Source organism: Thermobia domestica, chromosome 8, assembly GCF_964235325.1.
Source record: "Thermobia domestica chromosome 8, izTheDome1.hap1.1, whole genome shotgun sequence".
NCBI classification, from domain to species: domain Eukaryota; kingdom Metazoa; phylum Arthropoda; class Insecta; order Zygentoma; family Lepismatidae; genus Thermobia; species Thermobia domestica.
This window is the reverse complement of record NC_137461.1, coordinates 270,499,952-270,788,309: the sequence shown is the minus strand read 5'-3', so window position 1 is coordinate 270,788,309 and position 288,358 is coordinate 270,499,952. Positions and strand designations below refer to the sequence as shown.

The window sequence follows — 288,358 nt, the reverse complement described above, 5'->3', positions numbered from 1 at the left end:
TGTGTGTGTGTGTATTCGCAGTTGTGCTCATGTATCGGTCTCTTGACCTATACTCCCTTGGAATCGCTCTTTTGCTTGCTTTCCCTTGGAAGAAATCCTGGGGGCGTCCCAGTGTACGTACAATTAATACACCGACAACATTAAATGTAATCTAGTATCCAATAAATGTCTTCTGTTACAGTATCAATGCAGAGAAATATGAAAAAAATTGAAAATACCGGTATTTTTTAAAATTATTACCAAAAATTTCAATTCAGTTTACGTTTTAAGAGATTACATAAAAAAAAAATACATTTTCAATAATGGGAGAGAGACAGGTCAGATTAAAGTGTTCAGCAGGGCGGGGCTGGCCCGGGAGCCGGATGTTGCACATGGCTGTTTTAGATTGAAAATCAGTCCGGAAAAGAGAAATAAAGTCCAAGTGAATTGCTGACCTAATCTCAGATAATATAGCTGGGAATATATATAGGGTGTCCCAGGAGGAAGGGGCAATACTTCGGAAAATGGTAGTATAGGTGATTCTAAGCAACAAAGTTCATATGAACATGGGTCCTAATCTCAACTGTTTGAGAGCTATAGGTTGTGCACCATTTTTTACTTTATATGATATTATATTGCATATTGCTCACCCTATAGTTATTCTAGAGAGATAAGACATAGCGGATTTGAAAGATGATGATATGACCTTTCCAATGGTATGCAATATGTAGCAGTGGTGTCTTTGGAAGAGGAGTTATTGAGGGATATTTGGTAATCAGTGTTGCCATCCAATTTCTTTAAAGAACTTTAACTTTCCGAAATTTTCCTCAATTGCTTCCCTTCCAAAGATACCACTGCCACATGTATACCGTTCGAAAAGTAATTCCATCACCTTTCAAATTCGCTATGTCTCACCTCTGCAGAATAAATACAGGGTGCGCAATACGCAACATAAAATCGAAAATGATTCACAATCTGTAGTTCTCAAACCGTTGAGATTGTTCTTTTAGAATTATATTAATGTGAACATTTTATAAATCTTAGGCCTAAGTGTAGAACTAGATTATTACACACACACACACACACAAAAAAAAATACAGCAAAATTTCCTGTAGTTATGTCCTTCCATCAGTTTCAGTGTAGGCCTCTACTGGAACGAAAGCCGGCTCATAGAACAAAATATTCCTGATGGGAGTGATATTAGGAGCATGCCTTACTAAAAATAATACAAAATTTATCATTTTTCTTTTGCTTGTTTATTCATAAGTGAAAGGAGATAATAAAATGCAACTTACCACAATCATAGATAATGTTATTCTACAACAGAAAATATGAACCTGAAGAATGTTCGGAGTTGCCATCCATAGAAATTACAGTGTTGCCAGAATAACAATTCCCCCAAAATCTAAGTTAAGGCAGCTACTAGAAAAATTACGTATCATGTTGTTTTGGTTTGCTGTGAACTACTTTTTAAATAGCATTATTATTTAATTTTAATAACTGTATGCTAAAACTATTTTGTTCATTACAAACCAAATACAACTATTATTTAAAAAGTAGTTCACAGCAAACCTAAACAACGTGATAGGTAATTAAATGCAGTTGAGTTCATTTTTCTAGTAGCTGCCTTAACTTAGATTTTGGGGGAATTGTTATTCTGGCAACACTATAATTTCTATGGATGGCAACACCGAATCTTCTTCAGGTTCATATTTTCTGTTGTAGAATAGCATTATCTATGATTATGGTAAGTTGCATTTTATTATCTCCTTTCACTTAAGAATAAACAAGCAAAAGAAAAATGGTAAATTTTGTATTATTTTTAGTAAGGCAGGTTCTTAATGACATTTTTTCCCCCCTGCGTAAACGCATTGGAACCTACATCATTTTGTAAAAGGAGAATTTTCACGATATTTTACTTTTTTCAGTATATTACATTAGTTATAAATGTAAATATAGGCTACTATTGAAACACTGTACTGGGTGTTCGAATTACTGGGGGGGGGGGTGAGGGGAATACCTGCCTCTGTAAAGAAACAAAGGTATCGCAGAAAAGGAGGTTTCATGTGAGCCCCAAGATAGTATACCTATACTGCAAATTTGGTAATTTTCTTCTCCAATACATGTTATTCTCATGCAGAGCTCCCGTACTTCGCATACTGACTGTACAAAATAATAATAATAATAATAATAATAATATAATAATAATAATAATAATAATAATAATAATAATAATAATAATAATAATAAGTAATAATAATAATAATAATAATAATAATAATAATAATAATAATAATAATAATAATAAAAACATTCCAATATTATTATTGTTTAATACTCAAAATCTATTGTGGACAAGAAAAAGAAATTAATTTCAACATGCAACTGTTCAAGTCGAACTTTACGAGACAGGAATTTTCTGTCTGCTGTATTGCATCACAGATTTACTACTTTGAAATTATGAAAAATTTTTCTGTGTGAAGTACGAATGAAAAGAAGATAATTCCTTTTCGTTATGAAGAGACTAATAAAATTATGAAAAAAAAAAACTGTACGTGTCCGTAAATGAGAGATTCTCCCCCGTAGTAATTGATAGGCAATATTCTTGCAGAAGAAATCATACTTCGATTTTTTACCATTCGATTTGGTTCAACCGGAACTTCTGTGTCTATTCGTTCCACGAGAACTCTCGAAGAACTTACCTAATTCAAATGAAACTCAGTATATACCTCCCTTCAACCTTCCTAAATAACCTTAATTTTTAGGATTGCAATCTATGTAGGATAAAGGACAAAAGACGGATCAAAGCCATCCCATGTTGCAAACATACAAGAAAAAATTCAAGATACGTTAAAATTATTCGATTTTGATAAAAACACAATGTAATTTTCATTAGTGAATTTCGATCTCATGCAGTGGCGTAACTAGTTTTACTGGGGCCTGCATGGATCAATCATCGATTTACTCATACCCGCTCCCTGCCCCACACATTTCAGCTGCTGCTTTATATATAATGGAGAGACAGGGAGCTATAGTAAAGACAGAGAGCTATATCTCTCCCTCTCTAGGAAACAAATCATACAAGGTAGACAAAAGCAAATTTTTCACTGGATGCCACAAATGACAAATAGAGACCTACAAAGCATTCTAATAAAACGTATTGTGACTAAATTAGGTAGCACTGCGAATATCTCGGAAACGAATTATCCAAAATAGATGTTTGCCAGAAGTATTGGAAAAACCTTAATCCAGCAATGAATCAACAATTGTTGATAATGTTAGGTATGCGATTCAAATGTAAATAACCCTGATCACTATACTCATGTTGTCCCAGTTCTCATTTTTGATATCTAACCATTTGAGATTAAGAAATAATTTTTATACCTTATTCTGATAGATCATATATTTAATCCAGTAGCTGTAAGAATTTCTAAACAAACTAAAACTTCCTTGTTCCTAGGTATAACTGAGTAAAATTTACTGTTATGTCTGGGTATAGCGAACGATTTTGCGAATTTGAAATATTTTAATAAACGGTTCTAGTGGACCGGCTGAATAGCATCAGTATATATATATATATATATACAGGGATTAGGCAAAAAATCTAAAAACAATTCATACAGGACACGTAAGTTTGGCCCTCCACTGTACAACACGTGTTGCGGTTGCCGATCGTTTTTTGTTTTCAATGTGTCATGTGGACCTTCCTCTTCCGTCAGCAGTAACCAGTTCACCTGTGAGTGTCGTGATGTGAGAGTGGTGCGGTAAAATGGGCGACCTGACAGACTTCCAAAGAGGCATGATCGTTGGTGCCCGTCTGGTTGGAGCTACAGTGGTGAACATTGTGGGGGTATCGAAAGGCACTGTATCCAATCTCACGACGGCATACACAATTCACGGGTAAACGACGTCTGCAAAGCACGACAGTGGTCGAAACACAATCCTGTCAGATAGGGCCCGGAGGGCATAAAACGGATTGTAGCAGCTAAAAACAAGACCACTGCAATGAAAATTACGTCTGAACTCAATTCCGGCATACAGAACCCGGTTTCATCGAAAACAGTGCGACGGGAACTTCATAAAATGAAAATTCATGGCAAGGCCGCTATCGCCAAACCCCTGGTCACAGCAGTAAATACAAAGAGGCGTATCCAGTGGTGCAAGGACCACAAAGCGTGGACTCATGAACAGTGTAAATACGTAATGTGGTCCGATGAATCGACCTTCACCTTGTTTCCAACAATCGGTCGTGTTTACGTATGGAGAACACTGTCTCAGGTCTATGATCCAGACTGTCTGTTTCCAACTGTAAAGCATGGGGGTGGTTCTGTTACAGTATGGGCAGTGATATCGTGGTTTTCTGCAGGTCCCATCATAGCTCTGCATGGAATGATGAATGCTAAGGCGTATGAGGACATTTTGGGGGACCAGGTTCTACCCATGGCCCAAATATTGTTCCCTGATAGTGGTGGCATCTACCAAGATGATTTGGCACCCTGTCACGCTGCAAAAACGGTGAAATCATGGTTTGAGGAGCATGACCATGAGCTATCACATCTCCCGTGGGTCCCATAATCTCCAGATCTGAACATCATTGGGCCATTGTGGTTCGAGTTAGAAAGGTGTGTTCGGTCTCATTACCCTCCACCAGCATCCCTTAAGGAACTGAAGCATGTTTTGAAGGAACAATGGTACAAAATTCCACACACTACGATTCAGGAGCTGTATATGTCCATTCCACGTGGGATCTAAGCTGTTCTGGACCCAAAAGGAGGCCCCACACCAGGCCCGTATCCAGGGGGGTCTAGGGGGCCGGGCCCCCCATAATTTTTACTGGCCCCCTCTGAAAATGTTTACGGTAGGTTTGTAAATGAACTATAATATGGGATGAGCTAATATTTTTGGATCGGGCCCCCCCTAACTTCCACCGGGCCCCCCTACATTATCGGGCTGGCTACGGGCCTGCCCCACACCATACTAGGTATGCTTTTCACACTTTTGCAAACGTTTTAGATTTTTTTGTCGAACCCCTGTATATTCTAACAGTATACACTTATTTTTTATTAAGGAACCTAAAGATTTTACTTATCTTTTTCCTAAGTTAATACTACATACTTAGTATGAATTATGTTCATAGGAAATTAAATTTAAAATGGTTTACTATACTTAATTCAATTTAATAAAAAGTTTAATAATACAATACATACTTTGCCCGGTTCTTTTTTTATGTATATGGCTTGTTATAGATGATTTTACCCTGGAAAATATTTTTGTCACACTGTGTTGAGTAAGAGAGCATGAGAAAAATTCTTTTATATGGTTTGTAAACAATGTAAATTATATTTAATTATCAATGGTTACTTTAGTACACAGGTTTATTTATTATTTTAATCAGGGTGGTTGAGACGGAAAGAGCGAAAGTTTTTTTCTGCTACTTTTATACTTTTAAAGGTAGATTTATATCACTGCTTATAATTCTTAATTTAATATAAGTAGGGAGTGCAATATAGTTTTATAAATGTCAACTAGGTTTCAAGCAGGCCCAATTTTCGTTTTAATCCCGATTGGGGAGGGGGGCGAAGACTATTGTCCCTGTATCGCCCAGTGAGGATCCAGAAAGGAGGCGCGGGGCTTGCGCACTCCTCCATGAGGAGTAAAATATATAAATTAGTCCCTAATGAAGCGCGTGTTCAAAGGCTGTGGGGAAAAAAAAAGTTTGAAAATTTCTCTCAAAAGGAAGATTCTGAGTGCGTTCTCCATTCATTGCAGATAATGTATGCTTTTCCAGTTCATGGTAATCCTGGATTCTCTCGTGTTGAACATGGCTTTCCTCAATGCCACCTCCAGAAGGGCGGAGATAAATACGTATTATGAAGCACAGCAATCCACATTTTTACTTAGCGAACCAAATATCGAAAAATGTTTCAAGTTTATTTCACCCCTCCCCCTCAGAAATTCCTGGTTTCGCCCCATGTATCAGCTTTGCCAATTAACTGCTAATAGTCATAGCGTACCTTCTGAAATGTTTTCAAACGTTCTTTGCAAAAGGAACAATTTTTCCGTATTTTTTTTTTTTCGCCCTGGCGCCCTTTTATGTGTACCCTGGAGTAACTGCTGCACTCGCTTCATTGTAATTACGCCACTGATCACACGCCAGTTTGAAGTTTAAAATTTGCCAAGAATGAAAGAGTAAATTTATACCTTATATAAAAAAATGTGTTCCACGATAATTTTCGTTTAAAAAATATTTGACACTGTATGGCGAATATTTTCTTTGAGCTCTTCTGGGAGGAACTGAAATCAGCGAAGAATAAAAATAATAAATAAATAAATAAATAAATAAAAATTAGAGCCCTCCTATGATTTTTTTTAAATCCACAATTTCTTTAGTAAGTGTTAATTGATTTTGATAAAATTGTATAGTATACGTTTTCTTTTAGGATATTTCACAGTCCCCAGTGCTTGGGGTTAAGATCAATTAAGAATAATCAATGAATTTAGTCCTAGTGTAGGATGAATACCCCCTCTAAAGGGATGAAAGGTGAATCAAAGCAACCCTATTTTGTAAGCATATAAAACAATTTTGTAGGATAAGCTACGTAGGTTCAAACTAACTTACGTTTTTTTTAAAAAAAAAAAGACTCATATGGTGCATATTTGTATCATGAGGAACGTCCTAGAGGGTATGGTGGCGGGAAAGAGAGGAGGGGGCGAAGGAGACTACAATTAATGGATAATATAAAAACAGAAAGATCATACGTAAAGACGAAGAGGTTAGCGGAGGACCGTGGAGCATGGAAGCTTCTCAGCTGCTGCAAGTGACCTGCCAATAATGGCAGAATACCTATGATGATGATGACGATGGTGCATATTTTCTGGGAGTTCCAATCATCTCTATAACCTGCAATTAAAATTAATCGAGAACTAGAGAGTAAAATTCTCTCTCCCTTCCCTTTTGTTAAAGAAAAGAAGTAGTAAAATTATTCTATTTTGATTGGCATCGGCTACTTTGATTACTATTGCCACCGGCACCACTGAAGCACCGCGCCCCCTTTAAAGACCATTTGTAAGGGCTTATATCTCCCTTTTAAAAATTCTTGGTGATTCCATTACATGATGAGATACAGAGTCATTAGGAAACATTATGTAAATATTTATCATAGAAAGAAAAAGAAAAGTAAACTAACCAATATTTTCCCTTAACATTCAACATTATGGCATCTTCCGTATTAAATACATGGCTTTATGTGTTGAATTTTGATGTCAGACGTATATTAAGAAAAAAAAACTGTGTTGTCTAGTTTGCCTTTTTTCTTTCTTTCATTTTAACGTCCCACAATTATGCCCTTTAGGCTAACGGAAACGATGATAAAAGCTAGTGAATATGACGCAAGAATTGAAAAAACATTTCAGTTTTACGTCCTACGATTATGTCGGCTAAGCTAAAGGAGACGGTGATGATGAAAAATGAATGAAATGGTGGAATGAAGAAAGTGGGAGGAAACGTGAGAAGCCCGGGAAGACTCACGTAGACAGTATTTGAAAATGAAATGAAATTTTTTAGTTTTACGTCCCACGGTTATGCCGGTTAGGTTAAAGGAGACGGTGATGATGAGAGATGAATGAAATGGTGGAATGAAGAAAGTGGGAGGAAACGGGAGAACCCCGAGGAAACCCACGCACACGGTGTTTGTCCACCACAAAGTTCACTTGGCGGGAGCAGGGTTTGAACCCGAGACCCCTAGCACCAGAGGTGAACGCTCTACCGCTGAGCCACCGCGGTCCCATAGACAGTATTTGTCCACCACAAAGTTCACTTGGTGCCAGCTGAATCGAACCGGGGACCCCACACACCAGAAATGAATCCTCTACCACTGAGCCACCGCGGCCCCCGATGAAAGAGGTAATGGAATTAGAATGTTGGAGGAAACGGTAATACTCCAAGAAAACCCACGAACACGATGTTGTTCACCACATACTTAAGCGGGGATCGAACGAGGAACCCCACTTACCGGAAATAATTGCTCTATCACTGGAGCACCTTGCCATTTGCGTTTCTTTTTAAATACAGTCTTCACTTTACTAACAAATTTTGAAACAGCACAACCTGAATTACATGGATTTTCAGAGACAATAGCAATTTAAATGACTGAAGTTACGTTTTCAGAAAAAAAGATCACGTCGTGTCTTAAGGTATTGTTGATGCACGTATGACAATTTTGTTTCGCTTCTCTATTCAATTTTCATTTTGCCTTTTATCTCTTTTTAATCTAAATTTTAAAAAAATATTTTAAAAAAACTTTAGAAAAGGTCATGGTCGGCAGCTCCATCACTATTCTTTTCGGCTTTCAGTGCAAGAGATATCTACTCAAAACTAGTTGACTCCCAAGCCTTCAGGTTCTATATAAATTATCTGCACCCTAACGACATTTATAATAAAAATTATGCTTGACTTGAATCATGATGTCTGATCAAATTGGACACTGTGCTCCCACCAGGGAACAAATATGGACCACATGTATCAATAATACTACATTTCCTACCCATTTGTTTACAACTCTAAAAAAAAGTAACTATCATAGGCAGTGGCGTATTTAGGGGGTAAGAGACTCCGGGCTTAAGCCTCCCCCCGAAATCTTACTTACTATAGTAAAGTATATGAAATATCTTGTAGAATTTCACATTTTCAAGCAAAGCCCCCCTCCGAAAGTTAGCAAAGTCCCCCGAAACAAAATTGTAAATACGCCACTGATCATAGGGTATTGTTAGTGAACGGAAACTATTATTATTATTATTATTATTATTATTATTATTATTATTATTATTATTATTATTATTATTATTATTATTATTATTATTATTATTATTATCTATATTTCCAGTTACAGTTGGTTGTTAAAACAGGGTGTTCGGGAACAATAACAAAAAACTTTCGGGAAATGGATCCTCACATGAAAACATGAAGCGAGAGAGTTGCATAGATGCATCGTTTCTGAGCTATAGTCCACCGAAAATTTGTTTGTACGACAAAATTCATCAGTTGAAATTCATGAGGTAGACGTTGAAGCATTATGTTCTAAGGACATAAAGAGTTGCACGTGACGGAAAAGAGTAGAAACTTAGCGAAGTGATACACTCCCGAAACAGAAGAAAATGGATGCTATTTATTCGAATGTTCTGGAGATGAATGCACGAATGAAGCTAAAGAGAAGTTTGAAAACATTAGTGATAAAGTTTACGTTCTTTCACTGTGTGAATTATTTTGTTGGATAATATCTGAAGACATGCTTGTACAATCTGCTGCAAAAAACCTGCAACACGAGCATATAAGTTTATTGTGAAATGACGAAGTCCTTTGCTCCAAAATAAGTGTGCACGGGAGGAGGCCGAGGTTTATCCTGGCGTGATTCGCTCCATTTAGACGTTATGTTCATTCCTTGTGCTGTTAGACGTAGTTTCACAATAAACTTACATCCTCATGTTGCAGGTTTTTTGCCGCGGATTGTACATGTTGTCGAATGTTTGGCAAAAGACCAATCATAAATTTTGTTTCTCTTGGTCTTTTTACGGATCTTGGTCTTGTTGACAATATTGTAAATATTGAAATATTGACAATATTGATAACATTTGAAAACAGAGCATAATCCGAATTGGTTTCTGATGAAGAACATGTCAACTGTGTGTCCAATTGCACATTAAGATTTCCCCCCTTTCTTTTCTTCGTAGAACATTCAAGTAATTTATCACGGTATATTTTACGTTTTTTTTTTGTGTGTGTGTTTTTTTTCTTTCAAGTATAAGCGTGAAACAAAATATCGCACCACGCAGTATTCCGAACGCGAAGGACCGTGTGTTGATGGTCCCTGATATTTCTGACTTCCCGCCGAAGTATTTCGTGTCTCCTGTTGCCAAGGCTTAGCTTTTGTTTACCTTGAATCACTTTGAAAATCAGAGGATAACAGCGAATTGTATTGGGAGAATGTCTGGGAATTATACCCTGCAGGAAATCTTCTACACACCCATTGTTCATGGATGAAATATGCACTTTTGGGTGGCGTATATATGACTTCCTTTAAGGTGATAAGGATTGTCACTCCACTGTTTATATATATATATATATATATATATATATATATATATATATATATATATATATATATATATATAAAATGTGTGTGTGTCAGTTAATGCTATAATAATATTATGGGCGGTTTTTCGGTTTCCAGTTTTTAGAAAACTGAAACAGGTTTTGAAAATTTTCAAAAAACCGGTAGTTTCGCCGAAACCGGTTTTCACCGAAACTGGTTATCGGTTTTCTCCAAAACCGGTTCGGTTTTCATCGAAACCGTTTTTTTCTTCTATTTTCTGGAAAACAAGGATTTGTGACTTAGGAGTCGCTCACATATTACGTAACGCTCCAAGGGGGGAGGGGTTCGGCCTTGCGTTACGAAGTGTGACAAGGGGGGGAGGAGGGAGTTTATGTCTTCGTTACATAACGCATGTTTTATGCTATAATTTTTATCTACAGGTTTACATGCAATCTTTTAAACAAATTATTTTATTCAGTTCTTTTCTTTTTTATGAATAAGTAAATATTTATATTGTTTTGGGAAATGGCAAACATATAGCCTATATAAATTGAATCATGTAGAAGAAATTCCAAGATGCTACCAGACACAAGCATGACTGGTAACGAACCCTGCGTGTACATTAAAACTCCGTTTTGACGTTATCACAGCATTGCATTTACGGCACACGCTTTTCTAACCACCACTTGTAAATGCCCTCACACTCCCACTCGTATCACTATTTCTGAGAGTATTATTTAAATACTTTGATTTGAATCATTGCTCACTCTATTCTTCAAAGTGGTTTCGCATGTAAAACAGAAGAAACTCTTTTTCGTGAAGTATTATTTTTCGCGACGGAACGATCCACGATTTGCAGAGCAAAGTAAGGTATTAAAAATCTAATTCGTCGGATATTCATCTCGCACTGATTTTTTTTTTTTAATTTCATTTTTGGATTTGAATTTTTTTTGAAGAAATCGGGTTTATTTGCATTCTGACATTGATTTAGGACAAGAAAAATTTGTGAAGGGGTAAACTAAGTCCAAGTCCAAAGAAAATGCTTAAAAGCTTGTTCATAAACGATATGTCCCTCCTCTTTCACGTGTTTAGCCACTTCGAATCTGTGGTCGACGAGAAAGAGAACTCTTTACATCGTCGACCCTGGCAAACTTCAAATACACAAAGTACTCTGGATTCTGGAAAAAGAGGGCGATGTCAGTTCTTTAGATCTCTTTCACCTGCATCTTCCGGCAGTATTATCTCCTTGCCCATCATTGGTGACCTAAAAGGATGGGCGAAAACGACAATATTCAGTTTCGAAGAATTAAGACTGGTTAATTAAACAACCATCTGCGGTTAAAATATTATTAGGGTACTCCCATTTTCTAATACTTCGATTTGTTGGGGGGAAAACACTACAAATATATTCAGAATACAAGCATTTTGTAATAAAAAGTACTACCATTAAAAATTGTTTATAGTAATAACCCCCAAAATAAGCAAAATTGGTGGAAAAACCAAAACCAAAAAGTGTTTCGTAAAAAAGGGGCCAGGGGTTCCTGCGTTACGAAATGTGACAGGGGGGAGGGAGGGGGTAAAATTGGTCAAAAATAGCGTTACGTAAAATGTGAATGGCCCCTTGCGCACTTTATGCTCTCAGGTACAGATATATTGATTTTACAACATTGTAACATGTGTCGAGAACACATATGAAATAAGCTCAAAAACATGTTAAATTCTCATAAAAAGGAAGTGCAAATCGAAACCGATATGCTTAAAAAACAATATGTTTAAAAACAAAGCTGCTTTTGTTGTAAACGGATCCGGTCTTCGGAGAATAACGAAACTCTACTCTGGGGGGCGAAGAACCAAACCGGTTTTTGGAGAAAACCGAAACAGGTTTCGGTGAAAGACCCAACCGGTTTTGGAGAAAACCGAAACCGGTATCTGGTTTTATCAAAACCGGTTTTGCTTATTCCTAAATAATATACTAATTAAAAAAAAAAACCTGAAACTCTACTTATATGGGAGGGCCTTCCCCTTCCTTCGTTGTAAATGTTGAAACATTGCTACTGCTTAAAACCACTCCATTTCTCACTACAAGAGCATTTGACTTTAGACATCTTGAAACTCAGTGATGTCAAGTCCTATAACAAAAGCCTTCTAATGTTTGTGAAATATTCCTCATAACTAACTCTATGGCCTATGGAACTCGGAGATTCAATGCCGCGTTCACAAAACCTCTCCATTAACTTCTGTCGTTAGCCAGCTGGACCCATTTTCTATTTTGTATTCTCATTTCTGCGAGATCCATCTTAATATTGTTCTCTCATCTACCCCTAGGTTTTCCTAATGGACATTTTCCGATTGGATTTCTACTTAAAATTTTGAAAGCGTTCCTACTTTCTTCCATTCTGGCTACATGACCTACGCACTCAAGCTCCTAGACTTAATGACCTAACAATGTTAGGTAAACAGTATAAATTATGTAGTTCCTTGTTATGAAGTTTCCGCCAATTGTAAGATATTGGTATATCCTTTCAAATTTACAAAAGACTACAGCTTGTGTTCCGTTGCCTATGCCTTATAAATGGAATTGTAGAATCGAATCAAGGACCAATTTTTGTCCAAACTTCTTTGTCTTCTGTAGTTTCTCCAGACTCAAAATAAAGTAACAAAATTTTAGACACTAACAGTTTGACACACACTCATAGTCAACGTCTTGCGAATAAAATCAGAAAAATAAACACACTACTGAACAAGACTGCACTTATTTAATATAAAAACACATTTACACGTGACGTTTCGATCTTCTAGCCAAGATCCTCATCAGACGTACACTGAGTTCTTTCATTGGGTTGTAAATTTAAAGTGAAAGACGGAACGAGCAGGGTCGATGACATAGTCTATTCTATAGAAGAAGCGTTGAACGAAGTTAAAGAAGAAGAGGACAGAGATAGGTTAAGAAGGAAGGCAATGGTTTTGGTAAAGAAAGAAATCCATAGGAGATCTTCGAATTTGACAAAAGAAGAAAGAAGAGGATATTCTTAGGATTAGGGGAAAGAAAAGGGGAAAGAAAAGATTCGATTTTTATGTAGATACGTTGATGATTGTTTTGGGATATGGAAAGGATCAAAAGAAGAGTTGATAGAGTTCGTTGGTAGTATTGAAGATAAGGAGAAGGGAATAGAATTAGAACTAGAAACAGAGCAGGGAGGTGTATTATGTTATCTTGACATTTTACTGAGTAAGGAAGGGAAGAGCATTAAGACTCAATGGTATCAGAAAGAATGTAGTGCTGGTATTTATTGTAATAAGAAAAGTAATGTAGATAGAAGCACAAAAGCTAATTTCATAAGAAATATGTTAGAAAGAATTTCCAAAATTTGTAACAAAAATGTAGAAGAGAATGTGGAAATCTTTAAAAGACAGCTGTGTGAGAATGGTTATAGTAAAAGGGATATCGTTAAAGCATCTGTGGTCTCGGGGAAAGGTAAAAGTGGGGAGGACAATGAGGGGGTATGGAAAGGCATTATAGGGTTAGGAGAAGATACCGAGATTTTAAAAAAGATGTTAAGAAAGCAAGGGGTCAAGGTGTATAGAAAAGGTAGCAGAACGGTATTGGACATGGTCCTAAGCAAAGGGAAGAAAAAAGAAGAGAGAGATCAGAAAGGTGTCATTTATTGTATAAATTGTAAGGATTGTGATATGAAATATATTGGTGAGACAGGGAAATTATTGAAAGAAAGAATTAAACAACATAAAAGTGATGTGAAATATGGCAGAGAAACAAACGCAATCTTTAAACATGTAAAAGAAAAGGGATATGATGTGAACTGGGAAGAAGTTATTGTGCTGAAACGGGAAAAAAGATTGTGGCCGAGAAAGTGGAAAGAGGCCTGGTGGATAGAAAAGGAAGAGAATGTAAACTTAATGAATTGGACCAAAGGTATCAGCATTACTAAAGAATGGAGAAATATTATTGATAAATACAGAAAAATGTATATGAATTAATGTATTCAATGGTTGCTTGCTCCTTGTTGTTTCTTTCTGGTAGAATGTTATGTTGTCCCATTGGTCAGTTCAGATAGATTTCCACGCTTCTGATTGGCTGTTTGAACTGGCCAATGAGAGAGCAGATAGGGAGATGAATTGTGTATATATACTTGAGTAATTTTTGTATCACTCAGTGTACGTCTGATGAGGATCTTGGCTAGAAGATCGAAACGTCACGTGTAAATGTGTTTTTATATTAAATAAGTGCAGTCTTGTTCAGCAGTGTGTTTATTTTTACTAACAGTTTACACTTTATCTTTGTAATTTTATTTTTCAGAATTTTCTTTAGGCAATAAATAGAAAATAAATATATAGAGTTCTAAGTTGTTGTGGGTTTCTTCTTCTTGTCTTGACGACAGGGAGTCTTGAAGATTTCCCAAACTTTCCGGATTTTCTCAACCCTTTAAACACTATATTTGACGATGACGTAGGTGTGCTTTCTGTTTTGTTGAGCGTGTATGTTTATATGGATTTGACTCTGTACAGTAAATAGCTTCCTGTTTGTTATATGTCTGTGCTGAATATGTTTATGACTGTAGTGCGATCGTCTTATTATAATTGTGAGGAGCGATGTGCATAATTTTATTGTGTATCATTGAATGTACGTCAAATAAGTACGCGTTCACATATTCGCGTTCCTTCAAGAAACAACGTGAGAAAGCATTATACACACGTTTTGGTGATAAATCTGTTTTCAAAAAGTAATGTTATCGACGTCGAAAGAAATATTGGTTTTAGTAATTCGAAATGGCTGTACTTTATGATAATGTGTGCTGAAATAGTTCTGGTTTACTCTTTCCATTGATTTATATTGATATTGGAACACCAAAGTTACAATATAAGAATAAATTCATTTTATTTACTTTTCCTATTTACCTTGTTAAGATTAATACTGGAATTCAAAAGAGTTAAATGTTCAAATTAAAGATAAATATTTAACTTCGTGTGCTAATACAACATTGTTGTTGCCAGAACCAGAAAAGCGAAACAGTTGTTTCAGTATTTAATGATATGAGCTGAATAAATGAAAACATTACTATTAAATTATATTTTTTTTTCGTGTAGTTCGTTACGGAATTTCTGAAAAAATGTCATAAAAGTTCTCTTATGTTCATTATTATACAATATTATTTAGTATTTATCCGATGGCTTAAGAAATGACTTTTTTTTTAATGCTTTCTCTTCTGACACGTGAATTAAGTTGACAAACTGCTTTTTTTCAATTTGCGAAAGATTGCAAAAAAAGAAGGCGAACCTATCAAATTTTATTTATGACACGTTAGCATTGATTGACAAGTTTGACTTGGACATGACAGGTAGAAAGAAAATAGATTTAATAGCTTCAGATTTGTTACCTTGTTTCTTAGGTAAAGTAGGGACAAAGTCATGTGACACACAATAGACGAATTCATAGTATAACGACCACTAAATGTGTATTACTATGAAAATCACCAGTTTGTAATTAGCTTAATGTTTGGTTCACATATTTTATATGTCGTTATAGCTCTCAGTCCGTATATTTACATAATCTAGATTACTGTTTTATCAAAATCTATCTAAACACTTCATTTAGGTATTACATTTTTTTATTGTAGTACGTAATAAATTAAACATGTACACACTTTTAAATATTGTACATGTATATATCACAAGATGGATTCTCTATATATTATATGTGTTTTGTTGCTATGACGACTTACAAAACATGTCATATCACTGTCACAACAGAAAAGAAATTACATCTATTTCTCTTTATATTTTCTTCTTCTTCTTTTTGAACAGCTTGTGCATATTTTAAAAGCACATTTTGCCCGTAAATATAAGTTATTATATAAAAATTACACAATACCGCTACAATAGATCTACTAAAACTAGAGAAGAATAAGTGTAAAATCGAGAGAATGCAAATAAGAGATAAGGATAAAGTAAAATCTGAGTCAATTTCGGGTCAAGATTTGATAGGAAAGCTTAGGAAACGTATTACATACAGTAGGAAACTCGTCTGCCCTCTGATAATGATTCGGAAGAGGAAAAAACAGTAGTTTCAGAAGAAAATAGAAACAAGATGCCTTATGCAGAGTCGTTCTGAGGCGAGATTAGTGCGATACTAGAGTTAGACTAACATGCGTTTCCTGCAGTAGTCAGGTTTTTGGTATTACTATAATCATTCGTCAAAACGACTCTCCATAAGGCCTAAGATGACTAATAAACGTAAGGAATCAGAAAAAAAGGCGGAAAAAGAAATAAAAGTAGAACCGTCTAATACACAAATAGCAAGAATAAAAAATAGTTGTGTATTTCGGTGCAACGACTTTGCACAATTTTTTTCTAAGGATAAGATCGTTGGTAATCTCTATAATCTATGACTTATTAACAAGGAGCAGAAAGTGCTGAAATTGCGCAAATTTTCACCGCGACATTGCCAACAACAGGATTCAGGAAAGTGTGTGAAATTTTGCACCGAAATAAAGTGTATAAACGCCATTCTTTTGTGAGATACACTAGTATTGTATTCTAATATTACAAAGCAAAATTTACAGATCATTTCACGTTTATAGCTTGATTCCTTGGAATTTAAATTCTACAGCTTTTGAAAATGTCATACGTGCCTTCTCATGATTTATCTGTGGATTTCTAAATTCTTCGTATTTCCTCATGACAAACTCGCTCCTTTTGATTTCTGCTGGTCTTTGGGTCTTTGGATCTTTGAAATTCCTTTCATTATCGACATTATTTTCATGGCAGTTTGCGTTTGGATTTCTGACAAAACAGAAATCACCGCATGGACATTAGGAGTAGGAAAGTAAAATTAACTATTTTAGTGCCTATGACAAGCTTATAGTGCATTTGTTGTCCGACATGGATGGATGGCGCGGATGGTATAGATGCCCACATGATAGGTAGATACCTAAAATAAAAATAAAAGAAGTTTGGTTTCATGGACACAATTATTGACAAGTTATATAAAACACAAGAACAGTTATAATACTAGAGGCATGAAATACAAGGTGGCCCAAAAGTAGGTATACAGCCCTGCATTGATCAAGTATAATTTTCTAACTTATAGGTTTACAAGGTATGATTTTGGTACTGAAGTAGCAAGAAGTATCGAGTAGAGAAATCGTAAGAAGGTTGGACATTGACCACAAAACAGTGGACAATGTTCTAAAACGTCAAACTGAACCTGGAATGTCAAGTTTACGGCATCAGTGTGGACGTAAAAAAGGGCAACCACGAGATTGTGCAGGGCAATCAAAAGGATTGCGAAGTAAGGGAGAAAATTAAGTGCAAGGCAGGTTGCTGCGAAGATAAAGGGGGGGGGGTTAGGTGAGAGTATTTCACACCAAACAGTGTTAAGACGTCTCTCGGACATGAATATTAAAAAGAAACCGCCCGTAAGGAAGCCTCGTTTGACACAGAAACACACCAAGGACAGAAAAAGATTCGTGAATATGTTTGGAAAGTGGACAGTTGATAATTGGAAAATGGTAATTTTCTCAGATGAGAAGAAATTCAACGTTTTCGATAATGCTGGTGACGTAAAATTGTGAATGGAGCCGGGAGAAGAGTTCAAGCAAGAATGCATCACGGAGACAAAAAAGTTCAGTGAAAGTGTAATGCTGTGGGGAGCAATGTGTTCCAAAGGTGTGGGAAGAATTAAAGTTTGCACAGGTCCGATCGATGATTTAGGATACTGTGAGATATCAAAGAAGGAGCTTTTGAATACAGTTATGGACCATTTCTGTGGTTTAAACCTTGGACCATTCATTTTTCAAGATGATAATGCATCGTGCCACCGATCTAGAGTTGTCCAATAGTGTCAGTCAGAATTAGGTATTCACAGGTTATGGTGGCAGGCCAATTCACTTGATATGAACCACATCGAAAATTTGTAGGCTATTATGACTTCCAAATTGAGCAAATATTGTTGTACTAACAGAACATAATTAATTGAAAAAAATATTCCGTGTTTGGTACCATGAAATCGAGCCTGGTACATGTGAGAACATTATTTTCGCAATTTCAGTGTACCCGTGTACCCAGTTTTCTTGGTGAACCTATCCGTTTCACACTTAAATAATCCCGTATCACCTAGTATGCTAGGTTTTGACTTTTATTTATCCATAATTTTATATAATTTATGAAGGAGCGGATTAAGGGCGGATCCAGTTGAGCCCAGGCTCCAGGGCCCCAAGGCACAGGGCCCCCCCAAATCACTCTCTTTAATACTAAAACATAGCAATCAACTTATTATACTATAGGCTTCAGATCCATGCTAATTTTTTCCGCTCGTTACGCTCACGGTATTGCTAGAGCTAAGTCTTCTTCCACTAGCGTCTTCACGATACGTCTTGTGAGGGAGTGAGCTATTTTGGGCCTCTATTACAAACCAAATTATTAGCTTGTGACAATTCTTTGAAATCTCTGTCATTACTTAGAGCAAATCTAGGTTTTCCAAATCTCCTATACTCTATAAGTGTTTTTACAGGGAATGATGACCATTTGGCTTGTGTTTGGCATTTATGTGTTACACTGCAGTATATGAGCATTTAACCGTTAATTAAACTAATTATTGTAAACTTGGAGCACAATATTACAGCATAGTCCTCGGTGTTTCGATAAGCCTATGAGGCTATGAGGTTATGAAAGGCAGCAAAAAAAAAAAAAAAAAAAAAAAAAAAAAAAAAGCTGAAATTATTCGTAACATAAGGTCCCCTTGAAATAGTCGGCTCCAGGCCCCCAAAAACCTTAATCCGCCCCTGAATTTTTGTATGTCTTTTCGTAATCTGTTATGATTGCATTCTATGCCAATTATATGTTTACTTGATAGATTTGACTATTGCTCATGTAAGGCTACCTATGTTACTATCAGAGTGGAGAAACAAATATTTCCCTGTAAGTACAGATCCAAGGGACATAAAGATCTAGATTCATTTTTTTTTTTTTGGAACTCAATATCTAGAGGGCAGTCTAGGTTTCTCTGAGCAGGGGCGTACCCACAGAGGGACCACCGGGTCCGGAGCCTCTCCAGAACTTCCTAACTCAACATACATTTGTACACTTCTTGAATGAAACTATACTTGTTTGACGGGGAAGTGATTAATGTAACATGAACGTTTGATTTTATCTTTCATCAGTAATCTTTCTCTTATAAAAACAATCTAGGTCTATCATTTTCTTTTGATAATATAGGTGGAAGTATTTTACAATTACTTATCATCTTTTCGGGTGCAATAGCCGTTCAATACTACACAGACGCAGTGACTTGTAGTATTGGACTCCTTCAACAAAAATTTCTGGGTGCGCGCCTGTCTGTGACCAGAAGTGTACCATTTCTTCAAAGTGAAGAACACTTTCTACTTCCACTCTATATTTTATTCAACCTAATTATTTCTACTTGTGAATTCCCCAGTAAATGGAAAATAACAAAGGTCTGTCCCATTCCTAAGTCTAATAATGATAAAGATATTCAAAATTATAGGCCTGTATCAATATTGAGTACTTTTGCTAAAGTGTTCGAATCTATTCTTTATAAACGGATTGAAAATCACATAAAACTATCTATTTCAGAATTCCAGCATGGTTTCGTCCAGGGTAGTTCGACAGTCACAAAACTCAGTATTCTTAACAATTTTATAGCAAGCACCCTAGATCAAGGTGGTCAAGTAGATATTATCTACACCGATTTTGCGAAAGCGTTTGATAGAGTAAATCACAAGGTACTAATAGAGAAACTTCGTCAATTTAACTTCTCCGTAGAGTTAATTGAGCCGTTCGAGTCGTATTTGAGAGACCGAATGCATTTCGTTGTATATAAGGGATACAAGTCAGTCGAATACTTGCAACTATCTGGTGTTCCACAAGGGTCAAATTTGGGTCCCCTACTATTTGTAATATTTATAAATGATCTTTCTAGATGTATAACGTATTCCCACAAATTGTTGTATGCAGATGATCTCAAGCTTTTTAGATGTATAAGTTCCATAAATGACTGTAATCAACTTCAACAAGATATAAATTCAGTAGTGAAATGGTGTCAAAGTAATTTATTGAATGTAAATATTAGTAAATGTAAGATCATGAGTATTACAAAACGTTAAAAAAAACAGTGCATTTTAAATATTCAATTGATGAGATTCAACTACCCGTTGTAAGTACTGTCAATGATTTAGGAATAATGTATGATACGAAATTTACATTTGAACCTCATATTGATAACATAATAAATGAAGCGAACAGAAATCTTGGGTTTATTCTAAGAATTAGTAGGGAGTTTCGTAAACCTGCCACGTTTAAAAAAATCTATCAAACTTACCTTCGATCCAAACTCGAATATGCGACACTTGTATGGAACCCAAATGCAAAAATTAACTCACTAAAAATAGAAAAAATCCAGTCCAAATTTCTTAGATATCTTGTATATAAGGAAACAAACATTTTCCCAAGAACTGAAAACTCTAATTCATTACTGGTAAATAGGAATTTTGAAACTCTAACCCTCAAACAAAAAAGAACGTTATCTGACATATACAAGATACTTAATAATAAGCTAGACTACAACGAATTGCTTTCGAGCTTTCAAATAAACGTACCAGGTAAAAAAAAAAAAAAAAAAAAAAAAAAAAAAAAAACACGTCCAGAAAACTATAACTTCTTTTATTGTGCAAAAGCAAGGACGAATATCCTAAATAAGTCGCCAACATGGAGGATTAGTGCAACCTACAACAGACTTAAAAATTACAAATAATATAGATATTTATGCTGATTGCCTCACAAGGTTTAAAAGGGAAAAAATGAAACGAAATCTTTAAGTTTTACGTCCCACGGTTATGCCGGTTAGGCTAAAGGAGACAGTGATGATGAGAGATGAGTGAAATGGTGGAATGAAGAAAGTGGGAAGAAACGGGAGAACCCCGAGAAAACCCACGAGCACGGTGTTTGAAGGTTTAAAAGGGAAATTGTAAATATATTATTTCATGAAAGATGAACACTGTAATTGGGTATAATACCTGTTGTGTTCTATTTCAATAAATAAATAAATAATCATCTATATATATAAAAGAGAACGCACAAAATCCTTTGTCCGCTCATCACGCTAATACGGCTGAACCGATTTCTTTCATTTTTGGGGGGTTGTTAGGATTTGGACCCTAGATGGTTTTTATCATATCACTTTAATTTTCAATTACCAGTGTCTTGAGATAATTGACCAATCAGGTGTCAATACGTACAAAAAATCCTTTGTCCGCTCATCACGCTAATACGGCTGAACCGATTTCTTTCATTTTTGGGGGGTTGTTAGGATGTGGACCCTAGATGGTTTTTATCATATCACTTTAATTTTCAATTACCAGTGTCTTGAGATAATTGACCATTCAGGTGTCCATACGTACAAATCCTTTGTTATTAGTTCATCATAGGTATAAAAATAAACGTATTTATATGCAACCCGCATGACCCTGTGACTCGGCGGGTTAACATAACTGACAGGCGCTATAAATCACTTGAAAGCGAAAAAGTAAAAATTATCTAAGTAACAAAGTTTATTGCGTTCTGGGATGACCGCAGCGAAGCGGGGCGGGTTGGGGTGACCGCAGCGAAGCGGGGCGGGTTAACATAAATGACAGGCGATATAATGTTAACATTAGTGCAATCTTCTATGGTTTTTATCATATCACTTGAAAGCGAAAAAGTAAAAATTATCTAAGTAACAAAGTTTATTGCGTTCCGGGGTGACCGCAGCGAAGCGGGGTGAACGCTGCTAGTTATATATATATTTGTTAACTTCTTCAGCCTACAGAAAGTAATACCAGAGCACTGAACCTGAAAAAAAAAAAATAAAACAATCGCTACCCCTTCCAACTTTGCCTGTTCTTGATAAGATGGTAGCTATGAACTTGGAAGTGGATAGGTACTCTCGAAGCACCGTAAAACAACATATTCTAGGGTAAAAGTTGATTTTACCCTAGAATATGTATTATAGGGCAGGATGATGTTTATATGCACTAGCGTCTCTGCTATGGAAAATTTGGGGGGGAGACATCAAAGAAAGTGATTTAAATGGTACTACCTAGCCCAACCTGTTTATTATCTTCGATTCCATTTGTTATTTTTCTGCTTACCTTCACGGACCCCCTGAGATATAACATGAACTCTGTTATAATAGTTTCAAAGTCTGAATATTATATTTCAAATAAATTCTGCCGTTAGTAAAAAAAAAAAAAAAAAAAAAAAAAAAAAAAAAAAAAAAAAGTAAGAATAAAATATTGAATATTTTGTACTTCAAAATAATGGGGGGAACGCGTCCCCTCGTCCCCCTGCGAGAGACGCCCCGTGTTTATATGGCACAATCTACTACCATGTTATGAAGTAATGAAACGTTTAAATCACTCTGTACAAGAAAATACATGAAGATATGAAATCGTTTCATTTCTTTTTCCAAGTATAAATCATAAAACGTACGGTACTATCTTAAATACATTTCAGGAAATATGACTTTTACAAAGTGAGGCATTTTGATACAATTTATGACCCTGTTTGTCATGTTTTTGTTTATTTTACTTTTAATAAGTCGTTTTAAGTATTGAGATAATTAAGACGTGAACATTACACATGAAGCAAAAGACTTATTGAAACTTTCACTTCCTCATTGGAGCATTTCCTTATCTTTTGCAATAGCTTTCTTTACTTGCCCGCTATAAACATGTCTTTGCTGTAAAGAAATCGATGTGAGGCTTCTAATGCTCAGGTTAAATTTAAAAAAAAAATAAATCATGGTGTAAAGATATTTTGGTTTTCACGAATAATCGTTTCTTTCTACGTGGTTTCCAGTTAAAGTAAATGATCGTGCAGTATTCACCAACAACATTTTTACTTCCCAAATTTGCTTGTTTGTCTTTCTGAGTATATTCTCTGTGATGGATGGTAGATTTAAGGATATTGATATTTTCTTTTTCTTTCTTTCTTTGTTTTCCTTTCTTCTTCTTCTTTCCTGGGGCGCGGTGGTTCGTGGTAGAGCGTTCACCTCCGGTGCTTGGGGTCCCTGGTTCGATCCCAGCTCGCGCCGTATGGACTTTGTGGTGGACAAACACCGTGCTCGTGGGTTTTCTCTTGGTTCTCCCGTTACCTCCCACTTTCTTGAATCCACCATTTCATTCATATCTCATTATCACCGTCACTTTTAGGCTAACCGGCATAACCATGAGACGTAAAACTGAAAGATTTCATTTCTTCTTCTTTTCTTTGCTCATTTTAATTTAGATACAGAATCATTTTTTTTTCTGTTTACTTTGAGGTGAACTGGAATTTCAATGACGCGGTTTTACTGATCTCTTCTTCAATGATTTAAATGGCTCTTATTTCATGAAAATTAAATTTTGTTATAATAATTTTAATATTGAATAATTTATTTTAAGTAATTTTAACATTGTACGATAGTAAGTCAAAAATTATTCGCAATTCTGACACGACTCTTCTTACTTTGCTAATACTCACCTCTGCCCTCGTTTATTTTCTTATTATGCTGTTGTGGTCATGCTATGAAACTTTGATCCTAATTTCTCCATTTGTCTTCCTTTTCTTGCAGATAGAACATGGCCGTTCCATTAGAAGTTTGTACCAAAGAGGAACAACGAACAGTGATCCTGTTTTTGTGGTCGGAAGGTGTATCAGAGGCCGCAATCCATCAAAGATTTTCGGCACAATATGGAAACAGTGTCTTACCGTAATGGAATGTCTACTAATAGATTGAAAAAATTTAAAAATGGCCGCACAAGTGTTACGCACGAGGAAGGAGCTAGAAGACCATCTACGGCCACACATAATGACTAGAGATGGCCAGAACCGGTTCCTGGCGGAACCGGTTTTCGGCTCTGAATAAATCCGGTTCCGGAACCGGTTTTTCAGATCCAGGTCTGGAACCGGTTCCTCGGATCCAAGTCTGGAACCGGTTCCAAAGATCCGGTTCTGGAACCGGGTTTTCGGATCCAGAATTGGAACCGGTTTCTAAGATCCTGTTCTGGAACCGGCTTTTCAGATCCAGGTCTGGAACCGGTTCCTAAGATCCGGTTCTGGAACCGGGTTTTCGGATTCATGCCTAAAACCGGTTCGGGAACCGATTTTGAAAGCCGTGCGGAACCGGTTCCGCCGGAACCGAGAATTTGTGGCCATCCCTAGTAATGAGAACATTGACCGTGCACGTGACATGGTTCTGTTAGACAGACGAGTGACTATTGATGAAGTTACACATCGTCTGGAAATTAGTCATGGACCAAGGAGTGAAGGACGCGGTGTATGCGTGGCTCGCTGCTCAGCCGGAAACCTTCTTTTGTGAGGGCATCAGGAAGCTTGTGCAACTATGGACCATAAGTGCGTTGAAAAGCAAAGCAAGGGGACCATATTGAAAAACAATGTTAAGTGAGTTTCCTATTTGTATTGCAAAAGAGTTATAGCTATATTGCAGATAATTTTTGATTTACCCTCGTATATATTGCAAATTCATTTCGAAAAAGTAAAAGACATGTAAAGAAACTTAAAGAAGAAATCACATTTTTAGTATATTTGAAATAAAACAAACAAAATGCTCACATAAATCAATGGCTTAAAAAACTAAGATGGAGTAATTACCCAAAAAGAGATAAGAAAAGAAATAGAACAAAACTCGAAGTCACTACTCATTATAATTCTCCAGTTATATAAGCTTTCGAATCATATGCTCTACGAAATTGGCGAGGGTTTGGTGCCCTCAGAAATGTGTAAGCTGCAAACAGTTACGAAAATAAATTCAATTGCCTTCATACATTTAATGAGGCTCAGAATTATTAAAATAATAAATCACGTGAAAAATGCAACATAATATAAATCTATTTGAGTATCTCTTTTCCTCTTTTTTAAAACAAAAACTTTCTTCCTTCCCTATTTCTTTTTTCTCATCTTCTTTCTTTTATTTCTTTCTTCCTTTACCTTTTTTGTTTATGACAAAAAATTTTTTTCTTTTCTTTCTTGGAATTCTCTCTCTCTCTCTCTTTGTCAAGAAGAAGAAACTTTTTCTTTAAAAAAAAACAAAAAAAACTTCTCTTTTTGTTAAAAAATCGAAAAAGTGTCAGTCAGAAACAATTAAATGTACTATTCTTTTTTTAAAAAAATAAAAGTATAAAAACATTGTATTTTAATACAGATGGACACAAGTCTTGGACTAGCCAAGGCCGGAATCCAGGCCGGGTCCCCACCCTCAACTTCGTTTTATTTATATAAATTTTTAATCCTTATGCACGTATCTACAACATAACAAAAAGAACCACAAAATTCGGACCTACATCACATGCACGTCACTGAGTGTTCCCACAGACATAACAAAGATAACTGTACAGTACAGTAGATCTTACTATGTCCAGAATGCCCCCAATACCTTATGGCAGCGTTTCCCAATCTTTTTCAACTTGCGGCACACTACGGGTGTAACTTGAATTCTCGCGGCACACTCATAGATATTATTATTATTAGCAGCAGTAGTAAATAGAAAATACCGTGGTATTTTTTTTTCTGTTATTACTGACCTCCGTCTCACAGAGAAAAAAAGCTCGATCACTGGCTTTCCCCCATCGTAAATCATTATACTTATTTTTCATTCTAATTCAAAAATAGAAAACAATTCCAATGAAATATAGGACTCAGGCTTTTAAAAATATACTTTCTTTTTGAAGACTGTATCCAACCTTTCATTAAGGAAGATCATTAAAGAACAAACGAACAAACAAATCTCTTGTACTTTTAAAACAAATGGAGGTAATTTGCATGAGTGTTTGCTTTGTCGAAAGAGTAGAATGAGATTTTAAATTTCAAGTTATCAAATAACCAGGGGCGGATCCAGGACCGACTTCTGGGGGGGGGCGGTGGGTTGTCATACTGCTACTTTTAAGGGCTCCAAACTTTAGGATGGGTTTTATTTATATATATAAAACAAGAAAGTTTCCTCTTCTGGGGGGGATAATTGCCTCGATCGCCGCCCCCCTGGATCCACCCCTACAAATAACCTGTAACAATAAAGAAGCAATAATGGTTATAACAATAATAATAAATTCTTTTTTGAACATTAAAATTGCACAGACAAGTAACACAGTGTGACACTTATAATTTATTAACATGGTTAATATACGTCATAATTTTTAAATATTAATAAAATTCTGTTTTCGAAATACAATCTGGGTAGTAGTAATGTATATATATAAAATAATATATTAAAATTACAGTATTTTTTTTTCCATTTTAGAGGTTCATAGTAATGTGAAATACAAATACACATTTTTCCTGTCTTGTAATTTGGTTGCTATATAATTAATAATTTTGTTTTCATTTCCTCGCGGCACACCAGCGGCCCATTCGTGGCACACCGGTTGGGAAAAGCTGCCTTACGGGCTCCTTCCCAAAGATTACTGTGGTACTGAGACTTACAACCTTTGTACATGCCGAATTGTTTTCTGTTTCCGAGTAAGATTTAAATAGATCAATACTTTCGCTGCTGAAGCTAAATTACTTAAGCTTGCTGAGCAATCTATTATGATTTATGCTGTCGAACGTCTTCACCAAATCTATGTAGATATATTACATCTACTTGTCCCCCAAGTCTAGTATAACAAGATAGATGAAAGTAGATATTAGACTAAGATTAGTGATCGTTGCCCTCTCTGTAAGAAAGTCGTGTTGTGATTCTGATATAGATTGCCATAAGCGTGTTATTATCCGCTGGTATATAGGATCACCAACGAAGTTGCCTGCGAAGCGAGAATGCACCAAGGCCACCTCCACCTTGCAGAGGAAACTTCGCAAAATTGAAATGCAAGAAAATCCGCCAACACAAAGGTGTATGGCTAATCGTCTTGACGTGTCTTTGGGGACTGTTACACCATCAACTCAAGCTGGAAAAAGTGATGAAAGCTCGCGGCCATCTGCTCACGGATGCCCACCAAAAAAAACGAAAGTGTAACGCGCGGAAGCTGTACGAACGGCATCTGGCAAAACAAAGGTGGATGTACGTCGTAACGCTCGATGAAGCATGGATTTCCCTTTCCGACTGCGGCAAACCGAGAGCCATCATGTACCGAGAGAAAGGCGCCAAGAACTTCAGAAGGTGGGTCCGTGTCTGTAAAGAATCCTTCCCAAAAGGGTTCATGGTCGTTACTGGCTACTGTTACCGACGTAAACTGAAGATTCGTAGGATGGCGAAGAACTGCAAAATAAATTTGCAGTGTTTTCAGGAGCAGATCATGCGGCCGATCTACGAGCTTGAGACTCCAACAATTTACGGAAACGACGATAATCTGGTGCGCATTCACATGGAGAAGGCCTCATCATATACCTCACGATCGTCCCTCGCATTCTACAGGGAGATAGAGGAAGCAAGTGGTATACAGGTGATACCTTTCAATGAGATACCTATTAAATCTCCAGATGCAAGTTCTATGGACTATTGTGGATTTGGATTGCTGAAGCGGGCTTTGGGAAAACGGCGTGTGACAACTGTGGAAGGACTTTGGAAAGCTGTGCAAAGGGAATGGGACAAGATTCCGCTCCCAGTTCTTCAGAGAAGCCTATTACAGTGGAGATTACGCTGTCGGGCTATTGTTAGGAAGCAAGGAAAACACATCGAGCACTTACGGACCTGGTGCCATGGATTCTTCTAAATTTTTAGGTAAGTCGAAATTGGCCAAATGTAGACTGAACAACCTCTATAATTGACGGGTTAAATATGATTCTCAATGGTGTTAGAAAATGATCTATACAACCCTTTACAATATAGCTTGGATTCCAGCGGGACCTACCGCTCTTCCGGATTTTATCTTTTTTATTATATTAGCAATTTCATGCATTTCTATTGATGATACACGCAGTATATTTAGACCGTTATCTACCCACACTGACTGTTCTGTTATATTGTCTTTACTTTTACTGTATACAAACTGAAAGTAGTCAGCAAATTCCTTAGCGATTTCGTCATCGTTGTTTATTTCTTTTCTATTACTAGATAAGAATTCAGCATTTAAATGCCGTGTCTTACTTTTTACAAAATTCCATAATTCGGATGGATTTTGTTCTAAGGATCACTCGGATATTAATACAAAATTCTTATACGCATTCCGCACCTCATTTTAAATATTCTCTCCGTAATCTATTGAACTCTTGGTGATGGAGCCTCCCTGTTTTTTTTTTTTTTTTTTTTTTTTTTTTTTTTTTTTTTTAATTTTCCTATGATGATATGTTTTTGATTTGATTTTCTTAATTATATCCAGAGTAAACCACGTTGTATAGTTTTGAGGGGGTTTTGTTCTCTTCAGAACACAGAGATCAAATATGCTATATATAGTGTCGTAAAAGCATTTAACCGTTTCATCTACATCACTGTATCCTGTACGGTAGTCCCAGCTTACCCGACCAAGTTCAATATAAAGTTTTTTGAAGTCTGTGTTTTCTAAAATAACATCCCGTTACATTACGCTTAGATTTTGCTTGTTTCAGGCGACCCAATTGTATTTCAACGTTCAAAGTTGGGTGATATTCATTTTCTTTTACAAAGGGATAAGGTTCTTTGCTGACTTTTACGTGGTCTAAATTACTTAAAATTAGATCAAGAGTTTTACCGAATTTATTGTATATACATTATTAAATGACTGTAAATTGTTAAATGGCAAGAAATTCTTAATGCATTGTAGTTTGGCAGGAATTTTGAGATAACTATTGTAGTCATTGAAATTTTCTTCCGATAAATTGAAGTAACCAAGTATGAAAAGAATACAACCTGCCGGATTGAATCGGAAGTGTCACTGTTCATTTCAGCGACTCCGAAAACTATAGATTCGACACTAATATCGGTAATTTTTGATCATTTTTAAAATATCTCACCCTCCCCTAAGTTGCACCGTTAAAATGATATAATGAAAACCACTCCAGTTCCGAATCTCTTCTGTGCTGAAAATTTGATCGAGATCGGTCGGGTGGTGTAAGAGTGTCAAAGTCACAAAGATAGTCATTTTTATTTTCATTTTTTAAAAATATATCTCTTCCCCTTTCCCTCCCCTACGTTGCACCTAAAGTGAAACATCCCAAGTCCGAATCTTATCTATGTTGAAAGTTTGATCGAAGATCGGTCCGGTGGTTCAAGATGTATATATATTTCCCCTCCTATCCTCCTCCAACCCTAAGTTCTACCGTCAAATAGAAAAATTAAAAAAAAAAAAATAAAAAAAAAACTTTCCAGGTTCGAACTTCACCTATGTTGAAAATTTGATTCAGATCGGTTGGTTGGTTCAAGATTTATTAACTCACGAACACAATAAATTTTATAAAGATATACAAATATATATATATATATATATATATATATATATATATATATATATATATACCCCTCCTCTAAGTTCTACTCTCAAAGTGAAATGACAGAAACCATCCCGTGTTCGAACCTCATCTATATTGAAAATTTGATCGAGATCGCTCAGACGGTTCAAGAGCTATTGTTTTATTATTCTTTTTATATCTTCCCCTCCCTCCTCCTCCTCCCCTATTTCTACCGTCAAAGTGAATAGAGAAAAACATTCCCAGGTGCGAATCTCAACTACGTTGAAAATTTGATCGAGATCGGTCGTGTGCTTCAAGAGATTAGGAGTCACAAACATAGGCACTTTCAATTTTATAATATAGATCTTGTCACTCAGTCAGGCATGGACGTTCCATAAGACTTATACATAACACAGTTTTAAACTCTAAGAAAGCGTGTATCAACTCACGTAGAGTGCAATGATTACTATTAATACAGATTTATATAATAGTTATATTATGTAATTGTGAATTTTCGAGACTAACTTCATTTTAGATACTATTTAATTGGCTAATTTAACATCCCTTTCAGCTCCGGCGTTATGAGATGTAGATTTACAACTTAAAATGAAATCAGAACCTCATGAAGTCCTACCGGGAATCGAACCCCGGGACTCTCGCGCCAAAGGTGCATTTGCCGACGAAAAAACGCGATGGATCTCTAATGCCCATTTTAAATGGTTTAACACAAGGCAGTTTTTTTGCCCGTTTTAGAAAGAAGTATTTCCTGTGTGACTTCTTGTCGCTAGTGTTGCACACGAGACAAGAAATAAGACTTTCTCGCATTGTTTTGTAAATTTATGTACGTACAAAATTAAATCGATGCTTCAATTTTCTCCCTTAATTTCATCGGAAGTCATCACAATCCTGGTACGCCACGAACGAAGTTTTATGGCAATTGTTAAACTTTATTTATTATACGAGTATGTTATGTAACGGCTTGCGTCTCGTTAACGTTTATAAATGCTTTTCACTGTATTCGAACGATCACTTTATCAATTTATAGTTTTTCTACTATGTATCACGTAACACTGAAAGAAGTGGGATCTGAGATCTAACACGTGAGAGTCCCACAAGTTGTCGCTAAAATCTGATTGCCACATAGCACATCTGATAGAGCATCATGAGAAATGAACATGAGCAAAATTTAAGCTGCTATGGACCAGAAGGATAGGAGCTACGGGGCTTCAAAATTTGAATATCCACAGAATTATATCCTGGAATTATGTACGTTGAAAGTATATATATCTTGAAAACCGTTAAAGCAATCAAAACAAAAGTTGCACAATATAACGAGAACAAAATGTCCTATCGAAAACCATAAACAGTGTTGTCATAGGTGAAACAGTGTTGCCAACTGAGCATAAAAATATTTTATTATAAATAGCATCATATACAAGTGTGCACAGATTTAAAATGCATTATTATCACTAAACATAACAGTGAAGTGTACTGGTACAGTGTTGCACGCTATTGGAGCTACATGTGCTGAAAATGTAACAATGGAGAAGTCTGATGTGTGGGAACAAAGGGTAATGAAAGAATGCATTAAAGAAATGTGAGGATTTTGCAATATACTTCTGAAGTCCCGATGAATAACAGACAACTCGCGAAAACTAAATGATACACGCGAGGAAAGAAACACGTGTTTTCTAATTTCGTAAACTGGTTCTCCAAGTTATCTTATCAGTATTTGGAAGAGTACTTTCTTGGTTTGGTCTTTCGCGTTCTATTACTTCCTCTCCTACATACCATATAATTATGTTTGTACACCGTAATATTACCATATTCACATTGGAAATATAATTATTTCGTTACTATCTCATTTTGTTTTTAGTCGGACCGGATAGCGGTGTGGTCTAGAAGGCTAGAGAACCGACATATTAGGTATCGCGGGTTCCAATCCCGCCTCGGACATGTTTTTGTTACATTTCACTGTTATCTTTCTCTTTCATAGTGATTCGAATCCCACTTTGCACTTCTATATAGCTTCGAAGCTGACACAGGACGTAAAAATGGCATCACTCAATTTCGTTTTTCAAATACATCAATATTTTGAGACACTGCTGACATTTTGCTATGTTATACTATCTGTGTTATGCATTTGAACTAAATTTATAGTATGAGACCCAGATTTCTTTATTACCATCTGTTGCTACATATCAGATCTCTCCATTGTACATTTCAGCATACGTAGCTCCAATAGTGTGTAACACTGTACCACTACACTTCGCTATTATGTTTAGTGATAATAGTGCATTTTAAATCTGTGCACACTTGTATATGGTTCTATTTATAATAAAATATTTTATGCTGAGTTGGCAACACTGCTTCACCTATGGCAACAGTGTTTATGGTTTTCGATAGGGCATTTTGTTCTCATTATATTGCGCAAATTTTGTTTTGATTGCTTTAACGGTTTTCAAGATAGGGCCCATATACTTTAAACGTACATAATTCCATGATATAATTCTTTGGATATTCAAATTTTGAAGCACCCTAGCTCCTATCCTTCTGGTCCATAGCACCCAGTGGCGGAGCCAAGGGAGGGCTGGAGGGCCAGGCCCCCTTGCTCAAATTCTTGGCCCCCCACACAGACTGATGTGAAATAACTTACATACTTATTGGCCAATGAATGGATACTTCGTGACCCTCGTATAATGCTGACGTGAAAAGGGTATTCTCTCTCAAGAATGTGCAATGAACAGAGGAAAGAAATAGTCTGCAAGTGTCAAGAATTGAGGGAATAACTAAATGTGTATTCAACTATCGAATGAGCTGCTTAGAATTCTTTGGTTATTTAAGTCAGCGGTGATGTCATCTTTGCAGGGCTTCTAAATCAGATAAATATCAGGAGTGAGAGTAATAACTTGAATGTGAGTAACTTATTGATTTTATATAATGGTGTAATGTTCTTTCTTTAAATTTGTTACTTGAAAATAAAACTCATATAGGATATTCGTTTGTTACAAAATAGTGACAGTAACCATATATATACTGTGTGTGAGAGAGAGTGCATGAAGCTGGAAAATCCAAGGTATTGGCCTAAAAGGGGATAATCTTTGGTACTCTGTACGTGTTATTTTAAATTTCCATTCTTCTGCATCATGCATTTCTTGACGTGCTTAAAAGAAGTGCCTACTCGTGCTTTTAAATTTCCACTTTAATTATCATTATTTTCAAACAGAAATTACAGTGATAAAATTCCTTGTTAGCTTCTGCATTTTATATATATATACTAGCAGCGTTCACCCCGCTTCGCTGCGGTCACCCCGGAACGCAATAAACTTTGTTACTTAGATAATTTTTACTTTTTCGCTTTCAAGTGATATGATAAAAACCATAGAAGATTGCAGTAAATGTTAACATTATATCGCCTGTCATTTATGTTAACCCGCCCCGCTTCGCTGCGGTCACCCCCGAACGCAATAAACTTTGTTACTTAGATAATTTTTACTTTTTCGCTTTCAAGTGATTTATAGCGCCTGTCAGTTATGTTAACCCGCCGAGTCACAGGGTCATGCGGGTTGCATATAAATACGTTTATTTTTATACCTATGATGAACTAATAACAAAGGATTTGTACGTATGGACACCTGAATGGTCAATTATCTCAAGACACTGGTAATTGAAAATTAAAGTGATATGATAAAAACCATCTAGGGTCCAAATCCTAACAACCCCCCAAAAATGAAAGAAATCGGTTCAGCCGTATTAGCGTGATGAGCGGACAAAGGATTTTGTGCGTTCTCTTTTATATATATATATATATATATATATATATATATATATATATATATATATATATATATATATATATATATATATATATATATATATATATATATACTAACTGCGCCTGTATACCATTACGACCTAAAAGAAAAGACTTTTAGAAGTTTGCGAACATTACCGTAGCAAGGGGAGGGGAATTTAGAACATCTATAAAACTAAAATTTTTGCCACCGAATATTACACCAGTGGAAAAATATTGTGCAATAGCAAAACCCGTGTTCTTGCAAAGAGATATTTTAAACTTTTGCTTGCTATATTATTTTCGCAAATTAACCTAAGAGTCCGAAAAATCTCTTCGGTGTTTTACACATTTGGTGTGAAGAATTTGCTTCATTCTTCGAACAATTCACTGCTAGTATTGAGAGAATAATATGGAAGATTACTTAAGTATCTGTTGCATTTAAATCCATAGTCTTACATCTAAGTTTCATTTTTTCCCTCGTCTGATAAAATTATCAGTAATTTTCAGATTAAAATTCCGTAAGAACTTACAGTAGCACAAGAAGTGGCAGTTGTAAACACAGGAAGGTATACGTCTTCTTAATTTTGGTGCTGGATTTTGTTCTGCCAAACTTTTGGAGAATCTGAGCAAGTCTTGAAAGAGATTCACTTTTTGTTTATCGTTCTGAATTTAGTGTAAATATATTTTTTTTCTTGCTAAATGCTAAATTTCTAGTTCTTTTAGGGTAGTGTTTCTGACTCAGGTAATGAAGCCAAAAAAAAATCTCTTCAATCCTAAATGGGAGAGTATGTCGTACTTGACGCAATATTTGGGACCTGTTAAACACAGTTAGAGCTTCGAAATATGCTGTTGGAGAAAAATAGAGAAAATAAAATGGACAGAGAGAGTAACAAACGAAAATGTTTTAAAACGGATAGGAGAGAAGAGGGTGCTTCTAGTCACCATCCTTTGTAAGAAGGCCAATTGGATTGGACACATCTTGCGAAAACATTTTCTTCTTCATACTGCCATAGAAGGAAAGATGGAAGGGAAGCGAGGAATAGGAAGAAGAAGAAAACAAGTGATCGATGATTTGAAAAACAGAAGAAAATATTGGGAATTAAAAGAGGAAGCTGAAGGTCGAGAAACGTAGAGGAAACATTTCCAGGCCCAAATCTAAAATTGAAAAAAAAAATCATTAGTCTCAGGACCTTGTCGAGTTGAGTTGATTTTGAATTTAACGTTCCTTTCAGCAGCGAGGCTATATGAGACGGGCCTACTGATTTACGTGGAATCCGAACCACATGAGCTCCCACCGGGAATCGAATCTGGGTCTTCCACGCCAAAGTCCAGGACCTTTCGAAAGGTAGAATACTTAATTAATAATAATAATAATAATAATAATAATAATAATAATAATAATAATAATAATAATAATAATAATAATAATAATAATAATAATAATAATATATTTGAGGATTCAATACTGCATCTGAAATCACAAACTGGTCAGACCAACGCAAGGAAGAAGGCGTAAAGTAGCAGGGGCGCCAGGTAAAGAAGGTTGGGAACCTCTGCTCTAGGGGAAGACCATATCCATCACGTGATGCTACACCTACTTATTCAAGAATATGGGGGCAAATTTTAGAATTTAGGGGGAGAGATTTTCCCGTCTAATAACAATAAAATAGCCTACCAACACAGGAAATGATGATATTACACAACTTAGTCATTTAGTAATGAAGAGGTTTATAATGAATATCTTAAAAGCAGATCTACAAGGTTTGAATTTTAATGTAGAAAAATAAAATCTCTTTCAACCTTGAACAATCTTTGTGTGATTTTCTAATTTAGCTCGATATACAGTATAAGTCCTCTTCTTGCTTTTCAACTGAAAAACAAACTGTTGTTAACAGTAATGAGGGAAAGTGTAATGACCGTATATAAACTGAGGAAGCATCTCAACCGTGTCCCACTTTGAAGTCGTGAGAACAAGCAATCATACCTCATTATGTCTATCATAAATAATTCTTGGTTACTTGACCTTCGGTGAATGCATTTCATTAACAACTTACAACAATGAGAAAATGCAGAAAAAATAATTGCTGAGTCATTCCCTCAAGAAATGCTTAGTAATGTGCTTTTAGATCAAATAATTTCATAAATACGGATTTAGAATACATAAAACATGCCAACGTGTATGGTCGAAGAACTTGCTAGAAATACTTTCTCCAGTAAAGGCATGTAAGAAATGCTTTCTTACGGTAAACGTAGCATTTTCAAAAATAACGTTCTGTCTGTTACATGCAACTTGGAAAGCTATCGTAATTTTCATCTTGAAAATCTTTAAGAGCCATAGGTGATACGTTTGTTGACAACTCCAAACTATTTTCGACAGTGGTTCTACAAGCTTTCCAGAAGTACAATAGGTATTCCTTATATTGACTCGGCAACTCGAAGAAATATGCGTAGTTCCAAAGAGCCTAATTTAAAAAGAATTAAGGTGTCAGGCAATGTCGTAAGCAGAAGTTCGTCAAGGGGCGTTCAAGCTCCCAAGTTCATATAATTTCAGGTATTTTTTTACATATCTTAACAGTGGCGTATTTAGGATTTTGTTTCGAGGGTACTATGCACAACACGGGGAACCAAAGAGACAATTGCCCATTTGAATTTGAGAATTAAATATATTTTAATTGATTGTCTACTAATATACTAGGAAAAAACGTGAAACTCATATGTCGGTGGAGGATCTTACCGCCCCCCCCCCTTCCTAGGCAAATCAGAAATGACGCTTCTTCAAACACGACATGTTGAATATTTGTAATCTCATTTCAACTTAACTGATTTTATTTTAGAAAAAAAAAATGGAAATATTCAGTTTTATCTGTGCTTTTTTTTACCTGAAAGAAAATGTTGAGACAAGTTGAAGCTGAAATATAATGGTTGCAATTTTAATTGGTAGGGAACACCAACCGTGCAAGTTGATGTGGAACACTAGTTTCGCTTATCAGCTCCTCTTGGTTTTGGTGTTACTGACGACAGCAGAGTTGAATCACAACTAACAACGGTCGAAAGTATGATAGGAGAAACGAAAGAAAGTAACAACTAAGAAAAAAGAAACAGAAGAGTAGAATGGACGAAAGAAAGAAAAAAAAGAACGCAGTTTTTGCATGGAATGAAACTTGACAAAAACAGTATTATTTCTGAACAAACAGCATAAGAAAATGGAAAGTCAATGAAATTATTAGAAATAGTAAGAAGGATTACTGTTGTACGTGGAATGTGAAAAACTAACAAATTTATTTCGCGGGCGGGGGAGGGGGAGGCTTGAGTCCGATAGCTCCCTTAAATACGTCACTGAATCTTAATATGGTAAATGTTTATTTTTGATAATATCGTGATCAAAGGGAAGGGAAACTCCGAACCCCTTCTTTTGCGTACACCACTGGTGTTAGCCCTATACAATTCAATTTTCCGTTCCAAAGGTTGGTTACTTTTTGAATAGTCCAACCATTCTGATGTTCTTTTATTAATGTGAAACAAATTCTGTAAGTAGCACCGAAGGGAAAACAGAAACATAGTGTGTGACCTGTGACGATGATCACACGTGGATTGAGGAAACACGGAGAATTAGAGATACAACGCTCGCCTCTAGTTCGACAGGTCCCTGGTTAAGTTCCTTGACATGAGAGCTCCTAATGAATAACATCATGTTCATAGGTTTCCTGGGTTCTTTCGTTACTTTCATTCCATAATTCTTTCATAATGATACACTTCCAAAATCATTTGTCCCCTTTAGCCTAAGGGCGTAGTAGTGGCGTACGTAGGATCCAAGCACTCGATTTCATATCCTTTCTAGACAGGTTATATATATATATATCCAAGGTGAGCTATAGCCCCCCCCCCCTTGACGCCTAGGTATACACTGGGTAAAATGGGCTTCAGTCCTGCTTTACACTGGATAAAGATGCAAACTATGGTTTAGCCCCTCCCTTGATCATATCCTGGATCCGCCACTGTATATACCCGATACCGGGTATTCTAAAAATGGCGCCCACGGACCACAGGGTATTATTCTAGAAGTCAAAATAAAGCAAAAAAAAAAAAAAATATATAATTCTATACTTTTCGAGTCCTCGTCTGGAGACATAAATTGCACTATATGCCAACGTCGCAAAGAAAGAACCATAGATTAGATCTACCAATCTATCAAATAGTTACATCGATTCTTTCCAGATGGCAGCTAAAGTCTATATTGATTGACACTAGCATCACTTACTAGTGTAGCAATCAATTCAACTGCTTGTTGTATTGGTAGGGTAATGCTAATGGCTCTGTCAGATGTATGGGTTGGCAGTGGTGTCGTGGCGCCCGCAGCGCCGGACCGCTGGTGGTGGTGTGTTAGGTCGGTCTCCATACTACGTCAGGCGCAGTGGAGCAGCAGTGTCCAGTGGCTGCAGCAGACGGAGGTAGTGTAAAATAGGAGACCTCTCAGATTTTCAAAGAGGGCAAATTGTTGGTGCGCGGTAATGTGGACTGAGTGTGACGGCAGTGTCTACTGTGTTGGGTGTGTCGCGTGGGACAGTGTCGAAGGTGATGACGGCCTACACAACACACGGGAAAACCACATCGGGGAAGCTGAACAGTGGGCGGAAGAAAATCATGAGTGAGAGGTCACGCCGGGTATTAAAGCGCATTGTCACGCAGAACCGTCGTGCCACTGCGGAGCAAGTGACGGAGGAACTCAATCAGCACCTCCCCCACCCTGTTTCGACAATCACAGTCCGCCGCGAATTACATGACATGAACTTACGGGGTCGTGTTGCACGGGCCAAACCGCTCATCAGGGACCATAACGCTTTCGCACGCCGCAAATGGTGCCGCGACCATGCAACTTGGACCGTTGAGGACTGGAAACGTGTGATATGGTCGGATGAGTCATCCTTCACCCTGTTCCCAACCATGGACCGTGTTTATGTGTGCAGAACGCCCAACGAAGCTTATGATCTGCAGTGTCTCCGCCCAACTGTGAAACATGGCGGCGGCTCGGTGATGCTGTGGGCTGCCCTATCATGGTTTTCATTGGGTCCTGTGGTCACACTTAGCGGACGAATCACTGCCAACGATTATGGCGCAATTTTAGGAGACCACTTGCATCCTATGGTCCGGATGTTGTTCTTTGTTTGCACATCTTCCTCACCGAAAGTAACACAATTGTCTTTTTTCCGTTTTATCCACTTTTGTAAAACGTTTTGTGGCATTTTCCAATTGCAAAGTAAGTTCTTATTTCGACACGTCTAACTTAAGGAATCTTCTGAACTGCTCTAATATGATCAAACATCAGAGATTGCTGTGAGCTACTAACACGCTACAAGTCTTTACTATTGTTTTCCACCCTCTCCTGTCAACAATTTTTCCTCAAATATTTTTCATCTGAATGAAACCAAAACAACAAAGCAAAATCTTTATTTTTACCCGTCCTTTCTTTCATATTTTCTCCTAGGTTAAGGAAATTACTTGCTGAACATTTATCGAAATCCGTTGATCGCCACATTTATGCCAATTGGGACTAGAAGTGAGTGGTATTAAACCGAGGTTTCCTGTTGTAGTTAATCCTATTGGGAACTGCAGTGAATGATTCAAAATAGGAGATGACAGTTCACTTGTTTTGTTATTTTTGTCGAAGTGAATGATTTCATGGGCTCAAATTTGTCCATTCCCTCTTAACCCTTCAACTAAGGTAACTAATTCTTTTCAGTATTGCCTGCCTTAGTCTGCAAAGGCTTTGGGTCAAAGAAGATAACGTGAAAATATGTTCATTGCCAGAGGCGAACCTAGAGGGTAAAAACTGGGGGGACCAATCAGACCCCAGACTATGATAGGTATATGATGAGTTCACTATAAACTTTCACAAATATGTACATAATAGCTTAAATTATTTTTGTCACCCAAAAAAACTGGGGGCTTAGTCGCCCCGGCCTAGATCCGCCACTGTTCATTGCTATGTCAAACAATAGAACAATAACTTTAAGGTCACCTTCTCTTTCAACACCAGGGATTTCTGGAAAACTTGATTTCCATATCCTTCAAAATACAAACATTTATAAAGAATAAAGACGAGATTAGCGAACACAGTTTGTCTAGGAACTGTTTAGTGACATGTTTTGTTCTGAAATAGAGTACCGTCAAATGGGGTGAATAGAAACATGGGGGTGAATAGAAACAAAACTCCCAGATTAGTTTTGGATTTATCTGGACGATAAATTAATCAAGAAAACTGAAATTTCTTAACATAGTCTTATACGGCTAAAGTGTCCAGGGCAGAGACAAAATGTTTTACTGAGTTGGGAACACTGAGGTAGACGGCAGTAGCATTAATGTGTTACTGAAATCTTACACGGTATTTTAGCGCTTCTCAAACTTTCTTGGTAAGCATGACATTTTCATATTTGTTGCATTGAACATATGCCTATTTTGTAGTTTGTTGTTTCATTTACTGACGTTCATAGTAAAAGTTTTCCTTTTGTAAATTATTTTTAATCAAAATTTAAATTTACTGTGTTATTGTTATGATTTTTAATTAGTGGGGTGAATAGAAACACTTCTTGGGAAATTCTTGAAATTCCTCAAGGAGTGGAAAATTCTTGATTAGCAGAAAATAGGACCTGATAGGAATGTATCAACCATCTCTAAGAACAAATTTCCAAGTCTTCTGAAAAAAAAAGTGTGAAACTGAAGGAGGAAAATATCAGGGCTGGATTTGAAAAGTGTGGAATTTTTCCCCTTTGTCGAGACCAAATACTGAGGATGTTTCCAAAAAAAGACAATGAACGAGAAGAAACAGAACAGCAAAAGTCATAGACTGTAAACCGTTCCCTTATGGATCTTCTCAGGAGTATGAGAGAAGATGAAAAAATTAAATAAGGGAAGAAGAGAGTACGAATAGATGTTTCTGGTAAGAGTTTTGGTTTGTTTTCTGAAAATGATACATTTTCATCAAATCACAACGAAACTCAACCTACCTTTGTATTGTCGGAAGAGGAGAAAGACAACACTCCAGAAGACAACATTCCAGACGATCACGAACTAGATGATGGTTTTCTAAAGCTGGTGATTTTGCTGTGGTAAAATGAGAAGCTAAAACTCGATGAGACTATTCAGCACCCAAGTGCGAAAATGGGAACATGATGCATATGTGGGAGTGTTTTATAAGAGAGCACATAAACAATGAAATTTTAAGAACGAAACTGTTGGGTTTTATTAGGAGTTCGTCAGCACGCTTTAAGTATATGATAACTTTCGGGCCCCTTCGTGGCTAAGCGGTTAGCGTACGCGCCTTTGGCGTGGGAGACCCGGGTTCGATTCCCGGCGGGAGCTCATGTAGTTCTGATTCTACGTTAATCAGTAGGTCCACGTCTCATATAGCCTCGCTGCTGAACGGGACGTAAACCTCAAAATCAACTCAACTCATGATAAGTTTCCCTGGTGATTTCAGTGGTTTAAATCTTATTCAAATATCATCAAAACTATATGGTCGTTTATACCTATATTGTGCATTGTATTGTTTTATAAGTTTGTAACTTGTGTAATACTGGTCTTATTGAACTAATATCTTGCATGTATCAAATAAATAGTTCGTTTCAACAAATACGCTGTTTCTTTTTTACCTTTCCAATAGTATAAAAGAAACAACAATGAAAATAAAGTAATTGTTTCTATTCACCCCATGGGTAGGGGTGAATAGAAACATTAAGAAAAATCAAGGTGAAGAAAAGTGGAATTGATAAATTAATATGACGTTTACTGAAATTCATTAGCATATTAAGACCTTTCTTTTGGAATAATCTGATACGCGAAATCTTTAACATTACCAGACTTATATTCTCATATAGCCAAAAATGTGTTTCTATTCACCCCATTTGACGGTATATGAAAGGCAGTTGCTGCTTCTTCCGAGAAAAGTTACAAACATCAAAGTAGCTACCAAAATACATTGTTAGAACCATTTGGAGGGAGCCCGGCTCTCTTCCCTACGTACTGATCTGTGATAAAATTAGCCTTCTCTCGTCCCCTGGGTGGGGTTGGGGGAAAAATGGGATCGCCATTTTTTTTTAATTACAAATTTTGATTATACTGGAAGGAGTAAATACATTTTATTCCAAACATCTTTTCTATTCGCAATAGATGGCACTGAATCAGTAAAAAGTAGTTTAATATCTCGACAATTGGTAGACGTCACGTTTCTTCCAGGATAAATCTGCGATAAACTGTACCAATTTTTTGTCTCTTGATACAGATACAAACTACGTAGTGGATCCGCCCGCTTTAAACGTTCTATCGACTCGTGTTAGGTGGCGTGGAAGATGGCTCTACATTCGGCTTGAATTCAAAGAGCTCCTTCGTGACTAAGCGGTTAGTATACGCGTCTTTGGTGTGGCATACCTGGATTCGGTCCCCGGTAGCGGCTCATGTAGTTTGGGTCTCACTCACACGTCGAGCTATAGGACTACATCTCGTCATATAACCTCGCTGCTGAAAGAGACGCTAAACTCAAATCAAATCAAAATATATTATATTAAAGTGCATTAAAGTACTAACATTGTCATTCTACAGACTGCCTGAAGTGATATCTGGTTTTGAATGTGTCTGCATTAAACGCATCATTTAAGTGTTGAATCCGTAATGCCATTAAGAAATGGGGAATTGGTATTACGCAGCTCACAAAGTAAATCTATATTTTATGACAAAAGCACAGTAATAATTTAACACGTGTCAATTTCTTAATTTATATTGCAGCCAAATGATGCGTGGATCAAGTCTATTTTTCATTTTTTTTTTTTTTTTAAATTTTAATTGTAGAAAGAACATTACTTTTGTTTCGCTACTTCAGTGAAAAACGAGAGAATGTTACAGATGAACATTTCTGGACCAATGCTATGAAATAGCTAGCAGATGGATCATTTATAAACTCTTTACTCCAGAGCAAAGTTGCCAACCTAAGAACAAAATTATTGGTTTTCGTCTTTAAAATTATCGTATATTCGTTATGCACGTGATAATTGTAGAAACAAATATAATACTATTAATAATAGCAATCGGATATAATAAACTTATCTAGTGATATTCAATTTCGAACTCACTATTTTATTTAAAAAAAAATCCTTGCTACTAATTACTCTGAATAACATTTCCACCCTCTCGTAAACGTAATTGAATTTAAAGAATTGATGCAAAGTTGCCATTTGAAAATTCTGAAATTGTAATTAATTTATTTTAGCGGGAGTAACTGTTAAAAATCTTAGTGTGTATGTTTCATTTATTAATTATTATTTGATGCAATCTACAATTTATTTATATATTCAAAAACTTAAAAAATGTATGCATTATAATCATCATCATCATCATAGGTATTCTGCCTTTATTGGCAGGTCACTTGCCGCAGCTGACAAGGGAACCTTAAGAAAATAATAGTTGCAGTTAAAGATGTGACCTATGCCAATTGAAAGAGCTGTAACAGAGATGATCATTCCCAAAAAATTAGCTGCCCACAGCAATAGGTTCAAGAAATATAAGGGGTGGAAGTTCGGAAAACAGCACGTTGGACAAGGGGAAAAATTGCAAATTCCGAAAAAAAAAAAAAAAAAGGGCATGGCAAAATACAATGCTGACAAGTGATGTATAGAAAGAGACTTGCCACAATAGGGAACAAATGAAGGCCACCAGTGGGGTCACCAATGTTGCCAACTGCAATGAAAAGTACATACTTCGCAAAGAGCACTATATGAAGTGAGCGCAATATTCAGTGTTAACCTGTCATGTAGAACATAAGATATGACGTGTATAATCAGTGGTAGAATCTAACAAAAGAAAACTACTCCTATTATCAGTTGTTGACTCAACCCAACCATTTCATGTTCCCCGACTTGACACTGCCTCAATCACTCTAGCATTGATGCATTCCGACTAATGCCTGTTGCCGGACTTTTCTTTTTGTGAAGCGAGTTGCCTAACTATATTAGACGTGTCTAGATTTTCATGGCCAGTGTTGCCAACTTTGGAACTCGTTTTTCTTTTCGAACGTCGGTTTCCTGCATAGTTGGTGCTTTCTTGTTTTGTTCATTCTAATATGCACAGCTCGTGATCAAATGTGGCGCATTATGGCCAACTTCGTGTTTTCCGTATTTTTCGTACTTTCCTTTCTTCTATTTTCTTTTGTTAGATTGTACCACTGATTCTATATGTCATATGTTATGTTCTATATAATAGGTTAACACTGAATATTGCACTCACTTCATATAGTGCTCTTTGCAAAACATGTACTTTTCATTGCAGTTGGCAACACTGGTAGCCCCACTGGTGGCCTTAATTTGTTCATTATTGTGGCAAGTCTCTTTTTATACATCACTTATCAGCATTGTGGTTTGCAGTGCCCCCCCTTTTTTTTTTTTTTGCGGAATTTGTACTTTTCCTCCCTTGTCCAACCTTGCTGTTTCCCGAGCTTCCACCCCTCATATTTCTTGAACCTATTGCTATGGGCAGCTAATTTTTTGGGAATGATCATCTCTTTTACAGCTCTTTCAATTGGCATAGGTCACATCTTTAACTGCAACTATCATTTTCGGAAGGTTCCCTTGTGAGAAGCTTCCATGCTCCACGGTCCTCCGCTAACCTTTTCGTGTTTGCGTATGATCTTTGTTTTAATATCATCCATTAATTGTAGTCTCCTTCCCCCCTCCCTCTTTTTCCCGCCACCATACCCTCTAGGACGTCCCTCATGATACAATCTCTTCTTAGGCAATGCCCCAACCAGTTTCTCTTCCTCTTCCTAATAATATCTAAAAGTGTTCTTTTCTCCCACCATTTCTAACGTACTCTCATTCGTTTTCCACTCGACCCAACTAATTCTTTCCATTCTTCTCCACACCTACATTTCGAAGGCTTCCAGTCTATTTTCATCACCTTTACGTAATGTCCACGTTTACGTCCCATACAGTACAACACTCCACACGAAGCATTTTATGAGTCTTTTTCTCAACTCTTTATTCAAGGTCCCACAAAACAGTTTTCTTCCTCTTAAAGGCTTCTTTCGCCATTCCTATCCTTGCTTTTATTTCACATTCGCACTTCATGTTTATTACTAAGAATACTACCCAGATATCGAAAACTATTCACTTGTTCTATTTTCTCCCCTCCTACTTTTATATTTGACACAGACCCCTTCGTTCCAATCATCACGGCTTTTGTCTTTCTAACATTTATTTTGATATCATTATAAAATTGTCATATATTCATCTGTTATTACAAGGGCATTAACATATACAGCATTAAGGCTTAACCCTATAATACCCAGAGTGTGATATCGTAGAATCAAAAAAATATGCTTTCAAGTACTTCTGGGAGGACAAAATGACAAGAAGTTCAGCAATAATCCAGTAGGTGGTGTTGAGCGTACTGTTACAGATGTGTCACAGTGGGCATTAGCAGCAAAACACCATTGTATTCAATATAAAGAAGTAAAATCCCAATGTTACATATATGTAACGCGGGGTATTATAGGGTTAAATAGTCGTATATCACAATAAAATATCGTGTTGTTGGCAAGTCTGATCCAGAACTTGAAACAGGACACAAAAAAAAAAAAAAAAAATACTGGTAAAGTTTAGTGTTTTCACTCATAGTCATCTAATTCCCGAAACCTGAGCTGAGATCATTCGCATTTCGAAAGCCCATTGAGGCATTTTGTTTCCATTATGTTCTAAATTATCAAAGCACACATGCCAATCCTATGATCAGCTCTCCAGTAATATAATTTCTCTTCCATAGTGGATTGCTATGCATTATTGAGAACCAAACAAGCAACAAACGAGAAAACTCGGGTATTCGAAGAGAGATTCATCGCAACTATTTGATATCAAAAGAGAATCCTTCTATCCAGGGGTGGATCCAGGACCGACCTCTGGGGGGAGGCGGTGGGTTGTCATACTGCCACTTTTAAGGGCTCCAAACTTTGGGATGGGTTTTATTTATATATATAAAATAAGAAAACTTCCTCTTCGGGAGGGTGATCGTCCCCCTGGATCCGTCCCTGCTTCTATCCAGGCTCCTGTGCTCCAAATAATTTGCCGCCCCCGCACAAAATTTGCCGCTCCCGAAAACGACCAATATTACAGTTGAATTCACAATCTTTGCGATCGCTGAGTTTAATGGTATCAGTTTTCATTATGTTCAAGCTCATCCTTACCCGTTGGGGTGAGAGTGGAAGAGAATTACTTTTTAAAAATAATCAGATAAGCTAGCTAATGAATAACTACTGTAATTAGAGCGAATTAAACACGTTAACATATTTTCTCTCGTTTGCGTGGGACTCTGCGGATTGCCAGTTTTAAATGCTAGGCTACTTTATTGTGAATATTAAAAAAAAAAAAAAAAAAAACGAAATTTTGCTGCCCCCTAAATTCTGCCGCCCTGTACTAGAGCACAGAATAGCACTTACCTAAATACGGGCCTGCTTCTATCATGAAGGAAAAAAAAACTGTATTACGCTCTTTTCTTCAAGAAAGTAACTCGTTTTTGGTAATATATTAGCGATCGCGATTAGCGATGCAATTTTTCATTTCCATTACAATTCCATCCTTTTTTTTTTGTAGCAAACTGCGATGCGATATCGCTAAAAAAAAAAAAAGATATATAATAAATGCTTATTTTTTCATATCTTGATCAAGCGGGGTTTAAATCCCGAACCCCCTTGCGTACGCTACTGTATCCGTGGGGCATTAACTTAAAAAAGTAGTACTGGATTAATCCAATTTTGGCTTATTACGTACATAGGCCTATTGCTAAAGCGTAATGAATTTAATAATAATAATAATAATAATAATAATAATAATAATAATAATAATAATAATAATAATAATAATAATAATAATAATAATAATAATAATAATATAATGGTTTCACAGTTCTCAGTAATCTACCAGAACATGTTGACATCACTTGTTCGATGTCCATTTATAAGCCTATGAGGCTAGGGTTGCCAACTGGCCGGTTTTCACAGGCCTGGCCTGAAATATTGCTGTTATTTTGATTAAAGTCGGTGACCAGTACAAACTTCTTACCAGCCCCTTTATGACCTTTTTTTTTTTTCAAATATGTAGTTCGAAGCAATTTCATCTAGTTTGAAATATAGATTTAAAAAGTAACTTCTATTCTGTAAATCCAAAATTGTCGCCTTTCACCATCTATCAACGATTAATATATTCTGTTCATCTGTTTAGATAATTTTAAAGATATGACCAGTGGTCGAAGTGAGACGGTATGCGGTGGTATGCCATACCACCTCTGGTTTTTCAGTAATGAGGACGTACCATCTCTGGTTTTTCAGTGATCAAGACAATATTTAAATAGCCGGTATGTTGAAAAAATGAAATGAAATCTTTGAGTTTTATGTCCCACGATTATGCCGGTTAGGCTAAAGGAGACGGTGATGATGAGTAATGAATGAAATGGTGGAATTAAGAAAGTGGGAGGAAACGGGAGAACCTCGAGAAAACCCACGCACACGGTGTTTGTCCACCACCAAGTTCACTTGGCGAGGGCTGTTATCGAACCCGGGACCCCAAGCACCAGAGGTGAACGCTCTACCACTGAGCCACCGCGGCCCCAGTCGGTATGGTGAGTCAAAATCATAATAAAACATACCGCCTCTGCTATTTTCCCGCTTCGAACACTGGATATGACAGACTATATCAGGGAAAATTTGAAATTTACTTGTAAGGAATTTTAGACACTTATTGTGAGTGAAAAAGGATTTCTTAAAGCCAACGGCGGCGATTTCTCTATAATTTTTTTTTGGGGGGGGGGCATTCATAAAAAAATACATATAACAATAAAAATACATATAAAACACATATTCATAAAAATACATGGGGCTTACATGAGCTTTGGGGAGGCCCAGGCCCCCCAGGATCGGCGCCCTTGCTTAAAGCAATTTCCTATAGTTGAAAAATAAGTTTAAAGAGTAAATTTCATTTTCGAAAATTGTCACGTCCCTATACTTTTGTTCATCTGTTTCGATAATTTTAAAGAAGTGGTAGTTGATCGTAAATACAATGAAATGATCAATGCTGATTTCAGTTTCTCATTTATAGCACAATGTATCTATTAAGATTATTAGTGAATGTACTAAGGATATGCAGAATACAGGTGCTAATACACTTTTGTCCACGATAGTACATTTCCTTCCCATGGATGGGTCCGAACAGAGATACTTCACACTTTGACCTATATCATAGGGAATTTTGAGCGGGTGCCGGTTTTTAGCGGAGTTGGAGTTGGCAACCCTATATGAGACAGAATTAGTGTTGTAAATAAAAAAAAAAAACCGTTCGTATTTTTTCAAAAATGTACGTTTTTTTAGAAAAAAAAACATTGCCTCTCGTTTTTTTTTTATTTCGTTTTTTTTCAGATAGTCATTTGTAATTTATCTTACGTCATTTAAGTCTGAAGTATTTTTATGGAGGTGTAATTACCATAAAATGCAACATAAATTAAACACTATATACTGATACGGTACAAATATTTTACAATTTATATGAGTAGCGTACCTACTAATAATTCGGGTTTCTGTACTGTTTCACCAATATCAACCAAGAAATAAAGGTATAAATGAACATTTGTTTTTTTCGTGAAAATAGGCCTTTAATAAGTACAAAAATAATATCACAAACAGTATAAAATGCAAATAACTTGTCTAAAGGTAAAAACTAATACTAATTTGCCTACTAGTATTTTTCTGAATATCATATATAAATAATTTGTCGACTAGATATATGATACGCATTGCTGGCTCTACCATATGTGCAACACGTGCATTTGCACGGGGCTGCATTATCTGTCATAAGTATCTTATTTAAAATAAATATTTCTTGTAGGAGACAGACTTCATGATCATGGTAGCCAAATTTACTAAGCTGACCTTCTATTTGAATACTACATTCATAAATTATGTTTAGGTCGCATTAGTTTAAGTCACATGATCACTGCTAAAGCAAATGGTAAAATAAATCCCAGAATAAATTGCTTGATTGTTGTCAAATACAGGAACTCAATTCTCGAATGCCTGTCCCCTTTGGTTAGTTATCAGAGTTCTGATATGAAAGCTTCTCTTGTCTTTATCGCAAATAAGATCGTTATCATTGAAGGTGGAAACACTTTAAAAAAATAACAGATGTAGAAGGAAAATCAAGAAATAAAGGTAAAAGAGCTAGTTGCACTATAATTGCAAACTGATATGTTGAGATTGAAACTCGATATTGAATTCTATAAAAAAGATTACCATCTTTCAGATGTATTTGCTTTATCTTTCACTAACATAATAGATTAATATTTAAAGAAAAAACAGACACAACAACATTGTATTTGTAGTAAGTATTTAAGCCTTTCTGAGTGCGAGTGTAGTTTCCCTCCCTTTCGTTGTTCATGCTGGAGTAGCATACTTAAAATCGTGACTTTTAAGATTTGTTCGTTCTGGAGAAAGAGGGAGGCGGCAAATTACGTCATTGCGCGGGCGAAAAATTGCCTTGGGCAGGCCCGATGATATGTACACTCATGTCCAAAATGATTGTCGCATATCTATAACTGTCTTCTTGTAAGAATATAATTTGATAATGATTTTGCAGGGTACTTTTAATACTGATGCTGTGTGTATAATCGGAAAATGTATAAATACGAAATTTCAAAGGAAAAGACATATAAATACGAAAATGAGAAAGAGTAAAAGAAAATGTTGCTAAATGGACAACAAAGTTTCATTTTCGTTTTATTGTTCTTATTTACTGCTCTTTTGACATGAAATTTGCCACATACATGTCTTTGCCGATTATACACATACTAACATTATAAGAAATACCAGGCGGATTCGTTATCAAATTATACTCCTACAGCAACATATTTATAGACATGCGACAATAATTTTGGACATGAGTGTACATACAAGACATGAATATAGGATGACATAATTTGAAGTAATGCAGGGTGTTTCAAAATGAATATTAGGGTTTTGAAACTGTAGTATCTATTACAATTAACTTACAATTATAAGTGTTATCAAATGAAAGAGCAACTCAAACAGTTTTGTACACACGCATGCTATGCATTGTTTCCTCTGTCTGCCGTTAGAAAGAGCAAGTAGCAAAGATGGAGACTAGAGACCAGAAAGCTTTGTGTGTTTTAATTTTCTAAAGACTGAATCTGTAGTTACAGTGCAATCGTCTGTGTGAATTGAATGCTTTGTGCCATATGGCTGAAAGTTTATGGGCCTTTCTCACCTATTGACTCAATGTGTGCCATGTGACGAATGAAGCTCAGATCGAACACTTGAAGCAAAAACTGTTTGAGGTGTTCTTTTATATGATGTATTGTTTATAATTGTGCGTAAAATGTAATTAGTACTACGAAGACTTAATTCCCCGATATTCATTTTGAAACACCCTGCATTTCCCAACATCAGTATTGGAACTAAGATGTAAAAAGGAGAGATTGTGATTGTTTACAAAAACGAAATTATTATTAGTCAAGACTATAATTACTACAACAACACAAGTTAGTAGTCAAAAAATGTAAATAAATGTACACTCGTAACCCTTTCGGACCCAGGTGGCCAAAGTGGCACATACGGGTGTGTCACTTTTTAAATCCGCTTCTGTATGGTCACTAATTAAGATATCGGTATATATCTTTTTGCCAAATATGGTTGGTCCATAGTTTATCATTTTAGTTTCTTTTTCTTCTGTGTGTCGAATTTCCTTCTCAAATTTCATCCCAGTCAAAAATTCGAGAATTTTCGAATTTTCTTTATTACTTTTCCCCTGTAGCTTCATTCGTTGTAGAGAGACCTCCTTAAGACTAGTCGGGTAGATACGTCAGATGGATACCTAATTGTTGACATCAATTGGACGGGCTTGCGCGCAGTGTTGCCAACTACGGAAATTAAAATCTCCTTACATTTGGGCAAAAATTCGAAATTTTTGTTACAAACCGTACCTATACGTCCGAATGCAAGTCAACTTACGCCAGTCGAACATTTGTCCTTACTGAACAAACTCGGGTACATATCGTTACAGTGGGGTAATTAGGGGACGCACGAAATATTCGGATTTAGGTTCTAACTCTTGATTTTCCCCTACTTTTCTGTTTACCGAAATATATTTTTGGTAATTAAAAGCATTGTTTCCTAAATATCGCCATTATTCTTGTAGGATATATTAGTAATGTACTAGTGTTTATTTTAAGATAGTTTTCGTCTGTCTGGTAGCAGTGTTGCCAGCTACGGAAAATTTTAATTCAAGATGTTAGGGGAAGATTACTTTTTTTGTCTATTATATCCCTCTTGTTGGCTACATAGGAACAAAAGTACCAGTATCTGAAAGTCTTGTCTTTGCCCTTCACAACGCACTATAGAAAGTTTCAATAGAATAGTTAGGGGAAGTACAGTTGAGGTTTACAGTAGACCTTGTTCTCTAAGTGGAAAGATAACTGTGATTTTTTTTTTAGGTAGAATGAAATATTTTTTAATGACCTGCTTACTTTATTAGATATCGTCACAATACTTGTAGGGTATATTATAGGGATACCAAAGCTTCTTTTAAGATAGTTTGTGTATGTCTGCTAGCATTGTTGCCAGCTACAGAAAATTTTAATTTCCGATTTTAGGGGGAAATTTTGGTAAATTTCCATTTTTGTCTCTATTATTTCCTCTTGTTAGCTACATTCGAACAAACGTACCACTGTCTGAAAGCCTCGTCCTTAGCCTACACAGCGCACCATAAAAAGTTTCGGTAGAATAATTAGGGGAAGTACAGTTGAGGCTTATAATAAACCATGTTCTCTAAATGGTAAGAAAATTGTGCATTTCTGAGTTAGAATGAGATTTTTTTTTTAATTTCATGCTTACTTTGTTAGATATCGCTATGATACTTGTAGGATATATTCTTAGGGTACCCAGGTTTACTTTCAGATAGTGTACGTCTGTTTTGTGGCATTGTTTCCAGCCAAAACAATTAATTCCCGATTTTAAGTGAAAAATTCTGCAAATTTCCCTTTCCCCTCTATTATTTCCCTCTTGCTCGCTATGTTGGAACAAATGTACCACTACCTGAAAGCCTTCTCTTTAGCCTACAGAACACACCATAAAAAGTTTCAATAGAATAATTAGAGAAGCTGTAGCCCCGGCACATCTGTTGATTTTTGCTTCTGAGGCGTAAAAAGTGTCAAAATTTCATGTGTATGGAAACAGACAATTTTTCTTTCTCTCTTTGAATGGAAGCCAGCGACTTCAGGTTTTCACTCTACCCAGTGATGCCAGTTTTGTAACAGCGAATTTCCCGTCCGAAGCCATGAAATTTCCCGATTAGACGCAAAATTTCCCGCCAACTAATACAGATACAATTTACAACACCTAGTGATAAATAATTTTGAAAAATATCACTTTAGAGGGTCTATAACATACAGTTGAACCCATTCTCGTAATATAAAAGCTACTATTTACAGTTATGCATGATAATATCACAAAGATGCTGGCACAATATTAAAAAAAAATGATTTCAAGAACACTGTGAACCTCTTTTTTTTTTTTTTTTTTTTTTTTTAACGAACACCATGCTTTTCTTTATCGGCAAAGTTACACAACACAATTTTCTGGTCTTGTGTTGCTGCACATTACATTTTCCTTGCCACAAAAAAAGCTGTAGCAATAGGCAAGTTATTTTGCTATTGAATTACATTAACTAGGTGCTTGAAGTTTTTTGGGTGATACTGAAGTTAATTTTACTACAAAAGAGCTCGACGTTACAAATCTTATACCTAGCTTTAGTATCGATTCCTAACACGGACTGTAACCCCTATTAAATTGTCGATCCGAAAGCCACTCCCTGTTAGATCTCTTAATTTTATCTCGCTTCTTACTCTCGCTCATCTTTAAAAAGAAATTAAAAGAAATGCCGCGAAACAAATGTCGCATTTCTCTCTTTCATCCTAGTACGAAACAAGATTAAATTAGACACTTCTGTGACACGAAGGAGCTATTTCGAAAATAGAGTTATGCTTCTATGGAAAACAACTTCATAAAGATGTAGGCCCACAATAAATGATAGTAGTGTAAAGTATTGTTTTCTTTCTTGTTTATTGATATCAGATCATTTGAGACATAATACATATTCTCCTGCTGAAAAGTGATAAGGACAGGTAGGAAAGGTCTAAGCGCATCTACGTAACATTATCAAAAGATTTACTCTCCACAATGGCCCCACGCGGAAAACTTGGCCTGCTACAATTTTTGTCTGCTTCTGTTCGCTGTTTCCTATCATATATATCGGATGGGTTTGATATTTCCTTTCATTATCGAAACATAGCAGTGACACCTATGTGCATGCCTAAACACAAAACCACCAGACAGCTGTATCCCCATTTGTTTTGGAAACAATAAACCAATCTCACGTGTGCGAGGGGAAAGGTAGCACAGCGAATAGATCAGGTATTTACTCACGGCCAGTTCGCAGCAGGAGTCCATAGTACCAGACCCATTTTGTTTTATTTTGTCTTTATGTAGTCGCTTTCTTCTGTCATGTGGTTGCTGGCTATATGCCTGCTTAGTTCGTCAACATTGAGGTAAGTCAGTGAAGGAGTTGTTCATGTGAGAGAGAATGAGCAAAAGAAGGGAAAATGAATGAATGATAAAACCATCGCCAGAAAACTTGAGAATGTCAGAATTTCCCGTTTTCAGCCTATTTTAAAGAAAAATTCCCGCATTCCCGGCAGTGCTCAGAATTTCCCGTTTTACGGGAAATTTCCCGCCAACTGGCATCACTGACTCTACCTTGTCAACGCACCAAAGAATTTTTTTTTAGGTGACTTAGACCCATATGGCAACAGTGGTGCTAGATACAAAAAATCTTGAAATTCGGTTAGGGATTTTTTGTAAATTTTCACCCCTACATTTTCCTCAGTAATTTCCCACCCACTCGCAACACTGCAATGTAACGTAAAGGTCTTAACCATATCAATAGGGTAAATGGTTTTTGAGCAATAAGTCACTAACTGACAAAGTAGGAAAACGCCAAAAATGATCTGGGTCCGAAAGGAATAATCACACGATTTTGCTCGTATAGGTACAAGGAAACAAACGATTTGTAAGTTACGGGGGCTTCGACTCAAGTTCTATTGATTATTTCAATAATCTTCAACATAAATCAATAAATAATAGCTGCCAGAAAAAAAACAGATATTTGAAAAAAAACATGAAAAAGAACGATGTTTTTTATTGAAAAAAAAACTTCACAGAAAAAAAACCGTTTTTTTACAACACTAGACAGAATCACAAACAAAAGCGGAATAGCAAATTAAAAGGAGCAAAACGTGGAGAAAGTTTAAAGTTATTTATGCAATGGAAGTTCTTAAATTCCACTGTTTTAGAATACTATTGTTTCTGTTCATTTTCGTAACATACATTCAACATTCGGAAGTTTATAACCCATTTAGCAGCAAATAAAATTACCTCTTTACTGTACAATATGAAAGACGAGCGTGATATGAGAATTGAAGTGCATTTAGCGTGCAGAGTGATGTCCCTGATCTCGACCTTCCGTGCCTGTAGCGAATAACTGAAACCTGCTTGGCTGTCGCTTCCGCAGACCGACCGCCTCGCTCAACGCTCATACCACAGTCTTGTGGTGCCTGCCGTTCGAGTGAGTGGTGTAGCTTTGTGGTTGTGGATGTTGTGACAGTGTGATGAAAGTTCAGTTATATTTATGAGTTGGATGGAAGACAATTTATAGTGTGAAACAGTAAGAAGGGTAGCACACGTCATCTAACGAAGAAATAGTGGAAAGTGTCGCAGCACTTTACTGTTGTACGTGCTTAACTGAATTATTTTATTTTATTAAAAACAAATTGAAGTAGGTCATAGGTTATACTTGATTTGTAGTTCAAAAGTGATTATTCATCCATGTATGCTTAATTACTATAGACCTGCTTTATGGTAAAGGGAATTTTTTAGTTTATTTTAATTTATACTTTTTTGTGGGGCAAGGGAGAGCTATATAGATACTATTTTCATGATATTTTATCAATTTTATTCACCAATTTAGAAAAGTGCAAGGACAAATTCAGGGGTGAGGTATACATAACATGACACGATCAAGTTCATTTTAATGCGCACCGCAAAGTAGAACCAGTTTAGGTAAAATAGAGTTGAGAAAGTTGGAATAGTGTTGTATGTCACAATTTCCGGGAATGTACCGGCGTACTGTATCCTGGCATTAAATTCCGGGACTCATAAATGGACCTGGTTTTCGGCTCACAAGAAAAAAAAATCCTCTACATTAAAAAAAAAATACTTTTTGGATTTAGCAACTCAAAGCACAGAAGGATTAAGCTAACAAACGAATTACATTTATTGTAATATTGTCAGTTTCTATATATTAGAGGATTATACGGCATCGCATATATAGTTTACGTTTATGTTACAAGAGTCAAATAAAAGGTCGATTGAATTTCTGATATCGGATGCAAGGAAGTGAATGCAATTTCGCCCATTTATATTTCACGCATTTTAAAATGAAAGCATAATGTTCCGGATTTTCACTTTTGAAATATAGCTTCCCTAAGTATTCCTTAACTAGTAAGTAATAATAATAATATATGCAACCGATAATAATAATAATCAAAGCAAAACAAGTGTGGTTGTCTCGCCTCTTTACGCTCCTGCTATTACGAGCCTAGCGCCGCTACTGACATTTCGAGTCCGAACAGCATACACATACGTCCGCGGCTAGTCACGTTAAATCCGTGCGACAAGTTCAGAAAAAGGAGTGCAGTAATTAGCGAGATTTCCCCAAATTGTAGAAGTTGCTTTTTGCAAGTATATCCTGGTCAAACTGTAATAAGTTCTTTCCATTAGAAAAAGTAAAAACTTCGAGGCGACAGCTGTTTAAAGCACTAAAATAAGACTTCACATTGGAGACAAATGAAGTTGTAATTTCAAGATTTTAAATTAAAAATAAAATCACTAAGTGTCCCCGTGAAGGAGCTAACCACCACCCTCGCACCCGAGAAGAGCGCGCTCTACCACAATGAGAAAGGCCTTGTCGGATCATATTTGCCAAACTTGATTTAATGCATGAATTTCAACTTCCTCATAACCTCATTCTAGACAATATCGATAAAAATTCCTCGTATCTCCGCGAATGATTTCACATGAAAAAGAAAAAGGATAAACGATTTTAAAAAATAAAAATGAGCACAAATACATTCCTGGCAGCACGCAGACTTTTTTTTTTTCTTTTAGAAAATAATATATTATTAAAGAGACGTTGAGTTCTCGTGACCTTGAAATCAGCAGAGTACCCATTGACTTCTAACAGTTTTCCTTGCAGAGGAAGATAGGTAACACTATATATATATATATATATCTGTGTATTGTGTTACTTGTACTGCCTTCCTCCCTTCAAAACATGAACATATTTCATATACCGTACTAGAAACGCGTGTTATTACGTGCAGCCCAGTAACGTAGTCAGGATTTTTGTTTGGGGGGGGGGCTTAGTATTGGGGTGTATATATATATATATATATATATATATATAATATGCGTTTGTTGAGCCAGAATGTTTAGTTTTAATAATAATAATATAATATATACTTAATCTTTCTCTGAAGTGCCGGCCTGTTGTTTCTAGATTTCTGTTTTTTCGTTCTAGCCACTTTTCTACAGCGTTTTTCGAGTCTTTCTCTGAATTAATGTCTTGTTTAGATTTTTCTCCGTTGTTTTTTTTTTTTTTGCGGGGGGGGGGAATGTTTTTTGATTGCATATTTTCCTCACCGAAATTATTATAGTTGTCTTTTTTCCACTTTAACCACTATTGTAAAAAATTTTCCAATATTTTGCAATTGCAAAGTAAGTTCTTATTTCTACACGTCTTACTGGAGCCAATCGTCTGAACTGCTCTAATTGATCAATAGACTTCGGAATTTTAGGCAACAAAAAGTTTAATTTTAGGCGCCTAAAATAGGTACTAAAAATAGGAAAATAGGCGCTAAAAATTAAAAATAGGCTCTAAAAATAATAGTATAAATTATTACATACCCCTTTTTATTAACATCTTTTGTTTTCAGTGAATCAGGTGATTCATTCAGTACACAACTTGCTCATTCGTAATTTTGGAAACAGTAAATTACCAACAGTTTCTCAAAGTTTTCGACTGTCAATCTCTCTCTTTTGTCTGTAAGGATCATCTTTGCTGCCGAAAACGATCTTTCCACTGAGACAGATGTTACAGGAGCATACTTAAATTTCGATACATTTTTCATTTCCACTTCGTCGGGGATGGTTTCATCCTCTCCCATCAAAACTTTCCCTATACGAGCCAACACAAGAAATCCCTCATTCTTCTTCACTACACTTTCCCACTTACACTGCACTTTTTCCCCAACTTTCCCCGTAGCACTTTGGATTTTCTTTTCGGCTTCGTTAACTACTGACACCTGTTCACTAAGTGGCTTTCCCGTAGCTTCCAACTTAGTGATCGTCGTAGGTAAGAATGAAAAATTTGACTTGATATATACAAGATCTCTTTTGAGAATGGGATCTTTGAAAAGTTCCTTCAAAACTGAAACACTTGCAATGTTTTCCACACCAGGAAGTAGAGACCTGCACGGGCCGAATTTTTCGGCCCGAGCCCAATCCGACCCGAACGTACCTAGGCCCGGCCCAGCCCGGGCCCGAAAACTTTTGGAGATTTTCGGCCCGAGCCCGGCCCGGCCCGATAAGTTTTTTAAAATTCTTGGCCCAGGCCCGGCCCGGGCCCGATAAATTTTAAAAGTTTTTGGCCCGATAATTTTTTTAAAAACTTAGCTAGAGTCCCAATCTTTCTCAAATATTAGTACTTAATTTGACCTAACCCTCAGAAACATTTTCTAAACTCTGGTTCACAACCTGATGCTTGCTCACGAATGGTACCATTGCCTCCTAGAACTTTGCCTGTCACCGAGAGAACAAAAACTCCATTCCCTGTAACAAAAATCTAACTTAATTGATTTTTAGCATAAAGTGAAGATGCCAATATTGTTTAGCGATAGGCAAAACATTCCCACCTCTTCTTGTTATATTTTGAGTTCAGTGAAGGTCAAGGTCAGAGCTCAATTTACCGCATAATGCCTGCAATCCTCTATAGTGAAAGTGAAGCCGCTAAGCAACACAAACTGTAAATAGGTATTGCATTCTTTGTAACATTTTTCACGGACACACTTCTTCAACGTTTGGCTTTATTCCAATTATCGTTTAACGAAAGTCAATAAATATTAAAGAATTGCAATTGATCGCCCCAGCCTGGCCCGACGTGAAGAGAAATCAGTGTCGGCCAGCCCAAGCCCGGCCCGGCCCAAAGAAATAACAGTGTCGGCCCGCCCAAGCCCGGCCCGGCCCAAAGAAATAACAGAGTCGGCCCGCCCAAGCCCGGCCCGCGGGCCGGGCCGGGCTTCGGGCCTCGGGTCAGGCCCGGCCCGTGCAGGTCTCTACCAGGAAGTTCGCCAACAACACCAGCAATAGCGTCCAAGTTCTCTGCGTAATACAAAGCTGCTTCAAGCCATGTTCCCCAGCGCGTTAGGACAGGTTGTGGAGGAAGAGAAATGCCAGGCAGTTTTTCTTTAAAGACAGCGATTCTCGATGGGGCTTTGCAAAAAGTTTTTTTCATGTTAGAAATGAGGGCATTGACTTGAGGAAATTCGTTCCTGATTGTTTCAGAAATTCTATGAAAAGCATGTGCTACACAGGTAACATGGATGAGGTTGGGGTAGAAAGGTTTTAGGTTCTTAAACGCAGCAATCATGTAAGAAGCTGCATCTGTGCAAAGAAGAAGAATTTTAGAATCATCCACACCACTAGGATACAGAAGTTGCAAACTTTTGTTCACGGTGTAAGCAATTGTCTGGGCACTCACTTTCTTAATTTCCTTGCTACTTAACAAGTGAGGAGTTGAAGGTCCATCTTCATCAAGTTTTCCTACAACAACATTCACTATGTATCTATTGCATGCATCAGTAGTCTCATCGACGCCTACCCAAATGCTGGAATCGCCAATATCCTTTCTGATTGTATCAAGTGTATTGTTGTATTCAGAATCCAAACACGTTTTCCTGAGTGTTGACTCACACGGTATCGATTGCTGGCACCACTTCTGTAAAAACTGTCGGAATGTTTCATTTTGAAGTGTGTTCCATGGGATGTTGGCAGCGACAAGGGCTCTAGCAAGATCCGCATTAAATGTGTTCGCAGTTCCAGATTCAGATCCAGATCCAGAAGGCTGAGTTAACTGTGTCTGTTTCTGTTGTTTCTTCGCTTTAGATTTGGCAAGATGTCCAGCACCATCAATGTGTTGCTTTAAGTGGCACTTCTTTTCCTGAGAAACCTTAAAAAAAAAAAAAAAAAAAAAAAACGCTTAGAAATATATTTTCAAATGCTTCTTACAAAACTAGTGAAGATGGTGGCGTTTTAACTTTAATTTCGGTTTCAAATTCTCTAATTTTCTTCGTGTACATTGCGACTAGTATTTTCAAACGGGTCAGTTCGGGTCAGCTTATTGTTGGACACCCTCAGTAACGGGTCGGGTCAGGTCAGCCTAACTCGGGTCACGAGTCTGGTATCGTTAGACCAACTCAGTTCACCAGTCGGGTCGGGTCAAACTATCTCGGGTGACCCGACTCGACCGGTGAACTGAGTTGGTCTAACGCTACCCGACCCGTGACCCGAGTTAGGCTGACCTGACCCGACCCGTTACTCGAGGGTGTCCAACCAAAAGTCGACCCGAACTGACCCGATTGAGAGCACTAATTGCGACAACTACCATCACTGTTTGCTTGCCTTTCTGGTCGTAATGTGCTTTTTTTTTTTTTTTTTTTTAATCGGTGAACGTTACATTATTGATTTAAAGTTGACAAAAAGGCAAACTTGTTGGTCTACCTCGTTAAAGACCAATATACCCCAGTCCCATTTCGAATCAGAACAGATCAAATAAAAGACTAATCGATGAGCATTTTACTTCAGAATAATCCCCAATTTACAGACAGAAGCAATAAAATTGTATATCAATATCTGAGAAATAATATTTAATTTTAAGCACTGTAACTAATTTAATTTTAAGCACTATATTTTATTTAATTTCGAATGCTGACACACTCCAACTTGGCAAAAATTAAAACATAATTTGGCAATATTTTGTTTGAGATTTGGATGCCAAAATAATTGCATGAAAAATTTCAAAATATCGTCCCTTTAAAATTTTCTTTAAAACTGTAATTTACAAAATTTTTAACTGATTTGAACCAAATTTTCCCCAAAATATGATTAAAATGTTTCAGTGTGAAAATCAGTGACCTGTCAAAAATTTAAAATAAGGGCCGTTTTAAAATTTCAAAAATTCAAAATTTTTGCAACTATCAACTGACAGAAACCAAAGTTAGAACGAAAATAAAGTATTAGCAATGCCTTAGTTGAGCGTGAACATCAGCATGATACAATAAATAAAATTGGCGTTTTTTAATTTTTTTTTTTTTGGAAATTAGTTGTCTCTTGCGGCCCTGCGACAAAAGGTGTATGGATATTCTTCATCAGGAGAGAGAGAGAGAGAGAGCAATCGATTAGAATTCCTTTTTTTTTTTTTTTGGCTTTGGGGAGAGAACATCAGAGACAAATTCTTCCTTTCTTAAGATCTGTCCTAAAATAAAATTATCCGCAATTGTAATTCTTGTTAGACGAGTGTCAGACTGTTCTTTTCTTGCCCCTGTGTGGAATTTATTTGTCTGTAACTATGGATGGAAATCAATAGCATCTTAAGACAATAGACAGTAGCACCTCGAGCAAAATTGATAAATAAAAAAACAAAGAGACAAACAAGTTTCTGCTTCGTAAAACAAGTTCTGAGACAATCTATGAACCTCAAACGCCGTTATTTAACTATTAACAGATCTTTTCTTTCTTTTTCGAGAAAAATAACAAAAAAAAAAAAAAAAAAAAAAGGCCTTTAAACATTTTTCCTATCTTTTATGCTTTTCAAGATATTGACATTTCTAGTTTTTCTTTCAAACTGAAATCCTCGTTTTTAGATATTTTCGGGATGAAAGGATATATCCAGTTTCCTTAACTTTTTAAAGATAATCAATATTGGCATTGCACATTTCTTCTTTCAAACTTTTGGAACTGTTGGCATTTAAAAAAAATTGAATCCCGCCTTTCTTAACTTCTTTCGTATTTTTTTTTTTCTTTTGAAAAACGAGATAGCAAAAATATGTTTTCTTAAGCTCCTGAAACTGTCGAGTAATTGCTGGCATTAAACATTTTTCTCCGAAAAGAGGACCCCTTTTGGAGTTACTGACACAATATGTCAACTTTAACTTACATTGTTTTTAACCTTTACCGCTTTTTTTCGGGGGGGGGGAGTCCTTCGGAAAGAACCGAGAATGCCATGTCCGCTTTTCTCAAGATCCCCGAGAATCCCTAAAACTGTTGAATGTGTAAGTCTAGACACTTTCTTCCATTAGCACTTTCAAAACCATCGTTCATATATTTCATTTAAGCAGGCTGCTAGAAGTCTTTACATTTTAAAGATTTTCCTGTGTTACAGGATTATTTTTATGTTTTTTCTTAACTGATCTAAATTCCATGTAAATTAGATTTTCACGAGTTCAGCAGCTCAGTAACGTTGTCTCTTAAAATAGTTAACCTCCCATTGATAAAGGTTTTACTTTAGCTAGCTATACAGAAACAAGGAGGGGGGGGGTGTACAATTGATTTAATTAAATTTATAAATTCTGTAAATAAAAATAGCTTTTCTTACCTGCTTGCTGCACAATGGACAAAAGATTATTCTTCCATCGTATGTTAGATCTGGAAATTCTTGCAACCACTGGCGAATCAAGGTACTTTTTGAAGACTTCTCCTTTGGCATTGTTGCGTATGATACAAAACTTCTTTTTAAGAATCCTCAAGATCTGTGACTGGGCTGTAAGCCGTTGAGTCCAATTGTTCATGCGTTGTAGAGACGATGTATCGTTCTTGAACTACGTGTTTAAGATAAATCACTGCACTGACCCGAAAATGATACATGGATGGATACTCCAGTCAACTGAACCGCGTCACTTCATGAATCGTTTCTGTTCGTGGACTTTGGTTTTTCCCAAATATTGAAAGCGAAGACCCGAAGAGATTCTTGCTTCAATAGAGCTGTGTGTTGATTTGTGAATGTGTGTGTGTAAACTATTGTCCAAATTCCAGAGAGCTGAACGGATCACAGAAGAGCTGAAGTGAGCCGCTACAGAAGAGAAAAGGTGGAATAGTTCCAAGAATGCAGAACGGCAGGGAGGGGAATATTGGTTACTGCGATATGCACTTAGCAATAGCTTTGGTTTTGCCCCTGGGGAAAGAGAGACAGACAGAAAGAGATAGAGATCTTTCAGTACAGTGTCTGCAGGATGCAAAGGGATGGTTTGTCTTTGTCTTTCACAAATGGGCTTGACCTTGAGCAGAAATAGCTCAACTTTTAGAAACAATTTTTTACATACAACCACCCTCTGCGTTTCACTTCTTCATACGAGTTAGACTAAAATTAGCCTCGACAAACACACTCACTCTGCCTTCAGATTTGTCAATTAAATTTCACTCAACACTAAAAAAAAAGTTTATTTAAAAAATACAGGAATTTTGTATTTTTTGCAGTTTTAGGCATTTTTAGGCCAAAATAGGCGCTAAACTCCATTTTAGGCATTTTTAGGGCACTTATAAAGTGTTTTAATAGGCTTAATTCCTCATGATTCGTAAAGATCCGAAGTATTTTTTACTTCCTATAAAGGGAACAAAATAGGCATTTGCCTTAAAATCCGAAGTCTATTGATCAAACATCAGAGATAGCTGTGACACAGTCACACTATTCCCTGTTCAGCGTAAGCTCTAAACTCCGATAAACAAAATATTTGCATCCTTCCGCTTATCACGAATACGATTGGCTAGTGATGTATCACTCCTACTCCCCACGGGGAGGAGCAAATTATACACGTGCATTTTGACAATACTGTCTCGTGTTGTCCAAATACTTACAGCAGCAGAAAAAAGAATGAAAAAGGCATCCAAGGATTAAAAAAAAAAAAAAAAGAATTTTGCTGGTAAACAATTGTTGCTTAGTGAATAACGGTTTACTTTGTTGATGTTTCATCACAACACTCCCTGAACCGGGATTCATATCAGCCATCTTTCAGACTTAAAAGCAGAATACGCCTTCATAGTTGAATTAGCGCCATCATTATTGCGTATGCTTAGTGTTTATTTGTATTGTTTTATTAACCACATTCGATTGCAGTATTATTAGATAATCCGTATTATATTTTTGTCATTTATAATAATGTAGTTTTACATGGATCTTCATAGTGAAAGTAATAATCAAATCATATGAACTATTTTGCGGAGGAGTACAAGCGTCGGTAGGCCAACAGCAAATAAGCGAGATTTAGTTTCACGTGGCTTTGTTTAACGCAGTTTAGAGCTTACGCCGAACAGGGTTTAGTTTCCTTCTTGTAAGTTAAGGAAACTAAATGAACTGCTGAGCATGTACCGAAATCCATTGATCGCCGCTTTCTTTAATGTCAATTGAGGCTAGAAGTGAATGGTATTAAACCGAGGTTTCTTGTAGTTAATCTTATTGGGAACGGCGGTAAATGATTCAAAATAGACGATGGCAGGTCACTGTCGAGGTCAATGGTTTCTTAGTTTCAAACATGTCTATTCTCTCTTAACCCTTCAACTAAAGTAAATTATTATTATTAATATTATTATTATTATTATTATTATTATTATTATTATTATTATTATTATTATTATTATTATTATTATTATCATCTTTCGAAATCGCCTTATATGATCAGAAAGGATTCTTTTCAATGAAAGGATCGCCTTATATGATTCTTTTCAATATTGCTTGGCTCATTCTCGAAAGGCTTTGGGTCAAAGAAGACACACGAAAACTGGTCATTGCTATGTCAAACAGTAGAACAATAACTTCAAGATCACCATATGCATATAGGCCCTCACTCTCTTTCCTTCCTTTCCCTTTGAACAGCAGGGATTCCTAGAAAACTCGATTTCCATACTCCGAAAAATGCAAACATTTTTAAAGAATAAAGACTACGTTAGCGAACACAGCTTGTCTAGGAAGTGTTTGGTGACATATTTTGTTTCCGAATGATGTACATGAAAGGCAATTGCTATTTCCCCAGAGAAAAAATTACGAACATCAAAGTACATTATCGGAACCCTATGAGGGAGTGCGGCCCCCCTGGGCCTACCCCTTCCCTACACCACTGGTGCAGCCAAAACAATAGAAATAGGGTTTTGTTTTATTTTGTTATCAGCTTAAAACAACATGCAAATCATTTGGATGGTTTATTTCATTACTAGCATAGACCGTCGAGAGAACGGGTTACTACTTTTTTCCCGTTATTAAAAAAAAAAAAAAAAAAAGGATATTCCGTCAGCATGTATAGGCGTAGCGTGAAATTTTCAAACATTGGCATTCAGTGAATAGCAAAAAGCGAAGTTCGAATATGATTGTTGTTTCGATGCTTATAAATTAGAAACTGAAGGTTCAGTGGTGTATCGGAATTTGAAAATGTAGACACAGTGAAAAATATTATAGTAGAGAGCTGGTTCACGTTTATAAGAAAGACGTCGTATTGACATTGACACTACCTTGAACTTCTATCGGCTGAACTTCTTAAAATTATAGCTTCCGAAGGAAATTTGTGAAACGCTGGAAGAAATTTTAAATCGCATTTATTTGTGACCTTGGTCAGTTCATACGTCTTGTATGACCAGAAAAGTGGACTAAAAAAATGTCTCTTCGAAAATTTCTACTTGAGAATCTGAAATCAGTGAACTATCCCGTTCTTCAAACGGTAGAAGATTTGTATTAAGTGGACTACCCATTCCGTTTACTACCGACACAATTCTGGATCTACATATGTAGGACAATGAAACTGCAAAATATGTTCTAGCCCGCGGAAGATTCAAATGGAGAAAACACAAAGGAAAGATCACTAAATCCTATAGCCCTAAATGTAACGTGAGACTTTGTATCGAAGAATGCCCAAAAAAATACCAAATGAAAACCAATCGTTGGGAACAATAGAATGAATAGATAAATATGGTGCTAAACAATGGCCTAAACCAATTTTCTGGGTAGACAACGTGATTGTGTGTGTTCGTGTGTGTATGTGCTTGTGCATGTTTACATAGTTATCTGAAATTTAAGGCCAAATCGGACAGACCAAATAAAAACTACATATTTGTATTTCTCTAAAATAATACTTTATTGCTTTGACTTCATATGCTAGAAATTTCAAGTTAAAAACATTAATAGTGTGAAGGTTACAAGCATGGGCACCCGAAGAAAATTTTCTAGGGGCGCTCAAATCCCTGGTTGCTGAATTACGTTTGGTATTTTTTATTTGTATTAAGAAAAAAAAAACATTTTCGTGAGCCAGGGGGAGCTCGGGCTCCAACTTGCCGTCCCCTTCCGACGCCCATGGTTACAAGTACGCAACAAGAATTTTATGAATGATTAAAAAAAAAAAAAGAATCAAAATATTGCGATCTTGGCCAATAATTAGTTTTAGAATCAGGGTCCACAAAATTTTTGGACGCCCCCTAAAGCGAGTTTTCGTGTCTTCTACAGAATAAGCACATCATACTGAGTGAAGTGTTAGTTTGGGTTTGCCTACACTATATGTAGTTCTCCAGATATAATGCCTACAAGAAAAATTTTGCCTGAAATATGTTTGATCTTTTGATCCAAAAATCACCCTTAAAAAGTGCCGGATTCTTCACTTCAGATATCTAAATGGCTGTTGGATCCAAAGTGTTAAATGAGAAAGCAACGTTGGTTCTTCCTTGTGCCCTCATCATTCCAACAATACATCCAGTGGCGGCGATTGGACGTTAAAAGTGGGAGGGGGGGGGCAAAGCATGATCTGAATATTTGTATATCTGTATTAGTTTTCCTGGTTGTTTTTAACACTTTGAGGAAAGGTTGTATAACTAATAGGATACTATATTTTTTAGTTAAAATACCATATATCGTTTTTCATATTTTATTAAGTAAATTGACAAGAGCAAAGCAAGTAGGTACTCATAAAGAACGAAAGTGTAAGAAAAGATTTTATTGCTTACTCATGAACATCTTTCAATTCTGTCTGGAATAATGTATGATCAGATTATATTTAATAACAAATTTGCAAAACAAATACAAAACAACCCCGAAAAATCTGAAACGGTGAGAGAAATATGAAAAAAAAAAAAGCATGTCTTATATCATTTTAAAAGTACAACGTATCAAGGTAAAATAAGTTGTCCCAGGGTCCCCCGCAGATTCCAAACGGGGTCCAACTCAAAATTTGTAAATGGAAAGGGGGGTCAACTTGCATATGATATGAAAGTTGGTGTTGAATGAAAGAAGATAAATAAAGTTTCGATTTTCTGTCTCGATATATTCCATTTTGTGGGTTCAAGTTCAAGTACATCCCGAGTTAGATAATGAAAGGCAGTAAATACTACAGGCATACCTGTATCCTACGACATTTAAAGAAATACGCAAATTGCAATATTAATTGCTTTTTATTGCAATTAAAACGCAATTACTGTAGCTTTATAAACTTCACGGGAAGACAAATAACCAGTACGTACTCACGCAACGACAAATATTATATGGTACCATTTTTTCTATGAACCAGTAATACATACAAAAACTTTTGATCTCCAAATGAAACTATATACATTACGGGGTCACTTCAGAAAAGTGGGGGGGCAACTGCCCTCTCTTGCCCCCCCCAAATCGCCGCCCCTGAATACATCATTGTTGAGAAACGAACTCGAGGTGTTCTAGATTCGCTCACGTAACAATGAGCACATTTCCCGTGTCATTTTTGTGTGCGTTACGTTCCATTCGAACAGCCTACGTAACTGAAAACATTGCTTTTACATTTAACGTAGGGCGCCTTACAAGTGTAGAACCCCAGCGGCTTTTGGGATTGGAAAAATTTCTCCCCATTTTTGATTCAAAACCACCTATTTTCAAACTTTTCCTTTTTGAAAACCACCTATTTCCAAACTTTTTTCTTTTCAATTTTTTCGTATCTTGACTCATAATGGAATTGGCCTATAGTCCTGGACTTTTGGTACCCCCAGTATAACGGAGTTAGCCTATGTCCCTGGACTTTTGGTACCCCCAGTATGTGGTGCCCACCCCCCTTCATGTCCATGACGCACCCCCCTCAATTGTCAATCCGTAGGTGTTCTTCCATGAAACAAAAATCTTTTCGATTAATTTTTACACCCCCTCAAACATATTTATATAGATTTTTACTCCCCCCCAAATATTTCAATGACGCAGTTTGCGTCATAGCCCCCCTTTGTGGGCACCCCTGCCCAGTATAACGGAGTTAGCCTATGTCCCTGGACTTTTGGTAACCCCAGTATAACGGAGTTAGCCTATGGCCCTGGACTTTCGGTACTCGTATAACGGAGTTGGCCTATGGTCCTGGACTTCTGATACCTCTAGTATAACAGAATTGTTCTCTGGCCAGTGATATTTAGGAGGGGGATGTCGGGCTCAAGTCCCCGCCCCCGAAATAAATTTGTTACTTTCTCGCATTCTACGTACAACACTGGCCGACGTCAGTTTAATTACAGTAAGGAAATCCTCACTAATTCTAACTAATTTCAGAGTGCTGAATTCGAAATTGATAGCCGTTTTACTACATTAGCTCGTATTTTGGCGTTATGCATTGTTGCCAATTTTGCCATTTTGTAGGGACGGCTTCAGTTGTCATCGAAGTAACCGGTCTGACAATGCTATTTGAGTAAGAAATAAATTAGATTTTACTCAGTTGGCGACAGATAGGACCCCCTTTTTGTTGTTGCCATATATATATATATATATATAGTAGAGCGTCGATTATCCGAAGTAATTGGGGGACATGGGTGTTCGGAAAACTGGTTTGTTCGGATAATCGAACTGTACTGTACTGTACTGCACTGTACTGTACTTCTACAGCCAGTGCCAAACCGACAGAAGTGTGCTGATTGTTGAAACACAGCGACTGGCGGCTTGGCCGGTCAGCAGCGCCTTATGAAGGCCCCATTAGAAGCAATGTTCCGCCAGTGGTGGCTCAGTGCGGCGACTACTGTGGGAAACTTGGTTTGGGAGTGAGGGGGATGATGGACGGTAGGGTGGGAGAGTAACAGGTGCGAGTGAGTACACAGTTCGGTTAAGCGGTCGTTCGGTTGACCGACGTTCGAATAATCGACGCTCTACTGTATATATATATATATATATATATATATATATATATATATATATATATATATATATATATATATATATATATATATATATAATATAATATAAAACAATGAATACCGGGAGGAAGGGGATGATTGAAATGCTTGACACTTGTGTTCCTCCCCCTCCTTTGTTTGTTTGTTTTTAGACCACTGAAACCGGTTTAAAAATAGGGTCTATGTGGCAACGATGAGCGGCACGATGACTCGGGCGAAAAAAGCGCCGACTGCGCCGTTATTGCGTGGCTCAGTCTTGCTCTTATGCATTGCAGTAAGTAATCTCTCAAGTGTATAAGTATTTTGTCGGGAGAATTGACTTGGAATTTTTACGTCTGTAACTTCAGTTTTATTTTACCGTATTTTTAGAATTGTTTGCCTGTGTTTTCAGTATCTTCCTGTACCTACTCCTCCGAAAGATTGGGAAACTATCGATATTACAGCGCCTACAGGAAGCGATGAGGACACCAACTCATTATCTGCAGATGAAGATCCACTTCAGAGACACTTCCTTCCACGTAAAAGATGAGCCTCACTTCATCCTACAACATGAGTTGAATGATTTAGTGAGAGAGTTACAACTTTCGAAAATGAAAGATCAACTTTTGGGTGGAATTTACTGGCTCCTGGAACTACTTACACTCACTAGAGGAAAAGGAACGAGCCCTTTTGAGAATACTACAGAATGGAAGGTTCCCTTTGCGTATGCACGGACATCAAAGCTCTGATGAATGAATTATAAATTCAACATAATCCAACCGATTGGCATATTTTCATAGGTTCGTCTAAGTACAGTCTGAAAGCAGTTTTACTTCATAATGGAAATAAGCTGCCGTCTATTCCTGTCGCACACTCTTTTTCGATGAAAGAGACTTACGAGAATCTCGCACTCATTTTAAATCGTATTAACTACAAAGAATATGGTTGGCAAATTTGCGGAGATTTGAAAGTTATTGCAATATTACTTGGTCTGCAAGATGGATTTACAAAGTATTGTTGTATTTTGTGTCTTTGGGACTCAAGAGCCACAGGAAAACATTTTTCACAAAAAGAGTGGCCCCCCAGAGAGACATTTAAGCCCGGTACCAACAGTGTCAAGTATGAGCCTCTGATCGATCCAGCCAAGGTTCTGCTTCCACCTGTTCATATTAAGTTGAGCCTAATGAAGCATTTCGTAAAAGCTATGGACAAAGAAGGTGAAGGATTTAAGTATCTTAGACAGTTTTTTCCAAAATTAAGTGGTGGTAAATTAAAAGAAAGAGTTTTCACAGGACCTGATATTCGCACTTATCCATGACGAATTGTTTGAACAGAGTTTAAACGACAAAGAGTTAAATGCCTGGCGTGCTTTTGTTCAAGTTGTAAAAGTTTTTTTTGGGGCAAAATTAAAGCTCAAAATTACGATGCTCTGGTGCAGCAACTTCTGGTCGTATATGAAGCTCTGGGATGCCGCATGTTTTTGAAAATCCACTTTCTGCACTCCCACCTCAACTTCTTTTCAGAAAATCTTGCAGATGTAAGCGACGAAATGGGAGAACGGTTTCACCAGGATATAAGAACGATGGAAACTCGATATCAAGGACGTTGGGACCCTGCAATGATCGGGGACTATTGCTGGTCGGTGAAGAGAAAGGATCCAACATTTCATGAAAGAAAAAAGTAAAGCAGATGGTGTTATTAGCAGCTAGACTTTATAAATTACTCTGTGTATGTAAATGCTAATAGGTCTACACTAACAGAATATATATAGTTTTTTAGTGCTAATACACAAACATAATATATAATTTTTTAACTTGTTTGATTCAATAAATTAATTTTAAGAATTTTTAATACTGAATGTCGTTCTTGACCAACTGTCGAAATGAAGTTGATTCCCTTTCGGCACGCAAACAGCTCATTGGCCGGTACACTTCATGATAGCTCATTTTCCCTATTATGGTAAATCTGGCAACTATGCGTTACACAAAAATGCGAGCTAATGTAGTAAAATGGATATCATATTCAGGGGCAGTGAATTTTGTTTCTGTAACTTTTCAAAAGTTTAAAAATGTCGGCCTGTGTTATTTGTATACATATACCGGTAATTGATATCCCACCCGATATATTTTAGTTACACATATAACATTAAAAACAAAGGAGAAAAAAGAAAGAACTTGTAATGGTTTCCAAGCTCGTATTCTATTAGCTCTTTTAGTTTTTCTTCTACAAGTATCATATTCACTAGTAAAACCAAAGCAACATATACATTATGGTTATGAGTGCAGCAGGGTTGGCTGGTTTAAACCAGAACCCCCCACCCCCACCCCCACACAAAAAAAGACAAATAGTGTAAATTGTGTGAACTGCATGATGACGTTTCCACATATCCAACATCTACATAATCAAAGCGTCTCATGTTCAATTCTCAGTCGAACCACAACCCTTCTTTCAAATATTGACCAAGAAGCGGTTCGAATGTCTCTCTAAAGAAGTCTTCTTTATAACCTCGGTATTACATAAGGATGTTAAGCCTAAACATACGAAACGAGACCAAATTTTACATTTCTACTTGCCTGAATGCTTGTTGTTTTATGAAGAAGCCAAGGTTGCTTAAATATATTGATAGAAATTGGCAACATTTATTGGCTGCCTTCGTAGCTTCTAACATTAGCTTGGATTGGACTTTCCATTTTAATTTTATTGAATGATATCTGCATAGTAAATTTGTAATTTAATACCTCAGATTCAGCGTACTAATTGATATGTTGACCGTAAAATTTCACATGCAAAGCAATAACGGCATTTTCCCGTTACTGCTTTGCATTTAAAATAAAAACAGTATTTTCCCTGTGGCTAAGACGAGAGTTTCCCGATTTAAGAAATTTACTGAGCGGACCACCTAACTTTATAATGAAACGGGACAGTCCTGATATTCGGATAAGGAAATATACTATTGGTGTTGGAGTGAAGTGGGTGGAATTTCCATTCTAGTGTTCCAAGTCTAAAAGAAGAACCATTTCTCTCGGATGTAGGCCGAAAAGCGGTTTGGATTCCGCTTATGTGACCCCTTACAGCATAACACCGTTGCATAATAACACCAAGGCGAAACAAACTTATCTCTGTCCATATATAATATAAATACACGAAGCAAATTATTTAAACAAAAAAAAAAAAAAGTTTTTTGATTTAAAAAAAAATTTTTGTCAAGCCTGGAGTGCAGTGTTTACAAATCTCTAATACATTAGAAACTCAAATTCTGTTTGCACAAGGGATATTGTGACCATGTTAGGATGGGCACTTCTTGCAGGGCACAGTTTTTCTGGTATGGCGGTTTACGTAAATATTCTCCTAACATTATACACTGTTTTGTATCTATATTTCTATCTGTTGTTTTTTTGAATATTTTAATGTAAGATGCTGGTAAAAAATTATATCTTAACCGCTTACCGTTGTTATGAAATGTTTCAATTTACCCGAAAAGTTTCCATTTTATTGTCTGGATATTCTCAATCTATGCTTCTCTTTTCAGCAGCGAGTCTATACGATACCGGGAAATATGCAATGCCAAACTCCCGGTGATGACTCCAGGTATAAATGAGACATGACGGGTATTCTAATTGCTTATCGATCTTTATTTGGGGGTGTTCAATAATGATTGATACTCGCCCCATTACTCTTGGACTGCAGCCGTTGGAAGTGTGTGAACGATATATGCGGAAGACATATGACAGTGCTGCTCTAGCCACCAGATCACGTTGCTACTGGGCACAGATATAGTGCAGCCTCAAATGTGATAATGTACGGTCTTGAGTGTGGACCGTGAAGTTTGCGCTAACACCTTGGAAAGAGACAGTCAGGGGCAGCGGTGAACTTTATGATTTCTCTGGAAGGAAGGCGTGGCTACGTCACACATCCATACAAGGAGCAGTATGTGGAAATGCGCACAAAGCTGCAAAACCTTTTTTCTTTGGATAGTTGAGTTCAAAACGGATAAGGATTGTGCGGGAAAAGACAAGAGTAATGGGCGTCTATGAACTGCAACCAGACGCATAACAATAGGCAAATAACGTTCGATGACGTCGCAAATGCAACAGGCTTGACACGCGAAACGTTGCACATTATCATCCATCACGACTTGAAGCTGAAAAAAGTTTGTGCACAATGGATGCCCCATCGTCTCACCCATGCGCAGAAGCATGTAGAGATATACCAACAATGTTCCAGCGGCACAGTGTCGGTCTGCTGAATTCTTGGAACGCATGGTCACCGTCGACGAGTTGTGGTTTTAGTAGAGACTCGCGAGTCGTTTTATGGAATGAAGATACGCTAGGGGCCCTTTCCCCAAGAAGGAACGGCCACTTTTCATTTGGAAGCAAATGGCAACTGTGTTCTTGGAGTAAGAGGGAATTCTATTGGCATGGCTGCCCAGGAACATTGATACTGATTGGTATTGCAATTCACTGCGGTATCTACGCAGACTCATTCAACAACGTTGTCTTGAAAAATGGGCATAGGATGTTCTCCAACACGACAATGCGCGTCCACATTTGCAGTCGGCGGGGCATTGACACCCTAGATACTCTAGGATCGCTGTGCTGTCATCTCTGTATTTAGCAGATCTTGTCCCAAGTGAGTTCGACGCAGTGAATGAGGTTCTGCGGGTTAATAAGTTCAACACGTGGGTCTAGGTTAGGGGAACGAGGGTCAAATATTTTTGAACGAAATATAATTTTTACGAATTTTAAATGCTGTCTATCAGGGTTGGCTGGTTTAAACCTTTGTTTAAACCAGCTGTTAAAAGAAAGAAAGAAAAAAAAACTAGTTTAAACCAAAAAGAAAAAAGAACGAAAAATGCTTTAAATCGTGTGAACTTCATGGTGACTTTTCCACATATCAAACCATCTGCATTAGTTTTATATCCTTTTCACCTTTTAATCAAGGTGCCCTACGTTCAATTCTCGGTCAAACCACAACCCTTTTTTCATGTGTAAATCAAGTAGCGGTTTGGATGTCACTTTAAAGCGAAAGTCTTCTTGATAACCTCAGTATTACATAAAGGTGTTAAGCCTAAACATGCGAAACGAAGCCAAATTGTATATTTTTACTTGCCTGAATGCTTGTTGTTTTATAAAGAAGCAAAGGTTGCTTAAATATATTGATAGGCATTTATCAAAATTTGTCGACTGCCTACGTAGCTTCCAACATTAGCTTAAATTGGACTTCGTTTTAATTTTATTGAATAATATCTACATACTAAATTTGGAATTTAATATCTCAGTTTTAGCGTACTGATTATGATACGTTGACCTTAAATTTTTACATGCAAAGCAATAACGGGATTTGCTTTGCATTTCAAGTAATAACAGGATTTTCCCAATGGCTAACGCGGGAGTTTCCCGATTTATATGTAATTCTGTGTACTGGTTTCACTGGTGCAATTATTTATCTTTTTGTCCTGAAATGACTCTTGACAATTATATTAACAAGTATGTAAAGATCAGTGCAACGTATTTTTATGAGGAGTTCGTGAGTGAGTCTGCAGACTCATTGAACTTGTGGCCAATTAGTCCCGGTTTCTAGTCCAAATAAAGGACAATTTCTCTCGGATGTAAGCCGGGAAGCCGTGTGGACCCCTTCCAGCATAACTGTGTTGTTGCATAATAACAGCAAGGCGAAACAAACTTATTTCTGTCCATATGTAATATAAATACATAGAGCAAATTATTTAAACAAAAAAAAAAAAAAAAAAAGTTTAAAACAAAAAATCGGCTTTTTTGTTTTTTCAATAAAAACCATGGTTTTTGGCAACCCTGCAATCTATACTAAATGGGCCCAGGGTCAGTAATAGAGCGCTCAGCTCTGTTGCAAGGAATCCCTTATTCGATGCCCGGCCACACAAACTTGTGAAGGACGACACTAATTCTTTCATTAATTCTCCGTCTCCTTTAGCTAAAGAGCAAAAACGTGGGACGTGAAACTAAAGGTTTCATTTCAGTTCTTGTTAAATATTTCTCGCTCACTGAATCTTAAACTGCACGGTAATTGATACACTGTAATGAGTTCTTAGCTTTATAATTAATAATCAAAGTCACTGAAGTGAAGTCCGACTCATTGCAAAGTGAAGTCCGAATAGGAAAATTCTTGTCCACGAGCTTTCAAGTCGAGAATGGCTGAAACAAGGAAATGCGTTGCCGGCATTGTTATTCAACTTTGTTCTGGAGTAAGCTATAAGGAAAATCAAAAATAGCAACCAGGGCTTAGAGCTGTATGGCATCCACTAGGACTGGTATTTTATTTATTTATTTATTTATTTATTAGTTTATTCTATTTTTGTATTTATTTTTTCATATTCCTGTACTATACTTGAAAGTTTTGACTCTTGCTCCCCAATTATAGTTTTTCTTAACTGCTCTTTTAAAGTTCCTCTTCTCGTTGATGACTAGAGAAAAAAAATCTAAGATATTTTTGAGAAGTTTCTGGGAAAAAATATGGTACCTCACTCTATATCAAAAACTAACCTGGGTAGGTCTAATGTTCCTTTTAAAAAGAATTTTTGCCGGTATTTACAGTACATCTCACAGGTACTCTTCTTTGGGGCTAAGGCTTAAAGAATAAAAGATAGATTAGCCATGGAAAACCACTTATTCCCGATACTCGCTAATATAATATTAAACCGTCTTGAAACTAACATTTTAGAAACTCCTGAACTATAATACATTTAAGAATCTTTGTTCCGGACCTGACACAATGGTGTAAAAAACTGAAGATCTGCTCAATCATCGTCTAGGCAAATTAGTGTGTGTTGACACTAGAATAAAATTTACGGTTGAAAAGGAAAATAACATTCCATAAAATTTTTGGGTACTACTATTTATTCCAGAAAATTCAATAAATTCCAATCTAAGGTATGCAAAAAACCTTTAGCAAGTAATGTTTTCATAAAACTGAATTCAGGGCACTCGTGGCAGACAAAAGACATATGCATAAACATGTTGATCAGGACCTTTAGATTGGTAACACTTCAGGAAGATTTAGAAGAAGAACTGAATATAATAATAAATCTAGAATCTATTAATGGGTACAGTTCTGTTACAATGGAACAAAAAGATCAATATATTTTTAGGATGAGGGAAAATGGAGCACGAGAAATTTGTAAACGAGTCTCGCCCTAACCTGTGGGTCTCATTTCCTTTGTATTCGAGGATATCGCACAAACTGAAGAAAGTAGCTAAAAGACGCAATTTTAAAAATTAGTTTTAAGCCTGCAAAATCTTAGAAAAAATCTTCAGTGCAAAGTCAGTGCAAAAATAAAGCACTTTATTTTGTGGTTAAAGCTTAGCATAAGTGATATATATCGAGCTTATTTCGCTTGTGGTGCCTCTTATATTGGTATGATGAATAGAAATACTAGCATTAGAATAAAGGAGCACATCAGAGAGTCTCAACAAAATAAAGAAGTCGTTTCGGGCCTACTTAAACATTCTGTACAAAAGATGTTAACATCGGGCCACCAATAACATGGAAAGGAATATATTTGAAGATTATTGTATTAGGACTAAAAATTCACTTTTGATCACCGGAAAAAGATGACTAGAATACGATTATTACGAAGTACACTATTATTATTATTATTATTATTATTATTATTATTATTATTATTATTATTATTATTATTATTATTATTATTATTATTATTATTATTATTATTACCATTATTATTATTATTATTATTATTATTATTATTATTATTATTATTATTATTATTATCATTATTATTATTATTATTATTATTATTATTATTATTATTATCATTATCATCATCATTATCATTATTATTATTATTATTATTATTATTATTATTATTATTATTATTATTATTATTATTATTATTATTATTATTATCATTATTATTATCATTATTATTATTATTAATAATTTTGCCTTTTAGCAGGTCCTGGACCTAATGAGTTTTTTTTTACTTGTTAATTTTCAGTTTGGGCCTGGAAATGTTTCTCAATTTTCATCTTCCTTTTTTAACTCTCATTATTTTCTTCTGTTTTCAAATCGCCGATCACTTGTGTTCTTCTTCTTCCTATTCCTTACTTTCCTTCCATCTTTCCTTCTATGGCGGTATGAAGAAGACAATTTCTTCGCAAGATGTGTTCAGTTCAGTTGGCCTTTCTACGAAGGGTAGTGGCTTGACGCGTCCTCTTCTCCCCTATGCGTTTTAAAACATCTTCGTTTGTTACTCTTTTTGTCCATTGTATCTTCTCCGTCTTCCTCCAACATTACATTTCGAAACTCGCTAAATATTTCTTCTCTAATTTCCGTAATGCCCAAGTCTCTAATAAAACAAAAATTAAGGCTATAAATACTTTATTAATACTTTAATAATAAAATTGGAAGGTAAATTTGTATGTGTTGGCAACAGTGTTAAGTATGGCAACATTGCTCATATAAGTTTTAAACTTACAGACACTGTAAGACATATGAAAAGTAGAAGAATACAGGACTAAATATTATGAAAAGAATACAGAGCAGACGGCTTTTAGGGTTAGTGCACTAACTACTCTGACATTAAGAATTTGTATATGTTTTCACACCATTGTTCGTTAAAATATTAACATGTGAATAACAGCATAGTCGTAGGCCTTAGCTCTGAAGAATAGTACCCGTGGGACGCACTGGAAATATCGACAATTTTTTTTGTCAAAATGTACATTATCCAGGGTAGTTTTTGATACATACTATAATGTGTTCCATACGCTCAATTACAAATTACTTACTCCATTTCATCACCGAGACTGAAAATTCATCTTCATATCATATAAAAGAAAGTTGTCGCTGTGTACTGTGTAACGTCCTTGCACCGAGGCTATATAAGTCTTGGACCTACAACTTAACGTGGGATCGAAACTACATGAGCTCCTGCCGGGAATCGAATCTGGGTCTTCCACGCCAAACACTGTACGCTAACCACATAGCCACAAAGGAGCTCAAAAACGAAATTTCTCATGAATCGATTCCAATGAAAATCCCTCAAAACTTTTGATCATCTTTGTCTATGTGCGGAAGATTTGATTCTTGATATCCAAACCATTGATCTCTCAAAAGATCTGTGGGTGTGGAAGCAGGTAAAGTCCTGCTACCAGTACACATCTTTGACTGTGATGTCTTGATCATGGCACCTTGTCCATCATACGCTTGAAATTACTACATTTCCTAGGTCTGTAGTGACTTCCGGGACGTTCGTTATGTTGTTTGCTTGAGTGTTTTCTTTCAAGGCAGAATGTGTGTTATTACTTATTTTACAGTATAAATTTTGGAATATTGTGAAATATTTGTGAAATAAAGATCCATATAAGGTCTGTCCTAGAACGTAGAGTACAAGTATTAGAAAATAATGTTCCACGCACTATGCTCGTTCCAAGGTGACGTACTGTATCATACCTGCTGTTACTCGCCTCTCTTGTGAAACCAAAATAAGATATCGTAGTTGCTTTATTTTACCTTCTTTGAAAACCACAAGTATAGACAATATAAGGAATATGGAGTACACATGCAATGTTCAGTTACTTCGTTTTTTCATCCTTGTATATATACCAACCTGTAGCCAGCGCAGATGCGTATATACATGTATGCAATGACGGCAATATTATATAAATCATTTTGTGTACTCATTGTGCTCATTTTCTAGATAGATTCGACTTTCCCATAGATGTGCTTGAAAATAAAGGGAGTGACGATTTCCAGTATCACGTTAGTTTTCCTGACGGGATATTTCATTAGTAAATATCCAGTTGCTTCCAACAGATGAATCAAGTGATTTCATCACTTCTACTCTCAACCTAAGTGCAAGGATTCACATTTTCGGTTCCATTGTCACTAAGCCTCCGCGGCCTCAATAGGGGAAAATTGTTTGACCTACTCTGTAATACCATCAGATTAACAATACTGTCAACCCAGAAAAGTTTTGTTTTAACATTTTTTTTTGATAACATAGCTATTTCAGAATTTCAAAAATTAAAAAAAAAAAGGATTTCTTTTTTTTTTTCTTGAAAAATTTTGTGAAAAAGTTATCTTTTTAAATGGTACTGCGTTATGTTATTACGTAGCATTTATGATCATGATATATGACGTATTTCGCACAAATAAAAAAAAAAAGTAACAAGGAATTGAAAATTTGAATTTCTTCAAAAGGTTTTGTTTCGAAAAACTGATTAGACAAGCTTTACATCTAATCATGTGATCTTTAATACACGTTAAAGATCATAATGCTGTTTGCAGCACTTTGAAATTGAGAACAATATATTTTACTGATGCGTATTTGTCCTTTGCGTAATATTCATAAGTCACAGACAAAAGTTGAGTTATATAAGTATATATGCGTAGTACTCAAAAAAATGTTCTGACCTAGACGCAATAATAATACAAATCTGATTTGGTACATAGGGTTTTATATTTTGTCGTTTAACTACGAGGGTCATGGCAACTATTTTTTTTTTTTTTTTTTTTGGAAAATGGTAACGAATAAAAAAAATCTGAAATATGCAAATGGAAGGTTAGTTCATATGTAAACATTACATAGAGGGAGATGGATGAACACTCAGACAACCATAAAGATGTAGCACGAGAAAAAAGACGAACAAAATTTTGTTGTTTCAAACGTGTTTTATTGTCAGTTGCAACAGTACACAATAGTACAGGGCAGAAACACGTACCTGTGACATTTTAGTCCCTCGAAGTAGTCTTCCAAAGAATCCATCACATACTGCCAACTCTGTGGAAAACGCCGAATAGGTCTACTCATGGCCTCACCTTGAGCGAATCTTCGAATCTCACACGTGACTGCTGTGGCAGTCTTCACGTGTTCAAAAGCGCGTTCCACGCAATTGCTCTTTTAGCTTTGATATAAGGTCATAATCTCAAGGTGATAAGTCTGGCAAATGGCGCTTTCAGCTCTAAGATATCACAGGTACGTGTTTCTGCCCCGTACTATTGTGTGCTGTTGCAATTGACAGTAAAACACGTTTGCAACGACAAAATTTCTTTTCGTCTTTTTTCTCGTGCTGTATCTTTATGCTGGTGTGTGCGTTTATCCATCTCCCTACATGTAATGTTTACATATGAAATATTTTTATTCATTATCTTTTTCGAAAAAAAAAGGCGCCTTAACTTTTGCAATGACCCTCGTATCTAAGCGCCAAATTCGTATATATATATATATATATATATATATATTTACAGTAGCTGTGCAGGTACTGTCCTTGCTTATCTTCTAAATATCTGAAATTGTAGGTAGAATAATGTTTATATATAATAGCTATTTGGGAAATAAGAGAAGTCACTTATTTTAGTTCTTTAATTGTCTAGGAGTGTATATGATCAGAGATCTTGAAATTATCATTATGGGCTGTAACTATCTGTAGGATAACTGTACAGTTGAATGTAAATATCTGATCATTGTGACACGGGATTTCAAGTCAATTCACTGACACGTCCATTCAGAAGCTAGCAACAAGATTTTAACGCCTCATGATTATGCTCCAAGGCTAAGGGAGACGACGACGATAATGATGATAATGAACGAAATGGTGGCACGAAGAAGCGGGAAAACCCACGCACACGGTGTTTGTCCACCAAAATGCCCATATGGTGCAGCAGGAATCAAAATAAGGATCTCACTAGCAAGGAAATACTAAAAAATTTAGGGATAATTTATGAAATTATTCTTCACTGTAGTATTTTTGGGCTGCTAAAAATTGTACGATTTTACTTTTCTGTTGCTGTAAGGCTTAAGACTTTACATGATTCAGTAGCGATGAATGAGGATATTTGTAAGTAAAAGTAAGTTACGACCAGGCAGTGCGGCGATAATGGGGTCAGTTGCACTTTTATTTTTTGAAGTGACTCCTTAATGTATATAGTTTAATTTGGAAATGTAAAGTTTTTGTATGTATTACTGGTTCAGAGAAAAAAAAATAGTGCAATATAATAGTTGCCGTTGCGTGAGTACATATTGGTTATTTGTCTTCCAGTAAAGTTAAGAAAGCTACAGGAATTGCGTTTTAGTTGCAATTCAAACCAATAAATATTGCAATTGCGTATTTCTTGACACGTCGTAGCATATACTTATAGTATTTACTGTCTTTCATTTTCTAAGAGTAATAACATACATTTAGTAGTATGTGTGAAATTAAAAGTATAAGTTGTTTATTAATCCCCTGTTTCAACATAATGTCTACAAAACAAACCTCATTATGCATTAGTATGATTATTATTATCGTTTCTATTTATTTGTTTTGCAATTTTGTTATTAATTAATCTGATCACACAATTTTCCAGACAGAATTTTAAGATAAGATGTTCATGAGCAAGGAATCAAATCTCTTTTTACACTTTCGTTGTTTAAGAGTACAAAGAGCTAGTACCTACTTGCGTTGTTCTTGTCAATTTACTTAATAAAATATGAAATACGATATACGATATTTTAACTGAAAAAGATAGTATCCTATTAGTTATACAACCTTTCGTCAAACGAAGTGTTAGAAACAACCAGGAAAAGTAACATTGATATACAAATATTCAAATCATGTCTTGCCCCCCTCCCCCGACTTTTAACGTCCAAACGCCGCCACTGTGTAAGACCATGCTTTCTGCGAGAAAAGGTGGTGAACTATGCAATAAAACTTGAAGATAATGAACCATGTCAGATCCATTTCAGTGGAAGTTAAATTGCTCCCTCGCACCAAAAGGATATGTTCATTTCATTTTATGAAAATTACCAGACCATTTTCAAGATAAAATTTACAGCCAAACGTTCAAGAATTGCTCTTGATGAAACGGTATATATTATTTTTTTTTTCTTTTCTTTTCAGGACATAATCGTGTTAACTGTATATATAATTTTTTTTCTTTTCTTTTCAGGACATAATCGTGTTGTGACCAAGTGTTGTGATATCGTACAAAACTCCAATATGGCACCACAAGCAGCTAAGTCACACCAATTAGGAAACTTTGCCCGTGGTTATTTGCTTATCTATAATTTTCTCTTGGTTTTTGGGTGAGTATTATTAACTACCGACCGTTCAATTTTTTATTTATAATTATTATATAATATATTTCTTTTAATACAGTATGATCTACATACGAAAATATGATTGCCATGCTTAAACTAGTATCAAAGAATTGAGTGGCTGAGCTTAACTTGAAGAGTAATAGACTAAAAAAAATGAAATGAAATCTTTAAGTTTTACGTACCACGTTTGTGCCAGCTAGGCTAAAGGAGACGGTGATGATGAGAAATGAATGCAATGGTAGAATGAATAAAGTGGGAGGAAATAGGAGAACCCGAGAAAACCCCCCACACGGTGTTTGACCACCACAAAGCTCATTTGGCGCGAGCTGGGATCGAACGAGGAACCTCACACACGAGAGGTGAACACTTTACCACTGAGCCACCGCGGCCCAAGGGTAATAGAGTGTATGCTGCGCAGGGAGTGGACTAGGTTGAGTAGTAGCTAACGTTTTGGGACAATAAGGTAAAAACCGGGATTTGAATCTCGGTCCAGTCTTATTTTCATTCTTTGTATAGTTTCAGAAGAGTTGTTATTTTTACCTGTCGTTTCTTCCCATCTGTAGTAATAAATTCTGAAGCGAAGATACTTAGCAAGACAAAGACATCTTACCTTAACAGCCCTATATGATGATGTTGATTATTATTTAACCGAAACGTTTCAAGGCTTTTCTTGCCCCTTCTTCGATATGTATTATTCCACTGGACCTGAAGAAGAAATGAGAAGTCTTGAAACACTTTATTAAGCTAAAAATGGTCTATATCGTGCATTGGCAAGTATTAGAGAAGGTGGTTTACAAATGTGGAAAAGGTCGATAAGAAAGGTGTCAGTGTGTCATAAATGTGGAAAATACGCAGTACCTTTCGTGGTTTTTGTAGGTTGAGACAGTGAACTAATGTCAACTAAGAAGGCAACTAGTGTAAGCATGTTGCGGAGTGTGCTTGACTAGGAACAGCTGAAAATAAACAATAAAATAAAGTAACGCATAGTCATTCCTCGTTTTAATGGAGTAAAAGAAAGCAATAGCTGTCCGATGTTGTCGATTGTCCTTAATTTGTGACACTGTGTCTTCAGTGATTAATATCCATAATTACATTATAAAAGAGAAATAATAAAGTACTGTGATTTTAATCAAGAACACTGTCCAATCTATCAATGTAGAATGCCGGTTACACTGTAAATATATCGTCTTTAGTTTGAAATCAGGAATTTCAGAATGAATCCACTGCTCCAAAATTTTTTTTCGTCCCCTCAAACTCCATAAAATCGAAGGATGAATGTATTTACAGTAGAAGCATGCAACAATTGCCATTGTGATTCCAACATTTTGATAGGCCATTATGCAATGAACAACCTTTAAAAACTATATAATTTTATGTCAAAAGTACACCTTCTTGTAATATCTATATTAATATGTATAGTTTTGTTGTTTCCTTCTTTTCGCATCTCAAGAATGTTCAGTGTTGCAAAGCTTTACTATATAAATCAGAGAGAATTCTGAAGAATGTTAAGTTGTTAAATTCGTTAAATATGTAATATGTTAAATACTTAATATGTAATATGTTAAGTACTTTTTATTGTGATTCTTTAACGTAAGAACAAGGCATAATTTTTCTGTCGACTTTACATTTCCCCGTATCTACAATTTTATTTTACGTAAGTTTTTCCAGGAGGTTCCAGAAAAAATCATTCCAATTTTATTAAGACCAAGCTTCATTTGTTCTATTCTTTAACATGAACTGTAATTTGGTCAACGAGAACACTCGATTGTGCACAAGCATGTTGAATGGAATAACATAAAGAGAGTAAAGAAGTGATTGACAGGAGCGGGACTCGAACCCGGGATCTCCAGTATACCGCGCTGATGCGTTAACCATCACGCCATCCAGCCAAATACTTTCTCATTCCTGTAGTCAATGCTTTCAACTCAGACCACATATCACAACCGTCAAAAGGTGTTCTCAAGATATAAACATTGGATTGTCAAAGTACATCAGTTAGGCTGTAGTACAATCCATGTTGTTTGAGTGGAGAGTAAGGACTACAAGGGTCACAGAGTGTTTGGCTGTTCTGGGATGCGGATTGGGTGGCGTGGTGGTTAACGCATCGGCGCGGTATACCGGAGATTCCGGTCCTGTCAATCACTTTTTTACTCTTTGTATGTTATTGAATTCGCATCTACAGAGGACTTGGTGTGTAAAATAAGTTTAAATTGGTTGTTTCCTCTTTTCGTTAATACATGTTGAAAGTAATTTATTATAACATATTCTTGTGCATAATATCAAAGGAACATCCTTGATATTTCATAATATCAAAATTTGGGAGCTATACACAATGGAATTGTGATTATTTGGTACTCGTGCATGATCAAATAAGTTTTTTGGAAGGAAATATCGAAAGAACATCTGATAGATCCAAAAGATGGATACCCAATTTCACATCTATCGAAACATTTAAAGGAATTACATGACATTATCACAGGTTCAGGTATTATATTTGAGTCCCATAGGTGTAGCCCAAAAACTGCTTATTAAAGAAAGTGTTAATATTCTTAAAACAGCCAAGACTCAACATGGAGAATTGTTAGTGTATAAATAAATGAGAGACCATGATTAAAAAATAGTTTGAATAATGGCTTATTTAGAACACTAAGAGTAATTGGCAGCCTCCATTAGCCAAAGAAAACCATTATTTGCTAACGCCATTATTAGCCAAACAAAGAAATCCATTATGTTTCACAATGTGACATAATATTTCTTGACTAGTGGTAGAAATTTACTAGTACTTCCGAAGCATTATATATAATCTTAAAATATACTGTTTTGGTCAGTTGGAGTTGTATTAGTAATCTTGCATTTTCCAAAGCTACAATGAATAATTTACTAGTACTTCCGGTTTCACCGTTGATGCAATAAACGATAAGCGGTAATAGGTGTTGACAAGCAGTTTTTCGGTTTGAATTTAGCGTTTAAAGAAAAAGTACGTCTTCATCCATAGCACTAGGGGAAGGCGTTGTACCTTTGAACACCTGTGCTTTTCTCGAATTCAGAGTTATCTAGGTGCAGTGATTAAAATTCGTCTGAAAGAGTAAATGAAAGAAAGTACTACAAACGCGTTTGGCTGTTGTTTACTAAGTGTTGTGCCGAATAATGTTCCTTTTAATTTTTTCACCCCCCAAAACGACGATTTTTTGTAGTTACCTTTTGAGTTTTGTGATATTTATTTGTCCAAACTTGGGGTAGAATCATTGGTGAATACAGTAATATTTTTAGTTTTAACTTCTGTTCAATATTTAAGCTAGTAGAGAACTTTATTTTCGTAATGGTGACGCTCTTGTACCAATGAACATTAATGCATCGTGTACCTTTGAACGATAAATAATACTGTTTAAAGCTACACAATGTAAGTAGTTAAAACAATTGATATATTTTATATAGGTTAGGTTAGAATATAAAGTTATTAATTATAATTTTAAGTAGTTTCTAAATATTCGCTTATTGTATAACATATAAATTTATGTTAAGATTTGTATATGCTCAACTTTATTGTTCACAAGTTTTTGTTAGAACTTCTCTTCAATTTTTAATTTAATTAATAAAATGTCAATTCTGGGGAACTTTCTATAGCTAAACCTTTTATTGCAATTTATAACTTTAATATTTGTGGCTTGTTTTTATGTTATTGCCGCAGAAACGTTGTAATTATCACTTTGTTCAAAGATACAAGAGGGTCTGTTCAATGGTACATTACCATAATGTACCTGTGAACAAAACGGATGTATTCTTATTATATTCTATGAAAGCTACTGTAATTATGTAACACGTTTAAAAATCATCCTATCTGATAGCAAAGAGATGTCACTTCAAATATACGACAAAAATTGGGGAAAAAGTGCTGAATATTAGCACCAAAATTTCGAAGACTCTAAAAGTGTTCACAGGTACAACGCCCTCCCCTACTAAAACTAGAACTTTCACTTCCTATATTGATCTTCATAAAAATGAAATGAAATATTTCAGTTTAACGTCCCACGATTATGCCCTTCAAGCTCAGGGAAACGAATGATTAAGGCAAGTGAATGATGATACAAGAATCGGTGGAATGAAAATGCAAGAGGAAACATGAAAACCCAGACACGATGTTGTCCAGGCCGGGAATCAAGCCAGGGACCTCACATACCAGAGGTAGGCACTATATCACTGAGTCAGCCTATTCATCTTCACAGAACAAAATAATTTGAAGAAATGATATTTTGGAATGATTCAGCATCCCAGGAATAGGTTTCGTCTTTTCTATTAACCCATTACTCAAACCCAAAGTGTTCGAACCCCGGTGGGGACACTCGATCGAAAAATTGTAAAAGCTTTTTCAGGCCTGCCATCTTGAATGAGGTTTTCCTGGCTTTTCCTCTTGACATCAGGCAAATGCCGGGAGGGTACCTAATATACAGGTTCCAGGCCGCTTCCTTCCTTCCCTTTCCTTGGATAGTGTGCTCACCGAGGGACGTCATCTCTCATACCTTACGGGCTAACATGGCCATAGATACCGAAAGCCCAGAAATCTAATTCCTAATCCTAATCAAACCGAAAGTCGTAGAAATAACCATTATTGGTTTCAACGTTGATTCCCGTAAATCAAAAAAAAACTATAATGCATAGCGTAAAGCGGATATTTGGAAACGATTTAGCGTCACAAGAAAGGTTATCATCTCTACCCATATTACTCCGCTAAATCGAGAATGGTAAATATTTTCTGCTTCTTTCAGTATCAATATTGAACTTCAATGAGCAAGAACGGTGATAGATATCGAGAAGAGATTTATTTTATTTTATTTCATTTATTTATTTATTTATTTTTGGAGTAAGATCAGCATGTAACGAATAGATTCCATCTCCTCCGTTAATCCCTCTATTCAAAGTGAAAGTGATAGAAATTATCGATTTCCGGTTTCAAGCTTTGCAGTCGATTCATCGTCTTCAGAAAAGATTCCCTCTTCTCCTGTGTTTCTGTACTAAGACTACAAATGGTAGAAATTTACTATGTAACGGATGTCATCTCTCACTCTCTGCATTACAGGTAGAAGTTATAATCATGCTTAAATATTGATTTCGCATTGTTTGGAGGTCACCTCACTTGGAATTGTTTTCCCACATTTTTTTTTTATCACCGTGACCAAGAGTGCAAGGAAGTGCAAGGATTCTGCAGCGATCAAAATTAAAATTGAGCTGACCACTGAACTATCTTACTAATGATACCTGTGTACTAATGAATATTCGTGTTAACGAGCTAGTTTCAACGGAATAACGAAGCGTTAGCTATTTCTTCAATTATTAAATTCAATAAATAATTAGAAAGATTGTTGTAATTACAGTTGTTGCAATAAAAAAAATTACAAAGGAAAATAAATGAATACTGACAAGTTTATATCTTAATAATAAAAAAAACTGTTTCTATTTCGTTGTAGGTGGCTAAACGTGTTAATCCTCTTTGTGAAGTACATGTTGGAACCTAAGCCAAACGTAACACTATGGGAAGAAGTAAGATTATCTCTTATGATTTTCCAAAATGCTGCCATTCTTGAGGTAAGTTTATCTCTTGCAAATATGTTCAAGATATTTATAAGAGGAAAGGGCCATACATAGGTAGGAGGTATAACAACTCAAATTACTCCCTGTAATGTTTCTCATCAATCTACCTCCGATATTTCGAATGAAACCTTCAGTCACTCTTCTTCAGGGACACACAATGTCCAAAGACATTTTTACAACACTATCTCTACACGATTTTTTTGGGTATAAATGGGAGGGATAAAAGTTTAAGCGTTACTAATGTTTTAGTGTACACAAGATGGCTTATAAAAACAACTAAAACTATCCTTTTGACATCTCTATGATATAAAACACATTGTTATTACTTCGGTCTCATTTTCTTGATGTTTCCAAGTTTGTGAATACGGTATCAAAAGTTATACGGAGGTAAGTATGCACACATGCACAAATAGTTTACAGCAGTCTATGTACTAGAAAAAAAAAAAAAAAAGTTACGTGTGCAGTATTGAAATTTGGACAAACTGTACATCCTTATTTTTACGTACCGGTGCTTATTTAACTTTGTGTTTCATATGTAATGTACATCTTAAGTTTGAAGTGCTTTTTAACAGTTACTTCTAAATCCCATGTTTTTAAAAATCTGAAACTGAATAGGTGTCAATAATACTGCTGCTGCGCTCTTACTGCCCTTTTATACACACGTTTTTTTTTTTAAAGTTGTATTGCATGTGAAAAGTTGTGCTGTTTTGAATTATCATTTATGTACGCAACGACAGGCAGAATTGTAGCAGTGTTGCTACCCTCATTTCGCAGCAGACTGACAGAAAAATAAATAAATAAATAAAAAATTGTAAGAATGATAATTTAAAATAACCAACGGTATTTTCTCTTTCTCCAAGAGAGTAAATAAAAAAATCACAAAACATGGGTTGCATCATCACCATTGATGATTTCAGGCTTTCTACTGGAAGAATTTCAGTTCGCAAAGAGTGAAAGAAATACAGTGAAACCTGTTTATATTGGCCACCATCGGTTAAATTGAAAAATGGCCAACTTACAGAAAATAAATGTGATTGGTGTATTTTTAAAATAGGATATCTAGTATTACTTGAATGGGTCAGTCCATATATAATCACCGATATTACAAAAAAATCCCCAGTCGACCATCAGGGATTTTGATGAAATTTGACACACAAGTACTCACATCCCTCGTAAGAAAGCCTGTAATTTTTATTCTCCTGTCTATACCAGTTCCTGAGAAATTAACTTAGAAGCGAGGCAGTCCGCATCATGATTTGCCGAACACGCTGATCGTTTAAGTTTTTAATGAGCAAGAACTCGGTTCTTAATTATGTTACATGGGTCAAACTTTTTCTACAATAAATATATGCGTCATTGTAATGAAGTAATATGTTGAAAGTGGCATGACCATTTTATGTTCGGATATATAAACTGTCAAAGTCAGCACTTTTTACATTACCATTTATAAAGCTCATTTTTTAACATGTCACAGATTTCCTAGTAACCAACAAAAGTCTGTGTTTGTGCGCAGTACCTTACAGGGTAGTGAACTATATGCACCAGTAATGCAGAGCTGTTCACACTTTATTTACAGGATTTATGGGAAGTTAAAGATGGTATCATTGTAAAAACACAAACTTTTTGCTTATTTTCAAAGCCCTGTTTAACTATGTTGACAGTTGAATATGAGTATGATATTTTGGATGAACATTGCTATTTATGTAACAAATAGCTTGTGTGAATTTCAAAACCCTGATGCAGTTTCTTCCATTTAAATCTTCGCCTTTGTTAACAGGTGTCGGTAGTCTTTCAGATTTAAAACGGATATGGAGAATGAAAGTAATTTTATTTTCAGAGTCCCTCTCCACTCTAGATGAGGACAAAATCAATGAGCTTCGTGTTAACCTCGTGCCAGGACCGAAGTTGTTCTGAACATGTGTTAGATGTGCCAGTGCCAGAAACAGCAGTGATGATGATAATAAGTATAATCCTAGCTACACACCACACACTGTTCACCAGGAGCAACTAAACGTATCTCTCAAATCTGTAGGCTTCTCACCACTGAAGAATATGAGAGAGAGAGAAGGATACAGCAAGAGAAAAGTGAAGGAGATAACAAATGTCGTACAGGTGGAAATAGTAAATGTTCTTGGAATACCGAACACTACGTTTCTGTGCTGAAAAGACATGTGACAGGTGTGCTGATTTCTCTATGCTTATACAGCAGCTTGTAGAAAAGTATCACAAAACATTTCCTATAAACAGAAAGTCCAAATCTTAGCACTTGCTCCTGCAGCTTGGAGTATCAGAAAAACTGCACAGAGTTTTAGGGCCTCAGATTATTTAGTGCGAAAAGCAAAGAACTTAAAGGAATCCTATCATTTCAAGAAAGAAAGGAATCCTATCATTTCAAGAAAAGGAGCCTCGGAAAATAATTCCTCAGGTAACAGTGAATGAAGTAGTTTCATTTATTAAAGCGACGGGTGTTTCAGAATCTGTCCTGAATGAAAGAATGTATGTATGTGCATACAGAAGAAGGTAAAGTTCAAGTTCAAAAAAGGCTACTACTAATGAATATACATGAAACATATGATGAATTCTGCTAACAGAAACCACAGTTTAAAATTGGGTTTGCGAAATTTTGTGCCTTAAGGCCGAAGTGGTGCAATACGGTTAAGGCAAAAGGCACTTATTCAGAGAGAGAGAGAGAGAGAGAGAGAGAGAGAGAGAGAGAGAGAGAGAGAGAGAGAGAGGGAGAGAGAGAGAGAGAGAGAGAGAGAGAGAGAGAGAGAGAGAGAGAGAGAGAGAGAGAGAGAGAGAGAGAGAGAGAGAGAGAGAGAGAGAGAGAAGAGAGAGAGAGAGAGAGAGAGAGAGAGAGAGAGAGAGTGTGAGTGTGTTAGAGACCTGCACGGGCCGAATTTTTCGGCCCGAGCCCAATCCGGCCCGAACGTATCTAGGCCCGGCCCAGCCCGGGCCCGAAAAGTTTTTTCAGGTTTTCGGCCCGGCCCGGTCCGATAAGTTTTTTAAAATTCTTGGCCCAAGCCCGGCCCGGGCCCGATAAATTTTAAAAGTTTTTGGCCCGACCCCGGCCCGATAATGTTTTTAAAAAATTAGCTCGAGTCCCAATCTTTCTTAAAATTTAATACTAAATTTGACGTAACGCTCAGAAACATATTCTAAACTCTGGGTTCAGAACCTGACGCTTGCCTCCCGAATGGTACCATTGCCTCCTAGAACTTTGCCTGCCATCGAGAGAACAAAAGCTCCATTCCCTGTAACAAAAATCTAACTTAATTGATTTTTAGCACAAAGTGAAGATGGCAATATTGTTTAGCGACAGCCAAAACCCCCTTCTTGTTATATTTTGAGTTCAGTGACGGTCAAGGTCAGAGCTCAATTTACCGCATAATGCCTGCAATGCTCTATAGTGAAAGTGGAGCCGCTAAGCAACACAAACTGTAAATAGCTATTGCATCCTTTGTAACATTTTTTTCACGGACACACTTCTTCAACGTTTGGCTTTATTCCAATTATCGTTTAACGAAAGTCAATAATTATTAAAGAATTACAATTCATCGGCCCCAGCCAGGTCCGACCTGAAGAGAAATCAGTGTCGCCCAGCCCAAGCCCGGCCCGGCCCAAAGAAATAACAGTGTCGGCCCGCCCAAGCCCGGCCCGGCCCAAAGAAATAGCAGAGTTGGCCCGCCCAAGCCCGGCCCGTGCAGGTCTCTAGTGTGTGTGTGTGTGTGTGTGTCTGTGTGTGTGTGTGTGTGTGTGTGTGTGTGTGTGTGTGTCAATATCACCAGAACATGAAACTGATGGTCGATGACCTTCCTGGATCAGGACACAACTACAAGACACTGCTGAACATTGCAGTGTGTGATGCAACGAACAGACAGCGTATGTTACATTACTGTGGCAACTGTGGAAGGAAGAAGGCTGTACAAGATTATCTACTAAAACGTTTTGGTGATCAGTTACTTGAAGGTGATGACTGTGTTAAATTTAAAAACTGGGTTCACACAGACCGGTTGACATTACAAATCCTACAGCTCTCTGTGAATGAGTTTTGTGACACATTGACTCAGGGAATCGATAGTCTTAGACAGCACCATTACATAGCCAAGGCTCAAGCTGCATAGCTGAGTAATATAAAAACTTCACTTCAGAAAGCAGAGCTAATTGTTTTACTGGATTTTGCCGAAAATTACACGTTCGTTATACAGGACGAGGTTCACGGGTACCATTGGGAGAAATGTCAGGCAACTGTACATCCTTTCGTGGTGTACTATAATAATAATGGAACCCTGCAATGTATCACTTTCTGCTGCATATCAGACAGTTTACAGCATAATGCTACTTCTGACTATATTCCTAAGGCACTTCATGATACACCTGACAAATCCTTCAAGATAGGCAGATAAATAAGATAATTTACTCTAGTGATGGTGCTGGATCACAATATAAAAATTAGAAGATTTGCAATCTACGTCAACATGAAATTGTCTTCGGAATCAAAAGCAGAATGGCACTATTTTTCAACATCCCACGGCAAAAGCCCATGTGATAGTATAGGAGCAACTACAAAAACATTGACAGCCAGAGCCACTCTTCAATCACCTACCAGACCAATTGTTAGTGCACAGGAGATGTACGAATGGGCTGACAGCAATACACTATTTTTATGTGTTTGCTGAAGATATCTCGAGGGAAAGTGAATGCATAGAAGAGCAATACACAAAATTAAAGACCTTCCTGGAACTAGCTCTCACAATGCATTTATACCAACTGAGGCAAACACAGTCCTTATGAAGATAATTTCTGCAGACGAGTTTGGTTTATCACAGTGTCTGGTGGAAGCAAGAGAAGAATGTCCTGTATAAGCTTCTTAGTGGTGTGTACGTTGCATGCATGTATGACAGTAAGAGGTAGGTTGGTATGGTCAACGAAGTGTCAAGTGAAAATAAAGATGTACGTGTGAATTTCATGGTACCAACTGAGTCCTCTGTGCTGTCATGGCCACTGCGGAAAGATGAAGTCTGTATACCATTTCATGATGTTATCTGTACCCTGGAAGTACCTTTATTACAAGGAAGCAGTGGACGAACATACAGACTGGATGATAATAGTTACCAAAACGTACTAGCATGTCTTAGAAAGTAAGAAAGGTATGTTGTCTTGCAAAGTGTTAGTTCATATAAGTTTCCACAATTTGAAATCATTTATGTTTCACAACATGCACGTATCGTTTGCTTACGTAACCTGTTCCACAAGTTTATTATGTTCCTTTTCACTTTGTGTGCGTTCTTATATTTATTTGAACGCTCAATTTCTTATTACTAATACTTAACTGTAATTTTGACCCACAGAACTCTACTATTTTGTAACAATTAATTTCATTATGTGGCAGATTGTTTTTTCTTATAGTCTTACAATATATGTTTTCAAGTGCCCAATCAGTGTAAATGATTTCACCTGGCGCATGCGTACTTCTTTACTTCCATTCTCCATATCCGTTCTAAACCTGAAAGACTACCGACACCTGTTGACAAAGGCGAACATTTAAAATGGAATGAAATAAATCAGAGTTTTGAAATTCACACAAGCTATTTGTTACATAAATAGCAATGTTCATCCAAAATATCATACTCATATTCAACTGTCAAAATAGTTAAACAGGGCTCTGAAAATAAGGAAAAAGTTCGTGTTTTTACAATGATACCAACTTTAACTTCCCATAAATCCTGTAAATAAAGTGTAAACAGCTCTGCATTACTGGTGCATATAGTTCACTACCCTGTAAGGTACTGCGCACAAACACAGACTTTTGTTGTGTTATCTAGGAAATCTGTGACATGTTAAAAAGTGAGCTTTATAAATGGTAATGTAAAAAAGTGCTGACTTTGACAGTTTATATATCCGAACATAAATGGTCATGCCACTTTCAACATATTACTTCAGTACAACGATGCATATATTTATCGCAGAAAAAGTTTGACCCATGTAACATAATTAGTAACCGAGTTTTTGCTCTTTACAAACTTACAAAAAACAGCGTATTCAGCAAGTCACGATGCGGACTGCCTAACTTCTAGGCCAATTTCTCAGGAACAGGTAGCGGTAGGAAAATAAAACATTACAGACTTTCTTAGGAACGATGTAGGTACTTCTCTGCCAAATTTCATCAAAATCCCAGATGGTCACCTGGGGATTGTTTGACGATTTATAATGGAATAACCCGAATGTAAAATTTTCACGACAGCTACTTTGAAATAATTTATATAGAGTAATCATAACAATGTACAGTACTAGAAAAAAATACTACAGTATGTTTAATATATGTACGTACCTTTTTCTTCCTGAAAACTAGTCTGGTACACTGAATTATTCGGATTGAAAACACAATAACACAAACAAGCATAAAATAGAAACATACGTACGCAATTTATTGAAATTGAGATTGTAGCATAGTGAGTTAGTAAGTTTGTAAACAAGAAAAGCAAAATTATAAATTGTACAATTTATATGCAGTTTGTATGACATTTTTTTTTTCGACAGTGACAAATATTTTCTGTCAGAGAGTGTAGAAGGAGAGGAAAGGTTCTTCACTGCCATAAGTCGTTTCATACGGCTCTTTACGTATCATCCTCCCCCTCCCTGCCAAAAAATATGCTAAAAACCTAAGTTAGGGTAGGGTCAATTTATGTATCAGAAATCATCAAAATCGGTGTAGGAGGAGTTCGCGAGTAAACATCGTTACATTCATTTTTTCAAATTATATAGATTGAGAATCAATATTCGCCGTTTTTTGGAGAACCCCTTCAAAACATAGTGTGTTTATGTAGTCCTCACTACACATGAGGTAGGGAGGCTATAATTGATAATGCCAGACCAAGTACTGTGAAGAAAGAAATCCACATTTCTAGTCCATGGTTAGTAATCAATTTCTTCATTGCAAAACATATTCGAATATATCAGTTATTTTTGATACAGTTAGCACATCTTCTGTTGATTGTCACAACAGGGTTCTGTTGGAAATTGCAATTAGCACAAAGTGCTACAGAATAAATATTTACACTAAAATACAAATTGCTGAGCAAAGCGACGTTTATTATAATATAATAAATGTGTGACAGTTTCGCCAACTAATTGAACATATTGGCTTCATCACACAGTGTCTGATGAAACCAATATGTTCAGTTAGTTGCAGAAACTGTCACACAATTATTATTTTATAAATAAACGTTGCTGTGCTCAGCGATTTGTATTTTAGTGTAAATTATTCAACATAACAAGGCTAGTATGAATCAGTTAGAATAAATGTAATGAATTGAAAGTGGCACAGAAGGTTGCACATACACTAATTTGAATATCGAGTTGTTAAGAATCTGTTCAAACAAGATATATCGTATATTTTTTTAAGACTGTCATAAGTGTTCTCTTGTCGGTACAATTTTCAATCATGTTAAAGTGTATTCGTGTGGCTTGGTTGAATCTCTTTTGGTAATTGAAGCCTTACTGTGGAATATATAAATATCGCACAATAAAGGATTCAATAAGTATCAGTGCATTTATCTTGAGAAGTAGCATGGACGCTTTAAGCCTAACTCTATAGCTACAGAACGTAACTAATCAATTTACAAGCTTTCCCGGATTTTGTGTGTTAGATTATCAATATTTACTCAGTTTACAAGTTCCCATTTAGAGTATTTAATAGGTTCCACTTTTATTTGTATATTTATTGATTAGTTGGTCAGATAGTCTTTCTTTCTTCCTTGCTTCTTTTCTTCTTTCTTTATTTCGTAATGTGTTGTGCTCCTATCGCGTTAAAAACACTGGAATACCTTACATAACATGGTTAATTGGTTCCAAGAAAAGCTTGCGCTATGCAAAACCGCGTTGTTCGAGGTACGTCTACAATGCGTTTAACTGGAATTTGTTCATTAAACCCTTTTCCCTTAGGACTCGCATTTCAGTGAGAGTATAACGATAAAAATATATAAGATACTATACATTTGCATTAATTTTGAAACATCTTACCCCTCTAGAATACGCCTTTTAATCAAAGTAACACGATAAAACCCCTGTTTGAGATGGATACAAACTGTGTTCCAGAAGTTATTTCAAATGAGTCACCCGTTTCCCGACTCTACAAACAATGGATTCGATACTAATATCAGTCATTTTGCACATTCTTTTAACCCCTTCTCGAGCTTTCTTCTGGGTATTAGGCGTACGCGGAGACCCAGGTTCGATCCACGGTATAAACTCGTGTGGTTCGGGTTCCATGTTAAGCTATAGGTCCACGTCTCATACAGCCTTGCTGCTGAAAGGAACATTAAAATCAAGTTTTAACCCCTTCTTAACCTCCGTGCCGATAGGAGCTGAACTTGGACTTAAACGACGTCTGGATTGTCACTATTCATCTCAGCATTCCCGAAAACTATGGTTTTGACACTAATATCGGTCGTTTACTATTATCTTTACATGTTACTACCTTTTCACCCCTAACTGGTGTTTTACCCCATTGGTGACTGAACTTGGACTTAAATGGCATCGCAAATGTCACTATTCATCTCAGCCATCCCAGACACTAATATCGGTAATTTTTTGATTATTTGTACATGCCACTCGTTTCTACCCCCTAGACCCTCACAGTACTTGTTTCCTGATTTAAATCATGAGTGTACCAAGTTGAAAATTGCTCCACGTCGTCCAGAGTTATGCAGGAACATACACATACATCCATTTATATATTATAGATATGAAATGCCCCCTCTCCCCTAAAACAAAAAAAAAAAAATAATAAAATACTCGGGGACATGTATTCCTTTATTCTTAATGACGAATTTATGTACCGAGTTTCATATTCCTACCTTGAGCGGTTCATGAGTACTCAGTTTATCGCATAAATTATGACCGTCCCCCCCCCCCCCTCTGCCCTTGGATATGCATTCTAACCAAAGTAACATGATAAAGTTCGAGATAGATAATAACTATATTCAAAGAATTATTTCAATTGATTCAGCCATTTTCCCGTGATTCGATCATAAACAAGATAAGTTTCATTTTTATAAAAGACTAGCAAATTTCGCGGTCTTTGCACGGGGAAAATAAGTTTCATTTTGGACATGAAGGGTAATAGGTTCTGAATTTGTATTTAAACGGCATCGGAAGTGTCACTTGTTCATCTAAGCGAGCCCGAAAACTATGGATTGGACATTAATGTCGGTATTTTCTTTCATGTGTGTATATATATATCCCTTCCCCTCCTCTGAGTTTCATCGTCAAAGTGAAATGATAAAAACCATCGAAGGCCCAAACTTCATCCATGTTTAAAATGTCATCGAGATCGGTCGGGTGGTTCAAGAGTTATTAAGTCACAAACATAGTACTTTCAATTTTATATACCTGGTACATAGATTTATGAACAAACTAATACACAAATTACTTTTAAACGTACAAAAGTTTTCTAAACTCGTACAATTGAAAATAGAAAATGAAATATTTCAGTTTTGCATCCAACGCTTATACGCTGCAGGCTAAAGAAGACGAATGGTTAATGAAAATGAATAATTATAATATGAATTGATGGAATGAGAATGTGGAAGGAACTGGAGAACCTCTAGAAGCCCACGATGTTGTCTGCCACAAATTCTCAGACTAAGATCGAACCAGGGACCCATCCGACCATAAGTGAGTCATATACTACTGAACTATCGTATCCCTTTCTTCAATTCGTTAATATCGTCATATCACAAGTAATACTCGAGTAAGTTACACAGTATTTCCATTTATACATGCGTACATGCTGTTAACTGCTTTTATTTGGTTATTTTTGTAAGAATAATAATAATTGGCAATTCGTAAATACATGTAATAATAAAAACCGCTTTAGAGCAAACCCCTTACTATGCAAAGTATTTCTAACTATATAATTCCCCATTGTATCGGCTTTGCGTATTGTATACTATAATTAAATACTAAATAAATCCCTGTGCAAAGCAAAATCGTTCAGTTTTTATTATAAAATTAATATCGTGTAACGGTTTCGCGAACCAAACACTTTGGCCCTTATGGAGAGTCGTTTTGACGAATGATCAGCACCATACTAAGGGTTTGGCTAACACCCCTCAGAAATAAATACTTAATTATAATTCGATTTCGTATCTGTTCATAAGTTGTTATGTCAAACCACAAAGAAAACCTTTCGATTTTTTTATTTGATATATTTTCATTTTTACAGACTACGCATGCGCACACCTAGTTTTCCGTAATTGAAACATTTATTTTTTGGTATATTGGTTTTATTGGTTTTATATTAGTTAATCATACCCATATCAACTTATTAGTTCAACTCCAAGCAGACTGTGAATACCAAAAACTACATCCTCCTTAGTACAACGGTAATACGACACTAATCGTGCCATTAACATTTGATTAACAAATTCTCTCTGAATACCGCCCTTTGGGTTCATCAGACACCATCACCAGACAGAGGTAATGTCTTATGAAACCGAAGGGTTTAGGTAGCAAACTGTTAATACGATATTAGTTTTATAATAATAATAATAAACTAATAGGTTTTGTTTTGCACAGCGATTAGTTCATTCAGTTAAAATATTCCTGTATATATAAATCAATAGTGCTAAAGCCGGGTACAATATTTCTAGCAAGTAGTTGGTGAGGATGCTGTGTGATCTTTTTTTAGATTTTAAAATTATAGAAGATTAAAAAACCCGGTTTGGAATTGGAATTTAGGATGTCTGTATTAAGAGTCCCTATATATATATATATATATATATATATATATATATATATATATATATATATAACCATTTTTATTATTGGAAAGTATATAATAGGAATGACGAAAGAGACCTTTAGGAGGAAGAAAAGTGTTTGTGGGACCTTGAATAAAGACTTGAGAAAAAGACTCATAAAATGCTTCGTGTGGAGTATTATACTGTACGGGGGTAGAAACATGGACATTGTGCAAAAATATGAAAAACAATTGAAATCTTTTGAACTGTGGGTGTGGAAAAGAATGAAGAGAATTAGTTGGGTCGAGTGAAAAACGAATGAGAGGGTGAGAAAAGTTCGAGAAGAAAAGAACGGTTTTAGATATTAAGAAGAGGAAGAGAAATTGGTTGGGACATTGGCTACAAAGGAACTGTGTCATGAAAGACGTGCTAGAGGGTATGGGGGCAGAAAATAAAGGGAAAGGGCAGTGGAAACTACTATTAATGGACGATATCAAAACAGGGAAATCGTATGTGAAGACGAAGAGGTTAGCGGAAGACTGTAGAGTATGGAAGCTTCTCAGTTGCTGCAAGTAACCCACCAATAATATCAGAATACCTGTGATGATGATAATGATTGTTGGGTTAAACTGCTCGCTCACTTTAGATCCAACTGGACATCTATCGATCTTCCTGCGATATCTTAAAAAGCCGCTATGAATTGAGACCGGTATTGATTTGTGTGTGTTGGTGGAGGAAGAAGAGCTTCCATGACGTTCTTTATCTTTATGCATTACACTTATTGATAACCTTGACTTGAAAGTTAACAAAAGAGAAAAACTTCCTTGATTACAAATTATGAGAAAGTATTGTGCAAAATTCCCATTATTATTACAATTCACAGTGAGAAAACCTCTTAGGCTTTCTGTGAACTTTTTTATTGTTCTACTTTAAGTTAGCATTGCGAGAGATGTATCATTAGGTATTCTGGATTTTTTGTGACTTATTTTATTTACGTATTATTATTATTATTATTAAAATATTCAGTTTGGTAGGAAAGTTTGAGAGAAGTGGTCCTAACTTGGCATGACGTAGCATATTTATGCATATTAATGCTAGCATATATCGCGTGAAAAATGCTATAAAATCTGTTATTGCGTCTATGTCAGCAACAAAGATCTTACAGAATAGCATTTTCGTTCAAAGAATCTGTGAGATCTCGAACGCTATGTTGCTCACACAATTAAATACCGATAAATATTACAGAGAATTATCATTATTCACAAACTGGTTAAAATGAATAAATATTTGTTTACGCATTACAACTCTCAGATAAAGAAGATAAAAGAAAGATTGAAGCACATTTTGTGATTTGATTTATTTTGTTTTATTAGTTCCACTTTCCTTGCGCGTCACGTCATTGGAAACATAACGGTAATGTAAGTACTGAGAAATAGCACACTTTCTATTTCTGGAAATTATAACACAATGCTACAAGGTGCCGCGGAAAATATTTTAGTATTTGGATTAGCTGTACCGATGTACAGTAGAACATGGTTGTGTCTAAATTTAAAATATATGGGTTACAGTTTATAGGTACTAGATATTTCCGATTGTTTTCTCAATGGCTAGACTTTACATTTGCTGTTTTCTTTAATTTAATGAGTATTCCGAATTACTGTTGTTAATACAACGTAACATCCGTGATAATTAAATTCGTGACTGTGAAAAATAATGTCAGAATTGACGGTCTCATTAAATTTCCAATCACGGGCCGCGGTGACTCAGTGATAGAGCGTTCACTTCTAGTGCGTGAGGTCCTTGGTTCGATTCCAGCTCGCGCCAAGTGAGCTTTGTATTGGACAAACACCGTGTGCGTGGGTTTTCTCGGGGTTCCCCTGTTTCCTCCCACATTTTTCATTCCACAATTTCATTCATTTCTCATCATCACCGTCTCCTTTAGCCTAGCCGGCATAATCGTGGGACGTAAAACTTAAAGATTTCATTTAAATTTCTAATCAGACAATCTGATATCATATGACATGAGGGAAGGAACATTATTTTGTTAAGGAAGTAATGATAACATGCTAATGGAAGATATACTTGTAACTTTCACGAAAGCTCATCTATGGGAAAGATTGATTTTTTTCAGTTTCATGTTCCTTCTCAGCGCCGAGACTATATTGTAGAGTTTCGCTTGGGCAAGTGTTAGTAAAGCTTATGTAGAACAAATTACAGTTCGGAATAGTTTCTCCCACTATCGGTTTTTATTACAAAATTTCACTATAATACAAAAATAGATAAAAAATTCTCTTATTGTTTGGGCTAAGTAGGTGTCCCTTCGACTTGACGGTCTCGGGAAGGAATCCTTACGAGGCAAGCTAAGTGAGAATGGGTAGGAGACTCGCTGCTCCTCTGCAAGTCCGGAGGAAAAGGAAACCAATAGTTCCACTGTAAACTAGAGACTTTGGGTTTAGGAGAGGTACTTCCTAGGCTCCACTGCAAGCCAAGAAAGGGAATTTGACCAGTCGAAAACAGATGTCAGTCTATTGAATCATCTCGGTTATATAGGTTCTTCAGGTGAGGCGGTTACGCTGCTGTTCTGTCGTCTGTAATCGTAGTAAACCATAGTTATACGCACATGGTTGAAGTTTGTAAATACAGTAGGACGTCAATAATCCGAACTAAGTGGGACCACAGGTAGTTCGGATTTTCAAATTGTTCGGATTTTCGAAATTGACCAAGAAAATGTCATTTAGACTTAAATATATCATACGGCATGCTCTTTTATCAATACAGTGGTTATACAGTATATACAGTAATTACAATACCGTGCTATGATAACAGGAACAAATGAAGGAGGGTAAAAGAGGAAGAGGATGAAGATGTGCGACAAATTCCATGAAACAGGTTTCCAACTTTTAAGCTCACTCAAACGTTTCATCATTATACATATAACAAAGTGGTCTTTAGGTACAGTATCAAGTGACCGATACGATTTATAGATAAAGATAATAGGACACTAGTAATGATTTTTTTTTTTTTTATTTAGCTTCCTAAAATGTTTAAAAGCCTTTTTTCTTCTTTTCTTTGTTTCATGACTGTGTGTGTGAATCTAAGTGTAGATTTCTAAACCTAATTAGACCAAACGTAAATCTTGAATCTAAATGATTAGGAAGGATTGGCGGAGTGGATTGATGATAAAGTCCTGGTGTAGTAACAGAAGATTAAGGCTTATTTGAGCAGAGGTCTGACTAATGTAGCGTTGTAATTTCGAGGCTGATATACGGTGACCTTGGCCGTTAGACTATAATAAGGAAATTGCTGTCAAAAGATTCTGGGGTTAACAATGCCATAGAAAATTGTATTTAAAAAGAAAGAAAAAAAAAACTGTTGATGGTCAACATTTTTTAGGTTGTGTGAAGCCAGAAATTGATAACAAAAGTTGACAACATTTTCGTAAGGGAAAAACATGACGTAATCAAAGCTTTTATACTCACGGAAACACCCATACGTAACAATGGCACTGTTGACCGTAGACGTTTTAATGACAGTTTATTTCATCAATACAAAGATGTAACGGAACAGCGTTGCTTGAAGAGTTATATTTTCGGTGAATTTCTTTCCATGTGTGTATATATAAGTTGAAACTGAAGTTTTTTTCTTTTTCCATTATGTATGTGATTCTTTACTATGTACATAAAATTTTAACGGGTTAATATAGCATAGAGAGAGAGCACAATCGATTATTCATTATACTGGACTGAATGTTGTGGTAAGCGATGAGTAGCTGAGCATAAATATACAGGATGTGATTGAAGTCTAAATACATAGACAAAAATGCATATTTTTAAGAAATTAAATTTATTGACAACATTTTATTAAATTGGAATATTTAAAAAATCTTCAATATGATTTTTACCATTTGCCATTCAAAGGTTGATGCGGTTTGCCAAGCTCATGTGAACTCATTGCAATAAGCCTTGGTTGCTGTCAATTTTAGCTTATTCACTCTTCATACGTTCAGTCACATTTAACAAACTGAGCCTTTCTTCACGTCCAGTAAGAAGTACCAGCCCAAAATTCTGATGAAGCCTTATTTAATCTGTGGAGGAAAAAATATAGTTAATGAGATTACTATATATTCAGACTTAAGGGAAGCCTTGTATAATAATCGGTTGCGAACTTAACACCATCATAAAATAAATAAATAAAGTAAAATCTGTAAGTTTTACGTTCTATGGTTATGACGGCTATTCTAAAGGAGACGGCGATTATGAGAAATGAATGAAATGATGGAATGAAGAAAGTGGGAGGAAACGAGAGAACCCGGACAAAGCCCACGCACACGGTGTTTGTGCACGATAAAGTTCACTTGGTGCGAGCTGGGATCGAACCAGGGACTCCATGCACTAGAGGTGAACGCTCTACCATTGAGCACCGCGGCCCCTAGCGCAAATGTTGGATGAAGGTTCTCAGTGGTAGAGCTCACCGCGGTGGCTCAGTAGTAGAGCGTTCACCTCTGGTACATAGGGTCACTGGTTCGATCCCAGCTCGCGCCAAGTGAACCTTGTGGTGGACGAATACTGTGTGCGTGGGTTTCCTCGGGGTTCTCCCGTTTCCTCCCACTTTCTTCATTCCACCATTTTCATTCATTTCTCTTCATCACCGTCTCCTTTTAGCCTAGCCGTCATAACTGTGGAATGTAAAACTTAAATTTCATTTCATTTCTAAGTTCTCTAGAATTAGTAAGTTCTCACTGATGTCAGAACAGTGCACAGATATAAATGGAAAATAAATTCAGAGTATTTGTATACGTTACGTAGAGGCTTGCAAAGTGAAGGAGACGTGTACAGAACAAACTGTACATAGCATTTCATGGGAGTCACAAGCGGCTAAAAATTTTGCAAGAAATGGAATCTTTAATAGACGCTACTTCTTACAAATTGATGCAACCTGCTTCCACTAGGTAGCTTTCATATGAAGGTAATGTTTCTGTGGTAATCAAACATTATGCTGCAATGTGCATTGCGTTAGAACATATCTATGGATGTCATCAAATGTTTATGTACTATTGTTGGTACTAAGAAAGACATCGACAACTTTCACACTAGTACTCTTAAATACATTTTGGCAGTCATTTGCAAAACTAAGTAAAAATCTGCAAATGTCAAGTGGAAATGATATGGTTGCAGCGCTAAGTTGGTAGAAGGTGTCAATGCACGTTTGGACGATATCACTTTTGAAGAGATTTCAGAGCATGTTGAAAGTGTTGTAGAAAAGGAAAAAACTGAGGATGTGAGAATGGAAGAAAACTTGAAACACCAAGAACTCAAGGCTCTTCTCTCCAATTACAAATCAAAAATTACCAGGAACGTAAAGGAAATGTTTGTTGATCCTCTCAAACAACTGTCTCACTTCTATGATGTGCTCAAAAACACCCCTGACTCACCTGACTTAACTGAAGTGGCCAGCATTAGTAGTGTTAATAAATCTGAACTGGAACTAGAATTTACAAAAGAGTTCCTGCAGGTCCTAACATCGGCATCCACCAAAAACTCTTGGATCTTGCCTGTGGAGAAGAAAGAAGAATGTTCCCAACTCTGTCCGAAGTAGCAGGTATTCTTCTATTACTTCTTGTAGGCGCAGTAGAAGTAGAGCGTTCATTTTCTACAATGAACAGAGTATCATGTTCAGAAAGTTGCCGACTTAGTTGTGAACATGTAAATGATTTAATGAAAATATGCATAGAAGGAAGGCCCTATATTCCTGATATTCGCTCCGGTTCTGAAGAACAACAGAACAACAACAACAAAGGCTGAATGAATTGATATATTAAGTTTGCAATATCTGGTTAAAGCAACCTCACAGAAATGTGTAAATAACTACTATGCATAAAGATACGTGAAGAATGAATGAGCATGGTGTAACTTTGGTAGAACAAAAGTTTTGTACGAGGGCAAGTATATGTCTGTGTGTGTGCATGAAAGTGAGAATAACAAAATTTCATACAATAGCAAATAAAAGTGAAAGGAAAGTATTTTTCTTATCTTAATCAAATAATGCAATCCTTTCCGAGGTTATGCAAAATTTGTAATGTATGTAGCATTAAGAAAAGATACGCTTCTGGGAAATACCCTGACAGAAGTTAAAAGATACGCTTCTGGTGAATACCCTGACCCTCTAGAAGTTAAACATTTTAGAATTTTACGCCTTGTGTTTCTATCTGTAATAATAATAATAATAATAATAATAATAATAATAATAATAATAATAATAATAATAATAATAATAATAATAATAATAATAATCTACTAAGACCTCTGTATGTGTTCTTCAATTTAATGACGCTGATTTAGTTGTCCTAAAACAAAATACCTTTAATTAAAAGATAATTTTTACAAAACCTTTGTTAGAAAATGAAAACATCCTTAATTGTCGTGTTTATTTTGTTCTTTTTACTTCCAGATATTCCATGTTATGTTTAAATTGGTGCCATCAGGCCTCTTTAACACCGTATTCCAAGTACTGTCTCGTGTCGTAATGGTTTGTGGAGTATTGGAGCCAACTCCTACAGCGCCAACGAGTATAGGTCTTCCAATGATGTTATTTGCATGGTCGGTTACAGAGATCATTCGTTATTTATATTATGGGTTGAATCTCATAGGAAGTGTGCCATATTTTCTTGTATGGTGCAGGTAAGTGACAGCTATGTACGAGGAATCATCAAAAAGTAAGGTTACAAAGTCGGCAGTGAAACATGTATATATTATTTCATACAACCAATACATAGTACATACATTAGGTTATTTTTCGACATAGTCTCCATATCGGTTGAAACACTTACCGCATCGTGGGATGAGTTTGAAAAGTCCCTCCTGGTAGAAATCATGTCCTTGCATGTTTCCGTGTTCAGTCACATTATGGCGAAGTGTTTCATCTTCTCGTCTGAAGCAAAGCGACAACCTCCTAGATGCGCCTTCAAGTGCGTTAACAGATGAAAGTCTCTTGGAGCGTGGTCCGGGCTATAGGGAGAGTGGTTGATGATGTCCTAGCAAAACTGCTTCAACAGGGTGGTGTCCTGTTTAGGGCTGTATGCGGGCGCGCGTTGTCGTGAAGGTAAAAGTCATGCCCTCGATGAGAAGTCCTGGCTGTAAACCTTCAACAGCTGTTGGTGTATTTGAGCCACAGTTACATATTTTGCCCACAGAAATCGAATAACTGAGCGGACTTTTTTCGCTTTAGTTTTCCAAATGAGACGCCATTTGTGTTGACCTACAACTAGCACAGTAGGTGGCAGGTGGCTGAAACTGCACAGTTGCCAACTCCATGTATTAAAATTACCGCACACTTCTCATTCCTCTATAAAACGAAACTCCAGAAATGTCGACCTTGTAATCTTAGTTTCTGATCCCCCTTCGTATTATAGGAGTCCTATTGTTTCCTTGTAACTTTATAATTATTCGGCAATAAGTTGCATATACTACGTAGGTTTTGTAGTTTAATTTACCTAGAGTTTATTTGATTTTTTTTTTTTTCGGCATATTTCAAATCAAACATTGACGGATAACCATACTGCAGTTTTTTGTCCACTAAACACTCAAAACAAAGGTGAAAAATTTAGCACATGGAATAACTTCAGCCGAGTATGCTGTTTGGAAGTGCATAGTTTGTTTGTTTTCACAAAGATGGAATAATATAAGACAGTATCAAACTTCAGGTCTAATGAGAAGTTCACATGATTCGACCATTACAAGCACTGGGAACAATGTTTAGATAGTGACGAAAGTCAAAAGTGCTGTGGTGGACAAACACCGTGTGCATGGTTTTTCTCGGGGTTCTCCCGTTTCCTCTCACTTTATTCATTCCACAATTTCATTCATTTCTTACCACCGTCTCCTTTAGGCTAACCAGCATAACCGTGGGACGCAAAACTTAAGTATTTCATTTCATTTTTTCAACATAGTTTTCTTGTAAATTGATATACATTTTTCACGAAGTCTGTCCACGGTTACATAACCTCTAGAACGCTGCTGTAGAGTCTAGTAATTGAAATGCCGTTCTTCGCGTGGGAGGAATATGGTTGTGGAAAATATTTGATAGGTCAGCCCTTTACGATACGTACTTGAATGAGTGAAATATAATAATAATAATAAGCAATAGACAACAATCTGCTGGTTAACAATGTATTTGTTTATACAAGGTATATGTGTGTGTGTGTGAGTGTGTGTGTGTTTTTTAGACAGTCGAAACGTGTGTGGTGGATGTGTCTTGTGTCGAACTATTGTGGTGCAATAAAAACGTTCAGTGAGAACTTCACATACATACCTGTGTCCACTAGTGTATATTAAATATTTTGTTAATTAAATTAGCTACATTTAACCAGGTTACGATTCATTCCTCTAAACAAACAACAAGTAGCGAGGCGCAGGGAAGGTTTAGTAAATAATGGGAAATGCTTTCGTGCATGCATCCCGAACACAAGGTGAGGCAAAAAGATGTTAACATTAAATGGGGGTTTACTCACGTAAAATTACAAGGCAAGAATTTGGTTGCAGGATTTCAATTTGGCACCCATTCCGCTTATGGAGTCTGCCCAGTTGATTTATGGCCCTCTGGGCCATTTGGGCAGGGATAGAAGCGATGACCTGAGTTATGCGATGGTTCAGGTCGTCCAAATTGCCAGGTTTGCTGGCATACACACGATCCTTGACCATGCCCCACAACCAAAAATCACACGGCGTCAGGTCGGGAAACGTGCTGGCCATGGAAGAGGACCACCTCTACCAATGCAACATTTACCGAAGTGTCGTAAACGTACTTGCTTGTCCGCGCTTGTAAGATGCTGCACAGTCTGCAAATGGTATGGCTTCATTCCTAAATCGCGGTGTAAAATTCTAACCACTGACCGTTGAGAAATGTCAATGTCTAAAGAAAGTCTGTGCGAGGACTTGGTTGGGCTGGCTACCATCGCTCCCTGGACGAGGATGATAATCTCTTCAGTTCGAAGAGATCTCTTTCTACCACTTTTTCCCTTGTAGTCGTCTTGAACGAACCCCGTCCTTATCATAGATGCTACCAATTGTCAGGAGCGAAGGTGCATCGCATCCGGTCCAGGCCGTGAACTTTTCTTGTATGATATTTGGGGACTGAAAAACCTCCATCCAGGCAGCTATTTTTCTTAGTTTCTCAATGGAATACTGGCACGCCATGGTTCAATCTGCAAAACGAAAACTAAAAGAACATCCATTTAATGTTAACATTTTTTTTGTCTCACCCTGTGTGTGTATACAGTACGTAAAGAAATAAATATCACTTATTGGCAATGAACGACATAATTTTAATGCCATAAAACTTTGCTCATCTCGATTTTCTCAAAAACTACGCATGACAATTTATTCTCAAGCATGTTATTTTGCTCACCGTGATGCCATCTATTGATTGTTAAATGTCTCATCTTTCCACAGGATTATAATTAAACAAGAATTAAAGTTTAATAGTTAATCATAATTTTGGGTTATACAGAAGGTTTTTTTTTTTTCGCTGTATATCTGACCACTTTTGATTCGGTGCTGCCACCTGTCGTATCTAGGGTTGCCAACTGTGGAAAATAAAAGTACCAACACCCCCTCAAAATTCCCTATGATATAGGACTAAGTGTAAGCTGTCTCTGGACACATTAACTGGAAGGAAGTGTACAATCGTGGACAAAAGTGCATTAGCACCTGTATTCTGGATGTTCTTAGTACGTCCACTAATAAGCTTAATAGATACGTTGTCCTAAAAATGAAAACTGAAGTCGGTATTGATCATTATATTATATTTATCATTAATTGCTACTTTTTTTAAAAAAAAAAATATCGAAACAGATGAAGGAAAGTATATTAATCCTTACGTGACAGTTTTAAATGAAATTTACTCTTTAAACTTCTACTTCAACTACAGGAAATTGCTTTACGAAGTTCTAAGGAAAAGAACTTGGAAGTTTAAGCGAAGTTGTCATATCCAGCAGCTAGGGAGGTGAAACTAAACATTATACTAATGAAGTGCCTAAGAGTTATTGCCAACAATCAATGGACAGTTTAAATTTATCGCTATATTTGTGCCATTCAATTATGACAAAATATACACTTCTGTCTCTATTGTTGAAAACAATGTTTCACACAATAAAATCTAATGGTTATCAAATTTCCTATGACAAATAAATGAAAAGAAACTGCCATATATTAAAAAAGAAACATATATCGCTTAATGTATAATACAACGGAAATCTGTATTTGTAAAAACACTGTTGAAGAATTTCGATATTCGGTGTTTTATTGTGGATTATAGATTTCAAAATACCGGTAATAAAGGGGTTGGTAAGAAGTTTGTACCGGTCACCGGCCTTAATCAAAATAACTGCAATGTTTCCTGTCAGGCCGGTGAAATACGAGCTAGTTGGCAACCTTAGTCGTATCATGCTGAAACTATGGGTTTGCTGGCGGGAGCAGTGTTGTATCTCACCTTGTAGGTGCCTGAGTGTTATCAAATGGCGCCGAAAATCAATCGGTATTGGGAGGGTTACGTAATGGCCCTTTTCCATGCTACGTTTTCGTAGGTACGCATTGTGAAACAGTTTCGGGAGAATGTGTTAATACTCGGGATGACTATCGTGAAAGTTATTGTGGCCCATTACACACAGCAGGCTCCGCTTGCGAAACATTCACCCATAAAAACCACCAGGAGAAGGGCTGCAAGCAATGTGACACCTTATTGCTAAGAGTGATCCATCGATTGGTGTTTCGAGAAAATCCCCCGAGTCACAGATTCCACCTCACACCGTCAGCTGTGAACAAAACAATTCGCCTCAGGTCGAAGTGTATGTGGAAGGCCCATATACACCAACTGCTACCACGTCACATTGCTGAACGTAAGGATGAACTGTAGGAAACTATGAAAAGTACTTGGCGGGTTCGAAATGGAAGAAAATTGTCACAATGGATGAATCACCTGTCCATCTGAACTGCTGATGGTCACCTTCGGGCGATCACGTATCGTGACATTGAGGGCAAGGGACATAACAGCTTTGTTTGTCAGTACAGGGAAAGTTTCCCTCGTAGCTTAGATTGTTACGGGATTCGGATATGAGGGTAAATTGATACGCAAGGGGGACAAAAATTGAAAAATGCAAGATACTTCCAAGAATCCATTCTGACACCCATGTATCGTAGAGAGATCCCACAATTATTGGGATGGACGTGAACCAGGTTATGATCATATGAACAAGGTTTCGAATCATACCGCCAGAACATCATTGTTTTATTAGGAAATGGAAGAGGATTTAAGAATTCATGTCATTCTGTTTGAAGACATTCCTGTGAAAAGCCATGGATTTTTGCGCATTTGGACTGTTGAAACGACGTCTTCAACATCGCCACCCGCGCATCCTGGATATCTGGAAAGCTTGCAGGAAGAAGTGGGACAGAATTCTCATCCCTGTCCTGCGGCAGAGCTTGCTGTAATGGAAACTGCTATGCCATATTATAATCCATAATGCTGGGGGTCCAATAGAACGTGATCGGTGGTGGCAGCACGGTATCTCTTAAGGAGAGTACACGTCAAAAATGGTCGAATATAAAGCGAACAACCTTCTGATCTCATGAAGTATATTGTATAGTGTCAGGTAATTTTGCTAATGTTATAATGAATAGCTTAATGAGACTACTTCATCATAATACATGGAAAGTTCATAGGGCATAAGTTTAGGGGAAAAAGCGATCGTCCCTGTCTGTTTTCTAGGAAACTACACATGGAGACTTTACACTCAACCTTTTGTTCAGCTAAATTAGATCTATCAATTGGAATGTCTCATCTTTGGACAAAATTATTTCCGTCATGCGCTAATAACATTGAACCATTTTATTTTGAAAAATGTATAAATCTTAGAAAAGATACGATAAAAATTCTTTCTTAACGGAAGAATTTTTGTCACATGTATAATCTTTCATTGAAATGCATGAATGACTTTTTTTTTTTTTTTTTAATCCAAACACCTTTATTTTTTTCGTAATATCTATGATTACTTTTATTTACAGATATTCTCTGTTTGTGATTCTGTATCCTCTGGGAGTGTCGGGAGAGTTGCTATGCTTTTACGCTGCCTTGCCATGGGTTGAGAAGACCAAGCTTTGGACCATTGAATTGCCAAATTCAGTGAATTTCGGTTTCGCCTACCATCATTTCATGATTATAAATATGCTACTTTATATTCCATGTAAGTAAATAAAAATCAGTGTAGATTAAAGCATTTGATGGTGAAAAATGGTAAAGCATCATTCTATGAATTGTTATGTCTTGATTGATTTGACGCAGGTTTCCGTTCTTCCGTATCCTAAGCCAGATTGATGGCTGAATTGGAATTTAGCGTCCCAGAGTGTGACTTGTCTTTTCTGTTGTCTAGAAAAATAAGTTACAGTGTAGAGGAGAGAATTTACATTGTGGCAATATACTTTCGCAATAATAGTTGTGCTAGAGCTACAGCTCGAATCTTGAATAGAAATCTTCCAGCTAAAAATGTATTTCATCAATATGTTTCACACCTGTTGAGAAAATTTATGGCGACTGGGTCAGTAGGTAACAAGAAACGTCATAGAAAACAGCATATATGAACGGAAGTAACTGAAGTGGCGGTTCTGGGAGCCTTCTCCGTGAACAATACCCAAAGCGCTAGGCAGGTGTCGCAAGTATCGGGAATAGACAGGACTAGATATTGCGTATTTTGAAGTCCCATAAGTTCATACCTTACAAAGCCCATCTTCTGCACGACTCAATGAAGATGATGGCGGTAGACGAGTACAGCTTTGTGAAATAATAACCGAACGAATAAGGTTAAATCAAAATATACTTTATAACACATGTTTCTCTGAAGAATGCACATTCTTGTTAAGTGGAATTGTAAATCGATACAACTGCCCGTATTGGAGTGATACAAATTCAAAGATCCCCATTGAAACCCATACACAATATCCTGAAAGATTAAATGTTTGGACCGGCATCTTTCTGCCACCTAACTTGAATTATTTGGATCCTATGATCACTGAAATAATGATCCAACTTATTCGGAAGATGACATTTTTCCAACAAGATAGTGCGCCATCACATTATGGTGTGCAGGTTAGGCAGTTTTTAGATTAGAGGTTTCATGATCATTGGATAGGTAGGAGAGGTCCGGTCCTATTGAGTGGCTTACAAGGCCTCCTGATCTTTCACGTTTATTATTATTATTATTATTATTATTATTATTATTATTATTTGTGCGTGTAATAGGGGGGAGAGACAGTTACGATCTAAAATATACGCCACAAAGCCACATTCATTACATGAGCTGCGGCAAAGAATAGTGGTAGAATATCGAAAAATAGCACCAGAGATCCTATAGAGTGTACGCAGTCATTTCGAACAACGTCTTTATTACTTATGGAAGTTCAGGGCGGCCATTGCGAACATTTAATAAAATAAAGTTTATGTTTCAAGTGTGCGTTGTACTGAGTATTTCGAACTGTACGTATTTACTGGCACAGTATTGTCTCTACTAGAAACGAACTTTATCATCATCTACTGGATGGTGGATGAATGTTTTGCCATAGACTATACCGACTAAGACAACACGTGTTATGTTCTTCACAACACAGCTTGCGGATTCTGCTATTCTAGTGGGTAATAGAGATTATTAAACGGTTAATAGGAAATAAATTCCATTTTACAACTGTGTTATTGTGATTTGTGAACGTTTCGAATGTGATTTATCCCACAGTGTTGCGTACACAGGGTGTCTATCGGTCACGAATGTCACGAAAAAGTCACGAAATCAGAAAACGGTCATGAAAGTCAAGAAAAAGTCACGAAATTTAGCTTTTCTTTTTAACTTTGCAAACGTAAGTACAGATTGGAAAATTTTGTTCTGTAAAACGTCAAAATTCACCACCAAAATGTTTATGGTTGGCTTTAGACGTTACCAAATCACAAGCAAAGTACGTTTCTATCGCATGGATGAAAATCCGGCGTAATTCGCACCCAAATTCGCTCTTGAAAATGTTAGGAAATTTTATGATTGTGTAAAGCAAAGGTCACGAAAAAGTCACGAAATTTCATTTTGGAATTTTTGTAGACACCCTGGTACACTTGTCAAATGAATAACCTTTTTGTATCAAGAATTAAACGACATATTATTTTACAGATGTTGCTATTTAACAATAAAGGTTTCTCCACTAGACCGCCGGAAATAGAACAACAGTTCTAATATTTCTCACAATGCGGCTTCCTGACATTGATTTCTCAGCACAATTGGTAATTTAGGGTATTCTTAACGTTTACTAACGCTAACCGTAATCTTGTTTGAGAATTCCTGTCTAATGGGTGACATTCGTGAACGCGATTTCTCCTAGCATATTAAAGGAAATTTCAAAATAATATTTTCATAACTAGTATCAAATGTGCTGTCAAATGATATGCTATTTGACCCGTGTTGCTATTCACAAAAAATAAAGGTTTCGCCACTAGACGCAAGGAGTGGGACAGTGCAGCTGAATTTGCCAAAGTAGTTATCCTTTCCCGTCAAAACTACAGCTGACGTGTTTCGGGATTTTTCAAAAAAAAAAAAAAAAAAAAAAAAAAATATATATATATATATATATATATATATATATATATTAGGGATGGCCAATTCCGGAATTTTTACTTTCCGGAATCCGGAAAGTAAAATCAGAAAATTCCGTAATTCGGAAAAATTCCGGAATTCAGAAAAATTCCGGAATTCGGAAAAATTCCGGATTTCGGAAAAAATCCGGAATTCAGAAAAATTCCGGAATTCGGAAAAATCCGGATTTCGGAAAAATTCCGGATTTCGGAAAAAATCCGGAATTCGGAAAAATTCCGGATTTCGGAAAAAATACGGAATTCAGAAAAAATCCGGAATTCGGAAAAATTCCGGATTTCGGAAAAAATACGGAATTCGGAAAAATTCCGGATTTCGGAAAAATTTCGGAATTCGGAAAAAATCCGGATTTCGGAAAAAATACGGAATTCAGAAAAAATCCGGAATTCGGAAAAATTCCGGATTTCGTAAAAATTTCGGATTTTGGAAAAATTCCGGATTTCGGAAAAAATCCGGAATTCGGAAAAAATCCGGAATTCGGAAAAATTCCGGAATTCGGAAAAATTATTTTTTCTTTTTGTAATCCTAAGAATTTTGTTCAAATGCAAACGAACAAATTTCCTTTTTGTAATCCTAAGAATGTATGATGCAAGTTAAGCTGAAACTTACATCCTAAAGTATACACTACTCAATCTTCCCATGGTTAATGAGATGTAGTCCAAAAGTACGATGTACTCCTAATATTTAATTTTTGTTTTACTGTAATATTGTCCAGAGGTAAGACATATATCACACTGAGATAAACAACTTGACATAATGAAGATGTTATCATACGTAGTTTTCCAGAAAATCGTGAGAAACGATTTTTTATGAAGTTAAAATATGCGTCGCTTGTTGCCAGTGTGATGCAATTGATAACTTTTATGCTGGAATAGTATTATTATTATTATTATTATTATTATTATTATTATTATTATTATTATTAATAATCGTTTATGTACTGTAAAAGAAAAATATGAACCGTTAAGTAGTAGATTTTATCTGTTGTTTTTTGATATCTTCTAACAGTAATAACAAATTGCTTGTAAATACGCAATGATTATCAAGGACAATGGCATATTAATGTAAGGACTACTCTGCAGATTAGCAATAAACAATAAACAATAACAGATAAACAATAGTCCCCCCCCAAAAAAAAAGTAACTAACTTGAGCACGTCAGAATGTTCGCGAGAATATAGGGACGCATTGAGACTAGCAAAAAACGTGGTGTTATTATTACTCAAAGGGCCGTACGATGGAGGCATTAACGTTAATGTTAATGACACCAATGAGCACTTACTTGCTCTAATGGTTAACCTCATTTTTGAGATGATTCTTAGAAGTGGGCGTGTTGGCATGCAGTTGGAGTACTAACGATTTGCGTCACTATCGAACACTAATGTAGCACTAGCGACGTTTAAAGTCGAAATTGGAGTCTGACATAAGTGGTTTGTCAACTTCACGGACATAATATTTTCCTTGAATGCGAGAATTTTGCACCCGGGAAATTTGCGCCCTACCACAAAAATAGGAAAAAATGCGCTTGCAATATATTTGCACTGGGATGTTTGCGCCCTACCCCAAAAAGAGGGGAAAATGCGCCGGCTATATATTTGCACTGGGATGTTAGCGCCCTACAATTCAACTTATTATTGTAGTGTATAAAGTAACTTCCACTCGCACTTGAACTAGGCTTGCCTCTCATCGTCTCAGTGAGTTACTCCATCCGTTATAATATTCCGAACAAATGAAAAAAATACAATTTTAGTTCACTAAAGGGCAATCCATACAAATACAATTTTTCATTATACTACAAAATTTACAATAAACGTATAAATGACTGATATATAATTATTTATTAATATAATCAAAGAGTATAATTTAATCTACAAAAGGCTGTTTGGCTCTACCCAGATATCTCTGTTCACAATCCTTGCGAGTTGTTTGGCTTTTCAGGACACAAAATATAGAAAAGAAAATGTAAAGTGAATGTAAAATCAGTTCAGTAATATTATCAAGAAAACTATGTACAGTGTGTTTACTTGCTGGAATTACACTTCAAACACACAATTGCGTTCAGTCGTTCTTCCAGGAAAAATGTTCCGGGGAGCACATTTAGTATTCCGGAGGGGTGTCACTGATGGTACTATTCTATTTATTATTATATTATAGACGTATTATTTTGGTCTCCTCCGAGGGGGCACTCTGAGAGCTCTGGGGAGGCCAGTGTTCCCCCAAAATCATCTCTGGAAGAAGCAGTGATTGCGTTGATCCGTTGTGTTCTTTTGGCTTATATTGAAGTTTATTCTCCCCTTATATAGCCACAATGAAAATAAATCAGAAATGGCATGGTTGTGGGGGGAGGATTGTTTATGTTGTAATGTCAGCCCCTCCGAGGAAATGCGTAAGCTCCAATAGGTTCTTTTATTTCGCAGGGCTCAAACTTCCCGGTGGAGGTACATCGCAGGCGCAATTTTCCCTGTTCTTGAGGTAGGGCGCAAATTTCCCAAACGCAAAATTCTCGACACCGTTCGAATGACCTCGGAAGACGATATCTTTTTCAATACTTTTTTAATATTCTTTTACTCGAGATTTCTTCATAGCTTCTTATTAAAATACTTACTAATATATTCTCATTTTATTGTCCTAACCAATCAATATGGGTATGTTGTCAGTAAAATATTTAGATTGATCGAGCCTCTGGTGTTACCCACAGTATTTCATATCATGCCCCCATTAGAAATCTTGGCTAAACGAACCAATATATGTTGCCAATAAAATAGTTTAGAATGATTGAGCCCCTGGTAAATAACCACAGTATTTCGTGACAGACCCCCCCCCCTCCTTCCTATTACCATATTCTAGCTACGTGCCTGGCTCAGCTAATTCTCTACATTCTTTACCAAGCACACATTTTCTAAAGCGGAAAATGCTCTCTAAATACCTAAGCTCATTATTTTCAGCAGATGCACAAACTGGGTAACATTCTATCTACATGAATGTTATATATGTCGATTACTGGAAACCGCTTCTCGCTATCAATTACCATATTTACTATATAATGATTAACGTTAAAACCGGAAATGGTGGTTTGTACCGCTTCCGGTTTGAATATTACATTCATCAGGGAACTCGATTCTTAACTATTGACTCTGTACATCATGGCCAAAATTGATTGGTAATCCATCAGATAGTTCTTGAGACTGTTTGTTTCACTGACGGACAGAATGAATATATGGCTATAGAGTTTTGATAAACTAAATTCGTTAATGAGTGATGATGGAACAAATATAAGAAAGGTAGGCCTTCCACCGGGAAAATTTTCGAACACAAAATTAGCCATTGAAAACCCACATGTCCTGGGTTAGAATACCATAGATGAAAACTCTACCACTGAGTCATCAATCACCCGCTTATTAGTTTTGTTAATTATTATATTAATATAAATTAATGAATGCCTGCTTATGTTAATTATTGAACAATTACATTGTATACTTCGTAAAGTCAAAAATTATAAATTTGTATTTACTGTACATATAGTGAGCGCAGAAAGTGTTCGTACACCTATGCTATTGAAACGAGAATGCCTGCGAAAAAGAAATAGAAAATTTAAGAAGTGTAATAACACACACAATATGAATAATGAAAACTAAGCTTTATGAATATATCAATAAAGAACCACAAAGACAAGTTTAATGGTCAGAAAGTAAATAAATTCCGTAGAAAATGTATAGAGTAGACGCAAAAAGTGATCGTACACCTGACGTACGAATACGAAACAAAGATACCACAACTGGGGTTCACTAGTATTCACCTGAGTATACACCTCTGTATAGCATGACGAGTAACAGAATGAGTTTAGTTGTGAATAGGAGTGAAAAAACTGCACGGTGGGCTGTCGAAATGGGAAGCAACCGAACAGAAACAAATGAGGAGACAAGAAAAGTAATTATTAAAGTGCATAAGAAGGGTAAGTCTTTGAGAAAGATAGCAAACCTCAGGGGCAGATCCAGAGGGGGGCGATCGGGCCATCGCCCCCCCCACAAGAGGAAACTTTCTTATTTTATATATAAATAAACCCATCCATAACAAGTTTGGAGCTCTTAAAAGTAGCAGTATTACTGCCGACCGCCCCTTCCCCAGAAGTCCGTCCTGGATCCGCCCCTGTATAGAGTAGCCACAATCGAGTATTTTCCGCTGTATGTTTGGAGTCGTTGTCTTGCTGAACAAGAAATTGTTTTCAAGAACCATCTTCTGCGCACTAGTATGGAGATATTACTTTAATATGTTAATATACACTTTGTGGATCATCACTCCATCGATAAGGTGGAGACGACCCACTCATGAGGTCCACTCATACCCACTCATACAACCCCAGACGAGCACGGACCCTCCTCCGTGTCTTACTTTAGGGACGAGATTTTGAGGATTCATCTCTGTATTCACCTTGCGCCATACCATACGCCTCCCATTGGACTCGATAAAATTAAATTTACTTTCGTCCGAAAATATGACCCTATTCCAGAAAGAAGCCTGATCCCTTATCTTTATACTCTTTTTCAAACTTTAGTCTCTTTATACGATTTGTCTTGTTCACCCAGAACATTTTCCTGGCTATCCGACCATGATACCCTGCAAATATTCCGCACTGTAGTGGCTGATACTTTAACACCGCGTGTTTCCAGATCCGTTGCCAATTGCACAGCACTACTTTTTGGAACCTTTTTTCTTTCCCTAATAATGTAACGTTTAACTTGTTCACTCAACACTCTTGGTCTTCCAGTTCTTTTTTTTATTATTATTATTTTTTTTATTATTTTTTTTATGGTTTCGCACAGTGATAGAAACATTATACATCGCAATTATTGTTTGTACTGTTGAACGAGGCCTGTCTGCAAGGTTTGCCAGGGGCGGATCCAGGACGGACTTCTGGGGGGGGGGGCGATCGGCGGTAATACTGCTACTTTTAAGAGCTCCAAACTTGTTATGGATGGGTTTATTTATATATAAAACAAGAGTTTACTCTTGTGGGGGGGGGGCGATCGCCCCGATCGCCCCCCTCTGGATCCGCCCCTGACTCTATAATACCTTGAAACAGCTTCGCACACCTCCCCAATCCCCAGACATGAACCCCATAGAACATCTATGATCTGTTCTGGAGACAAGAATCAGAAGGCACAGCTTGTCTACTAAAGAAGGCCTAAGAAAAGCTATTCAAGAAGAATGGGACATAATCAGTCCCGAAGCTACAGAACTACGAACTACTACAGGTGAAATCAATGCCACGAAGACTACAGACAATCATTAACGCACAGGGTAATCCCACAAGATATTAAATAACGTAATATACTTTATAAGCATTAATTCAAGCATAAGTGTACGGTGACTTTTTGCGTTTACAAAAAAGGAATTCTCTCTTTTCTTCTGAACAAAACAGTGATTGTGTTTGTTTGCCCTTTCTCTTGTATATAGAAATAAAATGTATGAATGTGTAGTCTTAATTCTGGTTATATATATATTTTCCACCTCCCGTTCTCATGCTAGCTGTTTTCAATATAAAGTATGCACGGTGTACGAACACTTTCTGCGCTCACTGTAGGTATGTTGACAATAAGCGAATGTTATTAGAATATTTGTTGAGATTTATTTTCCTTCACTGCCTTTCGCCTGGTTAAAAAGTAGTTTGCAGTGCTTTGGAGCAGCTGCAGGTGAGAACGCGATAATGTTTGAGACATACCGGCGACTTTTTTTTGTGTGTGAAAATAAGACCTTTCTCATAAAGTAGTAAATAACTGCAGTAGCAATTGTCTACGTAAATGATAAAGACATATCCAACTACAATATAGCCTATTCATTATTGTGTTTCTCTTTTAACAGCTACTAGCTAAGGATGGCCAATTCCAGAATTTTTACTTTCCGGAATCCGGAAAGTAAAATCGGAAAAATTCCGGATCTCGGAAAAATTCCGATTTTTTCTAAATTCCGGATTTTTTCCGAATGTCGGAATTTTTCCGAATTCCGGAATTTTTCTGAATTCCGGAATTTTTCCGAAATCCGGAATTTTTCTGAATTCCGGAATTTTTCCGAATTCCGGAATTTTTCCGAATTCCGGAAAGTAAATTTTCCGATTCCGGAAAACAAAATTTCCGGAATCCGGATTCCGGAAAATTTTGGCCATCCCTAATATATATATATATATATATATATATATATATATATATATATAATATGATCGGATTTAGGGGGGGATGCAAAGGTGCACGTGCACCACCATCCTTCGTTGTAAATATACACTACCTAAAGTGAGAAGCTGGCAGTAAGTTTTGTAAAAATCAATAGTTTCAGTCAATTTTCTGAAGGTTGAAGGAAAAGGCACTTAGCATTTCCATGGCAATTCCTTATTCACACCACAGATGCCTAAAGGCGTGTAAATAATTCAATTTAATTCAAATGTACTATTAGTTATTTGGTGCACTTCTCAGAAAATCCTGGATCCGGCCCTATATATATATATATATATATATATATATATATATATGGTCTAGGAATTAGTTCGTGCGGTTTTTAATAAAAAATTGAAGCTTTATTTCAAAAACAAAGTAAATGAATACGTTAACAAAAATATTGTCCATCGCTAGCCACTACTTTCTCCCATCTTTCAGGCAATTTACGGATTCCGTGTCGAAAGAATTCCTCATCTTTTGACGCAATCTAATCAAAGATGCATTTTTCGATATTTTCTGAAGAAGTGAACCGCTGTCCAATCAAATCGTTATTCATGCAATCGATCAAGTAGTAGTCAGACGGAGCAGTGTCTGGTGAATATCGCGGGTGGAGTAACACTTTCCATCCGACATTTTCCAAATAGGTTTTGACCGGTTTTGCGACATGTGGTCGAGCGTTATCATCTTGATAAATAAGTTTATTATGCCTGTTATTCCATTCTGGTCGTTTTCAGGCCAGAGCTTGCTTCAAACGCATTAATTGTTGTCGATAGCGGTGTCCATTAATAGTTTCACCAAGTTTCAGAAGTTCATAGTACACCACACGTTTCAAATCCCACCATATATACAGCATAACCTTTGCACAATGAATATCTCGTTTCGGTTTGAAGGACCTGGTTCACCTTGCTTCACCCAGGCCTTTTTTCGTTTAGGATTCTCGTAATGAATCCACTTCTCATCACCAGTTACAATTCGATGCAAAAATCCCTTCCTTTTCTGTCTTTGAAGCAGCAATTCGCAAACGGTTTTTCTTCTTTCAACGTCTTTCTTTTCAATTCATGTGAAACCCAATAAGACATCTTTTGAATCATTCCTATGGCTTTGAGACGTTTGGAAACTGTTGTTTGCTCAACTCCAAATGCTTCTGCAAGTTCGTCCTGCGTTTGACACGAATCCTGATCAAGTAATGCTCTCAATTCTTCATCTTCAAATTCTTTTGGCTGTCCAAATTGCTTTTGGTCTTCCAAGCTGAAATCACCACCTTTAAACCGTGCAAACCACTTCTGACACGTTCGCTCAGCTAGAGCATGGTCACCAAACACTTCCACTAAAATATGATGACTTGCGGTAGCACTTTTCTTCATGTTAAAGCAATGAAGAATAACTCCCCGCAAAAACACTTTATCAGGCACAAAATGCGCCATTTTCAGTTGAAGAAAAAATGTTGTTGTTTCCGCTTCAAGCAACTGACATATACTAAACAAGATGCTCAATGACAGTAGTTTTCAACGCATGTTTGGATCAACGAAACTATGGGACAATAAGCTAGTTACGCCATCTTTTGTAAAACCGCACGAATTAATTCCTAGACCAAATATATATATATATATATATATATATATATATATATATATATATATAGATATAGATATAGATATAGATAGATAGATATAGCATTACTTGAATTAAATTTGATTATTAATTATTAAAATTATATCTGAATAATTCATTCTGTCTTTGGAACTACGTATAAACTTCAGTAAAATTATAAACAAAAAAATAATTTTCACAAAATGATTTTATTGGCTTATTTAATTAAATTTGAAGAAATAAATAGAATTATTCCAGTTTATTTCAAAGAAGACAGAAAAATAATTCTCCATATAACTCAATGAGCTAAAAAAAAAAGTGCATATATTCAGCACCGTCAATTTGAATAATCACTATACAACAGTGACATTTTTTTTCAAGTTTTGGCTATTTTTATTTTGACTCTCAAACTGTAAATGTAGCATATATGTTGAAACCTACTGCGTGGAGATGCAATTTATTTCAATGAAATAAGGGGCCGCGATGGCTCAGTGGTAGAGCATTCGCCTCTAGTTCGCAGGGTCTTTGGTTCGATCCCAGCTCGCGCCAAGTAAACTTTGTGGTGGAGAAACACTGTCTGGCTGGGTTTTCTCGGGATTCTCCCGTTTCCTCCCATTTTCTTCATTCACCATTATCTTCATTTCTCATCATCACCGTCTCCTTTAGCCTAGCCGGCATAACCATTGGACGTAAAACTTACATTTCATTTAATTTTTTTCAATGAACTAAATCATAACTAATAAATAGATACCGGATATTGAGGCATTAAAAATCTGAAAAGTAGCAAGCAAATAGGCACTAAAATGTAACTCGACATAATGAAGATAAAATACTCAGTACAATTAAAAAATAAATAAATTCGTCATAGATAATGTTCAAAGAATATAGAAACATACCTGTATATATAAAAACAAAGCTTAACATGTATTCCATGTATACTTGATAAATACATTTTTCACAGTACTTTATCACTACACATAACAGCCCAAATGCTATACACTTTATCAGTACACACAGCAGTCCAAAGTTTTACAGCACTTATCAGTACACATAGCTGTCTTAAGTTTACTGCATCTTATCACTACAAACAGCATTTATATTTCTCGGAAGAGCCAGATTCCTTTCTTGAAATACTAAATTATATATTCCCCAATAAATTCTTATTTTGATGAAAATGCATAGAATAGGCAACATTAGACACTAAAGCAATTATTTAGGCAGGAAGGGGCGAAATAGGCAAAATAAAATTGACTTAAATTGAAACTATAACCCCGCTATAAACTTTAAAACGTTATTTTTGATCAGATCTTTAATATTGAAAAATAAGCATTTTGCCTTACATCCGTTCTCTACTGATAAGTCTTGTATACAAGTCACGTATAGGAATAAAATATATTAGACTTCTAAAAACATTTCGGATAAAATTTTATCTATTGACAAGCTTTTTTTCACTATAATTCTTTCTGAATAAAAACATTTTCCTTTATTCTGGTATGAAATATTGCCTTCTTTACGTATAACACACACAAAAATAGCTTTATATTTAATATCAATTCAGAGCTGCATAATGAAGTAAAAGAATGTATTTATTTTTCAACTCCACTCATTTATAAAATCTCTCTTGTTTGTATTTCAGTGTTCCCACAGTTATTTATGCACATGGTGAACCAGAGAAGGAAGATCCTGGGAGCAGACGCTAGTAAAAAAGCAGCCTAAAAGAAAAGTGTAGTGGTTGGTCTTCTGTTACGAGTGTGGTACAAGAAGTATATGATATTGTTATGTTATGGTGTGGTATGTTATGTAATTGTAACATGTTATTTATATCTACGTGTTATTTTGATTGGGCATTTACATAGGTTATTGATTTTGTACTTTTCTAGTCTTGTGTTGTTGTTATTGGTATATTAATGGTTTATAACGTACAAAATGTTATATGTTGTGGTTATCGTATAACTTTTTTTTTTTTTTTTTTTTTTAAATAACATTCCATGTTTCATCTGGCAGGGATTTCAGATTTTTCTTGGTAGAGTATTAAATGGTTATTTTATCTTTCCTTGTCCTGAAGTAGCTCTACAAATCATTTTAGTACATTTGTCATGTATTTTTTTGATTTACTGCGGTTCATTAGAATATGTGAAAGTACATAGAGATTTCCGGAAGAATTCATGTGTGAATATAGTAAGTCTCAAAGTATTATGGTAATACTTGCCTTACAAGGATATTCTATATCTAAAATAATGTGGTTTGAAGTTTTGTATAAAAGATTTCGAAGCAACAAATTACATCATGGAATTACGCTATTTTGCACAGTACTTTCAATATCAATGAGAAATGCAGTATTTGTATATGTGACAATATATGTTACATTCATTGGATTTTGATACTGAATCTTACTATTGATAATCTTCAATCAACAGAGTGATTTAAGATGATCTGTCAAGCTCAAAACAGGTAGTGTAATTGTGCAAACATATGGTACGTACACGACTTCTCTATACAGGGTGCGGAAAAAGTCCTGGAACAGTCCAATATCTCGCGAAATATACAGATCAGAAAACAAACAAAACCACGCGTTAAATGGTTCTGAAAAAGCTATCCAGTGATATGAAACGCAACCCCTTATATCCACTCTCTTCGGGGGTATGGGGAATGACTAAAATTTTAAATGGAACCCCCATTTCTTATTGCACATTTGAATTCTCCAGAGAAAGGAAAAGTGATTTTACCCAGAATTGAAACAGAGGCTTCACTGATGGCGCTTGAATCGACATACATACACACACACAAAAAAGGAGGGGTCCAAAACATTATGAAAATGCGAATTGTTAGTATCGTACTCGGTAACCATACGGTTAGCGTACTGGACTGCTAAGTCAGAGGTTCTGAATTAGATCCCGCTTAAGGCCACCTGCTTTTCTTTTATTTCCCCAAATAATAAGCCCATATGTTTTAACTGCAATTAGTATCTTATTCAGATTACATACAATACAAATTTCGATAATTAGTTTGCAAACTAGCTTTATAAATAGGGTTATTAGGGTTAGAGTTGATAGGATTATTTACAACAAAAACAAAACATTTTTGTCGCAATTTGTATTTTCTTGCTAGTTAATCAATTATGAACAAATACATAATTTTTTATCGAAGTTAAAATGTGTGAATTAACACATTATTTGGCTTTAAAAATACACATAAAACTGTTACTCTGCGCGGGAATCGAACTGAGGACCTCTTTCCCCGCAGTCCGGTATGCTAACTGTATGGCCACAGAGTACGGAACTCAGCATTCGCATTTTCATTACGTTTTAGTATGATTCCCTTTTTTGTGTGTCGATTCAAGCACCATCCTTGAAGGCACCTGTTTTCATTTCTGGGTCAAATGACCGTTCCTTTTTCTGGAGAATTCAAATGTGCAATGAGAAGGGATAGGAGGTTACGTTTGGTATCATTGGGTAGTTTTTATCAAAACTATTTAACATGTACTTTTGTTTGATTCGCTGATCTGTATATTTCGCGAGATATTGGACCGTTCCGGGACTTTTTCCGCACCCTGTATTTGTAAATAATAAAATGAGGCTTATTAGTGATGGCTCAGATAGAATACGAAGATAAGTTTCTGAAACAGAGCTCATCACTTGTAAAGAAAAATGTGTGTGAAAAATCATTGAATTTACAACCATGTTAATTACATAAGTTGAGCAAAATACATGTTTCACTTAATCCAAAGTTTGACTTAAGGGCAGGGTAAATTTTCGTAAAGAAATTTTGCTGATTTAGAAGTGACCATAGATTAGATGATTTGACAAGAAGTATAGTGTAGTATTGGTCTTGATTTGAGTGTATTCTTCCTAAGGAAGCCTTGATAATGTTATTTACGAGTCACATCCAGAAAATAAGTGTACTAGATTTTTGTAGGTTAAAAAAAAAAAAAAATATATATTTAAAACAGAACTTAAACATGGTTATATCAATACATATGTAAACTATTTTTCCACGTAGTCGCCATCCCTCTCGATGCACTTAGTGAGACGATATATATATATATTTTTATGCCTTGGTCAAAGGAATCTGTCACCACCACTTTTCTTAAGCGAATCCGTCAAAATTGACGGTTTTCCACTCCTTTGCTTATCGTGCACATCAGTACGACCGTTTTTAAATTCACGACACCATTTAAACACTCGTACGATTCATAACTTCTTCGACATAAAAACTTCAGACGAAGATTTTCCTTTCACAAACGAAATAACGGAAAACACTGCGAATCTCGCACTTGGTGGCAGATTTGATCGACATCTTTCACGGGAGACTTTCTTTGGCCACAGTTGTGGTCGTACTGACGCCTGATTGGGCTCGCTGGAAAGGGTAGGAGCTAAGCTATATGGTAGTGTATCCAACATTATAATAATAATAATAATAAAAACTTCCTCTGCCCGCGAGGGTTCTAGTACACTTATTTTGTGAATGTGCCTCGTATTTATAATCTAACATTCAACTGATCTGTAATTTGATTCTTATTTTTGTAATCGTTTTTATAGCTTGAGAATGTGTTAAGAGATTAGTGAAGTTGCATGCATGGAATGTAATTAAATTAAAGCCGTCCACTTACTATTGGAGCTATGTTACGTTTAAAATGCATTTTGTTTGCGCATTGCGAAAACTACTGTAGTTAAAAATGAATTAGTTAGTAATAAGAAAAGTCGTAGTTGTAAAAACAATGCAAATTTTGAGTTTGATTCTCATCAGAATACAGTACAGTCTTTATAAGCTGGTCGTGTGTTTCTCCGGCCCATGCAGTAATCGAGCATTTTGTGGTGAACTCTTTGCGACCATGGAGAGACCATGCTGTCACTAGACGACAGATATCTGCCGGATTAGCGAAAGTAACTTGCCTGTAATACAGCGATTTCAGTAATCCGGCTCAATGTGATCTGATATCCGCCGAATTAGTGAGAGCCTGTTGTATTTCTTATTGTAAATATTAAGTGTGTTTTTCAAGGTTCACAGATACGAAGATTGTTATTTGGTATCGGAATTAGTCCCGTTACCTACATAAACGTTTGAATTTGGCATGCTTCGGAAAGATAACTCAAATACCTTTCGACATAATCGATTCTGTTCACAAAGCTGAAAACCGGAATTCGTTGTGTTTCCAGGAAGAACCGAAATTCATTGTGACGTAAATATTTGGAAATAGCATTAGGTCAAGATCGTTACAAGCCGCAAACAAAGTTGAGCACCTGTAGGATGATAACTTGAGGGAACCAGCAATTTCGTTGCAAAGACAGTTTCTCTTATCTTCGTAATATAAAGTACGTATTACTTACGTACGTATATAATATAAAGTACGCGACAAGAATAAACGACCGAAAACGCCATTAGTTTTAATGGGAATAAATTTTATATATTTATTTTAAAGATCCAGAAACTTTTTACTGAGCTTCCGGTTGTATGCAGTGTCCTTATAAACGGTACAGCTGTGTAGGTCTGGTGTACAGCTTCAATATAGCTCGACAGCGATGACTTGATATATAAGATGCTAAAATTCCAGGTAGATGCTAAATTCCAACACTGTATTGACATCCACTTACAACAGCGAATAGAGAATGAATCACTTCTGGCTATTATTTTCCTCATGTGGTAATGCGATCGGTTGTTACAGCATTTTTTGCCATAAAGGTAACTGTTCCTGCGATCAAGTCATTCTTGCCGGGCTATGCCTGCTTTTCTAATATACAGGGCTAGCATAAATAATTCATTCATTTTTTTAAAAAAAAGAAGATACATTTTCAAAAGTATTACACGTAGACAAGAGCCACAAACTCACTAAGTTTATATACCCTCTACAAATGTTCAATATGCGCACCAAAGGGGGACACGACACACGTCTAGACGATACTCGAGCTTATTCCATACGTTTTGTAGCATAGTCCTGTAAATTGCCTGCATTGCAGCACTGATGCGTTCTTTGAGCTCGACTAAAGATTGCGGTAGTGGGGATACATATACAAGGTCGTTAACGTACTCCACAGGAAGAAGTCACAAGGCGTTAAATCACGAGATCTGGAAGGCCAGGTGCTTCTCCCTTCACACAAGCTACCAGTGTCCTTCAATTGCCGATACGACCGCAAAATGCTTGGTTTACAGGCGGTTGTTTTCCATACTTCTGAAAGTGCGTTGCACAGCTTTAACAAACATACATCTGGCATATTCAAGCACACAAAAACTTGTTTCTTGCTTTCCGTTTTCGAGAGGTACTAATCTCGTACTGCCACATTGCCACACCCGATTGGAAAGATAATGGACTCGTGCTGGTACACAGTACAGACTTGCTGAGTTTGTGGTTCCTTTTATATATCTTTCATGTACGTGTAATATTTTTGAAAATATAGCCTTTTTGAAAACGAGTGAATCATTTATGCTAACCCTGTATTTTCCTCATTCCTATGGGGGGGGGGGTGTAAATAACGCCCTGATTTGTCAGGAAAAAATAGTCGTCTATTTAAAATGACATGAATCAATTTTGACACCCTTAATGATAGGGAAATCTTTTATTTATTTTACATGTCACAGAAACACTAATTTGAAAAGAATTCTAAAACATTCATATTCTTAAATTATCTGTGGACTAGAAACATGAAAGGGGGGAGGGGGAGGAAGCCAAGAAAAGTTCGCATATTGACTTGAGTTGATTAGTTTAAATATTAATAAAATAAATTGTTCTCGGGTGAAAGCACACTTCGATAAGTATGTACAAATTTAATACGAATGGAGATTATAATCAAAAGTTGAATAGTATTATTTTATGTACGAATCATACATATGGATCTTGATGTAATTGAAATATCATTTACAGAAATGGATTCCAGTAATAGCGAAAGAAATGTTTATGGTAATGTAAAATATAAAAGATGTTGTACATGAATTATAGTCCGAAAGTGCCATACTGTAATAGTTTCTGAAGAGCTAAGAAATGTCTTAGGAGCTGTAGGATATGTCTGTAAAATCATAGATATTATTATAGAAAGTTTTAATAGCAAAAATTGACAGTTGAATACGAACAAACTGTTGTATGTGTAAGTCTTTTGTTAAAAAAAAGAATACGTATGTCTTTTTTATTCATTTTTTGTAGTCTGAAAGACGATAAGAACAACTAGTAAATAAAGAATTATTGAACGGTAAATGCAGATTTTTGTTTTCCTTTTATAGTAGAACAATGATATACAATGAAACATGTCTGTATTGATTTCTGTTGTTTGAAAAATGGTCACCTTCCAGAAAATAAAAGAATTTAAGGCATAAATTATTATAGATCGTAATATAGAAGAATGTTTCAGGTTTGTGTTAACGAATTCGGCATCCTTAAGAGCTTAAGAAATATCGTGACGCCACCAGCAATTGTGCTCAGTGGCAGATCCACTGTTGTGGTCTGCCCCCTTCAACGATTCCTTTTCACTTGCGACATTAATTCGTGTTTTTCTTTCTTTCTCTTCTTTGTCTATCCAGTTTGCAACCTAGAAGCAAAATGTGTGATTATACGAAAATTTTTATTTTGACAAGCTTTCCAAAGACTTTTCGGTGAGTTCTTACCTTACAACACTTAGGCTGGTCACACGGCGAGGGACCCAACGGGTGAAAGCAAGTGTTACGTGTCATTTTCGCTCCATTGAAGTTTGTCGGAAACTAGGTCTCTATGTATTTAAATAGGTCAGCTGAACACTGCATTGTCAAATATAGACTTCTTTTTCAACACACGGGAACATTTTGTCATACACTATTTACATACTTCGATATAACTACGAGAGCCACTTGAAAAGTTTTGAGACATGCAGCTCTGGGTACACACGTTTTTATTTCAATTGTTATAACAGTTCTCCCAAACATTCCATACAACGTCTCATCCCCCTAAACCAATCCTGGAAGCACTGGAGCAACTGCGTTTCAAGCATTGCACCTATTTGTTCTCTGTAGGCGTTAAGAGCATCTTCAGGAGTGGGAAACCGATATCCAAATAGATGACTAGCGCTTTGTCTCTGAGTCAAACTGGTAAATCCAGGTTTTATCACCTATCACAATGTCTGAAACCCTCCTAGAGTCCCCACTTCGAAATTTCTAAAGCATGTCCTGACACCAGTCTACTCTGGTCTGCTTTTGATTTTAAGTCAAATTTTGTGGCGCACACAGAGATGAAACCCCTTCTCACACGCATATGTTTATGCAGGATGGTTGAAACACTAATCTCAAGGGCGCACTTGATGTCACTCGCGGTTCATCCCTAACCATCTGCTCCACATCAATGGTTTCCTCTGTGACTGCTAGTGATAGCCATGCACTGCACCCCTCGTGTTGTAATGAGGTTCAGCGCTGTTTAAATTCTGAAAACCAACGAAACCCTATTGTAGGCGATGGTGCACTCTCCAGTATTAACTTTTCCCCCAACTCTCGATTCATTGAAGCCACATTCAAATTCGTACAGAATCATGGCTTGCAAATCCCTTCTTTCCAACTCCACGACTGGTGCAAATGGTAACTCCTGTCATTTTGCTACACCAAGTCATATGGCATGATCGTCGCGAGACTCAACGACTTCATTTACAAAGTTCTTCTCCAAGCAAAACTTTATTCTTGAAGTGTCCCATTTGGCTGTCTCAAAACTTTCCTAGTCACCTTGGTATAATCAAGGTCGAAAAGTGCACAAATGTGGGGGCTCCTTGGTGGCTAAGCGGTTAACGTACGCGCCTTTGGCGTAGGAGACCCGGCTTCGATTCCCGGCGGGAGAACATGTGGTTCCGATTCCACGTTAATCAGTAGGTCCCATCTCATAGCATTGCTGCTGGAAGGGACGTTAAAATCAACTCAACTGAACAAATGTAGGCTTCCCAAAAGACATAATATTCAGTGTCATAGGACCGCACACACACACAACAGTTGTCATCCCTGCAAATCAACACACTCAAAGTACCAAAATAACATCTCGCGCGTGTTCACGCGTCCTACTGCTACCTGTCGATGGAATTCGTTATCAAAAACCTGGAACAATCTTGTATATAAGACTGGGTAACTACCTCTATCATCTTCGTATTAGTTTGTATTTTATAAATAATATAAATAGTAAATATTATTTGTGCAATGTAGACACATTATTACGTGAGCTTTATTTACACACTGTTAAAATTAATTTCAGCATACTAAATCCCTGCAAGATTAGCACGTTATTCTGTTCTCTCTCTTCGTTGATAGTAATTGGAAACCTTTTACGATATGTAAATTCATTGTTTTTGTTAATTCCTCGTGTTGATCAATTACAACCGCAAGTAGAACAGACGGTTGGCCAACTTGAAAAATTATTCACCATATTGCATAAAAGTCAGATTTTTTTTTTCTGAAAGTTATCGCAAAAATGATTATATACAAGGTTTTCGGAAACAACTAGCAATAAACTCCCGAAAGAATCTTCATATCAAAAAATGAAAAAAAACTAATATCTGTGCAAGGGATCATTTCGGAGCTGTAGCTAGCCAGAAATTAGTAGGAACGATAAAATAAAGAGTACAGAACAAAATCTTACATCAAGATTGGCAAAATATCATAATCATTTTGAGCACAGATTTCATTACTGTACCACCAAATGTGAAAGAAGAGTGGCAACAGAGTTATCATAAATATTCATGATAGATCAGGAACTATAAAAAAAAAAAAAAAAAAAAAAAAAAAAAAAAAAAAAAAAAAAATGGTACACATTCCATACTCACTGCTACAATAATAGAATCTACGCTCCAAGCGATTATATATATATAAAAATGTACCCGAACTTCTTCACACTTTTCGTTCTCACGTTATGATTCTTTTCATAACGTTCCGACAACTTTCAGTAGGCTAAACTTCAAACTGATGTATGTACGCATCCATGTTGACTTATAATTTTTTTCACGTTGTAATGATTCATTCCCAAAGCTCTTTGGTGTTATTTCCGAACACCGTGTATATTATATACAGCGAAGTATATATATACACAGCGTGTATCAAAAAGAATCATCCGATTTTAAACAATAATATCTATTCTGTCTTTTCAGAGATGTGAGTGAACAACGTATTGTTGGAAAGAGGAACATCTCTAGTTGCACATGGTTTCCGCTAGGTAGCAGCAGTGTGCTTGAGTGAACGCCCACTACGGTTCTGGTTAAAATGGCATCTGGACAACAGAAAGCGTTTTGTGTAATACGTTTTGCGGAGTGTAAGTCAGTGATAACTGTTCAGTGTGACTTTCGTACTGAGTATGGTGTGGCTCCTCCTACTGCACAGAGCATTAGACGATGGCATGAACAATTCCAAACAACAGGTTGTTTGTGTAAGGGAAAATCACCGGGACGTCCTCGAGTCCCCGACGCAGACGTTGAGCGCGTCCGTCAATGTTTTACACGCAGTCCGCAGAAATCCGTTCGTCGTGCAGCTCGACAGCTCAACATGCCCTCGATGTCCGTCTGGCGTGTGTTGCGTCGTCGTTTACACATGAAACCATACAGAATTCAGCTACTGCAAGCTCTTTGTGAAGGTGACAAAGAACGGCGTATGGAGTTTTGTAATTTCATTCTTGGCAAGATTGCAGAGGACGACAGTTTTGTTCAACGCTTAGTGTTTAGTGACGAGGCAACATGCCATTTGAATGGAAATGTGAACCGCCATAATGTGCGAATATGGGGAACGGAACACCCACATGTTGTACAACATGAGAGGGACTCGCCAAAAGTTAATGTGTTTTGTGCAGTTTCCCGAAAAAAGGTGTACGGTCCAGTTTTCTTTACCAAGAACACTGTAACGGGGATCACCTACCTTGATATGCTTGAGTACTATCTTTTCCCACAGTTGGAGACTGATTCGAAAGATTTCATCTACCAACAGGATGGGGCACCGCCACACTGGCATGGAAAAGTGCGGCGATTTTTAAATCGAACGATTCCACAATGATGGACCAGTCGCACTGGACCAAATGATACAGCGTTACATTACTGGCTTCCAAGGTCACCTGACCTTACTGTATGTGATTATTTCTTGTGGGGGTTTATAAAAGACTCCGTTTATGTGCCTCCGTTACCAAGCATATTAAATGAACTGCGACATCGCATAACGGCAGCTGTGGAAGCTGTAACTGAAGACATGCTAGCTGCAGTTTGGGACGAATTTGAATACCGCATGGACATATGCCGTGCATCTCATAGGGGACACATTGAACACCTATGAACAGGTGCAATAAAAACTTTTTGAGTTTCACTGTCATGCAAAACAAAAAAATATTTGTATATGTTTATTAGTTTCAGAAATACAGACTTGCAAAAGTGGATGAATCTTTTTGATACACTCTGTATATATTTATATCCTTCATATACAGGGACGTACTTCCTTTCCAAGATTGTAAAACAGAATAACCTACTAGAGATGTAGGGAATGTTATTATTGAACAGTGAACATTAAGGCTTCATTTCGAAAGACTACATTCTCGTGAATTCACATATGTTGATTAAATAGTATATCAAGTGTTTTCTGTCTCGAAACTTTTACAGATATTACATGTAGTATCGTATATATATGGAAAAAACAATATTAACCGACTTCAATCAAAACATTTAAAAGTAGAAAATAATAAAAGCTCTAATAGCAGAAAATAATAAAAGCTCTGAAACGCAGAAAATAATAATAATAAAGCCCTTAAAAGCAGAAAATAATTCATTATTTTTCTATAAACATTTTTGAAATTTGTGCAAACTGAAACAACACCTCATAAAATTACCATCTGAACTAATTTTATATTAAGCACTAATTTTTTGGCTTGGTTCAATTTCAATTTTTCATGTAATTATTTTCTGTTTAAGCACTTTATTATTATTATTTAATGCTTTTAAGGGCTTTTCTTGTTTTCTACTTTTTAGCGCGCTTTTGAAGTCATTTTTTATTCCTTTAAGTATATTTAATTTTTGCACTTTTTCTTACTCCAGTAGTTTAGAGTGACCAGACGTACTGTTTTTCGCAGCAGTAGAGAATTGTCCTTTTTCAAAATGTCCTGTGAGATGTCCTGAATTAATTTATGACCAATATTTCAATATTCAACGAACATAAAAAGTTCGTTACTGAATTCAATATGCATGTGTGTGTGTGTGTGTATTATTTGCTAATTTTTCAGTTTTGACCCTTCTATTCGATAAAGCATCAAAAACTAGGCGAAAGAAGTGATGGAATTTTTCGCGTCACTCATACAGTTCCTAAGATATTGGGCAAAAATCACCCGATATCGGGAGATTTAAGGACCCGTGCTTCCGGAACCGTAAGTCATAGAGAGATTGTATTGGTTCATCAATACCAATACCAGTTATTGAATCAATTTCACATAAACTTCGAAAAAATATCTTTTTAAGTTCGTTCTGGCAATGCTCTTCAAGTATTCTCAATTGGTTCATTCTTTATTCACAACATTTTGAATCATAGGAACTCTTTTGCTGACTGATAAACCGCTGTATTTTTTTTAACACTCCTCAAAAGATTAGGAAAGGAGAACAACGAACTATTGGTTTGCAGTACATTATTTTTACTGCTTGTCTGTACTGTACTTACATTATTTTTAGGTAAGGCAGGAAAGATTTCTACTTTAACCCTTTGGGGATCTTATCGTACATTTTGTACGATACGCATTTTTCATCGTACATTGCGTTATTTCTCTTCTATTTGAGCTTTTTCGTCCGGTTTGTTTTGTTTTTCAAGTCCAGATACCTTGTAGAAGACATTACGTATGGTTTCACACCGTCCTGCGTCCAGACATAGGAGGTGGTGGCGTCATAATTTTGAAATAGAAATTTTCCCTTATGAAGCCTATGTTCATTATTTTTTGGCGGGCTTATTTTTTCACATAGAAGATTAAAATTTTGCACAAACATTCAGTCCACCGAGTAGTATTTACCAGATTTTTTGTTCCGATGTCAGTGCTAAAACAGGGGGGGGGGGAACCAGAGGGGCGAAAGGTTTAAAAAAGGGATATTTTTACCCAAAAAATCCCGTTTTTCAGGATTTTCTCGCCTCACATACATGATGGGGACACGTGAGTCATACCGTCTGAAAGACAGTTCCATTCTAAAGAGAATGACGGTCGAATTATTATCCTAGGGTAATTAGGGACGTCTCAGGGATTTTTTGAAAAATATACTTCTATATAGGGAAAAATGGGACATGGTGGGTATATTTTTTTGGGCGGGCTTACTTTTGCACTTAGAAGATTGAAATTGTGCACAAACATTCAGCCCATCTAGTAGTATTTCTCAAGATTTTTTTTCATATCTGCATTAAAACAGGGGGGTGTCCAGAAGGGGAAAAAACTGAAAAAAGGGATTTTTAGACAAAAAATTCCGTTTTTCATGATTTTCCCGCCTCACATACATGATGGAGACACGTGAGTCATACCGTCTGAAAGGCCGTTCCATTCTGAAGAGAATGACGATCAAATTATTATTCTAGGGTAATTAGGGACGTCAGTGATTTTTTTCAAAATATACTTCTGTATAGGGTAACATGGGGAATTTTCTGAATTTTTTTTTTTTGGCGCGCTTATTTTTGCACCTAGAAGATTGAAATTGTGCACAAACATTCAGTCCACCGAGTAGCATTTAACAGATTTTTTCAGATTTCTGCGTTAAAACAGGGGGGGTCCAGAGGGGCTAAAAGTTGAAAAAAGGGAAATTTAGACCAAAAAACCCTTTTTCTGGAATTTCCCGCCTTAGATACATGATGGAGACATGTGAATGGTACCGCCTGAAAGGCAGTTCTATTCAGAAGAGAATATGGGCGACACATGTCCCTAGGGTAATTAGGGATGTCTCAGGAAATATTTTCCCTGAGATCATAGTGTTTTGTGGTAATTTGGGGCATTGTGAGAATTTTTGATAAAATTTCTCCGCCTTTACTATTCAAGATAGAAACTTGAAATTTGGTACACGCATTTAGTTTACCAAGTACTATTTATCAGATTTTTTTGGAGGTCTCTACGTTCACACAGGGGGGCCAGGGGGGCCCAAAGTTGGACAAAAAAATTTCCCCCTCAAAATTTCCCCTTCGACATCAATTTTCCCTCTCCTGGTATATGGTATGGGCATGCAAGTGGTACCATTTGAAAGCCAGCTCTATTCTGAAGAGAATGAGGTATGAACCATGATCCTAGCGTAAATAGTGACGATGCAGTAGCTGCTTGACTGAAAGTCTAAAAAATAGCCCAAAAAGCCAAGATCCTATAAGGGTTAAGTTACGACAGCAATGCTAACCAAGTTAAGTAGAAGTTCCCTCGTGCCGGTTTAAATTTTCTCTCCTTCCTTAAAATAATCACACGATCCGAAAATCGATCTAAATAAAAAATATTTAGCCCTACACGAAGTCTCACTGCACATTTATAAAAACAAACCACTTTCTCATTCATCAAAACATTTGAAGTTGTGTTTTAATTCCTTCAATACTTTTGTTCAGTACTTTTCTTTTTAACAAAAAGGAATGATTGTTTTAACCACCTCAGTGGATTTGCACAGTCGTGGCGGACTTACCTATAGCGCCGCCCCTAGGCACGATTCGGCCGCCCGCCACTTTGTGTTTCGCGAATATAGGGAACGTCTCAACGTAATAGGCGAGTTTTAATTTTACGTCATTGGCACGCTTTTATTCGTGCCTTTGTCCAAGAAAGGCATAGTAAAATAAATTGTTTTGAATTTTTATTAATAGAAAATTATTCATTTGAGATGAAAAAAAAATGCCATTTAGGTGAGAGTGAATATGAATAAATTAATCACTGGACGCAATGCCGTACTTGGCAAAATTCGATTAAAATTTGTTTAGTCTGTATTATGACGTAATATATTATGAAAATATTCATACCTTCACTTTCTCTTCATTAGTAAAGAAGATTCAAAATAAGACAGTTCACAAAATTTGTAAGTTTTATTTATTGCACTTAAAAAGTAACACTTTCTTTTAACACAAACAGGAGAAATTCACTTGAACTCACATCTCCCCTTTTTGATATAAGTTTATAATGATAAAAATAGTGTAAAAAAATATCATTACTATTCTTTGTATGTGGAACATATAGTATTGTTTAATAGTTTTACTACCAAAACAAAACCATTAAATTATTATGAAAATATATTCTTACATTAAACGTTTACGCCCTTGCTTTCATAACAACAAATTATTCTATTAATTGTTCAAATCCAAACTCTTCTCGACTTCAATGTTACGAATTGCAAGAGAAGTCAATGTTTCTTCCTTTAGCCCCGTTACATTGTCAAGCGGAGCTCCGCGCGCAGAGTGCCGCGTGGAAAGATTATTACATTGGTTCTTATGGGTGCATACATCGTCGCGCGGAAGAACCTCCGCGTGGCCCTATCTGCGCTCCGCGAGGCGGATAGGGCCATTGAGCAAATGGGTGTTTACATAGTCAAGCGGAACTCTGCGCGCGGAGCAGCCACTTTTCTTTAAAATCTAGCAAGGAACGTGCATGGTAGCAAAAGCAAAATTAAAATTGGTCCAGATTTATTTTATTTTTGATAGTGAGTTGCTAAATAATATTTTATACTGTTCTATAATACTATTGTCATATTTTTATAGTGTTAGTTTTAATTTAGCTATAATGTCTTCGTTTAATTGGAACTTCCAATATTAATACCTTTGCTTAATTGGAACTGTACATGTGGTGCCTCTAATGTACCATTGTTAACAGTACGTGGCTATTGTAATTTTTCGGCTTTCTTTCAATAAGTTTCAGTTTCAATTAAATTATCACGCAGGTTAAATTAATATCATGTTAATGGGATCCTTCTTGTGAGGAATACAAAAAGCTTGACATTTGTGAACAGGCATGAAACGATATATATATATATATATATATATATATATATATATATATATATATATATATATATATATGTATATATATATATATATATATATATATATATATATATATATATATATATAAATATAATCGTTTCATGCCTGTTCACGAATGTCACGCTTTTTGTATTTATATATATATATATATATATATATATATATATATATATATATATATATATATATCAGTAGCGGCACGTAGTCTCTACAAGCACCGGTTGCAATATTGCAATATCAAAGGTATGTAGGTACGCGCAAGTGTTCCCCTCCCCCAGCATTCTTGAGTCTTATCCAAGAAATATTCAGGAAATATGAAGAGGTAAGTCTTTTAACCTCTATTTGTATATTATTGATTAAATTATTTCTCTAATATTAATTTAATATATAAGCTATTTCCTTTTTTTCAAACAACCACTATCAATGTACGTTTATACACTATTTATATACAAAACCTCTACACTCATGTTATTGAACACAAGATAATCGAAAATATAGTATGTGCTGTAAGCCATGAATGATGGCGTTAATCCGAAAAGAAGAAAAAAAAAAAGCAAGAAAATTGCATGCACACAGTTAAACAAAATTATTTAATTATATAAACTATGCATTATTTTAGAATGGAAAGTCTTTCTTCGATCTTTCGGGCTTCAAATTTTTCTATGACTTTATTGAATTTTCCTATGACTTTATTGACTAATCTGAAATGCTGCTCGCCAAGTTTCTCTGAATAGAAAGCACCGCTACCGCAAATATTTTCCGCTTTATTTTCTTTAGGGTCCAGAAACATCTCTCTCCTCCGACAATATACATTTTGTTAGCATTTCTTTGTATAAATATACGGAACAAAAAGTCCATTTTCAGGAACCACGTATTTTTTTTGTCTGTAAAGAAGCATGAAATCTAAGATGTTTTCCTTTGAAAATGAAAAAAAAAAAAATAGTTTAACATTCCAGCAAATTAGGCTAAAGAAGACAGATGAGTATTGGAAGTGAATGATTTATGCTCTCCGCCGGAAATTGAACACAGAAGCATGTGCACGAAAGATACAGAGGTAGGAATTAGACCAGTAGTAAGACATTTTCTTCTTGGAGACTCGATTGACCCCCCCCCCCTAGAATAGGATTTTTTTAAAAATAAATCTTATCCCAAGAATTTTCACCTTTGGATTATAAATGTTAAATAAAATCTATTGACTTCGAACGACCGCCCCCCCAAACTTTCAGCCTGGATCCGTCCCTGCTACCACCACTTATATTTGTTCTTTGCGAGTTTATGTTTTGTGAATAACTTCTTTCTTCCACGCGTCTGTATCTTCCTCACCCTATCAATTGAGTCAAGCGCTGCTAAGCGGAGGAATTCGTAACTATTACAGAAGCTGACCAGCAGAAGAAGAAGACTTACAGAAGCTGACTTACAGAAGCAGAAGCTGACCTTCCCCATGTTAAGAGATAGGAGCTCGCTGCCATATGCTCAATGTTACTGCTTCCAGTGGCAACGTTCGCTGCCACTGGAAAGGTAAATCTCTCTCTTTCTTTCCGTTTTTTAATTGACTTTTTTCAGAAATGCATCAATACTGTTTTGCGCTCAAGAGCAAAGGTTTATTTTTTACTGATACACTACTTTAACGCTTAAAAATATTTTTAGTATTAAAAAAATATCCGGTTGCACAACTATGCAACATATAGTACCAGCCGCCACTGATATATATATATATATATATATATATATATATATATATATATATATATATAAAATATGAAGGTATGGACAATGAAAAAACATAAATTGAGGCAAATAATTTATCTCTATTATTAAATAGTTGATTAGATGTGAAGTTCTAACCAAATGTACAAACATTCGTTATTTTCATTTGTTAAAAAACACTATCATGACATTTTTTTAAAAAGGAAAGTGCTGTATTTTAAGGGCGTTCATATGGATCCTATTTAAAATACATTTTTATAATTTCAATGGATTTTTTTCAATTAGGTCATCGAACGACTGAATTGACGCACGGAAATAATTCAAGTACTTCTTCTCGCAAATCTATATGCACAGACACAAAAGCTCCCTTCAGATTTCTTTGAGAAACTAAGGGATGAATCTTGAGACATTTATTTTTCTGTGTTCTTCGTTTTCTCTTCTTACAGATATATTAAGATGCCACTATTGTCGTTTCGATTATGTTCATGTTGACTTGCAATACTGACTGAGAAGAATCCTGTATATAATCACGTGACGCGTAGCTAGAGATGACTGTGTAAGCATACACGCGTAGCGCGGTGCTCCGCTTGACTATGTAACGGACCTTAGGGTAGAACGTAGATATGACTTAATCAGCGGCGTGCCGTCAAGGGGACTAGGCTAGTCCCTTGGCATTTTAATTAAAGTACGTTGTGATAAATATATACGGAAGAAAACGGAACCAGTGTTCATATTTCTCTATTTTCTTCGTAAAATAGCTGTTTCAATTCTCACACAACTTTAATCTGCGCCCGTCCACTTGCTGCGACAGCTGAGTAGAGATCGGAAAAGTTCGGGCCGTAATCGGCTCTTCTCGGGGAAGGGAACAGGTTCCAGTCAGCTAGTCCGCGTATCGCGCTGTGTAGAATCTAAGTTTGGGCGTTCCGTCGTAAGTAAATTTTTATTCGATTTCTAACTTTTTTTTTCACACCTGATAGAAATGTCTTCGAACCTAGTCCCCTATGAGAAAAGTCACCGCACGCCACTGGACTTAATCCTCTTTAATGACGAAAGCTAAATTTCAAGAGGCCCTATTTCCAATTCGAGGAACTCTGGATGGTGGTCCTTCCTTACCAGCATAAAGGAAGCCACACACAGAAAATCCAAAAATTGCATATTTCATGAATTTTCAGTGGGTGCGCAGGGTATTCTGTACAGTGTATAACTCTCAATAGAGTTTAAAGATGTACCCTGATTTCAAGGAGGGTCCAAAGTAGTCAGCAGTAAGCCTTGACAACAATCGACACCCAGTGCTTCGGAAGGAAGTCAGAAGTGTTAGGAACCGGCAGCTCCGTTTTTTTTTTGTTTTTTTTTTTTTTTGTGTGTGTGTGTGTGCGAAATAACGTGTGATGAGATGTATTTCGTCACGGTCTATTTCACGCTTTCTTCACTTATAAGCGTGAAAGAAAACATCGCAGTATGCTTTTACCCGAGTACGAGAGACCGTGTTGCTGACGATCCTTAACACTTCCGACATCGCGCCAAAGAATTCCGTGTTCATTGCTATCAAGACTTTGGACCAACCATAAAGTCAGAGCATATCTCAAAATTCGGTTGATGGCAAGTCAGAATCTCATCCTGCAGGAAATACTCTTTAAACCCATTGAACATTAATAAAATGTGCATTTTTGGACTGTGTATGCATAACTTCCTTTACGCTGATAAGGACCACCACCTACAGTTTCTCGAATTCGAAATAGAACCTCTTGAAATTTGACTTTTTCGCGATTTTGGACATCCCTAGCTCTGAAACTATGCACTTTTCCCCATATGTCCAAAGGAACTTTATGACTTATTTTGATGTGAGGAATCACCTTTTAGTTTGTCGGTATAGTTCATTAGCACCCTGTAAATATACACTTATTTTTATTTTATTTTATTTTTTTGAACACGTTCTAGAATTAACTGTTGCCTGTTTTGATGCTCTGCATAATGTCTAAGCCTGGCAATGACCTTCCAATATACTTAATTGCAAGTTTTTCCTCAGCGACGAGCTGGAAAAATGGCTCCTTTTGGAATTATTTACAGAATTCATTCAAAATTTGTAAGTCACGGAATTAGAACACACACAACGCAAGTAACTTGAATAACTAAAAAGCAAAACACTTGATTCAAAACACACTCGAGAGGTACATGAATCACAAATGCCACATATACACCCACACACGAGTGCGCGAAAGGAAAGCTACATTCCAAATCATCGGTCTTGGTTGTAAGCAATGCACTATGAACATAATACAACATGAGGAGAAACAATGCTTATCGATGTCATAGTTCTGGAAAGCAAACTTTGGAAACAGCAAAATGTAGGGACAGCATGTAATAGAAACCAAAAGTCAAAGAACGTCAAAATAAACAGTATTGCTAACTAGCCCCAAATTCATTGTGACGTTTCCCATCATCACAGTTTTATATGGAAAGTTAAATCTTTCAGTTTAACATCCGACATGTATGCTCTTTAGGCTTAGAGGCAGATGATTTAGGAAAGTGAATAATGGATGAATTGGTGGAATGAGAATGTGGGGAAACGGAATAACCCAGAAAGTCCTTGAACTCGATGTTACCCACCACAAACTTACTTGGCCGGGAATTGAACCATGAACCTGGCGCGTCAGAGATAAGCGTTCTACCATTGAGCCACCGTATCATCATATGGAAAGTTATCAAAAGTATATGATACATTTATTTTATAAAAGATATACATAACTAAAATATTATCTACAAACGGGGAGATGCTGTACAATTTTTAACGAACTATTGTTCTGATATTTTGATAAACAGAAACATGAATTTTCATTACATCAACTAGTTCGTAGTCTTTGGAAATTAAGGAATCGTGTTAGTAATTCTTGAAATATGATGCTATACCTGGTTATATCATAAATACTGTCACGAAGTTTGGAGTGGCGCTGTAGGCATCCGGAGTGGCACAGTGCTGCCATCTGTATATAAAGCGGAAGATGCATGTAGTGTGACTGTTCATGACATACGTTGATATTGTACTGACTTCTGATGGAATGGGGCGATTTCGAAAATCGTGAAGCAGTAATTGCACTACACACGGTCGGGAAGACAGCAGGTGAGATTTTCAATCTCCTGAAACCCCTACAAATCAGAAAGAGATTCGTGTATCGCACCATACAGCGATACACCGAGACTGGAACGGCAGCTGACCGCGCAAGGATTGGCAGACCACGAGCGGTACGAACCCCGCAGGTCCAGAAAGCAGTCGCAGTAAGAATTCGAAGAAATCCTATTCGAACACAAAGTGTGATGGCTGCTGAGATGAGCATCAGCAGAAATTCCATGTCTCGTGTGCTCAGGAGTGACTTACATCTACGGGCGTATAAGAGGCGGACTGGTCACTTTCTGACTCAAACATTAATGTCGCATTAAATCAGAGAGACTGTTGCGGCGTTACGCCAACAATCTGCACGGAAATATTCTGTTCACAATTGAGCAGGCCTACAACTCCCAAAATGACCGTGTGTATGTCACGTAATCTACTGCAGCTGCCGAGGCAGCTCCAAGGGTTCAGAGGGCACATCATCTTGCCTCAGTGATGATTTGGTGGGGAGTGAGCTTTACAGGCACAACCCAGCTGCATTTTTAAGAACAAGGTGCTAAAACATCTGCCTGTCTGCTACCATGTTCCCTGGAGCAGTGTTGGGCAAATTTCAATTGAATTAACAATTAACAATTAATCTGTAAATTTAATTGTTAATTGCAATTAACAATTGAAATAAGTAATGGTTAATTGTTAATTGCAGTTGGCCATTGAAAAAGGAGAATCAATTGCAATTGATCAATTGATTGAAAGTAATTGCAGTGGAAAGTAATTGCAATTGAATTCTGTAATTCAATTGCAATTGAAATTAATTGGCAATTGATTCAATTGCAATTGATTTCCACAGCAATTACTTTCAATTGATTGATCAATTGCAATTGATTTTCACTGATTAATTTTCAACACTGTAGTTCAGAGAGGGCGTGGGGCAATGAAAACTTTAGCCACGACCAATTGACTCACCACCCATCGTGACCCACGACCCACAGTGACAAACTCTGACCCACCACCCATAAACCACTCTTACCCAGTGACCTACAGACCCACCAAAACCCATTGTCATCAACTCTGACCCATGATTCACGCCCTCTTCTCTACTGACTAAAGAGTTTAAACTTGTAATAAAACAAGCCTATGAAATTATCACTCATCGGAGTTTGAATTTCTACGATCAATCTCTCAAGCACCGCACTAATACTATAACGGCGGATCTGACCTTTCTAATATAAATAAAATAGAGTTTGTTCCTTGTGCCTGTCTGTCTATCTTTGTGCGGCCTGTGGACGAAACGAGTGGGCCGAAACTTTTCAAAATTTGTTCACGGGTAGCTTGGTCTAGGCCCCAGACCAAGACGAAGAGTTTTTTTTTTTTTTTTTAATTCCTTACTACGGGGTCTCCAGGGGACGTTTACCGGGACCGGCCTGGGGACCAGAAAAGTCGACCGAGAGTTACCAAATTTTGGTTAAAGATACCTTGGTCCAGGTCCCACACCAAGGCAAAGCGTTTTCAACAAAATTCGAACCAGGGGGTCTCAGGGGGGCGTTTACCGGGACATGTAAAAGTAGAACGATATCAGTGTCGATTTCATAGTTTTCGCGGTCGCTGAGATCAATGGTGAAACTCCGATCGCATTAACTTCCAAATTCACCGTATTCGGCTGCGGGCCGTGGGTCAACGGGGGGGGGGGGATACCAAAACGTAAAAGTAATCCAAAATGATCGATATTAGTGTCAAATCCATAGTTTTCGTGGTTACTGATATCAATGGCGACACTACCATTAGCGATGACTTTCAAATTCATCCACCGTTGTATGCGGGCCTTGGGTCACCAGAGGGGGGAATTCCGAGACATGTAAAAATAATCGAAAATGACCGATATTAATGTGAAATCCATAGTTTTCGGGATAGCTGAGTTCAATGGTGAAACTCAAGACTGCGTTTACTTTCATATTTAGCCCCCAGCAGCTAAGAAAGGGGGGCATTATAAAGGGGATCACGAGACATGTAAAAATAATCCACAATGACCGATGTCACATCCGTAGTTTTCGCGGTGGCTGAGATTAATGGTGATACTTTCATTAGCGATGATTTTCAAATTTAGCCACCATTGTATGCGGGCCGGGAGTCACCGGGGGTGGGGAATTGCGAGACATGTAAAAATAATGGATAGTGACCGATATTAGTGTCAAATTCATAGTTTTCGCTGTCGCTGAGATGAATGGTGATACTTCCACAGGCGTTGACTTCAAATACAGCCCCCATCGGCTGTGGGCCAGAAGCATTTTTTTTTTTCAAAATTGGAACTAGAGGATTATAGGGACTGTTACCGGCATATGTAAAAAGTAGTAGAAAATGGCAGATGTTAGTGTCACATTCATAGTTTTCGCGGTATTTGTTGGGGGTTGGTGGGGGCCAGAGGAGATTTTTTTACAATACGAACCAAGGGAGTCTGAGGGGTGGTTCACCGGGACATGTAAAAGTAGTAGAATTTGAGTCGAATCCTTATTTGTTGGGGTTGCTCAGACGTATAGTGACACCTCCGATAGTGTATACGTTCAAATTCAGCCCCCATCGGCCTTCCCAATGAAAACACATGTACGTTGTTGGATATATATTCACACAAAATATATCCAATTTTAGAAATGTTTCTTAATTGTTCTCCCGTTGTTCAGTTCGTTTACATTGATATTTTATCTGATCCATGCGAAGAACGGCCATAACAACTAGTACGAAATGGTAAAGTGTTTGATATGGAACAAATTACAATGAATTCAATTATATAGAAAATAATTATAATTAATAATTATTTCCTTGTTGAATTATAGATACTTTTCAGTGGAAAACTTAATAAAATTTAGAAGTTCCAAATCAACGTAAAGTAGACCAACGTAAAGGAAAAATGTATAAAATTTTCCATATAATTAAGCTTACAAACTTAAATGGAAATTTAGCTTAATTACATGGAAATTCCTCGTTTCTGCGTCGTTTTCTGCGTCACCGGAAATGGGTCAATGTTATCCTACAAGTATGGCGGAACAAGTTAATGCTGTTCCGTCAGGAACGATTTCGAGGTCGTTTCCTTCACATCATCTTGTGCGTGTTTTCTACAGTTTTCTAAGCCTATTTCCACGTTTTGTGAATCAATGGTAGTGGGTCAAATGGGCATTCAATGTGGGAAGAAAAATTATCCACTCTCCCACCAGTATCGAATTTCAAGGTCGCTTTCTCGCATTGTTTAGTGCATGTTTTTACCGTTTCTGCGCATATTTTCACGTTTTGTAGGCCAACAAAAGTGGGTCAAAGACGACCTACAAATATGGCAGAAAAAGACATATCCATTCCACTTTCAAGGTCCATTTTGACCCTCTCCCACTGATGCACAAAGCGACACAAATCATGCATAAAAAATGTGAAGAAAACGACCTCGACATTCGATGGTGACGGAACAGCATTAAGTTATTCCGCTATACTTGTAGGCCATTTTGACCCATTTTCGTTGTCGCACTAAAGTGGAAATAGGAGCACAAAACAGTACAAAGCAGGTACTATACGATGCGAAAGAAACGACCTCCAAATTCGATAGTGGCGGAACAATGGCTCTATTTCCTCACACATTGATGGACCATTTTGACGCATTTCTGGTAATGCTCAAAACGTGGAAGTAGGCGAATAGAACGGTACAAAATACACACTAAACGATGCGAAAGAACCAACCCCGAAATTCGATAGTGGCGGAACAGTGAGCCATTTAACTCCCACTTTAAAGCCCCGTTTAACTCACCTCGGGTGATGCACAAGACGAGAAATAGGCGCAGAAAACTTTTAAAAAAAATGCACTAAACGATGCAAAAGTAACGATCTAGAAATTCGGTAGTGGCGGAGGAGTGAGTCATTTTCGTCACACTTTGGAAGCCCATTTTGACACACTTCTGGTGACGCACAAAACGTACAAAACAGACACTAAACGATGCGAAAGAACCGACCCCGAAATTCGATAGTGGCGGAACAGTGAGCCATTTAACTCCCACTTTAAAGGCCGGTTTAACTCACTGACGCACAAGACGAGTAAGAAGGTACAGAAAACTTTTTAAAAAAATAGGCACTAAACGATGCGAAAGAAACGACCTAGAAATTCGATAGTGTCGGAACAATGAGTCCTTTTGGTCACACTTTGGAGGCCCATTTTGACACACTTCTGGTGACGCGCAAAACGTGGAAATAAGGGCACGAAACGGCACGAAACATTCACTAGTCGATGCGAAAGGAAGAACCTCACAATTCGGTAGTGGCGGAGCAGTGGATCAATTTCGTCCCACCTTTGAGACCCATTTTGACCGTCTTCCAGTGACGCACAAAACGTCGAAATAGACGCACAAAAGGGTACGCGATGTGAAATTAACGACCTCGAGATTTAATAGTGGCGGAACTCTTGGTCATTTTAGTCCCACCTTGGGGACTTATTTTAACCCACTTCCCATGACGCACAAAACGGAAGTAGACGCACAAAAACGATGTGAAGGAAACGACCTCGAAATTCATTGGTGGCGGAAGAGCAATAATTTGTTCCGCCATATTTGTAGGCCCATTTTGACCCACTTCCGGTAGTGCACAAAATGTGGGAATAGGCGCACAAAGCGACACAAAACACGCACAAAAGATGAAAAACAAAGTACTTCGAAATTCGTTGGTGGTGGAACAAGTTAATGACGCCGTGAGCACCAATATAAGTATATACTGTAGTTCTTACCAGGGGGCGCGGTGGGTCAGTGGTAGAGCGTTCACCTCCGGTGCTTGAGGTCTCTGGTTCGATCCCAGCTCGCGCAGTTTGGACTTTGTGGTGGACAAACACCGTGCTCGTGGATTTTCTCGGGGTTCTCCGTTTCCTCCCACTTTCTTCATTTCATTAATTTCCCAGCATCACCGTCTCCTTTAGCCTAACCGGCATAAGCGTGGGACGTAAAACTAAAGATTTCATATCATTTTTTGTAGTTCTTACCATCAAGGCTGAGAACTGCACGGTCCAATTTTTTAGCCAAAGTAGAAGCCCAACCGGAATAGTGATGTCAACCGGTCCGGCTCGGTTCAACTGAGCGTACAGCTTAAGCTGGCTTGGTTGGGATTACCCATCGACTGGGCTCAATTGAGCCAATGGCTTGAACCGGCTCGGTTGGGGTAAGCAATCAGCTCGGTTCGGTTCGGCTCGTGTGAGCCTTCGGCTCGAGCTGGCTCGGTTGGATGAGCTGTTGGTTCGGCTCACTTCTCGGTTCGGCTCGATAAGTGAATGAGCTGTGAGCGAGCCGCTTGAGTCGTTGACAACCCTAAACCCGGGTCGAGCAGTTTTAAACATGTTTGGCTGGAGTTCCATAACTTCTAACAATTTTTGGCTCGAGCCCGAATACTTGCTCCTCCTGAACTCAAACCAAGAACCTCGTGACCGATGTCCTTGCCTCCTGAAGATTTCTTGACTACCGAGATCGACAGTTAACTAATTTTTAGGATTCCGACACAAACCGCCTATATTCCATGTTTATACAGGTACACGGTGTTATAATAATAATTAGTTATAGTAGTAGTGGTAGTATCATTGATAATTATATTGTCTATGTAGGATACTTGAAGATAGTAGTACTTGGAACTACACAAAGGATTTAGCTCGAATTGGCTCGACTCGACTGGAAACTCGATCCGAATTCGAGTCGAGTTGGGGGAAATTTTTCGAGCCGAGATCTCGAGTCGAACTCAAAGATGTCTGCTTCGAGTCGAGTCGAGTTTTAAAGAAAACTCGCTCGAACTCGCTCGTGCTCATTCCTATTGTATGCCTGACGGGCATATAGAGTTCTTTCGAGGGGGATAGAACCATAAACATAATATATTTAAAAAATGCTTAGTTTCACGGCTTTCTTCCCAGGGGGGGAAAGGGATGGTAGGTATAAGTACCTTATTTGAAATATGTAAAACAGTAACAAGTGGACAATACAATATACACACATCTTCTTATCTTCAGTTTTAATTGCTGATTTCAATTGCAATTAACAATTACAAGTTTCAATTGTCAATTGCAATTAACAATTGAATGTTTCAATTGCACCCTTTGCAATTGACAATTAACAATTAAAAATTTCAATTGCCTGGTGACCAATTAACAATTAACAATTGACGAAAATTTAATTGCAAATTTTATGATTGAATTCAATTGCAATTGAAATTAATTGTCAATTACAAATTGAAATCAATTGCAATTGATTTTCAGAGCAATTACTTTCAATTGATTGATCAATTGCAATTGATTTCAATTGATTTTGCCCAACACTGCCCTGGAGAAAGGTGGACCTTCCAGCGGGATTCCGCTCCAGGCAACAACCCAGGACTGGCTGACACGGAACGACTCCCGACTTCATTTCTACCGCTGATTGGCCTTCTAGTAGCCCGGACCTTAACCCGTTGGACTACAAACTTTGGTCAGTCCTTCAGACAAATCGTCGGCATCCATCTGTCGACGGTCTCAAACAATCCTTGACCCGAGCAGTGAACAATTTGCCCATGGTCGTGGTGCGTAATGCCATTGACCAGTTGCAGGACAGACTTCGTGCCTTCATCAAGGCCAAGGGGGAACATTTCGAAAAATGATTCGTGCGTCAGGTGAACAACATAACGTAAAACATGACCAAAATAAATTGCCTTTGTGTTAATACTCTGTGTTATTCACATTCACACTTGTGACAGTATTTATAACTAGGTATGTTGACTTACTATTATTTGGTTCACAAATTACTGTACAAGAAGCCTTCATTAGCTGTATAAGCTAATAATGAACTTGTAAATGAGTTCATTTTCTGCAATTCTACATATTGTCTTTATTATTTTGTAATTCTGTGATCACTTTTTCTTTAACTTATATCACTATATTGGTTTGCTTCAGCACATTCCTGCAATATAAGTACAATTATGAGTGTATACAAATGAATGCCATTTGTTAATTGGTAGTTAAAATACAATTCAGAAATCTTATCTAACGCGAACAGCATTCTCGTTCACTGGAAACTGTGCCGCGTTGCACGAGCACTGCAACGACCATGGTCTTTTAACTTCGGAGATCGGAGACTTAGCATTCGCTCTAATGTCCGTGCTGTAGAAAGCTGGTCGTCATATGCTCGCAGCAACGCAATATAAAGACAATTTTTTTCTGTTTTTTTTTTAAACGGATTAATGTATTTTAGTTATAGAAATAAAAAATGTTAAAAGTATGTAACGGAGTGATGAAAGTAAAATTCTTCACTTCTTTACCATTGCTAATATTTTTTTCTTGAAAAACTTTGGTCGTTGCGCAACCTGCAATATTAGCATTAGCCACCACTGGATTATAGAAAACCTCTCCATGTGTTAGTTTTCGCTCTATACTGATCAACGTAAAAACCAGTAACGATATTTATTTCTGCCGATCTGAATGCCTCCGTAATCGAACCAAAATCCTAACTTTTGATAGATATTTTTTGTCTTACGGACAGAGTAAATTTATAATGGAGTTCTGGTAAACCAATCTCAACTATATTTGTTCCTAAGTGTAGTACTTTTGTCTACAAAATAAAAGTTGTCCCTAGTTTCTGTACTCATGAAGGTAAATAATAAAAATAAAAACCGGCCAGGCATGAAAATTTACGAGGACATACATTGTTGTCAGGGAAAATCTGGCATAACCTCCTCAATACCTACACTGGTTAGAAGGTCATTAACCCAATTTAGTAACAATCTAGAGCATCTACGGCTCCTTAAAAAAGAAAGAAAAAAAAAAGTATTTGAGAAATTGTCTGATACAGACTGCAATCAGCGACTGTCTAAAGTATGACTTCTTTTGAAGAAGGAAATTAATCAAAATCAGAAACTAAACTAAGAACGGAGGAAAAACTTAAACATAAATAATAAAAAAACACCCCATGGGATTCGAACCAGGTTCAAGTTTTATATCCCAACCAAATTACTTACAGCTATTGAAACATGCTGTGGAACTAACTTATAGTTGCATTGATTTTGAGGAAACTCCTAACAATCGTTTTTTTTTTTTTTTTGTTTTGTTTTCTGCATTTGCCAAGGTACTATTTTGTTTTGAAATTTACATCGCATTAACCCTTAGAATCCCGGAAAATAATACTGATGTTAAATACCGCTGGGGTCCATTGGACCGCAGGACTATAATTCATTATTTAAATGAAATTTTCTTCTTTGTAAATGAGTAATGAATAAGTTAACAACAATCTTTAGATTTTATGCTCATCCGAGTATAACAGCGGTTTAGTTATAGTTCTTGTAATGTTCATATATTTCAAATTTATCATTATACATCTTGATGAGAATATTATTTTATTATTTCCAAAAGTGTTTTCACAAACAATTTTATTTCGCACACTGAAAACATAATATTTGAATTGGGATATTAAAATGTTTGTTTTCATTTTACCACTTGCCAATTCTTTCTTTCATTTTGTTTCTAATTTTCTGTTTACAAATACAGTTTTTTGTAAACACAATAATTTCACTAATTTCTACTATATTATTTTGCATAAACATATCATTTAACTATTTTATAACTCGCAGCACATAAATTGTTAAATATGTTGATGCAATATCTTTAGCCAATAACGTAATGTTCAATACAAAAAGCTTAAGCACGTCACACATCATTTTTCACTGCAAACGTAGTTTTGGCACCTTGTACAAGTTTATTTTTCTGTTCTTTCCATGGTCACATATAGTCTTTCGAGCTGGTTCACGATCATCCTTGGCCGTATTCCTGGGAGTAGTTAGAATGTCACAAATGTATGTATAGAACGCCTCCTCTTTTCCAAGTTCGATTTTTTTTTCTTGAGTTGTTTTTTGAAGGCAAGGAGTGAATGAAAGTCCCTAATATATCAGCATTCAATGCTCTTACATCTACGATAGCGTAGAATATGGTCATGGGCCATTTTCTTGTCATTCACTTGAAGCTAAAATACTGAACCATTTGATCCATGGTATCCACTTTTTCTTTGTTTGCGTTATAAACTTCTGTGATTTGAGGTTTGGCAGGGTGAGGATGCATTGTACTACGAAGAGTTAAAACTTTAGTTGGCTTAGGACAACGAGATACTATCATTACATTGTCTTGAAATCCAAAAATGGTTGCGAATTTCTCTCTCTCCTCAGAAATCGTGAAATTTGATGACAATTCTGGATTATTCCGTCGTATTGTATCAACTAATGTCAGGCGCCTTGAAGGCAAATTCTACACATTGCGGCTACTGTTCTCAATTTCTTCCGTGTGATCCATGACTACTTTTTTTTTATCTTATCTTATTCAATTTCTCTGGAATCTTCTGAGCTTTTTTTCCTGTTTATTTGCATCTTCCAGACAGTTTGTTGTAGTGTCATATATAGCCCAAATTTTAATACCATACTTTCCCTGTGTTGAAGGTATTTTTTTCTGCGTCTCTCGGCTGCATTATCAAATCGTTTCGAAATTTGAATATGTTAGGACTTATTATTTTGGAAAAATACTAGACGCCCATCCGAGCGACTCCACAATTGACTGATCGATTCCTTTTTGGACTTACACACAAAAGAAGTAACAACGTGCCTATCAATTTCTTCAGTTGTTTCATCCATTCTCGGGGTTTGTCCCATTTACATACCAATTTCAGCAGCGGAGGCAAAAAAAAAAAAAAAAAAAAAAAAAAAAAGCAGATGATTTTGAGACATTCTCTAACTGTAAAGTGTAAAGATTAAGCCTTCTCACTAACAATGTTTCTGCTTGGCATTCTACTTTGAATCGCCGTACGTAGTTCTTCACTACCTGATGATGTTGGTTGACCCAATGCCTCCTGCTGATTATAACTTACATCTGAACCACTTCTTTCCAAGAAGACATAATTTGGTTCATTCTTGTTTGGAGGTAAATAATCACTGTATTTTCCAGAATCCACACTTTCATACGAAGCAATTGAACAACTTGTTTACAAGTAAGGCACTTTTGTCCTCTCCCACTCATTGCTAATACATAAAATACCGAAATCACCAGAAACTTTCCGAATCGCACTTCTGTTTTGTCGTCTACAATGATTTGAAAGATTTCAAATTAAACAAAAGTCAAATCGACAACTAGAATTTGTATTTTACTTAGATTTTGAAAGAAACTTGCAAAAATCACAAGCAATACATTGTGCTTTTTTACAGTATTGGTATTATTTACCATAATTTGCACTTGAAAGATCTGAAATAAATCTTGTAACTAACAGGAGTAACAAATTCATGGCGCCATATATTATAGACACTTAAACGAGAGCGTAAATTGAAAGTCACGAGGTCTATTGGACACCGTCTGATAAACTATATATTATTCATTTTTTCGGAGAAAATAAGGAAACAAAATGATAATTACGTAACGAAAAGAGGAACCAAAAATAGGAAAAGTACCAGCTTAACATTTAATTCGAGTGAAACCAATACGAACTGCAAACTGAATGTCTTGGGATCCATTGGACCCCACTGGGAGTTCTAGGGTTAAATAATGGAATTAAAAAAAAAAAAAGGTATGGTGGGAAGGTTTGATTTCTTGCGACTTTCCCTTCTATTACTTCGAGTGCGTTGTCGCCAAACTCAGGATTTTCAAGTTCAGATACGCAATTATATTTTGGAGAAGTGTACATAGTTTTCAATAGACGGAGATCATTGAAAACAATTCGTGAGATGAAGCCCGCAGTGATCACACTACTTGCAGTAGGGAAGCGACACGGATCCTTCATGAGGGGTCACTCCAGCATTTGCTTCGTAGAAAACCACGAAAAACCTTAGGATGGCTAGCCTGAAAAAGATTTTCACAACCTTTCCAACTGATTTCACCCTGAATCGAACCTGGGACCGCTCATATGAAAGGTGAAAGCGATACATACTACGGTATATGGGGCTACCATAAACGTTGGAAATTTAAGAACTGCAATTTTTTATTTTGACCATCCAATAGCTTACCATTCCTTCGGGTACGTTAAACAGTAAATGTCTTGTTCAAAAACACTCCACCATCTACCTCTTTGGAAAACAACGAACAGTTGGAACTAAATCGAACTATTTTCTTTGGCCGATAATCGTTTAGAGCCAAAACAAATTCCTACAGGCTTCTAATACAAGGTAGGTGGTCAAGCTTTCTGAACAAAACTATTATAACACGATGGAGAGGCATCCAAAAATATTATCGGCATATAGGAGCTATCAAACAAACTAATATTGATTTTTCCAATTCGATCTTTTCACGATCAGCATTTTTCTATCGTGGCTCGAAAGTAAAGACTGTCAGCTTCCCGTCGAGGCATAGTAATGTTGATATGTTCTCTAATACATTGACCATTCAATCATCCAGTTTATACATTACGGCCAGTTTGGCAGTTTCCTTACCCATCATCTGACAATGCACTGCATGAAGGTTACTTCACTACTCCCCTAGAAACTGTTAGAGAGTTAATTACATCAATTCCACGATCAATACCGGTTGTACTACTCGCTAAGGATGATTTTTGTTTTACATCCTACTTATGCAGTGGTGTTATTCTAATTTTTTTGACAATCGGTACGAGAGAGATTGATATAATTCTGTTGGAAAATAAATTATAGCCTATAAGGTGGACAATTTTTTTTTTTTTTTTTTTTTTTTTGCCGTCATATTAATGTTTAAAAGTAATAAACAGTCTTTGTGTATACTGTACTCCTCAATAGTATAGGCTCTTGCACTACAGTTAAGAGGTGGTTTCAACCTCAAACTTTCCCAACCCAAAAAAAGTAAGCATCGCACCGCAGTTTCCTTTCGAGTACTGGATACAACTGATCATACAAATTAAGGCAGCGGTTATCAACAGATGTGTCGTGACACACTGGTGTCACGCAGTTCCCCTATGGTGTGTCGCGAAATTTTAGACTAACGATCATGCAGAATAACAACTAGTTAAAATCGAGAGACTACCAGTCAACACCTCCAATGGTAGCAATAATGCTTAGTGCTATATAGTCATTATAAAAACTAACTAGTTTCATTATTACTTATAATAATAATAAATAATATTAAAAACAAAGAAGTGGGTCAACGACGTCCTGGACTTCAATAAAGTATCGTCAGTGAAAAAAGGTTGAGAACCACTGAACTCAGGTACCGGTAACTATTTGTAACATTCAAGGATCAGATTCAGAACTGATAACAAAAACTATCACAGTCACTTTTTAATCATAAAAAGTTTTTATTGATATACATAATGTACAGAACACAGTTCCAACGTTTATTGTGCTTCACCCGATGGCATGGATCGGATGATATCAGAATCTCCAGGATCCGTTATCGATAATGTACACACTCGGAAGTACTTTCCACAAGCTGTTCCCAATTCAATATTATTCCCTGAATAGTGATGTACTCCAGTTTTTGCCAACATGGCGTAGTATTCAATTTCTGACTTCCTGCAAATAGAGAAGTACAATAAATTCATAGCTGGAAAAATTAAATATTACGCTCACGAAAACACCGTTCTTTAAATTAACCAGCTGAGAATACTCAAAGAGCATTGCCAGAACGAACTTCAAACAATTTTTTCTTATTAACATCTACAGGCTTTATACCAATTGTTCGATCTACTTATTATACTCATTACACAATTCTTGTAATATATCTATCCATATATAATTTCCTTGTGTAACTTTTCTACCCCACTTGTTTTGTTTAACAGTTCTACAGTATTTTTCATTTATTTATTATTATTTTTCTTTTTTTTACGAAGACACGCTCAAAATTGAAAAAAAATCGCAAAATATCATCTCTGGCATACGGTTCCCGAGATATCGCTCCTTAAATATCTCAAAATCCGAACTTTTTTGGACAATATCCGGGGAACAGCTCGCAATTGGCCAGTGGCCAACGATTACTATTTGGTACAGTCCGCAGCAAAAAACCTGCAACATGAGCATGTGAGTTATTTGTGAAACGACGACGCCTTTTGCTCCAAAATAAGTGTACAAGAGAGGACGCCGACGTTTCTTCTGTCGTGATTCGTGTCACTTAGACGTTACGTTGATTCCCTGCGCTGTTAGACGTAGTTTCACAATAAACTTACATGCTCATGTTGCAGTTTTTTTTTTCTGCGGACTGTACCGAAACGTTCACCATCCTCTTGGTATTGATCAACACCAATATCATCTATAACTTACGGTTCTTTAAATTTCCCGAAATCGGAAATTTTTGGTCAATATCTTGGGAACGGTAAGAGATGCGAAAAATTCCATCACTTCTTTAGATAGTTGTCGATGCTCCATCGAATAGAGAGCTCAAAGTTGAAAAATTCGCAAATATACACAGAGAATTCAGTAACGGACTAATAATAATGATGATAATAAAAATTTCCCCACTGGCTTAAGTCACGTCTTTTCAAAGTTACAAGTAAATTGATTCTTTCGCAACAAGATTTATACTTTTTAATATGAGGGAAAATAGAACCAGAAGCACTGAAAATCTTCGGCTGCTCTGCAAATATTCATTTTATTTTTGTTAGATGGCAGAACTAAAGCACCTTTCAGTAATGACAAAAGAAAAAAAAATATATGTGAGGAAAAACTAATTTGAACTGTGTTAAATCAATGGCTTCCAAAAGACTTTACCTACATAAGTACACGTCATTTGTCAGTCTTCCACATAAACTGATAGTTGAAAAATTTGTTAGAAAGTCAAAAAATTCATTAATTTTTATTTTTCATTTCATACGGTGAAAGTAGACCATTTTTTATTATTTCTGAATGAACGACGAAATTATTTTCTACTGCACTTCATACCTGAAGACTGAATGAAGTACATTTTACAATTTTTTTTTCTTCGCATAACACACAGATACAAATTAACGTTTGATAGCTTAAAAGTATTCCCTGGTTTCCACTTTGATATTTTGATTTTCCAATATCCTAATACTTAACTTTTCTTTGTCTAATCCGTACATTTATGAAATTGTACTTTCGTGATGTTGCTTATGCCAATTAGTATATACTGTAAATTACGTGACAGTTGGCATATTTTCTCGTAAATCATCTCGAACTATGCTTAACTATATTATTAAATAGAACGAGGTATTCTTGCAAAGAGATATAGCTGAAAAATGAAGATTTCCAGATTTGTCCACCGTAATTCTTTCAAACGTAAACGAAAGTTCATGAAACTTAGTGTAAGCACAAAATATCCACAATAATTGAGATTCTCAACTAAAACATTTCAAACGAGGCAATTCTCAAAATATTTACATTTCAAACCATTTGGTCACAAAACATTAAATATGAACATTTCAGTAAACGACTGTCTAAATACTGATATGTTTTTTTCTTTTCTTTTTTTTCTTCTTTAACATTTGCCCCAAATTCTACACGTATTTTGCTCCGCGAAAAATACAACCCGCAATTATAGTCTCAGAAAAATCCAATGTGAATATAACTCCATATCGAATACGGCAAGTATTAAGTGGATATTTCTTTTATTCTTGCTATTTTTAGTTGTAATTTTCTCTGCCGTAAAAATGTCCGTATGCTTTTGACATCCATAAATTCATGATGAAAAAAATCAATGTTGTAACATCATAATGGGAAAACGGCTGTAGTTTTAAGTAACATTTTAAGCATAGTTAGTATCCATTTCGAACAGTACTAAAATATGTTCTGATCAAAATGAGTCTTTTAAAGTGGGAAGAGGGTTAAAAGATTTCTATACGAGAGTGACTAAACATGATCCGTACATTTCTACAGGAGAGTATATTACAACTTGTCAAATTTAAATCACTTTCACTTCATTGGTGAAAAAAATATAGAGCGCAAAAAGGATTTTAAGCCACTATGAAACGAAAAATCAGAAAATGACAAAAAGTAATATGTTTTGCTACCATCGTATAGATATATAATTTCCTGCCATGTCAACACGCTGCTCTACTTCTAACACGCACTCCCATACAAATTCATAACGTTCATTGTTCTCTGACGGATTCGCGCAACTCGCTGTATACCAGATGTGTATCGGGCATACAAGATTAAAATAAAATCCGACAGTTTCGCTGAACTTCCGTCGAAAGGGAAGAAAGACAAGTGGAAAGTCTAGTTAAATGTAGTGCTGGACTAATGATCTGATCTGATCTCTTTTACTCGCCCGCCCCTATCTGATTAATAGTTTAGTGAGATCATTTTACTTTGTAACAAGTTGATATTTTCTGTAACTTTTTCGCAGTTTGATAAAATCTGGCCAGATGTAAACCTGTCTTGAAAGTTTCGAAAATGAAATAAAATAAGTTTTACGTCCCACGATTATGCTGGGTACGCTACAGGAGTGATGAGAAATTAGAAGGGTACAATGAAGAAAGTGGAAGAATCACGAGAAAACCCACGCACACGGTTTGTCCACCACAAACTTCACTTGGCGCAAGCTGGGATCGAACCAAGGACCCCATGCATCAGAGGTAAACCCTCTACCACTGAGCTACCGCGGCCCCTTGTAAGTTGTGAATCACAAATTGAATCCAGAGTGGTATTGCATGTTAAACTTAGACAGTTGTAATACCTGACGAAAACAGGGTACTTATGAAAATAGTGTTGCCGTAACAGTTTCACGAAGTTTGCCACCTCCCACAATTCCCAATCCTTGGGAAGCTCCAAATTAGTAGAAGGGATTATAAACTAAAGGGGCTCATCTGGCTCGAAATAAATGTACACTCATGACCAAAATTATTGTCGCATGTCTATAAATTTGTTCCAGGAATATAATTTGATTAATTCGCCCGGTATTTCTTATAATGTTAGTATGTGCATAATCGGCAAAGAAATTACATTTCATGTCAAAAGAGCAGTAAATAAGAATAAAACTAAAATAAAACTCCCTGCTCCATTTAGCAACATTTTCTTTTACTCCTTCTAATTTTCGTATTTATAATTCTTTTCCTATGAAATTTACCACAAATATAAATTTCCCGATTATACACATAGTATTAAAAGTACCCAGCAAAATCAAATTATATTCTTACAAAACAGTTATAGATATGCGACAATAATTTTGGACATGAGTGTACCTAACTTCACTGCTCCTGATGGGAATTTTATATTCCTAACTTGACAGGCTTGGGACATACTATTTTCTTTTCTTCCTTTACATAAATTTTGAACCGCCTCTACTCGTTCTATGATACGCCCTTGAAACAAAGTAATATGATAAAAACCCAGCCCAGTAGGTGCTACGAGACCTGTACGGGTCGAATTTTTCGGCCCGAGCCCAATCTAGCCAGAATGCACATCCAGCCCGATAAATCTTAAACGTATTTGGTCCGACCCCGGCCCGATATTTTTTTAAAAAAATACGGAGCCCCAATCTTCCTCAAAATTTAGTATTAAACTAATTAACCCTCAGAAATTGACCTAACCCTCAGAAACATTTTCTAAACTGGTTCACAACCTGACGCTTGCCTCCCGAATGGTAACATTGCCTGTCATCGAGAGAACAAAAACTCCGTTCCCTGTAACAAAAATCTTAAGTTAATTGATTTTTAGCATAAAGTGAAGATGGCAATATTGTTTAGCGATAGGCAAAACTTTCCCACCCGTTCTTGTCACTTTGGGTTTAGTGAAGGTCAAGGTCGGAGCTCAATTTACCGCGCAATGCCTGCAATCCTCTATAGTGAAAGTGGAGCCGCTAAGCAACACAAACTGTAAATAGCTATTGCATTTTTTGTAACATTTTTCACGGGCACACTTCAACGTTTGGCTTTATTCCAATTATCGTTTAACGAAAGTCAATAATTATTAAAGAATTGCAATTAATCGGCCCAGCCCGGCCCGACCTGAAGAGAAAACACTGTCGGCCCGATCCGTGCAGGTCTAGTTCAAGGTACGTGATAATTACATCCAAAAATTCATTCCAAACTATTTAGAGGTTTCCCCGTGATGCGATCTCAAACAAGATTCTTTTCATTTTTATATAATAGAGTACAGTTGAACACAGTTACATGTTATTCTCTTGATAAAAACATTTTAAGCTAATTATGAAATTAGGTGTGTACTAAGAAACACGATTGAACGAATTACAATCAAATTATCTATTCAATCTAAGTTTGAAGTATATTTTTTGAATTTTTAATTTGGAAGAAAGGTCATGTTATACAGTTCAAAAAAATCTTCTGTTGTCGCGAATTCTATAGAGGAATTTGAAACTTAAAATATATAAAACAATAATCCTGTTTTGTTGCATGGCTGTGAAATAGGGTCGCTTACTGAGGGAAGAACATAAATAAAATATTTGAGAACAAGATCCTAAGACGGATATTCGTATCCAAGAGGAACGGGGAAAGCTTCATAACGAAGATCTGCATAATTTTTAAGGTTTACCAAGCATTGTTAGTCATCAAGCCTAGGAGTCTCAGGTAGGCAGGTCATTGTAGCCAGAATGGAAGAAAGTAGGAACGCTTTCAAAGTTTTAACTTGAAGTCCAATCGGAAAGCGACCATTAGGAAGACATAAGCGCAGATGGGAGGATATTAAGATGGATCTCGCAGAAATAGGAATACAAAATAGAGACTGAATCTGGTTCACTAAGGACAGAAGTTAATGAGGAGCTTTTACGAACGAGGCATTGAACCCCCGGGTTCCATAGGCCATACAGCTAGTTAGCTGTGTTTTATTGTGGGTTATTTTATGAGAAAGTTATCATTTAAAAAACGCTGGCGACCCTGTCTAATGGAGCAACAAATATTCATTATAATTTAGTCAAATTTAAGTGACGCTGAACCTTCGTCTAAAAGCAAACTGAATCAGTAGTCTGGTATTAACTCGTGCATTCCGTGAATATTTTTGTTTCATACCTTTTACTATCAGCTTTATTATTGAAAACACACTACCAGGGTGTATATAAAAGCATCTCCAACAGTAAAAGAAATTGATAGACACTAAAAAGGATCACGCACCAAAGTTTGAATTTCGACCGATAGGTGTCAGTCGCTGGAAAATACCGCCATCTAATGTCAAGATGTGTTCGTCTATTTTTGTTTCAATAGTAGAAAATTAAACATGGACAGCTACTGTTAAGAGCAGCGTAATTTAAGAAATTAACGGACTGACTCCATTCCCGAACTCGGCCGTGATAATCGCTCAGAAATCAAAAATTCTCTTCCGTTCAAGATTTATCATCAGGAGTAACGGACGCACAGATGCACGTACTAACAATGCGAGTTCCACACGAATTATTCTCTGAAGACTGATTCAATTTGCTTTTGCACAATTTTCAACGTCTCTATCTTGAACTTGATTGAATTACAGCGAATATTTGTTAACTCCGTTAGAAATACATTGGGAAGATAAGAAAATTTCTATTTGAAATTGCCATCTATTTGCAATTGTAGCACTTTTACTCTCATCTTAAGAAATTATATACCAAATAAATGTAATGGGGAAACAAATGAAACTTATGTTATTTAAATTGAAATTTCGACACCTGACATTCAGTGCAGTTAGTGAAGTATTTAGAAATTTGGACTATCATGCAAATGAAAAAAAGCAACATCACAAATATCAAGCCTAAAAGGGTTACTTAAAGATACGTACGGTCTAAAATAAAATACGATGCAGTAATACACAAACTTCCCAGAAAACAACTTACTATAAAAGCTTCACTTTCTTGGTGTACAAAAACAGGAATAGATTCTAAATCTGAAATTACTAACACTTCGCATGTACCTTAATTACTACTTTAATATTTAATGACAGAATTTTTACGAATCAATTATACTATTAGACCTTGGTTTGGAGCAGAACCACGTATACTAATTGAATTACTGAAAAAATCTAGAAATACGAGAAATATTAATCAAAATATGCTACTAGCAAATTATATTTAATCCTAGATACGTAACGAAATTTAGCACAATTTAACGTGATACCCAAGTTTTACTTACTATTTAGTTATATTGCATGTAGCGATATCTTCTGACAAGACATCGATTTTTTTTCATTTGACAAAATCAGAATTATTTTATACTGGAGACTCCTCCATAGACCTCCTCTTAACAAAAGCCAGACATGGAGTTTACTCATTGCGCAGTTTACACCATATTACATGGATCATAATTAGGTAACCATTGAGACACTACTGACATTAACATTAATTAGAATATATATTTTAAATACGATCATTCCCGTAAAGCTAATATTACTAATATGTGCAGGAGATACTATTAAACATGAGCTTAAAAAATAATCTCAACTAGAAATGATTTGACTTTCTTCTGAAGTGAATACATTTCCGTAGAATTAGGATTCATTCAAGGACATACGATTCTAGTAACCGAAATAGTTTGAAAGCATCCTTCAATTGCAATATTATGTGAATCCTGTATTCATGCTACGAATTCCGAGGTTCACCGCGAGTATGGGCCTTCTCTCAAGTCGCTACGAAGTTTCTTAATGTTAAGTAATAATAGTATTGGTTATCATACAAAGAGTGTTTTAAAAACGTGTATCGAGTTGCACAATATAAAGCATTTTTTCTTTTTTTTTTTTAAACTCATAACAAAGGATATTTCTTTCAATGTTGAAAACTAAGGGGATTCAGGGTTTAGATTTATGTGCTTTCGGCATCTAAGGCCATGTTAGCCGGTCAAGTTTAAGGAATGATGTCCCTCGGCGATCACACTATTCAGGGAAAGAAGGAAGCGGCCTGGAACCCATGTGTTACGTAACACACCGGCATTTGCCTGATGTGAATGAAGAGAACTTCATTCAGGATGACTGGCCTGAAAAAGCTTTTCACACTTTTTTCGACCGTGTGCCCCCACCGGAATGTTGCACATGTGCTTGATCACAATGAAATTTTTGAAATGTGTTAAGTTACGTCTGATTCAAATACATGGTTATTTCATTGCACTTATCGCATTTACGATCATTGTTTTAAACTATTCATCAATACGTGAAAATATTATTTTACGTCACATGCTAAGAGAGGGACTATTTATTAAAGTCAAAGATTATGAAATAATCGGGAGTGAATTCGAAACCTCAGAAAACCTCACGGTACTGTCCAAACTCGTATGTGGAAAAATTACAGACACACTCATTTGGAGATGAGAGTTAAGTTGATTTTGGGTTTAACGCCCTGTTCAGCAGAGAGGCTATATGAGACGTGAACCTACTGATTAACGTGGAATCCGAACCACATGAGCTTCCGCCGGGAATCGAACCCGGGTCTCCCACGCCAAAGGCGCGTACGCTAACCGTCGAGGTAAGTGAATTTTAATACATTGCGTCACCATGTAACACCAAAGTTTTGAAGGATGGGACCTACCATTAACGAGCCAGCGCAGTTGCCGTATGCACACACCATTATGCGAAATCAACGCTCACAGTATAAGGCCATTCCTAGTCTCTCACACTCCACCGAAAGGGTGTATGCTACCTATCATCAACAGTTATTCTCAACTGAGTTAGAACGTCACATATTGTATGTTAGTGAAATCGAAGCCACTTTCATGAAACTTAGGAACTGCAAGATATTCCTTGTCCACTCGGCATGCAAATTGGCAAACTCCATGTCATGTTTAAGATAAAACTTCAAAAATTATGACCTGAGGAAGTCTACTTCTCAGTCTCACCTTAACGGGGGAGTGTTGTTAGCGATTATCACAAGCTTTGCTTTTCCCTGCCGCAGCGTCTTCAAGGTCTGCTTATAACCGAGGACGTACTTCCCGGACTTCATCACCAACGCCAACCGAGAGTTTATACTCTCCATCGCCTTTTTCTGAAAGAGAAAAAGAGAAAATAAGCAACCAAATCGATTTAGCGACTAACAATGACAGCATGCTTATTATATCACATGTTGAAGTTTAGAATTATTAATATTTCTAATTAAGGTATGCATTTTTCCTTCTTCCGAAGTTCTGTTTACACGAATTAAACTTAACAGTACAGAATCCTGAGTGTGGAGTTTTCATCTGTAAGAACATATTTATACAAGATCTCAGGAACTGAAAAAAACATAAGGAAAGCTCTTTACTCACGTCAGCACCCACAGGTAACAACAGCACTTTTGGACTAGACATATCAATGAAGAGCCATCATGAGCTGGTGGTCCCTGTTACTACGTGCAGAGTGAAAATGCAACCCTTATTTTGGTGCTAGTGTTACCAACCACGGTCATCGTATTAGTTATGGGGTAGGACTTACCACGTAACTTCAACTGAACATTATATCTTGGCATACGTTTGGCGATTGGTACATTCCATACCAGTCCTATTCCCAGTTTATATGTTGAAACGCACTAACCATCATTATCTCAACGTCCTGGGTTGATACTCTATTTTGCTCATCCAAAATCAATGCTTTACCATCCTTCATCTTTCACCCTAAAAGCTGGAGAACCCTTCATCTTTTGAAATTTGTGCTCTGCAACTTTTAGATGGCCTTGACAACACCCTCTTTGTCGGAGAGGCCCGACAAGTCTGATGCATGAACAATGCATCCAGTCCAACTTTGAACGGATTAGGGTACGACACAATCGTAAAAGGAAAGGTTATGAGCACTCCAAGAAATATGGGACAACACTTTCAGAAGAATAAATATTCTTAGCGATATTTTAGCTCCCATAAATTGCCGACCAAAGAGACCGATCAAACTGAAGGCGCAGATGATCTAGATATGTGCAGTTGACTAAGCGACGAAAGTGGATACAGTTAGTCTTGTCGACAGAGAAAGAAAGTAAATACAATGGTGTTGACCAATGCGGAGGGCTGCTCAGAGTTGTAATTGTTTGGCAGCAACACTAAGAGCACAGAAGCGGCAATGAATTGCCAGGTCGTCCACATACATTCCAATAGCTGCGTCATAGCGCAATTTATTGCCACTGCAAGGAGAATGCCTTGTGGAACGCCATTTACATACAAGAAGCAGTCGGAGGCTATGGATTCTAATCAAACAGAAGATTATCAATAGCGGAACGAAAGTACCGGAAACCACCTGGTTATGGGAAAGCAAGGAGTTAAGTTTCCAAATACCACACAACGCGTGCATTGGTAATTTTTAGGGGCAGGAGGTTTTCGCAATTCAAAATTAAGCATTTCGCATTTGAAATTAAAAATTTCCTATTTAGAGATATAAAATTTCTCATTTTGTTGCTAAGTAAATTATTTTACAAGCTCTAATATAGGCCCAATATAAGTAATAATACTACTTAGGACATTGAAGTTATTCTTTATGTAGTTACTATCATATTAGTTCTTCCTTCTACAAGTTCAAAAACTTAAAATACATTCGTACAACAGCATTTTCACGATTGCCATCACAAAACATTATTCATTGTATTAGCTGTATCAAAACACATATACAAAAAGAAAAAACATACAATACATTAGCGTAGTATCTTCCTGTATATATTGTCTGCAAATTATTATTCTCATGAAAAGTGCAGCAGGTTGCACGTTTTTACATTTTCTTCTTTCATCTGTAGCCTTCTATCATTTATTGCCAAACAATTTCGAAAAAACCCTTTCACAATCAGTATTCGTTATCGGAAACCATATTGCAGACGGGAACAAATTACTGAAATTTATACCTTCCTCCCTCTTCGGTTTTCTATGCAATAAAATTCCAACTGACCAAAGCAATATATATATATATATATATATATCTAGTGAAACCTGTCTATGTTGGCCACCATCGGTTCCATCGAAAAGCAGTCAACTTAGATAGGTGCCCAACTTACAGAAAATAAGTGATTAGTGTATTTTTAGAATAATATTTCTAGTATTACTTGATTGAAAAATTTTAATAAGCAGTGGCACGACAGCTACTAATAAATAATGTATATAGAGTAATCATAAAAATATGCAGCTTCCTGAAAACTAGTCTGGTACATTGGATTATTCGGATTGAAAACACAATAACACAAACAACCATGAAATAGAAGCGTATGTAAGCAGTTTATTGAAATTGATATTATAGCACACAGTTATTCAGATTGAAAACAAGAAAAGCTGTTATAAATTGAGAAATTCATATGCAATTTATTTGACTTCTTTTCAGTTGTTACTGAATGGTGGTTCATTCTAGACTTATTTGTTTTATTCTTTTTGGCAGATATGCACATTCTAATATAGTAGTTAACTACCTCTTATTAATGAGCTGGAAGGGTTTCCCTCGGAGCAAAAGATGTTTTGAGAAAATCTTGAGGGAATTCAAATCTCAAAAACTATCTTTTGACAAGCCGACAGGTGCCACTAGTTGACAATTGAGATGGTAGTTTTAACCATGAGGATTTTCCGGAATTACTAAAGCTCCCCACTGATGAGAGGAGCTGATATAGCTAATGGTTTTACCAAAACAGACAGGGCAAACAAATACGTGCAACCATTTCCTGAATTCCTGTACGTGCTGCTTCTTATTCACATCTTCCTTCACCACCCCTTTATCAGGGTAGTCTTCTGGCCGTTGACCTCTAAGAGCAAATCCCGGGAATCCTTTTCTCCCGGGCAACCTTTTCTCCAGTAACAAATACAGAACATCTGCCTCTCGTATGGGAATTCGAAAGAGTTATGAAAAACAACAAAACGGTATTTTGCGTGGCCAAGATGCGCAGGTAGTATTGGAAAATTTCATGAAAAGTTCGGCTCATTTTTTTAAATTGTAGATTAAAAAATCCCTGTAAAATTACAAACATTTTGGTATATAACATGGCTATATTAAAAACCGAAGTAAATTTTAAGTTTCTTCTTTTCTCTTTTTAATAGTACATAATTTTCACATTTTTTCAAAAGACGTTACGGATTGTTACAAGAATGTATTTCAAATTCCAAGCCTATATCATAAAACAGTAAGTTTTCGGCAGAAACCTTCAATTTTACATGATGCTGACAACCGAAAACTTAAATTTGACTTGCACAAACAAGTTTATATCAAACTCACGCATTACCAATACAAAATTAATCACTTTATTTAATATTTTTTCTTTGTGGAAAGCACTGATTCAGTCACAATAATGTGTTTTACGTGTTTATCCATATCATCCATAATGTGAATGTGTGTCAGTCAATCTTGTATCATTATGGTGCAAATAACTATACTGTGTAACACAGCTAGCTCACAGTCATCACACAATGTTCAGACTAAGATATTATAAAAATGAGTGTCGTTAATTAGTAAATAAAGGAAAGCGAAAGTTCGGGAAAAAATGTTTATGAAAAGTTCGGAAAGGAGATTAAGAAGATCGTTCTCCACCATACCTATCACCATAAGGGTATCACTTGAAGTTAGTTTCTTTTATACATACACAGTAAATAAATGAAATCTCTCTTCAAACAGAAAAAATGGAAAATAGAATCACTGGAAAATGAAGCCATCTCTTAGCAGCTTCTCTCGGAAACCACGCATGGTAATTAAACATCTTATTTCATTCAGCCTTATGTGGTCTACAAATTAGTCCTATCTCATCTTTGAACAGTTAAACAGAAAATGAGGCTCAAGAGCAAATCAATTTTAGGCTTTACGTCATTAACCAAGCTACTATCTTGCTGGTGTAAGATTGCCAAGGTTTATAACAGTACCAGTTTCAGCTTAATATATGTGATTATCGTACATCAAATTTTAGGTGTAAGGAAAATTCGTTTATCAATTTCCTCGAAAACTACGCATCGGAAGTCACTTATATTTTATTCAGCTCCATTATATTACGGATATATTTCATTTAGGGCAATTTTTTCCCCCGTTAACGCTAATATTGTGACGCTGTTTATTAGAAGTTAAAAAAAATAGCGCTTTCAATTAATTATTTTAATCTATAGTGAACACAGGACCCAACGCTGTAACCAGCAGGTTGAGACTCTTCATCAGGTTGTTTTAGAAAGGACTAAAGAACTGTTCTACAGAATGATAAGTTTATAAAAAATTCAACGCAAAATTTATTTTTTATTATCTTACTACGTTACAATATGCTTCAATTTAACAAGGGATCCACTACTTGCGAATGCTGAGATCTGGACTTCATTATTGTCCGCAAAGCAATCCCAATGGAATGAGTCAATCTGCTAAATGAAATTATCCAATCTTACAAAAAATAGGCAGCAGGAAAGGTTCTATGCAATTAACTGGGACATTTATGTCTTTATAGCAACAAAATAATATAAGGTTAAATGTCGAACACAAATCACATAAGCTCCCATCGGACATCGAACCAAATCCCGCACCAGGCAAGAACCAGTTGGTAACAAGTAGTGCTGTTGAATTTTTGTGACATTTGCGGTTTTCGGTTTGAGAAAACAGATTTTCTGAAAACCGAAACCGCAAAAGCGGTTTTCAAAACTGAAACCGAAAAAGCTCTTTTCGAAAGCGAAAGCCGCCCGAAACAGTGTTTGCGGTTTTATAAGGGATTGTCCTTTTCAAAGCAGAAACAATGTTTGCTGTTTTTAATTACACCTTTTAACAATTGTGAAAGCATCTATCGATCGAGACAAATGTATTGATTTATGTGTGTGTTTTAACTTTTTTTATTTGCTCCAAGACTATTATGGTAATATGTGCAGCACAGTGCGAAAGGGATAATTCGATGGTTGTACAAGTCACAGCTAAATTAGGGTGACAAATACTGACGTTCGATCCTTAGCTTTTTTTTTTTTTTTGTTATTTCTTTGACGACACTTTCAATGTACCTTTCGGCTGCAGGGAAGCAAACTGGACCCCACCTGATTTTCATATATGTTGTAAATTAGACCACCAGGAACACGAATCTGAAGGAATTTTGACACTCCGAATTTCGGAACTCGAGATATTCGAACATAAAGTAACCAGGAAGCAAAAAGGACACTATTTGATTTTTATATATTTTGTAAACTGGACCAAAATTAGCAATTATCTGAACGAATTTTGACATTCCGATTTCCCGATCTCGAGATACTAGAACTTATACAGTAGTTTTATGTAACATGTATAAAAGTAACGAAGAAAGTTCTGTCGCTTTTTGACCTATCACTTAGAGCATAGATATGTCACCAAAGACGTACCTGGAAGATCAAAAATAGTACCCATCAGTATCAATGACCTTCTGCCAACGTTCGGGAAGGGCATGGATTCCTTCGCGGTAGAACTTGCTTTGCCGTGAAGCGAAGAAGGTATCAAGTGCATTTAGCACCTCTACTACGGAGTTGAACTGGAGTCCTCTAAAGTGAGTATCCAAGGAAAGGAACAGGTGATAACCGGACGGTATAATGTCCGGACAGTATGGCGGATGCAATAGTGTTTCCCATTCAAGGTGTAGGATGGTGTTCCGGCTCATTCTAGCTATGTGGGGCATAGCGTTGTCCCGTAATGGGGGAATCCCTTAGCGATTGAGAAGTGTTGGCTCCAGGGTTTTGAGTTTTTCTTGAACACGGCTCAACTGCTGACAGACAGTTGCATTGATGTTCTTCTCTGACCGCCCGGTAGCAGTTCCCGATGCACGATGTCGTGAGCAGTCCACCAAACACAGGACTTTCTGGCCCGGAAACAAATCATCTGGGACACATAGACCCAACTTGTAGTGCTTCCCAAATTGATGGAGGTGCTGGCGAATGGTTTCTCGACTAACATTGAATGTTAGCACCAGTTCCTCACATGTCTGTTCGGCTCAATTGCTACCTGAAGATCCTCATTTTGTACATGTGTTGGTCTTCCCGCACGTGTGGTGCGTCTTTCGTGAGAGTTTCGTCACCGTTCTTAAACTTGCTAAACCACCCTTGCACTGTCTGCGTAATCACGACACCCTCACCAAAGCCCTGAGGTATCTTCCGCCCCGCTACAGTGGCGTTTGATCCAAGTTGGAACTCGTACAGCATACACGCCCCTATGACGCTCTGTGGAGGTTCCATATTCACTCCGTCCTTACATACGTTTACGTTGTAACTGAACTTCCACAACCAGGTAGAATGTCGGATATACCCACACCAACAACTGACCTTCGCCTTATCTCCATTCGCATTAAACTCACGGTATGAGGGTCAATTTTACACAGAATTCCACAAAAAGCGACAGAACTTTCTTGGTTACCTTTATATATCTCTCAGGACATAATATGTTTCGTATAGAGAATATTGTGTTTTTTTCATATAGCGTCTATATTAAACTTTAAGTTTTAATATCTCGAGTTCCGGAGGTCGGAATGTCAAAACGCCTTCAGATTCGTGTTCCTCGTGATCTAGTTTACAAAATATATAAAAATCAGGGGAGGTCCAATTTGCTTCCCTGCATCCTACTTTTCAAACGAAACAGTTTTCCAGAGTGCACAATTTGCTTCAAACTGAGTTCTGCCCTGGCTAAGAAACGTAAATTCGCTTCTATAAGAGTCTTTAAAGTTACACTTGAAATTGTCGTTCGGCATTCTTGTAGCTTGTGAAGGTATGAATAATTCAAGTATGTTTGTTACAACATCTACAAACGAATACTCATTCGTATAGAACCTCCAATACATTACATAGAAAACACATGAACTATACAAAGAAAACCATTGTGCATTAGAGCAGATCTCTTATTAGCAAATGATTCTGCACACGCGCACTGCTCAGATAGCCCAGAGCTTGAGCCTGAGCGCGAGTCCAAATTTAACTGAATCGCGATTGAGATTGTCGAAGGTGTAGCGGTTTACGTTGAATATACCATACCAACACTTTATCAACTAAGTCCTCTCAGAACTTTTCTCCAATCCCAAAAAGTGGGTGGTTTTTCGTGATTAAGATATGTTTAAGCGGGGGACGAATATATAACTTGAAAATCGGGTGGTACTCGCTAAAATAGGGCAATAAGCCAACACTCAATTATTACTCTTTCCCCATATTTTTAAAAATAGTACTGCCACTCGTTCTTTTGTTAACAAAAAGGCACCACCTCCCTTTATTAATATAAAGAAAGAGAAAAGAAAAAGAAAATCTCTATCGCAATACACAATTTTATTGTTGATTTGTTGCCACTCCGATAAATGTGAATGTTGTGGTTTTGCATGTGTCGACTGGCTTCTTATCGCAAGTCCCAGACACCTGCAATAGTTTATACTAGACGGAAACACCAATTATATTTTATTCTGTATCTTTTTACTTCCCAATAACGATAGCCGTGCCTCTGAGAAATTGCAACTAATTTTTTTTTTATTCTGCCAATTGTAAAAGTATAGAATTTCCCTACACTTTAGGACATTTTAAGAAAAAATACCTTCTTTTCCTTCTGCAAATTTTGATCATTTTTCCCTAAGCCGCCGAGGGAAATTTCCCTCCATCTGGCAACAGAGCCGGTGTGGGGAAAGATCCTTTGCTATTTTCTCGTCGTTACTTGATATTAGTGCTGTAGAATTTTTGACATTTGCGGTTTTCAAAACCGAAACCGCAAAAGCGGTTTTCAAAACCGACATTTCGGTTTTATGAAATTTCACTTTTCAAAAACCGGTTTTCGGTTTTTTCAAAAACCGATTTCGACAGCACTAGTAACAAGTGACCTCAGATTTAAAATCGCTGATTGATTTGGATATGGAAGTCTCTTTTCAACTCTAAGACAATATAAGTGGATCTACTATGTAACGTTTGATCTCACTGCCACAAGGATGTTCTCTTCTGTCCATGAAAGTAAAAATAGCGGAGCCTCCGATCAGCCGCTTAAACCATCAACCACTACGAGACCCAATTTACAACCCAGCCAGCTATATATTGTACGAAATATCTCACTTTGCCTCATTTCTCGAGTCTCTCAACAGTATGGCACTGCTTACTACAAAAAAAAAAAAAGCACAGAATAAAACCGTATTGGCGAAAGAAGTATTTGATTCTGAAGAAACCACGGTGGAAAAATGTTTTTTAAAAAAATCATTTTTGCCGACTTTTTTTTATTTATTTAAATCAAATCTTTCTCCTCGTATAATGCAAGTCCCGAACTGAAGAAAAAACACGAGGAATTAGTACTAAATGTTAATTGTGACATTTAAGTTAAAGTATTGGAGTTTTTGAATTAATCCTCGATCGTTAACCTATTTCAATCTTAAATGTTTTTTAAGCATTAAGGAAAAAATACAGCAACGTTTATCAATATGACACTCCTTTTCACGAAAGTTACTGATATTTGGTAGGAGCATATTTTTAAAAAATCGGAACTAGCTAGCGGCACGAAATACATATAAAGTACATAAATTTCGCCTAAAATTAGCTGTCTATGGCCTATGGAACCCGAAATACCACGTTCACAAAAGCTCTTCACTGACTTCTATCCTTAGTCAACTGGACCTGGTTTGTACTTTGTACTCATCTGCGAGATCCATCTTAATATTGTCCTCCCATCTGCGCCTCGTCTTCCTAATGGTCGTTTTCAGATTGGTCTTCCAGTTAAGACTTTGAAACGATCCTACCTTCTGCGGTTCTGGATAAATGACCTGCTCACCTGAGCCTCCTAGATTTCATGACCATAAGTGTTTGGTAAACCGTAGAAATTATGTAGTTCCTCGTTATGAAGTTTCCGCTATTCCTGTTCCTCTTGGATCCGAATATTCGTCTCAGGATCTTCCCAAATACTTTCAGTCTGTTCTTCCCGCAGAGTAAGCGACTATGTTTCGTAACTATACAGAACAACAGGCATGATTATCGTTTTATATATTTTAAGCTTCAAATTCCTCGACAGAATTCGCGACAACAAGATATTTTGAACTGAATAACACGAATTCCCTACTTTCAATCGACATTTAATTTCTTCGTGAATATCGTTCCCATCTGTTAATATTGATCCTAGATATTTGAAAGTATCCACTTTATCAAAAGTATTATTCGATATTTTAACGCATCCGGCAAAATCGTGGGACGTAAAACTTAAAGATTTAATTTCATTTTCATTTCCAAAATTTGCTGTATTACAATCCCGAGGAACTCATGTCTTTAGTACATAAATTTCTTTTTTTATTATTTTTTTTTTAAAGAGGGGATAGAACCCCTCTAAATACGACGCTATTATCAGGAAACAGACAGACAGACGTGGACAATAGGATTTTCGTCTTAAATGTCCTGGTGATTTCCCCGTTGGAATAATTAACAATTTACAGGGTGTCTAAAATTCCAAAATGGAATTTTGAGACTGTTTCGTGACCTTTCTTTACCAAATCAAACAATTTCCTAACATTTTCAAGAGCGAATTTGAGTGCGAATTAGGCCGAATTTTCACCCATGCGATAGAAACGTACTTTGCTTGCGATTTGGCTGCGTCTAAACCCGACCATAGACATTTTTGGTGGTGAATTTTGACGTTTTACAGAACAAAATTTTTCAATCTGTACCCACATTTGTACAGTTTAAAAGAAATCGTGACCGAAAAGCTAAATTTCGTGACTTTTTCGTGAGATTCGTGACCGATAGACACCCTGATTTAAAAATCGTATGTTAGGAAGAGAAGAAAGCAGGATTCTCCCGTCACCCGTTCAAAACGGGATTTTCCCTAATCATTCCCGAGGATACTCATTTTCATACTGTGCTTACCTACATTTGAGTCTCATTGTATTGTAACCGGCCAGTTATAAACTTTTACCTGTGTTGTACTTTAGTTTCAAATTTAATGTTTAAAAATAAAGAAAAAAATTCCTTTAGATAAATTCAAATCCAAAATCTATAATAAAATGCTAAGAATTATGTAATTTGACTGCGAATTCGTGTTATGTGCTGAAAACAGTTTGACTAACATGTAAATCTTGCGTTAACAAATTTCTTAGTTTAAACCAAATTCCGACTTGTACATGAACCCAATTTTCCGGGTCATGGCGTGGTTCTATGTCACTTCGGATAACCTCAGAAACATATATATACAGGGTGCGGCACGTAAAACCGGCCCGTCGTAATATTCTGGTATATTGTGTTTTTGGCAACACTTAATCTACCTTCCTACCAAGAGATGACGTGTCGAGGTCGGGTCGACTTACGTGACCTGCAGCAGTCACGTGCAGCCGCAGCCAGTGAAACTTGTCGAAACCAGTTGAGAAAAAGGCCTCGTTGTGTTAAGCCGGGTGAGTGTCAGTGTGTGATAATGCCGTATTCGATACCCGAGCGTGTTGCCATTGTTGAAGGGTTCATTCTCACTGGATCTTTTGTGAAAACAAAGAATTTGTTTTGGGAAAAATTTCCAGGACGTTCTGTGCCAGCAAAAAGCACCATTCAGGAATTGATTGAAAAATGGCGGCGTACAGGATCGGTTCAAAATACTCCCAGGAACAGACGACCATCTGTCTGCACACCTGAATTAAAGATGCAGGTGGAGGAGATAAGGACAAGAAGTCCTCGAAAGTCAACCAGGAGATTGAGTCAACAGGTTCATGCGAGTGAGAGAAGTTGCAGACGTGTTTTAAGGGGACTGAAGTTAAAACCGTACCGGATAAGTGTTGTGCAAGAACTGAAGGAGCCTGACCTGCAGAAGAGGGTGCATTTCTGTTCATGGCTGTTGAGCAATGTTGGCAGTGGTTTCTTGAATCCACTAATGCTCATCATGAGTGACGAGGCGTGGTTCCACCTGTCTGGGTACGTAAATTCCCAAAACAACCGGTATTGGTCGACAGAAAATCCACATGCAATCCACCAGGTACCCTTGCATGATGAGAAGATTGGTGTTTGGTGTGCCATTTCCGCCACACGCGTTATTGGGCCCATATTCTTTGAGACGACAGTGAACAGTGACGTGTATATGGGAATCCTGGAGGAGTTTTATACACACTTGACCGAAGAGGAGCGTCAGTTATGTTACTTTCAGCAGGACGGTGCAACATGCCACACATCAGCTGCATCATTGTCCCTTGTGCATGAGATGTTTACACCAGAGAGGACAATCAGCAAAGGCTTGTGGCCTCCTCGGTCACCAGACTTGTCCACGTGTGACTTTTACATATGGGGACAAAGGGAAGAGTATACGAAACCAATCCACACACAATTGAACTCAAGACCAGGATCCAGGATGTCACCAATAGCATTACAACACCAGAACTGACAAGGGTATATATGAATCTCCTCAATCGTGCTCACATGTGTGTTGAAGTAGGCGGAGGACACTTTCAGCACCTGCTGTGAAGGTGAGTAGTCATATTCAATACATTACATTTTACATTTTACGTGTTCACTTTACGGGCCGGTTTTACGTGCCGCACCCTGTATAATCTCACGATACTTCCAAAATAGGAAGTGTGACCCGACATTCATATATTGCTGACAGTTTCAATGTAACTAAAATATTAAAAACACATTTTAACTTCAAACATCATAGTCTTCAAATAAAGTTTAAAAAATTACTACTTTGTCAATCTCAACCAAATTAAGGACTAATGCTGAGAGTAAACCTCAAGTAACAGTCGTAAAACAATGTCTTCAACAAAAAATCTCAAGTATGTACTTTAAAACAACTACCTAGAATGTCTACACAAACCGATTCACAAACACTACAAAACTAATCTAAAACATTAAAATCAATCACACATTTAAAGCTTGTATCTTATTCGCACCTAAAATTTCCTAGTTTAATATGTATATTTCTTTTATTAAGAGTATAGGAGGGAGTTGGTTATATTTAAAACAAAACCTCTCGGAATCTATCCCAATTAAAATAAACCTTAAGCACAACCACAGTATTATGATTATTATCTTCCATAATCTAAATAACAGAACAAAAACGGGATTTCACTTATTTTCACTTTATTTCGGAATTTGACTTAAATCAACGATTTTTATTTTAAAAATAAAGCGATTTAAATCTTGATTAAAATAACCACTTAATTCAAACTGATTTAAATCAGTCCACCCTGGAAGAAACTCCGCAGCACGTTACACTGCGTTGTGTGTGAAAAGGGGGAGGGAGGATTAGCTGTCTCAAAATTAACCTGTAAGCATGAGCTATTGAAAAAGGCCATCTCAAAGGCATCAGTACAGCCATTCTAAAAAAGTTATTCGCGAGATTGTACAATCCGCGGCAAAAAAAACTGCAACATGAGCATATAAGTTTGTGACATGACGAAGTCTTTTGCTCCAAAATAAGTGTGCACGGGAGGAGGCCGAGGTTTATCCTGGCGTGATTCGTTCCACTTAGACGTTATGTTCATTCCCTGTGCTGTTAGGCGTAGTTTCACAATAAACTTACATTCTCATGTTGCAGGTTTTTTGCCGCGGATTGTACAAGCAGCCTACATGCAATTTTTTTTCTCTAGGTTTAATGTTCCAAGGTTTTGCCCTTTAGGCTAAAGACGCATGATTATAAAATTAAAATTTTGCGTTCTCAGCAGGAATCGAAGCCGGGACCAAATGCAACAGACACACACGTAACTATATGTAACATAAGGTCAAGATAATGAATTAACAAATTTACAAAATTTACAGAGCAAATCATATTACAAAAGCAGTACTAAATAAATTTATACAAGCGACATACATGCAAATGGAGAAACCAGACAAAATACACGCAATGTACCATGGACTCTCCAATAAACCAGTGTCAGTGAGAGTCCATGGTACATTGCGTGTATTTTGTCTGATTTCTTCATTTGCATGTATGTCGCTTGTATAAGCTCACTTCTCAGGTTCGGAAATAACTCATAGGAACTAATACGTTAGATTATTATGAAATAAAGCACAAAAAATGCAATAATCTTCAAGTTTTACGTTCCACAGGTATGTCACCTAGGCTAAAGGAGACTGTGCTGAGAAATGAATGCAACGAATGAGAGTAGCATGAATAAAGTGGAGAATCCTGAGAAAACGCACGAACACTATTTGTCCACCACAAAGTTCACTTGGCGCGAGCTGGGATTAAACCAAGAACCTCCTGCACCAGAGATGAACGCTCTAATCACTAAGCCACCGCCCAAAATATACGATAATCGGAATTTGAAGCTGAGAACCGTAGTATGGAAATCAAATACGCTATCAGACGAACAAGGTACTATGAAGCACAGAAAGTTGATTGGGTTAGTTCATTGCACTTTTCAGCAGCGAGGATACATGACAACACTAACAGCTTAATGTCCCTTTGGTCTGGCTTGATTATAGTATATCTTCATTAGCGACGCAATAATGAGACGCGGACCTACAGACAAACGTGGCTTCCGAACCACAAGAGCTCCCGAGATATTCGGAATTTTGTAGAACCTGACAGCGTTACCAACTTCTACAGCGCGAAATTCTCAGCTTTTACAAAATTCCGAATATCTCTGTAAGTACTTGACTTATCGACTTCAAATAAACGTGAGAATGCTCCTTATGACATACCAAATTGTCCTATAAATTTTAAACCGTAATGAACCAGAGTCTTCTACGCCAAAGAAGCGTACGCTAACCGCTTAGCCACGAAGGAGATGCACCGTTTTGTAGCTTACTTTAAGTTAGAACGACGTATGGGGACATAATTCAACCCGTATATTCGCGTGTCCTGGGAAAAAGAAAACGCTTGGTAACACCAGCCATATTCGTGCTTTTAGTAGCCACCAGTATTAGTCTCATCTAACACTCTCCGCTGAGTCACGAATCAAATGCTCCCACACAACTATCCCAGGAAAGACTGCGAATAAAATTTTCATAGAGGGTTTGGGTCGAAGCTTGCCCAAAGCTGTTTATATTCATTAAAATTTCTCTCTAAAGTAAAGAGACAGCAAAAAGTACATAAGACACGATTGCTCAAGTTACTAAGGGGAGATTTTATAATCGGACTAAAAAATAAGCAAAGTATAAGTAATTGAGGTACTGAAGTTCTGGCACACCACATTTTGGAAAATTTATAGATAAAATTTAATACACACTGCTTGAGTTGACATTTATAACGAACAAATTGCTGCAAACAGTATAAAGTACTAGTTTTATTTTAGGTTTACAAGCGTAGTTACTAGTGTAAAATAATTACAACGGATAAAATTGTGAGCACATATGAAAGTTGACTGCAGTAGACATTCTCCACCTTGTGGAGTATTTCTGCAGTGTATAGAAACTATTTTATGTTTACAAGTGGAATGTAACTAGGTCTAGTATGAAATTATGGTAAGTGCTATTGAAACTCATTGCCAAAACCTACTTGTTTTCACTACCTTCGCATACAAATATATCCACTGTTTTGTCGCGCCACTCCGGGCACTCCGTACGGATCCATCAGCTTCAACCCGCTGACGTACCCTTCGTGCATGTTAGCTGACACCTAGCACAAGTTAATTTGTCTTTTGGTACTAGTTTTCATCCTTTAAACTTGTTATCATCATTTCATCTACCTTATATGGGGTAAGGGCATGTCGCCCAGCGCAAATCTTTTGGAGAACGATAAGGAAATCAAGAGAAAGAATTATAATCACAGGTTATAGTTAAGGAGCCGTACTTCCCATTTAGGGAAGGACGAGAAACGCCATACTTTCAGGAATTATTCAGTGACTATCTAGGATGTTAAAAAGTAGGTAATAGACTGAGTTCATGCCCTTGTACTTAGGGTGTTTAGGTAGTGCAACAGTAAGATGTATCCTCGTGCACGGGAGATGAGAAGTAGCTGTTCTTAACTAATAGTATACATGAGAACCCCCTGACCTGCGTTTCTTTTGTGTTCTATTACCACTTTTACATGAAATACCATAAATTTTCTACGTAGTGCCATAGTAAGAAGTATCCATGTGCACAAAACATGCGATATGCGTTAAATTGCCCCCTTCCCCCCCACAGTAATAGATAAAGTACAAGGGCACTACAGATGCAGATATAAAGTACAGGTACGTTCTTTATTTTCGTATCAGTCGATAAGTAAATAAAAGTCGCTTTGTTACCCCCTTTGTAAGTTCGTACACACCCAATGAATAATCCCTAAAAGTATGAGCGTCCTGCTCCTTCGGGAACTGATGCAGCTTCATCCCGTCAAAATAAGCACTCCAATGTTAAATGTGAACTCGCGCGCACGTAGCATAAATGATCATATTCTAACTCACCACATATAATAATTTGCTTATATGCTTTCACATTTAGTAGGACCATTTATAGCACCCAGATGAACCCGAATCGATAGAATGTTAAATTGTACCCACTTCCACTCTACCTATCAGTGTTAAAAATTGAAGAGTGCAGACTTAAGTCTGTTTCACCCACATCCTTAGTATGGAAAGCGATGTAAAATTATGATTGCTGGTTGAAAGGTGTGCTATTAGGCCTTTTCCGGTGAAATTGAAAAAGTGAATTTGAATAATAGCTCAGTTTGGTAATAAAACATTGTACCCTCCGTTCAATTCTTGCACGTGGACGAGACTATCATGGGTACCACGTGGGAAGACAAATAGTTTTAACATAGCTCGCACACTTTGTTCTCAACTTAAAATGTATTTATTGATGCTCAAATATTCTTAGAGCAATTTTAAGTTCATATTTCCACTTATTGCTAGAGATTTTGTTAAAAGATTGAAAAAATCAATTATGGCGCAATCCTTACCTGTTTCTTCTGTGCTACCATTTTCGTGTATTTGGAACTTCAACACTGAAATGAAAAGAAAAAAGTAAATTAGTTTTACTTGGTAAGCACTCATAGGCATATTTATGTCTTCTCTCAAATAAGGAATAACGAATACTTACCCAAATTGAAAATTTTATGGCAGTTGCCTTTCCAACTACTTCCCAGCAGTCTCCTTTCTTGCCAAGTGATCGTCCGGAAGTGGAAAGAACAACTTCCATAGCTGACGTATACGCCACACACGCATGCGCTTCTTCAATTTCCCGGAGTTACGGGTTCTTCAGGAGCCGCCATTGTTCTGTTGCTAAAGTGAATTGTGCCTGGACTGTTTTTATTATTTTAGTCTGTTAATAGTGCATATAAATTCACTTGGACATAGAAAGACTGGTAAATAATTAAGTGAATTTTGGTGTTAACGAACTTTGTGCCAAGAAGAACGAAAAGTGCAGGAATTAGGTGATGTCAGCAGGCGTGTCAGATCAGGTAAAAGAAGGAATTTCTAGCTGGGGCGTAGTTACGGTGGACGAATAAGTAAAGAAATAAATTGTGATCCCAGTAAAGTTCTCAGTTAATCATATCACTAATATTTTCCTTTCTTTCTTTTTCATGTGCTGTCTGTTGTGATTGAACAGCGGATGAAAGGACAAGGGAATCAAGGTAGGAAATTAAAAGAGAAATGTCCACGGTGTCATGAACTGGATGTGAATTGATTTCAATCGTATTGTAAATATCTGTTACGAAATTAGCGAAGTATCATATGGGATTATGTTGTTATTCAATTTTTATTTTATAAACAACACCCTTATCACTATTTCTAGATAATTGTCTAACATTGTGCTAGGAGTAAGTGACGTGTAGAATTTCGATATTGGAAATTGTTTTGGGGACACTTCCAATAATGCTTTATCATACATTTTTATCACGAAGAAAACTTCAAAACTAACTCATTTAACTTGAAGTACGGCCCTAAATATTGTACAGAGTTCATGTAAGATAAAGTAGTAATATATAGAAATGCGAAATACGGTACATTAGAGCAGGAAATACTGATAATTTCAAAATTTTAAAATTTTGGAAGTCAAGCCAGGTATATTAGAAAAATGCACAATTTTTGTGTATGTGTATTGCAATAACAGTGATTGTAGTAATTCTGTTATCCCAAATTCTAAGTCAGCTGTTCTGAGGCTTGTATTGCGACCTTTTATCATCACTGCAAGTGTATTTTGTACAGTTTTAGAATTTTTATGTAAATCTCATATAGTTGAAGAAAGTAAATGAAAATAGTGGGATTCGATTAAATAAATTAGGGTTAGTTAAATTCGGATCTGAATTAGCTTATATTTACATGCACAGTTACGTTATATGTGTTGTACTCGAGCGCTGTCTGGAGTCGTATTTTTTTTTTTTTTTTTTCGATAGATGGATATTACTTTAGATTATTATAGAAATTACTTTAGTAAAAGCTGCAAAGTTCTGTACATGATCTTTTGAGTGGCAATCGTTACTTACGTGGCAATCGAGCCAGAATAATAGGAATTATTGTGTGTACAAGGGCTAATGGGGGACCATTTTTACTTCGAAGTATTTGTTCCATTATTTATTAATACTTTTTTTTTTTTAAACTAGGAATATTTCGGCATTCTCAGTACATTATCAAGGTGTTGATCGTCGGACCATTGTTAAAATCATATATGTGCGTAGATATTTTCATTTTTTTTTTGTTTTTGCCCCATTGTGGGTGCAAGGGTAGGTTTCATACTTCTGGGCGGTTCAGTCGAGCGGACGGTTGTACGAAATAAAAAAAATTATAGGTAAAATACGATGGAAATATTTTTTGGGAAGGAATGATAATGTGAATAGATATAATTACTCTCAGTGAACAGCATGTTGAAGTGAATTTTGAGTGATTGTGAAAGTATTGTAAGTGTGCTCTTCCACTGGCCTCGTTTGTGCGTATACCCCCTTCGCTGCTGCGCCTTAACCCTACCGACGCACCCGCTCGCTAAATTTCGGGCCCTCTGTACTGACTCAGTTGGATACTATTCGTGCTTTTTAGTGGCCACCTAGCACAAGTTCGTTCGTGATTTGTGCACTAGTTTTTGCCATCTGTCCACACAATATTTGTACTGAGCCCTTGTGAAGTCAATGTGCTACGAGTAATAGAGCCCCCCATTTGGTGCATGCACTACTAAAAGAAATACAAAACTTGAGCCTGATCTGAAAATGTAAGAAATGTGTCATAATTTGGTAAAACTGGGTGGTCGAGTAATGTCCTCTGGAGTTATTCTCCGGCAATTAACCCTCTTTTTTTTATTTCGTTTTTGAAGGTGATTAGGCGGAGATTGAATATTTAATTACACATGGGAATATTAAAATATCCATTAATATAGTATAGCAGCAACTCTGCACTTGTGTACTAAATTTCAGTAGTGTTTTATAATCTTATTTTTTTTTTCAGTAACTTTTTAATGAATTGTTGAATATAGGTTCAGTTTTCTGAGACTGAAGTATAATGTGACCTAGTTTAATATTAAGTTAAGGCTACCGTGGTAGATTAGCGGAATTTAAGAAATGAAAATATATGTGACTGGGACGGGAATCGAGTCCCTGTTGGCCGTAGTTCTGATGCGCAAACCACTACGTGAACCACTCCATGTTCTAAATTTGTCTGTTGGTGTTCGGCCACTTCAATTCAAGTGGGTTGTTCCTCAGTTTACTACTATTATGCAAGTACAACTCCGTGATTACATGGCCATCTATATTTATTGTGGTTGAGGAACTGGCTTCTTGACAGTAAAGGATTTAAGAGGACCTGCTATCGTATCAGTTGACTTGTGTAATGGAGCCTTATTTTCGTAAATTCTGTATTAAAGATTTTACGTATTGCGATGATGATTTTATTTTTTGTCCAATATTTAACTCACGTTCAAGTGGCATTCTAATTTGCGGATCCTTGGATTTACAGAAATGTCTTATTTTATTTCAGTAGAGGAATGTATATAAATTATCAAAGCATAATGCGGTTCTTATGTGACATTTTAAATATGTTTGAAAAGGACAATCCTTAGTGTATACTTTTAAGCAACCGTGTAATAGTCCGTGAGAAAACTAAGATGAAATGAATTCTTAATGTCTGTGTACTGTAAAGTTCTAGTACATGTAAGGAATGTAAGAACATGAAAAACACTGTGTGCACTGCGTTTGGGTACATGTATGCCCACAATCACTGACGCGCGTGCCTCCTACGGACCCACCAACCGCCAAGTAGCTTTTCCTTGTCCTGGATTGTTAGATACGCTTTTTGCTTCTATTGGACACCTAACACAAGTTGGTTTGTATTATTTTGCATTGTAGTTTTTATGGTATATGTCCAGATGCTGTATTTATGCCCGTAATAGTTAAGCGTCGTAAAGTGATTCTGCATCCAGGAATGCAACTCCTCCCGCAAGAAATAATTCATTAGGTACATTTACTGATTAAAGAAATACATAAATCATGAATTACGTATGAATGCATAAAATAGAGCACTCACGTTTGTTGCCTCGAACTTCGGTGAAGGACGAAATTTCCTGAGATCAAATCATTGAACCTCCTCCTGCGTTGCATCCGTGTTTTATTTCTTACTTGCGTGTTTGGTATAACTAATTCCTAATTCAGGGGGTACGGTGCCTTAGTGGTAGAGTGCTAACATCTGGTGCATAGGGTCCATGGGTCGACCCCCTGCCAATTAAGTTTGTGGTGGATAACATCGTGCTCTTGGGTTTTCTAGGGGTACTTTCGTTTCCTCCCACTTTCATTTCGCTAATTCTTCCACCAAAATTCACTTGCTTTAATCATCGTCTCCCCTAGCCTAACAGGCATAATCGTGGGGATGTTGAAGATTTTTTCACTAATTTCTAATTCTCAATCTGTCTCTAATCCACTCCCTTAATTCTTCAGTTACTCATATTTAATTTTTGTTTAGTTTTAGAGAAAATCAACTAGTTACCTTGTAGTTACTAAACTACTCATGGTTGCGTAGTTCAAAACAAAATCTTACTTTGCACACCCACCTGCCGCTTATTTTCGGGACGTCATTGTGTGCAGTATTTCAGCTCTCTGGAACCATTATGAAGCGGACTTGTGACACAAGCCAGGATCTATTTTGATTGCATTAGTATCTCACTCCACGATTTGTAAGTAGAAAAGTCCGTACCATTTATTCTGCGGTACACGTCTATCAATTCTGTTCTGAGTTTTAATGCAAACAAAGATGTAGACTTAAGTGTTGAATAGAATTGATAACAGAGTGCCACGGAATACTCGGTGGCAATTTTTCTATCTACAAGTTACCTATGGAATCCGGAATCCATCTGGATTATATACTTATGTAATCCAGATAGATTCCGGCTTGCATCATACCTGCGCTTGATAGTGGTTCCAGAGAGAACTGAAATGTCGTAGAGAGCGATGTCCTGAACAGAAGCGGCAATGGGATTTGCAAGATAAGAATTTGAGTTTTGGCCACGCTACACTTTTGTCTGCTGCCTAACTGACTTCTTAGATATGGTATAGTGTAGGGGCTATAGCCTGCCTTCGTGCAAAACACTCATGGACAAAAGACAAACCATCTCTCGCCAGGTGAACTTTGCGGTGAACGTACATAGTGTGCGTAAGTTTTCTCGAGGTTCTCCTACTTCGTTTCTCCTTTTCTCATTGAACGTACTGAAAAATATTTGATCATATCTTGACAAGTAGAAGGGTCGTTTTAATACGTTTAAAAACGATTGGCCAGCGTAGTGGTTAATGCATCGGCACAATAAATCGGAAACCCAAGTTAGATCTCTGCCCGAGTCGGTTTTTGCTCTTACAGGAGAAGGATATATAAGTTATTCGTTGTTTCATCTTTTGTCTCGCTATGTGTGTGTAGTGGAGGACAAACGTCGTGCGCATGTATTTTCTTTGGGTTCTCTCCCTTCCACCATCATCACTGTCTCCCTTAGCCATGAAGCATAATCATGGCCGACTTACTCCAAAAGATTATAAAGATTAATTGAAGTATGTGAAAGTAATCTTTGACTATATATACGGAAGTAATTTGTGTAATAAACTTCTATTTCTTGCCAACTTTGTTGTATTTGGTTCGTTCCATAGCGTCGATGTGAGAACTGCTTCTACTGAGTATGTAAATCTGAACTAAGTACTTGCGGTCATATTGTAATCGTCTGTTGTTCGTTCATATTATGTAGCTAAATAGTTTTAAATATATCTTTTGGAAGGGGAATTTCATATTTAGAATTGTGTCGTATATTCACTGATATGTTCCCTTGTTTCACCGATCTGTAATTTTCATGATTTCTGGGGCCGCGATAGCTCAGTGGTAGAGGGTTGACCTCTGGTGAATGGATTACGTGGTTCGATCCCAGCTCTTGCCAGATGAGTATTGTGATGTACAAACACCGTGTAGGTGGGATTTCTCGGGATTCTCCCGTTTCCTCGTACTTTATTCATTCCAGCATTTCATTCATTTCTCATTACCGTCTCCTTTAAGTCTCGGTGTATAACGGTGGGATATTAAACTAAATATTTCATTTATTTTTTTTCAAATTTGCGTTTTTTAAGTAAATACCTTTATGAGAGACAAAAAATAACAATGATAATCTTTTCTTTCCAAACAGTACGTTTCCATTTTGGGAAATATTTTTCTGGGTATTATTGATCGTATTTTTTCCCATGTACACCGCTCACTACTTTCCTATCACTAATCTTTACCTTTATTGTTTTGTAAATAAATAAACGAACATCTTCCACTTGGCAACGTTTTTTTCTTAGTGTCATTGTGTGTGCGAATCAAAGAAGTGGAAAACGTAATATCTAACATTATCAAAAGCTCCCTATGAACAATCACTCGCAAACAATGTCAGCAGTATTTTCCCACCATCTTCTGTGCTTAAATTAAAAAATAAAAAGCATTGTTCAAAGAAGTACATTTTTGGCATTTTTTTCCTTTAGAAAAATAGATACGATTGTTATTACTTGTTGAATTTAGGGCCTAGGGTCGAGGCTATATAATGTGTGAACCTACGGTTTAAGGTGAATACGGAATCACCGTATTGTGCTCAGATTTTAATACTCTTGCATTGGGAATCGAACCCGGGACCACATACACCAATAATAATTGTGAGTTGATAGAATTTTTTTCCCCTATGGTTTTCTTGCTTTATAACTTTTTCTCATTTCCAATATTTGTACTTGAAATTAATAAACGTCGACAGATTATTCATCTGTGTACAGGCACACTGAATCCCTCCTCACCTTGTTCTTAAGTTGACAGTTGTGGTGAACAATGGCTACTGCTGCTAGAATATAATAGTAAAAGGTGTAGGACCAAGATTCTGTATATTTAATACTTTATGAATAGCAATATAAGTGAAGACAATACATTGACAACTTCTCGCTAAGTTTGTTTGATTGTCACACATTAGTTTTGTATTCATAGGGTTCCTACTCAACTACATTCGCTATAACATAAATATGTACATTATAACAAGAGCAGACCATTTCTTACAATTTTGTAATATTCCACACCTATTTACATTACGATCGTTACAAGTTCAACTAAACCTTCGATTTTAACTGTTATCACAATTTGTCAACTAAGTCAAACCGATAGTGTGTGTGCCGAATTCCTAGCACATTTTACAACTACAAATAACCAGCAGCCACTTAGTCCTGAATGGCGTATATGTAACTTACCATCACTTGAGAACTATAACAACTGTAAATCAACTTCAGCGTTATTCATCTTCATGTTCCACATAACATCCAAATAATTGATATCAACTAATTATTTCGAATAACTCCTGGGTTATCCTTTCTCATAGGTCAAGATTTATTGAACCATGTGAACACTATATAAGTGTTTCACTTGCTTCATTGAATGTTTCACAATCTGTAGCTACCGTTGTGACTAGGACAGATGGTATGTCCTATGAACTTTTTTTTTGCATAGGATCACTCATACTATAATTTCCCAAAGTATTACTACTACTTCCCAGGAAACGCTGTATATTGATATGGGAGAAGAACAAATCATTCCTTCTTTATCGACCAAAACGATGGGGATGATTGCGAAATCTAAAGAAAATATATGTCATATTGCATTAAAGAAAATTGAAACAATGTTCTATGGTGATCTATTTAAAATTGGAAGAAGGTAAATTCAACTCATTCTTGATAGAGTTTAATCCCTAAGAGGGAGGTAATTGGGAAACAAAAAAAAAAAAAAAAAAAAAAATCATCAAATAAGTTTTATGGAAGTTGTCGGGAATTTTTTCAGTCATCTTATTTAGATAAGAAAGCATTTAAGTTCAGGGAAATTTACCCACTTGACCTGTTTCAACCGTAAGCAATAGACGTGACTGTAAAGTCCTAAAGAATATGCAGTATATGCATCAAAATCGGGAATTATACTGGAAAATTGTTTTGGTACAATATTCATTATGTATATGGCCAAACTTGCGTCATCGGATGATTTTAACCTTGACAAATTTCAACTCCAAAGACAGGCTTATTTTACTAAAGTTATCGTGGAACAAACAAACAGATAGTCACACAAATACCAGTGGGTCAAAAGGAACCGGTTGGATGTAATAAAGTACACTACATACAGAGATTTATTTATTTCTGTGTGTCTGCTTTTTAATGTTTCTGACCCATTTGTTTTAAGTATATAACAGATTGACTATATTTAGAGAAACCATTCTAAAATCGAGTCGGGATACGATGGCTTAGTGGTAGATGGCTCACCCGTAGTGCGAGAAGCCCCTCGTTCGATACAAGCCACTAGAATTTGTGGTGGACAACATCGTGTCCGTGGGTTTTCTCGAAATTCTCCCGTTTCCTCCCTCATTCTTCCACCAATTCCTTTGAAAGTTATTCATTAATTATCTGTCTGCTTAAGGCTAAAAGAGCATAATTGTGGGACGGTAAACTAAAAAGAAAATATTCCTTTCACTCTCATATACTAAAATTCCACTTGTCAAGAATATGGTTACTTGTACTACAATTGCCAGATTATATCGGTGAAGTAAGGATTGACATCCAAAGATATATATGTGTGTGTGCCTCGTATCTTAAGCAAATTCGCAGTGAAAATCCTCCTCTTTAACTTTATTCTATCTTGTTAGTTTCCTGTTTCCCATAGACCATTTTGCACTACATTGGAAAGGAACTTACTGTTGTTCTACTGGCTTAGGGGCAGCTGGACCATGCATCTTCATTAAAAAAGTTAGAATTTTTATTTAAAGTATAGCATTGCTCTTTGCTACTCAAAATCGTACAAACGTTATACAAACAAAAAATTTCCATAGTAAAATGAGATTCACTTCTGATATTATAGTTTATTACGAAGTGAGCTATTTTTGCGGTTAAAGGCAGTATATTGGAGCAGAAATACTCATTCTGATACGTCATCTTGTTTTGCATTGAAATTACCAAAGAAATGTTGTTTTCGGTTTACAACGTTTAAAAGGTGGGGAAAAAAAAAAATAAGATAAAATAAAAAGAGACTGAATCCGCGTAGCATTTGGCGACAATGAGGTAAGTCAATAGTTCTCAGCCATTTTGAAGTATTTAATAATTAGAATCAATTTTGAGACAAGATTGTATCAACCAATGCCTTTAGCAGGAGCAACAATGCTCAATCCTCAGGGATGGGAAATGAACCGGTTCTTGTGAAAATGCTCCGGACAGGTTCCTATCTTTAGCATGGGTTCTTGGTGACTAAACCAGTTCAAAAGCGGGTTTGACCCGGTTCTTTTTCCATCCCTGTCAGTACTACTTCATTAATATTAATAATAATATCAAACAAATGTGTTGCGATGTCGTGATCGTTCAGTAGAAGGTGTCGTGAACCCCCTCACCCCCGCCCCTCAAAAAAAGGAAACCTCTGTAGCAGGAGATCAAAATTTGTCGCTTAAATATGCATAATAAATCCTAATTTCTCGCTTCTTGTCAGCAGGACGGATAAAAGTATATGAATACATTGAAAAGCCCCTTGACAACTGTTGAATGACAAAGTTATTACTTATTTTAAAATATATTTCACTCTCATTACTTTCTCTCTATTTTACGTTTCATTATTGTATTTTTTGTATTTGTTACTTCATGCTCACGTAAAACTTTATAATGATGATACTTCACTGCTGAAATTATTATATAAAAACTAAGAAATTGCTATTTAAATTCGTTAGCAGTTTGTACTGTAGATCGTTTAGCTATGAAAAAAAAGCAAGATTTAAAAATTTGCTGCATGTAAGAGTAAGTACATGAACTATTTCCTGAGCAATTTATTTGGTAGGAAGAAAAAGCAAATGAAAACCGAACAAAACAAGGGGAAGTTACGTGAATCGGAGTTATTATGAGAATAATTCGAATCCAGTCTCTCTTGTGTATAATTGTGATTCCGAGTATTGTAAGAAAGAATATTGTGTGGCGATTTTTTGTAACTCCTAATAAGCTCAGAGATAACATGCTTTCGATAGGATTCCACTGTGGTGAACAATATTATGTCCGTGCGTTTGTTGTTGTTGGGGGATCCAGCGTGTTCATTCTCCCAACTGTTTCTTTATCGCTAAATTTTGTATATCCTGTAGTCGGCTTTAAACTCTGTTTCAGTTTGTTTTGCAGCAGTGAACTTACAGAGATTAGTTAACTCGTATAATTGGTTGAGGGTTTTTGTTTGTTTGCTTATTGAAATTAATCGTCCCGCATAAGCGTGGAGGGTATGTCAGACGTGGACCTACAATTTAAGGTCGTATTCGAAGCATAGTTAAGCGTTGAATGCTGTTCTATTGCAATCGAACCCGGGACCCCGTGAACCAAAGACGCGTGCATTAGTCACTAGACGAATAGGGAGGAAAGTTGGTTGATTAGTTGTTGCAGGTAGAGATATGCAAATTCATGAATGTTTATTACTGCGGTGAGTCACCTTGTTTGTGAGCATTCATATACTTGGACTTTGAGCTTTATTTTTGTCGTAGTGATTACGTAAGGTTCCTGTTCACCAAGTTTCCGTTACGTGAGTTATGACTAATCTAATAACAATTGCTGTATTGAATAGAGGACGATTTGTATTATTAACAGAAGCAGCAAGTAAGTTACAATTAGATTGAATATTTTCTATATGAGATAATTTGTTACCGCTGCTATAAATGTTTAGATTTAAAACATTTTACTACACACAAGCACACTATGTTTACTTTGTATCCAATCTACAACTTTGATAGAGCCCAGATCTTGCTCGTAGAGTTCGTTGTTCAGTCGTATTTATTTGTAGCCTTTTGTAGGAGTTGGTTAGGTTCGTAGTTTTGTTTTGTTTCGTGAAAGTTTCCTTGCTAACTTTTTACTTTACTTTTTGTATATTTGCCCTGTAGACACACACACACACACATACACATACACACAAAAGAAGACTGATAAGAAGTATGAATGTGATAAGGAATGATACTAAAAGTGGGAGGAAACAAGTATATATCTTAACTTTATTGTTAAAGGACTCAGTATGTTCAGCGTCACAGAAGCAGAATTCCTCCATTGGATTATACTCTGTGCTAAGCAATCAAATCAAGATGATTAGCCCCTCTTTCTTTTAACCATCCGATATTATGGACTATCTAAAAGTCTTTTCCTCTTGAGGCTCTCCAACCAATACGTTTATCATTTGGTTCTAATGTAAAAGACATACACATTGTACAAAAATTAGCATGACAAATCGAAAGTGGGGAGCTTCTACATTACTATATGTGGATGGCATTACATGCCTTTGCGTCCATATGCAAGGTGCCTGGAAAGTGTGTGCACACTGAAAATAACACCATTTTGAAATGTTTCGCATAAATGATGTTAACAACGGACCTATTTGAACGCACATACATGTCGGCTTACACTTCTGCATATTAGTTTACAGGTCATATTACTTACATACATGCATGTATTCTTAGTGAACAGTAGATTTATAGACATGAGGATTTCCTAACAATCCCTACTTTCAATTGGACCAAAATCCCTTGAACCTTCGAACACAATATTCTCTGAAAGAACTAAATTAGAGGAAGCATTAACCTTGTACTTACTTGAATGTATTAAATTCATATGATAGCGTAATATATATATATATATATATATATATATATATATATATATATATATATATAATGTATATATATTTAATTTTTGTGGTTAGCGGCAGAAATTTCTGAAATAAACATCATTTCACATCCAGTTCTGACACTAATGTGTTTTGTTACAATTTAGTATTTAGTGCTCAAGTAAATTTCAGAAATAAGTTTTTTAAGTATTTGCTTAAATATAATTTTATAAAGCTTATCGGATAAGATAGACTTCATCAGTCGTAAAAGTATGCGCCACATGAACTTAAAATATTCTTGGTCACCCCATTATGCTAGCGGTAGTTTTGAAGTACTAAAAGTATAAAATAAAAAACTTACCTTTTACCACTCTCCTCTTTCTACTCTGAGTTTAATTTGTCTCAATATTTCGGCTACAGCACTACCGGAATGTTGAAAAAAAATTAAACTGAAGATAGAGACAGGACAGAGGTACAAGGTAACTTCTTAATTTTAGTAATATGTACTCTATAGCATCCATTAGTAAGTATACCAAAAATATAATTTTGAAGATCGATATCATTATTTCTGTGGATGGTGGTGTCTTTAATGTGTTCCATCAACCTCTTGTTGAATATACTGGTCGTAACAAGTTTTGAGAATCCTCTAAAATAACATTTAATTGAAACTAAATTCGCACTACAGAATGTATTCGTAGACGTCATGCTTTAGTACAGCGTTCCCAATCTTTATCAACTTGCGGCACACTACGGGTGTAACTTGAATTCTCGCGGCACACTCATAGATATTATTATTATTTGCAAATATAAAATACCATGGTATTTTTTTTTTCTGTGATTACTGATCATAATCTCAGAGATGAAAGCTCCATCACTGGTTTTCCCCTATGCTACTTCATTATGCTTATTTTTTATTCTAATTTTAAAATAGAAAACAGTTGCAATGAAATATAGGATTCAGATTTTTTTAAATACGCTTTCTTTTTCGAAAACTGTATCCAACCTTTCACTAAGAACGAAGATCACTAAATAACGAACGAACAAACAAATGCCTTGTAGTTTTAATTTTGCTGTTGTAACCAAAACCGGTGCATATTATTGCAATCACACAGCTTGCGATGCGTCGAAGTCAAAACACAGCTGTTGAACAAAGTGTTGTTCTGTCATTCACGTGCGAATGAGTGTTCTACGAACGTTCACTTGACGCGTACCGTACAAGTGCTTCCATTTCTCGGTGTTAATAGGACTCAATTGAAATGTAACATAGCAGCTAACCGTGGAAATGTGAACTAGCCGAAATAGTGTCTGGTACACAGTAATAGATGTAGAATAATATATTACAATTACAGTAATTTTTCCATGGTAGAAATTCATAGTAATGTAAAATACAAAAATATACTTTTTTCCTATGTCTTGCAATTTGGTTGCTATAGAATTAATAATTTTGTTTCGATTTCCTCGCGGCACATCGGTTGGGAAACGCTGCTTTAGTAAGTTGAAGATCGTCGGCACGAGTGTAGTTATGTCGATCACACCCTACCTTTACAACACTAATACGAATGTCATTTGTGCAATTAAGTGACTTCCAGCGTAGTCGCATAGTGAAACTGTCAGAAGCTAGGTTGTTCTGCCGCAGAATTCCGCTCACGTGAATCATAACATGATGTCTCGGAGGTTTACTCGATGGAGGCAAATGATTCCTCCTACACATGAGCAGAACTGTAAGTAGATGGTGAGTCAGAGCTACCGTGATTCGCATTGAGATTAATGACCCTAAGCCCCGATTGCAATATGGTCACCTCTGGTAAGCACATAAGCAATAAGCATTTGTCCCTCCTCCTGCAGGTCTCATTGGTAAATTTCATTAATTATTCATCTCCTTTAGCCTAAACGGCATAATCATGGACCGTTAAATTAAATATTTATTTATTTTTTCAAGAAGCATGTTGAAATTATTCAACGCCTAAAACTTGTTAACCATACCACTTATAGAAATGCATTTCACAGTATCTCTACTTGAAATCATTTAGGTTTCTTTGAGTTAAATATCTACTCTCTGCCATCAGTGTACAACAACTATGATTAAATTATAAGCATCTAACTTACATTTCGTAACTAACCACGTACTCGAAATGACAAGTATAAAAGAACGCTAAAATAACATTGTCCTTTATTGACCATGCGGTAAAGACAGACTTTTTCCCTAAACACTTATCCACCAACATTACTATAAGTAATTAAGCATTTATCCGCCTAAGAAGGCAGTTAGCTGTTGGAAGCAAGTCTGTGTGTACCTCTTTAACGATTATCCTTGAGACCTGCTTGTTCCTTAAGAATATGTTGAGTGCTATCAGGAGAGATTGCAGTGGCGAGGCGAATGAAGAAGGTGGTAGTCGTTTCTGTTTCGAACTCAATGGCGGGCAGACGTGTAGGCGAGCGGAAAAATCTATATATTCGCGCTTTTCATACAAGATGCACACCTGGCATTCGGGTATATGATTTACAAAGATACACTTTTCTTTCGCCTGAGATCTTCATTTAACGGAGTGCGATTAGTGCATTATACTTCGTTATATTGTTGATTCTGTCCTGTCAACTGATGTAGACACTTTGCGTGAGCCTATCTTCCGACAAGATAACTTCCGGCGTACTCTTATACCGGTACATTCATTCATCTCTAGTCTGATCTAAATCCTATCAAGCCTATTTGGAACGGCGCCTGACTGTCAGTGTAGCTCCGCCAACGATCGTAGCCCAGCTACACTAAGAAACGAGCGTGAGATACCATACCCCGGATACATACATTTAGCATTTCTACGACATTTCTATTTCTACATTTAGCATCTGCTCAAACAGTTGCCCTTGTGGGACTCCGCATGTATACACGTATTGCTGGGTGAGTGTTGTGTGCTTTTTAAGCAGCATATGTAATATATTCAGAATATACTACGGCTATAATGTTCGGATAACTTCTATGTCAGTACCAGAGCCATAATTTCCTGGGGGTATTCTTAAATGCAGTTTTACCAGTGTATGTTATAGGACTAAACGAAAGAGAAAGTATTATGATATAATTTAGTGGATAAATTTATGCATTTAATGTCTTTGCTATAGCTTTGGCTTTTTTTTTTCTTTTAGTGAACTGGTTTAATAAAAATCGTTAAATTATCTATTGTATATAGTCGTTATATTTATTTTCGTTATTAATTCTTGTGACTAATGAATATATGTATTTTTTGAAACCTTTCATAGTGTCCAATGGCCCGAAGGACCACGTAAATGAGCCTGAGGATTTTGATTCATGGAGGACACAGCATCATCAGGTTGGTGTGCATATTGTAATGTCTGCGTAGTAAGTTAGGGAAATGTATCAAGCGTAGTATTCGCTGCTTTTCCAATACCCAGTGAACATAAGCACATAAACAAGGAGTAAAAGTAGTGGTAAGAATAAAGTAGATATCAGTTACTTTGTATTCGTATTTAGTTTAATCAGAAGATATTTTGTTGTTATATATGTTCTTTATGTATATAGGAGTATTGTGTCAGTATCTTGAATTCCTTTAGGAAACAGTGACATAACGAGCCAGGAAAGTGATTATTGTATTATAAAATATCGGGAATTAATTTATATATAAATGAAGAATAACAGTTTAAGAGAGATTAATATGAAACAAAATTCCTTTGATGTTTGTATCTAATATAATTACCATGTCCATTATAGTGTAACGTATCAGATTTTTTTTTCTTACATTTTCGTTATTGTTTACGAGTTTTTCTTTTGTTAGTTATGTTTGATTTATTACGTAAAGCAGGCCATCTGAAAATAAATGTAGTTAAAAAAAAGTGCTATAATTAGATAAGTAGGGTAATGGTAAAGCCAAAAAAATAAGTTTGCGCTCTGTACTTTCACATGCTTTTTCTCTCTATTGCATATCAGTAGGTAGTTGCATTATATATTGTGTTGTATGTGTGTAATAGTTACGTTTTTCTTTATAATTTCACGGAGTGTTGCAGAGAGTGTGTTGTAATGGGGCGAAATTTCCGAGAGAATTACAGAGGAAAATAAATTTTAACATAGGCGAGTTGCTGATTTTCGTTGATAAATCACATCTTCGACAAAATATTATCTAATATAAATAAAATAAAGAGTTTGTTCGTGTGTCTGTCTGTGTGCGGCCTGGGAACCAGACGTGTGGACCGAGAGTTACCACATTTTGGTCACGGGTACCTTGGTCCAGGCCCCAGATCAAGATAAAGCTTTTTTTTTTTTTTTAATTCGAACCAGGGGGAGGGGACGTTTACGGGGATATGTAAAAGTAGTAGAAAATGACCCATATTAGTGTCAAATTCATAGTTTTCGCCGTCGCTGAGATCAATGGTGAAACTCCGATCGCATTAACTTCCAAATTCACTCCATTCGGCTGTGAGCCGGGGTCACAGGAGGGGAGATACTGAGACATGTAAAAGTAATCCAAAATGACCGATATTGGTGTCAAATTCATAGTTTTTACGGTCGCTGAGATCAGTGGTGACACTTCCATTAGCGATGACTTTCAAATTCAGCTACCATTGTATGTGGGCCGGGGGGATACGAGACATGTAAAAAATAATTGAAAATAACTGACATTATTGTCAACTCCATAGTTTTCGCAGTCGCTGAGATGAGTGGTTGACTTCCAAACTCCTACTCCTACAGGCGTTGACTTCCAAATACAGCCCGCATCAGCTAGGGGCCAGAGGCGTTTTTCTTTCAAATTTCGAACCAGGGATGTTTACCAGGATGTGTAAAAGTAGTAGAAAATGACCGATATTTTTTTCTTTCGTTGTTCAGTTTGTTTACATAGATATTTTATCTGACCCATGCGAAGAATGGGTATTTCAGCTAGTGACATTCTAATGACAAGAAGACTTTTACTTCGCACATTTTTAAAATTCTTTTTTATGGTTTAAATCCTTTTTGAAGTGTGCCTAGGCTGACGATGAAGACGATGTTCTTCGAAAGTACTTCCTAGAGATGAGGTTTGTTTCTTGCGGTGACTCTTAGCCTTTTACTTACATTATTTCTAATCATTATCACCGCTCGCAATATAGTGATAATTTCAGCTAGTATTATAGTAGAGTAGATTTATACATCATCTCGTTACTTTGTCAGATAAAGATTACTATATTCATCAAATTTAGGTATTACCTTGTCATAAGGAAAGGAGAATATGTAGAAAATTATTAACTTAATAATTCAATAGCTGGCTTTATTATGCCTGTATATTAATTCTGTGAACATTTTGGTTAATTCCTCTGTTTCCCTGGTCATTTACATGTATAGAGAAGAAAGAGCCAACGCCAAACAAAACTCGCGTTCCTACCAGTCCAGGGTGTCTGTCGGTCACGAAACCAAAAAATGGTCATGAAATTCAAGAAAAAGTTAGGAAATTTAGCTTTTGGGTCAAGATTTTTTTTCCTCTCTCTCTGTACAAATATAAGTAGAGACTGGAAAATTTTGTTCTATAAAACGTCAAAATTCATCGCCCAGCATGTCTATGGTTGGCTTTAGACGCTACCAAATCGCAAACAAAGCACACTTCTATCGTATGCATAAAAATCTGGCCTAATTCACACCCAAATTCGCTCTTGAGATTGTCCTTTAGGTGGCATTATTGAGCAGTGGCGATGCAAATCGCATAGCATCGCAGAAACCACCTACGTATCTAACCAGTTTATTTAAGTTTTTATCGTCCCATGGAATAGTCTTTGAAAATAGAGATAAAATAAAGTAAGTTCTAAAGAATATAGGCTGTTAGTTTTTGGATGTTTCGGAATTTTATGGTTTGGTAAAGAAAAGGTCACGAAATTTAATTTTGAAATTTTGGAAGTCAAAATTAAATGCGCAGATTTTATAACAAAGTGTAATCATTGTCTAGAAAGCATTTAATTTGTCAATTTTACGTCTGCCAGTTTTTAACAAATTAGATGTGAGTTGTTTCTAAAGAATCATTGTACTCTGCTTTCATAGAGCGACATTATAAATTGTGAGCATTAATTTTGACTAGTAGAAGTGGAGTGGAGATTTGCTTTGGAGTTTTTTTCCTAAACATCGTAACTGATGCAGGAACAGAATAATTCCTGAAAAATTTGCAGGCATAATAAAGGCATTTTTTCTTGAATTAAACTACCTTGTTTAAAGATTCGAAAGCCAAAGTGATTTATCTTCACCAGTGACTGAATTAAGAGAATATTACAAAATTATTCTTTCCTGATCTCTTAAATCACATGTGCAGTAGTCAGCAAAAATGGATATCCATCTGTATAACTTGTTCCTCAGAACTTTGAAATTACTTTAACCTTTATGATAGTAAATGTTTGTATATTTACTAAGGACTCTACGCCATACATATTTATAAATTGAGATTACTAACTTTTTACTTGTGAAGAGGACAAGTCATTTTTGTTAGATGATTTCAGTAGTCTCAACTACTTTCTTCAGCATTTCCGTGAACTAGGATACAGGGTCTAGCGTAGCAGTGTACGAAATTACTGAAGACAGTAGCAGAGACTATTGAAATCATCTATCGAAAAAGATAAGTGTTTTTCACGGTTACAATGTTAAAATCTCAACATATTTAATTTAAATATTTTACCTCTGTATGCATTTATCGCACTAATTCACACAAAAGAGTGCAAATATTGTTACCTGTGTAGCTTGTTTTGGGATATTATTTTCCTACAATATTTCGCATTCCTCATCCTTTGCTTATGTCATGTCCGAATAAGTAAGGAAAATATTAATTATGAAACAGTTCAAGAAGTAATTCTGAGAGACACGAATAAACAATGAGGTATGTGAAATATTACAGGAGAGAATAATAAACCAAAATACACCATACACAGGGCTTGAAAAATTTTGCTTACAAGTACTAGCCGGCTAAAAAAAATCTTCTAGCCAGACCATTTTGCAGTCACCGTGTTTAATCGAACTTCACTCGCCAAATGTAAAAAAGTACTCGCCACTGACGATCAGGCGAGTGGATTTTTCAAGCCCTGACCATACAGGTAAAAGTGTTTAATGTTGTTTTTCAAGTTAAAGCGAATTGTATTCAAATTAGCATACATACTTCTTTTTTAATAGGAAATTTTTTAGGCAGATTAGTTACAAACTCAAGAGCAAGGCGTAATCACAAGGAAATGTTACAAATTCTTCAACTGTTGTTTTGACATCTGGCCATCGATCAGGTGAATTTCCTGGAAAAGGCGGAGAAACGGTTGCTAAGTTGGAAATCAACTTTCTTGTTTAATATATATTAATAGCTATACTCCGTATAATTTCATTCTTGTAGCCAGATCAATTTTATATCTGAAATTGTGCGGTATTGAAGATGCTACTTTTTTTTTTTTTTTAATTTTAAGGTAGTCACTTCAAAATTAGCTGCCAAAATGTTAAGTAAAATAACTTAAGTTCTTGAGTTAAAGATGGGTATCCACTTTTGCTGGCGAATATACGAACTGATGAATCGAAACAATGTCATTGTGCCACTGGTTCGGTAACGTTTCCCAGATACTATATTGAGAATCGTTGTCGTGTTCTACAATCACTCCCAGTCACGTGTCGTATGGTGAGTTTTGAAATTTGAAGTACGTAGAAATCTGGAGCAACTCCCGAACATATGAAACAATCATAACAGCAGCTACTAAGGGTTCTCACATATTGAAGAATTCAAAGCAACATGTGGAATGTTTCAAAAAGTGTGTCAAGAGCGGAGGTAGACATATGAGTCCCGAATTTAGTAGCCACCATGTATATTGATATGGAGATAAACTTAGTCTTCGGTTTGTCTGTTCTTGCCAGTGAAGATGGCCTCGACCCGTTTTGCTTATCAGTTCTTCATTTATTTTATGCGAATGTAGGAAAGCAATGTCCAAGAAACTCTACACATCGGTGCATTACCAAAAACAGATTACCGAGTTCAAATCGGGTCATGCCGTGTCAAATTTGTGATGACAAATAATGTTTATCGATGGGGGTTGGTGATAAGGAGGTATCATCTCTTCGTTTCTTCAGGGGCCGCGGTGGCTCAGTGGTAGAGCGTTCACCTCTGGTGCTAGGGGTCCCGGGTTCGATCCCAGCCCCCGCCAAGTGAACTTTGTGATGGACAAACACCGTGTGCGTGGGTTTTCAGGGATACTCCGGTTTCCTCCCACTTCATTCCACCATTTCATTCATTACTCATCATCACCGTCTCCTTTGGCCTAACCGGCATAACCGTGGCACGTAAAACTCAAAGATTTCATTTCATTTTTCTTTGTTTCTTCAGTGCCGAGGCTATATGGATACAAATCTACAACTTAACATTGGATTCGAATCACATGAGCTTTCATCGGGAATGCTGTTGATATGTGTTTCCAGATTTTTTTCTTTGTATTCCCATATTTATCATTCATAAGTATTTGTTTTCAGCTTGAGTAGAAACGTAAGACACATACTTAAGAGGAAGCACAAACGAATAGAAGAACTTCTTCGATTTAACATGAACCATAAATCCTTTTCATTATGTGTTATGGGTCTTTGAATTTTTCATGTAAGGGGAGGTGGTGAGTTAAAAGTAATCGACGGAGATGTTAATGCATCTGTACCGATAAAAACTACAGTAACATATTGCAGTTTAATTTGTTATATTAAACGATTTCCTTATGGAGTGTGTTCTTATGGGGGGGGGGGGGAAGGGGGTAGCAAAAGTTTAGTGTAAGCGACAGATATGTTAATGCAGCTGTACCGATGGAAACAGCATTGGTACATTAACCTTTTTAAAATTTTAGTGTCCTGTTTTTAGGTACTAACGTGGTGTCTTCATTATTAAATTTAAAAAAAGGACCAATAAAGCTTTTTCCTTCGGGTTTCTTTTGTTTTTTCAAGCATGGAGGCATTGTAGAACGCGTTACGTATGATTTCACTCCTTTCTGAGTCGAGACATAGGTTGTGATGACATAACTTTAAAAAATATTTTTTTTTGTTTTGCTTATTTGTATTATTTCTTGACGGGCTTACTTTTGCACCTAGAAGATTAAAAATTTGCATACACATTCAATGCATCCCCTTAGTATTTTTCAGATCTCTGCATTAAAACAGAGGGGCAAAAAAAAGGGATATTTTTAACAACAAATCCCTTTTTCCGCGATTTTCCCGCCTCAGATATATGATGGAGACATATGAATGGTATCGTTTGAAAGGCGTTCATTCTATTCTGAAGAGAATGATGTAGAAACCATGATCATAGGATAAATAGGGTGTCTCAGGAAATTTTCACCTGAGATTCTGTATTATATTGAAATCGGGTATTGTGGAGATATTATTTTTTGGCGGGCTTACTTTTACACATAGAAGATTGAAATTTTGCACACACAACGAGTGCTCCCCTTCAGTATATTTCAGTCTTTATTTAGATCTCTGCGTTAAAACCGGTGGTTCCGGGAGGGGGGGGGGGGGGCTTTTTCACGCGATTTTATCGCCTCAGATACATGGAGAAATGTGAATGGAACCGTTTGAAAGTCTTTTCTGTTCTGAAGAGAATGATTTAGTACCATGACCCAATAAATAAGGATGTCTCAGGAAATTTTTATATTGCATCCGGGTCTTTTTGAGTAATCTTTAGCATTGTGGGGCTCATTGGTAAATATTTTCCCCGCCCTTTATTGTTCAAGGTAGAAGCTTAAAATTGTGCACATACTTTAGTTGAGTTGATTTTGAGATATGTGCATTAATACAGGAGGGAGGGATTCAGAGTGACTCAACTTTTTTTTAAGTAAAAAATCCCGATTTGAAAATTTCCCGCCTCAGGGACATGTTAGATAAATGTGAATGGTACCATTTGAAAGACTGTTCTGTTCTCAAGAGAATAAGGCACGAACCATGATCCTAGGATGAATAGGGGCGATGCTGTAGCCGCTTGCCTGAAAGTCTATAATTTACCTCAAAAAAGCCATAATTTAAAAGGGTTAAAATCGTATTTTTTTTTTTTTTTTAATAACAATTGATTTCCTTATGGAAAAATTGGCACAATAGTTCGATGTAAACGACAGATAAGAACGTTAGGGCAGCCGTACCGATTGAAACATCATGGATGTATTAAAGTTGTAATTTATTACATTCAAAGCCTCCATAAGGACATCTATTATTAATATAATAAATTATAACTTTAATAAGACTGTGAAGCTTCCATCTGTCGTTTATATTAGCAGTTGTGCCATTTTCCCCAAGAAACTTCGTAAACGTGATATACCGGTATTTCGTCTGTCAGGTTTATATGATTCATCCAGAAATATGACTTATTTTGTAGAAATGAATAGTGAGCTTCGCAACTCGTACAAACTTTAGGAAGTACAATGCTTCGAATAAATTTTGTGGTAATTAAACTTAAAAGCACTTTAAACAAGATGTGATTGGATTATCAGAGAAAATCAGCCAAATCTCTATGCTAAAATTTACCTTTCGTCTGGTGCCCAAGGTGCCACTAACCAAATAAAGCAAATAATTCGAAATTATTTATTTTCGTTAACTGTTCTTCAAACTAGAAGATAAATTGGACGATGATTAGTTGTAGTAAGTAGAGTGAAATTATCCCGAAAAAAGTATACAGGTAGTTTTATTTATGGATTATTTTTAAATCTCTCCAATTAGCATTTATTCAGGGATACGGATAATTAATTTGTTAGGGAATAAGCAAAGAACATGTTGAAATCGAAAGGAATATCTTGTTAAAACATTACTTATTTTCTATTTCAGAGAAAGCAAAATTAAAAATTCCTGAATATTTAAAGGAGATTGACTTCACTTGTTACACCAGAAGTTGAAGTATCACAGTGTTAGATTACATTCTTTTTTCACAGAATTTTGTTAAGTATGAGTCAAAAATTGAATGTTTTTAGGGACTTTTATGGAATTTGCAACTGTAATGTTACTGTTTCAATAAGCACTTAAAACTTGACTATGATGTTGTAGATACTTCCCTTAGCTCAGAACCTGCATGCGTTTGTCTTTTGTAGAATTTTAATTTTATTCATGTACTTTTTTGTGTATCGTTATGTTCTGTTCTCGCAATCAATATTTTATGAAAGGCAATTAATTTTAAACTACAAAATCATATAGGATAATTGTATGTTAATATGCATAAGTTTTCCTTTCTAAGTATGTTAAGTGATTCATATTTATTAGTGCGGAAGGAACTATCAAATACCTTATTATTGTCATTTTCATATTTTGGAAATTTTTCCTAAAGGGAAAAGGTAACCGCAACAACAAGGATTATTTTTTTTTTGAATACATTATTGTGCTGATAATCACAAGGTGTGTGAAATGAAAATTATGCATTCCTTACCTATTTGTGTTTCAGTTGATTTTCAGACTATATTTCAGCTTAAGAAGCTGAACCTTTCCCGTGTATCTCGCTGTTTTATACATTCATTGTATAATTTCAATCTGCTCAAAGAGATCTTGTGGTCATCAACTGCTTTTCTCTCTCTCTCTCTCTCTCTCTCTCTCTCTCTCTCTTTCTTTCTCCGTCTTCACTCAAGAGTTTCAACGGCACAGAAAAAACGGACTACTAATAACTATAGCAGGACAACTGAAATTTAATCTGAAAATCAATTGAAACACATTAGGTAAGCAACGTACGAGGGGCGTACTATAATGATTTACACTTATTTTTTCAGACATATTCATACATGTTATACAGCAACTGATGTGTCCATCTTCTCAATATAATCTCCCTTTATCGTTATGCACTTTTGCCAGTGCTGTGTCGGCTTCAGAAGACTTTCCTGGAACCAGTTGTTTGGAATCCCATGCACTCATGTTTGGACAGCTTGTTCAGTTTTCATGAGCATCAGCAAACCGACGACCACGCACGTTTTTTAATTGTCCCGAACACGTGGTAATCGCTGGGAGTCAAGTCCCGAGAGTAGGGAGGATGTGGCAGCACCGTAAATCCTAGTTGATTAATGGCAGCAGTGGTTTCCCGGCTGGTGTGAAGACTTGCATTATCATGTTGCAGAAACACTCCTCTCGCCCATTTTCCTGAATGACACGACGTAAGCATTTGAGGGACTCCACGTATGCTCCACTGTTAATCGTGGCTCCACCTTCCATCTAGTCGATCAGGATAATGCCTTTTGTGTCTCACACTTCCCAACTGAAAGTGTTGTTCGAAATTTCTTTGACGGTGGACTATCACGATGTTTCAACTGCATTGATTGCTATTTAGTCGTCGGATCACTGTAATGGAGCCAGGTCTTATCACCAGTTACAGGCCTAGACATGAAATCTTGGGGATCATGATCATAGCGTTTCCCTGCACACGTCCACACGATATTGCTTTTGCTCTGCAGATAAAAGTTTTGGAAGCTATCTTGCAGTGACCTTCCTCAATTGTCAGTGGTAGTGCATGTTGCGCTGCAGTGTATTTTTAATCCTGTGGCAGCCTCCATTTCAGAGAATGTAATGCATGTGTTCTCTTGAATGGTCCTCTCAACCACGACGATGATGGCTGGTGTTGTCTCTGTCATTTTCCTTCCAGAACTGCTCCTCTTTTTCGTCGAGGTGCTACCCATTTTCCAACCTTCTACCCAGTAGTACACTGTTTTCAACGACGATGCATGTTCTCCACACGTTGCCACAAGTCGCCTATGGATTTCAGCAGTTGCCACGCCCTCTTTTCACAGGAACCATGGCCAGCGCTGTCCTTCATAATCACTTTCCGTGTTGTCCGTTAGTAACACTGATAAGGGTTCAAAGAAATGGGCTGCACAGGGCGCTGCTCTCGTCTCCGTTGCCAGTGGTGCTCCCGATTGTTAGATGAAGGTCCTAGGTGCCTGTGACTGCCTTTCCAACGTCAGTGGTCCACTGCACCTGGAGCGAGAAAATAGTGTAAATCCTTATAATACGCCCCTCATATAATTTTCCCTAATTGAAGTAAATGCACAAAACAATGCTTTATTTACATATAGTGCATTGTTGTGGATGTAGTGTATGAAGAGATTTACCAATAGTAAAGGGTTATAGTATTGCACTAAATATGGCATGAGAACGGATAAAACTTCTTGATATGATATTGAGGAAAGTTTCGTTATCTTTGATTACATTCCCGAGACTAAAGCTAACTTCTGAATCATTCACATTTGAAGGGAAAAAAAAAAAAAAAAAAAAAAAACCTCTTAGGTGTTCGTATGACAAGAACATTATTGATTTTTTTAATGACAATAATTAAAATGTTTCCAATTGTAGAATCTTCCTCGTCCATAGGACAATACTTATCTTATATTGTGTCCAACAAAGAACAACTCGAAAATATGATTTTGAATCAGAAGTTGAAGAGACCAGTTTCGGGTAAAAATCGTCAAAACAAGTATTCAGAAATCTCGATTTAAAAGGAAGAGAAAAAAGTCAGTTGATTACGCTTCTTCCATACAGTCACTCATGTATTATTGTTAACTTTCTAAATATGTTTTCTCTGAGAAAGAAAACTAGATTGATACCTAAAAGTATAATAATAAGAATCTTGATAAAAGAGTGAATTTTTCATGTGATTATCCGAATACTACATAAACAGATTTACCTCATACTATAATTTCAATTAGTCCCGGGTTCGATTCCCGTTGGGGGCACTCGGTCGAAAAAGTGTAAAAAGCTTTTTCGGGCCAGCCACCCTGAATGAGGTTTTCCTCATTCACACCAGGCAAATGCCGGGGTGGTACCTAACTTATAGGTCCCAGGCCGCTTCCTCCTTTTCCTTTCCCCGGATTATGTGCTCGCCGAGGGACGTCATCCCTCAAAACGGGAAGGGCTAAATGGCCTTAGGTGCCGAAAGCCCAGAAATCTTAAATCCTATAATTTGAATTATTTCTCTATCCTGTAATGAAGTATTTTCATTTTATATTTAAGAACTCTTTGTTCTGCAGTTTGTCGCATGACACACTATTTACAGAGCTTTAAGTTTCGCGTTTATACTAATTGTAGATAAACTAACAATATGATAATGAATTGAGATATATATTTTGTTTCTTTATCCCTGCAGGTTTAAAATATCTGAAACTGCAAGGTAAAGTAAATATCATGAACTCTTAGAATGTCAAACTTGAGAGTTATTTCGTTAGTCACTACAAATATCAAACATCACTGAGTGGAAAGTGATGAAAGGTTATTTAATTAATACCATTATAATAATGATTCGTACAGTAAACCTTTTTACATTAAACAGTTATACAGTTCTCGGCAAAGTTGTTCAAACTACAGAAATGTCTTATGATAGCTCCGACTAACAGTTAGGTATTTCATGGGAATGTTCAAATACGTACATAAACAGATTTATCTCATATTGTAATTTGAATTATCTCCCTGTCCTGTAGTAGATACATTTTATATACTTTACAATTAAAAACTCTTCGTTCTCCACACCTTGTTTGTATATATTTTATATACGAGGGACTGCTGAAAAATTGGTAGCCAAACCCAGGAGTAGTGCAGGTAGAATGATAAAATTGTGCAGTAGAACTGAATTGTAGAATTGAAAGTGAATTTAAATTCTTACTGCGTTTTTCAGATCCTTGAAGTGATCATGTGTGCCTAACCAGCAAATTTCACGAACATGAGTTGTCAGATTTCTGTTCCACCGAGGAAACTAAGAAAGTCACCGAAGCAAATTCATAAGGGAATCAGTGAAACACTACAGGACTGTCCTCCGTCATATGTAATGGTGAAGAAGTGATTATCACAGTTTAAACATGGCAGTTTCTCAGCATATGATGCTTCATGTGCTAGAAGACCATAAACAGTGAACGTCCCCGAAATCGTGGGTGAAATTAATCACATTATTCTTGAATTTTGCAGAATCGCAGCAAAACATAGCTGCAAAACGCAGCAGCTATTGTTTACATAACCAGCATTCTTATGTGCTCTTAGCTAAATATTAAAAAGGCAGACATACCGTAACATTCCTATATGCCTATTAATTTTTTTTTTTTTTTTATAACAACTGTTTCAAGCTTTTTGTCTCTCCCTTCTTCGGCGTGTATTGAGCTACGTTACTAAGTTGACGTGAATGGATTTTTAACTGAAAAATTTAGTAACTTGAATAAAATACATTCTAGAAGGAAGACTTGATTCCACATGTCCACAGAGATTGTGGACATTTTTCGGGAATGCGTCGGTATCATAATTCATAGTGATTTGGGCATGCGCAAGCTCTCGGCAAAATTTGTTAGCAGATCAATAGCATGAAAGAGTGAGGGCGTCGGGGGAAGTCATCTCCCATTTTGGCTGCAGCACCAACCAATTTCTGTCACGCATAGTAACCATGGACAAAACATGGTTGTACCACTATGATCCTGAAACGAAACAGTAATCAATGTAGTACCTGCTCTCAGGTTTCCCTCGCTCCAAGAAGTTTAAGAGACAGAAGTCGGCTGGGAAAGTGTTTGCAACATTCTTCTGGGATAAGGATGGAGTCGTACTTATAGATTACCTATCAAAAGTGTTAGACATTTAATGCCCCGTATTACTCTGCATTACTCACAAAGCTGAAAGACAAATTGAAAGTGCAGCGCGGCGGAAAATTGGAGGAATTTTGTTCCTTCGGGACAATGATTCTATCCATCAAGCACTGCAATCACAATTGACATTGCATGATCAAGAGTTGCAATTTCTCGATCATCCTCCTTGTTCCGCAGCTCTACCTCCATCACTATTACTTATTCCCGAAGTTCAAATTTTTGAAAAGACGCCATTTTGGATCTTATAAGGAGGTGACTATTGCTACGGAACAGTGGTGCATAAACTTTTTTTCCCCTGGTCTGCAAAAATTGGAAGACCACGCAAGAAAATGTACTGAACTTCAGGGAGAACTATGTAGAATAACTGTAAAATTTCATCATTCCATTTGCACTTTTTCTGGGTTGGGCTGCTAACTTTTCAGCAGCCCTTATACATATACTTTTGTTTTCTTCCTTTTCTTTCGTTCGTTCCAGAAAAAGGTGTTCAAGATAAAAGAGGTGTCCTACTTCTGGAACTTTACTGTACTAGTTTTTGTTCTTACTGTACTATTTTTTTTTTTTTTTTAACTTAGTGTGGAAGAAAACAATATGTATTGTTTACATAACCAGCATTCTTATGTGCTCTTAGCTAAATATTAAATAGGCAGACATGCCGTAACATTCCTGTAGGCTTATTAAATTTTTTTTAACAACTATTTCAAGGTTTTTGTTTCTCTCCCTTCTTCGGTGTGTATTGAGCTGCGTTGCTAAGTTGACGTGAATGGATTTTTAACTGAAAAATTTATTAACTTGAATAAAATACGTTCTAGAAGGAAGACTTATACTATTGATTCCACATGTCCAAGTTAGGTAGGACAAAAATGTAGAAATGTTCCTGTTGAAAAAACTTACGAAGTAAAAAAAAAAATGTTTGGTATACTGGAAATATGCTCTAATTACTTGTAATTACCGGTATTAAAATATCTACCTTGTAGGAAGCCCAGTTTTACACATGGTGAATATATTGATTATTTTACTAATAGAAATGTAAATATCGAAACATTAAGTTGCTTTATTATTTTAAATATTAAATATGTATTCTATAGCTTCCGTCCGTAAATATGCAATAAATCAGTAAACTTCAATTTGTTAATTATACTGTAGTAGATGTGTAATGTTCTTCTGCCATAAGGTTTATTGACTCACAAAGAGAATGAGAATATCCATATACTTCTTGTAAATTCCCTTCCTAGTAGTAGGTTCTATCTATAATATACATTCATGTAATACTGCTTTGTTCTGAAAGTACTGAGACTGGAATTATTATTTTGGCGTCATTCACTTGAAATATTGTTGTTATAATGCATTCGGGTATCACCAGATTACAAGGCAAAGACATCTTCATTTCATGTATACTGAATTATTTCTCTAAGAAATAGCGTAGACCTTTAAATGTCGAATTCCAATGAAGTAGGACTCTCATAGGAGTTTTAACTTGCACGTATCATACTCCTGGTTTTAATGCTTGTAAATTTCTTACACTACCTTGCTGTTGGTTCGCTGTGGGCCTTGGTCACAGAAGTTACAAATAAGACAAAAGTAATAAAAGCATCAAGGAAAGAGAGAGAAAAAATTGAAAAATTACCTTAAATAAGATGCTGGTACTTGTAATAGAACGAACTACTACTTCCATTTTATTATTATTTTATTGCTGTAGTTGTAACACCACTGCAAATCTGCTTAGAATTCCGAATATTTTGTATTTAGTACATAATTTTGTTATCTTTCTGTTAATGCTTATGATGATTCAATGACTACGTATCACCTATTGTATGCTTATGGCTGGCCATAGCGTTTCGTGGGCTACTTCCTCATTTCCCTGTGTAAACAAAATTCAGAATTGCGATTAAATTGAATTGTAGTATGTCAGCATTAGTCAGGTAAATGGATAAGAAGAGGAACATTTTCTGTTAAAACGGATATTTTTAGAAAAGAAAATCATACCTAAATTTGTTTTTTGTAAACTCTTAAATGAAACTTGTCACCATCTTTGTCTTGGAACGTGGTCTATTTTACATTGCAAATTTAAATCAATATTAACATTGCAGCCAGGCGTGAACACATGACCCAGGTGAGAGCGAAGATGTGTGCTCTCGAGACCATTTATTACTGAACAACACTCCATCGGGGATGGAGTGTCAGCAAATACGTTACAAAAGCAATAACATTTTCTTTTCTTGTATGCTTATGATCTGTTAAGATAACAAGTCGTACTATAATAACTTGTATACTTTATAGTTGAACATACTAACTAAATTAAGATCATTATTAGGTATAGTTTTTATAGTTCTTTACTTTAGTGTTATTTAGAATTGACAATTTGAAAACAGAACGAACCAAGGCATCTTTATGTAAATATGTAGTGTGCTTTATTTGGTCAATATTAGCAAGATTTCCTCGGGAAGGGTATTTATTATAGTTGTTACTTCAATTAAATATGTGTGTGTGTATGTAAAATTTAATATATAATACTGTAGATAGTTCCAGATTGAAAAGTAGACGGTTCTTCATATTAAAGCATTAAAAACTGTTCCATTTTAGTGCTTAACATAATGGAGTTCACGTGAGAATTACTTTTAGTCACATTTAACGATTCTTGAGAAATGGTAACATATTTTTATTTGTAATCTTAATAGTCATCTTTCATACATCCTGGAATTCTCGATTTCATTTTAGTTTGGTAAATTCAAAAATCAAAACAATAATGAGGCACGCTTAACAGAATTACTTTATTTTCTGTGTTTTTGATAGCGGACTTTTCTTTCTTTCTTTCTTTTTTTTTTTTCAATAAATTTTAATTATTAATGTAATTAGGCATATGAGATTTTAAAATCTTTTTCTGTTGTAACGAACGTTTTTTTAATAATCATGACTAGAAATCGGATGTTGGGACACTGGAAACAGGCGAGCAAATAACCAGTTATAATTCATAAAATATAAGCTAAAGTCCAACTTAAAATATTGAAGATAAGTAGCCAACGAAAGGAAATCATGCGTAGTGTTGAAATACGTTATTGTTTGAAGAGGATATTTTATTCTAAAGAGGGAAGCAAGGAATCTATAAATATCTAATAAATAAATTATTTCCAGCATTCACTTCGTGCAGTAGTCTTAGATTTTACAGCACTTCACACGCAGCAGTTCGAAGATAGGAAATATTGATTACTTTCCAATGAGTTGATAAATTATGAAGACCTTGATAGTAATTAATTGTGATTGCCCATGATAGTGAGGTTTTTCAGATTGTCGATTGATAATTGTGTTCGATCGTACAACACATTATTCAGAAGTTAGTAGTAGTAAAATGCTGCTTCTCATTTTGAAGAAGATACAACTAAAGTCCGGCTCAAACCTCTTGACGTCTGTCGAAAGCCAATAATATGCAGAGCGACGTTGTCGGATTTCGCTTCTTTCGTGTACAGGCATAACGTAAAACATTAACGCGAGAAATTAAGATATTGAAAAAACAAATTCGTTCGTACGAATTTATTAGAACACTATAAGTGACACATGTCATAAGGACGTACCTTTGAAATTGCTTTCTTCTAATCCAGGAACAAAGCTATAAGATAACGTCGCTCAACTTGCATTGAATATTGTGGAAAGGAGACACGCCTTAAACGTGAGCCGGACTGTAGTCAATATTAGTCATCTAATCTATAATATAGGCAATATAAATGAAATAGGCAAAATGGATTTTGCTGAAATTGAAGCATAGACTCCCGTCCCAATCGAACTTCAGCGCGTTCATTTTTTATTATATGTTTAACATCAAGAAATAGGCATTATTGCCTAACATCCGCTCTCTACTCGTGACAGTATAATTTTTGTCTCCTTCCTTCTAATGCCTTGCGTTGTGTATCTTAAATCTTATAATAGCGTAATCAACTGACAGCTGAATAATTTACCAAAATCATAATCAAAAACTAGAAATCATTTCACCGGGATATAAATTGTGTAGAATCGTTTCCGCATTTATTACATTATAATAATTGATTTCTCAGCAAGACAAGCAGTCCAAATAACATGTCTCATAAGCTTTACATCTAGTTACTTGCTTCGAGAACTGACAAAGATATATCGAAAGAGGGAGTAGAATTTGTCCTACATATTGGTATACTGAATGTGTCTGACAAACACTGTACTTACCATATGAGATATGTTCAAAATATCATGAAAGCAGTGTCGCAAAGAATATTAACAATGAACGATCATGCAGTTAGTATTACACATTCTAACTTCGTGCAAATTTTCACCATTTCTCCTTCAGAAATTAAATGTTGCGTGTTTGCCTGCATTATTGTATTTCTTTATTAGTAGTAGTATTCTTGAAACATAATTTTTCTCTATTTCCAAAAGAATTTCCGAAATTCTGCGAAATTTATTCTATTTAAAACATTTTCCAGATGTTTTGAATGACATTCCAGCGGGCATTTCTGTTCTAAATGTGATTTTCTTTTTTAGGGTTACAACACCCCAATTTCAACATCAATGGCATCAGACCCATATATGTCAAGTTATTATGGAACCTCATTCCCGTACCAGGCGTTTGGTGTTGGAGATGGCACATGGTCTAATGGCGGAGATCCTATGACGTTTCTTAGTGGATATGGAGGACAGATGGGACATGATTCGTACAACATTGATGGAATGTTCGGCGGAGGTGGTTTCGGGACATTCAACCAACCAGGATTCAATTATTTTCATGGTAATGGGGACTATTCTACTTGGGGTAATTCTATGTCTAGGAAACCTCATTATGATGATTATTATCGGGACAGTGGAGTGTATGGATCAAATGATGATAGGGGTGTCAAAGCTGTGGAGCAAGGGATGCAAGGACTTGGACTTACAGATGGCAAAGCAGACTCTAAGGACCTTGCAAAACAGGACACTGTTAAAGCTAGTGGCATGGACGCTGTTGGAGGTGGCGCAATGGTGCCAGCTCCAAAGAAGATGACTTGGGCAAGTATTGCGAGTCAGCCTGCAAAACCTCAACCACAAATGAAGAAGAAGGCAGGGATGCCTCCTCCACCGATGGTACCAGGAAAACATAACATGGACATTGGAACTTGGGAAAGCAAGAATGGTGGCGGACCAAAACCCGTCGCTCCTCCACCCGCGCCGAGACCTGCTTGGGGCACGATTCGCGGCGGTCGAGGGGGCCCCCCAGCGTCGTACACAGCGCCTCCGCATCAACAGCAACAGCCTCCCGCAGGGACTGGTGGCCACCATCCCCACCATCATCCACCAACCCCCTTACCCTCCCATCCTGTGCTAGATGATTTGCGTTTAAAGAATAATTACAATCCAACAGAGTTCGATATGAGTGCCAAAGGGGCTCGATTCTTCGTGATTAAATCTTACTCCGAAGATGACATTCATCGTTCAATCAAATATGAGATATGGTGCAGTACTGAACATGGTAATAAGCGCTTGGACAGTGCATTTCGTGAACGTGAAGGCAAGGGCCCGGTCTACCTCTTCTTTTCAGTGAACGGTTCGGGTCATTTTTGTGGTATGGCTCAGATGACAAGCGCAGTGGATTACCATGCTTCTAGTTCAGTGTGGTCGCAGGACAAATGGAAGGGCCAGTTTCGTGTGAAGTGGGTCTATGTGAAAGATGTCCCTAATGTGCAGCTGAGACATATCCGGCTGGAAAACAACGAGAACAAACCAGTGACCAATAGCCGTGATACACAGGAGGTGCCGTTCGAAAAGGGGAAGCAGGTGCTGAAGATAATTCACCAGTATCGGCATTCAACATCTATTTTTGACGATTTTGTCCATTATGAGAAGCGGCAGGAGGAGGAGGATCAGAGGAAGGCCATGACTACGAGCCATGTTCCTGGATTGAATAAGGTATGTATGGAAATAGAAAGGTACGTTTAGGATATAGATGTTTGAGCCAAGTTCCTATTTGTAGAACGTAGAAAGTTGTGTATAGTATTGTGTTGCCGTTTATCTTTGATAGAGTGCATAATGTGAAAGATGCATGTCTTGTACTGTAATGTAATGTAATGTTTTGCGAAGAACACATTGTGTTACAAATATGTACCTTGTTACTCTAGTGTACTGTATTAGTATTGAGCTGCTTAATTTTTGGTACGCGTGCTGCTACCACTTGCAGACTGTAAGTAGGAATAGTGCTTGGTAAGTTTGAAGTTGTTTGCGAAGGTGCGACACAATAATAAATACTTTTGTATGGGGGGTGGGGGGGCACAGTGATTCAGAGATAGCACATACCTTTAAGTGTAAGGGGTTGTCCCGTTTCGTTACACATTCTCATCTGACAACTTCTATCATAATCATTCAGTTTTATAATTCATACGTCTTTCCTCCTAAAGGGCATAATCGTGGGGCGTTAAACCAGAGATTTTATTTTTCTAATTTTCCCTCTTGTTTTTGCACACTGTTTCCTCTTCTTATTTGTCCGATTTTTGAAAGACAAAGTTAAGGTAAACTTACTATCTTTTAAAATTTAAAATTTCAAAATTTCTGCAATTTAGAAGAGCAAACAAGACAAGAACTGGAGAAAATTATACACCACCAGTGATACACAAAGGGTGAAAGAAACGCAGTAGACCGAGAATCAAACCTGTATCTCTAGCTGATCGTGCCGATACCTTAATCAGTTCGGTACCCTAAGCACCTACGTTAAGAGTGATAGAATGTATGACTGTTCAGCGAGCAGACCTGGATATCGTGATGTTAACGCATCTGCACTGTAAGCCGGAAACCCTTGTTCGATTCGCGGTCCGGTCGTACATTATTTTAACTCTTTGTATATTAATGAATTCGCAGTTACGGAGGAAGGTGTGTGATATAAAATTGGTTACCTCCTCCATTTATTTAATATACACCATCACTTTATATTGTAATTTCATGGTGTATGTAGCCCATACACTAGTAGCAGCACCGCGTACAGAATGCTCAGCAGTTCAATAGTAGAACAGGAAACTGAAATGAAAGATAAATATTTTATGCATGTCGTATTGTAAAACCTCAGAACTTTTAAGTGTGGGCAATTCTCTGTTTGTGATGTGCTACAAGTAAACAAACTTCTTGAGCTCAAATTAACTATTCTAACGAAGATTTTGTAATACCTCATGATGCTGTCTACACACTAAACTGTTACGTTCTTATACACCAATATACAATTCCAAAAATAAATTGATATGAACATTACACAAAGGAAAATCAGATTTCAAACCAGTTTTCGATTCAAGAATTCTTTCTTACAATAATTTCAAAAATATTTTATTTACATTACAAGATTTCGAAATAGATAACATTTCTACAGAAAGAGAAGTATATTAGTATGTAATTCATTAACAGCATAAACGTGAATTTCCTCTTACACATCCTACAGTCCAGTTGTGATGCATACTACACTTCGTTATGGGACATCTTTTATTTTGGCTTCAGCAGCAACGCAAGTGGTATACCAGGCGCAAACCGATCCGTTCTCTATTATTATTATTATTATTATTATTATTATTATTATTATTATTATTATTATTATTATTATTAGAGTAGTAGTAGTAGTAGTAGTATTAGTATTATTATTATTCAAATTGCTATCAGAGAGAGAGAGAGTAGCGCATTACTAACATTGATATCCGATATACCTTCAATTGCTGATCATAAAAAACGTCTTTGTTAAAAGAAAATATTCGGTAACTTTTCGGAAAAAGAAGCCAGTCACTTGCATGTAATTCCACTAACCACGTAATTTGAATAACATTTTGCGTATAGGAATAAGAGGTCTATCTCCTTTTCTCCTCTTAAATGCTGCTTGTTTACGTATTATGGAATCAACTATTTGTATTCTACACAGTTAAGCGCTTACTTGTTTTTATTTTATAAGGAAACATTTTTATCGAAAAACAGTTTCTTTTACAATAGTATCTTGTGCATTGAAGATACTTTTCCGTCAACGATCAAGGCGTTGTCTAATTGTTCTTTCTTCAAATTAATGCACGCTTTTGCAATGTAAAGTACTTCGATATACGAGTATGCTTTCTTTATGTATAAGATTTCCAGATTTTACGGTATTCTCCGAAAATACTTTTAGAAACAGTACAGTTCGAAAGCATAGGCTTTTAGATTGAACTTGATTAACGTCTTGCGTTAGCTACATCTCAGTTCACATTGTAGAACTCTTCAAGAACTGATTTTTTTAAACTTAGTAACCACTCTCACTCTACTCTTAAGGGTATTCACTACAGCGAAATTAAACTACAGCTGATTTTAAAGTTTTTCTGTAATATCTTCAAAGCAAATAAAAATATTCGAAAAGCAGAAACGTACTGAACTAGACAATACGATTTTACATGTAATACCGTTCTCGCAACTCATGTATCTGCTTTCGATTTGCAACTGTAGATAGATTTAGCACTTTTTGCGGGTTCTGTAAATAGTAGCATAGCAAAAGCAGATAAGTGAATTGTGGTAAAGCTATCACATGCAAAACCGTATTGTCTAGTTCACTACGTTTCTGCTTTTTCAATATTTATATTTGTTTTGAAAATATTACAGAAAAACTCTAAAATTAGCGGTAGTTTAATTTCGTTGTATTGAAGACCCTTAATAATTCCGTTAATAAGGAGGCATTGTGTTTTGGTGGTATACTTTTGGTGTGAGGGTTCCTTGGTTCAGTCCGAGACCATGTGAGTCTGGTGGAGAGTACCGTATTTGTGAGTTTTCTCGGGTTTCTCCTGTTTCGTTACATATTCTCATTCTACCAACTCGACTTTGAGTAATCATCCGTGTCAATTATCCTAAGGAGTATAATCAGGGGACAGTGAACTAGAAACTTCATCAGTTTAATCAGGTCCGTTAATATCTTCTGTGCCTTTGCTTCTAAAAAATACCATATGCCACAGTACTAAACCATAAAAAGTATCTCCATTTAAACTGTAGAGCACTCTTATGTGACTTAGAAGTACAAATAAATTTGTATCAAAATAATACTTTGTAACAAGAGGTTCCTATTATCTTGTACTTCATGATTTCATCCTGATAAACATTTGACATTCGTCATGTAATAAAATTAATTTTATTATAAATTATTGGGGCATGAAAATAAACCATCTTGCGACCAGCGTACGGATAGGTTTGAAAATGAAAAGCTGTGACTTCAAAAGTGGAAAGTTCAAAACCCGACTATCGTATAAAATTGAATAATAAATGTAAATTCGAATATGCATAAACAATTAAGCTTTCACTAAATTTTAAATTTAAGTGTTTATTTACGTCCAGTTTTATATTCGATAAATAAAGAATGAGTTTTCTCGTGACTGTGTGGTTAGCAAAGGAGACTCAGTTCGATTTCCGGTGGAAGATCGTGTAGTTGGGATCCTGTGTTAAGTTGTAAGTCAGCGTTTTATTTAGGCTCGATGCTGAAGGGGTCGTTAAACTTCAAACTAGCCTTTCATCAATAAATAGATTTATTTTTTCCTATTTTAAAAAGAGAATGGGAGGTTTGTGCTTTTTAATTGTTCAGAATAGTTTAAATTATGAGTTCTCGAAATAAAGCTGTGATACTTGCATATTATGTGCGATTGATAACATATAAAATGTACACCTATGTGATACTAAATTGACTCGCTCTAGGGTCTCTGGTGGCTCAGTGGTAAAGCGTTCACCTCTAGTGCATGTGGTCCCTGGTTCGATCCCAGCTCTCGCGAAGTGAGTTTTGTGGTGGACAAACGCCGTGTGCGTCGGATTTCTCGGGGTTCTCCTGTTTCGTCCCACTTACTTCATTCCACTATTTCATTCATTTCTCATCATCACCGTCTCCTGTAGCATAGCCGGCATAACCGTGGGATGTAAAGCTTTCATTAAGTTAAACAGAGTTAGTTGTGCTCAAAACTGTATTGTAAATCGTATTTTTGCACCATACGATTTATTGCCCAAGCAGTCGACAATTCTTTAATACTTAAAACTTGTTTTAGCTTTTCTTGTGGAGTGGCGCTGTAGTTAATTCCAAATATGTGTACAGACTTTTTGAAATAGCAGTTAGATCCCGAAATAAGAATAGAACGCGCTTTGGGCTATGTGTTAGCAAACGGGAGATACCCAGTGGAAGCTTATATGGTTAAGTTATAGATCCACTTCTCATATAGCTTTGGTGCAGAACGGGATGCTGAACTTCAAATTAACCAACTGAAATATGAGTAGAATTGACCAAAGGATTAGAATAAGTGATATAAGAGGGATCCCCCAAATCGAATCATAAAATGTTAGAGAGTATAATGTCGTTATACATTTCCAATGAAATTACTTCTGTGCAGTTGCAAAATTTGGTTAATCCCATTACGGTTTATTCGGCTGATAAATTGAACATTGAGAGCTCCTTCGTGGCTAAGCGGTTAGCGTACGCGCCTTTGACGTGGGAGTCCCGGGTTCATTTCCCGGCGGGAGCTCATGTGGTTCGGATTCCACGTTAATCAGTAGGTCCACGTTTCATATAGCCTCGCTGCTGAACGGGACGTTAAACTCAAAATCAATTAATCAATCAAGTTGAACATTGACTTATGGTTAGAGCTGTCTCTTACCGTTGATGTGAATCGTCCTTGGTTCAACTCCAGGTCACATGAGTTCGTTGTGAACAGCATCGTGTCGGTGAGTTTTATCAGTTCTCCCATTTTTCTCTCTTTCCCTTTATTCCACCAATTCCTTTGCCATAATTCATTTGCAATTATCATTTGTGTTTTAGGATATAGCCCATGGGACCTTTATTTATTTATTTATATATTCGACTTGCATATAGTAATTTGAAGTTTGATATTTGTTGCTTATTAACGAGAGTTTACATAGAGTACTAAAAGCCATATTCCAGTCCATAAATTCATTATCTATTGGCATAATACATTTATAGGGATATATCCAATTTTACTGACAGTTGTATATACAATCACTGCAATATTTACATACTTTCGGAGAACTATGCCACCCTATATATTTTTTCATGTAGACAAAATTTAGTAGTAAATGTCTAAAAATCAGAAACGTTTATTTTACGTTGTTATATTTGGACTCGAATAGTCCGATGATTTTGAAGTTGATGTTGTAAATTGCAAAGCTCTTGCTTATCTTCGAATCCTTCTCCCTAAATAAGAGAAAGATTCAGAAATCTGTACCGAAGACTTCAGAGAAACAAAGAAGTAATTTTCGTTAAGGCTAAAGGTAATGAATATATTGGAAAATAGCAATTGTTCGGATAATCTTTGTAGCCACTACCCGTCGTACATTGTTTTAAGAGCTTTCTTTCATTCTTATCTAACAAAGTAGCCTGATGTACAGTTATTAGAGAAAGAATATGTCCATTCATGGATTTCTTTTGCTAGTAACATCGGAACGAAAAATCAAACTTTTAATAGGAGTTCATTTTCTCAGAAGTAACTTAATGTTTGTGTATGATGTCAAAACAATTTATATTAACAGAAGTAGCACACTGAGACGGTATATGATGGTGGTTTCCAGAGTTCTCGGAATTTTATGTCGCTAAATAATACGCAGATATAACTGATATTTCCATATTCATACAAAAGTAGTGGCGTGTTTGTCCGACGATATTAGTCAACGTTGGCCAGTATAATTTAGCCTTTTTGTAACTATAGACGCATTTTTCAGTATTAATTTTGAAAATAACGGAAGCAACGATCAATTCTTAAAAGATTTTCGTCCAAACACAAATGTGAATGAATTAATATCGCTGGTGTAGAGAACATTTTGCTGGAATACAAATGAATAATTATTAATATAGTGAGATTATTGGCATTGATACACGGCAGATCCATGAAATATTGGACGATCATTTGGGAGTCTGCAAGATTTCAGCTCCCCGGATATCTTAGAACCAAAACGGGAACTACACAAATCCTCCTAATTACATCCCTTGTACACTCGCTAGTGGTTGTATCAAAGTATTTGTTTTTGTTACAATCGAGGTTCTGTGTGAGATATTTGCAATAATGTAATTTTATCAGAGAAGGAAAGGGGGGAATGTTCTTAGTAGTTTTATTGTCTTAATAATAGTATAGATATTAGCCAATAACTCCCAAGAAAACCTTTATTAATGGGTTTCCATCAATTTAAACTTCATGTCCACTTATTTTTACCAATACGGTGTACGTTTATAATTCTTTTTTCTTAAAATTTAATTACGATAGCATGTTGTATACAAATCAATCCCTGGGAGGCGCGGCGGCTCAGTGGTAGAGCGTTCACCTCCGGTGCTTGGGGCCTCTGGTTCGATCCCAGCTCGTGCCGTGTGAACTTTGTGTGACAAACACAGTGCGCGTGGGTTTTCTCGGGGTTCTCCCGTTTCCTCCCACTTTCTTCATTCCACCATTTCATTCATTACTCATCATCACCGTCTTCACTACACATAAAGTGAAACCTAGCAGAAACAATAAACATCAGCATATCGCAAAATTATTTTCATGATACATATCCTATGGAAAGTAACATGTCACAGTAAAGTACACGTACTACATGCGTATTTACGCGTCATAAACTACTGACTTTTGACTGTGGGAGAATTTTCAGTTTATAGGTGTAATGTTGAATGCGTAAGACAAAATGAAGCTGCTCACATACACACTGGTTACTAAATTTAAGTTCTGAAAGTGACAACTTGCATTATCGAGTTACATTTTGAACGATACAGTTGGTAGACAACAACAATAAACACGCACAAAAAGGGGCATGCAACCCCTTACGTCACTCAGCGCGCGCTCTCTAATCACCATGTCAAATTTGGGTAAGAATGGGGTTCAGGCATCTCAAAGGAGTATCCGGACAAACGAATGCCTAAATTGAGTAAAGAGGAGCTTTACTTTCAAAAATTATGTTCGCATAACAAAACGAAAAGGACTTCGCCCTATTTTTAATGCTGAGAATTCTATTGTTCATTGTTTACAATGAGAGTTCGCGCGCCAAATGCTTTTCTAAGGTTGTCTATAGGCACCCCGTTTTTCGGCGATTATTCCTCAATGGTATGTCCAATTGGGACATGCGATTCCGTACGACACGTAATGCGCGCTTCAGGCATCTCGGAGGAGTATCCCGACAAACGAACACCTAAATTGAGTAAAGACGAGCCTCGCTCTTAACACACAGGTTGTGAGCTGTTTGTGGGAACCCTGAGTACATAACCTGAAATTTGCTTAGTGTAGGGACTGTTGTCTCGTGAAGCAACAATAGTTGCAAATAATGTGTTTGTTAATATAATGATGGATTGTATCAGGAAGATTTCAGAACTTGTATGAAATTAACTTTTAATATTTGCCTGCAATATGCCATTAATCTCGGAATCCCTTAAGGTTGGAGACCTGAAATTTGGTATTTGGACTTCACATTTAAAATAATTGAGGGACGGAAAGGAGGTGGGGAGTTCTTTAAGATGCTCATATGAGGCGTTCAAATATCATGTGACACTTGGAGTTCTGGCGAATTCTGTATGAAAGGTGCAGGAGGAGGAAGAGGAAATATTGCCACAATAACACATGAAGGTATTAGCTAGTCATCACTTTTAATCAGTATCATATACCTTACTCCTGTAGCACAAATTAAAAAGGAGATAAAATTATAGTACACAAGATAAACACAATTGAGAATATGCTGAAGAGTGTATCATTTGATGATGTTCCTAATGTACTTCCATATTTCTTGAAATAAATGACTAGCGAATGTGCATGACTTTCTGCATTGTATTTTTCGGTTGTAGTGGTCAGTGAAAGGAGACCACCTTGCGTCAAGACTGCCAGAAACAATGTTTTAATTTTTCGGCTGCCTCGTGGCTATATGAATTGCTCACGTGTCTTTGGCAGTCCGGTATTCCGGGTTCTGTTTCTAGTAGAAGCTCATATTATTCGGATCCCATGTTAAGCTGTACGTTCACGTCTCCCGTCCCCTTCTTGCTGATGTGAACTTTAGATTAGTAATAATACAAATAACGTTTAATTTAGTATACTTAAATCAACAATCACTTTTTTTTTTAATCGTTCTTTTCTGAAGTTTTGTTTCATTGGTTATCTTTATCTCGCTGTTTGTTGAGTTTTTCTTTCTAGCTGAGAATTACTCTTTCTCAATTCTCTGGTAAATTTTCTGCACTCAATTCCACTTCATATTCTTACACATTATCACCCAGCACCTTACTTCGTATATGAATGAACATGCGAATCTGTGAAATAACTGTCAAAATGTCATACTTTCAGTATGCGTATGTTTCGAAGAAACAACCACCCATTTTAATGCTGACACTTACTTTCAAAGAATTCTTTACATTCATCAACTTTTGCCTCAGTCGTAAATTAAATTTATTCTCTCGCTTGGTAACAAGTGGTTTCCTCTAACCTTTCCCTTAATTTGTAACTCCAAAATAGAGCCTACGATTTAAATCGAAAATTAGTGATGAGTCCTGTAGCATGGAGGCAAATATAGGAGTTCAGTTTATACTTTTTTTTGTTACATCAATAGTTTTAAAGTGGTTTTCTTATATGCAGTGAAAAATTACCCTTGTAGTGTCCAAAAGAAACAAATACAAAGGACACTAGGAAAGTTGCAATAGAACAGAACAGATCATCATAGGAGTTTGCAACTTGGCGCGTGTTTAGACATGTCCAAACCTGCACTGTAGAAGCTCTATTCATTGTCTCAGTGTCAGTTGATTTTCAGCTGTATTAGTAAAAAGAGGTGGAGATGTCGTCGTGGTCAAAAACTGAATACCGGGCAATTTTGCACGTGATTTAAGTTTTAATCAGTGTTTAGAAAAAAATACTCACCTGCTTAGAGAGGTTTGTCCTCATCGTACAACGATATTTAGGCAGTACCGAGAGTTTCAAAAAGGAAATTTGAGCCTTGAGAACGCTCCAAGATCAGCTCGGCCGTCTTCATCTATGACTGAACAAAATTTTACTGCAGGAAGAAAATGCTTGAGACAGATAGACGGGTTACATAGCTCGAACATTAATGCACTAGAGTTCATGCAATTCTCCGCTATCATCAGAAAGCTTTGTACCCTTTGAGTACCACATGACTTGACCGACGAGCAGATGGCACATCGTGTTTTATGGTGGCGTGAAAAGTTAAAAAATATGAAAATGGAAAATCTTCGTCTGCGAACAATATTGTGACAGGTGACGAAACTTGGCTCTATTACTATGACGTCCCCATCAAGGCTGAAAACAAAGTGTGAGTGTTTGAAGATGAGGAAACCCACGTGGCTGTTCGAAAGTCCACATCAGTGAAGAAGAGAATGGTGGCGGTATTTTTTTAGCGTGCGAGGAATTGTCGAGCGAGTTGTCTTAGAAACACAGAAGACAATCACAGTGAACTGGTATACTGAGGAATGTCTGCCTAAAGTTCTTACAGCTCTCAAACTGTTGTGCCCAAACTCAAGTGATGTGTGTGATGGTTTCTTTACACGATAACGCTTCAGCGCACCGTTTAAAAGTTTGCTCAGAGTATTTGACTAGCACTGGGCTAAAAAATTGTTAGAGCACCCTCCGTGGTATTTCCCCTGTGACTTTGCACTGTTCCCCCATGTGATGACGCAGACTGAAAGGAAGGCGTTTTACAAACGATGACGCCCTACTAAGAGCTTGCCCAGACCTCTACCGAAAGATGGCAGAGTTCTTTTGGCTACTGGTTTCGAAGAATGCAAACATGTGTAATGTGTGGTGGAAAGCACTTTGAAAAAGTATAAGAAATAAGGTCGTATTTCAAAACTTTCCTAGTGTTCTTTGTATGTTTGTATCGTTCTGTGAGCTGCGTTTATCAGGTTCATCTTGTTTACTCGTACAGTGCCAGTACTTGCTTGTTTCAACCACCTACATTATCTTCATTGCTGAGCTATTTCTCTGATTGTTCCTACGTCATACATTGTCCGGTTGAAAATTACTTCCTTTTAACTAACGAGGTTGGTAAATGGATCATGACATGTAGTTATTTGCATGTGATGAGTAGTGGTGTAATTTCGAAATAAAATCACTTATTATGGTTCCAAACTATTTGAACACTTTTTGCGTATGGAACCATAACATTTAAAGGTATCATTGTATACTTTCCGATGTATTATTCCATCGATCCTATGAAAAGGACCCATTCCGGTTGCGGAGAAAACAACTCATACCATTGCCGAACCGCCATCATGCTTCATAGTTGGCAATTGGTACTTCGGGTTGAAACGTTTTATTTTAGAACGATGAATCTACTTGATACCGTCCCTACCAGACACCATAAATCACTTTCTTCGCTTTAGATGACTTTTGACCATTGCTCAGGAATCCAACGAAGTCATGCGAGTTCTGAACGCCAAAAAATGAGAATGTAGCTGGCATCCATCGGCAATTGTGTGCCATTTACCGGATCAACAGTAATGAGTGAAGAGAGAGTCAGACAATGGTGCAGAGAGTTTCTGGAAGGTTCTTCAAATGTTCATGTGGATGAGCGTAGCGGAAACCTTAGTGTTCAGAGGGACGATTTGGTGGAACGTTTTGACGAGAAAGTACGATCCGGTTGCCGGTTCACAATAAGCGAACTCGCCAAAGAATTTCCAGAAGTATCTGAAAACAAATTGTGACCGACTCTCACAGAGCAAAGCTGCATGTGATTTGGCTCGATGGGGAAAGGATGAGAATGGCCTCTTTTCTGATATAGTGACGAGGAATGGAACCTGGATATCAGTTCTGGACTGTCTGCGGAAACTTGTACCACGCTAACAGAAATATCTGGAGGTTTATGGTGATTACATTGGAAAATAGTCATGGTTTATCAATTACAATGCATTTCTTCTATCATTTTCTTTCTTTTTTTTAATTGCTTTATATATATGCGCACGTCGTACAGTGACATTTCTAACTTGAAATAACAATTGGTTTTCAGTCAGTTTTAGTTCAAATTCTTGTAATTTCTGTGCTGAACCTGCCGGTGAATTCTACACCGTCTTAGCATCTTCTTTTCCATATATTACAATTATACAGATTGCTGTTCTAAAGAGAGTCGATACCTTTAACTCCATTCAATCTCATGAAGACTTTAACTCCATTCAATCTCATGAAGACTTCCTGATTGGAAATCTATTTATTCACAGAAATAATCTGAAGTATAGTAAACTGTTGTCCAATTTCTGTCCTTCCAATAATCTCCCAAGAAATTTGAATTCATCATGTATCAACATGTTTATTTATCTCATCGTTTCAATGTAGTTTCAATATATGAAAATTTAACTTCAATAACTTCAATAAATATTTTAGGATATTTTTACGACCAGCATCTCCACCATTTTACGGGTGCTTAATTTGAAAAGCATTTTCAAAGAAAGCTGTGTTGTTCAAGTGAGATTTTTGGGATGTCTTTTAAGGGTAGAACGGGTCTTGGGACCGGACGACACCCGTTTGACTTTAAGAGAAATAAAAATGAGAATTTTAGCTTTTTGGAGAGAGAGAGAGAGAGAGAGAGAGAGAGTGGGTAGGTGAGAGGTGAGGAAGAGAAAGGAAGAAATTTGATATTACAGTACCTGTAGCTTTATTTTTTCTCCTGGGCTTTTTGTTATTCTTTTGTTGTTTGTCCGGTGTTTTGTATGTCGAAAACCGAATTATAGACTGTTCGGTTTGTTTTTTAAGTTATTCTCGAAGTGCCCGATTGACTGCCGTGCACTTCCCGGACCAACTCCGTTGACAGTCTTTTGACAACTCCGCGACTGAGTCCTAAGATGATTTTGAAGACCGACTCTCGATAGACTCTGGAGACTAACTTGGATAACCGACTCTAAAGTCTCCAAGCGATTCCAAAGGCTCCGTTTAACTCCCTGTTTTCGGGTTGGAGGGAGTATTTAAAGACAAAGATTTGCTGGTAATTCTGCTGACTCCAGGCACGTGTAGATGAGATGTTTTTGTTTTAGCAGGTACTTATGACATTAGAGATGGACATATAGTTGGGAAAGGAGCTCTCTTAGCTTTATTACATAAAATACACATTGACATAATACATTATATAATATAAACAAACACTTCCACGATTTAGCTACGAAAACACAAAATTACGGAAGAAAAACGTTGACTAAATTCTCAGACATAAATGAGTTTTTATTAATTAAGACTTCCGAATGATTAGCGTACTTTGACACATAAGAAATAGTTTTATGTAATTAGGAAGAAAAAATGGAATAGTCTCACAACACCGAAGATAAGTCTAAAAAAATATTATGTTTCTTATACAAACAATAAATGATTTTGTGGGAGATCAACGAAAGTTAATAAATAATGAATATTAGTCTCTTCACACTATCAGTGGATGTTATATACATTACTAACGTGTTTTAATAGAAAAACATAGCATCATGCATGTTTAGTCTGCTTTGTATATTGCAGTTTGTTTGTGTTTCTTCCTAGACTGCATTCAATGTTCGTGTTTTTGTCCAGCCATATATATATATTTTAAATTCCCTGTGTTCCGTACAGTACTAGATAAAGCATGTAAATAAAGTATTACATGCATGACTTCGTTTAATGTATTTTCGTTCGATTGGCACTATTACTGGCCCAGTCAGCGGACGTAATCTCTTTCTGGGATTCCTCAAGGTGCCAGAGCAAATAATGAGGACTCGAGTCTTACGAGCCGTGTTTCTTGTAAGCATGACGTTAGCTTGACACCTTACATATTCGCTGCATTCCGTGTAATACGTAAACGTCCATTTGTTGTACATTTTAAAAACAAATGTATGCATTTTTCGCTTCTAGTCCAACTTAGTTTGCTGAGTATCGTTTTTGTATCATTGCGGGCGTGCATGGCCTGTTTAACCCTTAGCCTAGTGACGCTTTTAATGTTTGTCGTGAAGTTAAGTTGTTATTATGTTGTGAAATGGGAAGTGTAAGTGTTATTTGATATTTGATTAGAGTACGGCTACGGCAACATATTTTGTGCTTGGTTGTTCTGAATTAAAATGTAATGGAAGCAAAATATCTATTTAGAAATTAGAATAACTGGTTAAAGTGTGTACAATTGTAAGTAAATCGTTCAAAGAGAATTTCGTATTGTCGTTTTAAATTGTGCTTATAAACTTAATAATTTAATTTTTTGTAAAAGTTCTTTTGTACTGTCGGTTAAGCTATAAAATTAGTAATTATTGAGATATACATATATTGGTAAATTCATATAACAATTTACTCACATATTAATGTTTCTCAGTCAGTTTTTCTTCCGATAGTGAGAGTACTGCTCTCGAACATTCCTCCTCAGGAATAAACACAGGCTTAAGTCCTTTTTCATAATGATATATTTGCATTATTTGGATGAGCAGTGAAATTTCTTTTACAAATGATTAACAAAACTTAGCCAGTATTTTTGGGCATTTGTTGTCAGTGAAATTGTAGGCTACTCCTTCTATCTCAGTGATAGAGCGTTCACCTGTAGTGCGTGGGTTTTCTCGGGGTTCTCCTGTTTCCTCCCACTTAATTCATTTCACCATTGCATTCGTTTCTCATCACCACCCTCTTCTGTAGCCTAGGCGGCATAATGTGGGACGTAAAACTGAAAATTTCATTTCATTTTTTCCTTTTTTCTTAGTATGTACAGTTTTAATGCGCCAACCACCATACTAAATACCATATAAACGAACTGTCTTCATTAAACTTGGAGAAGGAGTGGAGGTCTGATGAAAACACACTTAGTGTGACGTGTTTGTGTTTTTAAATATTTCTGTCTCACAACGTTGATCAGTAGGTAGGGTTTAATTTGACTATATGAAAACAAAGTCTTTTTTTTATATATGTATATTTCAGGTTTCTCAGCAAATAGATTCTTCTGTACTCGAATCGTATCGTAGCTCTAATCACACCAGGAGAAATATTTGAACCTATGTGTGTGCTCAGTGTAGCCAGATCACACTATTATCCTTTTTTTTGTATACATATCTATACCACAAAGAACATCTGACCATGCCATTAGTAAGAAGTGCCCATACTTGGATAAATTTCTTATTTAATTTTTCATATTAATATGAGGATGCTGAATGAAATAGAAGTATTTTAAAACATCCATCCGTGAGGTCTCGCGAAAAATGACTTCATAGTTGCAGTATACATCTTTGTTTTATAGAACATAAAGAAGAAATTTATTAAAGATACCATACTATAAAGTAGTTGTTCTCAAGGTGGGGTCCTTGGGATCTAGCCAAGGGATCTGCGACACCTAAAAATTGAAATGTGTTGTAATAAAATGGAACTCACAGCTGTTATGCAAAATGTATTTTTTCAGTTACTAAAAAGAAAGCAATTAGAAATTATACCTACGTTTGTAAATTTAAATGTTTTCCTACTTTATTAAATGTCTGCCCTGAAGCCGATCAACCTTTATATAGGACTACTACAAGTAAGAGAAATTTCTTCTTAGTTAACTTTTCCTAAAGCAGTTTTACATTAACTGCACGACACCTCGGAATTTCATGGATTTCATCTTCATGTGACGGAAAGCTCGCATCACTACCACCAATTCCAGATTTAAAAAAAAAATGTCATTCCTATGCTTATAAACATCAAGCCTACCCCCAATTCTGGGATTTCTTAAAAAAAAAAAAAAAAAAAAAAGTCCTCCCAATGCAAATTTCATTTCTCACATTAGTGACCCACATTTAAGAACATTGTTTATCAAGTGGATTTCATTTAAAACAAAAAAGTTGATTTTCAGTCTTGAAAGTTAACTGTATTTTCAATTGAAATTTCGTTCACTACGAAACAATCATGTATCTAGAATAAATTACTTTTTTTTTTTTTATCTTTTTGTTGCCAGTGATAATTCTAATTAGTATATTTTTTAATACCATGTGAAATTTCAGATAGCATTGCAAGGGGATCCGCAGATCACTTTCCGAATGAACAGGGGGTCCGCGTTATCGGAAAGTTTGAGAAGTGGGCACTTTTTACTTACGGCATAATGGGATGTTCTGTTGTAATTATTTATTTATCTATTATTATTATTATTTTTTTTTGTTTCGTTTTGTTTTCTCCTTTACTAGTAATGTATTAAGAATTTACCTATATTTTTGATAAATATAACTCGTTCTTAATATATTAACGAGAAAAATTGTGGCACGGATGCGTATACAAACCTTAAGATAATAGTGTAATTTGAAAACCGACTCAAATACGACAGATGATTGAAAAAAGAAGTTACAAAGGTTATTTTGGCTTATATGTGAAACACAGCTGGAAGATCAACATTCACGATGATAGAGGATACTTAACAAGTCCTCGATGTAATCACAGTTTTTGTTCAACCGCTTATCACAACGGTAGATAAAGTTTTCTATGCCATTTGCATAAAAGTCCGCGTCAAGTTGTCAAAACCACCGAGAAGCAGTGGTTTTGACATTACATGCCAGATAATGGTGGCTAGCCATTTTTTCCTTCAGAATAGGGAAAAGGGTGAAAGTCACTGGGGCTAGGTCAGGGCTGTAGAAGGGATGCTTTAGTCGTTCCAAGCGTAACATCAGTGGTTGAAGTACTGGGTCTTCCGCTGTGTCCAAGGTTGTCATTAACAATATTGTTCCGTCGTTTGTAAAGGCACGACACCACTTCCCTGCATGGTGCTTTGAAATTTAGCCCTCCCCATACATCTGTATAATCTGCCTAGAAGTGTCAGCTGGTGTAGTAATTTTGGCCCACATGAACAGCATCACTTGACCTCACTTCTGCTCTTGACCAATTTTCCAGACGAGTCATAATTTTTAATGTCTGCGTCTCTGGTATACATAATCAGAATCGAAAGTCTTCGAACCTGCACCAAGACAGACATATTTTAATCTACAAAAGTTGAATATCATAAAAATTTATGCTTTGTAACTTTTCTTTCTTTCTTTCTTTCTTTCTTTTTCGTTCGTTCGTTCGTTCGTTCGTTCGTTCGTTCGTTCGTTCGTTCGTTCGTTCGTTCGTTCGTTCGTTCGTTCGTTCGTTCGTTCGTTCGTTCGTTCGTTCGTTCGTTCGTTCGTTCGTTCGTTCGTTCGTTCGTTCGTTCGTTCGTTCGTTCGTTCGTTCGTTCGTTCGTTCGTTCGTTCGTTCGTTCGTTCGTTCGTTCGTTCGTTCGTTCGTTCGTTCGTTCGTTCGTTCGTTCGTTCGTTCGTTCGTTCGTTCGTTCGTTCGTTCGTTCGTTCGTTCGTTCGTTCGTTCGTTCGTTCGTTCGTTCGTTCGTTCGTTCGTTCGTTCGTTCGTTCGTTCGTTCGTTCGTTCGTTCGTTCGTTCGTTCGTTCGTTCGTTCGTTCGTTCGTTCGTTCGTTCGTTCGGTCGGTCGGTCGGTCGGTCGGTGATCATCGTATGTCTCCTGGCGAGTGATTAGTACTAGATTCAAATACAGAGAAATCCATGTGCTGATAAATCTGCAATATAAGAAGGGGTATTATTAGAATGGTTAGTGCACTAACAGTGTACATATATCCTTAATTGTTGTATATAGTAAGATGATGGGAGCAGTTTATAATTTTCCTGGAAACCACAAATGAACACAAGTACTAATAAAATTTTGGTAATCGTTCTTTAATGAAATGTCACTGTTGATATAAAAATAATATGAAGATCTTATTGTGGAATATGAAGATCTTATCTCCTTAAACCTGTGTTATCCCTGAGAAGGAGTGCCTGTGAGCATTCGAAATACTGGGGAAAAATGACTGAAAGATATTAGTAGGTAAGTGATTCGTTATATTATAATCTGTTCCATTCATTCGAAAAATAATGGTAAATTTGTGTTAACACGTAGTTATGGAATCATTGTATAGTTGAGAGTAGTGATGGGCAAAACGATTCATTTCGGAGAATCGATTCATTTACTTTGATTCACTAAAATGATTCGATCATTTAATTCGTTCATATGAATTGGTCGTCCGCGCATTCCTTTTGCGCAAGTGAATTGGTTGGGAATGATTCGCTCATTGAATCAGTTAGGTTTCCGCGCATCTCTTTTGCGCAATGAGTTATTCGATTATATGAATTGAGTGGGAATTATTCGATCATATGAATCGCTTGGGCTACTGCACTTCTTTTCTGCGCAACTTCATCTTTGCCATATGACACGGACACCGTTGCACTTGGGTGAGTGGAGTGGCGCGGGAACTCGTAAGCTTCAGTGCAATTATGAAGTTTCAATAATATGCTGTTACTCTATTCTCATTGTTGTTATTTTTGCATCCTGCTTTCATATTAGAGGTTGAGACAAACACTAAAACTGTTGCAATCTCCACGTTTTTTCTGCCAACTTCAGTTTTTCGAAGTAATATTTTGTTGAAATATACTCCGTAATATTTTCACGGGATTGAGCAGTTATAACAATTTATTTTCAACTTCTTATTGTAGTACATATTAATATGGAGGAAAATATAGAGCTCTGTATAGGCGACATTTATGCTTTTGGTTTTAAATACAGAAAGCATTATACAATGAGTCTGTAGGGTTATATTCATTTCTAGTGGGTATTATTTGTCCAGGTCATATAAACTTTGTAAAGTACATATCATGTTAATGGATTTCTTTTGTTGTTGTAAGTCAGAGTTATACCCTGTAGGGTAAAGAAGATGCGGATGATTAATTAAAGTAAATTGTTTTCTCGCAGTCCATTCTATTCTATCCTAGGGGTCACCGTGGCTCACTGAGAAAACTCTTGCCTCCTTTACCTGGTTTGATCCACTGCTAAGTAAGTTTGTGATGTACATCATCATGTCCGTGGGTTTTATCGGGTAAACCCACTCCCCTTTCCTTCCATATTCTCATTCTAACTATTCTTCCATCGTCATTTACTTGCCTTAATCATTCGTTTTCCTTAGGCTAATGGACATAAACATGGAAGGTTAACTGCAAGATTTCTATTTTATTCTATTATATTCTAAAATATGTTCTATTTTATTCTTAACTGGAAAAGATACTGATCTTCTAGATAGAGAAAAAGAGGGAGTTTACACATGAACATATATTTAATACTATTGTGATAATTTTAAAAGATTTAACTCGGGGAGATGATGAATAAACGTAAAATGAAATGAAATTTTAAAGTTTTACGTTCCGTAATTATCATCGTGTAAGAAACGATAATGACGAGAATGAATGAAATGGTGAAATGAAGGAAGCGAGCGAAAACAAGAGAACCCCGAGAAAATCCACACATATGGTGTTTGTCCACCATAAATACCATTTGGCGCAAATAGAAAACCAGGGACCTCATCCACTAGAAGTGAACGCTTTACCACTGAGCCACTACTACTTCAATAAGCCAGAGATGAACATATATTTGCGAGAATACTGGTAACCCCAATTGAACCCAATCTGAGAAATGCCCCGGGAGAAACTTCTTGGCCTGGCGGATTTTCTCCCCGGCCGCCCCTGTTATCATCAGTGTTTGTCTACATTTCTAAGAGAAAACCGTTAGTTAAATTTCAGTTGAGTTGATTTTCAGTTTAACGTCCGGTTCAGCAGCGAGGCTATATGACGCGTGGACCTACTAATTAATATGAAATCCGAACCACGTGAGCTTCCGCCGGGGTCTCCCACATCTTGTTTACATGGAAGCTCAGAAAACTATTTGTGTCTTCATGTATGTTTCAATAGAAGTAAAGTGAAAAATAGGTACCACTAAGCTTCGTTCCATGTGGACAAGTGTTTTTACTGAAAGGTGCCCTGTCTTCCCAGAAAGAATCTTTATTCGTCTTACTACATTTTTAAAGTCAATTTTGTACAGTACAAATAATTTACAGTGCACTTTTTCTGTGTAAGTACTGTATTTACATTGAATATAATATAGTACTTCGAGTTGACTATAAAACATTAAAATTGACCTTTTTGGCTACTGGAGTTGAAAGTAATGAAAATAATTTTATCCAATGCACGTACAGTATCTTAATAAAATGGATAAATGCTCATCAAGAGTATGTTGAAATTAACTACGAGATCGTATTATATCTAATTGAGCAACACTGCCAGTACTTCACGACAAGAAGCAAGCAATAAGAAAGTTTATTCTGAAAGTAATCTAACAACGCGGCTTCCTTTCTACCTAGGAAACAACCCTACCACGCAGAAAGGAAAAAAAAAAAAGTCGCACACATCTACAAAAGCAGGAAGAAAAGACGCGCGTGTGGTTTTCTTTCTTTTTCACTACCCGTGAACTGCAAGCGTATTTGCAGAAGCAACCTCACCAATTGTCTCACACAAGCTGGCAGCTTGTGATTCTCAATTCATTTCGATCACAGCAAACAATTCAGTGAGAAGTACAAATGATTCATTAGAAGAATCGATTCATTTGTGAAAAGAATCATAATTCATTTGATTCACGCCATGATTCGTTCATAATGATCGAATCGTTCATGATCGACACAACACTAGTTGAGAGTAATTTTCCACATAAGAGTGCTGCCCTTTGGTAAGCCTGTGTATTCAGGGATGCAAATTGCAGTGAAAATTTAAACAAAAAACACACAAATCAGAAAACTTTGGCATCAGCTTGTTAACAGTTGAACAGAAGTTCAAAGGATAACATCATTGGCTGGTCGTTGCTAACACAAAATTTTAGCGATAGAACTATACATCGTGGGTCAAAATTTACAAATGGCATTAAGAATTTCTATTGCATATTCTGTAAGTGCTTTAGATAATTTTGCGTCCCACTATACAATATATCCCTCTCGGGCGTAAGTCGAGATGCAGAAAATCTCCGTAAAGCTCTGGATGCCCCGCTTGATTGGGACAGGTATTGTGCTGGCAAAATGTCTTGAGCCGTGGCAAAGATGCGAACTGAAGCTCACACACCCACGCGTTGAGCCAATAATCGTTCAGCTGTTGCTATGCGAGTGGAATTGCTTCAGCCGATAGCAGCGCTTGCAACGGAAGACTAGGGATCAAGTCAATGTGGCATGTCTTTACAAACCCTATTCTCACAGTTATATTTTATTAGTAATGTGCAGATCAATTCGAACGTTTTCTGGATTTTGAAAGAGCATGCTTCTCTATTGTACTGAAAACCATGTTCAGAATGGTCAGAATATTTGTTTTTGAAAAAAAAAAATATAGTGTAGGAAATCACTTTTGCATTCGAAACTGTTGCAGTCCTCACACAAGTACACTATGCGTGTAACCTAAGACTAACAAAAACTTGTGGTTGTCTTATTTTCCGTTTTTTTTTTTTTTTTTTTTAAATCATTGTAAATTTTTAATGTGCATTTTTAGTACTTCGGAGCTAGGGTAAAACATTAAAAATGTTCATTCTAATGTTTTTCGTTAAAGATGAAAGTACAATAATATTAACGCTTTTGGCGCCAGTATATAATCTCTCGGTCTAGCAATATAGTAATGGTAGTACCACCGTCGATTTATCTATTATCCTCCTGAGCGAAGACTATTTCCACTTACTGATTCAAACAGTAATTACAAGAACTTATAAGCAACGTCTGATAAACCAGTTGGTGACATTACTACTACCGAATACCGATCTGCCATCAGTCAGAAGGTCAAAACTACAGAAGATCGTTTAAAAGTTATGGTAACGAGTTCTAACGCTAGGCAACAATACGCGTGAATACACCCGATAAGTGGTTGTAGATAGTTTGAAAGTGCTGTGTGTTATTGTGTGTATGTGAGTGGTCATACGGCTCTGAAAATTACAGCCTTTTGAGACCGCTACAATTGCCTAATCCAATATTGGTTACAGTTATAACAAATAAGTAAACAGTGTTTGACAAAGGTTTCCATATATCAAAGAAAGGGGTCAGCGCTGTTTTGAATCTTTGCTGTTTCTGAGCTCTCCAATGTTGGACATCGTAGATACTGGTGACCAGGGCATAATCCCGATGTGACGCAAAAAGTACGTTCCTTGTTACGATGTGAGAACCTACCCTCTCAAAAGAATAGCAAGGGCAGTACAGCTTTCCATTGCAACTGTAATTTACATCTGCTAAAGAAGGATAAAGCTCGAATTCATATACTCCGTCCCTCACAGACCATGGAGAGGAAGACGAATGGTCGGAAGCTGTACGAACGCGCTCTTGCATAGGACAAGTAAGAGTTTGTAGGGACTCTGGTCGAAACAGGTATCTGTCGGAACGTAATAAAAAAAAGAGGGGTCGTCTATCAACCTATTGATATTAGAGGTCGTTCTGGCTGGATATGTGAATATGCGGAAAGTTTTCGGTGCGGCTTTATGACTGCTATAGTGACAAAGTAAGACTACGTAGAGTGGATGAGAAGACTAAAATCAATGCAACTTATTACCAGACGAACAACATATTTAGCGTTTACATTTACCCGGACAACGCGTCCAGTCTTATGACAAAGTCAGCGGAGACGCATATAAAGTGGATGGCACATGAAACGTGGGTTTATACAATGCCTTTTACAGACATTCCTGTAAATCCCTCTGATGCACCTCCCATGAATTTTTTGTGGAGTCCTGTTACTGAAACGAGTGTTAGAGCATCCACAGGCGGGTACATTCGACGATCTTTGGAAAATATGTCTAAAGGAGTGGAAGAGACTTGATCAAATTGTGCTTTAACGCAGTATCCTTCAATGAAAACTGAGACCAAGGTGATTACTAACAGACCGTTGATGGCGTCTTAGTATGTCTTAAGCTGTAAGGGTGGTAAATTAGTTACCTTAAGCCTGATACAACCTTCTGTGATTTAAGTTAATTTATTCAAAAGTTTTGAAATTAGAACTATAAGATTAAAAAACTTCTCATCGTGCTTTCTGTATTACCTAAACCTTTCTTTACCATGGGTTAGTGTACTGTATTCAGAAGACAGGGAAAGATTGTAGTAGTTTTGAAAGTGAATGCACAGTATCCCATGAAAGTTTTAATTAACTCAAGAGCTCTTATTTTTTCAGTAAAAGACTAGACCATAACTTCAGGAAACATGATCCGAGCACATCAAGTGGCCAATATGAGTACAAATAAGTCCAGCTTTATTGTCAAGCAGCCATGAAAAGCAGCAGGACGTGATATATAAAAATGCGAAATCAATACGGCAAGTGAACATGAAATGCAAGTTGCGACATGTCCAGAGAGTTATCTAAGACATATGACCACTCAGACATCATATGATTGCCATTTTGTCGATGAGAGTGTTCAGGAGAGTCTGGGATGGTGGATTCCTCTGTGCATATCATCCTCGGGCATAACATTCCAGGCTGGGTGGGACTTAGATCGGGGGGAATATACTGACTAGTCAGTTGATGTTCTCACTCTTCATTATGTGTAGACTTGTGTTTCATCCATATAAAGGAAGCGGGGAGCCGTTACCCAATATATCCTTTAATAACCTCGGTAAAATATAAGTTTTCTAGTAACAGATCCTGCGTCGAATATGTGTAATGGTGTTCTTCCATTTTTTTATTATGCTCGGATACACCTGTCACATTCGTGTGCTGTGAATGATACCGTGCTTTCCTTTCTTTCCACACCAGATGATGTCCCAGGGTCACTAGTCGCATAGAACCATGATTCATCTGAGAACATCACATTGGAGAGTCTTAATTGACCTCAGTTCCCTGCATCAATGTAATTTGGCACGATGGTGGGCGAGGATAATGGAACACACAGCACTGGCTTCTGGGCATACACGCACTCATATTCAGTCGTCGTGAAGTGGTTCTTGGGGACACCAGAATCACTGACAAACGCGTGAACAATTTGGGCTGGAGTGGCAGATGGTTTCCTTTTTACTAAGTGACCTATGTACTGATCCTTTCGAACTGCGATCTCCACCATGCGCGAATACACACACACACACAGTTCCTCTTGTAAGAACGGCTTTCTGAAGTCAGGAAAATGCACTATACAGTTTATAACTTTGTTAAAACAGGGTACCTTGATCTGCTTCCAGAGTTATAAAATCAAAATAGGATCTATACATTGCATATCATATTGTAAGCTTGTTGTTCGTCTCATTTTTTTTAATAAAATAAGAAGAGAATGAATAAATTAGAAGTTCCCTGTTTTTTTTCTTCTCCCTTCTCCTCTCTGAAGTCAAGAAATTACATGATTTGCTATACCTTCACAGGTGCAACCTCTGAAGCACACTTCGACCTGCCTCAAGCCGATAAACAGCTCGACCACTATCATAAGCATTCCGATAGATGAACTCTTCTTGCCATCTTTTCATCAGACTATTCATTGTTCATGACAGTATTGAACTGGCAAGGCCTGTACCGTATTTGACTCTCTCGTGGGTACAACCTTCCCAAGTCTTTTTACAGAACTGCTTGCCTGTATTGATGGGCGCAGTGACTCCTTTGTTCCCTCTACCGGCATATTTGTAACAATACACATATAAGGAACTGTGTGAACGAAAGCTGTCAATATGGGCTAATGAGAGGATGATCCAAAGTAACAAACAATTGGCTACTTATGAATGAATCCTCCTCTGGAAAGCCTAAATATTTTTCAAATGTTTCAATATATGTTTGTTCCCTAGCGGTTGTCAACCAATGTACAAGATTGAGATTATTGAACAGGCGCGAAATGACAGACACTATGATAGTTAAAGAAAGAAAAGAAATACCAGTATTCATTGACAACAATTATTTAATAAGTCAGTCCGTTTCGACAGATCTCCACTTGCTGTTTAGAACAAAAACCCAGGAACAAACGTATTGCTCATCGCCAGTTTGAGGCTAAGAAAGGAAATTACGAGACTGTTCATTAGCTACTTTGTAAATGCAGTTTTTTTTTTTTTTTGTTTTTTTTTAAGTAAAGGTTTGCTTTCAAAAAATCATGGAGTATTTTTTTCGATAATAAGGAAGCGTACTAGTTCTAGGAGGGTTACCGCAAAAGTTACGGAAAATATTTTCTTTTGACGAAAGTGAGAATGAAGCAAGAAATTCTCAAATATTCAGTGGAATGTTAGTACATATGTAAACGTTACATATTAGGAATGGAATGAACATGCATATCCCCATCAGGGGAAATATGAATACAACGAATCCTTCGTTTCATACTTGTTTTACCTCAAGTTACACGATTGCAAACGCGCAAAAAGCATGTAGAATACTTCGAAGTAACCTCCCAAAGCGTCCACTAGACCACAGTAACAGGGTGTTTGCAGAATCATCTTGTACGATGAGGATGGGGAGTACTCGGACATCCACTATATTCGCCAGACTTATCACCTGGCGATTTCGACCTCATACCAATACTGACGGAGCCATTGCGTTGAATACACTATTAAAATTCGGCACCATCTACATTGTTGGCAGTGTGTGTGGTGGCACTGGTCTATACGCATAATTTTAATTGTAGTTGAATGGTTTGTAACGCAGTATTCCGAGGTAAAACACGTAAGAAACGAACGATTCGTTGTTCTCATTTTTCTTGGGCTGTATCCTGGTAGAGATAAGTATCCAACTCCTTGCATGTAACGTTCACATACGAGTGTATACTGACCTTTCATTTGCATATTTCACACTTTCTTGCTTCGTTCCCATTTTCGTAAAATAAAAATAGTTGACACGGTGAAACTTGTATATTAATTATCGGTAAACTATCAAATACAAGCAGCAAATCCATGATGATGTATAGTCTACTCCCTCCCTCCCTCTCTCTCTCCCTCTCCCCCCTCTCTGTCTCCCTCTCCCCCTCTCTCTGTCTGTCTCCCTCTCTCTCTCCCCTCTCTCCCTCTATGTCTCCCTCTCTCTCTCTCAACTAAATCATAAGCATTCTGATAATGAATAACTGTGCTCGAATTGATTGGACCGAAGCTCCTCTTTACTCGACTTAGACGTTCGTTTGTCCGGGTACTCCTCCAAGATGCCTGTACCGTTCTTCACCACTTGTAAGGGGTCGTATATGTAGTTCCAACATACCATTGAGGAATAATCACCGAAAAATGGAATGTCCATAGACGTACTCTTGGAAAAGCATTTGGCGCACGAATTTTCATTGTAAACAATGAAAAATAGAATTTTCAGCATTACAAATAGAGCCGAAGCCCATTTCGTTTTGTTCTGTTAACACAGTTTTTCAAAGCCATTATGTTTTTCGCTAATATGCCAAATTCAACTGTTTGCAAGTCGTCTTCGTCCACGAAAACGATTGATACACTAAAAAGTTCTGTGAATAATCAATAAAGGTCGCTCCAAATTTGCAATTAATGCCTACATGATTAAGTAACATGTAGCTATCGTTATTTGGTCTATCATAACTGACGCACATACTATAGTACTTGCAAAATAGATAATCATACACCTTGGCCAGTACTTAAAAAAAATTGAAAACCAAAGAAACGATACAAAATTTGTAGTTTATCAAGTAACACCTCACAGAATTTAACCCAAGTAGGTTTTACAATTGTATCACCCTATGGTTAATACTTCCATTATAACGCCTTACTCGATTCAAACTTTATAAAAATAATTTTATCTCAAATTAGTGGTAATATACTCTTTAATTCTTGTCAAGGTGACCTTCATCCAAATTCAGTTCATTCTTCTATATATTAGTCCATATCAGTGTAAACTAAGTCACACGTATGCCATCCAAAAATGCATATTTTAGCAAGGGATTCCCTATAGGGCATAATTCCCAGACTCCAAACAGAATTCTCAGATATGCTTTGATTTAAAGATGGGTCCAAATTAGGCAAAAAATAAGACTTGATAGAAGTGATTACGAAATGCGCCATCGGGAAATCTGAAGTGTTTGGGAACTCAGCTCCACGATATGTTTCACTTTTTTTTTAACACATATAAGCGTCAACTAGTACATCGCAGCACGCGTTATTCCGAACATGAGGAACCATGAAGCTGGTGTTAACTGACGTTTTAAAGCTTCCCTCTGACGCATCCCGTATTTTGCTGTCATCGCTTGTCTTTTGCCAGCTTTGGACCCACTTTTGAGTCAGAATATATCGGAAAATTCTGTTATGAGCATGTCTGTGAATTCTGCCCTGTAGAGAATCCTTTACGCACATAGCACATTGCTGAAATACGTATTTTTGGATGACATATGGGTGACTTTCTTGAGGTTTCTCCATATAAGGTGTAGTTTCTAATGTTTGAAATAACATGTGTTGCAATGTAGCTTTTCTAGTTTTTGGACAACCCTATTTGTGAAACTAAGCACTTTTGTCCATATGAACTTTCTTTTGATTGTCTTAGTGTTAGAAATCACTTCCCAGACGTTGTCGGTGTTATTTTGAAATAACCCTGTACGTACTCGGGAAAGAAAAATGCGACTGCAGAATGGACCAATTCCTTATCACCTGGATAAAACTTCCTTGCGTTTGCAATATAAAAACTACTACTTTTACAGTTACTAACAAAAGAGTACAATTTTGTATAAAGAATCAGAATTTATACCGTATCAGCAGCATTGTCATCTCGATTTTTCTTTAAGTACTACGGGGATCAGACTATATAACCGAGAAATCGAAAGATGTCGCGGATATTCATGTAGTGTTCAAATTAACGGAAATTATCACGCTGGGTAGGCGTGTTTCGTCCACAGAGGGGGGAGGGGATCACATCTACGTAGCATAAGAAGACTTGAATGTGCTAATCTCATTTGCATTTGAAGGCAGACCGTCTCTGCATTACAGTGTGGTCAAATTGTTTGAATGTATAGCAGTTACAAACTTAACCACAAATGCACTAACCACACTACAAGTGTATTTGAATAAAGTTATATTTTTGATGAATATCCGTACTTCTCTCAATGTGAACTGTTAGTGGATAGCAATGAAGTTTTACTTTATTCTTCTGTTTCAGTTCCTCCTTAAGAGAGCAACTATAAATATATATATATATATATAATATGCTTTTTATTTAATCAATTGTTGCAAAAAAATACCTTTTCCATTCCTATTTTCCTTATTTTATTTAAATAATCAAGTTATCAATTTTGTGTAAGTGTTATGTAACGTTTCCATATAGTTAACATTACCTAAATTTAAGGTTGGTGTAAAGGGACAAAAGTTTTGGCGCTAGGTGTCACTACAGTCTTCGTATCTCTCTCATGTATCTTTTACCTTTCACGAAAATTCACGATTTCTCTTACAAATTTCAACGTAGAGATTTAAAATTTTTAGAAAAAGAACTTCATAACCTATCGAAGGCAACAATCCGATCCGATTTTTTATTTATATTTTTTTTCGTTGTTGAAACATTTACATTGTTAAAGATTTGGATATCCATTTCAAAAATCAAGCTATTTTAACAATGAAGAAAATTTTAAATAATAAATCGGCACGGATTGCTGCCTTCAATAGATTATGAAGTTCCTTCTCTAAAAATTTGAAGTCTCTAGGTTAAAATTTGGAAGAGAGAACGTGAATTTTCGTGAAATGTAAAAAAAAAAAAAAAAAAAAAAAAAAAAAAAAAAAAAAAAAAAAAAAAAACTGTAGTAATATCTATCGGCAAAACTTGTCCCTTTAAAAAAAAGTACTATTCAGATATGACTTCATTGTAGTCCGCGGACTTCAAGTGATCCTTGAGGCCTGCCTGGATTAATGATCATTCCTCTTAGATTGAGCATTTAAATAAATAAAATAAAATAAAATAAAGTTCCAGTGAATTTCATACCAGACACAATAGTTCAGAACTTTAGGATTTGGAAATTATATGAAAAAGACTCTCTCCCAGGACTAACTTAGCCAGTATTCGATGAAATTCATTACCCTTGCTGGTTAATGAAATATTCGTAATACTTTCCAGTGAACAAAACTACAAAGATAAGTCATAAGTCTTGCTTTGTATTGGTACAAACCTATATTTATTACAGTACAATTAAAGCAAGTTAACATTTAGTCTTAGGCTATTTGAGTAAGCGTTACCCCCTGTAGCGAACGCGGCCAAAGTGGCTATTCAGTAATTTTCTTTCACCAGATGTGTAAATCATACTGTGAGCCAGTCAGGGTTTCCAGGTCTTTTTGCCAGGTCCAGGTATGTAATAGCAGAGTTCCAATACTCTGCACAAACCATCTTCCAAGCAGCTGTTTCTTGCTACAATCCATTTGCCTGGCAACACGTCTTTCCTTTTTTTTCCTTCCTTTTGAAATCTTTCAAACAGCAGGCGGTCTATTGTTCCGACCCGCACCAAATACGCTCGAGCTGACGTTTTCTCGGCGATTTTATTGCTTTCGCGTTTATGATTAGCCATCTACATTTAAATACATGGTCAGCGTATTCCAAGAGTACGCATGAGTAATAAATACGCTTTGCGATCGCCTAAAATAGCCGGGTACTTAAAGTAGTCCGTGGTGTTGGACTGTCTCGAGCTACCTTTCTCCCAGTTTCTCGATTCCATGTCGATACCTCGTCTTGTGTTTAGAGACAAAGAAGTCAGTTACTGCTGTTTCTACGTCCTGTTGGTTTGTGAAGCATTGTTATTTCAGGAAGTGCGTCATGGACCGAAACACGTAATAATCCGAGAGAGCAAGATCAGGACTTGTTATCCCGAGTGTCGCATCAGTTCGATACCATCAAGTTACTAACTTTTGTTGTGGTTTTCAATCCGATTATTCTTTTCAGGAGGGTGAATACACCCGCTCCAACTGTTCGTAATAAAGGTTGGAATTGATGGTGTTATCGTTAGGGGCGAACTTGAAATGAATTACCCTCTCGTAGTTTCACGGTACACAGAGCATGAATTTATGATCGAAACGGCCCTGTTTGATGATCGATTCTGAAAGTTGGCCTTTGCTCAGCGACTGTGTTTGCACATTCGAATTTCGGAAACACCCACCTTTTGTCCCATATGACAATCGTTTCAGGAAACGCACATCACACGGATTTTGCTGCAGTTGTCGGCACACATCCTGTCTCCTCATGGGCCTGAGCTCTCCTTATGAGCCATTTCTGGACAGGGTGTTGTCATGTGATGAAAAGTGGATCCTGTACGAAGCTCCACGGCGCCATCATCATTGGTTAGCATTCCATGAACCGGTTCCAACACAGCCGAAACCAGCACTGCACTAGAAGGTCCTCCGGTGGACTGCCTGCAGCATCGTGTATCGGGAACTGCTACCAGCAGGTCAGAGAATCAATGCAACTGTGTATTGTCAGCAGTTGACCCGTATTCAAGAAAAACTCAAAACTCTGGAGCCAGCACTCTGAATCGCAAAGGGCTCCTCCTGTTACAGGACAACGCTAAGCCCCACGTTGGTAGGATGACCCGGGACACCATTCTATGCCTTGGATGGGATACAGTATTGCATCCGCCAAACTCCCCGGATATTGCACCGTCCGATTATCATCTGTTCCATTCCTTGGACAATCACCTTAGAGGACGCCAGTTCCAATTCCTAGTAGAGGTGCTAAATGCATTTGATACCTTCGCTTCACGGCCCATAAATTCTACCGTGATGGAATTCTTGGCCGTCCAGAACGTTAGCAGAAGGTCGTCGGTACTGATGGGGACTATTTTTGATCTTCCAGATATGATGTAGGCGACATATCGATGTTCGAAGTTGGTGGGTGGAAAAGCGACAGAACTTTCTTGGTTACCTTTATAGAATTCAGGTTAATTAAACTCAATTGTCCTAATTGTAATGGTATACAGCTTAACTATTGTAACTATTCCAATATGGCAAAGCTGATGTAAAGTTTTTACTCACGTTATTAACTTCGATGATTTTCAATTTGATCTTGAACTGTCTTCATTGCCCACCATACCCCGACTTCTAGGTCCCCTTCATTCGCATCCACTGAGTGGAAACACTGAGTTGCGCCACTGCTTATGAAAAGACGAGCAACTGACAGCAGGTACCAAGACTTCTTGTTATTTTCTGTTTCCCCACCCCTTTTATTGCCCATGTTATGAATGGTGTTGCCAGGACACATAGAAATACATGGAACACGCAGAAGCGCACATATAGCTATTTATGGTTCGAGATTTCAGTGTCCATTCGGCGACTATCCGGTTCATATAGTTCGTAGAAGCATTTCCACTGTCTCAAGTTATTCCACTTTGAGAAATAGCTGTTAATAGTAAGCAAGCACTTCTTATTTTGCTGCTCAAAAAGAAGAAACGTAGAGGGAAAAAAACGAATGTCCGTGCATCCTATGCTGTCAACGAGATTGCAAACTGGCCTGTATCATACTTTGTATCGTGATCTCTGTGCAGACAAAATGAAGTTCTTTAACTACTTCCGTATGTCGAAAATTTTTAGATATTTAGAACTAAATCCTTTTCATTGAGTGAGTTCCCTGGGTTTTGAAGATGCTGACATGAAGGGGAATATTATAGATTCCCCGGATGACAGTTGGCCTGAACTAGCTTGAATGAGGTTCCTGAGAATTCACAGGACGGCTCTCTTTCTGCTAAGAGATTTGCCTTAGAGGAGGATTTGCATGAGAGCAATCCTGTCATTAGGACTATATACATATGCATATTATTTCCATACTTTTTTTTTTTTTTGAGTTGTTGCAGCTCCAAAGTCAACATAAACTTTGTAATTAATTTCTCAATTTATATTCTTTTGTTAGACGCAGGTAATACTCTTCCACTTACCTATATTTTTTGTTTATATATTTTTATTACTTACTCCGGTGCTTGTGGTCCCTAGTTCGATCCCAGCTCGCGGCGTGTGGACTTTGTGGTGGACAAACACCGTGCTCGTGGGTTTTCTCGGAGTTTCCCGTTTCCTCCCACTTTCTTCATTCCATCATTTCATTCATTTCTCATCATCACCGTCCCCTTTAGTCTAACCGGCATATCCGTGGGACGTAAAACTTAAAAATTTCATTTCATTTTTCATTTTTATTACTTAGAGTTCAACTTCATTTCAACACGTACGCTACTAGGCTACATGTGACGTAGATCTACAAACCACAGTACCTGCCACCGGAAATCAAACCCGACTCCTGCAACGGTACAAGTTCTAAGCATTTAGCCACAAAGAATCCCATAAATATATATTTGGTTTTGTCAACAACATATTTCCGTCCTTTACTTCTTTCCTTAATGATTTAATATTATTATTATTATTATTATTATTATTATTACTATTATTATTAATAATAATAATAATAATAATACATAATTCTGTAAAGACAATAAAGTGGAGCGTGCCAATATTTTTTTCAAATTAGTCTGGAAACCAAAAATGGTACATGTGTACCAGGTTTGGTTTTAGTAAACAGATTAGAGTCGAGATGGAATATTATTCTTGGGACACAATTGATTACAGAAAACCGCTTCTCCCTACCTATTACTGTTTTTACCTTATAGTAATCAACGTTTAAACCGGAAGTAGTTGATTTATGCCATTTCTTGTTTAAATAGAGGGCTAAGAGGGGAGATAGTACATTTGAAATGCTAAATTGATTACAAAAACACTTTTCGCTATCTATTATCGTTTTTATTCTATGGTGATCAACACTGAAAGCGGAAATGGTTGATTTCTGCCACTACCGATTTGAATAAAGTGTTAAAAAAGATAAAATGCGAACTATTCTTAGAACGCTAAGTCGATTCCAAGGAAATCGAACTTGTTCTCTTATCGGTTTTCTTTATATAGATTAATATTGAAACCGGAAGTCGTACTGGATTTCTACCACTTCCGGTTTTAATACAGTATTAAGGCTGGACATGGAAGATATTCTTGGAACACTTAATTGATTTGAGAAAATCCCTTCTCGCTATCTATTATGGCTTTCGCTCTATAATGGCAACGTTAAAACCGGAAATGGTTGATTTTTACCACGTCCGGTTGATTAATCGTCTCCATTAACGAACTCGGACGAGATACCACAATCGCTCCACATATCTATTGCAAAAACAGAATATAACAATTTGGCATTTGTCCAAGAGTTATCGTAGGAGTAACGGACGGACGGACTAAGAATACAATATTATAAGTCCCGTTACGTGATAATAATAATAGTTATAAACGTATCCGGAAATGATTCATTTGGCATAAGGGGAGGCTGCTGATCTGGTGATGAATGACTAATACCCAAAGAACAAAACATAATAAACGACTAGGCAGAGTTGGATTTTACTACTAGGCCCGGGGCGCAACGTTTTGAGGGGAGCACTTTGAATAAAAATTTAATTAGCAAGACGAAGAAAAGTGCAAAAATATAATAATAATAATAATAATAATAGAAGTCAAACAGTTTCAAAATAATAATTGATTTAGGAAGTATATTGGCGTTAATCATTGGTCGTCGAAGCTAAATAGAATTTTAACGTTCTACTTGCAGTAGACAGTAGTAAAGAGGCGGGTAATTATGGTGTACTGCACTTCCCTCGCAACCCTCTGTGCATGAGCTCCTCAACACCTTGTCACAATATAAATCTAGATAACGTTCAACAATCCGACAAGGGCGCCCATGTTGTGGTTTACAAGGGGGGCAGTATAAGCGACATTTCAAAAATAGTTTCAAATTTTGCTGTAACTAATGTAAACATTCTATTGGATTTTCGATATTCTGAAGTACAATTTCCTCTAGGGGGGGGGCGATCGCCCCACCTTGCCCCTCCTGATGGGCGCCCTTGCAATCCGATTATTTTATTTCCTTTAATGAAATTCTTAGTGTTGGAATATTCAAATTATTACGGGCGAAAATTCAAAACGAATTTATTTCATTATTGCGCCAACGCATATCGTAAAACTCATCATTCTCTGTAACTATTTCAAACAACAAGAAAAGATCGTGAATTTATAGTAATTAAAGTCTTTCTTCACAACATATGTAAAATGAAAATTCATTAAAATTTCTACTAAAACGAAATAAAGGTATGCATAAAATAAGTTTTTCATTATTATTTTCTATTGTGTTAAAAATTTCCCCCATCGGCGAGGGGTAGTAAACCCGCGACTAGGGCAGGCACGGAAAGATCAAGTGTGCATGTTTCGTCTAATCAGCACCTTTTCTTCTTTTCTTTCTTCCTTTTTTTTTTTTTTTTTTTTTTTTTAAACAACATATACATACATTGGCATCGAGATACACTGGCAACCTTGTGCGGTGACCGCCACTTCAGTGTCCCCGTACGAAGGCTACAATTTAAAGCAATGCTTTTCCTCGAGTAGAAGACACTGAGAGTTGCTCGAGACAGTTGCGCGAGAGCGGTCGGTGGCGGCAACCGTTTTAGTGGAAGCAACTGCAGTGGAAGCAAACGAAGGCAGCAATTTAAAGCAATGCTTCACAAGCAGTTGCTCCACCGAGTTGCGCCACTGCAGTGGATAAATATGAATAGGGACCTAGAGCTAACTTCTTCCACTAGTCCAAATTTATCACGTTTTCGTAAACAAAAATTTACGAACGGCACTCACATCAGAAGCAAGGAATAGTATTGAAATTACTAAATTCAGTTTTAGAGCTCCTAATTCATGTGATGTCATTTCCTCCGACATCGCCGATCTGCATTTGATGACTTGGGCAATAACGATCCTGTAGTAAGTAATTAACTATTGTTGAACCATTAATTTAACCATCGGCACTGTAAGATTATAAGCTTCTGTACTCGATTTATAAACCATATTACGTAAATGAATTTTTGCATTGCAGTATTATTAAACTGTATTTTCTCATACATGTTTGGAACAAAGATTATAATAGAAATTCGACTTACGCAAAGAGTCTGGAACGATTTATTTACTTGAAGTGAAGAACTGTCTATATATAATATTACTCGAGTTCTTACGAAATAGCTATTCAATCTTCCTGTATAGGAGTGCCTCCTATAATTGTTACGTGATGGCTACCTTTTGTATTTCCTTAACCCTCGAGTACCGAGGTTAAGGCGCTACGTGAAGTACCAAGACTGGATCATTTTGATCCAGGCTTTTTTAAATGTTTATTTTAATAACTTAGCTGGATACAGTGGGTTATAATTTGGGATGTACACTCAGCGACAAAATTCTTTCCGTTGGGTAAAATTTATTTTAGGAATAACGGTTGAACGTACACCGTTTCATCGAGTTCGAGTTTCAAGGCTGAAACGTACAAAAAATTATGTTCTTTTAATTTACCGAAAACTACTCAAATTGTCCTTCCATTGGGAAGTTATTGACGAAACTAATTACATCAAATGGAAAGAACTTTTGTCGTTGATTGTACAATGAACAGGACAATGTGCCTTATTGTGTCATGTATGACAGTACATGTTATATACATATAATACAATAATATGTATTGTCTATATGAAAGTAAATAAGGAAATACACATTTGGTGTGGACATAAGATATGCAGTTTTTAATTCACTTTCTTTGAAATAGTGAAATAATAAAGTCAAAAACACTAACATAGAAATAACATTTCTCTGTGAGAAGAAACTGACATCATATACCAGTATTCTAGTGTGATTACATGTGACATTCTTTCAAGTGTTCCCTTATACAGTGTGCTTTGCTTAGAAATTTGTGACATATTACACACTTTTAAGAATACTTGTGTGAAATGGTGTGCAGAAGTAAATATGCAAGTTGAAGGTAAAATTCCTAAAGTTGAAGGTGAAATAGTAAAATTCCTAAAGTAAATGTCATCTAGGTCACATCGATCCGATCTTCATGCTCGAAAGGTTAATCAAAACAAGTAGTTGTACATATTGATTCATTGTGTATTGTGAAAGTAAATTGAAGAATAATCGTGGATTTATTCTTGGCTACTTTATAACATGATTGTGTTCGTAACTCAGAATTTCAATAATAAATAAATAATTTTTGTGCAGCGAATTACTCACTCAATAATATCTCCAGTTAGTTTTTCTTTCAATATTTCCAATGCTTCATCCAGGCACTCTTTTCAGGGACTAATACAAGCTTTTTACATTACGATTTTTTTGTATTAGCACTGAAAATTTAAGAACGATTACAAAAATTTTATAACCAACCCAGTAATATCCTTCTTTTTATGCATTTTTCATACACAAGATGTGACCCAAAAGTCTTGAAACAACCGTAGTAAAACAGATAAATTCTGATAAAAGCATAATTTATTCTCCAAAATACATTCCACCTTGATCAAAGCTATTTGTGGGATGTTGGAGAGCTCCTTTGTCACGACACACTGAATGTCTTTCACTGATTTTGAAAATCGCGTCCTTTTAATGCAAATTTCAATTTCGGGAAGAGAAAGTAATCAGCAGCAGCAAGACGTTGTAAGTTCGAAAGTTTCCACTGCACTTTTGTGCGCCTCAGTACAAAACTTAATTGCCGCTCTCTGCTCATCCATGACAATAACGACAAGGCGAAAACTCTTCACTTATAAATTACGTTAATGAACGTAAACTGTTTAAAGCTAGCCACGTGTTACACGAAGTATTGAGTTACGTAGTTCCAGTGTCACCCCCTAGATGGCACGTATAGTGACTTTAAAAAAAAAAAAGTCAGTACCTTTGGGTCGCTGTGACACCAAGGCTTCGCTTCACCGTCCTAAAACCTGCTTTTCTGTGGGTTATGAAGAAGTTAGAGGAACGCGCGAACAAGTTCCTCAATCAAGGAGAAATGTATTTAGAACAATAAAAGCAAATGATGTTCATATCAAGAGTTAATCTGTGTTTTATTGCAATTGTCTGAAAACTTGTGGGTGAAATTTGTCAACAAATGGATTCTTCTATCATTGAATCGTACATTTTGTATATAGGAAGGTAATGAGAGTAACCAAGAGTATTGGAAACGCCAAGTGACCACTAGTACTGATAACATTTACGTAATTGTTCTTAAATTTCCACTGTTGATACCCTCTCCCACCAGAAGAAAGTGAAGATCTTCTTGTCCAAAGCATTGAAGCCTGTGTCTATCCTTGAGGAATAGTGCCCGGTTGTAGTACTTGAGAGATTAAAGAGAAATTAATCGAGGAACATCAGTTGGTGAATAATTCGTTTTATTATAGTATGTTCCATACACTCCACAAGCAATTATAAGCTTATTTTGGTTATTAAGTATACTAACTGTGTGTATTTTGTTGATTTTCAGGAGCGCGAGGGCGGCGGAAGAGGACGTGGTGGAAGAGGAAATAGAAACTAACATGGAGGGTTCTAGTTTGAACATGTTTTCTTCTGTAGTGGGTGAATTTTTTTCCCTCTTTTTTTTTCTCCTTTTTTCTAGTGGTTACATATTCCCTAGTGCACTCTTTATTTTCTGTTACGGCTTCAGCAGGCACATGTCGAGTTGAATGGTGTTCAGGAGGAGGGAGTGACATTGCAAACAAGGCCAGCACTTGAAATATCAGATGGGTGGACACACAGCTTTGATGTACCTCTCTCTCTCTCTCTTTCTCTTTCTTCTTGACTACTCCACTGTTGTTATGTGTTCCGTATGTGTGCGTGTGTGTTTGTGTGCATATTGGTGTGTTAGCTGAAATTGGTTGATATTTTCGCTCCTCCCAACAAATATTCCATGCTTCACAATTTCCTTCAGCTTTCACTTCTCCACCCCCAATGAATTCAGTAATTAAGCTTAACAAGAAGAAAAAAAATCATGGTACATAAGTTTTGCAAAATATATATCAAGTGTCTAATTTGTCCTTTTCAATAATAATCTAAAGCTTAATGCAATTAATAGATTATAATTCTGAAGCAAATCAGCACGATTCTTCAGTAATTGTGGTGTATCAAGATGGGTATTTAGATTTCAATACTGCTGTATTTATTTTAACATTATCTGTCTGCTTCGTGAACCTCACAGTAAGGCACTTTCTTTCGAAATCCATCCAACTAAAAGTTGCTTTGTCTGTATTTTTTAAATTGGTTCATCACAAGTGATTTTGTGCACACGCATTTGTACTGACTGCGTGTGCCATACTATTTTATGTTTTGTTGCTTCGGTGATAGAGAACGCAATATTCCCCTGACCAGTGAGTTCACTTCATATGTTAGAATGAATACAGCATGTGGTGTAGTAGTATTTTTTTTTTCTTTCTTTAAAACCTCTAGAATCCCTGCCCCCCCCCCCTTCTTCCACTAGCTCTTACGCAAAAACAAAAGAGAAAAAGTGTCGCTTTAGGCTTTTATTTTATTCTTAACTCACCCACCACTGTTTTCGTATATTGGATCTTTTTAATTAAAAGTAATTAATAAGAATCAAGTGAATGCTATTGTCAAAAAAAGAAAAAAAATAAGTATACCAGGAGCGTCATACTGTGGTTTTGGTCTTGAATACCTATTATAGGCAAAAGTGAATTCACCCATTTACTCTTTTGTGTTCTAGTAACCCAAGTCTTATAGATCCCACTTGTCTGGATCTGTGACATTAATTGCCACAGAATTGTTGTTATATAAAAAGTATATATATAAATATATATATAAACAGGAATGTAATATTGGACGTCATTGAAGCCAGAAAAACAGTAGCCAATTATATTTTAAAAAATGAGTTTAAAAAACTTGAAACGGCGAAACATAAGGATTTAAAATATATTGTGGTGTGAAGATGAATTCCATCAATTAGTGAACAAGTGTTTAAAGGTTTTTTTTTTTTAAAGAAAAAATATATAAATAAAGCAGTGTTAAAAGTGCACCATTTCACTTTCCAACAAGAGATCTTTCAGTGATTGGAATTGGAAGATTAAGAACATCAACCCATTGTGATGGTTTCGTGTGCGTGTGTGCTACTAAGAGATGGTTTGTGTGGTGTTGAACCTGGTGTTCCTTCAACGTAACTTTTTTTTAAAATATTAAAAATGGAAACCTATACTAGGTTTGTGAAACTTAGTTGTTTAAAATGAAAATGTGAGAAGAAACATTCAGAAAAGTTCATTAAAACCAAAATGGATTTTTTAAAAAATATATATATATACCAAAAAAGAAACTTATTGCCCTTGCATAATTACTTAGAACTGTACAGGAAAAAAATAAACTTTTTCTCAATCTGCCAAGTGAGGGACTCCTCTTTGGGACCTGTTTTTTTCTCACAATTTCCGGTTGGGAAACCTGAAAAAAAACTTCACCATGTCATTACTGTGATTATTTTTGTTTTTTCTTAGGGTTGGACTGAGCTATTTATTGTTAACAAAACATAAAAATCTATTAGTGAAAAAAAAAAAATAATTTTGGACTTAAGGAAAGAAGACTGCAATAAATTATTTAGCAACACTGAAACTGAAAACAATATATAAACATTTCAGCACCGTCTTTAGCTCATGTTGACCAGAAGTGTGAACTCAAACGGACCTCAACCAATTGGTAGTAGACATTGTGCTAGTGTGTTGTTTGAGAGGATGGAAACTGAGTGCGTATCTCTTTTTAAAGAAGACGAGCAGGGTTTCGAATTGGTACTTTACCATCATTAACGAGTCAGGAGGATGCAAATTTTTGGAATTCTCGTCGAAGTTGAGAAGTGAAGCATCGCAGATGACCATAAGATCAAGCTCAAAATTTTCCAGGTGAAAATAACTCGCCGCCTAGATTTATTGTATCACGATTTGTATAACAATAATAATTTAAAAAATCACTTTTCGTATTGCATGCTGTAACAAATCAGGTGAGATTTGGCTGATTAATAATTTTTGATCAAATGATGTCAAAAAATTAACGTAAAAGAAAAATTGAGTAACATGTAAAAAACGAAAAAAAGAAATTAATGAAAACTATGCAGAAATGTAATTTTATTATAGCAATCCAAACTGCTGAAGCAGTGCTTTATTATGCAAGAAGGCGCAGAGTCAATATCATGTATTCTAGTGATGAAATGGAGTGCGTGCTGAACTGGGTCCATTTTTTATACAATAGACATCGTTATACTCCTTTCATATATATTATTTGTTTTCTGATTATTTTTTTCCACATGTCTCAGATCTTAGTTCGTATAATGAACTTAACGGGGTAAACTTTTGACTTTTTTTTATTACCAGGGTTTGTAATAGTATGTTAAAGGCGTTATTATTATTTTTTTTAAGTTGAAGGTATTGAGATAAAATTACCTTCAGTATAAAAATTAATAAGGAATAGGGATTTCAGTGGTTTTTCTTTTTTTTTTTTTTTTAATAAAATCTCTACGTATACTAAATGATAGTTGACCTATAAATTTCATTATATTTTTTTGTGTATAATGACTAGCGCGAAACTATTACTGTTTTGTTCTTTTTATATATATTGTATGTATGTATATATTATATATATATAAATATAAATTTCCTCGTCTTTTGCAGTGATGAATCAATGTGCTACAGTCGCCAATAATTACACGTAATCTTGACTTTCATGTGTTCGTCTGATTTCTAGGCTTTGGTAAGGACATGTGGAAATAATTAACACTATAACATTGTTATGCTGATATTTTCAAATTAATTATAAGGACATAAAAATGGACCAAGTTTAGCAGATCCGACTAGTGGGAAACTGTTGATAGCTAAATAAAAAAAATATCAATTTAAAATAGTTATAACTTTATTTCCCCGAAAGGCATATGTGTAATTCATTTGAATATTAAGTCAGCATTTCTCCCAGTCATTCTGTCTTTGGAATCATGTGTTTGAAGGTATGTAAAAGGCTCTTCTCTGAGCAACAAATGTGAACACCTATCCTCGATCTTTTCAGTGTATTTTGTAGGGAGCGACAATATTAACAATGTTTGCATCGACTTGAGAGATGAAATAAACTTTGTCCAAAAACAAATTAAATCAATATATATATATTTAATTCATTATATAGAGCTGCGGTTTTCTCAACATTTTCGAGCTCAGCACCCCACCCCCAGATAAATGTGATTGTCTTGAGCGTCCTCCGTCATCTTAAGAGAATGGCTTACTAAAAATAATACAAAATTTACAATTTTTTCTTTCGCTTGTTTTTCATAAGTGAAGGGAGATAATGAAATGCCACTTACTACAATCATAGATAATGTTATTTTACAACAGAAAATATGAACCTGAAGAATTTTCAGTGTTGCCAGAATAACATTTCCTCCAAAATCTAAGTGAAGGCAGCGGCTAAAGAAACAAACTCAACTGCATTTGATTACGTATCATGTTGTTTTGTTATCCTGTGAACTACTTTCTAAATATTAGTTGTATTTAGTTTGTAATAAAATAGTTTTAATATACAGTTATTAAAATTAAATAATAATGTTATTTAGAAAGTAGTTCACAGGATACCAAAACAACATGATTCGTAATCAAATGCAGTTGACTTCTGTTTCTCTAGTCGCTGCTTTAACGTAGATTTTGGGGATGTTATTCTGGCAACACTGTATTTCTATAGATGACAAGACTGAAAATTCTTTAGGTTCATATTTTCTGTTTTAGAATAACATTATCTATGATTGTGGTAAGTTGCATTTCAGTATCCTTTCACTTATGAACAATGAGCAAAAGAAAATTGTAAATTTTGTATTATTTTTAGTAAGTCAGGCTCTTAACTCAATCTACTCGTGCACATGGCCGAATGTTAAGACTTGGGTGAAACAGTCGAAGAACCAGAAATAGACTACGGTTCGTAAACTCAGTCTTGATGTATTTGGATATAAAATCACAGAGAAAATAATAAGATTTTCTCTGTGATAAAATGAAAGGAAATTTTGTTTGTGTAATTCGTCGTACATTAACAGTTTTCTCCCCGAAAAACAATTTTTTCCATTTATTATTTTTTTTTAAATATACGCTTACCCTTCTCACTTTCCAAAAGAAGGAACCAACAAGCGTTTGTTTGACCTACTTTTTAAAAAGAAATCGAAGTTCGTATTATAATCAACCTATTAAGTTACATTATTTTCTTGAAAATACAATAAAATTTGCACATTAATTTTGTCTTTTTGAAGAGCAAGGTTCTGTTCTATTTTTCTTTACAGAATTGGTAGAATTTCATGTTAATTTCATCGTCATTTTTTCTTCGGAAGTATACTTTCAACAATAAAACTTTCTCAACAATGAAAGAAACGAAATATCCGAAAAGATTTTTCACTAATTTGATTTATCTTTGAACAAAGCTTGAGTTTTCATTTTTTGTAGTTAATACAATTATTGTTTCCCTCTCCCTACAAAATACATTGGAAAGATAAAGGACACGAGCTGCTACTACCTGTTATGAATTAGTAAATGACTTAAGTTTTTCGAGAGAAAAAAATAGAAATTGAAAATACTACTTTTTACCTTCTGTATACATGGTTCAGTGTGTGATCAATATTCTGCATTGTGAAGCAGTTAAACGAATTTTCATTAGTTCCACTCCGCCCCCTTTCTTTTAATATTGCACAAATCCAACAGTAATAATACAGTTTCTCTCTTGTGTAATTTTCTAGTAAGTATAAAATAGTGATGATTTTCGTTGTTAGTTCCAACGTTTAAGATCACATATAGTAGTGATTGATTTACAACGTGTTGTCTGATAGTGTAGAAAATGCGGACAAAACGAACTATTTCATCAAATACTAGTATTTTCAGCCTACTTACCTCTGCAATAGTATTACCGTTTTGAACGGGAAAAATAATGTCCAGCAGCTCAACGAAATGCCATGGGTGAGTATAAAATCATCAAACGTAAAAATTGACTGTATGGCAACGGGAAAAATAATGTCCAAAAATTTTATATATATATATATATATATCAGTCGATAAATTCCATGCAGCTCAATGAAATGCCATGGGTGAGTATAAGATCAACAAACGTAAAAATTGACTGTGTGGGCAACTATGCAACCAGTGAAGTATATCCTCTCAAAGTTTTTCATTATGACGCAGCCAAGATGACAATATACAGTGATCAATACGATATAGCCCAGAATTATGATTAATTTTTGTATTACCGTAATATTGTCCAAAGATCAGACGTATAAAGAGTGACCCATAAAGAATGCAGCTTTTGAAATGCCCGCTATTTCTGTTCTACTAATTTGGCAGTACTGAATTTTACACGACTTTCATCTGTTCTGTTTGGAGTTAAGTAGTCACGGTGCGCCGAATATCGCATGATCGTCATCTGTTTTCTGCTATGGGTAGGAATGGAGCGTTTCACGACAGAACAGCGTGTTGTCATAGTGACCAACATAGTTGTCCGTCATGAAGCTCTCCATTCCTACCCGTACAGAAAACAAATGAAAATCGTGTAACGTTCAGTGCTGCCAACTTACTAGTACAGAAATGGCGGGCATTTTAAAAGTTGTGTTCTTTATGGAACAACCTTTATCTGTCAATACATTTCATTTACGAGCTTAACAAAACAGATTTTTTTTTTTTACTAGTAAATCCTCATGCGTATAACTGATAAGCTTTTATTACTTTTTTTTAAACTACTGTTAAGTAGCTGATTGTATCTTGTTTCTTACGGTAACACATACGTACACACCTAACAATGACGCCCACATTCCCTATAAGTACGCAGAGATACTTTAGAATTATTCTTGGTTTGTTCAATATTTTCAGATAACGTGAGAAAAAATGGAGACAAAATTGATGAGCACCGTGATGGAGAGCTTTGTGCATTAACTACAGTAGACTATCGACTATTCGACCTAATATGACGGAGGGACAAGCCGGATGGACCGAATTTCTACAGTTACTCATTTCCTGCCCCACCTACACTATGAAAAAAACATTTTTTTTTTACACCAAAACCCACTTACTTATATTTTCTGACCTCTTAGCCAGTACTTTATACATGTTTGTTATGTACTTACTCTGCATTAAAATAATAATAATTGCAGAAAAAGGAAGTTCAAGAAAAAATATTGTACACATTTTACGATAAATGTTATTATTGTTATTAAGTATTCTGCCTGTTGGCAGGTTCTTTCAATCTTCAGCGTCCTCTTTTTACTCCCAGTATTATCTTCTAGTTTTCAAACATCAATCAGTTGTGTTCTTCTTCCTTTTCCTCCCTTTCCTTCTATCTTTCCCTCTACTGCAGATTGAACAAGACAGTTTCTTCGTAAGATGCGTCCAATCCATTTTGTCTTCCTACGAAGAATGCTGGTTAAAAGTGTCCGCTTCTCTCGTGTTGTTTTAAAACTCTTCATTTGTTACTCTCTCTGTCATTTTATCTTCTCCATCTTCCTCCAACGTCACATTTCGAAATATTTCTTCTTTAGCTTCCGTAATATCTAGGTCTCTGACCCATACAGTCCAATACTCTATATATACCTCCTTAGTCCAATATTAAGCCTGCTATTTGAGAGTGATCTTTTCTTGTTGAATGCCACTTTGACTATGGCAATTCTTGACCTATCTTTGGTGCAGAAAGCGTCTCTCGTCAAAATACTTACAAGATATTTGAAATCATCTTCCTCTTCAAGCTCTCTTTGATTTACTCAGACGCGTAAAGGCGTGTTTCCACGGGATATTCTCATGCTTTTCGATTTTTCGACATTGATTTCATCTCATATTGTTTCTCGGTGTTAACAATTTTGTCCATCGTCTTCTGTAACCCTTCTAGGTTTTAGCTAGAATAATCGTATCATCTGCCCTCCAATCTTGATATCTCCGATTCCCATTAATGCTTTTTTCATTAAATATTTACTGGAAATGTTGAATAATTGGGGCGACATACTACATGCTTGTCTGACTCGTCTTTCAATCTCCGCACTATTGGTTTCCCTTTCATTCAAGTGCAACCTCACTTGTCCCGTGTACAGATTGCGAATGAGTCGTCGGTGTCTCCAGCTGACCCGATTTCTTTAAATATCTTCAGAAGTTCGGTCCAATTGATCTGGTGAAAAGCTTTTTGCCAGTCGATGAAGCACAAACATAAATCTTCATTTGGGTCAAGAACTCGTTCTGGTACAATTCTCATCAACCCAATAGCATCCGTCGTGTCTGTTCCTTTCTGGAATCTAAATTTGATCTTCCTCCAACATCTTTGCTATCTTTATTTTCCAGCCACCTGTTCAGTATGCGCGGAGTAATCTTCTTAATGTGGGAAATATCACTAATGGTTCTGTGATCACTACATTTCTTTGCTTGTTTTTCTTGGATAATGCAACCATCGTATCAAGAAAATCCTTTGGCCATTGTCCACTGAGGTAGAGAGTCTTAATAAGTGAAGTCAGTACTTTCAGTGCATTTTCTCCTAATCCCGTGTGAAAATCTGTTCTTCTCCGCTGGTCTTCTTCCTTCGCATGTCTTTTAGGGCTTATACTACTTCACTGTTCAATATACTGTGGCCTTCTTCTTCAGCATCCACCTCTTCCTCTGCTTCGATCGCAGTATCTTTGGGGAGGTTCTTCTGATCATGCAGATCCTTATATATATATTTCAAGTTATACGAATTTTGTAATGTCTAACTTAATTGCAAGAAACATAAAATTATATAGATTATATATGCACACAGTTTTAAAATAAATAAAACATTAACGTAAAACGTGGGCCTAACTCTTAAATAAATGAAAAACTTCATGAGAGATGACTGCGTTTCGCTGGCAACGTCGCGTTTTTATGAAGTCGTTTCGAGTAGATTGTTCAAGAAATAATAAATAAAATAAAATAACTTATTCCTGAGTTTACTTTTTTTTCTGTGTGCGCGCTAAATGATGGTGAGTTCACTGTATTTGACTATCAGAATGTACTACCATGAGCAAAATAAATGACGCGTCTCTTTATTCTGAAGTTTTTTTTGAAAATATCTGTGTTTTCTTTATATGTTCGAAATTTCGAAAGGTTTCCCCAGCAGGACAGGTTAATAACAAACCCGTTTTTAATATTTGTGTTAGATATTAGCTTAAAATAAATAAATTAGAAGCAAAAAACATTAAATCGACAGAAATCTCGAGAATTACCAACTCTGCTAAAGTGGGAAATTTTCAAGAACGCGAGGGAATTCTGCAGTTCAACACGAAGCAGCGACATCTATGTCATTGAGAGAGACGTGGATTAGATCTACAAACGAAACATTTCTAATGTGTCTTATTACATGCATTATCAGCGAACTCCAAATATATGAATCTATGCTAAGTATTAACGTATAGATAGAGCAAATAGTGGAAATTACCTATGGAAAAAGACGACGACTTAGCACAATCGTAATGAAAAATCATCTTTACCGTAGAACAGGTTCAGTTCACGTAAGAAAACAAGTAGCTCAGTTAGTTAAAGCAACTAGTCTGTATGCCGAAGGTATTGGGTTCGAACCCCATGGAAGTGCTGTTGTAATTTTTATTACTGTGGTTATTTTATTTATTTTTTATGTGGGAAAAAATCTAATTGTAACATATGTGTAAAACTCATGACGATACCAAAAAAAAAAAAAAAAAAAAAAAATGCCGTTCTCGCACTTGCATTAGTGTCTCTAATTTTTGTTTGCAAACAGTTTCTTAATAATTTCCCCTGTGCTCACTACTCACTACATGCTCACTGGTGCATAACGAATATTTTCCAGTAAATGTTAATCCTAATTTGGAGAATTTTATAAAGTTTCACAATGTTTCTCGCTTGATAGTCTTCTATCTACTTTTTTGGACACTTTGATAACAGATTTTCCTATTAAATGTTTAATTTCCCCTATATATATTTAATTACAGAAAAGTTTTACATGTATTTGTCTTAAATTGAAATTGTTTTGAATTTACCACATGAGGTAAGTAGCCCGAAGGAGGAGAACTGAAGTAACTGATATTCTACGTAAAAGCAACCTATTGTAGAATTATTATGTTTCTTAACTTCAGCACATTCTTAACTTTACGTTGGTCAGACAGAGAAAAATCCTGTTTTTTCCTCTCCTATCACAACTCATCTTAAAGCTCTACATGTAATGATTCGTGTTACATAATTTCGGCTCTCCAAAGACATTTATTATTATTATTATTATTATTCCTGAATATGCCACCCTTACATAATGTAACTTTAGATATTAATATCTTGGTTTAAAGTGCTTTCTTTAGTAATAATTTGAGCAACCATGTAACAAAATTTAAAATGTATGAGAGGGCACGAAGTTTTATTTCCCCCCCCCCTCTCTTTTCAGCACCGTCCCAACAGAAAGTATATAATTTCTGACAAGCAGAGTAGACAAAATGAATAAGAAATATATTTAAAGTAACCTTTCCTCCTTCGTGAATGCAATATCACGTAACATTTTTTATTCTACTGAAGACGACCCTAGGCCGTTATGGTTAGGTAACAAAAGAAATACCTAATATATTTATTGCGCCCCTTGACTGTAATATTACCTCTTCTTTATTTGTTCGAGGCCACCCTACATAACCAAGGGTGACAAAAAGAATAGGAAAAGTGTCTAAAGATTACAAAACACTTTATATTTTGTCAGAAACAAGGCAGTGTATACACAGCATTGCTTTCGTTAACAAGTGTTTCACCGTTGAGTCGCTTATAAAATTAGACAGAATAAAGTTTTCTAGAGGGATTTGTCCAGGATGGTTTTGTGTCGGGCTAATAACGACGAGTATAATTATTTACATCACCGTTAAAGAAATAGCAAACTTTCTGAAAGGGACTTACTTAGGAAACATCAGATCCTCCTTCTACTTAATTGCATCTGGCGTTCTGAATGAAAGTTCTATGGGACTATTAGAAAAATATATATTCCCGTTTCCACGCTGATGGTAGAATTTCTTAAGCAGTTATTGAATTACGTTCGAAGCATACGCGTAAATAGCGCCCCCGCAACCCTGTGGCGTGGGGACCGCACAAGCTGCAAGGCCAAAAATATACAGAAAGTACGCAGGGGCGGACCAGGCCAAATTTTCACCAGGCAAAGTGACTTTTTGGCACCCTCCCCCTAGTACTAGCCTATATTTTACATTTTATCATAGTGTTTTTAATATTTTAAACCCATTTTTCAAAAATACATTCATTAACTAGGAAAACTTCACAAATAATATGGCCCGCTATAAACAATACGAACTCCCCGCCCCCCGCTTGGTCTTGTGGCTAGCACGCCTGTCTTCTGTGGTACCGGATCCAATTCCCGGTGGATTACTGTTGAACGATAAAAGTGGTTCAGATTCCACTATAATTTTTATCCACATCTTCTTTGGCCATTAAGGCATAACCGTGGAACGCTAAACTCAAGCAAACAAACAAACAATACTTACACCCCCGCCACTCTTTATTCTGCATGCCATCTCTCCATTTTTCGATACAGCCCCCTTATTACTATGAAACTCTCTTCTTCAATAGTTATGTAATTGCCACTACTTTACAAGAATATAAACCAAAAACGTCAGTAGAAAACACGTTCTAAAATTTACTTTTTGAGGCTCGTTTTGGCGCCCCTCTTTCTCTGGCGCCCCGGGCAGTCGCCCGGCCCTTGGGACGCACCTGAAAGTACGGACGCATAACTAAGGACTGCGGAGGAGAGGTTAACCTTCATATTATTCCACTGGTTTAACGTGTTTGAAATGTTCAGTGACTGATCGGTTAGTGAAATAATTTCGACGGTTACTGATGTTTAAAGTTTAGCTGAGACAAAGTTACCTAACCAAATACATTTGATATCGCGATGTCACAATTTGATTTTTCCTCACGTAAAAAAGATAAAAACAATCAATAGTAATAAAAACCCTTACTCGTACTGGGCTCTAACTAACAACCTAATTCGTACAGACTAGTTGCTCTGACTAACTGAGTTTCGATTTCTTACGCGAAAGAAGTCTGTTATATTACGAGGCATGCTTTTCATTAGCAAAACTGTTCGAAGTAATACGAACATGGCTCAAGAACAGAGACGGAACTGAATTACCACTCGATTGACCTTGAGGCCAAATCACCAAAGAGTAGCTATAAACGTAAGTTCAACATGCATTTCTGTGGAGTTCTGTTCAGTATTCCTATCTGCCAATAACGCTTGTTTGTAAGAGTAATATTTTACAAACCTAACCTTTCGATAGAGCACAATAGCAAAAGAATAAAAGGGAAGGAATTCTTGCCCTTGTGACAAGGTGACCAGAATGTTCACTTGCGAAAACGGGACACATACAAATCGGCTACGAGGGGGGGGGGGTGATACCTGACTTCCAGATTGCATTTTGGGACTCAGCAGTGTTCTCAATTTACAAAATACACAAGTAAGAGTGATAACTTACACAAGTAAGAGTAAGAGGGGTAACTTTGCGTGTACCACACAACAAATTATGGTTCCCGATTGCGAGTTCTACCCAACAATTCTTTTAACTAGTTGAACACTCAGAATTCCCACTCAATTCTCACTTGAACCACGAACACTCAATTCCCATTTGAAAATTCAGAAGTTCACGGCTGAACCTTGGCAACGAGTGTTTGCATTGACGATTTATATTTTGAATAATAATTACGTGACAACTAGCTCATTTTTACTTAAAAACGGGACATTTAGGGGTCCCGTTCGAGAATCAGAAAAAAACGGGACACCAGTTGGAAAAAAGGGACTGTCCCGGCTAAAACGGGACGTCTGGTCACCTTGCCTTGTGAACGTTGGATACCACCATGTGCAATAAAACTGTCGCGTCTCCCTGAAGTGATATTTTATCGAAAATAACTCTTTTCCCTTTATATATCCGAAGTTTTTGAGGGTTTCAAAATGGGGAAACGTTACTGACAAACAAGGACGCATTTAGGGGTGGGTACAGGGGGTCCGGACCCCCTCTGAAATCCCAACTTTTCTGTAAATTTAGCCTAATTTTTGGGATTATCTTTTAAAATTTTATTATAATTTATCCTAATATTGAAGTCGGGCCCCTTCCGAAATAAATTACTGTATACGTGCCTGCTGACAATTTTCAATATATTCGTTAAACAATAAAGTAAAATAATTAAATTAGGAGCAAAAAGCTTCAACACGGGCTAACTTTTGTCCACTGCCAATATTGTTAGAAGGGATATTAATAGCAAAAACTGCTAGTCAATGCTGAACCTTGAAACTTCACCCCGAACAGCAAGCCTATTATTGAGAACTACATATAAAACATTTATCAAAACTTATCTAGCTTTTATGAAATTATGGCTGGCATGAAATTATTATATACACTAAAATGCACTATCCTAAAATGTGTATCTAAACATTGCTCTACGTATCTACGAAGCAATGAAAATTTTTTATCGAAATATTTGGGCAGGAAACTAACAGCCAGCCATTTTATTTAAATCGTAATAAACCCTGTAACCGTGCGTTAACGTGAAGACAAAGCTTGGTCCATTGGTAAAGTGTTGGAAGAATGAAAACTCAATGTTCGTAGGTTCGAATTTATCCACTCACCAGAACATTTTATTCTTATGTGTAACGATGAAATAAGAAAGAAAAATGTATAACCGTTAAGACAAAACTTCAACCAAGTCTGAAGAGAACAATACTAAAATAGTAACACAATGACGTCAACCAAGAATTATTTCATGTAGCGTTTGGACGAAATTACAACTGTCAACAATTGCAGAAGTGAAAACAGGCTGATAGGCGTAATGTAGTCTAGACTTCTGAATGCATTTACTTCCTCAAAACTTCCGTCTCGTCATTGGTATGCCGTTAGCCATGGTAAAACCTTTCAATTGGAAGTGAAATGACAAACTAAAACAGTTTTAAATCAATAAATGTCTATGTGTAAAAGTATGTGTCTCTTATCTGTAGTTCTGAGTTCCTTTTACTTTGAAATGACAAATGAGAGAAGAAAGTATGGTGATCGGAAAAAAAAAATCAAAATTTGAGATTTCAACGAGTTTACACGTATTATAGCCCCTAATACCGAAAAAGTTATTTTTTGATACATGTCCATCTGTTCGTCCGTCCGTTCGCTACACTTTTCTGTGCACTCGCCTAGAGGCCAACCGTTCAACTTATCTGCACCAAATTTTAGTTTAAGATTTTTATAGTATTTCCTATAGTTTCTTTTATTTCCCTCCTACTCCCAAAACAAGGGTAGTTTCCTGTACGATGAAATTAGAAAAAATATATTTTCTCATAACTGGCTCTAACGATCTTGTTTTCTTTCTTTTTATATAAATCAATATTTAATTAGCAACCCTATTTTGTGGTATAAGGCATTTATCTGAGAAAAATCTACAAGGGGTAGTTTATACTTAGGGGTGAGTTTTTTCTCAGTGATTTTCTCAAAATGGACTCAAGTGTTTTCGTTCATATTTCATAATTAAATATTTCATTAATAACTTAACAATATGGCATAAATAACTCGTTTGTCCTAAAAAAAATGCGAGGGGCATTTTATTCTTGGTGGAGTGTGTTGTCTGGGCGATTTTCTCAAAAATGACTCAAAAGAGTTTATTCGTATTTCAAAAATACATATTTCGTTAATAACCGAACAATATGGCAAAAATCGTTTGTCCTGAAAAAAATATACGAGGGGTAGTTTACTCTTGGGGGTGTTTTTCCTCCACGGTTTTCTCTAAAATGAATCAAGCAATTTTGTTCGTACTCAGAAATAAATATTTCATTAAAAACCTAATAATATGGAATAACTCGCTTGCCCTGAAAGAATCCTCAAGAGATAGTTTATTCGGGGAGTTATTTTTCCCTCACGATTTTCTCAAAACTTACGTGGACAATTTTATTGATAATTCATAAATAAATATTTCATTAATAACCCTATATTTTAGTATAAGTCATTTCTATGAAAAACAATTACGACGGATAGATTATTTTGGGGGTCAAGGTTTTTCCCAACAATTTTCTCGAACGACAGGCGATTTTGTTCAAATTTCTCAAATAAATATTTCATTAATAAGCAAAAGTATATCTTAACTCATTGTTCGAAACAATTCACAAGAGGTAGGTTACTTCTGACGTGTTCTTTTTGAACGATTTTCTAGAAAATGACTCATTTGATTTTTTCATATTTCATAAACAATTATTGCATTAATTGCTCTATTATATGTCTAATGAAAATGTGCTTAAAGTGTGAGTTAGTTTTGTAGTGTGGATTTTCTTCAATCGAAGTCTTTTATTCGATAATCTGACATTCGATGTATTTGAATAATACGATATTTTTTTTCGTATTATCCAAATACACACTTCAGTAACAACTGCGGCCTAACACAGTTAAGAAATTGAATTGAAAAAGTTTAGTGCGGTGGCCCTGTAATTGAATATTTTTTGGTAAACACCCTAGCTTTTTGTGGTAAACTCAGGCTTTTCTTTTTCGAGCGACAAAAGAGAGAAGAAAATATGGTGATTGTGAAAATAGTATATCAAATTCAGATTTCAACGGATTTACATACTTCATGGCATCTACATACCGAAAATGTGATTTTTCGATACCCGTCCTTCCTGTGCGTCCGTTCGGTACACTTTTCTGTGCACTCGCCTAGAGGCCATACCGTTCAACGTATCTACACCAAATTTTAAACTTAGGGTTTACATAGTATTCCTACAGGAAATTTTCCCATTTTTTTCCTACCGCCTAAAATAAGTGTGGTTTACTAACAGCCGAAAATCGAAAAAAGCTATTTTCTCCAAAATGGTTTTAACAATTTTGTTTATTTTTCATTAATCAATATTTAATTAACAACCCTATATTGCAGTATCAGATATTTCTCTTAGAAAAATTTACGAGGGGTAGTTTATTCTTGGAGGTGACTTTTTCTCGACGATGTTCTCAGAAAGGACACTGGCAAATTTTGTACACACTTCATAAACAAATATTTAACCTTGCAGCATGGTATAAGTCAATTGACCTGTAGTAGCTTATTCTTGGAGTTGAATTTATTTCCAGTGAGTTTCTCAAACACGACCAGTTGGCAACCCTGTATCTCGACAAAGAAGCTGAACTCGAAAACTGCAAGAGGGCTATTTGTCTCCTTTTGATGTCACGAAACATCTCCCGAAGTTTGTGGACATCTTTCAGGTTCACCCTTAATGAAGCTCCTTTTCGAAAAGTTAACTATTAACTTTAGACATTGTTTATTTCTTTTAAAAATCACAAATGCCGTTATTAATTTTAAGGCAGAGAGCTACTTTTGAGAGAATAGATCTTTAAAAATAATTTTAAAACTTAGACTTTTGTTTTCGAGACATTCCAGACCAGACGAGACATTTTAAAAGCTATCTCGTGTCCAAAACATTTGTTACGTCTTCTTTTGGATGTCACAAAGCGCGTCTCGTCTCTTTCTCGAGACATGTCTTATCTCGTGCGCATTCGTTAACACTTGGGAAGGATTATCTTTCTACTCAAAGCATTGTTTTTATAATGGTTGCATATTTATGATAATTGCCGTCAACATAAATTACAGTTCTTTCAGTTGAATTAATTGTTTATTATTATTATTGAAATTAAAATTAAATGGAATATCTAGTTTAACGTTGCACGATTATGCACCTACGCTAAGGGAGAATGATGATGAATGAAATGATGAAATGAAGAAAGTGGGAGGAAAATGGAAAATTCCAAGAAAACCCATACCCATGCACACGGTATTTGTCTACCTCAAATTTCACTTGGCGCGAAGTGGAGTCGAGCCACGGACCTCATGAATGCTCTATTATTATTATTATTATTATTATTATTATTAATATAATAATATTATTATTAATAATAATAATAATAATTGAAGTGAGATTAACGAGTTTCAACCGTCCGACTCAACCAATGTTTGGGTGCCTGTTCGTTCGTCTACTCCATGACAACTTTTCATAAAAGACATTTCCTTTTAATGAAACTAGTAAGTGCCTTTTAGCTTTGAGAAGTAACTATGCTTGGAATTTGAAATCTGCAAAATATAAGAGGTAAAATTAACCAAATGGTGCAAGTTTACACTAATGTATACAAAACAATTTTGCAATATCAATTACGTGAATCTTGTCCCATAAAGAAGCCGAAACCCCTACACCGAAGAGCTCTCCGAGATTTGATAATTGTCCACAAGGACAGAAATTGTCATTTGAAGCCAAGACTTTAATATGAAGCCAATAATTTTTTTAAAATAGACGAAAAATTCGAAAGTTATAAGCATTTTCATATTTTTGCCTTTTCCCATAATGGAGCCGTAGCACACTATACTGATGAGACCCCCCCCCGACTCCAGGATTTGATCATTCTCCATCGGACTGAAATTGCCATTTGGAACCAACACTTTAATACGAAGCCCAACAATTCTTTAAAATAGACGAAAAATTCGAACGTTATAAACATTTTAATATTTTTGCCTTTTCTCATAAGGGGCCCGTATTAGCCTACATTGAAGAGCCCCACGAGATTTGATCCTTGACCACTGGGACTGAAATTCTCATTTGAAACCAAAACTTTAATATGAAGCCAAAAATTAAACTTTTACATCAATTTAAACTGACTGGGTTCCAGTTCACCCCACTATTATGTTTAGTTTAGTTAAGTGGTAATTTGTGATAGCTTCACATCATCAAAAGAATCTTTCACTACCCCCCTCCCCCAGAAGTTTGTGCTGGATCCGCCACTGGATTCAATAGACATTTTTCCTATTCTTTTTATCACCTTGTTGGGGCTCCCTCGTACAAATAAAGAAGCGGTAATATTACAATCAAGGGGCGCTATATATTAGGTATTTCTTTAGTTACCTACCCCTAACCGCACAGGGCCATCTTTGGTAGAATAAAAAAATGCTACGTGATATTCCAATCATGAAAGGGGAGAGGATGCTGTAAACATATTTCTTATTCATTTTGTCTACCCTGCTTATCAGAAATTACTTTCTGTTGGAAGGGTACTGAAATGAGAGGGGCAAAATAAAACGATGTACCCCCTTCTACATGGTTATTCAAATAATTACTAAAGAAAGCACTTTAGACTAAGATATCTAAGATTTAAACTAAGAAACTAAGATATCCTTACATTATGTAAGGATGGCATATTCAGGATTATTATTATTATTATTATTATTATTATTATTATTATTATTATTATTATTATTATTATTATTATTATTATTATTATTATTATTATTATATGAATGCTTTTGGAGCACCGAAATTTTGTTAGACGAACAATGGAATGTAGAGGTTTAAGATGGGTGGTCATTGGGAGGAAAAACCAGAATTTTTTTCTGTCTGACTCTCTAACGTGAAGATTATGTGCTGATGGCAAGAAGTATCATCATTCTACAATAGGTAGCTTTTACGTAGAATATCAATTACTTGAGTTTTCCTCCTTCGAGCTACTTATCTCATGTGGTAAATTCAAAACAATTTCAATTTAATACAAATACATTGTAAAACTTTTCCGTAATTAAACATCTAGGGAAAATTAAACATTTAATAGGGAAATCTGTTATCAAAATATCCAAACTAGTAGATAGAAGACTATCTAGTGAGAAATATTTTGAAACTTTATAAAATTCTCCAAATTAGGATTAACATTTACTGGGAAACAACGCGCCAGCGAGCATTACGTATAGTGAGCAGTGAGCACAGGGAAAATAATTACTAAACTTTTTGCAAACAAAATTAGGGATGCTAATGCAAGTGCGACATTTTTTCTTTTTTTGGTATCGTCATGAATTTTACACATATGTTACAATTTGATTCTTTCCCACATAAAAAAATAAATAAAATAAAACTGGCTTATGGGGCCGTTGCCACAGCAACCACCGTTGCCATAACAACGAATCCTGTCGCTGCGCGTCAATCTACAACTGATTGAGAAAAAAAAATCTGCAACAAAGGTGATGCACAGAAATAAGTCGTGAGTGGGAACCCTTCACCCCTGGTGGGGATGTTCATGAAGCTATCAGCTTATGCCTAATTACATTGGAATATAATTTCCATTTCTTAATTTCGAACATACTAGGTTCGATCGAAACGAGAAAACTTTTTTTCGGACTTCTAAAGAAAATAAAGTAAAATAAATAAATACATGACCGTGTTTATTACATATAGAATTCCCAGTCACGACCCCCCTTCCAGTTTTATTAAAAAAAAATAGAAGAAGAAGATGAAGAAAAGAAAGAAGATAGAAGAGGAAAGATGTAAAGTAAGAAGGTGATAAAGGGAAAACTGTTACTAGATATTTTAAGGAATATGGTAAAGGAAAGCGAATAATTATCTAATTGTGATCATTTCCAATAGCTATTAGTTGAATATCTGGTATTAACGTGATCAACGGTAGACACATGTTAACCCATACATCCCCGATCTAGATCCATTTAACCCTAACTACCAAATTATCCCGATCTAGATCTGAGATAGATGAGAAAGTTTAATTCTACAGTTTATTCAATATTTCCACTAATATCCAATATTTGAAAAATAAATGACGAAGTTGATGGCATGTTAGAATCGACCACAAAGAAAAAAAAAAGTCAGAGTATTACATATTCGTAGAAGATTTTGACTCTCACAGTTCTCTCATGATGATCATTCGTTCAGGCTACTTCAGTCCTTTTTACCTCCTTCATAGAGCCAACTTAAGTTAGTATTAACATTCAATGAGTTCAATTGATAACTACCAATAATTATAATAAGTCACATATGTATGACAAGATAATTGGTACACTTAATACTAAACCTACATTTCACTCACACACACATTCATACAGGACAATGTATACTTCGGGTTGTATTTGGTTGAATTAAACTAACCTAACTACAATGCTATAGACATTTATTACATTTCAATAGAAGGAGATGTAGTTTGACATAACAGAGAAAAAAAAATTTAATACATGAAAAGAATGTTTCATAAACATGCACAGAAATTCGCTACTTTCAACAAGATCAAATAACACATTTCTCTTTATATATATATTTTAAAAGTTGGATTACATGAAAAAGAATTAAACCAAAGACGAGACAAGAAAAAAATTCAAGGGTCAATATATATTTAAAACTCAGTGCAATGAATACATATCATTGCAGGAAAAGGAAAAAAATAATTGGTTAATCATTAAAAAAAAACTTTAGTAATATTTTATTGAGTCTTTGTCTCAATAGGAGACGTATCGACTGTTTTATGAGTCTTTGTTCTCACGTCGATAATAGCTCCTTTTTTTTTTCTTTCTTTCTTTTCAACTCTCTTTATGCACTGTGGTTTGTGTCCGTGAGAGTATTCAATTGTTTTTGTCTTAACTATAGACAACTAATTGCTTCATATCACATATATGTATATCTATATTTCTCATTTCGTCACTCGACGCACTTTATCTAAAATTTCAAAGTTTGTCAATATTAAGGAAAACTTATCAAATCCAGTCACAGATATTGGGAACATATTTCCATATTCCGGTATTCACATTAAGTTATCAACTAAATTTCTCTTCATTAAATTTAAGACCAGTAATTTTCTTTATAGTATAGATCTTGTAGTCAAAAGATTCTAGTCACTGAATAGTTTGGTGTCCGATCGTAGGGGAAGGATTTGCTCCATGTTTTACTGATGGAAAAAGTCGTTGGAGGGGCGCACTGTTTCGTAGGTTGCTAATTTCACTCGCAAAGTAAATTTGGGTAAGGATTAGGGTTATTCTTATTTATCTTACGACCCGCTACTTGTTTTATTCACATGCGGTATTTAACATTATATTCAACTTTAATAGTTACAGACATCAGTAACCACTCAACAAAATGTAATTTATTACAATATACGCGGTAACACTATATGTCACAAATAGTTGGTTAATACCGGGTGTCAAAATCCATGGCAACCTAACAAGACCAGGGTAAATATCGAGCCCATTACATACATACTCGCATATATATACATATATGTATTCATATTAATCAATACAATAAATTTCACTTTAATATCTATCTTAATATTTCGTCGACGTTTAACTTCTACATAACCGTTCATATTCGACAAGTATTCATATTTTATAAATATTTATATTTATTTGGCTCAAAGACAAAACAAAACCCTGACTATCAAAATTCACCTTTTTCCTTCATAAGGTTGCAACATTATATTTTATATGTATAAACCCGATAATCAATAATCATTTTCAATTTACTAAAGATCCGCGTATATGAAAAAAAAAAAATGTTGGTGTTATTTAATAAGTTGACATAAGAAGTGGAAAATGCAACAAATAGAGCAGGCACGTAACTTTTAAAACTATGTAAGTACATATATATAGATGTATATACAACAAAAAAAATCAATGTTATTCGAAACTAGTGGGCCCAAACTATTAATACATACACACTATATGACCAATCAATAGAAATAAAAACCAGAAATCAGTAATCCATTTGATATAAGTTGTATGATCAATGAATAACAAAGGTCTCTAGGAATCTAAAAGCATAGTGTACCTTCCCGTCAATTTCTCCCGTGGTGGATTGAATATCGCGGAAATGGTCCTGAGTTGTGCTCAATACCTCCACGAATTGCATCCCTCGATGTCTCAGTTAGTACATACGATCGAAATAAGTTATATGAATATTGTACGTTTTCATGAGTTTCAGAAATCGGGGGGGGGCAAGGTTGAAAAATTAAAAAAAAAATCTCGAAGTAATGAAGACAGAGAGAGATAGAGAAGAAGGAAGACGAAGAATAGTGGCGCCAAAGACTTAAGTGAGAAATAACTAACGCTACAAAGACAAAAGTCGAATTTCTATCTCGACAAATCCATAGCCAAAATATTCTTAACATGCCAAAAGGGTGGTCTACTCAAATACGTAGACTCAAGGAACGCCCTGCTGCCAAGGATGCAAGTTCTGTGTCCATCAGATCCCAATCCCACAAGAGTTTGGTTGTAAGATTGAAATCCGATCCCCGTATCCGGCCCAAACCAGCAGGTTCCCGGAAATCGTCCGGAAGGTTAGAGAAGGCGCTAATTTAGAATTTCAAGAAAAAAAAAAATCATCCGACCTCTTGGAAACTAGAAGATTCCAGAATAGGGATGAAATTAGAGTAATAGCTAAGGTATCCCTAATTAGTAATTCGCCAAAATTAAAAAAAAATTAAATAAATAAACTGAATTTTGGATCGGTGATTTCAATTACCGAAACATCACCGATGGCTACCCAGCGCAGACATGCCACCGTCTGGGACGTCGTTAATTTCCCTCATCTAATTAAACTAAGAAAAGACATGAAAAATACTTAAGGGGACTAGGGGTCGACGTCCGGGTACGCTAAATTTAGTAGCAGTTAATTTAATCGGATAGTCCGAACTGAGTTATATGAACACTGCACCATAAATAAATAAGGTAAGCAACAAAAAAAAAAAATCTCGGAGAGGCTATGAATGTTAAAGGTACAACTGACCGAAACCTGTACTTTTCGATGATCACAGGAAATAGCAGTTGGTTTTCTTAATTATCATTTCTGTCAACCTTTAGAAGTAATTCCCATATGATACTACTCTATCTATTGAAAGGCTTAAGATCTGGGGCTGTTATTATGAGGTACATAAATGCAAAGTAACACACAATTCCCAACTATAATTTACATTAAAGTAGCAAACTCGGTTGGATGAATGCACTGGTGTGGAAGTCAAAACGCGAGAGATTTTTTTTTTTTTTCGTAAACATATTCATATTTTCACTATATAAAATTCACTAGGCCTATCCATTTAAATATAGGGGTCGTCATCTCGTTCATATTATATATCATATTATTAACATATCATTACGTTCATTCATTATCTACTAATTTTCGCACGAAGTAATATTTTATCAACACCCTATTTCGTACATTTTCACGCAGGCCATACACATATTTACATTACGCAGTAATAAATATATATATATATAACTATCAGAATCTATCACGCTCAAACCACCACACGATCACATTCATCGAACCACGTACTCTTTATTTCGAAGCACCCAAATTGTATTTACTTTGCAGGTTTAAAAAAAAAATCATACATGTATTTACGGAAAGTTAAATTGTCAACGATTAATCTATTTCTGATTTGTTGATAAAACTGAAGCAACAATGGAATTTTCTACAGCCACGGGAGAGAAAAAGAATTTAATACTACATTTTTAAACAAACAGTAACAGCATATGGGTTTTACTTCTATTAAGAAAATAGGTGTTCTTTATTTCAGCGGATTATTCATTTACTATTGGACCTAGCAAACTGAAATTTTCAGTACAGTAAGATCTCATGCTATCTTATAGGAAGGTATACTCATCCGAACCGAAAACCATGTCCACGGGAAGTAATTTGAGAATAAATGGCCAAAATCAAACAATCTAGATCACTAAGTTATGCGATGTCGTAATGTCAACAAACAATTGACTACCGAAAACTGACGCTATGGCGCTGTAGTGGAGGCATAATTTACCGTGTACTGAAATATATACTTGTACTCATTAATCGGAAATTTAATATTTACTCTGGTTTATTTATGTTAGAAAAATGGTACTAAATTAAAGCATATTTATACACTGTCCAAATCGAAAATTCACACACTCACACAAACCTACTAACTACATACACCACTGTTAGTATTATACATAAAGACAACTAACTAAACTAAACATGCACCATTTAGTTACATGCACGTTGACGAAAATAACCTAACACATTAGATTTAAAATACATTACTCCCTCGTCGATATATATACAGTCGGCTCTATTTAATTTAAAGGGGGTCAAAAATGAGAAAGGTAACACTAGGTCTAATTGACCTGACCAATTGTTTACATAATGATTGCCAAAAATTGATGCCCGGGGGGCACCTTAACGAGGTTTATGGAGTGACCCTTCCCCTGAAAGGGGAAAAGGCCCTAAAACGAACAATAACTAACCCATTCCCCCGCTAGAAACTGGTTCAATTTGGAAAAGGGGATAGGAGCCCTTTTAAGCTAACTTAAGCTGCCATTATTATTATTCACTTTACAACCATCAAACCTACGTACATGCGATTACTGAATAAATAATAGAAAGTCACATTTACTTAATACACGAACAACATGCACCAAACAGGTCGTAATTTCCCTAATCCCTACTTGAGTTTGAAATAAAAAAAAAGTAAAGTCACTCTTTCACTGTTGTCTATTCTCGATAGGCAGCAAACATGGCTTCCTAGTAAACAGAACTGGAATTTGTTATTTCACTGAATTGCAGCTTCTTTACCAAAATTTGCGGATTTTTCGGGCTCCTATTCTGTTGTAAATCTTTAACTATTGGATTACATTATATGTTACCTTAGTTGTCCTTGTAAATTGGAATTCTTCCCGAAAAATATGTAGCACAAAATTCACAAGCTGCTCCTTGTAGGGTGTCGTCGATTGTTCTGATAACATTGCGCCGAAAAAGCCAGAGGTAAGAGAATTCCTCCAATCAGAAAGAAAACTTTAGCCGCGGAAATTACAAAGCGAATGGAAATTTGGTAAATCCAGATATAACCGGATCTGAAAGTGACTAAGGACTACTGAGAGGGGGTGAGGGAAAAGGTTAGGTACCTGACTAAATTCTACATTGGTCTGAAATTAAGAAAATTTATATCCAATGACAGAACTATGTTTCGGTATGACGTCAGAATGGTAAACCTGGAAACTTTTCAACTTATATATCAGAAAATGGGATTTACACTTAATCAAAATATAAATAAATATATTATACAGTGGGAAATATGGTTATTAATGAAACCTTTCGATTCATTGTATTTAATTCGAAGTAAAGAGAGTAAGTAAATTGTGTAACTAAACCGAAATTGAATTTAAAAAAAAATTGCTAGGTACAGGGTGCGTAAAAAAAAATTGCCATTACTTTCAACTGTAATGGTATATTACAGTTTTCCCCGGCCCATTAACAAAATTTTGTTAGAATAACAAAATTTTGCTAATTGGGAATACTAACTACGGATGCTTGTTAAATTAACACACTCATTCATCTCATTCAAACATTACCAGTCACACTAGGACAGTATATTATATCTACTTGGGGTATTGCGCGAGTAATTCATTACGTTTATCTTCTGTACAATTGAAAATCTTTAAATTTCGAAAATTGTGAGTTCCGATACATATTTTTTTTTTCAGTAGTGTTCATATAGCAATAGAACGGACAGAAGTTATAACTGAGAAATCGACAGAGACAATTCGTAAGGCTTCAGCCGTCGACTAGTATATCTGATGACATTAGGATGCAGTTTCCCGACGATCACTTCCATTTAATATTGTTCTAGGCTCACCGTTACCACGCACTTGCGAATGGATTGAATTCTGGGGTCGATTTACATTATTGTTACTATTATTGTTATTATTATTGCCCTGACTATTACCGTTCTCCCTTCTTCCGTACGTCCTGTTAAAATTCCTCCTGGTGTTATCGCCCCTATCCGGGTTCGATGCCATGTTGGTACGGTCATAGGGACGATAACTCCGGCGATTGTTGAACATGGGCCGATTCCTAAATAGTCGCCGGCCATTATTGTTGTTTTCTGAGCCATACCCACTAGGATAACGAGATCCAGCTTGGGTATAACTCAGGAAATCTGTCTGGCAACTTGCCGTTACCTTCGTCTTCATCGGTTTTAGAATTTTTGCCTGTCGGGCGAAGTATCGTTTTGGTGGACCACCAACTTCCTTGCCGCACAAGGCAGCTAAACGTGAGGTGACTTCTCGCACCGTTTGGCACAAGTGGGACGCTATGGCCCGGGACTCATCGGGTGGAAGAGCGTTAACTATAATATCTACAAGTTCAGCCTGAGAGGGATGTTCAGCTATCTGATAATATAGTTCGATAATTTTCCAAGCATAGTCCAAGAGGGACCCATACTTGGAGCGATCATACCGGAGTGATTGTAAGTTTCTCTTTTGGAGCCGTTCGATGTGCTCATTACAATATTCTTCTTTAAAAAGAATCAAAAAATCACTAAACGTTCGGATTTGGTATTTAACCGAAGCAAACCATGCGCCCGAAGCGGCGATCAAACATTTTTCAACTATCTGCAGGCGTTCCCCATCAGTAAGTTTATACATGTCTAAATATTGCTGCAGTCTCCGCAGGAAAACTCGAGGTAACCCGTTAGTAATGTTCCCATCGAAAGTGGGAAAACGTTCAATATCCCGGAGGGAAACTTTAGAGCTCATACTATACGGGGCAGGAAAATAATCCAGTGGAATCAACGCGTTATCCTGAGCAGTTGGGGTTGTCACCGGATTTGCCACCGACGGAGTGGTCACTGAACTGAACGCTCCCATATGACCAAGAGAGGTTTTGTAATTTGTGTTGACCATGTAAGGTTCAAACTTAGGACCCACCACGGTAGTAACCGACGGTCCGGCACATCTCCTTTCCCCTCCTGGCAGCACGCTGTACGATTGTACCATTCCAAAGGTAGAGTGAGCATTTACGCTAGTGACTGTTGTAGTCACAACACTCGACTGCATCGGTACATCAAAATTACTCAACCATGATTTCGAGGTTGGCTGATGCGGGGGGCAATACATTGCTGTGTCCCGTGCATCAGGCAACACTTGACTCTTACCCGGGAGGACGTTACTTGTTTCTGGGAAAATTTTCCCTGGAGAATCGCCATCAGGAAAAGGATAGGAGATATCAGACTTGGCGATTTGCAATTTAGTAATATTCCCCTTAATACTGTCTACTTCGGTTTGAATTCGACTAATTCTTTGGTCAACCGACTCTAGTTTAGATTCTATTGATAGGTCGGATACTACAACATTCAATCTACTTATTTCAGCCTGCTGCTGTTCAACTTTTTGTTCGATGTCACCAAATCTTTTGTTTGTACTCTCAAACCTTATATCTATTTCGTTGAATTTCTCATTTGTTTCGTCTCTGAGCTGCTCGGTGGACTGTTGGGCCCGGTATCTAACCTGCTCCAGTTCAGTAGATGTTTGCTCTTTCAATTTGCTCATCGAAGAAGCAAAGTCCAAACAGATCTGGTCAATTTTATTGTTTAATACCTCGAATCGAGCGTCGGTCTCTCGTTTCGAGGTATCAAACTTCTCATTTATTTCACGTCTCATTTCTGCATTCTCACGCCTCATTTCTGCATTCTCACGCCTCATTTCTGCATTCTCACGCCTCATTTCTGCACCGTTCTGTTCTATTTTAACTTCCATGTTAGAAAATTTTTCATGCATCATTTCCATCATCTGGCGAATTAATACAGACGCGTCAGACCCTCCAGATGACATTCCTTCCTTCGGGTTTGCCGTCTGATCCCGAGAATCACTTTGATTTCCACTCTTTTCCTCATCGTCGAGGTCAGATATCTCCGCTGGAGATATTTGGCCTCGGTCCTTTTCACAGTCCTCACAATATTTTTCTATTTCGCCGGTTTGAACTTTTTCTGCATTTTCAGCAGTATCGTCCAAATTGGAACAAGCAAAGTGGATCCATTTTAGTCCACAACCGGTACATCTTATAAGTCTCCGCGGGGCGCGAGATCTTTTCTCTTTTTCGTTTAATATGCATTGAGTGCACGTGACATCACACTCGTCCTGTGACACAACAACCTTTTTTGTTGCCATAGTTTTGAGACACTTTACACTTTACAAAAGACAAGATATATATATCAGAAATACACATATACTATAAAATACTTATTCGCTATCCAGACAAGTATTATTCATAAATTAAAGGACTCCCATTCTCTTTCCTTCCTTGACACCCTTCTAGCGTTTAGTTCTATTTTAGAAAAATTTTGACACTCCTTCTCTTTTTCCCCCTTAGAAAAGGAAACAAAAATGACAAAGTAGCCAACGACTCTACTTGTTTCACTATAAAATTTCTCGTATTAATTTCAATGTTGTAATCAATTCAACATGCCTTCAACCTCACTCTTTAACATTCTTAAAAAATTTCAAATCTATCGGTCGCCATTTAAACGGAGATCCGTTGCCATGGGAACAAGCGTTGCCATGACAACCATTCTTGTCGCGGTTCACCAATTCAAACTGATTGGCATGATAACTGGTATTATTCAATAAGCATTTTCAGATCCGTTACCACAGTAAACATGCGTTACCATGGCAACAGTCTTGTCACGTGTCGCCATTCTAAAAACTGGCTTATGGGGCCGTTGCCACAGCAACCACCGTTGCCATAACAACGAATCCTGTCGCTGCGCGTCAATCTACAACTGATTGAGAAAAAAAAAATCTGCAACAAAGGTGATGCACAGAAATAAGTCGTGAGTGGGAACCCTTCACCCCTGGTGGGGATGTTCATGAAGCTATCAGCTTATGCCTAATTACATTGGAATATAATTTCCATTTCTTAATTTCGAACATACTAGGTTCGATCGAAACGAGAAAACTTTTTTTCGGACTTCTAAAGAAAATAAAGTAAAATAAATAAATACATGACCGTGTTTATTACATATAGAATTCCCAGTCACGACCCCCCTTCCAGTTTTATTAAAAAAAAATAGAAGAAGAAGATGAAGAAAAGAAAGAAGATAGAAGAGGAAAGATGTAAAGTAAGAAGGTGATAAAGGGAAAACTGTTACTAGATATTTTAAGGAATATGGTAAAGGAAAGCGAATAATTATCTAATTGTGATCATTTCCAATAGCTATTAGTTGAATATCTGGTATTAACGTGATCAACGGTAGACACATGTTAACCCATACATCCCCGATCTAGATCCATTTAACCCTAACTACCAAATTATCCCGATCTAGATCTGAGATAGATGAGAAAGTTTAATTCTACAGTTTATTCAATATTTCCACTAATATCCAATATTTGAAAAATAAATGACGAAGTTGATGGCATGTTAGAATCGACCACAAAGAAAAAAAAAGTCAGAGTATTACATATTCGTAGAAGATTTTGACTCTCACAGTTCTCTCATGATGATCATTCGTTCAGGCTACTTCAGTCCTTTTTACCTCCTTCATAGAGCCAACTTAAGTTAGTATTAACATTCAATGAGTTCAATTGATAACTACCAATAATTATAATAAGTCACATATGTATGACAAGATAATTGGTACACTTAATACTAAACCTACATTTCACTCACACACACATTCATACAGGACAATGTATACTTCGGGTTGTATTTGGTTGAATTAAACTAACCTAACTACAATGCTATAGACATTTATTACATTTCAATAGAAGGAGATGTAGTTTGACATAACAGAGAAAAAAAAAATTTAATACATGAAAAGAATGTTTCATAAACATGCACAGAAATTCGCTACTTTCAACAAGATCAAATAACACATTTCTCTTTATATATATATTTTAAAAGTTGGATTACATGAAAAAGAATTAAACCAAAGACGAGACAAGAAAAAAATTCAAGGGTCAATATATATTTAAAACTCAGTGCAATGAATACATATCATTGCAGGAAAAGGAAAAAAATAATTGGTTAATCATTAAAAAAAAACTTTAGTAATATTTTATTGAGTCTTTGTCTCAATAGGAGACGTATCGACTGTTTTATGAGTCTTTGTTCTCACGTCGATAATAGCTCCTTTTTTTTTCTTTCTTTCTTTTCAACTCTCTTTATGCACTGTGGTTTGTGTCCGTGAGAGTATTCAATTGTTTTTGTCTTAACTATAGACAACTAATTGCTTCATATCACATATATGTATATCTATATTTCTCATTTCGTCACTCGACGCACTTTATCTAAAATTTCAAAGTTTGTCAATATTAAGGAAAACTTATCAAATCCAGTCACAGATATTGGGAACATATTTCCATATTCCGGTATTCACATTAAGTTATCAACTAAATTTCTCTTCATTAAATTTAAGACCAGTAATTTTCTTTATAGTATAGATCTTGTAGTCAAAAGATTCTAGTCACTGAATAGTTTGGTGTCCGATCGTAGGGGAAGGATTTGCTCCATGTTTTACTGATGGAAAAAGTCGTTGGAGGGGCGCACTGTTTCGTAGGTTGCTAATTTCACTCGCAAAGTAAATTTGGGTAAGGATTAGGGTTATTCTTATTTATCTTACGACCCGCTACTTGTTTTATTCACATGCGGTATTTAACATTATATTCAACTTTAATAGTTACAGACATCAGTAACCACTCAACAAAATGTAATTTATTACAATATACGCGGTAACACTATATGTCACAAATAGTTGGTTAATACCGGGTGTCAAAATCCATGGCAACCTAACAAGACCAGGGTAAATATCGAGCCCATTACATACATACTCGCATATATATACATATATGTATTCATATTAATCAATACAATAAATTTCACTTTAATATCTATCTTAATATTTCGTCGACGTTTAACTTCTACATAACCGTTCATATTCGACAAGTATTCATATTTTATAAATATTTATATTTATTTGGCTCAAAGACAAAACAAAACCCTGACTATCAAAATTCACCTTTTTCCTTCATAAGGTTGCAACATTATATTTTATATGTATAAACCCGATAATCAATAATCATTTTCAATTTACTAAAGATCCGCGTATATGAAAAAAAAAAATGTTGGTGTTATTTAATAAGTTGACATAAGAAGTGGAAAATGCAACAAATAGAGCAGGCACGTAACTTTTAAAACTATGTAAGTACATATATATAGATGTATATACAACAAAAAAAATCAATGTTATTCGAAACTAGTGGGCCCAAACTATTAATACATACACACTATATGACCAATCAATAGAAATAAAAACCAGAAATCAGTAATCCATTTGATATAAGTTGTATGATCAATGAATAACAAAGGTCTCTAGGAATCTAAAAGCATAGTGTACCTTCCCGTCAATTTCTCCCGTGGTGGATTGAATATCGCGGAAATGGTCCTGAGTTGTGCTCAATACCTCCACGAATTGCATCCCTCGATGTCTCAGTTAGTACATACGATCGAAATAAGTTATATGAATATTGTACGTTTTCATGAGTTTCAGAAATCGGGGGGGGCAAGGTTGAAAAATTAAAAAAAAAAATCTCGAAGTAATGAAGACAGAGAGAGATAGAGAAGAAGGAAGACGAAGAATAGTGGCGCCAAAGACTTAAGTGAGAAATAACTAACGCTACAAAGACAAAAGTCGAATTTCTATCTCGACAAATCCATAGCCAAAATATTCTTAACATGCCAAAAGGGTGGTCTACTCAAATACGTAGACTCAAGGAACGCCCTGCTGCCAAGGATGCAAGTTCTGTGTCCATCAGATCCCAATCCCACAAGAGTTTGGTTGTAAGATTGAAATCCGATCCCCGTATCCGGCCCAAACCAGCAGGTTCCCGGAAATCGTCCGGAAGGTTAGAGAAGGCGCTAATTTAGAATTTCAAGAAAAAAAAAATCATCCGACCTCTTGGAAACTAGAAGATTCCAGAATAGGGATGAAATTAGAGTAATAGCTAAGGTATCCCTAATTAGTAATTCGCCAAAATTAAAAAAAAATTAAATAAATAAACTGAATTTTGGATCGGTGATTTCAATTACCGAAACATCACCGATGGCTACCCAGCGCAGACATGCCACCGTCTGGGACGTCGTTAATTTCCCTCATCTAATTAAACTAAGAAAAGACATGAAAAATACTTAAGGGGAATAGGGGTCGACGTCCGGGTACGCTAAATTTAGTAGCAGTTAATTTAATCGGATAGTCCGAACTGAGTTATATGAACACTGCACCATAAATAAATAAGGTAAGCAACAAAAAAAAAATCTCGGAGAGGCTATGAATGTTAAAGGTACAACTGACCGAAACCTGTACTTTTCGATGATTACAGGAAATAGCAGTTGGTTTTCTTAATTATCATTTCTGACAACCTTTAGAAGTAATTCCCATATGATACTACTCTATCTATTGAAAGGCTTAAGATCTGGGGCTGTTATTATGAGGTACATAAATGCAAAGTAACACACAATTCCCAACTATAATTTACATTAAAGTAGCAAACTCGGTTGGATGAATGCACTGGTGTGGAAGTCAAAACGCGAGAGATTTTTTTTTTTTTTCGTAAACATATTCATATTTTCACTATATAAAATTCACTAGGCCTATCCATTTAAATATAGGGGTCGTCATCTCGTTCATATTATATATCATATTATTAACATATCATTACGTTCATTCATTATCTACTAATTTTCGCACGAAGTAATATTTTATCAACACCCTATTTCGTACATTTTCACGCAGGCCATACACATATTTACATTACGCAGTAATAAATATATATATATATAACTATCAGAATCTATCACGCTCAAACCACCACACGATCACATTCATCGAACCACGTACTCTTTATTTCGAAGCACCCAAATTGTATTTACTTTGCAGGTTTAAAAAAAAAATCATACATGTATTTACGGAAAGTTAAATTGTCAACGATTAATCTATTTCTGATTTGTTGATAAAACTGAAGCAACAATGGAATTTTCTACAGCCACGGGAGAGAAAAAGAATTTAATACTACATTTTTAAACAAACAGTAACAGCATATGGGTTTTACTTCTATTAAGAAAATAGGTGTTCTTTATTTCAGCGGATTATTCATTTACTATTGGACCTAGCAAACTGAAATTTTCAGTACAGTAAGATCTCATGCTATCTTATAGGAAGGTATACTCATCCGAACCGAAAACCATGTCCACGGGAAGTAATTTGAGAATAAATGGCCAAAATCAAACAATCTAGATCACTAAGTTATGCGATGTCGTAATGTCAACAAACAATTGACTACCGAAAACTGACGCTATGGCGCTGTAGTGGAGGCATAATTTACCGTGTACTGAAATATATACTTGTACTCATTAATCGGAAATTTAATATTTACTCTGGTTTATTTATGTTAGAAAAATGGTACTAAATTAAAGCATATTTATACACTGTCCAAATCGAAAATTCACACACTCACACAAACCTACTAACTACATACACCACTGTTAGTATTATACATAAAGACAACTAACTAAACTAAACATGCACCATTTAGTTACATGCACGTTGACGAAAATAACCTAACACATTAGATTTAAAATACATTACTCCCTCGTCGATATATATACAGTCGGCTCTATTTAATTTAAAGGGGGTCAAAAATGAGAAAGGTAACACTAGGTCTAATTGACCTGACCAATTGTTTACATAATGATTGCCAAAAATTGATGCCCGGGGGGCACCTTAACGAGGTTTATGGAGGGACCCTTCCCCTGAAAGGGGAAAAGGCCCTAAAACGAACAATAACTAACCCATTCCCCCGCTAGAAACTGGTTCAATTTGGAAAAGGGGATAGGAGCCCTTTTAAGCTAACTTAAGCTGCCATTATTATTATTCACTTTACAACCATCAAACCTACGTACATGCGATTACTGAATAAATAATAGAAAGTCACATTTACTTAATACACGAACAACATGCACCAAACAGGTCGTAATTTCCCTAATCCCTACTTGAGTTTGAAATAAAAAAAAAGTAAAGTCACTCTTTCACTGTTGTCTATTCTCGATAGGCAGCAAACATGGCTTCCTAGTAAACAGAACTGGAATTTGTTATTTCACTGAATTGCAGCTTCTTTACCAAAATTTGCGGATTTTTCGGGCTCCTATTCTGTTGTAAATCTTTAACTATTGGATTACATTATATGTTACCTTAGTTGTCCTTGTAAATTGGAATTCTTCCCGAAAAATATGTAGCACAAAATTCACAAGCTGCTCCTTGTAGGGTGTCGTCGATTGTTCTGATAACATTGCGCCGAAAAAGCCAGAGGTAAGAGAATTCCTCCAATCAGAAAGAAAACTTTAGCCGCGGAAATTACAAAGCGAATGGAAATTTGGTAAATCCAGATATAACCGGATCTGAAAGTGACTAAGGACTACTGAGAGGGGGTGAGGGAAAAGGTTAGGTACCTGACTAAATTCTACATTGGTCTGAAATTAAGAAAATTTATATCCAATGACAGAACTATGTTTCGGTATGACGTCAGAATGGTAAACCTGGAAACTTTTCAACTTATATATCAGAAAATGGGATTTACACTTAATCAAAATATAAATAAATATATTATACAGTGGGAAATATGGTTATTAATGAAACCTTTCGATTCATTGTATTTAATTCGAAGTAAAGAGAGTAAGTAAATTGTGTAACTAAACCGAAATTGAATTTAAAAAAAAATTGCTAGGTACAGGGTGCGTAAAAAAAAAATTGCCATTACTTTCAACTGTAATGGTATATTGCCATTACCGTGTACCAAAATTCAGTTTATTTAATTTTTTTTATTTTGGCAAATTCTCGTTAGGGATATCTTAGCTATTACTCTAATTTCATCCCTATTCTGGAATCTTCTAGTTTCCAAGAGGTCGGATGATTTTTTTTTCTTTTCTTGAAATTCTAAATTAGCGCCTTCTCTAACCTTCCGGACGATTTCCGGGAACCTGCTGGTTTGGGCCGGATACGGGGATCGGATTTCAATCTTACAACCAAATTCTTGTGGGATTGGGATCTGATGGACACAGAACTTGCATCCTTGGCAGCAGGGCGTTCCTTGAGTCTACGTATTTGAGTAGACCACCCTTTTGGCATGTTAAGAATATTTTGGCTATGGATTTGTCGAGGTAGAAATTCGACTTTTGTCTTTGTAGCGTTAGTTATTTCTCATTTCGTCACTCGACGCACTCAATATAAAATTTCAAAGTTTATCAAGGTTAAAAAATTTTGAATCCAGTCACAGACATTGGGAACATATTTCCATATTCCGGTATTCATATTAACTTATTAAACAGATTTCAGTTCGTTGAATTTAAGATCACTAATTTTTTTCCTAATATAGATCTTATAGTCAAAAGATTCTAAATATTGAATAGTTTGGTTTCCGATCGTAGGGGAAGGATTTGTTTCATGGTTCACTAATGGAAAGATTCGTTGGAGGGGCGCACTGTTTCGTAGGTTGCTAATTTCACTCGCAAAGTAAATTTGGGTAAGGATTAGGGTTATTCTTATTTATCTTACGACCCGCTACTTGTTTTATTCACATGCAGTAGTTAACATTATATTCCACTTTAATAGTTACAAAAATTAATAACAACTCAACAAAAAGTAATTTATGACAATTTACGCGGGAATACTATATATCACAAATAGTTAGTTAATACCGGGTGTCAAAAATCTATGGCAACCTAACAAGACCAGGGTAAATATCGAGCCCATTACATACATACTCGCATATATATATATATATTCATATTAATCAATACAATAAATTTCACTTTAATATCTATCTTAATATTTCGTCGACGTTTAAATTCTACATCACCGTTCATATTCGACAAGTATTCATATTTTATAAATATTTATATTTATTTGGCTCAAAGACAAAACAAAAACCCTGACTATCAACATTCACCTTTTTCCTTCATAAGGTTGCAACATTGTATTTCATATGAATAAACCCGATAATCAATAATCATTTTCAGTTTACTAAAGATCCGCGTATATATACAAAAAACAAAATAGCTGGTGTTATTTAATGAGTTGACATAAGAGGTGGAAAATGCAACAAATAGAGCAGGCACGTAACTCTTAAAACTATGTAAGCACATATATAGATGTATATAAAAAAAAAATCAATGTTATTCGAAACTAGTGGGCCCAAACTATTAATACATACACACTATATGACCAATCAATAGAAATAAAAACCAGAAATCAGTAATCAATTGATATAAGTTGTATGATCAATGAATAACGAAGGTTTCTAGGAATCTGAAAGCATAGTGTACCTTCTCGTCAATTTCTCCCGTGGTGGATTAAATATCGCGAAAATGGTCCTGAGTTGTGCTGCAATACCTCCACGAATTGCATCCCTCGATGTCTCAGTTAGTACATACGATCGAAATAAGTGATATGGAATATTGTACATTTTCATGAGTTTCAGAAATCAGGGGGGGGGGGGAAGGTTGAAAAATTAAAAAAAAAAATCTCGAAGTAATGAAGACAGAGAGAGATAGAGAAGAAGGAAGACGAAGAATAGTGGCGCCAAAGACTTAAGTGAGAAATAACTAACGCTACCAAGACAAAAATAACCATAATAATAAAAATGACAACGTCACTTCCATCTGGATTCGAACCCGCTACCTTCGGCATACAGACTAGTTGCTTTAACTAACTGAGCTATTTTTTTCCTTACGTGAACTGACCCTGTTCTACGGTAAAGACGATTTTTCATTACGGTCGCGCTACCAATTCGTCTTTTTCCATAGACAATTTCCACTTTTTGCTCTATCTTTACGTTAATACTTGGCATATATTCATTATTTGGAGTTTGCAGATAATGCACGAAATAAGACATATTAGAAATATTTCGTTAAAAGTTTCGTTTGTAGATTTTATCCACATTTCTCTCAGTGACATAGATGTCGCTGCTTCGTGTTGAACTGCAGAATTCCCTCACGTTCTTGAAAATTTCCCACTTTAGCAGAGTTGGTAATTCTCGAGATTTCTGTCGATTTAATGTTTTTTGCTTCTAATTTATTTATTTTAAGCTAATATCTAACACAAATATTAAAAACGGGTTTGTTATTAACCTGTCCTGCTGGGGAAACCTTCCGAAATTTCGAACATATAAAGAAAACAGAGATATTTTCAAAAAATTTCAAAATAAAGAGACGCGTCATTTATTTTGCTCATGGTAGTACATAGCCCATTTTTGATTACCAACGACCTCCTCATACGTCATGGCGTATTAGATAAATGTCTTCACTGCATCCTGTTACAAGGCCATTATTTTAAATCAAAACAAATGCATTTGTTTATTTAATTATGCGTATCTATTTCTGTTATGATAATGTAACTGTCCAAACAAAGTGGGAACTCGTATTCCTCCCCCATCATCATCACAGATTTCTTGTAATGTGATAGTTTTGGTACTCCTGTAATTGGTACACTGATATCTACGGGAATACCAAACGGATTGGACTCATCTTCCAATCTCCACACTATTGGTACTATCAACGTAGTCTGGGTATACAAGCTACGGTGTAAATAATCAGTTACAGATTTACAAGCAGGAATCCCTTGTTCTGATAGCCTGAAACAGCTGGTGGAATATGAAATGTGTAGTTCGCAGAACTGTTGTTAATAATGGACGATAAATGCAAATAATGGAATTCTTGGAGAAATCATTAAATATAAAGAAAACTAGAATTCTGAGTAAACACACAAACATTATGGTTTCCTCTACAAGTTCAAATATAACAGTAATTAGGACCTCAGTGTCTCCATTGCACTATCTGCGTACAATCCATCTGGCAAAGCCTGGTTCTGTGATAGATCTAAGCTACAATTTGTATACGTTTTAAATAGGGAGTAATTTTCATTTTTAGTTATAAGAATTTGTAATTTCGCATGCATAAATTATACTAGAACAATGTTTCAAGTCACGTCTCACTGATCTGTTAAAATTCATTTTAAAATGTCTTTCCTGTACATAACAAAATGAGACGACTCATAATGTTCATTCATACATGATGAGTGACTTCAGATATGGAGGCTGGAAAGTTCTTATGGAGTCAAGTTATTTCGTCATTTCCGCTGTTAACCTAAATACAAAGTTCCAAAATTCACCTTATGGGTTCTAAACAATACGGTCAAGTAGGTAAACAAAGCATACGCCGAAATGTTTTATCTTATTATTGTGTAAATATTTTTGGTTGACCCGTTTGCTCTTTAAAATTGTTTCTCTTTCATCATAAAATATAAGCCAATGCAAAACATTACCATTGTAAGTTTCGTATGTAGGTCATGTGTTTGGAACCCCTCCAGAAAATAATAATAATAATGCGGAAAGTACTGGCGGAAATACGTCTGCTTGACGTATTGAGTTTCAAAGATGTTAGTGTTTAATATGCAGGCATCTTCGTTAGACTTAATGGAAGATTTGCTCTTTTCCATACTGGATGTTTAGGTAATCTAACCCATGCAGTGAAAACTTCTAATTTCATTTTATTAGGGGCTGATCCAGGAAATGCAGAAGTTACATTTATAAGTCTCAAATTTCAGGTAACTACTGGTACAGCAAATAAAAACTGTTCCGTCACTGTTTATCATTAGGTCATACCAGTGGTTCTCAATCTAATTCTTATCACGACCCCCATTCTATCGCATCCTCTTGCCAGCGACCCCTTATAATTTCTGGTTTCTAATAAGCTTGTGTGGGATTTTTAATATAGGCCCTACCTGTTGCGGAGATCTCACGATATTCATCTGTTTCTATAATAGTAAAATCCATTTCTTATATATCGTGGATACAGTCACATTTGAAAAGTGACTGGATTAAAGCCAAATTTGATCATTCATATTACAAATACCAAATCTGATCCGTCATACTGTTTCAAAATGGAGGCCGTTTGAAAATTTTAAAACTTCGTAACTCCCTTAATTTTGGGTCATATGATAAAAAAAAAAATTCTAATTTTGTTTTTAGAAAACTTGGGCAGTTATAAAAAAAGTTATTGAATATTTTAGAGGACTTGATAATGTGTGTGACGAGGAATGAACCGGACATTAGCGCACTAGTGAAATCACACCATACTCAGTTATCATTAGCTTTCAATTTTAATTATATTTCAATACACAGGTTTTGTTGCATTTTTATTTTTCTAGTATTTCAATATACAATTCTCATTAGTTTCATATCGTACCTCTTTCATTTAAATTGATTTTTAAACAACTCTGCACCTGTTGGAAATATTTAGTAGTCTTATTTTTTGTTATTATTAACAGTATGTATAAAAATAAAAATATGCCTATTAGAACAAAATTCAAAATAATATTTAAAAATATTTTCCGGCATTCGATTCTAATGGTGCTTCTCTCTTCCGCTTACCTTCGTGACCCGCAGGTTGAGAAACCCTGGGCCATACCAAACAACTTTGGGTCTTCTCGTTGTTCTCATAGATTCTTAAAACCCATACAGTTGTACGGATTAAGTTTTCACAAAATGAAACTTTGATTCGTCACTAAAACATGTCTGGAAGAAATTCTGGTCTGCTTCAATGCCAGTAAGCATGTGGATCATCTGCTAAGATTCGTACCTTTTACAACACTTGCTGCTTTGAACTTATTCGTTCATTGATAGATCCTCTGTTTGGTTCACTGTTCTGAACTTCCATTTCACTCATTTTACAATAGATTTTTAGGTCTACGAGACAGCTTTCTTCTGCGAAGACAGCACTTCGGTTTTTATTGAGTCAACTTAGCGCCACAACTCACCAAAGTTCCAAATTAAAGCATCTTTTCAAAGATTGGATTGCCTGTAACAGAAAAAGAGTAAGTAATGTAGGTTAGTTTGTTTTTTGTATTGGAAGGACACTTATGTTTGCAAGAATATGTCGTCTTAAAGAAAGAAGGGTGGTCATTTTTAAAAAAATAAGATTGTACATTTTTTTGTACCACAATACTAACTTGGATGTGTTGAGACATACTTCAACTGAGCTAAAAGTCCAGGTCTTAATACTGAAAAAGGAAATTAGATAGACTATGGTGACTTTATCAAATTCATAAAAGGGTTTTTACGTGGGTCAGTCAGAAAGTTAATTGTACTCCTTCGTAAATACTTTCGGTCAAAGGCTGTTTTGGTGAAATTGTAGCTGGATTGTGTGACGTAGCGCCTTTTACGAGGTAAGTGGAGGTGTTCTGATAATTAGTCGTAACATATCTCGACAGCTGAAAGTGGCGTCCAAATTGGAAAGCGTGCAGTGATTACATTGCTCTACAATGATTTTACTGTTTGGAAACTATTAAGGTTTTCTTAATGTTTTTGACCTGAGAAATCCAAAAATGTAGTTAGTTTTGCCTATCACGTACAGTTTTCTTAGAGTGGAGGGGAAGAGGAAAATAGCCGTATATATGTGTATTTCGGAAGAAGTACTGATTATAATTACTAATATGAAAAATATACTTTCTATTAGTGTTGTAAAAAAAGGTTTTTTTCTGTGAAGTTTTTTTTTCAATAAAAAACATCGTTCTTTTTCATGTTTTTTTTCAAAAGTCTGTTTTTATTCTGGCAACTATTATTTATTGATTTATGTTGCAGATTATTGAAATAATCAATAGAACTTGAGTCGAAGCCCTCGTAACTTACAAATCGTTTGTTTCTTTGTACCTATACGAGCAAAATTGTGTGATTATTCCTTTCGACCCCAGGTCATTTTTGGCGTTTTCCTACATTTCCAGTTAGTGACTTATTGCTCAAAAACTATTCATTCGATTGATATGGTTAAGGCCTTGTTTTTAAGAAAATGGATGTGGCTACTTTTGGTGTAAGTTGTATTGCAGTGTTTCCAACGGGTGGGAAATTATTGAGGGAAATGTAGGGGTGAAAATTTACAAAAAATTCCCTAAACAAAATTCAAATTTTTTTTCTAGCACCACTGCTCCTATATGGGTTCAAGTCACCAAAAAACATCTTTGGTGTGTTGACAAGGTACAGTGAAATCCTGAAGTCGCTGGCTTCCATTCAAAGAGGGAAAGAAAAAATTCTGTCATACCCATGAAATTTTGACACTTTTTACGCCTCAGAAGCAAAAATCAAATATGCCGGGATACAGCTTCTCTAATTATCCTATTGAAACTTTTTATGGTGCGTTCTGTAGGGCAAAGAGGAAGCTTTCAGGTAGTGGTAAGTTTGTTTCAATGTAGCCAGTAAGAGGGTAATAATAGAGGGGAAAAGGGAAATTTTCCGAATTTTTCACCTAATAGCGGGAATTAATTGTTTTGGCTGGAAACGCTGCCATCAGATAGACGAAAACTATCTGAAAATAAACCGTAGTGCTTCAAGAATATATCCTACTAGTATCATGGCGATATAGAACAAAGTAAGCATGAAATTTAAAAAAAAAAATCTCATTCTACCTCAGAAATTCACCATTTTCTTACCATTTCCAGAACATGGTTTATTATAAACCTCAACTGTACTTCCCCTAATTATTCTAGTAAAACTTTTTATGGTGCGCTGTGTAGGCTAAGGATGAGGCTGTTAGACACTGGTACATTTGTTCGAATGTAGCCAACAAGAAGGAAATAATAGGAATAAAAACGAGAATTTTTTCAAAAATTTGCCCCTAAAATCTGGAATTAAAATTTTTTGTAGCTAGCAACACTACTATCAGACACACACAAACTATCTTAAAATAAGCTTTGGTATCCCTTTAATATATCCTACAAATATTGTGACGATATCTAATAAAGTAAGCATGTCAATAAAATATATCTCATTCTACCTTTAAAAAATCACAGTTATCTTTCCAATTAGAGAACAAGGTCCACTGTAAACCTCAACTGTACTTCCCCTAATTATCCTATTGAAACTTTCTATAGTGGGTTGTGTAGAGCAAAGATGAGACTTCCAGATGCTGGTACGTTTGTTCCGATATAGCCAACAAGAGGGAAATAATAGAAACAAAACATATAATTTTTCCAAAATGTCCCCCTAAAATCTGAAATTAAAATATTCTGTAGCTGGCAACACTGCTACCAAACAGACGCAAACTATCTTAAATTAAACATTAGTACTCCACTAATATATACTACAAGTATTATGGCGATATTTAAGGAACAAAGCTTCTAATTACCAAAAATATATTACGGTAAACAGAAAAGTAAGGGAAAATTAGAAAAATCAAGGGCTAGAACCTAAATACGAATTTTACGTGCGCCCCCTAATTACCCCATTGTAACGATCTGTACTTTCGTTTAAGTGAGAACAAATGTTCGATTGGCGTAAGTTGACTTGCACTCGGACGTATAGGTACGGATTTATAAACAAAAATTCCTAATTTTTTGCCCAAATATAGGAGAATTTTAATTTCCCTAATTGGCAACACTGCGTGCAGGCCCGCCCATTTGATGTCAACAGTTAGGTATCCATCCGAGGTATCTACCTGGCAAGTCTTAAGGATGTCTTTCTACAACGAAGGAAGCTACAGGGGAAAAAAGTAAAGGAAATTCGAAATTAGAAAATTCTCGAATTTTTGACTGGGGAGAAATTTGAGAAGGAAATTCGACACCAGAAGAAAAAGAAATTAATATGTTAAACTATAGTCCAACCACATTTTGCAAGAATAATATCCCGATATCTTAGTGTCCACATTGGAGCGGATTAAACAAGTGACACACCTGTGTGTGCCACTTTGGCCACCTGGGCCACCGAGTATACATTTGATTACATTTTTTTTTGACTACTAACTCGTGTTGTTGTTGTAGTTATAGTCTCGACTAACAATAATATCGTTGTAAACAATAACTTTATAAGGAAAATTTTCTCTCCTTTTTACATCTTAGTTCCAACACTGTTGGTGAGAAATGTAGGGTGTTTCAAAATAAATTTTGGGGTTTTAAGTCTTCGTAGTACTTATTACATTTTACGTCCAATTATAAGCAATGCATCAAGTAAAAGAGCACCTCAAACAGTATTTGCTACAAGTGTTCAATGTGAGATTCATTCGTCACACGGCACACATCTGGTCGATAGGCGTGAAAGGCCCATAAACTTTCCGCCACATGGCACAAAACACGTACAATTTAGGGGAGTTTCGTCTCAATTGTACCATCTCCTGAGGATTTGCTGACGGTCAGATGCAAACATTATGAGTGTTCACATTAGCTCTTAGGTGAAAAGTCGATTTATCACTGAAGACGACACGATCCAGAAAATCTTCATTGTTATGCAGGAATATTTTACTTGCGAAATTGGCACGTAAACCGTAGTCTGTAGGCTTTAGACCTGTAACAACTGCAAACAATAAAGAAGTAGTTGCAAGCGTCTCCTTAATATTCTTCACACAGACGGTTGCACTGTACAGGTTCAGTCTTTATTAAAACACAAAAAGCTTTCTGCTCTCTAGTCTCCATCTTTGCTACTTGCTCTTTCTAACGGCAGACAGAAGAAACAATGCATGTACATGCGTGCGTACAAAACTGTTTGAGTTGCTCTTTCATTTGATATAATATTTATAATTGTAAGTTAATTGTAATAGATACTATGAAGTTTCAAAACCCTAATATTAATTTTGAAACACCCTGCATTACTTCAAATTGAGTCATCCTATATTCAGGTCCTAGTCAATTTGTCGCCTCGTGCAATGGCATAATTTGCCGCCTCCCCCTCTTTCCAGAAAGAACAAATCTTAGAAGTCATGATTTTAAGTATGTTACTCCAGCATGAACAACAAAGGTGAGGGTAAGTGCAGTCGCACTCAGAAAGGCTTAAATACTTACTAAAAATGCAATTCCGTTGTGTCTATTTTCTTCTTTAAATGTTAATCTATTAAGGAGTGCGATTTAAGTTAAGGGAACTTTGAATTTTTGTAATAACTTTTTTATTTCTTG

General features: G+C 36.3%; 3 protein-coding genes across 4 annotated transcripts; 2 read left to right on the top strand and 1 right to left on the bottom strand.

Moving 5' to 3' along the window:
* The first annotated feature begins 53,833 nt into the window (after window positions 1–53,833).
* Hacd1 (3-hydroxyacyl-CoA dehydratase 1) lies at window positions 53,834–125,259 on the top strand. 2 transcript variants are annotated; one of them, XM_081769782.1, is made up of 6 exons: window positions 53,834–54,158; window positions 80,543–80,678; window positions 86,156–86,273; window positions 103,472–103,701; window positions 109,081–109,259; window positions 121,130–125,259. In XM_081769782.1, the coding sequence occupies exons 2-6, from the start codon at window positions 80,593–80,595 to the stop codon at window positions 121,207–121,209; spliced, it is 693 nt and encodes a 230-aa protein (XP_081625908.1). In that variant the 5' UTR covers window positions 53,834–54,158; window positions 80,543–80,592; the 3' UTR covers window positions 121,210–125,259. The 2 variants fall into 2 exon arrangements, with proteins under 2 accessions (XP_081625908.1, XP_081625907.1); XM_081769781.1 differs by having other exon boundaries at window positions 53,842–54,112.
* A 27,186-nt stretch (window positions 125,260–152,445) lies between these two features.
* RpL30 (ribosomal protein L30) lies at window positions 152,446–176,949 on the bottom strand. Its single transcript, XM_081769780.1, has 4 exons — window positions 176,812–176,949; window positions 176,672–176,716; window positions 160,873–161,018; window positions 152,446–152,686 (listed from the first exon to the last, which is right to left on the bottom strand). Exons 2-4 carry the CDS (start codon window positions 176,690–176,692, stop codon window positions 152,509–152,511), a joined length of 345 nt encoding a protein of 114 aa, XP_081625906.1. The 5' UTR covers window positions 176,693–176,716; window positions 176,812–176,949; the 3' UTR covers window positions 152,446–152,508.
* Window positions 176,950–176,972: 23 nt separating this feature from the next.
* Ythdf (YTH domain-containing family protein) lies at window positions 176,973–248,689 on the top strand. Its single transcript, XM_081769778.1, has 5 exons — window positions 176,973–177,172; window positions 177,322–177,346; window positions 191,070–191,140; window positions 207,852–209,249; window positions 245,291–248,689. Exons 1-5 carry the CDS (start codon window positions 177,149–177,151, stop codon window positions 245,339–245,341), a joined length of 1,569 nt encoding a protein of 522 aa, XP_081625904.1. The 5' UTR covers window positions 176,973–177,148; the 3' UTR covers window positions 245,342–248,689.
* The last annotated feature ends 39,669 nt before the right edge of the window (window positions 248,690–288,358 follow it).

Coding starts and splice junctions, on each gene's coding strand:
- Hacd1 (XM_081769782.1), top strand. CDS start 80,593: ATGGCACCACAAGCAGCTAAGTCACACCAATTAGGAAACTTTGCCCGT. Junction 80,679..86,155: donor AATTTTCTCTTGGTTTTTGG/GTGAGTATTATT, acceptor ATTTCGTTGTAG/GTGGCTAAACGTGTTAATCC. Junction 103,702..109,080: donor TATTTTCTTGTATGGTGCAG/GTAAGTGACAGC, acceptor TTTTATTTACAG/ATATTCTCTGTTTGTGATTC.
- RpL30 (XM_081769780.1), bottom strand. CDS start 176,692: ATGGTAGCACAGAAGAAACAG. Junction 161,019..176,671: donor TGGTAGCACAGAAGAAACAG/GTAAGGATTGCG, acceptor TTTCTCTTTCAG/AAAAAGGCGATGGAGAGTAT. Junction 152,687..160,872: donor AACAACACTCCCCCGTTAAG/GTGAGACTGAGA, acceptor CTCTATTTGCAG/GAAGTCAGAAATTGAATACT.
- Ythdf (XM_081769778.1), top strand. CDS start 177,149: ATGTCAGCAGGCGTGTCAGATCAG. Junction 177,173..177,321: donor CAGCAGGCGTGTCAGATCAG/GTAAAAGAAGGA, acceptor GTGATTGAACAG/CGGATGAAAGGACAAGGGAA. Junction 191,141..207,851: donor GGAGGACACAGCATCATCAG/GTTGGTGTGCAT, acceptor TTTCTTTTTTAG/GGTTACAACACCCCAATTTC.